The sequence below is a fragment of the Rutidosis leptorrhynchoides genome, chromosome 11 (assembly GCF_046630445.1).
Source record: "Rutidosis leptorrhynchoides isolate AG116_Rl617_1_P2 chromosome 11, CSIRO_AGI_Rlap_v1, whole genome shotgun sequence".
NCBI lineage: Eukaryota > Viridiplantae > Streptophyta > Magnoliopsida > Asterales > Asteraceae > Rutidosis > Rutidosis leptorrhynchoides.
Genome location: NC_092343.1, coordinates 106533675 through 106822032, shown reverse-complemented (window position 1 = coordinate 106822032; position 288358 = coordinate 106533675). Strand labels below are relative to the sequence as shown.

Sequence of the window (288358 nt, the reverse complement as noted above, 5' to 3'; positions counted from 1 at the left end):
GGTGTTCTATTTACGTTACTGTATGATGATTTCGTGGTATTTGTATCTAGTTGCATAACTTAATAAACATGTGATGTGTTGATTCCATGTTGGTTACCATATACTGTATTATTATTTATTGAATACTGGATTTTGACTTGAGTCAAAATTTTTGTTTAGAACATCAATGGCAAATGGAAGATCAACACCCATAGCAGCACAGATCGAATAAATGATCACTGAACGAGTAGCCGCGGCTTTAGCGGAAATGAACCCCCAAGCTCCACCGGTTATCCAGCCCATTCGTAATGGGTGCACATACAAAGAGTTTCAAAGCTGCAAGCCCCACAACTTTAGTGATACTGAGGGGCCGGTTGGGCTCACTAGGTGGTTTGAGAAATTAGAATATGTGTTCCGTGTTAGTAACTGCTCAGAGGCGAACAAAACCAAGTATGCCTCATGTACGATGTCGGACAGCGCACTAACCTGGTGGAACACACTTGCTCAAGCGAAGGGTATTGATGAGGCGTATGCTACCCCGTGGGAGGAATTTAAGGGGGCCATGATTGAAGAGTATTGCCCCAGAACGGAGATACAGAAGATGGAAACTGAATTTTGGGGACTGAAAGTGGTAGGAAACGATCTTGATAGTTACAACCGTAGGTATCTGGAATTAGCTCTGATATGTCCCACGATTGTTACCCCGAAGTTTAAGCGAATGGAAAGGTACTTGTGGGGACTTCCTAAGATCATTAAGGGAAATGTCACCTCTTCTAAGCCAGCTGATGTCCCGGAAGCAATGCGCATGGTGAACACCTTAATGAACCAAATTATCAGCGATGAACTGGAAAAGGCAAGATCCGAATCGAAGGTTAGTAGTGAGAAGCGTAAGTGGGACAACAACAAGGGGAGAGCCTATGAACAAACCCCCGCTAAGAGGCACAACGATGGGAGGAACCTCAACCCGAACACTAGCTCGAACTCTAACTACAAGGGTAGTCTGCCGCAGTGCAAGAGATAATACAAGCATCACACCGGGTACTGCAACGTGGTCTGCGAAAAATGTAAAAGGACTGGGCATATTGGCAAAGACTTCAAGATCACCACCCTGAATGTGAAGACAAACCCTACTGGACCGAGAAAGTGCTATGAATGTGGACAGATGGGCCACTTCAGAAATGAGTGTCCCAACAAGCGAAAGGACGGCGGACCACCGCGTGGAAGAGAATTCAATGTAAACGCAAGGGATGCTTGTGAGAACCCCGACTTGGTCACTGGTATATTCACTATCAATAATCTATTAACTTCTGTCCTATTTGATACTGGTGCCGATAGAAGCTATGTATGTAGACACTTTTGCTCTAAGATAAATTGGTCGTTATTTCCTTTAAAGGAGAGTATGCTTGTAGAGGTAGCCAATGGAAAACTTGATAAAGTTGACCAAATTAGCCGAGGAGCTATTATCAACATAGCTGGTGTAGATTTCGAGATTGACTTGATACCCATTAAGTTGGGAAGCTTTGATGTTATTGTCAGTATGGACTGGTTGACCAAGATAAGGGCTGACATTATCTGTGGAGATAAAGCTCTTCGTATACCACACGGAGACGGTGAACCACTGATTATTTACGGAGAGAGATGTAGCTCGAAACTAAATCTCATTAGTTGCATGAAAGCGCAAAAGATCATGAAGAAAGGACGTCTTGCTGTTTTGGCACATGTAGAAACCTTAGAAACTGAAGTGAAGAGCGTGGATGATGTAATAATTGTGAACGAATTTTCCGATGTCTTTCCGGAAGAATTGCCTGGATTACCGCAACCGAGAGTAGTAGAGTTTCAGATCGATTTAGTGCCAGGAGCTGCACCTGTAGCTCGCGCACCTTATCGACTCACACCTTCCGAGATGCAAGAGTTGCAGAGCTAATTACAATAAATCCTAGATCGTGGATTTATCCAACCAAGTTTCTCGCCTTGGGGCGCGCCTGTTTTATTTGTGAAAAAGAAGGACGGATCTTTCTGCATGTGTATCGACTACCGTGAACTCAACAAATTGACGATCAAGAATCGATATCCTCTTCCCCGAATTGATGATCTTTTCGACCAGATGCAAGGATCAAGCGTTTACTCTAAGATCGATTTACGATCCGGTTATCACCAGTTGAGGGTGAAAGAGAGCGATGTGATGAAGACTGCATTCAGAACTCGTTATGGTCATTATGAGTTTCTCGTGATGCCATTCGGTTTAACCAACACACCTGCCGTGTTCATGGATCTCATGAATCATGTATGCAAGCCATACCTAGATAAGTTCGTTATCATCTTCATAGATGATATCCTCATCTACTCCAAAAGCGAAGAAGAACATGAGCAACATCTTCGTCTAGTGTTGGAACTCTTGAGACAAGAGCAACTTTATGCCAAATTCTCCAAGTGTGAATTTTGGTTGAAGGAAGTCCAATTCCTGGGTCATGTTGTGAGCGATCAAGGTATCAAAGTTGATCCCGCCAAGATCGAAGCTATCAGCAAGTGGGAAACCCCCACTACTTCGACTCACATTCGCCAATTTTTAGGTCTCGCCGGTTACTACCGAAGATTTATTGAAGGTTTCTCTCTGATTGCGCGTCCTTTGAGCGCACTGACTCACAAGGGGAAGAAATTCATTTGGGAACCCGAACAGGAATCAACATTTCAAACCTTGAAAAAGAAGTTAACCACCGCACATATCTTATCACTTCCTGAAGGCAGTGATGATTTCTTCATTTATTGCGATGCTTCGAAAAGTGGTTTTGGTTGTGTACTGATGCAACGCACAAAGGTTATCACTTACGCCTCCCGACAACTGAAGATTCACGAGCAAAATTACACAACGCACGATCTCGAGCTTGGAGCCGTTGTATTTTCATTAAAGTTGTGGAGACGCTATATTTATGGAACAAAGAGCACTATTTTCACAGATCATAAGAGCCTCCAACACATCTTTGATCAGAAGCAACTAAATATGAGATAGCGTCGATGGATCGAGACGCTGAACGACTATGATTGTGAACTTCGTTATCACCCTGGCAAGGCAAATGTTGTAGCCGACGCCCTGAGCCGAAAGGAGAGGATGGCACCTCTTCGTGTTCGGGCGCTGAACATCACCATTCATTCGAACCTCAATAGCCAGATCCGAGCAGCCCAAGATGAGGCTCTCAAGGAGGAGAATATTTCTCATGAACACTTGAACATTCTTGTCTCTTGATTCGAGGTTAAGGAGACTGGACTCCGATACTTGGCCGGAAGGATTTGGGTGCCTAGTTATGGGGATTTACGAAGCCTCATTCTAGATGAAGCCCACAAGTCGAGATATTCGATTCATCCCGGAGCGGGCAAAATGTACCACGAACTTAAGGAACAGTATTGGTAGCCGAATCTTAAGAAGGATGTTGCAACTTATGTTGGGAAGTGCTTGACTTGCTCGAAGGTTAAGGTCGAACATCAGAGGCCCTCTGGATTACTTAAGCAACTGGAAATCCCGCAATGGAAGTGGGAAAGGATAAAAATGGACTTCATTACGAAGTTACCAAAGACGGTGGGCGGATACGATACCATCTGGGTTATCGTTGATCGTCTTACCAAATCTGCGCACTTCTTAACTTTGAAGGAAACTGATACGATGGAGAGACTCGCTCAACTATACATAAAAAAATGTTGTATCTCGTCATGGTGTACCCTTATCGATCATCTCGGATCGCGATCCTCGTTTTGCTTCCAGATTTTGGCGTTCTTTGCAAGAAGCCTTGGGGACTCGTCTCAACATGAGTACTGCGTATCACCCACAGACCGACGGACAAATTGAACGCATGATTCAGACTTTGGAGGACATGTTGCGTGCATGTGTCATTGATTTCGGAAAGGCTTGGGAAAGGCATTTGCCGCTAGCCGAATTCTCTTACAACAACATTTATCATTCGAGTATTAATGCCGCACCTTTTGAAGCGTTATATGGCCGCAAGTGCCGTTCTCCTATTTATTGGCCGAAGTAGGCGAAAAGCAAATCACCGGACCCGAGGTAGTCCATGAAACCATCAAGAAGATTGTCCAGATTCAAGCGAGACTCAAGACGGCCCGTGATCGTCAAAAGAGTTATGCTGACCTTAAACGTAAAGACTTTGAATTCAACGTGGGTGACCGTGTAATGTTGAAGGTCGCACCTTGGAAAGGTGTGATCCGTTTTGAAAAGCGCGGAAAGTTAAACCCGCGATACATTGGTCCTTTTGAAATCTTGGAATGTGTTGGACCCGTTTCTTACCGCTTGGATCTTCCAACTCAATTGAGCTCAGTTCATCCTACCTTCCACGTATCGAACTTGAAGAAGTGTCTTGCTGAACCGGAACTTGTCATACCACTTGAGGAACTTACGATCGACGACAAACTCCACTTTGTGGAAGAACCTGTCGAGATTATGGACCGTGAGGTCAAAACTTTGAAACGCAACAAGATTTCGATCGTCTGAGTTCGATGGAATGCCAAATGAGGACCCGAGTTTACCTGGGAACGAGAGGATCAAATGATGCAAAAGTATCCTCACCTTTTCCCAACTCCTCCATCTACCTCAGCTTAAAATTTCGGGACAAAATTTTCTTTAACAGGTGGGTAATGTAACGACCCTGGATTTTCCAATGTATATTTATTAATATTTATTATTAATACTTGCGCATTAATAAATGTATTTTTGTACATTTACTTGTTACCGTGATTGACTTTACATGCCCGACTTGTCTTTGTGACACACGTACTTTTCACGAATAATATTTTCGAATATTATTTACATTCATGATTAGTTATTATTAATCATTTTTAAATTAACTAATGTTAGTAGTTAATTACTTGGGCTTTTATTTAATTTGTTGCATACATACTTGGACTTGGGCTTTTATTATTTGATTTGGACTTGGAAGCCCACCCTACACACATAATGGACTAGTAAGCCCATCCTTTAAGCTAATGAATCATTAAGGAAAAGCATGGATTAATTAACTTAATGTGGAGACAAAACACTTCAAGCATGCAAGACCATTTCTCCATACATTTAACTTATTACCTTATTCTAGCTAACACCTTATTCCAACACTTGAAAGCACCATTTGACTTCCCCATTTGGGCTTGAGGACCGTCGGCTTTGGGGATGGCATGAGGAGTTCAAATTTTTTTTTTTGTTTTGTTTTGTTACTTATACACTAGTTCCATTTCATTTTTACACAAACATACATACACTTTTCTCTCAAACTTTTCTCTCCTTTCTTGTAAGTAACATGTCTTGTTTTTCTTCTTCTTTTTCCCTATGAAAACCGAATACCATTATCATCATCATACTTGTTATTAGTTGTTGTTTGTTGGTTGTCTTTCAAGATCGAACTTGTTAGTTTGTATCTTCATAAATCTTGTTACTTTCATCTTTGTTTGATGAAGTCAAGGACAAGAATCTAAGTTCTATAACTTAGAGTTCTACACTTAAAATGTTATAAGATTTAAAGTACATAAGCTTTATAATCAAACTTTTGTTCATGTTTGTAGACTTGAAGTTTACTTTCCTAAGATCCAAACTTGTTTTGAATCTTCTCAAGTATGAAACAAACATGAACATAATACTTGTAGATTTAGTTTATTTCTTCATTTCATGCACTTTAAATTCGTGATCTATATATTGGTCAAGTATTACTAGTTAATCTTGATCTCATACTTCTTGAAACTAAAGATTTAACTTTGTAAGTTCAAGAACATGGAAGTATAACTTTCTAGTTATAACTCCAAACACTTATTTTAGATCTAAGTTTTTATAGATTATGTTCTTCTAATTTTGTTGTAAACAAGAGCTTATAAGCTTACATACATATTACGAGATTAAAATCTAAGTTTCATGACTTATGGTTTCATTAAAGTTAAGATCCAAGTTTTTTAACTTAGGGTTTAACTTAAGAACATTAGATCTAGACTTTTAGTTCTAGGATCTTCAAGATCTAACTAAGAACTAAGTTCAACAACTTAAGATCTTGCTTATTTAGTTTACTTTCAAGTTTGTAGCTTAATATTATTTTTAGAACTCATGTATGTGTCGGATCTAAGATCTTGATGTAACTTTGGTTCATTAAACTACTTACAACCCTTAAATGAGTTGTGCTACTTATCTTAGACTTACACTAGTGTTATTATGGTCAAACCTTGGTTAAGATGATACAAACCCATCAACGAGTTGTACACTTGAAGCTATATGTATCAAGGATGAGAACCGTGATGAGCATCATGCACTAAGAACCCACCGGAACACCTTTACTTACTATTTCAGGAACTGATCAGACTACCTGGGCTACTGTAAAGTTGATTTTCAGTTATTTCGGTTCGAGTAGATGATTTTCTGTTTAGACCTCGTCTTAATCTGAGTTACGGTTTAGGATCTATGGCCTCCCGAAAGTCACTACACCCTATTAACGTTGTGCTAAAATTTCTGACCTACTCGCGCTTAGACCGTCACCACGGTCAAACGAAGACTAGTTTGGTTCTGGAAATTGGTTAGTACCTAGGGGACTCATATACGGAGCCATGGCCACTGGTCTCATTGTATAGAGCTCGTGGCGACTGAACGAAGTCAGCCCTTGTTTCAAACCCTAGTCTTGACTTAAAACTTACTTTACACTTTTTGTTTAATGATGAATGATGATGGTACTTAAGACCTAATTTACATACTTTTAAACCTTTGGAAACGATTTACTGACTTAGTAACTTTTGACTTAGGTTGAGGACCTTCCGGACCAACCACTTGCTTACTTTTCCCGCGTTTCGACTTTTACTACTTTCCACTGTGAGTTATAGCATCCCTTTTTACTTTAACTATTTTGGGAACTGAGAATACATGCGCACTTTACGTTTTACATACTAGGCACGAGTACTTAAACTTTATATATGTGTGGGTTATACAACGGCATAAACTTACCCCTTAGCTCGGTAACGTTTAGTCATTGGTCTTTGAACCGGTGAACGCGAATCTTAGATATGGATCCATAGGGTTTGACATCCCCACTCGGGCTAGTAGCGTTAGCATTTAACGGGTGTTTAATACTTCGTAAACATACGCACTCGCCAAGTGTACTTTTAGAGGGTTATAAACATTAAGTTAGTTACCAAGTGCCCACGGTTGAACATATACTTTTCATACTATTTTGAAACGCTGTTTGAAGCACTGAAATCTCGTGGCCTACCTTACATTACTGTTATACTTAAACTATAGCTCACCAACCTTTGTGTTGACATTTTTAAGCATGTTTTTCTCAAGTGCTTAAGGTTTGCTTGCTTTCGATGTACTAGTCATGCCTTGTAGACTCCCGCTGCGCTTATTAGAGATGTCATCGCATGAGACATTTTATCTTGCATTCAAACTTTCTTACTTTTGAAACGATGTATTTGTAACGACCTATGGGTCACGTACTACTATTATTGCTTGCTATTCGTAGAAGCATACTTTCGGTTGTTAAACATTTGATGTTGGTTAAGACATCACCTTTTCTTATGAATGCAAACTTATTTTGAAACATCATATAGTGTTTGACCTTGTAATGATCCTGTTGTTGATGAACCGCACACGATGGTTTTGTACGGGGCATCACATTGTTGTTTAAAATAAAAATTAGTTTTAATTGTTGTTTAAAATAAACTATTATTATTGTTGGTTGAAAATGATACCAAAAGTAAATCACAAACGCAAGATAGATCTAAACAAGTCCAAAGCTAAATATTACAACGAATATAAATAAATACTACTAATAAATCAACACGACGTCCCCCACGTATATATTGTAGGTGATGACCGGTTCCACACCCTGTTGGTCATGTTGGCCTTTGACTCCTCCGCAGTAGCTTTTCCTGGCTCTCATCACCACCTCCTGCTAAATCCTCGATAGGCTCATCCTCAAGTTAGTAATCAGATATACTCACGTTAAGAGGGCTCCGAGAGTACAAGCCATGAAATGTTTGTTGAGAAGTCCTAGATGATGATCCATGATATATTTGTTGAGGGGTCTGAGAGGATGATTCATATATGATATGTTTGTTGAAGGGTCCGAGAGGATGATCCATGATATGTTTGTTGAGGGGATTGGAATGTGTTCAACGAGGTAGTGTATATGTTCCGAGGGGTATTGTATGTGTTCATAGGTTTATTGTATGCGTTCTGATGGGTATTGTAGGTGTTTCGAAGGGTACTGTATGTGTCATGAGGGTTATGATATGTTTGTTGAGGATCATAATATTGCGTCTGGTCACCGTAATCATTAGCCAGGAACTCGAAGTTTTGTGATGGATAGAACTCAAATGGAACTCCTGCTGATTATGATGCGCGTATGCAAATAACTGCTATGGAATGTCATAAAATGGTTGCAGGTTAGGTTGACTGTTTAGTTGCATTTGAGCAAACGCCATATCTTGCATCCTCGAAAGCCTTTCCTCCTGCATATAGTTAAAAGTAAACCAATATTATAACCAAAGTATTTTGATCGTGTCCTTATTGTTTTTAAATAATAAAAATATTACACTATTGTTACTTACATATACATTAGTAGTCCCTGCCCAATTAGGATACGTGTTGCTGCCGTCATCTATTACAGGATCTGTAATGTGCACAATTGTGTGTGCATTATACCAGTCAAAGTAATCCCTACTCACGCCCATCCCCGGCTTACCAAGAAATACACTGTTGGCTCGCTCATTCCAACGTACGATGTACTGGACATGCTAGGCAATAGTCCTCATATCAGCACTTTGTTTCATGCAAAGGCTTGTTTTGTGTATATAATGATGCGTCTGAGCAGGAAGCAAGTGTTCATCACTTGGAATATTCTGAGTCCATCCAAACTGTCTGCAGACCCTATATGGTAGATGCATCTCAATAGTATCCCAGAATATAATCGGGCCACGGTATGACCACAAGGCTCTGTCAGCTGTACATTGATGGAGAAGTCGGCTCAGTAACACATCATCATATGGAAGCCATATAAACTGCATCAACATATTATAATACCAAATAAATGTTTTTTACTTTAACATAGCGTCAAATTATAATACCAAATAAATGTTACCTGTCGAGGTTGTAACGCCGCAAGTGCGGAGCGACATGTTGGCAATACATGTGTTGGCATAGTTTTGTTTGTCCGTTGACTATGCCACCTACATATGAATTAACGTATATAAATGAATATAGTTACCAATAACTAAAGGTATAGAGTAACAATAATATACCTCGAACCATAGGGTCAACGAATGGCTGGAATAATGCGTATATCATTTCTAAGAGTTGGCGCGAGGGCTGGAATTCCTTTATACACCCACTGTTGTACTAAAAGTAGCACACCATTAATGCTCTTGCATTGATCAACAAATTTCTATAAAGATGTGCGAGAACCACACTACCCCAACTAATACGTCTACCTGGACTTAAGTCAATGATGTTATACAGAAAGCTCAATGGGACATCGTACGAATTAGAGTCAGGAAATAGAACGCTGCCCATTAGAGCTAACATGTATACTCTAGGCCGCTATTGGTAAGACTCGTCAGTGTCGCCAAAATTTCTACCCAACTCGCCTTCTAATACAGAAAGTAATATCCTCCCTCTCTGTATACCCTTAGTACCAATAGGTTCAACAGCGATCCCTAAGTAAGTAATGACTAATGATAATCAGTCCGCATCACTTGTTTCATACCAAATACCGGATACATCTCCGTCTATTGGTAAATCGCATAAAATCTTTACGTCTTGCAACGTTATCGTTGCTTCTCCGACACATATTAATACGGATTATATATATTCGGATTATATATATATATATATATATATATATATATATATATATATATATATATATATATATATATATATATATATATATATATATATATATATATATATATATATATATATATATATTTGGATTATATATATAAATATATATGTATATATATATATATATACAAATATGTATATATATACTATATTAATACGGAATATCTAATAATATATAAACGGATTATATAATAGTATATATACGGAATCTATATACATTTAAAGGGAATATATATTAAGGCATATTTCATACATTAATACGGATTTTATATATATATATATATATATATATATATATATATATATATATATATATATTGAAATAAATAATTATTAGTATATAAGGTAAGAATTTTTTACCAATCGGTAAGTGAAACGTATGCGTCTCCGTGCGCCATTTTTCAACCATAGCAGTAATAAGTGACCAGTCTAGTCTTTGTTTACCCAATTTACATACTAAGCCTAACTCGATATTATCAAGGTACACCTGGACCCCCCCCCCCCCCATGTATTGTTTCATTTTCAAGACCTGTAATATGCTGCCAAAAGCTTAGTTCAGATCTTCTTCGTTTTATTAACACGTCCTCTTAAGCTTCTTGGTTAATATTCTTCAAGCTTCTTGGTTAATATTAAATATGATCTATGACTCTTTTCGGCTTGTAAAAACAATAGAGAACTATCAGTCGGGACCGATCTAGCACGAACTTGGTTCATTTGAGCAATTTTTTTAAATCGGGTTTTTTTTTTTTTTTTTTTTTGCAAAATGAGTTTGATTTGGGTTTGATGTGTGTGAAATCGAAGTTCAAGACTTCGAATTTTATAAACAAAGAAAACGAAGTTTGAAACTTCGATTTTCACGTGGCATCCTTTAATTCACCAGTTTTTAATTACACGAATCCAGTGAATAAATGAGCATTAAAAACACGGTTGAAGCATTTGAATCAAAACGAAGTTTCAAACTTCGATTTTGCCACGTATCATCTTGTTTGACCATGTCAGCACTGGTACTGCAAAAAGGAAGAAAACCGAAGTTCCAAACTTCGGTTTTACTAAATTCGAACTTTGAAACTTTGGATATACCATTTGTGTAAAAAAAAATTGTTGAATTTCTATTTTGGTAAGTTATTTATGAAAAATTTATTATTTTTAATAAAACAATCATCGATAGGGATAGGCCTAGTTGGCTAGTTGTACAATCCAACAAATTGTATGAATTTCAAGTTTCAAGTACCTTAATAGGTTAGGTAGGGGTCTAGAATTCCAAAACTAACGGAAGATTCCTTTGTCAATTTAAGAAGAAAAAAAAAACCCCAAGTTTTCATATCAATAATTACAAGAGATAGGAATTTTACAGTTTTTGACTTAAAATGAAACCAACCCAATTTTGTTTTATCAGGTAGATTCTATTCAAACTACTATAACTAATTTTTCTACATAATAATTTGAATAGAACAAAAGAACTACTACTAAAACATAAAACATGTGACATGTACTATTTATTAGGAATTCGGGAATTTCTAGTGGACACCCGGTTCAATCCTATGACTTTTAAAAAGAAGAAAATTAAGTAAATAATTAGGAGTCATCATGGTTCGGATAGAATCGAAAAAAATTGAGAATCAAGGAGGAACCCAATCGAAACCAAAAACTCGAGAAAAAATTTTCAGATCCTTGGTCCATATACTCTCTCCGTCACACTATAACTGTCCACATATGACTTTCAAAGTTTTTATATGTTAACTTTGATTGTAAATATCCTTACTTGTATTATATAATATTTGATAAACTTTATATGAATGGATTGAGTTTTATAATGCGGTTTTATTTATATAATTGTCATCAAATAATATATAACGCATATAAAAATATTAATAGTCAAAGTTGACAAAGAATGACTTTGAAAGTCAAATGTGAACACTTATAGTGGGACGGATGGAACATATTTTAATTGATTCGAGTTATGGTCAGGTCCGGGTCAAACCCAGAAAAATTGAGGTTTTAGACCAAACCGATATATTTGTACGTAATTTCTGTAAATAATGTATGATATATATATATATATATATATATATATATATATATATATATATATATATATATATATATATATATATATATATATATATATATATATACTAGTGAAATGACTCGTGGAACCACATGTTTGTTTAAACTAAACAGTTTAATGATATGTTTTAGGTATTAAGTGAACGTAAATGCTAAAGTCATTTAGTTTAATGACCCGTGAAACCACAGAGTCCGATTAAGAAACTTGTCAGTCGAACATTTTATCAAACACCGAAAATGCATATTAAACAATCTAAATCCAATCATAAGAGATAATATTGGTTGTCATATTATTTTAAAAGTGTAAATTAAAATATAAATTTAGAATTGATTTCCTTCTGTCTAGCTTTTATACCTTCTTGTACTCAATTCAAAATAATTAATTAAAATAATTCAAAATTATTTAATTTTAATAATTAAAATAATTATTAATAAGATTTAATAACACTATTTAATTAATAAGATTTAAATTTAATTCAACATTATTTAAATTAATGACATCACCCACCGTACTTAAATTTGTTTTTTTTTCTTTTTGTTTTTTTATCTTAACAAAGGAATTAAACTAGTCATGATATCATCATTATATATATATATATATATATATGTGTGTGTGTGTGTGTGTGTGTGTGGCATTGGTTCATCTACATAAGGTAGGATGCCATATTTTCTTGACACATATCCCTTTAATTTTTGGATCAATTTTAAGAAATAAGGGCACTATAGTCAATTACTAAATCATCATATTAATAGAAAATAATTATTATCAAATAAATGAAACGTGGTAGTGGAAGTCACTATAGTGGATGTAATTTGGGTGCAACGTACTCCGTGAAATTGGGAATGACAGTTTTTACATGTTCAAAATAATTAATTTATGTGATTTAATTATGTATTTCATGATATATTGTTTAAACATATTCAAAATTATCTCGATGGAATATATTTACAGTTAATATGCTATCTAATTTACGATTCATCTTCAACAAACAACTCATGTGCATCATTGATAATATGTGTGATGTATCTACTTGTCATTGTATCAACTTGCCAGTATATGTAACTTGTATGACTGTATCAATTTCTTAAGGTTAAGTGATAGATTGTGCATCATTATTTGTGTATCTATATTTTAAGCTTAATGTATCATATTTTAGATATTTAGCATCAAATTCGTATGGTTAAAAGTATCAAATTTTGAACATTGTGCATCAGATTTTTATTTATACGGAGTTAATTTGTGTATGGAAAGTTAATTGTGCATCAACTTTATGTCACGAAGTATCTGTATAGAATGTTTGGTATGCATCAATTAATGGTATGGGAGATTTATTTTTAATCAATTTATTATTTGTTACGATTAAATATCTTCTTTTGAATAAGTGATAATTGATTGATTTTTTTCGGAATATTTTCGGAATATTTAGTCAACTAAAGGATAGGTCCAAAGACTATCATGCCCTTGATTTCATTTTCTGTAAACAAAATTGAAAATAAAATTAGTTTATCTGAGTTTTAAATCAAGTTTGATCTAACGGTTGTGATAGCCTCTTACATATTGTATTATAATATACTTTGTAGTATAACATATATATATATATATATATATATATATATATATATATATATATATATATATATATATATATATATATATATATATATATATTGGTAAGATCAAGAGTGAAGTAACCATTCGGGGGGAAGTGAGGGGAAGCAAAAAATTTTTTTTTTTGTTTTTTGTAAAAACTTTGATCACGAACATTATAGATTGGATGAAAATATGAACATTTAATAAAAACACTTTGTGATAAATGTTTTTATTTTGGCAGGAAAACGCTCGAAGAAGTAATATATAACAATTATCGTGTTTTTCGAGCGTATTTTGAGGTTTTAGATATTAGGGTTTGAATATTAGGGTTTATAGGGTTTAGATATTATGGTTTAGGGTTTAGATTTAGGATTTAGATTGAGTTTTTAACACGAACAGTTTAGAGTTTAGGGTTTAAGGTTTAGGGTTTGGTGTTTTGGGTTTATGGAATAAACCTAAAACTCTAAACCGTAAACCCTAAACTCTAAATCGGGATAAATTTTACTTCACAAAACATGAAAAAAAAAAAAAAAAAAAAAAAAAAAAAAAACGTTAACATTCTTCACGAACAATATTATCTTGAATGTTATTTTTGTCGATCGTTTTCCCGCCAAAATAATAAGATTCATCACGAAGTGTCTTTTCTAAATGTTCATATTTTCATCCAATCTATAATGTTCGTGAAAAAAGTTTTTTCAAAAAATGAATTTTTTTTTTTTTGCTTCCCCCCGCTTCCCTCCGATTGGTTACTTCCCCATTGATCCTGCCCATATATATATATATATATATATATATATATATATATATATGGGATCAAATGAGAACTTTTTTGGTATGAGAACCCTGAGAACTTAAAAATACACTGAAATTCGAGCAAAAAAGGAAAATTCGAGTAAAAATGAGACACGGCCGAACAAAAAAGGGGGAATTCGAGCAAAAAATGGGGTAGTCGAACAAAAAATGGGAAAGTCGAACAAAAAAAAAACACGGTCGAACAAAAAAAAGAAATTCGAACAAAAATTGTTGAATTCGAACACAAAATGTGTTCTACATTTTTGTATTCGAACAAAAAAATGTAGAACATATAGGTAGTCGAACAAAAAATTTGATATTCGAACAAAAAATGGTTCTACATTTTTTTCTAAAAAAAAAATTTTTTTTGCTCGACTATGAATTTTTTGTTCGTCCGTGTTTTGTATTTTTGCTCGAATTCCTCTTTTTTTGCTCGAATTTAAGTGTATTTAGGTTTTTTTGGAGTTCCTAGAGTTCTCACACTAAAAAGTTCTTACTGGATCCTTTCCATATATATATATATATATATATATATATATATATATATATATATATATATATATATATATATATATATATATTCCTTGAAGATAATGATTTCGTTATTCATCTTAACCATTACATAGGTTCTCTAATATCATAATATAAATATGCACGTAATATAATAACTAAATATAATAATAAACAACTTAATTGCAATATTGAACAATTACACAAAAGAACATTAAAGCACAACCACAAAACTTAATCACTAAAGAAAAAAATGCTGTAATTGATGTAGAAATAGTGCAGTCGAAAGTTTAATGTAAAATCAAACACACTGATTGCCTCGAGCAGAATCAGACAATCACAAAATACTAATTCAAAGTAAAATAAGATCAAAGCACTCAAAGGAATAAACACAATTAAATGAATCGTGTTTCTTCTGTAACCCTAAAAGGGTGTATAAATGCACAACAATCTTTCACTTTGCCCCCTGAAGAACTATCAACTCAGCAAACCAGCCACAAGCTTTTAAATCCAAAAGCAACAAACATTTCTTTATTCAACAAAGGACACCGAAATTACAAATACAAAATAACAAAAATAAGAATGGAAGAGAATAAAGATAAGATTGCATTATGAATTAATTTTAACACCCTCCATCAATCTTATCTTTATACACATTCATAATGCCCAATTTGTCACTAAGGAATTTATGTTGAGATTCATTTAAAGCTTTTGTTAAAATGTCTGCTACTTGTTGAGTAGTATCAATATAATCAGTTTTAATAACTCATGCCATACATTTTTTTCTCTTACAAGATGAACATTAATTTCAAAATGTTTTGACCTCTCATGAAACACAGAATTAACGGCTAACAGTAAGGCAGACTTATTATCACAAAGTAATTTCACAGGTAGCTGGTTGTTTACTTTAAGATCTGCAAGTAACTTCACAACCCACAAAATTTCACAAGTTGTGCCAGCTAAAGACCTATATTCAGACTCAGCTGAGGATCTAGAAATAGTAGGTTTTTTCTTTCTTTTCCAACTAATGAGGGACTCCCAGAAATATAAACAGTAACCAGAAACTGACCTTCTAGATCCCAAACACTTTCCCCAATCAGCATCAGAATAAGCATAAAGACTGTACAAACATGGGTTTTTTTTTATGATCTGAACAGTAGCACCAGGATTGCCCTTACACGTTATCTTGTCATTTAATATAGTTTTTAACATAAAAGTTATCAATTCTTGTAAAAAGGTGCTTTTAATGTGTTTGCTTAGAAAGTGTGATAAAACAGGTTAAAAAATGAAGAAAAGATCAAAAAGTCAAAGGTTATACGCTGGCTAAAGACTCCAAGCCGTCGGCTTTGCAAAGAAATTCTAGAAAGTTCCAGAATTCAAGTCAAAAATCAAAGAACTTGTTGACCAAGAAATATACACTAGAGCCGTCGGCTGGGTAAGTTGAGCCGCTGGCTAGGGTTACTTGTACGCAAGGCTCAAGTTCAAGATATATATGGAAAAGATTTGGTTTAATCCAGAAGACACACAAGCCGCCGGTTAGTGAAGCTAAGTCGTCGGCTAAGCAACACAGTTAAAGTTAATTTGGCGTGAAGAAAAAGTTACTTGAAGAAAAAATCATCGACTAGGTTCTAGCCGCCGGCTAGAGATCCCAAGCCGCCGGCTCAGGTGTCGATTTTTAAAATCTATAAATAGAGGCTGAATGTGGCTGTTTTAGAAAGGCAGAAAATTTTCATAGTTTGTAGGTTAGCATTACGAATTTTATAGGTGTTAGGCTTTATTTTCAAGTTTTCTTCATTGTAAAATTCTTTAAGGATTCAAGATTATTCAAGTTATTCAATTTACCTTCAACTTTTGAGGTAATTCTATCTTTATTCTATCTCATCTTTATTTAATTATGTCTAAGTCTTTATTTTATGATTTTCATTCGTCTTCTAACATGAACTAAACGTTCATGGTGGCTACTTGGATGAAAACAGCAAATTGTTGAAATCATAAGATGAAGCGCGGACTTCCAGATCCTTAGCTGCCGGCTAGATCTGCCAAAGCCGCCAGCTTCGAGCTTCGAATTGTACAGTTTCTGGTTTTTTCCAGAACCGTATAATTTTGTTTGTGTGATGATTATCTATTCTGTTTGATTTTTCCATGATCAAGAATTATGTTTCATGCTTAATGATTAAGTAATAAGAGTTAAGAATAACTAGTAATTAATTCTAAGTAAACTTTTACTTGATTCATTTAATCTTCTAGGTTAATCATACAAAACAAGGTATTTGAATTGCATGAAATTTAAGTTAAGATTATTGGTAGAATTAAATTAGAAAGATGGTAAATTACACTTGCATAGTAATCTTGCTATTGTTAGGCCTAATAAAAGAACCTTCGTTTATATGTGTTTGATTGTTGATTGCATTAGAGCTTGATTAAGATTGCCTTTAAGCTCACTGGAGATGATCTGATTAAGTTTATCAGCTTATCTATTTGTCATCCTAATTGCATGTTATATTGTCCCCATCATAAGATTAAAATAATACGTATCATGTGATTATTCAAATGCTATGAATTAAGAGTTAACTTTAAACATCCACTTAGTTGACATATGCTTTAGGTCCTACTTTGCATGTTTTATGTGATTTGTAGCTTATTTTATTAGGAATAGTGATTGGTCTATGATTGTTATGTGCTACTTATTAATGTAAGTATGAAACTATATACTAGATTCCTTCAATTGTTGCTAGTCCTTGTAATCACATTCTCTTTTAATATTCGTATCCTATCTTTCTATCCGTTCGTGTAAGACCCGAGTATTTGTTGTGTATATAAGTGTAATGTTCGATACTTGAAACGGGGTTTTGGTTATATATTTAAAAGCAAGAAAGAAGCTGAACTGGAGGTGTCACGCGCCGCGCGGCCTGGTGGCGCGCCGCGCCATCTGTCTGCGACAGATTCTCCTCTTCTCCTCTTCTTTTAAAATAGATATTTTGAGGGCATTTTGGTCAAAACACATTGGAGCCCGAATTTAATGCCTTGGATCAGTTTTAGAGCTTCATTCACTCCATTCCCAACAACCTTATCTTCTCCAATTAAATTCTAGAGAGAGAGTGCAATCCTTGAGAGAGAAAGCTCCATTAAAGGGTGAAAGAGGTTGAATCGGGTCTTGGTGCAAGTTATAAAGTCGTTCATCTAGTCGATAGCTACGTGGTGATTGTGTTGGTAAGTTATAAAACCCGATTTCTTACTTTAATTGCTTTAAGGGTTAGGGTTTGGGCTAGTGATGAACCAAAGACCCATTTTGTTAGTATTTTGGGGATTTTGGGTGAATATGGGTTATGAAGGCTCATTGATGACTAACCTAGGGTTTGAATGTGTTAATTGTACTTTTGAGTCTTAAATTTGGTTAGTTAGTTGCTAGAACACTTTAATAATATGTAAATGGGTGTTATTGGGTATGGATGACCTAAATGGGTGTGTTGACCTTGAAATGGGTCAAATGGGTCAAATGAGTCTTTAATGACCTAAGTGGCCTAGAAGTATGAAAACGAGTTAGCCTTGCGACCTAAATGTGTTTTAAACCCATCTTGACGAATGATTAGGGTTTTGGTGTGTGTTGACCCAATTTAGGGTTAAGGGTGCAAATGGGTTGAAATTGCACCTTGGGTCAAAATGGCTTAGAATGGTGAAAAGAGTTTGGTTGACCGACTTGAGTTTGCGTTTGATGATGTGTATTATATGATAGGTACGTTACTTTGAGGTCTTACAAGCTCGGGTATCTTTTCACAAGACTTTGAGGTGGGTGGAATAATTATATGCGTATGTATATAATGTGTCTATTTGTTGTAGCGTGAAATGTGTAGTGTCGAGGTGCTAAGACACCATGTTTCACGTGAAGAGTGTAGCATCGAGGTGTTAAGATGCCACTCGGGTGTAGCGTCGAGGTGTTAAGATGCCACCTAGGAGTGTAGTGTCGAGGTGTTAAGACGCCACTCTGTAAATTAATGAGTGATGCATCGAGGTGTTAAGATGCCACTCGGGGTGATGTGCCGAGGTGTTAAGGTGCCACCCTAGGGGTTAGTGGTGCGAGGTGTTAAGTGCCCTAACGGATGTTGTGAACACCGATGGCGTTTTTGCGAGCGTCGTTCCCTTGTATTATTGGTTAACCATGGTTATTTGTGTTGTAAGCATATTATATTATTCGAGTTATATTCATATGCGGTTGTTATGCTAGCTTGTGGTATTGGAGATTATAGCTTGTTATCGTGACGATAAGCTAAATGTGTATGCTAGCGTGTTTGCGGGTTGGTGTGTAAGTGTATGCAAGTAGGTATAATTATATATGTATTCGTATAATTATTGCATTCACTAAGCTTTGCTTACCCTCTCGTTGTTTACCATTTTATAGGTTCGGTTTTGGACAAGGGTAAGGGCATCGTTTTGGACTAGAGATCCCGCTTGATGCTAGGGGACGCTTTTGGCGTTAGTAGCTCTTGGAGTTTGACCGATAGTTGGGTAGTTTAATCCCAAACACCATGCTCATCGCGTAGTTTGGAACTTAAACTTTTTGGTGGTCGAAACTCTTAACTTGTACTAAACTTGTAATTTGGGTCGTGTGGGCCCCGCTTGTAAAATATTGATTTTATGTTTGGAACAGGTTAGTTTTACATATTTGGATGTATGGTAAAAAGCGTTTCGTCTAAAAGTGTCGGGAACTAGTCAATCTTTTTCGCATTTAAAAACTTTCCGGACAGTCCACTTTGGCGCGCCGCGCCCCTACCTGGCGCGCCGCGCGGGTATGCTGCACAGAAATTTTTTTTATTTTGTATTTTCGCGTGGTTTGGTCGAGGGTTGATTTGGGTTGTTACAAGTGGTATCAGAGCATGGTCTAAGGGATTTAGGTGACTTGAGATAGGCGCCTAGACTTAGACTTTTTGTGTGTGCGCTATGCGGGACTTGTAGGACCTTGGGTCGGATTGGGATTAGTTTGTGCATAGGTTTATGTAAACTAATCATGCGCTATTTGTTATGTATGTTTAGCGAGCATCGAGCGAGATGGACGTTGTACTAGCAAGTTAATGCGACGTGCTCGCGTAACAATGATTAGCTACCATTGTTACGGGCGCAAATCGTGTCAAACAAGTAATGTACGACGATTGTTGAGCGAGATGGAGTAGTGTGGTGTATGTGTATGTATATATATATAATTTGTCCTTCCGTTTGGTGGTTTAACCTAATTCGTTTTATAGAATGAAGACGAGAAACGGTCCCGAACATGATAATGGAAGTACAAGCGGGGACGCCGAGTTCTCAACCAAGGTCGAGGCCTTCTTTAAGAAGTTAAAAGCGGATTTTCTTGCGGACGTTCGAAAGGTCTTTCAATATTCGATTGATGAGCAAATAACCGATCTAATTAATGAACGAATGAAGGCCACTATCGAAGAGGCCCTTGACGCTAGGAATATCTATCCTCGCGGTGAAGGAAGGCGGGACTTCCACTACAAGAACTTCAAGGATGCTCAACCCCCGATGTTTAATGGGGTGCGGGATCCTTTAAAAAGTACATGTTGGATCTCCGATATTGAGGGAGCTTTCCGTACCGCGGAATGTCCTCCCGAAAAGAAGATGAGGTATGGTTCTAGCATGTTACGCGAAGAAGCTAAGTTGTGGTGGGACGATAAAATCAACTTGTATGGTGAAGAACAATGTATGGGCTTGACATGGGAGGAGTTCAAGAAAGAATTTTTCAGAGAATACCGAACTTCCTCCGATCTCGATAGAATCCGGGACGAGTTGCACCATTTGCAACAAGGGTCAATGGACTTGGTTACACTCAAGTCTACATTCTTGGTAAAGACTCGTTTTTGCCCTGAATATGTGGGTGATGATCATAAGCTCATGAAGGATTTATACCGTACTTTGAATGATGAGTACAAGGGGAAGATTAGTCGGGGTATGGCTAAGTCTTTTGATGAATTGTTCGAGTTGGCTCGGGGTTTTGAGCTGGAGGTTCCAAGAAAGAGTGATTTCATGTTTTCCAAAAGAAAATTTGAAGGTTTTAGTTACTCTAACGCCTCAAGCAAGAAGAGCAAGAGCAAGAGGGGGGCCGAAAGTGTCAATAGTGCAAAGAAGGGCACTACCGGCTGGTTTTCTTATACGTGCTACAATTGTAGGCAACCGGGTCATATGGCTCGTGAGTGTCCGAAACCATCTTCCGGAAACAAAGTCACTTGTTTTAATTGCGGTAAAGAGGGGCATAAGAAGCCGGAGTGTCCCGATTTGCGAAATGATAATGTGAAGCGGTTAGAGAAGGCGGCGGGTACGGCTAGGGGTCGCAACTATTTGATGACTAATGATGAAGCCAAACAATCGAACGAAGTTGTCTCAGGTACTTTCATGATTAATTCTAATCCGGCGAGGATTCTTTTTGATAGCGGTGCAAATTTGTCGTTTGTGTCTCCTAGATTTGTGCCTAAACTTGATAGACCGTTAGCTAAGTTAAGTCGTCCGGTAAAAGTCGAAATAGCGAACGGCAAGACGGTGCTAGTGGTCGATGTGTGTGAAAATTGTGATGTTGTTTTTGGTGCCGAAACCTTTAAAATTGATCTTATTCCAATGACCTTGGGCGACTTTGATATTGTCGTTGGTATGGATTGGCTCGATTGTTATAGAGCCGATATTGCATGCCATGATAAGTTTATTCGTGTGAAGACCCCAAGTGGGGGAGAGTTGGTTATTCATGGTGATAGGCGGGGGAGACCGGTGCCGATATGCACTTTTGCACGGGCACGTCGTCATGTTGTTACCGGTGGCATGGCTTTCCTTGCTCATGTTGTTGATACTTGTAATGAGCCACCACTTATTCGTGAAATTCCGGTGGTTAATGAGTTTGAAGATGTTTTTCCGGATGAGTTACCGGGTGTTCCGGCGGAAAGACAAGTTGAATTTCGGATCGTGTTGGTTCCGGGGGCTACCCCCATTGCTAAAACTCCTTATCGTTTAGCGCCAACGGAGATGCAAGAGTTGTTAAATCAAATTCAAGAATTGCTCGAGAAGGGTTTTATTCGACCGAGTGCTTCACCGTGGGGCGCTCCGGTGTTATTTGTGAAGAAGAAAGATGGTAGTATGCGTATGTGCATTGATTACCGTGAGTTGAATAAAGTGACGATCAAGAATCGTTATCCATTACCTAGGATTGACGATTTATTTGATCAACTTCAAGGTGCAACGTATTTCTCTAAGATCGACCTACGGTCCGGCTATCACCAAATGCGGGTCTGTGAGGAAGACATTGAGAAAACGGCTTTTAGAACGCGGTATGGGCATTTTGAGTTTGTGGTGATGCCTTTTGGTCTTACGAATGCACCGGCGGCATTCATGGATCTTATGAACCGAGTGTGCCAACCTATGTTGGACAAGTCGGTAATAGTGTTCATAATTTACTTAATTAAAATACTCAACTCTAATTCTTTCCTAAGAATTAGACTAATGATAATTAGATAACAATTTTTATCCGCTTCTACGCTCTCTTGGGATGATAAACTAAAATACTACACTTGACCGGGTTTCGTTGATCGTTAGAGTGTTAAAAGTGAAATAATAAAAAGGTGATGTAAATTTAAAAGTTGAAAAGAAAACTACGCACATGCACACTTTTCGCACATCAGTGTCAACAGAAAAAGCCTTAAATATATCACCTGGTCATGCACATCCTTCAACTTAAACAAACCACATATACTTTGAAAGACACGATGATGCTCGTTATCATCCTCATTCGATTTTCCTACAAACTGACACTTACTATTGATCATCTGAAGTATTGACCCCTTGATCTCATACTCTACTGTCACCGTTGTGTGATGGAATTACCTTGGCCTGTCCGAGTGGCCTTCATCTTACCAGCCATGGATTGTTGTCTTTTTTCCATTTGAGGAGTTGGTGGTACAACAGTTTTAGTACTACCCAATGGAATTGCAGTGCCACTAGAAGAAGACTCTAATGTATCTCATTATTCAGAGTTTTGTAATCCAAATTATTCTCTCTGGTTCCTGATATGGTAAAAGCAATGGAGAATTAGAAGATTTAGTGTGTGGCATACACAACCTGAAATCTGTAAAACGCAACTAACAAACAAATTAAACGCACTGATTGAACGGAAACACAAAAATAGAAACAGAATTTACCTAAAACAAAAGACTCAACAAATCACAAAAAGCAGATGATCTCAAATTAACATACACTCTCTCCGGCAGCGGCTCCAAAAACTCAATGTCTAAAATCGCGTCTATTATTTATAGTTGGAAAATACCGGTAAATTGATTTAAACACACTCACGAGCAGGTTACCTGATCGAGTAGTAGTAAAGATTTTGTAAAATCTAAGTGTAGATCCAGGGACAGTCTAACGCAATTCATGATTATTTAACTAAAAGTAATTAACTAAACAAAAGAAATAACGTAAATTACGAATAATTATTTTGACAAGTTAACTATTAGTCGAATCAATGACAGTATCAAACTTAAAGACGATGTTTTTGATGTTTTGTTTTAATAAAACAAATTAAAGAAAGAATTAATCAAGTATTGGGAAATATGTCCACCTAGACTTTCTTCACAATGCTGGATGTCCTAAGCTAAAATTCTGATCAATAATCACGCAAATGCAACTTAACTGACCGGTTAACCAAGAGTTCTCTTTAGTGGACACAACAATCCAGATTACACAAGTGCAGGGTTCCCTGTCACTGTAGACCTCTAGGCCGTTCTAACTAAATTAACTAATCTAAAGACTTAAGTCGTGACTCAGAGTTCTCTGAAATCAACAACCGGGACAACGTTCGTTGAACACAATCAATACCTATATCAACTAGTTCACAAATTGATTTAATCTCCTTGGTCCAGATAAAGTTCAATTAACCCAACCTAAATAACCACTTGAACAATTCTAACAGACTCCCATTTGTGTCAATAAATCAGACAATCAAAATCAATCAAGCAATAAAGTATTAAGCAGTTGAAAACATATACAATAGATGATAATGCTAAAAACGAACATATATTTCATAGCATTATTCCTCAAGAAAGACAAGCTTTTAGTTGCAATTGTTCTATTTACAAGTGATATTCGTTTAAATAAAAAAAGGTGAAGACAAAAGACAGATTCGACGAATTGAAGACGCAAATGACCAAAAAGCTCAAAAGTACAAAAGATAATCAAAGAGGTTCCAATTATTGATAATAAACGTCTCGAAATTACAAGAGTACAAGATTCAAAACGCAAAGTACAAGATATTAAATTGTACGCAAGGACGTTCGAAAATTCAGAACCGGGACCAGAGTCAACTCTTAACGCTCGACGCAACGGACTAAAAATTACAAGTTAACTATGTATATAAATATAATATAATATATAATTAATTATATTAATTATATATATATTATATATATAAAATAAATCGTCGGCAAGAAAGACTCCAAACATGGGTGAGCTGTAAAAGTAAACTCCGCGACTCGCGGAGTTTGAAGGCCAAAAAGGCCGCGAGTCGCGGAGCCCCAATTTCAGAAACTCCCTATAAAGCTCGCGCATTCTGATCGTAATCATCATCTTTTTTCTCCTCATTCATACGTAAAATATATATATATATTTATAATTTATATTTTAATTTTAATTATAATTCTAATAATAAGGGTATGTTAGTGAATGTTGTAAGGGTGTAAGTCAAAATTCTGTCCGTGTAACGCTACGCTATTTTTAATCATTGTAAGTTATGTTCAACCTTTTTACATTAATGTCTCGTAGCTAAATTATTATTATGCTTATTTAATCCGAAGTAATCATGATGTTGGGCTAATTACTAAAATTGGGTAATTGGGGTTTGGACAAAAGAACGACACTTGTGGAAATTAGACTATGGGCTATTAATGGGTTTTATATTAACTAAACAATACCTTGTTAATTTAATATACAAACTTATAATTTGACGTATTTATATATAACCACATACGCTTGACTGGGTACGGTGGGCGGGATATCTATAAATACCAATAATTATTCATTTTACCGGATACGGAACTGGATTAATAGTTAATAAACTTGTTGAAACAGGGGTGAATTACATTCAAGGGTAATTGGTGTAATTGTTAACAAAGTAGTAAAACCTTGGTTTACACGCAGTCGATAACCTGGTGTATTCATTAAACAAAGTATTAAAACCTTGTTACAATTCGAATCCCCAATTAGTTGGAATATTTGACTTCGGGAATACGAATAATTTGACGAAGGCTTTCGCTCTTTATATTTATGACTGATGGACTATTATGGACAAATCCGTATGGACATATTAAATAATCCAGGACAAAGGACAATTAACCCATGGGCATAAAACTAAAATCAACACGTCAAACATCATGATTACGGAAGTTTAAATAAGCATAATTCTTTTATTTCATATTTAATTTCCTTTATTTTATATTTAATTGCACTTCTAATTATCGCATTTTTATTGTTATTGTATTTAATTGCACTTTTAATTATCGTACTTTTTAATTATCGCAAGTTTATTTTATCGCACTTTTATTATTCGCAATTTCATTATCGTTATTTACTTTATGCTTTAATTTAAAGTCTTGTATTTACATTAGGTTTTAACTGCGACTAAAGTTTTAAAATCGACAAACCGGTCATTAAACGGTAAAAAACCCCCCTTTATAATAATAATATTATTTATATATATATATATTTGTACTTTTATAAAAGTAAACCAATATAGCGTTGAGCTTTGTTTAAAAAAGATTCCCTGTGGAACGAACCGACTTACTAAAAAATACACTACTGTACGATTAGGTATACTGCCTATAAGTGTTGTAGCAAGGTTTAAGTATATCCATTCTATAAATAAATAAATATCTTGTGTAAAATTGTATCGTATTTAATAGTATTTTTCTGTAAAATTAATAACTATTTTATATACTACCCCGCTGCACATCAAGTTATTTTTGGCGCCGCTGCCGGGGAAATCTCTTAAAAGCCGGAAGCGCAACGCTACATAAAAAAAAAATTTTTTAAGTATTTTTAAGATTTTGTTAAATATTTAAGTTTTATAAAGTTTCTTTATTTTTATATAAGTTTTATTTAAGTATTTTTTTTTTATTTAAAAACATATTAAAAAAATATATATATATAAATCTAGTTTTAAGATTTTTATTTATAAAATTATAAAGTAATTCTATTTATTTAAGTTTTAAATATAAGTTTTTATACACATATTTTTTTTAAACAGAAAAATTAAAAACAGAAAATAAAAAAAAATAAAAAAAAATAAATAAAGAAAAACGCGTCGAATTTAAATAAACTGTCAGTTGAAAACTGGAACCCCGCGACTCGCGGGGTTTGATGCATTAAATACCGCAACTCGCGGAGTAATCCTGACACGCGACAGAACCCTAATTCTGCATTAATTATGGGTAATTAATTATTATTATTATTTAACCCTAATTATTATTATTATTATAATTATTTTTATTTTAAGTTTTACTTTTTATTTAATTTGTTTTATTTAGTAAATTAGTTTAATTAAATTATAAAATTAATAGTTTTAATAAATAATTAATATAAAAATAATATTTTTATAAAAATTGTACTTTTTACAATTTTTTGTATATTTTTATATTTTATCCCTTTTTAATTGTTTTAGCATAATATTTGTATTTTTAGCTCATATTTAGTTTTAAACTTAATTTTTGCCATAGTTATTTTTATTTCTAGATTTTTAGGCTTTGCCGTAGAATTCCTTAAGTGCTTTTTATTTAGACTAAGATTTAGGTACTTTAGAATTTTCGACGCCTTTTTAAGTTTTAGTTTCTTTTTAAGTTATTTCCATTTGGGATATAGTTTTACTTGTAAGCTTTAATATTTTTAGACGACTTTTACCTATGTATCAATTATCATTCCAATTAGTAATCTCAATTTGCGATTATAATTTTAAGTTAATTGTAGTAATAAGGTTAGGTTAGTCAAGTATTTTTAAGTGTTATAAGTTTCTTTTATTTTTCCGTCACCTTTTATTTTTCAACCATTTTTCTTTTTCAATCTTTTTCCGACGAACTCTTTTTCTTTCTTATTTCTCGCTATTCTAGTTTTAGGACATAGATTTTTATTCTACTTCTTATCTAAATTTCTTAAAATTACGAAAATTTATTTTAAGTGGTTAAATTGATAGACATAAAAATTTTCTAGTTCGTAGTAATAGTTGGATTTGTACGTGGACCGGGTTATTGGAGCCAAACAGTCCTCAATTATATTGAGACCAAACGAATCCTGCCCCTCTGCTGCATCTTTTGGCTATTCGAAACGTGGGCAAAATCAGAAAAGTCTATTAATTGGATAACTTATTATAATTTTTCTTTCCTTTTAAAAACTAATAGGATATTCAGTGAATGCACCGAGCAAGACGTTCACCACCTTTTGTACGTTCACCACCTGTAACTAGATCAAGACATTTAGCAAATATTACCGCCGTTGATTTTTCTTTAGAATCATCATCCAGTCGACCAAGTACTTCAGTTCAAATTTCTGATAATCCATTTTTTGAACCCGACCTCACAATTGAGAATCCGGAGAATATTCAGGAACAGTTTGTAGATCCAGAACCATTAAACTTTCCTCCAGAACCACCAATCATTCAAACAGAGATTATTGAGGAACGAACCATTAAATCAGAATCCTCTAGTGATTCCGATTCAACAAATTCAATTATGGAGAATCTGGAACCTTTAAGTATGGAAGACCGAATGAGAGCTAAACGCACTGGCCAAGGACACGCAATTACTCATCCAGACATTAATGCGCCAGATTATGAAATCAAAGGACAAATTCTACACATGGTGACTAATCAATGCCAATTTAGTGGTGCGCCGAAGGAAGATCCAAATGAACATCTACGTACCTTTAATAGGATCTGCACACTATTTAAAATCCGAGAAGTGGAGGATGAACAGATATATCTCATGTTATTTCCCTGGACTTTAAAGGGAGAAGCCAAAGATTGGTTGGAATCGTTACCTGAAGGGGCGATCGATACCTGGGACGTTTTAGTTGACAAATTTCTTAAACAATTCTTTCCGGCATCTAAAGCCGTAAGACTTCAAGCAGAAATTGTTACGTTCACACAGAAACTGAATGAAACTCTATATGAGGCATGGACAAGATATGGAAAGTTGTTAAGAGGATGTCCGCAACATGGTTTAGACACCTGTCAAATAGTACAAATATTCTACCAAGGATGCGACATCACTACAAGGAAAGACATAGATATAGCAGCTGGTGGTTCTATTATGAAGAAAACCGAAACTGATGCTTACAAAATTATTGATAACACTGCTTCCCACTCACATGAGTGGCACCAAGAAAAAGATATCGTTAGATTATCTAAAGCAGCTAGAGCCGATTCTAGCCATGACTTAGATTCCATTTCCGCAAAGATAGATGCTGTGGAAAGACGAATGGAAAAGATGACTAAAGATATTCACTCAATACGAATTAGTTGTGAGCAGTGTGGAGGACCACATTTGACAAAAGATTGTCTCAGTATTGAATTAACAATGGAACAAAGAGAGAATATTTCATACATAAACCAAAGGCCTGGAAATAATTATCAGAATAATTATCAACCGCCAAGACCAATTTACAATCAAAACCAGAATTATAACCGAAATATTCCATACAACAACCAACAAGGTCCTAGCAATCAACAAGTATCCAATAATACTTACAATCAGCAAAGACCTAATTTTCAAAACAAGCCACCACAACAAACCGATGATAAAAAGCCGAATTTAGAAGATATGATGACGAAGCTAGTTGAAACTCAAACGCAGTTTTTCACATCTCAAAAACAAACCAATGAACAAAATGCTCAAGCATTTAGAAATCAACAAGCTTCTATTCAAAATCTGGAACAAGAAGTAAGTAACCTAGCAAGGTTAATAGGTGAAAGAAAACCAGGAAGTCTACCTAGTGATACAAATGCTAACCCCCGGAATGAAACAGCTAAAGCCATTACCACAAGAAGTGGTACAACACTTAAACCACCGGAAATACCTGTAACTTCTGATGAAGCTATTCCTACTCCACAAGAACCACAACCTGATCAAGATAAGGAAAAAGAACCGGTAGTTGAAAAGGTTAATGAAGATAACACAGTTAAGGCTAAACCTTATGTTAAACCATACCAACCACCACTTCCTTACCCGAGTAAAATGAAGAAAGAGAAACTTGAAGCCGAGCAATCCAAATTCTTGGATATGTTTAAACAGATAAATGTAAATCTTCCTTTCATTGATGTGATTTCAGGAATGCCTAGATATGCTAAATTCTTGAAAGATCTAATCTCAAATAGAAAGAAAATGGAAGAACTCTCGGCTGTTACCATGAATGCTAATTGTTCAGCAGTGCTGTTGAATAAGATACCAGAAAAACTATCTGATCCAGGAAGTTTCACAATTCCATGTTTTCTGGGTAGTCTTAGTTCAATAGAAGCATTGGCAGACTTAGGTGCTAGTATAAATCTAATGCCGTATTCACTATACGCTAAACTAGACCTTGGAGAATTGAAACCAACCAGAATAAGCATACAACTAGCCGATAGATCAATAAAATATCCTAGAGGGATAATGGAGAACATGCTAGTTAAAGTTGGTACTTTAGTATTTCCAGTAGATTTTGTTGTTCTGGACATGGAAGAAGATTCTCAAGTTCCTCTCATATTAGGAAGACCATTCTTAAACACGGCTAAAGCAATGATAGACGTGTTCGGTAAGAAACTGACCCTAAGTATAGAGGATGAGAGTGTTACCTTTTCAGTTGATAGAGCAATGCAACAACCACAATTTGCAGATGATACATGTTATTATATTCAAACTATAGATGCACATGCAGAATTATTAGAAGAATTTCCAGAATTACAAGGAACAGGAGAATGTTCTTTAGGAGAAGGTAATGAACCAATTGATGAAGCTGAAATGTTAGCTACACTTATAGCTAATGGATATGAACCAACAACAGAAGAAATTCAAATGCTAAAAGAAGAAGACAGATATCGATACAAATCATCGATAGAAGAACCTCCGAAATTAGAGTTAAAGCCACTTCCAAACCATTTGGAATACGCTTATTTACATGGTGAATCTGAATTACCTGTAATAATATCGTCTTCTCTTACTGAAAATGAGAAATCACAACTCATTTCTGTGTTGAAAGCTCATAAACCAGCCATTGCATGGAAGATTCATGATATTAAAGGAATAAGTCCTTCGTATTGCACACATAAAATCCTTATGGAAGAAGGTCATAAAACGTATGTGCAACGCCAACGAAGACTAAATCCTAATATGCAAGATGTAGTTAAGAAAGAGATTATTAAACTGCTAGATGCAGGTTTAATTTATCCAATTTCTGATAGTCCATGGGTAAGCCCAGTTCAATGCGTGCCTAAGAAGGGTGGCATGACTGTCATTACAAATGAGAAAAATGAGCTTATTCCTACTAGGACCGTAACAGGATGGCGTGTATGTATTGATTATAGAAAACTAAATGACGCCACCAGAAAAGATCACTTTCCCTTACCTTTCATAGATCAAATGTTGGAAAGATTAGCCGGAAATAGTTACTATTGTTTTCTAGATGGATTTTCCGAATATTTTCAAATTCCAATAGCACCCGAAGATCAAGAGAAAACCACATTCACGTGCCCTTATGGTACTTTTGCTTACAAACGCATGCCATTTGGACTTTGCAACGCCCCGGCAACCTTTCAAAGGTGCATGATGGCGATTTTTCACGACATGATAGAAGAATGCATGGAAGTTTTCATGGATGACTTTTCAGTCTTCGGTGATACATTTAAATCATGTCTAGTTAATCTGGAACGAATGCTAATTAGATGCGAACAATCAAATCTAGTTCTTAATTGGGAGAAATGCCATTTCATGGTTAAAGAAGGCATCGTTCTTGGTCATAAAATTTCAAAAGAAGGAATTGAAGTGGATAGAGCTAAAGTAGATGTAATTGCTAAACTTCCACATACCACCAATGTTAGTGGAGTTAGGAGTTTTCTAGGGCATGCCGTGTGACGCCCCGTACTAAATCATTATGTACGGACCATCAACAACAGGATCATTACAAGGTTAAGTACTATATGCGTTTTCAAAACAGAGTTTACATTCATAAATAAAAGTGACGTCATAACATACGTCAATTGTTTTACAAATCAAAAGTATGCTTCGCTAAGTAGAAGCATTAAATAAGTGTACGTGACCATAATGGTCGTTACATAACATAAGTTCATAAGTAAAAAGTTTGAATGCAACATAAGTAGTCATGCGATAACAACTCTAGGCAGCGGGTTCTACAGCACGACTAGTAAGATAGCGGAAGCGACTTCAAGCACCTGAGAAAATACATGCTTAAAAAGGTCAACACAAAGGTTGGTGAGCTATAGTTTAAGTATAACAGTAATGTAAGTAGGCCACGAGATTTCAGTGCTACAACGAGCGTTTCAAAAGTATGTAAAAGTATATGCTTAACCGTGGGCACCCGGTAACTAACTTAACGTTTAATGTACCCCCTTAAAGTGCACTTGGCAAGTGCGTATAACCTCGAAGTATTAAACACTCGTTAAATGCTAGCGCTACTAGCCCGAGTGGGGATGTCAAACCCTATGGATCCATATCTAAGATTCGCGTTCACAGTTCAAAAACCAATGATTAAACGTTACCGAGCTAAAGGGAATGTTTCTGCCGTTATATAACCCACACATATATAAAGTTTAAGTACTCGTGCCTAGTATGTAAAACATAAAATCCGCATGTATTCTCAGTTCCCAAAATAAGTTAAAGTAAAAAGGGAATGCTATAACTCACAATGATTAGTAGTAATGGTAAGGTAGTAGTCGGAAAGTGGTGTGCAAGTAACGGTCCAAACGTCCTCAACCTAAGTCAAATAGCACTAAGTCAATAAGTCGTCTCAAAGGTTTATAAGTACGTAATTAAGGTCATAAGGGTCATCATCAATCATCATTAAACAAAAGGTAACAAGTAAGACTCGTTTATGAAAGTCGTTTAAAACAAAGGCTGACTTCGGTCAGTCACCACGGCCTCTACCCTTACTGAATTAAGGTGAGACCAGTGGTCATGGCTCCGTCTATGAGTCCCTTAAGTGTGGTAAAATTTACAGAAGCAAACTCGTCTTGGTTTGACCGTGGCGACGGTCTAAGTGCGAGTAGGTCAGAAATTTCTGCACAACGTTAAAGGACATGGTAACGATCGGAGGGCCATAAATCCTAAACCGTAACTCGGATTAAGACGAGTCCTATATGAAAAGTTATCTACTCGAAAAGTTCTATCTAAAAATCAAGGTTAGAACAGCCCAGGTCTACTGGTATGTTCCAGAAGCATCAGGTCAGTAGGTTTTGGACAGAACAGTGGGTTTTGGAGAGTTCCGGTTGTCTCGGTGCTTGATGTTCATCATGGTTCTCATCCTTGATGCGTATAGCTTCAAGTGTACAACTCGTTGATGTGTTAACATCATTTTGACCAAGGTTTGTCCATCATAACTCAAGTGCAAGTGTTGTAAGCGTTTGATGAACCAAGGTTACATGTAAGTTTATGAACAAGTTCATGAACACTAAGAAAGATCACAACCAAGTGTTGGATCCATGATACTTGCACCAAAGTGTAAGCTCTTGTTGGTTTCATGTCCTTGTTCAAATGTGTAGTAAGCAACTAACAATAAGAAATAAAGAAAATGAATGATAAGCCTAAACCAACCATGAAGGTGGTATTCTAGTAACATACAACAAACAAGAACACAAGTAACAATTATAAAGATTATAAACTTTAAATCTTTTGAAACAAAATAAAGTAGAAAACTAACTAAATAAGAAAATGGTTCATAGTTGCTCATACTTTTAAAGATTCAACCCAAGTTGATCTTTAAGTGAAGTAACTTTAAAGTTACTTCAAGAACTACAAGTAATGAGTTTATACAACTATGAACTTTAATCTTTTGAAACAAAATATGTAGAACATAACTAGATAGATTATGTTCTTGGATGTTCTTGATAAATACAAGATATAAATGAAGAATCAAACTAAAGAGTTGATTCTTGAAACATGTAAAGAAAGACAAGTAAGTAAGTAAGTAAACAACTTAGTAATCTACAAGTAATTAAACTACAACAAGATTAAGTAACAAACAACAAAAGATGATGATGATTTGCATGTATGTAAAAGGTTTTAAGAAGAAAAGAAGAAGAGAAAAAGTCTTCAAGATTACTTACAAGAACAAAGAACTTTGAGAGAGAAAAAGAGAAAGATAATTGTAAGTAAAGTGTGTGTGTTTTGAGAGAAGACTTCAAGTGAGTATGTAGTGTAAAAAAAAAATCAAATCACCACTATATGGCTCAAAGGGTTCGGCATTCAGCAGAAAAAAACAAGGGGATGGGTTGGTTCATTGGTTACTAGCTTGTAAAGATGACAAAAGTTGGGTAAAAGAGGTGTTTACATGGGGATCAAGTGTTAACAAGATTCTAAATGGATGTAACTAACTAGTTACACTTAAGTTTGATACTTGCAAGTCTTAATGGGCTAATTAAGTCCAACTAATAAGTAGGGTGGGCTCTCATAAGTCCATGTACATGTATAAAGCCCAAGTTGTATGCAAGTAACAAGTAAGTCCACTAAATGCCCAAGTAACTAACTAATAGCTTTAGTTAATTAAAATGATTAATAAAATTAATCATGAATGTAAATAATATCTTAAAATATTATTCGTGCAAGTTCCGGGTGTCACAAAGACGTTTCGGGCATTTAAAGTTCAAGTACGGGCAATTAAAGCAACATGTAAATGTAATAACATACATTCGTTTAATCAAGCGTATTAATAATAATAATTATTAATAAATAACGTTGGAAAAACCAGGGTCGTTACATTACCCACCTGTTAAAGAAAATTTCGTCCCGAAATTTAAGCTGAAGTAGATGAAGGAGTCGGGAAAAGATGAGGATATTTCCGCATCATTTGATCCTCTCGTTCCCAAGTAAACTCAGGTCCTCGTTTGGCATTCCATCGTACTCGTACAATCGGAATCTTGTTGCGTTTCAAAGTTTTGATCTCACGATCCATAATCTCAACAGGTTCCTCCACAAAGTGGAGTTTGTCATCAATAGTAAGTTCTTCCAATGGTATGATGAGTTCGGGTGCAGCAAGACACTTCTTCAAGTTTGACACATGGAAGGTAGGATGAACTGAGCTCAATTGTGCTGGTAGATCCAAACGGTAAGCAACTGGTCCAACACGTTCCAAGATTTCGAAAGGACCAATGTATCGTGGGTTCAACTTTCCACGTTTTCCAAAACGGATCACACCTTTCCAAGGTGCAACCTTCAACATTACACGATCACCAACATTAAATTCAAAGTCTTTCCGTTTAAGATCGGCATAGCTCTTTTGGCGATCACGGGCAGTCTTAAGTCTAGCTTGGATCTGAGCAATCTTCTCCGTGGTTTCGTGAACTACCTCGGGTCCGGTGATTTGCTTTTCGCCTACTTCGGCCCAACAAATAGGAGATCGGCACTTACGACCATACAATGCTTCAAAAGGTGCAGCGTTAATGCTAGAGTGATAACTGTTGTTGTACGAGAATTCGGTGAGTGGCAAATGCCTTTCCCAGGCCTTTCCAAAATCAATGACACATGCACGCAACATGTCCTCCAAGGTCTGAATCGTTCGTTCACTTTGCCCGTCAGTCTGAGGATGATAAGCAGTACTCATGTCAAGACGAGTTCCCATGGCTTCTTGCAAAGAACGCCAAAATCTGGAAGCAAAACGGGGATCGCGATCGGAGATGATTGATAAAGGTACACCATGACGAGATACAACCTCTTTGATGTACAGCTGAGCAAGTCTTTCCATTGTATCAGTTTCCTTCATCGCTAGGAAGTGTGCAGATTTGGTGAGGCGGTCAACAATAACCCAAATAGTATCGCATCCGCCCACCGTCTTCGGCAGCTTAGTAATGAAATCCATTGTGATCCTTTCCCACTTCCATTGTGGGATTTCCGGCTGTTGAAGTAACCCAGAAGGTCTCTGATGCTCGGCTTTAACCTTCGAGCAAGTCAAACACTTACCAACATAAGTCGCAACGTCCTTCTTAAGATTCGGCCACCAATACTGTTCTTTAAGGTCGTGGTACATCTTACCTGCACCGGGGTGAATCGAATATCTCGATTTGTGTGCTTCATCAAGTATCAGGCTTCGTAGATCTCCATAGTAAGGTACCCAAATTCTTCCGGCATAACATCGGAGTCCAGACTCTCTAACCTCGAATCGAGAGACAAGTATGTTCAAATGCTCGTGAGATATGTTCTCCTCCTTGAGAGCCTCAACTTGGGCTACTCTGATCTGGTTGTTGAGGTTCGAATGGATGGTGATGTTCAGAGCCCTAACACGGAGAGGTGCCGTCCTCTCCTTTCGGCTTAAAGCGTCAGCTACAACATTGGCCTTGCCAGGGTGATAACGGAGTTCACAATCGTAGTCGTTGAGCGTCTCGATCCATCGACGCTGTCTCATATTTAGTTGCTTCTGATCAAAGATGTGCTGGAGACTCTTGTGGTCGGTGAAGATAGTGCTCTTAGTTCCATACAGATAATGTCTCCACAATTTGAGTGCAAAGACAACGGCTCCAAGTTCAAGATCATGTGTAGTGTAGTTCCGCTCGTGAATCTTCAATTGGCGGGAGGCATAGGCAATAACCTTTGATCGTTGCATCAGTACACAACCAAAACCACTCTTCGATGCATCGCAATAAACAACAAAGTCGTCACTGCCTTCAGGGAGTGATAGGATAGGTGCGGAGGTTAACTTCTTCTTCAAAGTTTGGAATGCTGATTCGTGTGTGGGTTCCCAAATGAACTTCTTGCCCTTGTGAGTCAGTGCGGTCAAAGGACGCGCAATCAGAGAAAATCCTTTGATAAACCTTCGATAATAACCGGCGAGACCTAGAAATTGGCGGATATGCGTTGGAGTAGTGGGGGTCTCCCACTTGCTGATGGCTTCAATCTTGGCGGGATCAACTTTGATACCCTGGTCGCTCACAACATGACCCAAAAACTGTACTTCCTTCAACCAAAATTCGCACTTGGAGAATTTGGCGTAAAGTTGCTCTTGTCTTAAGAGTTCAAGCACTAGCCGAAGGTGTTGCTCATGTTCTTCTTCGCTCTTAGAGTAGATGAGGATATCATCTATGAAGACGATAACAAACTTATCCAAGTAAGGCTTGCAGACACGATTCATGAGATCCATGAACACGGCAGGTGCATTTGTCAAACCGAATGGCATCACGAGGAACTCATAATGACCATAACGGGTCCTGAATGCAGTTTTCATCACGTCACTTTCCTTCACCCTCAGCTGGTGATATCCGGATCGCAAATCGATCTTTGAATAAACGCTCGATCCTTGTAGTTGGTCAAAAAGGTCATCAATTCGTGGAAGAGGATATCGATTCTTGATAGTCAATTTGTTGAGTTCACGGTAGTCAATACACATACGGAAGGATCCATCCTTCTTCTTTACAAACAACACAGGTGCGCCCCAAGGCGAGAAGCTTGGTTGGATAAACCCTCGATCTAATAGCTCTTGTAGTTGACTCTGTAATTCTTGCATCTCGGAAGGTGCGAGTCTATAAGGTGCGCGAGCTACAGGTGCAGCTCCTGGCACTAAGTCAATCTGAAACTCTACTGCTCTCTGCGGCAGTAATCCAGGCAATTCCTCTAGGAAGACATCAGAAAATTCGTTCACAATTCGTACGTCGTTCACGTTCTTCACCTCAGTTTCTACCGCTTTCACATGTGCTAGGACAGCAAAGCGTCCCTTCTTCATAATCTTTTGCGCTTTCACGCAACTAATGAGGTTCAACTTCGAGGTACATCTCTCTCCATAGATAACCAGTGGTTCGCCATCTCCTTGTGGTATGCGAAGTGCTTTATCTCCACAGATAACATCGGCCTTTATCTTGCTCAACCAATCCATACCGACAATCGCGTCAAAACTTCCCAGTTTGATAGGTATCAAATCAATTTCGAAATCTGCACCAGCTATGTTGATAATAGCTCCACGACTAATATGGTCAACCTTTTCAAGTTTTCCATTGGCGACCTCGACAAGCATACTTTCCTTCAAAGGAACTAACGACCAATCTAACTTATCACAAAAATGTCTACACACATAGCTCCTATCGGCTCCAGTATCAAATAGGACAGAAGCTAAAAGATTGTTGATCTTGAATATACCTGTCACCAAGTCGGGGTTGTCGCGAGCGTCCCTTGCATTAACATTGAAGGCTCTAGCACGTGGTGGTCCGCCCTCCTTACGCTTGTTAGGACACTCGTTTCTGAAATGGCCCGTCTTTCCACATTCATAACACTTCTTAGGCCCATTGTTGTTGTGGTTTGGCTTCACATTCAAAGTGGTAACCTTGCAATCCTTGCCAACATGTCCAGATCGTTGGCACTTCTCACAGATAACATTGCAATACCCAGTGTGGTGCTTGTAGCACCTATTGCATTGTGGTAAGGTTCCTTTGTAGTTCGGATTGGTGCGGTTGTTGTTGTTGGGGTTGGTGTTGTTGTTGTGCATGTTGTTGTTTTGCCTGAACCCTTCATGTCGTTTTGCCGGGTTTTGATCATAGTTCCTACCCCTGTTGTTGTTGTGGTTGTTGTCCCATTTCCTCTTTTCACCACTAACAGTTTCGAACTTAGCCTTCTCCGGCTCGTCAAGGATGATTTGATTCAAGAGAGTATGCGCCATGCGCATTGCTTCGGGAACACTTGGTGGCTTGGATGAGGTAACATTACCCTTGATGGACTTAGGAAGTCCCGAGAAGTATTTCTCCAAACGCTTAAATTCGGGGGTGACCATGGTTGGACACATAAGAGCCAATTCCAAAAACCTACGGTTGTAGCTGTTAAGGTCGTTCCCTACGGTCTTCAATTGCATAAATTCGATTTCCATCTTTTGAATCTCGGTTCTCGGACAGTATTCCTCGATCATAGCACATTTAAATTCTTCCCAAGGCGTAGCATACGCCTCATCAATTCCTTTCGCTTGGGCCATGGTATTCCACCATGTGAGCGCGCCATCAGAAAGCGTGCAAGATGCAAATTTCGTTTTGTTAGCCTCAGAACAATTGCTAACCCTGAATACCGATTCCAACTTTTCGAACCATCTGGTGAGACCGACGGGTCCCTCAGTGCCACTGAAATAGTGTGGCTTGCAGTTTTGGAATTCTTTGTAAGTACACCCATCTCGGACGACAGGTGGATTGACAGGCGGTGGTGGTGGAACTTGGGGTTGTCTTTCAGCTAGTGCAGCAGCGACTCGCTCGTTAATCATTTCCTCAATTTGTGCCGCGGTGGGGATAGATCTCCCGTTGGCCATGATGTTCTATACAAACATTTTGACTCAAGTCAAAATCCATTACGCAAATAATAATAGTACATTATATAACAACCAACATGAAAACAGCACAACACATGTTGATTAAATAACGCAAGCAGATATAAGTACCACAAAACCATGAGATGATAACGTAAATAGAACACTTGCGCAAGAAGTAAGCAACACAAATTTCATTCATTAATGATAATAAGTTCATACATTACAATAAGTTCGTACATTACATAAGTGAAATATGAAATTACAAAAGAGATTACAATACAGAATCTAGTACAAAGTCCTACGGTGATGGTGGGTACAAAATGTCCAAAACATGAGCCAACTGCTCCTCGAGCTCAGTAACTCGAGTCTGGAGAATCTCAATCTCCCGCCTCATTTCCTCATTAGAGGCAGATGATGGGGCAGGTGGTGCTGGCGGTGCAGGTGGAGCCGGTGGTGCTGAAGTGGATGGTCCGGCTCTGGGTGGAGACGGTAATATCTGTGGATCGGCGGGGTACGGCACCAGCCGTTTACGTGCAGTGATCCTACGACGCCGACCAAAAGCGTCAGTGACAGTACGACCAGGAATTATGCCAGCGAAGCGATACCGCTTCTTTGGCGGGGTAGAAGGTGCCTGAATCGGTCGGTCAGCGGGATCCTCCTCATCACTGGAGTCGTCAGATGAGGTGTCGTCTGAAGAAGCATCGGTGGAAGAACCGTCGTCTGAATCATGCGGTGGTGGCGCGGGTGGCTCAACGTATCCGAAAGCGGCCAACATCTGTCGGTGTCGGCCTGGCGTAATCACGGCTAAGCGGCCGTCGGCAGTGCGTCGGCAAGGTGTGCGCCAGTGATTACGGAAGGGTCCTTCCCCGAACTCCGCGGGGATCTCCATGCCACCAATGCGAGCCAGTTGCCTCAGGGGTCTGGAAGAAGACGCCGGGGTAGGCACACTAGAGCTAGCTCCAGAACTAGAGGCGCCGGGGTCGCCAGTGGGTGTCGGGGCCGGAATGTCGGCAGCAGCAGCAGCAGCAGCAGCAGCAACAGGTGCAGCAGTGGGTGGAACAACGGGGCCTGAGCCGCTCGGGATGTCAGTAGGTGGAACGTCCGACATCTGAACAAGGAAAAATAAATTTTCCATGTCAGTATGTCATAAAGCAAGCAAATAATAGGCCAACAGTTTAAATCATGTATAACAATAAGTAGCATGGCAATATCAGTAATCATACGAAACTAGCATGCAATCGAAAGCAAGTAATAGCATGCAGTAGTGAAATCACGTAGTAGCATACGGCATATAGCAGTAACAGTAAGCAGCAGCATGCAGTAAGTTCAGCGGAAACAAGTAAACTAACAAGTTGTAGATTAGCCCTATTAGTGAATCCTACTCGGGTCGGTCTTAGACTCACTAATGCATCCTAATTCCCTACAACCAATGCTCTGATACCAAATGTGACGCCCCGTACTAAATCATTATGTACGGACCATCAACAACAGGATCATTACAAGGTTAAGTACTATATGCGTTTTCAAAACAGAGTTTACATTCATAAATAAAAGTGACGTCATAACATACGTCAATTGTTTTATAAATCAAAAGTATGCTTCGCTAAGTAGAAGCATTAAATAAGTGTACGTGACCATAATGGTCGTTACATAACATAAGTTCATAAGTAAAAAGTTTGAATGCAACATAAGTAGTCATGCGATAACAACTCTAGGCAGCGGGTTCTACAGCACGACTAGTAAGATAGCGGAAGCGACTTCAAGCACCTGAGAAAATACATGCTTAAAAAGGTCAACACAAAGGTTGGTGAGCTATAGTTTAAGTATAACAGTAATGTAAGTAGGCCACGAGATTTCAGTGCTACAACGAGCGTTTCAAAAGTATGTAAAAGTATATGCTTAACCGTGGGCACCCGGTAACTAACTTAACGTTTAATGTACCCCCTTAAAGTGCACTTGGAAAGTGCGTATAACCTCGAAGTATTAAACACTCGTTAAATGCTAGCGCTACTAGCCCGAGTGGGGATGTCAAACCCTATGGATCCATATCTAAGATTCGCGTTCACGGTTCAAAAACCAATGATTAAACGTTACCGAGCTAAAGGGAATGTTTCTGCCGTTATATAACCCACACATATATAAAGTTTAAGTACTCGTGCCTAGTATGTAAAACATAAAATCCGCATGTATTCTCAGTTCCCAAAATAAGTTAAAGTAAAAAGGGAATGCTATAACTCACAATGATTAGTAGTAATGGTAAGGTAGTAGTCGGAAAGTGGTGTGCAAGTAACGGTCCAAACGTCCTCAACCTAAGTCAAATAGCACTAAGTCAATAAGTCGTCTCAAAGGTTTATAAGTACGTAATTAAGGTCATAAGGGTCATCATCAATCATCATTAAACAAAAGGTAACAAGTAAGACTCGTTTATGAAAGTCGTTTAAAACAAAGGCTGACTTCGGTCAGTCACCACGGCCTCTACCCTTACTGAATTAAGGTGAGACCAGTGGTAATGGCTCCGTCTATGAGTCCCTTAAGTGTGGTAAAATTTACAGAAGCAAACTCGTCTTGGTTTGACCGTGGCGACGGTCTAAGTGCGAGTAGGTCAGAAATTTCTGCACAACGTTAAAGGACATGGTAACGATCGGAGGGCCATAAATCCTAAACCGTAACTCGGATTAAGACGAGTCCTATATGAAAAGTTATCTAATCGAAAAGTTCTATCTAAAAATCAAGGTTAGAACAGCCCAGGTCTACTGGTCTGTTCCAGAAGCATCAGGTCAGTAGGTTTTGGACAGAACAGTGGGTTTTGGAGAGTTCCGGTTGTCTCGGTGCTTGATGTTCATCACGGTTCTCATCCTTGATGCGTATAGCTTCAAGTGTACAACTCGTTGATGTGTTAACATCATTTTGACCAAGGTTTGTCCATCATAACTCAAGTGCAAGTGTTGTAAGCGTTTGATGAACCAAGGTTACATGTAAGTTTATGAACAAGTTCATGAACACTAAGAAAGATCACAACCAAGTGTTGGATCCATGATACTTGCACCAAAGTGTAAGCTCTTGTTGGTTTCATGTCCTTGTTCAAATGTGTAGTAAGCAACTAACAATAAGAAATAAAGAAAATGAATGATAAGCCTAAACCAACCATGAAGGTGGTATTCTAGTAACATACAACAAACAAGAACACAAGTAACAATTATAAAGATTATAAACTTTAAATCTTTTGAAACAAAATAAAGTAGAAAACTAACTAAATAAGAAAATGGTTCATAGTTGCTCATACTTTTAAAGATTCAACCCAAGTTGATCTTTAAGTGAAGTAACTTTAAAGTTACTTCAAGAACTACAAGTAATGAGTTTATACAACTATGAACTTTAATCTTTTGAAACAAAATATGTAGAACATAACTAGATAGATTATGTTCTTGGATGTTCTTGATAAATACAAGATATAAATGAAGAATCAAACTAAAGAGTTGATTCTTGAAACATGTAAAGAAAGACAAGTAAGTAAGTAAGTAAACAACTTAGTAATCTACAAGTAATTAAACTACAACAAGATTAAGTAACAAACAACAAAAGTTGATGATGATTTGCATGTATGTAAAAGGTTTTAAGAAGAAAAGAAGAAGAGAAAAAGTCTTCAAGATTACTTACAAGAACAAAGAACTTTGAGAGAGAAAAAGAGAAAGATAATTGTAAGTAAAGTGTGTGTGTTTTGAGAGAAGACTTCAAGTGAGTATGTAGTGTAAAAAAAAATCAAATCACCACTATATGGCTCAAAGGGTTCGGCATTCAGCAGAAAAAAACAAGGGGATGGGTTGGTTCATTGGTTACTAGCTTGTAAAGATGACAAAAGTTGGGTAAAAGAGGTGTTTACATGGGGATCAAGTGTTAACAAGATTCTAAATGGATGTAACTAACTAGTTACACTTAAGTTTGATACTTGCAAGTCTTAATGGGCTAATTAAGTCCAACTAATAAGTTGGGTGGGCTCTCATAAGTCCATGTACATGTATAAAGCCCAAGTTGTATGCAAGTAACAAGTAAGTCCACTAAATGCCCAAGTAACTAACTAATAGCTTTAGTTAATTAAAATGATTAATAAAATTAATCATGAATGTAAATAATATCTTAAAATATTATTCATGCAAGTTCCGGGTGTCACAAAGACGTTTCGGGCATTTAAAGTTCAAGTACGGGCAATTAAAGCAACATGTAAATGTAATAACATACATTCGTTTAATCAAGCGTATTAATAATAATAATTATTAATAAATAACGTTGGAAAAACCAGGGTCGTTACATGCCGGTTTTTACCGACGTTTCATAAAAGATTTTTCTAAAATTGCCACTCCTATGAATAAACTCCTAGAAAATGATGCTCCATTCATCTTTTCAGATGAGTGTATCAAATCTTTTAATATTCTTAAAGAAAAACTCACTAATGCGCCGATCATGATCACACCAAATTGGAATCTACCATTTGAACTAATGTGCGATGCAAGTGATTTTGCAATGGGAGCCGTTTTAGGACAAAGGATTGAAAAACGATTTCAACCTATATATTATGCTAGCAAGACGTTACAAGGAGCACAAACAAACTATACAACTACTGAAAAAGAACTCCTTGCTATTGTCTTTGCTTTTGACAAATTTCGATCATATCTCGTTCTAGCAAAAACGGTGGTCTATACCGACCATTCTGCTCTTAGATACCTATTTTCAAAACAAGATGCTAAACCAAGATTAATCCGTTGGATCTTACTCTTACAAGAGTTTGATATTGAAATCCGAGATAAAAGAGGAGCAGAAAATCTCGCCGCTGATCATCTTTCTCGTCTTGAAAATCCTGAGTTAGAAGTTCTAAATGAATCGGCCATACAAGACAACTTTCCTGATGAATATCTATTGAAGATAGATTATAATGAAATCCCATGGTTTGCAGACTATGCAAACTACTTAGTTTGTGGATTCCTTGACAAAGGATTATCGTACCAAAAACGAAAGAAATTCTTCAGTGATATAAAACACTATTTTTGGGAAGATCCACATCTGTTTAAAAGTTGTCCCGATGGAATAATACGCCGATATGTATTTGGAGATGAAGCTAGTAAAATATTAAACCATTGTCACACAGGACCAACAGGAGGGCATTATGGGCCTCAACTAACAGCAAGAAAAGTTTATGATGCTGGATTCTATTGGCCTACAATTTACAAAGACGCACACCTACTTTGCAAATCCTGTGATGCTTGTCAAAGGGCCGGAAAAATAAGTCAACGTGATGAAATGCCACAAAATGTCATCCAAGTATGTGAAGTATTTGACATTTGGGGTATTGACTTTATGGGTCCATTTCCAAAATCTCATAATAATCTATATATACTCGTAGCCATTGATTATGTATCTAAATGGGCGGAAGCACAAGCTCTCCCAACTAACGATGCACGAGTTGTAGTCAACTTTTTAAAACGTCTTTTTGCAAGGTTTGGAACACCGAAAGCTTTAATAAGTGATCGGGGTACTCATTTCTGTAATAATCAACTTGAGAAAGTTCTTAAAAGATATGGAGTAACTCATAAAATCTCCACCGCATATCATCCACAAACAAGTGGACAAGTTGAAAATACCAACCGAGCCTTAAAACGTATTCTAGAGAAAACCGTAGGATCAAATCCGAAGGAATGGTCCATTAAATTGGAGGATGCACTCTGGGCTTTTAGAACAGCCTACAAAACTCCAATTGGAACCACACCTTTTAGACTTGTTTATGGAAAAGCATGTCATCTTCCAGTAGAAATTGAACACAAAGCATTTTGGGCTTTGAAAACATGTAATCTTGATTTACATGAAGCTGGACGTCTACGATTAAGTCAACTAAACGAATTAGAAGAATTAAGACATGAAGCATACGAAAATTCGTTAATCTATAAAGAAAGAAAGAAGAAATGGCATGATAAAAGAATCAGAAGTTAAAAAGAATTTAAAGAAGGAGACAGAGTTCTTCTTTTCAATTCACGATTCAAGCTATTTCCTGGAAAATTGAAATCAAGATGGTCTGGACCATTCATAGTCAAAAGAGTTTTTCCATACGGAACGATAGAATTAATAAATTCAAATGGGATTGAATTTAAAGTTAATGGTCACAGAGTTAAACATTACATACATGGTCCGATGGAAGTCGACAACGAAGTTAATCACAATTTCGACACCACAGCTAACTAAGTGTGGGGAGAATCAAGTCTTTAAAGGATAATATGTATTTCTGTTAGAGTTAGATTGTCTGTTTTCGTGTAGTTCTCGAAAATGGAACCCGAATGGTCTTTCCCTAGCAGACCCTAAAGAACTAGTCTTCTCCCCCCATTCTGAATTTTTATTTTTTTTGGTTTTTAGGAAATGAAGACTGCCTGTGAACTAAACCATGGTCTAATGCTACACGCTTTGATCACTAAACGTAATAATGACATACTACCGAGTGAATTAGTATCAGTAATCAGAGAAAGAATGGACGGAGTTAGAAAAGAATCCATATGCGAAGATAATAAGTTACAATTTGGTAAAGGAAAATCAAAATCCGCAGCGAAAAGAAGAGCACGACACCTAAAAAGATGTCACAAATGCGGAAAATGGTCACATGGAGGTAAATGTTCAAATAATCAAACCTATTCAAACACCGAATTTGTTACTTTATGCAGAGACGGACCATTCATATGTTTAGAAGAAAAGACACTAAATGCTCGAGGTTACGCCTATGTAGCCATGGAAAACCAATTAAACCGACTATCTTATGAATGGGATAGATCATATAACTAAGAAATCTATTTCACAGGTATGTCTGTACAGTTTTTATTTTATTTTTTTTTATTTTTAACCTTTTGATAATAAACGCTAAATTGTTCGCTAAAAAGTATTAAATTGATATTGAATAAAATTAGGTTTGGCGACCGAAATTATTGATATCATTCAAAAATTTATTACATCACTGCGAAATTTAACGTTTATTCTTAAGGTATAAATATCTTTAATCAATCAACACAAAATATTTCAAAAATTCGTCATGAGTTAAATTAGGTCTTGGAACTGAAATTACTTTACCGAAAAGAGGGGCGCATATTTTTGATAATATTTGATTGATTAAAGTGGGATAAAAAGCCAAAAAGATTTTTAATTTTATTTTTACCATGTTTTTAAAATTAATATTTAAATCTTAAATTAATATTGTAAACTTTATAAAAACAATATATTTAAAATTGTAAATATTTGAACCATAATATAAGTTTGGTGTGAATTTATAATATGAATTTTTAAATTAAGTTTGGTGTGAATTTTTAAAATATGAATTTTTTATTTTATACATTTTAAATTTTAAGTTTGGTGTGAATTTTTAATATTAATTTTGAATTTCATATTTAAGTTGTGTGAATTTAAAAACAAAAATTTACTTTATCTCATTAAGTTAAAAATATGATTTTTAAAATTCGTCGTAAGTTGAAGACTAGGTCTTTGAACCGAAATTGCTTTACCCAAGGGAGGGACGAGAACTTTTATTATCATTATTTTTAATCTTATTGAATTAAAGTATACCAAAAACATTAAAAAACCAAAAAACTTAGCTTTTAAAACAATCGCTACAAAAAGACAAATTTTAAAATTTTGTCGAGGGACAGACTAGGACATCGATCCGAAACGACCTCATCCTCAATAATAAGGAAAACAAAATTTTAAAAATTATTTACTTAATTGTTTTATAAGTTAAAGATTATAAAAAAAAAAAAAGCAAACTCCGCGACTCGCGGAGTTTGAAGTGTCCAAACACCGCGAGTCGCGGGAAGACCGAAATCCAGAAAAAAAAATATAAACTGATCGAATTAATAAGTCCACACACCACAAAACCAAACCTGCAAAATAAACCCGAAATACTGCGCGAAAATACACCAAAAACACTCCCAAAATCACAATTTTTAACCGTTAATCACCAAATCTTTTACTAAAATCATGTTGAGAAGGATGCTATCTAGGAATTACTCAAGAAAAACGGTAAATTTCTACACCTAAATACCATTTAATCCGAAATTAGTGTTCTTGAGCTATTTTTTTTTTCCAATTTGATTTTGATGCATTTTAGTGTAATTAGGCTTAAATTGTTTATGTATTATGCTTGTATAACCTAGATTGATGCTGTTTAACATGATTAGAAGCCTTAAACTTCAAATTTAGAGTAATCTAGGGTTTGTGTTCTTGAGCAAATTTGGGGCTTTTTGATATAAACAGGTTATGGCCGATTTTTGTCATGAATTGTTGCTAAATTAAGTAGTGTAACATGTCTAGGTAGTTAAATGATACAAACTTTGAGCCTAAACATGATTTTGAGAATTAAAGTGGACTTTTTCAAAGTCTAAAATTCATGAACTTGATTTTTGAGAGATAATGCCATTTGAGACTTGTTTAATTGCTAGTAATGATTATTTTGACATGTTATTTGAGTTAAATGCTTATGAACTTGGCGAACATTTTCGTATATGCTTATTTGAAAAAGTGTAGATTTGATAAAAATGTGAAAATGAACTTAAGTTTGATATAAATTGATCATGTCATTGTAATTATTTTGATTGATGATTTTGCTGACACTAATGCATATTTGGATGCACAAAAATTGTGTTTGATGTGTTTTGCAGACTGAAAGGGGTGAATCTTCATTCCAAGCCCGCAATGCTCCTGCTGAGAATGCAGAACAACAGGAGGTGGATAACTACTACAAGCAGGATATACCTCATCCAGTCATGACCTTTTCTGATATGCACTTAGAAGATTTGCACCCGAACCTGAGATTTGACAGACTTTGGATAGATTATCCAAAATATCAAAGGAGTTTGCATACTCTTCATTCTAAGGTTGTTGAGGTACCGAGGGTCATAGAATGGGGACCCTTAGAAGCTGTAGAATTGGCCGGGCCAATTAGGGAATTACTTGTACAGAGGTATGGTAATTCTACTTTTAATGACTGGGTACGGTTATTCACTATGCGTAGACCTGTATATAAAGTATGGTGTGAAGAATTGTTATGTAGTATAGAGTTAAATGATTGGGTAGCTAGTTTAACCGATCGTTCTTTTATTAGATTTTTGTTAGGCGGTTCGATGCGCCACATGTCTTTACTGGACATGGCTCAGGCTTTACGTATATATACGCCTGAGGAGTTAGCATCTGCCGATTGTAGAGGGTTGATACTAAACGGTAGAAAGATAGATGAAAATTTTGATACACACGGTGTGTGGAGTCAAATGACAAGCCATCACCGTTTCAAAGGGGGAAATTACTCTTATTTGGATATAGATAGAGCCAAATTAAGAGTGATTCATAGGTTTTTAGCTAATTCGATTACACAAAGGGGTAAGAACAAGGAAAAGGTAAATGAACAGGATTTGTTTTACCATATGTGTATTCGAGACCCACAAAGCGCTGTAAGTATACCGTATTGTGTGGGTTATTATTTATCAGCTATGGTTCGGGGGATGAGACCGAATAGCATAATAGGAGGTGGTATTTTTATTACTTTGATTGGTGAATATCTCGGTGTGGATATAAGTTGGGGTGGATTATTAGTAGAAGAACCAGAACCCCGCGATACTATAGGTTTAAATGTATACCATGGTGCGAAAGTTTTGAAAAGGCGAAATAACGCCGCAGTACCATACCATGGTAGACATCCACAGGTTGAGAGAAACCAACAGCAAGGTAATGTAGGAGGGGGGAATGAGATGCAAGAAATGCAAAGGTTTATAGCTTCTCAGGAGTACGAAAATGCTAGACAGAGAGCATTTGAAGATTGGCAAGTTCATCAGAACCAAATCATAGCTCATTGCCAACATATAGGTAGAAACTATATTCCTACACCGAAACCCATCTTCCCTCCCTGGACTATAGAGATGCAACCACCGTATCCTACGTATAACCCTGCCGAAGCATTCTATAGCACCTATGGTTATGCCTGGAACCCCTATTGGTACCAGTATCATCCCTAGTATACTTAGTTTTATTTATTTTGTAATTTGTAATGATTGATACGTTTAATACTTTTGTTAATATTGTAATCATTTTTATAATTGTCTAACTTTTATTCTTAGATTTTAATAATTTTTGAATGTGGGGTAATATACCAAACTTCAAAAATATGTATATATGCTTGCAGTTTATCTTATGTACACAACAGGGTAAAACAACGCATTTTCAAAGACTGGCATTAAGTTCAGCAAAAGCAACTAATTTTGACGACAAGATGCAAAATATATGTGAAATAACAACAAGACGGAATGAACAAATGATGTGCACCATTTATCATTTAGCAAACAAACGCCAATATATTTGGAAACTTTGGTAAAAATTTAATCATTTTCACACAAATCACCCTCAATAATTTAAATTGTTACTGATTTCTTGCAAATGAGGGCATTGCAAGATCTTAAGTGTGGGAAGGGGTTAAATTCTTTCGGATTTTAAAATTTTTTACTTTATACACTTGGTTACCATTAAAAATACTAGTAAAGCAGCAGTTGTATTAGAATCTAGTGCTCTCTGATAATAAAGAACAGCCCTAGTCTTATATACTGACTACCCAATTCTAGTAAAATTTTTAAAAAATTTTCAATTAAATGAACTCAAAATCATGTTTATACATATTTATGAACGATAAAACTAGGTTTTAACACCGAAATTATTGTTACCTCGGAAAGGACATAAATTGAGAAACAAACTAAAATGTTAAAATTCATTTAAAATGGAATAGAGGACGATAAAAAGGAAAATAAAAGCCAAGTGTGGGAATATTTACCAAGTTATCTTAAACACATGTCACATATATCTGTAACAAATAACTGAAAATACTTTTGCTTTGGACTAAACTAAACTGTTTTACCCGATGAAAGAAAAGAAAATATGGATCTACACGATGAATCAATTCCATCATTAAAAGGAAGTAAAGTCTTCCGAAAAAGACACGCGCTTCTTGATTTAGGTCATGAAGTTGTCGTCCAGACCAGCTGTAGGTTGACGAAAAATCTAGAAAAGTCATCACTAAAATCAGCAGAAAATCCACGGACCTCAGCATTAAACAGGGTCGCCAAGTGGTCAGATTTATCCTAACCATGAGAAGGATTTATCTCGTACAATGGGGGGGCACCATGCAAATTAGCTTGATAAGACTAATGAATCAGATCCCCAGAAAGGATAATCTCCTTAAAAGATCAAAAATCAGCTTTTAAGCCTGATATTACTCAATCCTTGAGATTGACCTTAAAGATTGAGAATTACAAACTCATGGAATTCAATGATATCTAAACTCGAGCTTGAACGAGAAAATATTTTGATCAAAATTACAAACCGATTTGTTTTCTGAAAAACCTATTTTCAATGCGTTCATTACCATTGAACGTAAAATCCTAGGAATTCACCTGGAATTCATTAGGTCACCTGAACCAAATCGGGTGTCAACCGTAAGAACGGTGGTTGCATAGCATGGTCAAAGACAGGACCTTGTGCCAGACCGAAAAATTATGAGGGTGAGCTTTACTATTGCTCCTACAAAGGATAGTAATTGCGTCCGACACGTTATAGACCATAATTAAAAGCATGTCAGGAGATATTGCCTTAACAGTTGCTTGTTCAACGCTTTCCTTTACAACCGGACGGTAGTTTACCGAAAGGTAATATACGGAGCAAGTAAATTGGACGTGTTGCTTCCCAAATACAAGGTTAGCAAGTGGGTGACACAAAACCGCAAGTTTTGAGCTAAAATTTTCAAATCTGAAACCCACTAAACCCACAAAAATATTTGCAAACACCGGTAAAGGGTTATTCCGGAAAACTTATCTAGGGTAAAAACTATATTTAATTTTCAAAAGATCAAATGTTTTCATAAAGATCCAATTTCCTTAATGGATCTAAATTTTTATAGTCATGTGGGACTGTAAACCATATCGTTACTACCATTGTTTATACCACCGTATAGAAATCACTGATGTACAAAGTGTGAAGAATAAAGAAGTGATTCTAGTATTTCAAGACAATATTGCTTGAGGACAAGCAACGCTTAAGTGTGGGAATATTTGATAATACTAAAAACGAACATATATTTCATAGCATTATTCCTCAAGAAAGACAAGCTTTTAGTTGCAATTGTTCTATTTACAAGTGATATTCGTTTAAATAAAAAAAGGTGAAGACAAAAGACAGATTCGGCGAATTGAAGACGCAAACGACCAAAAAGCTCAAAAGTACAAAAGATAATCAAAGAGGTTCCAATTATTGATAAGAAACGTCTCGAAATTACAAGAGTACAAGATTCAAAACGCAAAGTACAAGATATTAAATTGTACGCAAGGACGTTCGAAAATTCGGAACCGGGACCAGAGTCAACTCTTAACGCTCGACGCAACGGACTAAAAATTACAAGTTAACTATGTATATAAATATAATATAATATATAATTAATTATATTAATTATATATATATTATATATATAAAATAAATCGTCGGCAAGAAAGACTCCAAACATGGGTGAGCTGTAAAAGTAAACTCCGCGACTCGCGGAGTTTGAAGGCCAAAAAGGCCGCGAGTCGTGGAGCCCCAATTTCAGAAACTCCCTATAAAGCTCGCGCATTCTGATCGTAATCATCATCTTTTTTCTCCTCATTCATACGTAAAATATATATATATATATATATATTTATAATTTATATTTTAATTTTAATTATAATTCTAATAATAAGGGTATGTTAGTGAATGTTGTAAGGGTGTAAGTCGAAATTCTGTCCGTGTAACGCTACGCTATTTTTAATCATTGTAAGTTATGTTCAACCTTTTTACATTAATGTCTCGTAGCTAAATTATTATTATGCTTATTTAATCCAAAGTAATCATGATGTTGGGCTAATTACTAAAATTGAGTAATTGGGCTTTGTACCATAATTGGGGTTTGGACAAAAGAACGACACTTGTGGAAATTAGACTATGGGCTATTAATGGGTTTTATATTAACTAAACAATACCTTGTTAATTTAATATACAAACTTATAATTTGACGTATTTATATATAACCACATACGCTTGACTGGGTACGGTGGGCGGGATATCTATAAATACCAATAATTATTCATTTTACCGGATACGGAACTGGATTAATAGTTAATAAACTTGTTGAAACAGGGGTGAATTACATTCAAGGGTAATTGGTGTAATTGTTAACAAAGTAGTAAAACCTTGGTTTACACACAGTCGATAACCTGGTGTATTCATTAAACAAAGTATTAAAACCTTGTTACAAATCGAATCCCCAATTAGTTGGAATATTTGACTTCGGGAATAAGAATAATTTGACGAAGGCTTTCGCTCTTTATATTTATGACTGATGGACTATTATGGACAAATCCGTATGGACATATTAAATAATCCAGGACAAAGGACAATTAACCCATGGGCATAAAACTAAAATCAACACGTCAAACATCATGATTACGGAAGTTTAAATAAGCATAATTCTTTTATTTCATATTTAATTTCCTTTATTTTATATTTAATTGCACTTCTAATTATCGCATTTTTATTGTTATTGTATTTAATTGCACTTTTAATTATCGTACTTTTTAATTATCGCAAGTTTATTTTATCGCACTTTTATTATTCGCAATTTCATTATCGTTATTTACTTTATGCTTTAATTTAAAGTCTTGTATTTACATTAGGTTTTAACTGCGACTAAAATTTTAAAATCGACAAACCGGTCATTAAACGGTAAAAAACCCCCATTTATAATAATAATATTATTTATATATATATATTTGTACTTTTATAAAAGTAAACCAATATAACGTTGAGCTTTGTTTAAAAAAGATTCCCTGTGGAACGAACCGGACTTACTAAAAACTACACTACTGTACTATTAGGTACACTGCCTATAAGTGTTGTAGCAAGGTTTAAGTATATCCATTCTATAAATAAATAAATATTTTGTGTAAAATTGTATCGTATTTAATAGTATTTTTCTGTAAAATTAATAACTATTTTATATACTACCCCGCTGCACATCAATAGACTCCAAAGAGTTTTCACTCAATTGGACAATCACATATATCAACTAATTTGTTCATAAGTATCGATAAGAAAAGAAAGATTGCTCAAATAATAAATTATCATAAGCATAAGAATCAATCAATCAAAATAAATCCAACAATTGTATTTAGCCTAGGTGAACATAAAAGGGTTTAGCCAACAAACATGATGAAACAAGCAATTACATAGAAATTCATTGAAGAAATCATTTTAAATTATAAAGAAATCGACCTAGTAAAAATAGTGTTCTTGAATGATGAAAAGATCGAGGCTTTTTAATTGAATGATTAGGATGCTTAGATGACCTTGGGATTTCCCAAAAATCACCTTAAATCGTACCTTGAAGCACACACTTTCGGCTGGAAAAGATATGGAACAATAAAACCTAAAAACTGATAAATAGCAAAAATCTCGTCCAAGTCAGCCCATTCTCGCGATCATGAGTTTTTATTGGCTTAATTCTTGTGATCTCGAGCCTTCTTAAAGTGGGGGTTCGCGATCTAATTTTCTTGTTTCACGACTGGACTTTAAGCTCGACTTGTATCTCGAGATTGGGAGTCATAACTCGCGATGGGGAACCTCCAAAAACTCAATTTTCGCCTGGAAAAAGTCTTGAACTCAAATTTTCATTCCAACTCAAACTGAGACCAATGTATTCAAATTTTAAGCTTCGAAATGCTCATAATTAACCCAAATAAACCCAAACAATACCTTGACACCGAAGGGGTTAATCATCTACCAAATGTCTTCAAATAAGCACAAAACCAAGGGAAAATCGTTTGATATTGCGATAAAATATACGTTTGATTTGAGCGATATCAGTGACGACATAGAAGTTGAGGTTTTGTTTTGCCTCAACTAGTCTTCTCATGACTTGATGAGAGAAGACGCCAACTAAAGAGTTAAAGGTGTGATAGTTCGATTCTAACAAGTAATGTTGAAGACCTTGTATTGAAAGTCTGCTTATCCGATGAATGTGATATATATATATATATATATATATATATATATATATATATATATATATATATATATATATATATATATATATATATATATATATATACTTTTAGCGGTATAAATGGTGCTTTAACATTTTTGGTTAGATTTTTGAATTGTTAGTTTGAAAAAAATTGGGTTTGTTTGGATTATCCTTCAAGCGGGAGATTGTTGGATGATGAAGAATATCAAACAAAGTTTAAAAATTAGAGCAGCATGATTCTCGCAAGTGGAAGGCCAGGCTCGCGACCCGAGTAACAAGGGATAGCGAAAGGGAGGATTCAACTTGCGACTGAAAATTTTCCTCGATCACAAGCTCGCGAATGCGATGGATAGTTGCACATTACTTTTATTATACAAATATATACACATGTGAATGATATTCATGTTGAAAACTATATGGTCATTTTGAACATTTTTACATAAGCACGAATAAAGACAAATGCTAATAAACCAAGCTATTATTGGATTACAAAAAGTTATAGTATGGAAAATATTGAAACCAAGAAGCGGAGTCCGAAACAGTAGGTCTTCAAAAATTAAATGCAACTTTTACTTTTTTCTACGCAGTTTCATACGATTAAATTCATCCACATTACATCATTACAAATACCATCTAACACATCTTTCTTAATATATAAAATTAGACAATCATTCATAAACTAATCTCCCATTTATCTTCACAAATCATTCTTTATTAACTTCGTTGTTGAGAAGGCACGTTCCACCATAGATGTTGCGACAGTCCAAAAATCAATGCAAGTTTCAAAAGAAGACACGCTTCCGGATATATTATACATTGTTTCAACCATCATCCTTTCAACGTTTCAACCATATATATGAATTTTTATTATAATTATATTTCCAATTTTGCCAACAACTTAGCGAAGAACAAAAGAGTAAGTTGTGGACTCCTGGTGTTACGCATAAGCATAATCGCGTAAAGGGTGTGTAATGTGTTTGTGTTATCAGTTACCATCAATTAAAAACAACTACTTCGTGAATAGATAATTTAACCAATCGGGGGGAAGCGGGGGGAAGCAAATTTTTTTTTTTCGTTTTTTGAAAAAACTTTGTTCACGAATATTATAGATTAGATGAAAATATGAACATTTAATAAAGACACTTTGTGATAAATGTTTTTATTTTGATGGGAAAACGCTCGATGAATTAATATATAACAATTATCGTGTTTTTCGAGCGTATGTTGAGGTTTTAGATATTAGGGTTTAGTTAGGGTTTATACATTAGGGTTTGGAAATTTAGGGTTTAGGGTTTAGATTTAGGGTTTAGATTTAGGATTTAGATTGAGTTTTTAACACAAACGGTTTAGAGTTTAGGGTTTGGTGTTTTGAGTTTAGTCCTAAACCCTAAACCCTAAACTCTAAATCGGGTTAAATTTTACTTCACAAAACATGAAGAAAAAAACGTTAACATTCTTCACGATCATTATTATCTTGAATGTTATTTTTATCGATCGTTTTCCCACCTAAATAATAACATTCATCACGAAGTGTCTTTTTTAAATGTTCATATTTTCTTGTATTCTTAATGCCTGAAAAAAAAATACCAAAAAAAATAAATTTTTTTTTTTGCTTCCCCCCGCTTGGTTACTTCCCCATTGATCCTGCCATATATATATATATATATATATATATATATATATATATATATATATATATATATATATATATATATATATATATATATATATATATATATATATATATATATATATATTAGCATTTATACTTATATATTAAAAATTAAAAATTATTAGTGGCTCATACTAAAAAAATTATAAGTGAGTTAATTTAAATAGGATTAAAGTTAAAAATACGTTATATACTTTTACTTTTGTTCCAATGTAGGCTATATACCCAAGAAAATACTAGTGTAAGTCACATACTTTTAAAAAGTGTTCTAATGTAGGCTATTGGTGGTCGGTTACCTGCTGAACTGGTAAAGTCAAATTTTTTTACATTTTTTATGTCATATGGCTATAAATAGATTATATACTTTCATTTGTGTTATGATATAGACTATACTAGTGAAATCACAGGTTTGTTTTAATAAAATAGTTTAATGATATGTTTTAAGTATTAAGGGAACGTAAATGTTAAAGTTATTTAGTTTAATGACCTGTGAAACCACAGATTCCGATTAAGAAACTTGTCATTGTTTTTACAAGCATACTGATATAGTTAACTTGTTCAGAATAAATGAACTACATTTATTCTCGCATGACCTTCCAATTTTCATCACAATTGCTATTTTTCTTGTCATAAAAGTCTACATTATAACATTTTATTGAATCGTGTATTTTGTAGTGTAACGTAATTAATCCCGTAAAAAACCCCATAGGTGAAAAATAATAATAATATAATAATAATAAATTTTGCTCTAAAATTGAATATTTATATTTTTAATAATAATTATTACTAATAACAAATGTCTCTTTATTTTAGGAAAAAAAAATTAAATTACAATTATTATATGAAGGTGGTATAATATGTTTCAAAGTTTGTAGATGTGTTAATGGGGTCTTTCGTAAAAGATTGTATAATTTTTTTTTTTTTAAAGTTTGTACATCATCATGAGGGGCTTATAATATTTTTCTTTATTTTTGAATTTTTTAAGGATGGATAATCCTTATTTATGACATCTTCATTTTAGACATTTATATGATACTATAGAATAGATACATGACAATATGTGTAGATTATCCAAGTTCATGATATTGATAGAATATATCTATAAGGGTAATTAAAGATATTAATGAAACCAACATTTTTTCTCAACCTGCATCTCTTATTTGCCTCACTTTGACTTAATTTTTGTTTCAGATCTTATAGATAATATAAATGTATGAAATTGATAAGCTTTTAAACAAATGATATATATATATATATATATATATATATATATATATATATATATATATATATATATATATATATATATATATATATATATATATATACATATATATATATACATATATATATATATATATACATATATATATATATATATATATATATATATATATATATACATATATATATATATATATATATATATATATATATATATATATATATATATATATATTTTTGTGAGTAGGTGAAAACAACGATGTCATGACTAACATTTTCCTTGTCATTAGTTTTGTTTTCTTTCTTTTGTGTTCCTTCACTTGATTTCTTGTCAACCACGGTCTTCGTGTTTTTCATCTGTCTTCCTTCACTTGATTTTTTATTAATCACGATTCCATTATGTATGTTTGTAGTGTTAAGCATTTTTTTAAGTTACTGATTGAAAGAGAAACTGAAATGAAAACAATGAAAACAGATTGTAGGTGTTTTTATTTTTATAGAAATGAATTCAAAATTTGAAGAATGTAAGTCTAACGTTATTTTAGGTTAATAATTATTGTAAGTTGACTAAATTAAAATTTGATTATTATTAATTTTATTTATGATTTATGATAGGATATTTAATTATTGTAAAAAGTGATCCGATATTTTTTGTTTAAAAAAGTTGACTAATGAATTATGATCGGATAATTTATTATGTTTAAGAAATTTTAGTTTAAGTATGTTATAAGAGATTTGCTATTCCCACACAAATATATCACACAATATCAGCCATACTTTGACTTCGTATTTTAGCCACACAAATTATTTAGTTGTTATGATTGAAGAAAAGAAAAGAATAAGATATGATGCAGAAGATAATCACGCTTGTTATAAAATAATACGGAATAATTATTAGTTGTTATTATGAAAAGGAAAAAATAATTTACTAAAAAGTGATAAATAATTACTCTTATTTTATTAATTTATTTTAATTAGTGTTTATGACATCATCTAGATGTCTTCAATTTTTTTTTCTTTTGATTTATTTTAATAAAAGATAATTGCTTTTTTATAACATCATAATATTAGAGATTTTATATTAACTATAGATGTAAAAATGATTTTTTCCAATGTATTACTAAATACATTCACCACAAAGATGTCACTTCAGCTCATTTTTGTTTTATCCGGTCAACAAATTCAGTGCGTTAATATTAACACACTTTTTGAAAGTATATCCTACACTGATATTTTATTGGGTATATAACTTATATTGGAACAAAAGTAGTATATATCGTATTTATAGCTTTAACCTTTTAAATATATGTTAGTGGGTAAACTTAAAAAAATTTATGGAATCCTACAATTATATTTAGCGGGGTACTGTAAAATTTTCAATAAACTTTGGTAAAACGTTTTTCATAAATAGTGGTGTTAAGTGAAGTATAAGGTAGACTAGTCTCTGCATCCAAACATACTCAATATGACGGTCTGTCTTGAAAGTTAATTTTATGATGTTGCATTCAGGCCCGGCCCCAAGAGGGAGCAGGGTGATCATCTGCTCGGGACCCTTAATTTTAGAGGGCCCATTAAGTTTTGCTTCAATGAATTTTTATGTGAGTTTCATGGAATTACAGTGAAGAAGAACCGTGAAGAAGACGGATGAAAAGGAAGGGTGGGGTCCAAGTACTTTATTTTTTATTCTCTTTTGAATGAAAACAGCCTGACATTACTTTAATATTGAACTTTAAGATACATATTAAAAAATATACTTGAAAAAAAGAATAACTATAATATTATGATTTATGATTGTTATCAATTTCAAAATTTCAAATATATCACGAGTCAATAAGTATACGAAGTTCAATTTACGTAAATATTGCAATTGCAATTGCAATCATTATTAACATGAAGTTATTACAATTTGTTAGCATTACTTTAATTTATTTAAAAAAGTTAAGATTTCCATCAAATAATTTGTTAGTGTATAATTTAAGATGCACTTTTATTTTTTTTATAACTAACAATTTGTTTATAACTAAATAAGTTAATATTAGTTGATTATTTTATTCTAAAATAAAAAAATACTATACTACTGTACTTTTAATCTCATGTTTTGCTTTTTCAACAAATCTTATATAATATGTAGTGAAACTAAAATAACGAGAATCTTGAAAATATTAAAGATTAGCATTAACAAGATAAGGAAATTTAAAATCTTATAGAAAAAGCGATATAAGTCCTACAAAATTCATGATGTTGAGATTAAATACATTTTTTATTCAGGTAAAATTTTCAGTCAGGGCATAATTATTTGTCTTCTTCTTATTTTGTGAATATAAAATAAAATATATAACAAATTTAAGTCCAGGTACACCTTATATAGTCATGAATTTTATTAGACGCGTATACATCTATTGTATTAGTCCCATTTTTTTTCCAAGAAACTTGCCTATTTAAGTAGGTTTTCTAATTCCATATTCCATATTTATATAAGTTTACAGTGCCAAAGAAACCTCAAGTTAGCTATTCCCAAATTTCCATTTATCATCTTTATAGAATTTTAAATTTTTAATGGAGCCTTCATTGGCCTCTATCCATAATTTGGTCACTAAGTTAAAGGTAGAAATGTTTTCAAAAACAAAAGGTAACTCATTTGTTTCACCATCTGCTTATGATACTGCATGGTTAGCCATGATTCCTCACCCAATGAAACACAACACTCCATTGTTTATGGGTTGTCTCGATTGGATACTCGATAACCAAAATGATCGAGGGTACTGGGGACAATCGCATAATGCCGATAACAAGCTTCCAACAATTGATGCTATCACTTGTACATTAACTTGCATGATTGTGCTTCGAAAATGGGGAGTTGGCGCTCAAAATGTCGAAAAAGGTATGTGATCGATCCTATTTCGAACCCTAATAATTCTTGTTAGATTTGAGTGCAAAGAAATAAGGGGGGATTGGGTTGATTTTCATGTTTTAAGGACCCTACAACTATCATTTGAAGATATTCATCTTCAAATGAATAATTATCACGTCCCAAAACATATTGATCCATTCGATCATGTATTTAATCAAATTTACATACTCAAACATTCAAACTCCTTGAGAGTATTTTACCTTTGATGTAATATGGATTAATCACAAATGATAGTGGCTAACCCAAAATTAAATGAGGTTATAACACTCGTGTTTATAGTGCTCGAGAACTTAGTGTCGTGCGCCCTTTATCATGTGACGTCTTATACTTTTAGGACGCTCGTCATTACTGCGAACATGTTGCGCAAATACGTATGCGCAACCACGTACGATCAGTATGCTTGAATAATAATACACGTGAAAGGTGTGTTAATGCATGTACTCTATACTTTGATACATTATTTATGTACTCTTTAACTAAAAAGAGTTGTGTTTTCTATCCATATGGTATTTGTAGGTCTAAAATTTATTGATGCGAATATGGAGGACATGCTGCGTGATCAACATCGTCATTGTTTTCCTCGACGTTTCACCATAGTTTTTCCGGCAATCATTGATCTTGCGGAGTCATTGGGTTTAGAGCTTAAGTTTAGTGGTCACATAAAGTCACTTATTTCCGAGATATCCTATAAAAGGCAACAAGTTCTTAGCAAGTAAGTTTACAAGGGTTAAATGTTTTAAAATATACTCCGTATCAAACTTTAGTTAAAAAAAAAAAAAAAAAAAAAAACAAAAAAAAAAAAAACAAAAAGCATATTATAAAGACTTTTCGTTAAAACATCCAGCATTACAAGCTGTACAGGAGGAGGACTTACAATGACATTGTCCTCCCTGTATTCATATATATGTGAAGGGTTTGTCTAATTGGTACCCTTAGAGCATAGGTTAATTAAGAAGGAATACTCATAAACAAAATCCTCCATAAATTATCAATAATATGAAGTTTAATAAAAACTTGTGTATAAATGGCATTTAATGAGTTTAATGAATGAGTACTATGTTAACGTTGGAAAGTTCCGATTTATTTACCGAGTCTTATGTTATATACTTAGGAGACATAATTAGCTAGTTAGTCAAACCCATATAAAAATAGTTTACGGGTCCAACTTCAATAGTTTTTAATGTATGCATAAAACTCATAATCATTGCTATTGATGTTACTGAACGCTTTCAACATATAAACTACTTCATCTGTCTCCGATTAACAGTTTATGTTTGACTTTTCAAATTTTTCTTTAACAACTTTTACTTCAAATATTTTTGTTCGTGTTATTTATTATTTGATGAAATTTATATAGATGTATTGAATTTTAAACGTGTTATCATTTATGTAAATTTCGTTAAATAATATATAATTCAAACAAAGATATTTTATGTCAAAGTTGGTAAAAGAAACTTGAAAAGTCAAACAAGACTATTAAATTGATACGGAGTAGTTTTTAATAGTTTTAATATTGTACCGGATGTCCTTTCGGTGACATCAGATAAAAGTAGAACGATATAGAGAAGATTAGTATGCTCATGCGCAAGGATGTCATGAACAAACCGAACATTTTTTAACTTATAAACCAATTATGTACGTCGCACCTTTAGGTGACAACATATTAGCTCCCAACATCGGTAAAAAAAAATTGCATATAAATAATGGTGGTGTGACGAAAAATGTGAATAATGTAATTTGTTGCAGGGAAGACATTGTTGATAAATTGCAGTATCCTCCATTGTTGGCTTACTTAGAGACATTTCAATCAACAAAATACAATGTCGACGAAAAAACCATAATGAAGCATTTGAGTGAAGATGGCTCACTTTTTCAATCACCATCAGCTACTGCACAGGCATACCTTTCAACTGGAAACCAAAAGTGCCTCGAGTATATGATGTCACTTGTTCAAATGTGTCCCAATGGAGGTATATGCATTTTACATATTTTCGTACCATAATCTTTATTCGCCATGATGTTATCAGTTGCCAGTTACAATTTGTAACGGGCAACTAATAAGGTTTACAATAATACTAATATGCTAAAAATTTGGTTTACACAGTTCCACAAAAGTACCCGATGGATGAAGAACTAATGGAACTAAGCATGGTTGATCAAGTGAAGAAACTAGGCTTATCTGAGTACTTCACACAGGAAATTGACAACATCCTTAGAAAAGCTCACAGGTGTTATTTTGTTTACATGTATATAATTATATTACATTTAATCAATGGTACAATTTTTATTGTATTTGATATACTTATACAATCCATACTAAAAATGATTGATCAGGAGCTACATGAACAAAGAGACGGTGCACGATAACATGAACTTCATAGCAGAAAAGCTATACAAGGACGCTTTAGCATTTCGACTATTTCGAATGCAAGGATATAAAGTATCTCCAAGTATGTAGTATCTTTAGATTATGACTATATATTGGTTTGATCATCCTTTTTAAATTAGTGAATATAGCCTTTCATGAACAATGTTGAACAAGTTATAACCATAAATTTGAAATATCTTTTTTTTTTTTTTTTTTTTTGCTAAAAAACGATAACATTAGAACGGATCCGAAGATCAAACACTAGAATTCAACAACGAGCCATAGTCAAACTAAACTAGTCAAACCAAACGGCTTACTAACTGAGTGAACAAACCGTTTAATCTAGTAACAAAGTAAAACCAATGCTATAACTAACACAAACTTAAATAACGGCTACACAAATAAAGAAACAAAAATAACAAAAGGGGTACCCATCGGAAAATCACTGTTACAAGAGCCGGAAAACAAATCTGACCGCCAACATAACAACCAGCAACAATCCGACCAAAAAGTACCAACCGAAAAAACAAAACCCAACAAACCACCATGCCTATACGCTAACAGATCCAAGAGACAGACCAAAAACCCAACAAAAACTATCTTAATGGAACAGAGTACTGGTAGCTCAATCTCGCTTGTGTCGACCACAGAACCCCAAAAAATGAGGTTCGCCGCATGTGAATCGACAAATGGAAGAAAACAGAGGCTGTCCCGGAAGAGTTGCGAAGCGCACTTGATCCACCATGATGAGAAGGGTCAATCCATATCTGGAACTTTAAACCCAGTAAAGAGCTAGTACGTAGAGTACCAAAGGCACTCGCCGCCTACCACTAGAACCAAAACCAAGAAAGGTTGTCAGAAAAGAAACGAACACATCACGAAAGACAAGACGGAAAAGATGGAGTGTAGGAGGAAAAGGAAGAAGAAAGAAGCAAGTAAAACGGAAAAGGAAGCCAAGCCCGACCTCCGTCGAGATGACGGAGGCCGGTGGCGGCGCGTGAAACTCTAGGGTTTCACCAAGGAAAATGAGGGAGAGGGTAAAGATTTCTTAGTTAGGGAAAAAAAGAGATGAAAAGGTAAGGAAGAAGAAGCAGTAGAAAGAAAGGAGATAAATTGGAATAAGAGCTCACTAGAAAAAGTGAATTTGTTTTTTAAAATGGTAGATTTTTGAGCTGAAATAAAAAAAGATAGAAATTTAGAAATATTTGTTACAAAAATAGGAAAACCAGAGTTTGAAACTCCGGTTTTGGTGAATCCAAAATTTCAAACGTCGGTTTGTACGATTTTTCACTAACTATGCATTATATATATATATATATATATATATATATATATATATATATATATATATATATATATATATATATATATATATATATATATATATATATATATATATATATAATTTGTATATAATTGAAGGGTTCCTTTGAGAACTAAAAAAATGTCACGAACTGAAAGAGCTAATATGAACTATTAAATAATTTGATCAAAGGTTAATATAAGCATGACACTTTGGTAATTAAGTGATCAATGAGGTAACCGTTTAATGAAAAGAAAAAGATAGATTAGTCATTCTAAGTTAAATAAGAAAAAAGAAACTGTAATGCATTATACAAAATGAACGTAAATTGTGGAAACCAATATTCCTATACCCTTCTCTCTCTAATTGTGTTTCTCTCTGTTTCTTATCCGTTCAACAAATCCCTACCAATAGTGAAAACATTTTGGTGACAATATCTTAAAATAATATTGATAAAAAATCACCGTTGATGATTATATCATGTTGGCTTGATGTAAAGATGATTGTAACTGTATGGATTTTGTCCATGTTTATGTCATTTTGAATATGATTGTTCAGATAATCAATCTCGAATAGAATCATCATCCTTATTTTTTGTTAGACATCATATATTTTTTTTATTTACACATTATATATATATATATATATATATATATATATATATATATATATATATATATATATACGGATTTATATATATGTGCATTAGAATTTGCCACGTGACAAATTCTAATACACAGTTAGTAAAAAAGCGTACAAACCGAATTGAAGTTTGAAATTAGGATTCACCAAAATTAGAGTTTCAAACTCCGGTTTTTCTATTTTTGTAACAAGTTTTTCTAAATTTTTATTTTTGTAATTTCAACCGCAAAATTTACCATGTTAAAATATAAATTCCTGGAAAAGTTAATCGGAGTATAGGAAGACGTTACCGACCAATTTGAAAGGGATGGAACAAGTTGTACGGAGAGAGCTTTCAATGTTTATTATATTACCATATTAGCTATTAGACAAAACTTATGAATAGTACCAGGGGTGTTTTCGTGTTTCCACCTCTTTTTTTTTTCCTTTCCCCTTCTTTCTTTCAAGTAACACCACAAAAGCCCCCCCACACTTTTTCCAAAAATTAAAATCGGCCCCCAACACAGGGGGTTAAAGCGTCAAATCAAAATTTTCATAAAATATCTTAAATAAACTCCACTCAAATATTCAACATGTCATATCTTCTCGCGCGCAACGAGTTAAATTTTTCCGACACCATCCTTAAACTCAAAATAATTTTATGAACACAATGTCACTAACTATACGCAAAACGGACACATTTAAAAAAACGCTAAATATTTAGAGTACTTTTCATATATGTTGATTTTTCACTCGCAGGCTCCGTAATTAGACAAAACTTATGAATAGTACCAGGGGTATTTTCGTCTTTTCACCTTTTTTTCCTTTTCCCTTCTTTCTTTCAAGTAACACCACAAAAGCCCCCCACACTTTTTTCAAAAATTAAAATCGGCCCCCAACACAGGGGGTTAAAGCGTCAAATCAAAATTTTCATAAAATATCTTAAATAAACTCCACTCAAATATTCAACATGTCATATCTTCTCGCTCGCAACGAGTTAAATTTTTTCGACACCATCCTTAAACTCGAAATAATTTTATGAACACAATGTCACTAACTATACGCAAAACGGACACATTTAAAAAAATGCTAAATATTTAGAGTACTTTTCATATATGTTGATTTTTCACTCGCAGGCTCCGTAACTAAACACAATAAAATACATTAAAAATCGAACCACCGGCGCAAAGTTTGGGTTCGAAAACTAGTTTGTATAAATTTGAAATATCTGATCCTCTGCTTTTCTAAACCATACATTCCAAAAAGCCCAAAACAGTGACTACTACATGAAAATTGTCCCTTAATTTTTGTTTCAAAAAGTGTCACTAAAAGAATATCAGTCACAAAAGCTTCCTGTGGTTATCATGTACTATACTTTTATCTTATGCATTAATGTGTTACAAAAATCAAGATTAGATTATGAACTTTTGTGACAAAGTTTACTACTTAACATCATATGTACCTCGCTTAATTTTCAGGTATCTTTTGTTGGTTCTTATATGAAAATGAAATTTTAAATCATTTGAAGAACAACTGTGGACAGTTCACAAGTTTATTATATAATGTCTATAAAGCCACTGATCTGATCTTCTCTGGAGAAACTGAAGTAGATGAGGCGCGATCCTTTTCGAAGAAATTGCTTCAAAAAATCTCAACCATGAAAAACGTAGCCGATGATAATGTGGTTATACTCCCCAATATATTCAAAGTGGTATACGAACTCCTTCTCCCCCTCTCCATATCCGTCAGTTACAGTACAACTAATCTTGTAGTTTTTAGATACTTTTTCAGTGCGTTTTTCACGTTTAAAAATGTGAAAAAGTTAGAAACGTGAAAAAAATTATGGAGCCAAATTTTTTTAAGTATTATTATAATTTTTTGAAACTTTTAATGTTGTTTTCTTTTTTGACACTTTTAAGTGTTAAAAACTTGGTGACACTTATAATGTCAACAATCATCCACACTTTAAGACGTTAAAAATAACTTAAGCGTCAAAAATGGAACTTTCAATTTTGTAGTAATAATTACGCTTAGTTTTAACTTTTACGTACTTATGTAGATTGATGAAGAGCTACGTATACCATGGATTGCAAGACTCGATCATCTTGATCATAGGATGTGGATCGAGCAAAACAAGGAAGGGCCACTATGGGTTGGAAAGGCGTGTTTTTATACGTTATCATGTGTTCATAACGTTGGGCTGATGCAACTTGCTGTTGAAAACTATGCGTTTAGACAATCAATTTACCAAAATGAACTCAAGGAAATTAAGAGGTACACATTTAAATGCTTATGATATTTATATACTTTGTTACTAGCTAGAACCAACATATGTGCTCTTTATAGATGTTCAATAATGACTTTTTGAATTCTTATTTTTTCAACTTCGATTTTAATATTAAAATTTGATAAAATTTATATGAAATGGATTGATTTTTATTTATGTTATCATTAATATAACTTTCATCAAATATATATAAAGAAATTTATAGTAGTCAAATTTGATAAAGAATTTTTTTTCAAAAGTCAATAGTGAACACCGTTAATGGGACGGGGCTGAATCAAATAACTTATTGTTTCCCCTTAACTATAATTAGTTAGTTAATTAGGTGCTTTTGACGGAACTGTAGTATTATAAATTTGTGTAAGATGAATCGCTATGAACTTTTACCAATTACAGTTTTGTAGGATTTTTGTCGTTAAAAAAAAGTCTTGTAGGATTTTGCTTATCAGATTCAGTCTATCGTGCAGGTGGTCCAAGGAGTCGGGACTTACTGAAATGGGATTTGGTCGTGAAAAAACTACGTATTGCTATTTTGCAGTTGCAGCAAGTACTTGTTTGCCTGATGATTCTGTTATACGAAAGCTTGTTGCGAAAAGTGCAATATTGATTACAGTTGCAGACGATTTTTTTGACATGGAAGGATCTCTTGAAGAGTTGCATATACTCAATGAAGCTGTTCACCGGTACCATTTTTCTTTTTTTCTTTTTTTTAATATTTGTCACTTCGTTGCAACGAAAAAATATAATTAAGAAAGTTTATGTACCCTCATATTCAAATAATAGATGGGACGGTAAAGGCTTAATAGGATCAAGCAAGATAATTTTCGATGTTCTAGACGATCTTGTAAGGAATACTACTATGACAATGATCCATCACGGAAATGTCGATTTAACACAAGATTTCAGAGACATAGTAAGTGATCAATTTTTGAATTTTAAGAAAAAAATTATCGCGTGATATTTTTTTTGAAAAATTGTCTAATATTATGTCTCCAATTATTACTTTGAAGTGGCGAGAAATATTCAACGCGTGGTTAACCGAAACTATATGGGGAAAGAGCGGTTACAAGCCTTCTTTGAATGAATACTTAGAGACTGGGATGATCTCCATTGCTACACATGTATTGGTCCTAACTTCTTCATGTTTCTTGGATCCAAGCTTACCTAGAAACAAAGTCAAACCGCAAAAATATGAGAACATTACACAATCACTTATGGCGACTACTCGCTTGTTGAATGACATTCAAAGCTACCAGGTCATTATTTAGTACATCATATCTTAATCATATGTAGATTAACTAGTTAAGTGTCTTGAAATGTATCCAAATGTGAAAGATTCTTGGTAATTATAAACTTGATAAATAAGTCATTTTGTTAGATACAATTCCAGTTTTTATAGTTGGATATATTATATACCTGGCAAATGGTTCGGGGTGGGTCAAAGATGAAATGGGTTTGGGTCAAAATGGGTCATTTGTCAAAACAGAAATAGATCGAATGGGTTGGGTTGAGACCGGGGTCGGGTTGTGGGGGACTCATTTTAATTTATAATTTTTTTTTGGTCGGATTTGGTCAAAACCCATTACAATTCCGTTTCGCGTTGCAGTTTTCATTTTCTCGTTTTAATGTTTAAAATTTAGTTATGCATTTCAGTTTCGCGTTTTAGTATTCAGATACGCATTTCAGTTTCTCAATTGCCAGTTATATTATATTCCATAGACATTTGGTTAAATTTTACTGAATTCTAAAACATTTAATCCAAGATAAACAACTTATTAGTTTCCACTTTCCATCATAGTAGTTAAAAATTCAAGAAAATATATCTTCGTGCAGAAGGAACAAGAAGAGGGGACAATGAACCTTGTATTGCTTCATTACAATGAAAATCCCGAAACAAGCATGAACGATTCCATTTCAGAAGTTCAAAAGTTTCTCGAGTTGAAAAGAAAAGAGTTGCTTGAAGAAGTTTTTACCGACACTAATTGTGATAATTTTACTAAGCAATGGAAGTATCTTCATTTGTCCTGTTTCAAGGTGTTTCAAATGCTCTTTAACTCTGGCAACTTATATGATACAAAATCTGAACTAGTATCAGATATAGAGAAAGCTATTTTCATTCCTCCGGGAACTGAATTTCCTAAATACACGAAGCCGTTGAAAACTTTGCGTACGTTGCCGGAAAAGGGAAAGCCGATTAGTGCTCGATATGGTCAACCCATTTTTCGACGTTATGGTCTACAGGGTCATATGAACATTGGGTGTCATCAGGTTTTTAAGAAGTCAATGAGAAATGTCAGCTCTAAAGTGTATATTACTTCTCCGATGTTTAGCTTAAGATTCATTTAGTATGTATATGAAATGAACGAACCATAATAGTTCATACGTGAGACGAGAAGCTGATACTTAATATTATACCAAATGTCAACCGTATATAAAGTAAAAATAAGTTACGGTGAAAATAAATAAATATTATTATTGATAAGTTGTACAAGTGCTTATAGAATAATGAGTTCATTATTCTATAAAATATTTATATTTAAAGAATTTTTATTGAATAACGCATATTAAACAGAAAGCATTTACATTTATTGTAATTTATATATACTATAAATGTTGGGTTATTGGTTTTACAATTAATGTGAAAGGCCCAAGCCCAACAAAATAGGCCCAAGATGAAGATTGACTTGGTCAAGCATATGTGGGTATGATTTAGTTCAGTTGTGTGCATCTGTTATTCACAAAAAAAAAAAGTGCAAGAGAGATCAAGAAAAAGAGTCAAAACCCCAATTCCCGTCTACAGTGACAGCAGGCCAGAAAACCTTCGATCCCCGGAGATCCGACCGTTGAATCTTCTCAATTTTTGGGCTGTGTCTTCCTGACATCAGTGCCAACATTTTCAACCGTTGAATTCTTCTAATAAGGTCTGTAGGTCGTGATTTTGCTGCTGGAACAGAGAGCAGATTATTGGGTGATTCATTCATCTTTTGTCTTTAATTTCTTTATATACTTGTTGATTATTGTTGTTCAGGAGTATGATGATGTTGTATGCCTCTAGTTGATCTAGAGAAGGATTATTGTATTGCTTTCCTTGTTGATGATAGTGAAGTTTAAGTGGCTTACGAGTCCCGTGGTTTTTACTCTCGATTTTGAGAGGTTTTCCACGTAAAAAGTCTCGTGTGTATTGTGTGTGCTTGATTATATTTATTTGCCGATTTGCTACTGATTTGGGGACTGATTTGGGTTGGATTTGGTATAGCTTATTTGTTAGCATCCTCACGGTTTCATACGGGTCGGGAAAGTGTTGGTCAAACGGGTTTGTTTCTGCTTTGTAGATTATCCGTTGTGATTATTTTCCCATCAAATTGGTATCAAGAGCTAGGTTATTTGATTTAACTTGTGTGAAAGATGGAAGCTAATACAAGTAAAATGATTAGTTTAAATGGTTCAAATTATCGTGTTTGAAAAGGCAAGATGGAGGATCTTCTTTATATGAAAGATTATTATTTGCCTGTTTTTACTGAGGATAAACTTGAGGAAAAATCTGATGCTCAATGGAAAATTTTGCATAGACAAGTATGTGGGTATATTCGGCAGTGGGTTGATGATAATGTTGTGAATCATATTACAGGGGAGACTGATGCTAAAACCTTATGAAAAAAGCTTGAGCAGTTATATGAGCGAAAGACTGGGAATAACAAGTTGTTCTTAATTAAGCAGATGATGGCTTTGAAGTATCATGATGGGACTCCTATTACAGATCACCTAAATGCATATCAGGGTATTATAAATCAGCTTGCAGGTATGGGTATCAAGTTTGAGGATGAGATTCAGGGTCTTTGGTTACTTGGTACATTACCGGACTCTTGGGAGACTTTTAGGACATCTTTGTCCAACTCTGCACCGAATGGTACTATCACCATGGAATTGGCTAAGGGTAGTATTTTGAATGAAGAGATGAGAAGAAAGTCACAAGGTTCCTCTTCACAGTCAGATATCTTGGTCACAGAAACACGGGGGAGAAGTCATAGTAGAGATCAGGGTAAAAGAGGCAATCATCGTAGCAGCTCACGTAAAGGTAAATTTGCTAATGTTGAGTGTTATAATTGTCATGAAAAGGGGCACACAAAGTGGTATTGTCCAAAGTTGAAGAATGAGAAGAAAAAGGCATATGACAAGAATAAACAAAAGAAAAGTGATGGTGGTGATGATGATAAGGTTGAAGTTAACGCTATCACAGATGAGTTCTTTGTTTGTATTGATTATGATATGATCAATCTTACTCATGATGACACGAGTTGGATTGTTGATAGTGGTGCTACATGTCATGTTGCAATTTGTAGAGATCACTTCTCATCTTACACTCCAGGTGACTATGGATTTACTAGGATGGGTAATGCCGGGTTATCAAATATCGTTGGTATTGGAGATGTTTGTTTGAAATTTGACACGGGAATGGAGTTAGTTTTGCATAATGTAAAACATGTTCCGGATATGAGACTTAATGTTATTTCAACAGGCATTCTTGATGATGATGGTTATTATAACGGTTTTGGTAATGGTATTTGGAAACTAACTCTTGGTTCTATGATAGTGGGAAGAGGCAAGAAAGACTCAAGATTATACATCACGCGTCCGAAGATCATCCAGAACATTGTTAACGCAGTGGACAATGTTGATTCTACTGAGTTGTGGCATAAAAGACTTGGTCACATGAGTGAAAAGGGGATGTCTATCTTGTTCAAGAAGAATGTGTTGTCGGGTGTTAGTGGTATTGATTTGAGTAAGTATTCTCACTGTTTGGCAGGGAAACAGACCAGAGTTGTGTTTAAGAGTCATTCTTCTTTTCGAATAGAGAACGTACTTGATCTAGTTAATTCGGATGTTTGTAGACCTATGAAGACCAGAACACTTGGTGGATGTTCCTACTTTGTTACATTCATTGATGATCATTCTAGGAAGGTGTGGGTTTACACCTTAAAGTCAAAAGATCAAGTATTTGAGAAGTTTAAGAAATTTCATGCACTAGTTGAAAGGCAAATGGGGAAGAAACTCAAGTGTATTCGGACTGATAATGGCGATGAATACATTGGCAGATTTGATGCTTACTGTAAGGAGAATGGTATTCGGCATCAAAAGACTCCACCAAAGACGCCTCAGTTGAATGGCTTAGCAGAGAGGATGAACAGAACTTTGGTTGAGAGAGTTAGATGTTTGCTTTCACATGCAGGGTTGTCCGATTCCTTTTGGGGTGAGGCTTTAAATACGGTAGTTCATATTATTAATCTAACCCCTTGTGTTCCTTTGTGTTTTGATGTTCCTAACAGGGTTTGGAGCGACAAAGATGTTTCTTACCGTCATTTACGAGTTTTTGGATGTAAAGCTTTTGTTCATGTTCCCAAAGATGAGAGGTCAAAGCTTGATATGAAGACAAAGCCATGTGTATTCCTCGGCTATGGTGAAGATGATTTTGGGTACAGGTTATATGATCCAGTTCAGAAGAAACTTGTACGAAGCCGAGATGTTGTTTTTACAGAAGATCAGATGTTAAAAGATGTTGAGAAGACAGATTCGGTTCCTCAACCTAGTACTGATCTTGTTGATTTGGATCCAGTTACTCCACAACATGTTGGAGATGATGTTTAGAATGATGAACATGGCATTGATGTTGGTGATGATCCGGAGCAGGTAGAGATTCCAGTACCAGATATTCCTTCATTTGTCCCACTTAGGCGGTCTACTTGAGACCGTCATCCTTCTGTTAGATATTCTGCTGATGAGTATGTATTACTCACTGATGGGGGAGAGCCAGAGTGTTATTCAGAAGCAATGAAAGATGAGCATAAGAAAGAGTGGGGTGAAGCTATGCAAGATGAGATGAATTCGTTGTATGAGAACAATACTTATGACTTGGTGAAGTTACCTAAATGCAAAAGAGCTTTGAGAAACAAATGGGTATTCAAAGTGAAGACAGATGAGCTTACTTCACAACCAAGGTACAAAGCTAGGTTAGTCGTTAAAGGATTCAGCCAGAAAAAGGGTATTGATTTTGATGAGATTTTCTCTCTTGTTGTGAAGATGGGATCTATTCGAGTGGTTCTTGGGTTAGCTGCTAGTCTTGATCTTGAGGTTGAACAGATGAATGTCAAGACTGCTTTTTTTCACGGTGATTTGGATAAGGAAATCTACATGATGCAACCTGAAGGTTTTCGGGTTAAGGGTAAAGAAAATTATGTTTGTAGACTTCAGAAAAGTCTATATGGGTTGAAGCAAGCACCGAGACAGTGGTATAAGAAGTTTGAGTCGGTTATAGGAAAGCAAGGCTACCGAAAGACAACTTCAGATCATTGTGTTTTCTTTCAGAGATTTGGTGATGATGATTTCATTATGTTGTTGTTATACGTTGATGATATGTTGATTGTTGGTAAAAATATTAAAAGAATTGCGCAGTTGAAGCGAGAATTGAGCAAGTCTTTTGCTATGAAAGACTTAGGGCCAGCAAAACAGATTCTTGGCATTCGGATTTCTAGAGATAGAGGTGCCAAGACGTTACATATATCACAAGAGCAATACATTGAAAAGGTGCTTAGTAGATTCAACATGGAGAATGCTAAAGTGGTTAGTTCCCCTCTTACTAACAACTTTAAGCTAACAGATAGAGATTGCCCTACTTCAAAGGAGGATGTTGAGGAGATGGATAAAGTTCCATATGCTTCAGCGGTTGGTAGCTTGATGTATGCTATGGTGTGTACTAGGCCTGATATAGCTCATGTGGTAGGTGTTGTTAGTCGGTTTATGTCAAATCCGGGTAAGAAGCATTGGGAAGCAGTTAAATGGATTATGAGATACTTACGAGGTACTTCAAAGTTAGGTATCACATTTTGAAATGGAAAGCCGATGCTTGTTGGTTATACAGACTCATATATGGCAGGAAACAAAGATAACATGAAATCCACTTCTGGATATATGATGACCTTCGCAGGGGGAGCAGTTTCAAGGCAATCAAGGTTACAAAAGTGTGTTGCATTGTCTACGACCGAGGCTGAGTATATGGCAGCAACAGAAGCGTGCAAAGAACTATTGTGGATGAAAAGGTTTCTACAAGACCTTGGATTTAAGCAATCACGATATGTGGTTCTTTGTGATAATGAGAGTGCGATTCATTTAGCTAGAAATTCTATGTACCATAAGCGGACAAAACATATTGATGTGAGGTATCATTGGATTAGAGAACGTCTTGAAGATGGTTCGTTTGAACTTGATAAAGTTCATACCGATGATAATGGTTCCAACATTTTCACAAAGGCTTTAGCAAGTGAGAAGCTCAAGGTATGTTGCTCAATCGCCGGGATGGCGATTCCTTCCTCATAATTGGAAAGGGGGAGATTTGTTGGGTTATTGGTTTTCAATTAATGTGAAAGGCCCAAGCCCAACAAAATAGGCCCAAGATGAAGGTTGACTTGGTCAAGCATCTGTGGGTATGATTTAGTTCAGTTGTGTGCAGCTGTTATTCACAAAAAAAGAGTGCAAGAGAGATCAAGAAAAAGAGTCAAAACCCCAATTCCCGTCTACAGTGATAGCAGGCCAGAAAACCTTCGATCCCTGGAGATCCGACCGTTGAATCTTCTCAATTTTTGGGATGTGTCTTCCTGACATCAGTGCCAACATTTTCAACCGTTGAATTTATCTAATAAGGTCTGTAGGTCGTGATTTTGCTGCTGGAACAGAGAGCAGATTATTGGGTGATTCATTCATCTTTTGTCTTTAATTTCTTCATATACTTGTTGATTATTGTTGTTCAAAAGTATGATGATGTTGTATGCCTCTAGTTGATCTAGAGAAGGATTATTGTATTGCTCTCCTTGTTGATGATAGTGAAGTTTAAGTGGCTTACGAGTCTCGTAGTTTTTACTCTCGATTTTGAGAGGTTTTCCACGTAAAAAGTCTCGTGTGTATTGTGTGTGCTTGATTATATTTATTTGCTGATTTGCTACTGATTTGGGGACTGATTTGGGTTGGATTTGTTATAGCTTATTTGTTAGCATCCTCACAGTTTCATACGGGTCGGGAAAGTGTTGGTCAAACGGGTTTGTTTCCGCTTTGTAGATTATCCATTGTGATTATTTTCCCATCAATAAACACTAACAAAGTGGCATCAAACTACCGCCTTTTTTTATTATTATTGACCCTTTAAATAGGAATACAAGGTACCAAAACAATCAGAAAAATACTTAGCCACTAACCTACTAACCTCTATATGGAGAGTGGTTACAAAATAGGAAATAACAATTCAAAGATAACTACCAACTAGATAACAATCGAAATCGAAATAACAATTAAAAGATAACTACCAACTAGATAACAAACTTCCTGTAAATCAAGACAACATAACGAGTAAAACTTTATTTCAAACATTCCCTCCCTTGAATCAATTGTTTCTTAAACAATCAGTTCATCAGACTTTGCAGCTGCACACATGCCCATCTGGTTCCTTAGCTTCTCAAAACTTTTCAGCTTGATTGGTTTAGTCATGACATCTGCAAATTGATCGTACCACAGACTTTGCAGCTGCACACATGCCCATCTGGTTCCTTAGCTTCTCAAAACTTTTCAGCTTGATTGGTTTAGTCATGACATCTGCAAATTGATCGTACCACAGAATTTGAGCTAGACAATACCTTCTTTTGTAAGGTCTTAGTACAACCATGAAAAACTAAATTTTTAGATAACTTGATAGTTAAGTATTGTCAAAGATTATGATAGTTCTTCCTTCTTGCTTGTGACCAATTTCCTTCAAGATTTTCTGCATCCATATCGCTTGACATGCACATGTAACCGCTGCCACGAACTCAGCTTCCGTGGTAGATAAGGTAACGATAGGTTTCTAATTAGATGACCAAGCAATAACATATCCACAAATATTGAAAACGTAACCTGGGGTGCTCTTACTATATTCATCGTCTCCATCGTAATCACAATCTGTATAACCAATTAAATCTCTTGATTGGTTCTTCTTATAAAATATCTCATAGTCAGACGTGGCTCGAACATATCTAAGAATTCTATTAGCTGCAGTAAGATGAATGTGAGTTGGTGTAAGGATATTAGGACCCAAAACAACGCAAATGATTCAACAAGATCACTCACCGATAGTAATTCTACAAGATTACTAACCCTCTTAATGAACGAAAGATTATAAATGCAAGAAATGTAAATCGACACAAGAGATAACGTGGTTATATGCAATCGTTGTGATTGATTTAGTCCACGGACCAACTAGAGAATGTATTTACTGAATATTTGTAGTGTGTTTACAATGAGTTACAAGAGGGTCTATTTATAGAAAGATTTAAGGAGTAAGCTAAAAACAATTCCTTGAAGCTTCATGTGAGTTTCCTGACAGCTTCATGGAGGCTACATGTGAGTTTCCTGACAGCTTCGTGGAAGCTACATGTGAATTTCCTCACAACTTCGTGGAAACTACATGTGAGTTTCCTAACAACTTCGTAGAAGCTACATGTGAGTTTCCTAATAACTTCGTAGAAGCTTCGTGTGAGTTTCCTGGAATCTTCCCTCTAATTGTTTAAAGTTCTCCATATCTCCAACAATCTCCCAGACTTTGAACAAACCCAACCTTCGTCAACCCAAAATATCAACGATCTAACCAAGAACGTTAAACCACCATTATACCGTCAAACTCCATTTGGGACACGCACACTCAACACATACTTCGGATGAGCAGACTTTCGATACAAGGTCTTCAACACTACTTGTTAGAATTGAAACATTAACTCTCTAATTCTCTAGTTGGGGTCTTCTCTCATCAATTCATTAGAAGACCAATTGAGGTAATGCAAAACCTCAATTTCTCCGTCGTAACCACCTTAGTAAACATATCGGCAGGATTCTTCGTACCAAGGATTTTCTCTAAGAATAAAGTGCCATCATTTATATGTTGTCGAATAAAATGATACCTTATCTTGATGTGTTTCGTACGACTATGAAACACCGGATTCTTCCCAAGATGAACCGCACTTTGATTATCACAATTCAAGACGCAATAGTCTTGTCTTTTACCCAACTCACCTAAGAAGTTTTTCAACCAAACAAGCTCTTTATAAGCTTCTGCAATAGCCATATATTCGGCTTCGGTGGTTGATAAAGCAACACTCTTTTGTAGTCGAGACATCCAACTAACCTCCGTCTTCCCTATTGTGAAAACATAACCCGTAGTGCTTTTCCCCGAATCATCACATCCACCCAAATTAGCATCCGCATAACCTCTAAGTATGACATTGCTTTTAGAGAAGCACAAACCCATATTAGAAGTACCTTTCAAATAACGAAGTAACCATTTAACTGCTTCCCAATGCTCTTTCCCAGGATTAGACATATAACGACTTGCAACTCCCACTGCATGAGCAATATCGGGTCTTGTACAAACCATGGCATACATAACACTACCCACGGCCGATGCATATGGAACCTTTTCCATCTCCATTTTGTCTTCTTCAGTTTTAGGTGATTGACTTTTCAATAGCTTTATTGTGCTACCCAAAGGCATAGAACGAGCCTTTGAATTTTCCATGTTAAACCTCTCTACAACTTTCTCAATATATTTGGATTGAGACAAGTATATAGTACCCTTCACACGATCACGCACAATACTCATGCCAAGTATTTGCCTAGCACCACCAAGATCTTTCATCTCGAACTCATGGGAAAGTAATCCTTTCAACTTGTTGATTTCGGACATGTTGGAACCTGCAAGTAACATGTCATCAACATACAACAATAAGATTATGTAAGAAGACTTGAATTTCTTCAAGTAGCAACAGTGATCCGCTTCACATCTTAAGAAACCAATCTTCTTCATAAACTCGTCAAACTTCAAGTACCATTGCCGAGGTGCTTGCTTCAATCCATACAAATTTTTCTTTAGCTTACAAACCCACTTCTCTTTACCCTTTACCTCAAAGCCCTCGGGTTGCCTCATATAGATCTCTTCATCAAGGTTACCATGTAAGAATGCGGTCTTCACATCTAGTTGCTCTAGATGTAAGTCCTCAGATGCAACCATAGAAAGTACCAAACGAATAGTAGTCATCTTCACCACCGGTGAAAATATCTCTTGGTAGTCAACTCCTTTCTTTTGTTGAAAGCCTTTAACCACCAAACGAGTTGTAACATCCCGCCTTTTTCCGTTTACTTTTCTGTTATACTATTTTAAACTCCGTCATATGCTTATAACATCTCCCGTTAATACGCGTTTTAAATTATCTCGTTGAGGTAATTCACGCACCCGAACGAAAGTTGAGGGACTAAACTTGACAAGGGATCAAACCCTTGACTAGGTCAAAGGGTCAAACCCCTTTCATCCATTCATTTTCATCCTCATCTTTTACTACTTCCAAATCCTCTCAACATTCAATCCTTAATTCATCATCTAAATCCGATTTTGGAGGCTAACATCAAAACAAATTACATATTTGGAATCCTCTCTTCATTCTCTACGTTTTGATACTAATTTCATCTCGATTGGGTAACTTTCTAAAAACTCTAAATTTCATAATTTTAGTGTTCTTGACTTAAAGGTGTGTTAATTAGTGTCTATGGCTCATTGTGATGTCGTATATGTAATTTGTATGCTCGATCTTGTGAATTGACATAACTAGCATGAACTTGAAAAAGAGCTTGCTAAATCTTTGATTTTGGATGATGAAATGTGTTTAGATGTTAATGGTTGTGTGTTCAAAGTGTTAGTTACTTCATTAGCTTCGTTTTGGTGTGTTGATTGACATGAAAACCTTACATTAACATGATTATTGGTTTTGAGATTTTGGTTGTTTGCGGATCATAAAATGTGTTAGTTTGGTTTTTGGTTCGTGCACTTAGGAGTTTTCTACATCAGACTTGAATACGGACCTGGACGCCGTCCAGATCCTTGGACGCCGTCCCAGTTTTCAAAGCTGGACGCCGTCCAGATCTTTGGACGCCTTCTCAGACTTCAAAGCTGGACACCGTCCAGACAATCTGGACGCCGTCCAGATACACTGGCAGGCTTCTGTCTTCATTGGTCATTTTACGGAAAATGTTTGCTATGCTATGGACCTCCGATTCACATGTAACTTGTTCTAACATGCTCATATATGATTAAAAACCTCAGAAAAATAGTTCGGGACCCGACCCGAACGTGTTGACTTTTTCGTTGACTTTGACCCGACCTAAGTTTACTTTTAATCAAACTTAACCAAATGTTTGTGCAATCGTTCTAACATGTTTTTATACTCGTACCTTGCATGAAACATGACAATTTGATTCACATGCTATTATGATCGAGTCTTAACGAGCCATAGGACTAATTGAACACTTTGACCTATCGTGTCTACCGATATTGATATAAACCTATTTGTTTAGGTCAAGACTAGCATTGTTCTCTGCACACATTACTTGTTGAAGTACTTATTACTCGTGCACACAAGGTGAGATCATAGTCCCACTTTTACTCTTTTTGAACTTACATTTGGGATGAGAAAACATAAACATTTCTTTTACTAAGTGAACACAAGTACAGGAAAACAAACATTCCACATACGAGTTTAGAACAAAATCCTCAATTCGATTATCATTAGTTACACTTGCTGGGTGTAAGCGAGAACTTATGTTGTATGGATCCATATGGGTTTGACAAACCCTCATTCAAACGGTTCGCTACCGTTTACGAATGAAATATATTTTCGTGAAACAGTGTATGTTCTAACACTATTGTGATGGGGTTCTATGGAAGGAAAGTTAAGCATTGATAATTGGGTGCTCGTGAAACAAACTTTTAGAATGTATTACTATTATATCAATGTTACAAATCTTGTGGTTCATTTGTACTTACTTACTTAAACCTATGATTTCACCAACGTTTTCGTTGATAGATTTCTATGTTTTTCTCAGGTCCTTGAACGTTTTGTGATACATGCTTCCGCTCATTACTTTTGATGCTTGCTTGGATATCGAGTATACATGCATACGTGGAGCATCTTTTGACTACTTTTAAATTGTGTCGCATATGTTTCAATTGTACTTTAAACTTTGTTATGTAACTAGTTGTCGAACTACTTTGTAAACCTTGAAACATCCTTTCTTTTGAAATAAATGCGACATACTTTTGGTCAAACGTTGTTTTAAAGACTTATGACCACGTAACGGGACCTAAGTAGACGGCGCCGTCAATGACGATTTTGTCAGGTCGCTACAGATGGTATCAGAGCGTTGGTTGTAGGGATTTAGAGTTCATTGGTGTCAACCCCGAGTCATAGGGTACATTGGTGAGCCTAGACTACAACCGGCATATAGACTTGAAGTAGGAATTACTTGACTACTTGTGCATTATACTCGAACGTTTCTACTCATATCTACTTTTATTTCATCTTAATCTCACGTTGTTTAATTTGATTGACGCGCCACCTTGACTTAGTGAAGTAATGTCGAATGCACATATGAATTAGGGTAATATAATTTCCGGGATTTTATTACGGTGACTCATATGAACGTTCCGACATTATGACACAAAGAATTTAAGGCGAGTCAGGGAAAATTTTTCTCTCTATCCTATTTCCATATCATGATTAGTATTATTGAAAATACTAATCAACGGTATTCTCGTGTTTTGAAGGAACAATGCCTCCTCGTCGTGTATCACGCCATGAGACTCCCGAACAAGCTCTACAACGAATGATAGCCACCGTCGTGGAAGCGGCCATGGCCGATCACTCCTCCAACAATTACAACAACCACAACAACAACAATGAAGGGGCCGGTAACTCAAGCGAAGGGTGCTCCTACAAAGCCTTCATGGGGTGCAAACCTCACACTTTTGATGGAACCGGGGGACCGGTTGTACTCACTCGATGGTTCGAACAAACGGAAGCCGTTTTTAGCATAAGCGGTTGTCGAGACCAAGATAAAGTCAAATATTCCACCCACACCTTTGACGGTATCGTCCTCACGTGGTGGAACACCTATGTACAATCAGTGGGTACCGATGAAGCTCACGCCCTCTCTTGGGCCGACTTGAGGGAAAAGATGATTGTCGAATATTTCCCTCGTGAAGAAACCCGAAGGCTCGAACAAGTGCTAAGAACTTTAAAGGCGGTCGGAAATGATCTCAAGGCTTATAATCAACGATTTTCTGAACTAGCCTTGATGTGCCCAAATCTTGTGAACCCCGAAGATTTAAGGGTTGAACTTTACATGGATGGTCTTCCAAAGAGCATCAAACACGGAGTAATGTCATCCAAACCCACTAATCATCAAGAAGCTTTGAACATGGCCCGCAAATTGATAGAAACGGTGGACGAAATTGTAGTGCCAGCACCTAAAGCCGAGGATAAGTCGGGTAACAATAAAAGAAAGTGGGAAGCCTCCCAATCAAGCAACAACAACTTTGCTAAGAAGCCTTACACCTCCGACGGCAAGAAAGGTTATGCCGGGAACCTACCTCTTTGCAACAAATGCAACAAACATCACTTTGGTGAATGTGGCAAGTTAATTTGCCACCGGCGCCAAGGAGTTGGTCATAAGGCCAATGAGTGTAAAAGTGTTGCCCCCATTGCTCGAAAGGGGCCCAATGCACCAAAAATGGGCACTTGTTATGAATGTGGCCAAACGGGCCATTATAGAAATGCATGCCCGAAGAGGAAAGATAACCCCAATACGTGCGGCCGAGCTTTCAACATCAATACCGAGGAAGCCCGAGATGACAATGAATTAGTCACGGGTACGTTTCTTCTCAACAAAACTTATGTTACTTGTTTATTCAATTCGGATGCCGATAAATGCTTTGTATCCAAGACTTTGATTCATTCTTTTAGCACTCCACCACTCCCACTAGATACCACTTATACCATTGAAGTGGCCAACGGGAAACTATTGAGTGCCGACACATATTACCGGGGGTGCACATTAAACATTTTGGGTAATGAGTTTGAAATTGACTTGATACCCATGGAACTAGGAAGCTTTGATGTAATAATCGGTATGAATTGGTTAGCCAAAACGAAATCTCACATCCTTTGTGATCTTAACACAATCCGAATTCCTATCGAGAATGGTGAACCTTTGATTGTTTATGGCGATAAGATGTGATGACCCGGGAATTTCCAACCAAATTTAAACTTAATCTTTACATGATCTCGATACGATAAGCAAAGTCTGTAATGTTGAGTCTCGAAAATTTTGAAATCTATATTCATGTAATCAATTACCCTTTGACCATGCTCGACGATTCACGAACGAATAGGTGTGGATATATATATATATATATATATATATATATATATATATATATATATATATATATATATATATATATATATATATATATATTAAATATTTTATATAAAATAGAAAATTAGTAAATACGATAAAACTAATAAATGGTAATAATGACATATTAAATGTAAATACAAGTTAGAAATAAATGTTATAGTAATTTCATTATTTGTATCAAAATTATAATTAATCTAACATACAAATATGAAAAATTGATATATATAAAGTAATATATTATTATTATTATTACAAGTATCATTGTCATTATTAATAACATTTGTGTAACTAGTATTATGGTTAATAACAATATTATTGTTATATATATTTCATAATAATAATACTATTATTATCATTAGTAATGGTATTATTACTATCACTATTATATTTGTACTACTATTATTAAAGAATATTATTATTTTATTTACATTTATTAATAAGAGTAATTATAATCTATAAGTACAAATATTATTGTAAGAATAATTAAAAGTATAACTTAGTTATAATTTAAATATCATTAGTTATTATTATTATTAAGATTTCATTGTTTACATTGTTATTAATAGTTATCATCATCCTTGTTATTAATATTATTTATTCATTATCATTAATTTTATAAGTAATATTATAAGAACTATTATTTATATTGTATTTTACTAATATTATTATTGTTATAATTATGATTTTAGTTATTAGTATGATTAGTATTATTATTAGTATTATTTTGATATTATTAATTAATATCCTTATTATTAGCTCTATTATTATTAATAATTATTTAACTGTATTATAAATATTAAAAAAAAAATTAATTACTAAAAATTAAGCTAAGGTATATAGAATCAGATGCAGATCAAAATTCAATTGCTATCCCCATCAAACTATAATTACTTCTTGACTTTACCTCTAATCATTTATAAGTCAGTATCAGCTTTTCAAAACAATACAAAACTCAGTACAAATTAGTTGGATTGAAGAATCTGCTTTTAATTTCTTTTTATTTCAATTTAATTCCTGATTGAGAATCTTGTACTTCCTGTCTCAAGGTTGTTACACATCCAAATCAATCCTCAATACAGACAACATGGATTACTATTTCAATTACTAATTTCCATCTACATAATGCTATCGTTCATTACAATCGAGAAGTATTAAGATACATATACATACAATTATATTACTTACATTCAAGCAAATCACATAGAGATGATTAAGATTCATGATCAAACATGCTCACCACCATCATTCACTACCAATCGACAATCACCTCTTTAACATCACCTTCAACCTTGAAATCAAACACCACCACTTTCGATTTTTTTTTGTGAACCTGGATCCACCACACACCACATTCACTTGCAAAGCATTTTTTACTCCTTAATCCACACAAACATGACTTCACAAATCCACCACCCTCGGTCACCCCATCTAGATATTACCGGCAACTCCAAGTTCTCGCCCACTCCAAACGAAGCACTCATCTTTCTTTCTTCAATTCCTTGCTCCTGGATTAATCATTATATCTACACCTTCGACTCTAAAATTTTTCATACCACTTTCATCCAACGATTTATTTCCCTATTTCTTGTTTCATTCGGAAATTTAAACCATCACCAAATAAAGCTCGATCCATGTCTGTTGCAAATACAAAATAAAAGGAAACCAAATCACCATCGCTACTAGGGTTGTGCAATGGAGGCTGTTATATTTTTTTTTACAGACCAATCGAAACCCACCTTGGATCATCACCAAAATAGTCATAAACCGCCACCTTCAAGACTATACCCTACTCTCTCTCATCTCTCTCATTCCCAAAAATTTTCAGGACATCGAATTCTCTGTGTTGTTACTTCTGTTAACCTGCTCGAATTAAATAGAAGAAGAAACTGCACAATTGCAGTTGCTATACCACCTGTTTTGCTCCAGCCGTCACTAGAACCACACCTTCATTCAAACTAAACCCAAAACAAATCACCACTTAACATAATTCAATTATTACGGCTATTAAGAATTTCACTCCTGCTTCCTGTTTCAAATTAAAATAGGATACCTATACTCACACCCACATGTGAGAAATAGAAGATGAAGAAAAGAAGAGGATATGGCTGCTACAAAATTTTGTTTGTCTGTATAAATCATAATCACCACCGACGATTTCCCTTTTATGTTATTATGGCCGACAACTGCGAAGTCTAACAAGCCCCACTTGCAATTTAATAAAGGTTGAGATTACCTCAGTTATATTTGTTTCCCTTCCTTTCTGTTTTCGGTATTGAATTGGGTCGGGTTAAATAAATCAAATCTGGGACGGATTACTTATTACAACTTGGGCCGGGTATCTTTTATGTTTGGGTTGTGGTCATCTTGTTGGGCCGAGGACTACCTGTTGGGCCGATTTAAATGAAGAAGGGGAGCCACAGATAATTACGGGTTATACTTATTATTGTTGGGGAATAAATCAAAAATGTAAGGGACGGACGAGTGGTTAGGTGTGTTTGATATAACCGAGAGATCTTAAGTTCGAGCCCGGTCTTGGGCAATTCTTTTTAGAATGACTCTTTATAGGGTATACACTTCGTTTTTATCATTTTTATTATTATTATTATTATTAATATTATTATTATTATTATTATTATTATTATTATTATTATTATTATTATTATTATTATTATTATTATTATTATTATCTAAGAAATATTAGATACAAAAATATAATTGCTACATAATATATTAGTATTACATAAAAATTATAGAATAAACGTATTAACACGAAATATATAAATATTTACATATAATAAATTATTGATTTTCAACATTTTATTAATCACGTAGTTATATATAAAACTATCTAAATATTTATTATTTTAAATGAATATGCAAACTAAGTATACAAGATATATAATTTGAGATATAATATATAAATTGTTCGACTACAATTATGTGTGTTAATATATACATAAATGATATAGGTTCGTGAATCCGAGGTCAACCCTACACTTGTTAAATGACGTCATATGTATTTTTGCTACAAAATACAGTATGGTGAGTTCATTTGCTCCCTTTTTCTCTTTACATTTTTGGGACTGAGAATACGTGCGCTACTTTTACAACTGTTTTATTAAATGCTTTTGAATTATATTTTGAACTGCGAATACTTGAAATGCTTTTATAAATGTTGACGAGATAGACACAAGCAAAACATTCCTCGAATGAATTATTATGTAGACAGAAGTTCTGCGGATTAATATTGAATTATGTGGACATGATAATTGCTACCATTGAATTATGTGGACATGATAATTGCCACCATTGAATTATGTGGACATGATAATTGCCACCAGTTGATGTGAATGTTATATATCGAGAGAATGGTTTTATACACAGGTTATGTGTATGTTATTTTTGTGCACAAGATATGTGTACGGTTACTATGATTTATGAAAATGGTTTCGTACACGAGAAAGATGTACTGTATTTAAAGGATATCGCATGTACATTACAGGTGGGTATAGGATTCGGGCCCATTTGTACCATGTAGCATTTAAATCTTGTGGTCTATCAAAAGTACTGAATTTTATTGTTTTCGATAAACCTATGAACTCACCAACCTTTTGGTTGACACTTTAAAGCATTTTTATTCTCAGGTATGAAAGAAATCTTCCGCTGTGCATTTGCTCATTTTAAGGACAATACTTGGAGTCGATCATCGCTCTGGAATCAAAGGTTGATGACTTCATCCGGGTGGATTAGGACGGGTCTTCACAGTTGGTATCAGAGCGGTGGTCTTAGTGAACCGGGTCTGCATTAGTGTGACTAACTGATAAGTCGTTAGGATGCATTAGTGAGTCTGGACTTCGACCGTGTCTGCATGTCAAAAGTTTTGCTTATCATTTTTGTTAGAAATCATTTGCTTATCATCCTTAGTAAATTATCTGCCTATTATTCTTAGTCTAGACACATCTTATTGCATTGACAGCATGAATAGTATATAGACAAAATTCATATCTTAGCGTATCTGCTAATTCATATCTTAGCGTATATGTTATTGTTATCTTTACCTGACGGCTTCCGTAGATTCCTCCGTAACTTATGAGATTTTAGTATTATACATGCATATGTAAATTATGTATTGTAGGGTACTAATCTACATCCTATAATCTATTTCTTATTGAAAATCCTTCACCTGATCGTACGAGATGAATCCCTCAATCAGTTTGAGTCCCTCAGATTCCGATAGCTATTCCGATAGTTATTCCGACAGCTATTCTAACATAGATGTTCACCTAAGCTCCGAAAACAGCGTCATCGGCATGAATCAACCAATCAGCCATTATCAATTCATCTGATGGGTTCGTAGTCGACTTAAATAATGGAAACGCGCAGAAGGCAATCCCTTCCACCAACCGAATTCACCTCTTGACAATGAACCTGAAGCGTTTACCGGCGAACCTGTTCGAGACACCATTTTCAGTCTCATTTCCAGGGTAACTAGACAAGATTATATTCTATCCACAATTCTGAACCTTATTCATCCGCTCGTTCTGACCGACAATCATCCTGGAGTAATAACTCAACGAACTTCGCGCTCGAATAATCAATTCAGAGAATATGGTGCAAAATGTACCAGCTTCAGCAACATCACCGGCACCAACAGTACAATCAATAATAGCACCAGTACCATCAACAATCCATGCTTCAATATCATCATCTGTACTTTGAGTATGATCTTCGTTCTACGTATCGTTCTACCTCATTTATCTTCGTTCGACATGGCGAATATGGAATCTCTAAAGTTTTAGAGATTATTTATTCTAGTTCCAACTGAAAAGCAAATGAGTTTAATATCATATTAACTCATTAAATCCATGAATGCATCTGAAGAAAATATATATGTATATATGTTTTCATAAAGATTGTAATTAAAAATTCTCTTGTACAAACTGTTAATGGTGAAAATATTTTAACGGGTAGGTAATACCCGAGGACTATTTAAATTTCACATTAATAAGTTACATTGTACGTTCTTCGAATCTGTTTCAACAGTCATATACTATCCTACTTACATCCATCGATATACAAATTCGTTCACCACAGAATAACCATATTCATCAAATTACATATTTGGATTTTGACCTATCAGAATCCAACAAGTGGCATAATGAAGAAAACATTTGATTAAATAAAATTTGTTAGAAACAGACTAATTAACTATGAAAATTTTTCTAAGAATCCACGCTAACAAAATTCTAGCTAACTGTTCCTAGCTAACTGTTAATTCCATATTACAATTTAATTATCGCAATTTATTTATCGCATTTTATTTATCGCAATTTACATTCTCGCAATTTTATTTATCGTCATTAAATTTCTGTTATTTACTTTATGCACTATATTTATCGTTATTTAATTTTCTGTTATTTATTTTACGCACTTTAAATATCGGGACATGTATACAAGGTTTTGACATATCATATCGACGCATCTATATATATTATTTGGAATCACCATAGACACTCTATATGCAGTAATGATCGATTTCTCTATACAGGGTTGAGGTTGATTCTACAATAATATATATACTTTGAGTTGTGATCGAGTCTGAGACATGTACACGGGTCACGATACATATTAATTCGAATATTATATATATAATTATATATGAATTAGTGTATTGCTAACTGTGGACAATCAACTGAGGACTATCAACATTGAACAATTAAAATGAATTAAAATATTGATTATAACTTATGAAACTAAATAATTCTTCAAGTTTGCCACTTGATTTCATCTTAAACCTCATTTGTATTTTGATGATTACAATCTGCGTTTAAACCTTTCATGATTCTTGAAAACACCTCAATCGAGAGGATGAACCAACCGAACTTCATCTACAGAAGAAAAATTTATGCATATAGTTATGCATCTGAGAAACTCTCGACAATTGAGTAAAAGTTTAACACGTAGCCGCATCAGATCCTTTGGCATTTATTAGCAAAAATAACTTTGCGATCCCTTTTCAAAGTAGTCAATTTTGTCACAGCTCCAGCAAGTCAACTTTGACTTGTCATTCGAAGTAGCCATACTATAATCTTGATATATACGATTACCCTTTTGATACCAGAGAATTCTTTTATATTCCACCATATCACCAGCAGACGTACCAGTAACCTCGTTGCTTCTTGGCATAAATCTCTCTGACAAATCATTATATTTATTCATTGAAACCCTATCATATAATCATCCGCATCTTGTAACAAGAACTGCCATACCAATTACCGGGAATCAGCAATCAGTCCTTTGAAAACTCACAGCATAGCTACATCAACCGTTATATGTATGACATTTATCTCTAAGAATTACGATTTCTCATTCTGAAATACTGAAAAGCACTCAGTCACAAATCAATACTCTGAATGTTGAAAAAGCTGAATGAAGCAGTAGAAACCATAGACAACCGTAAACGACCTTATCCATCGGAAGTTTGATGATAAAGAATAGTATGTTGGAAAAGCTCAGAAAAAGTGGAACTGGAAAACGGATTGAGCTAACCACAAAGGAGACCAAGGACAAATACAAGGACCAAACCCTATATTCAAAGAATCCAGGTAATTCCGGATTCGTTGAAATCTTTAGAGAATATCTTGCTCCGAATTTATGTTAAAATCTTGCGGAAAATCTTTCTCCATCAACCATCGAACTTAGAAATTCCAAAATATCATCATCAATATCTTCGATATTTCTGAGGATATTTTCATAAATATTCTCTTTCGAAATTATATACCTCCTTATGCTTCCTGTGTATCATTATATTGGAAACATTCAATAGACAATTTAGTACCGAAAAGCAGATTATGCGAAACTAGGAAGAAAGCCGTGGACAAATCACAAATAATAAGTTTGACTTCAAAGAATCTAAATGATTCAATGTCTACTAAAGTCTTTAGTAAATATCTTGCTCCTTACTCTAAACCCTTGCAGCTAATAGTTTCTATCATCCTCTGATCTTAGATATTCCAAGATATTATCGTATCTTTCATTATAAATATCCTCGATATTTCTGAATATATTTTTATAACTAATACTATCTGAAATCATTTATCTCTTCGTGCTATCAGTGTTACATCATATAGAAACTGTTAGTTTCTATATTCTGTAAACTTTCGAGCTTAAAATATGAATGTTATTGAGGTAATATTGGGAACTGATGCATGAGTTAGTATAATATAATGACACTTGATCAACGTGATTATATTACAGTAAGTCATGCTGAGTTCTAACGGGACATGATGGTTCACAGTAGATCATACCACCATCACGTGTCATGTTACATAACTCTTTTATTCTAATTAACTTCTGAACATATCAAGAAAGTATATTCTTGATAGCTCTATTCTCAAAGATCCTGGTAATTTGATGAATCAAATCGTGCTATTACGTTCTTTCTTGATTATAACATTAAATTCATTCAAAACTCCATACTTACAAATTCTAGACCATTACTCGTTTTACTAGAGATCGAGAGGAGATTAAAAAGACGAAGAGCTTCGAAACATAAAGGAAGATAAAAAAAACTCGACAACAACACCGAAATTACAATAATTAAAAATTTAAAACATCACGACAATTAAAAATTAAAAGATTACAATCAAACTACTCATCGTCGTCAATTGTCATCTGCAAAGTAGCGTTCACCAGTCATTTCACCATCCGTGAGGTACTCTGGAGACATCGGTATTTCTCTTGATGCCTCAACTACTGTTTCAGCTAATTCATCGAGGTAACGATAACCCAACGTCTCTTCATCTTCAAGAACCGCATACAAAGAAATTCGTTTACCGCGATCTTCAATGGTATCTTTTATAAAGTACCATTGATCATCGGTACACAGAAAACTTGCCCTACAATCAGCATCATAATCGTCTTTATAAAAGAATACAGACGTGAATTCACACGGAACTTTTTCCTTCAGAAAGGATAGCAAGTCTTGTAAACCAACATCACGAATGTCGATATCTTCAAACGAAATACTGTCGCCCCACTTATATTCCTTCATTTGATTACGGAAATCACCTCCGTAATGAACGTTGAATGAAACAATCATTGGGGGAAGTGTTAACATTTTGCAGTTTGGGAGTGTTTGATTTTGATTTTGAGAAATGTGGAAATATAAAAGAAATATATGTTTGAGTGTATAAAATGATGTATATGGTTGGTGTTTTTATAGTGTAAAAGTGACCGTTGGGATAGCCGTTGGAATTTTTTTTTTATTTTACTAACGGCTAAAAATTTGGGCAAGTTTTTGGTCGAAGGTGGACAATGCCCGTTGGGACCTCTCTCATGATAGTTTCATTCGTGCTCTTCGAATAATCGAATTATTTTGTCTGTATTATTCTGTAATGATGAAAACTCTATTTATCAGCTCATATTCGTCAAGAAAAACATATTTATTGTTAGCCATGACGACCTCACTCAAATTTCGGGACGAAATTTCTTTAACGGGTAGGTACTGTGATGACCCGGGAATTTCCAATCAAATTTAAACTTAATCTTTACATAATCTCGATACGATAAGCAAATTCTGTAATGTTGAGTCTCGAAAATTTTGAAATCTATATTCATGTAATCAATTACCCTTTGACCATGCTCGACGATTCACGAACGAATAGGTGTGGATATATATATATATATATATTAAATATTTTATATAAAATAGAAAATTAGTAAATACGATAAAATTAATAAATGGTAATAATGACATATTAAATGTAAATACAAGTTAGAAATAAATGTTATAGTAATTTCATTATTTGTATCAAAATTATTATTAATCTAACATACAAATATGAAAAATTGATATATATAAAGTAATATATTATTATTATTATTACAAGTATCATTGTCATTATTAATAACATTTGTGTAACTAGTATTATGGTTAATAACAATATTATTGTTATATATATTTCATAATAATAATTATTATTATTATCATTAGTAATGGTATTATTACTATCACTATTATATTTGTACTACTATTATTAAAGAATATTATTATTTTATTTACATTTATTAATAAGAGTAATTATAATCTATAAGTACAAATATTATTGTAAGAATAATTAAAAGTATAATTTAGTTATAATTTAAATATCATTAGTTATTATTATTATTAAAATTTCATTGTTTACATTGTTATTAATAGTTATCATCATCCTTGTTATTAATATTATTTATTCATTATCATTAATTTTATAAGTAATATTATAAGAACTATTATTTATATTGTATTTTACTAATATTATTATTGTTATAATTATGATTTTAGTTATTAGTATGATTAGTATTATTATTAGTATTATTTTGATATTATTAATTAATATCCTTATTATTAGCTCTATTATTATTAATAATTATTTAACTGTATTATAAATATTAAAAAAAAAATTAATTACTAAAAATTAAGCTAAGGTATATAGAATCAGATGCAGATCAAAATTCAATTGCTATCTCCATCAAACTGTAATTACTTCTTGACTTTACCTCTAATCATTTATAAGTCAGTATCAGCTTTTCAAAACAATACAAAACTCAGTACAAATTAGTTGGATTGAAGAATCTGCTTTTAATTTCTTTTTATTTCAATTTAATTCCTGATTGAGAATCTTGTACTTCCTGTCTCAAGGTTGTTACACATCCAAATCAATCCTCAATACAGACAACATGGATTACTATTTCAATTACTAATTTCCATCTACATAATGCTATCGTTCATTACAATCGAGAAGTATTAAGATACATATACATACAATTATATTACTTACATTCAAGCAAATCACATAGAGATGATTAAGATTCATGATCAAACATGCTCACCACCATCATTCACTACCAATCGACAATCACCTCTTTAACATCACCTTCAACCTTGAAATCAAACACCACCACTTTCGATTTTTTTTGTGAACCTGGATCCACCACACACCACCTTCACTTGCAAAGCATTTTTTACTCCTTAATCCACACAAACATGACTTAAAAAATCCACCACCCTCGGTCACCCCATCTAGATATTACTGGCAACTCCAAGTTCTCGCCCACTCTAAACGAAGCACTCATCTTTCTTTCTTCAATTCCTTGCTCCTGGATTAATCATTATATCTACACCTTCGACTCTAAAATTTTTCATACCACTTTCATCCAACGATTTATTTCCCTATTTCTTGTTTCATTCGGAAATTTAAACCATCACCAAATACAGCTCGATCCATGTCTGTTGCAAATACAAAATAAAAGGAAACCAAATCACCATCGCTACTAGGGTTGTGCAAGGGAGGCTGTTATATTTTTTTTTTACAGACCAATCGAAACCCACCTTGGATCATCACCAAAACAGTCATAAACCGCCACCTTCAAGACTATACCCTACTCTCTCTCATCTCTCTCATTCCCAAAAATTTTCAGGACATCGAATTCTCTGTGTTGTTACTTCTGTTAACCTGCTCGAATTAAATAGAAGAAGAAACTGCACAATTGCAGTTGCTATACCACCTGTTTTGCTCCAGCCGTCACTAGAACCACACCTTCATTCAAACTAAACCCAAAACAAATCACCACTTAACATAATTCAATTATTACGGCTATTAAGAATTTCACTCCTGCTTCCTGTTTCAAATTAAAATATGATACCTATACTCACACCCACATGTGAGAAATAGAAGATGAAGAAAAGAAGAGGATATGGCTGCTACAAAATTTTGTTTGTCTGTATAAATCATAATCACCACCGACGATTTCCCTTTTCTGTTATTGTGGCCGACAACTGCGAAGTCTAACAAGCCCCACTTGCAATTTAATAAAGGTTGAGATTACCTCAGTTATATTTGTTTCCCTTCCTTTCTGTTTTCGGTATTGAATTGGGTCGGGTTAAATAAATCAAATCTGGGACGGATTACTTATTACAACTTGGGCCGGGTATCTTTTATGTTTGGGTTGTGGTCATCTTGTTGGGCCGAGGACTACCTGTTGGGCCGATTTAAATGAAGAAGGGGAGCCACAGATAATTACGGGTTATACTTATTATTGTTGGGGAATAAATCAGAAATGTAAGGGACGGACGAGTGGTTAGGCGTGTTTGATATAACTGAGAGATCTTGAGTTCGAGCCCGGTCTTGGGCAATTCTTTTTAGAATGACTCTTTATAGGGTATACACTTCGTTTTTATCATTTTTATTATTATTATTATTATTATTAATAATATTATTATTATTATTATTATTATTATTATTATTATTATTATTATCTAAGAAATATTAGATACAAAAATATAATTGCTACATAATATATTAGTATTACATAAAAATTATAGAATAAACGTATTAACACGAAATATATAAATATTTACATATAATAAATTATTGATTTTCAACATTTTATTAATCACGTAGTTATATATAAAACTATCTAAATATTTATTATTTTAAATGAATATGCAAACTAAGTATACAAGATATATAATTTGAGATATAATATATAAATTGTTCGACTACAATTATGTGTGTTAATATATACATAAATGATATAGGTTCGTGAATCCGAGGCCAACCCTACACTTGTTAAATGACGTCATATGTATTTTTGCTACAAAATACAGTATGGTGAGTTCATTTGCTCCCTTTTTCTCTTTACATTTTTGGGACTGAGAATACGTGCGCTACTTTTACAACTGTTTTATTAAATGCTTTTGAATTATATTTTGAACTGCGAATACTTGAAATGTTTTTATAAATGTTGACGAGATAGACACAAGCAAAACATTCCTCGAATGAATTATTATGCAGACAGAAGTTCTGCGGATTAATATTGAATTATGTGGACATGATAATTGCCACCATTGAATTATGTGGACATGATAATTGCCACCATTGAATTATGTGGACATGATAATTGCCACCAGTTGATGTGAATGTTATATATCAAGAGAATGGTTTTATACACAGGTTATGTGTATGTTATTTTTGTGCACAAGATATGTGTACGGTTACTATGATTTATGAAAATGGTTTTGTACACGAGAAAGATATACTGTATTTAAAGGATATCGCATGTACATTACAGGTGGGTATAGGATTCGGGCCCATTTGTACCATGTAGCATTTAAATCTTGTGGTCTATCAAAAGTACTGAATTTTATTGTTTTTGATAAACCTATGAACTCACCAACCTTTTGGTTGACACTTTAAAGCATGTTTATTCTCAGGTATGAAAGAAATCTTCCGCTGTGCATTTGCTCATTTTAAGGACAATACTTGGAGTCGATCATCGCTCTAGAATCAAAGGTTGATGACTTCGTCCGGGTGGATTAGGACGGGTCTTCACATAAGAGTTGCACCGGACTCAACCTCGTTTCATGCATTAAAGTTAGAAAACTACTCCGTAAGGGTTGTTTTGCGATCCTTGCTCACGTTAAGAAAGTCGAGTTCGATGAGAAGCACATCGATGATGTACCAATTGTTAGTGACTATTCCGATGTATTTCCCGATGAATTGCCGGGTCTTCCACCTCATCGACCGGTAGAATTCCAAATCGATCTTATTCCGGGAGCCGCACCTGTAGCACGTGCACCATATAGACTCTCTCCATCCAAAATGCAAGAATTGCAAAGTCAAATCCAAGAACTACTTGATCGTGGTTTTATCCAACCTAGCCATTCACCATGGGGCGCTCCGATTTTGTTTGTTAAAAAGAAAGATGGATCCCTACGAATGTGCATTGATTATCGTGAACTAAACAAATTGACGGTTAAGAACCAATATCCTCTTCCTCGCATCGATGACCTCTTTGATCAACTACAAGGGTCTTGTGTATATTCGAAAATCGATCTCCGCTCGGGTTATCATTAATTAAGGGTTAAGGGGGAAGATGTCTCCAAAACCGCTTTCCGAACTCGTTATGGTAGTTATGAATTCCTTGTCATGCCATTTGGTCTCACTAATGCACCGGTGGTGTTCATGGATCTTATGAACTGCGTGTACAAACCGTATCTTGACAAATTCGTTATCGTGTTCATCGATGATATTTTGTTTTATTCCAAAAGCGAAGAAGAACACGAGGAACATCTCCGACTTGTGCTTGAACTCTTGAGACAAGAACGACTCTATGCCAAATTCTCCAAGTGTGAATTTTGGTTGAAGGAAGTTCAGTTTCTTGGTCATGTTGTAAGTGATCAAGGTATTAAAGTAGATCCATCAAAAATCGAAGCCATTAGTAAATGGGAGACTCCTACTACTCCTACTCACATTCGTTAATTCTTGGGTCTCGCCGGATACTATCGTAGATTCATCAAAGATTTCTCTTTGGTCGCTCGTCCTCTAACCGCGTTAACTCATAAGGGAAGAAAATTCGTTTTGGCAACCGAACAAGAATCCGCATTTCAAACCTTGAAAATGAAGCTAACCACCGCCCCTATCTTATCACTTCCGGAAGGCAACGATGATTTGTATTGCGACGCCTCGAAACATGGTTTTGGGTGTGTGTTAATGCAACAAACGAAAGTCATTTCTTATGCTTCTCGACAACTCAAAATTCATGAACGAAACTATACGACACATGATCTCGAACTCGGAGCCGTTGTATTTGCACTTAAAATGTGGAGACACTATCTTTATGGAACCAAGAGTACTATCTTCACCGATCACAAAATCCTCCAACACATCTTTGATCAAAAGCAACTAAACATGAGACAACGAAGGTGGATTGAAACCTTAAATGATTACGATTGCGAGCTTCGTTACCATCCCGGGAAGGCAAACGTAGTAGCCGATGCCTTAAGTCGAAAAGAAAGAGCGGTGCCTCTTCGTGTCCGAGCTTTAAACATCACCATTCACACCAACCTTAATAGCCAAATTCGGGTAGCCCAAGATGAGGCTCTCAAGGATGAAAACGTTTCACACGAGCTCTTAAACATTCTAGTCTCTTGATTCGAAACTAAGGAAACCGGACTCCGATATTTCGCCGGAAAGATTTGGGTGCCTAGTTATGGGGACCTACGAAGTCTTATTTTAGATGAAGCCCATAAGTCACGATACTCGATTCACCCCGGTGCCAATAAGATGTACCACGACCTTAAACAACAATATTGGTGGCCGAACATCAAAAGGGACGTAGCTACTTATGTTTCCAAGTGTTTGACATGTTCCAAGGTCAAAGCCGAACACCAAAGACCATCCAGACTACTTCAACAACCCGAGATCCCGCAATGGAAGTGGGAAAGGATAACGATGGATTTTATCACTAAACTACCAAAAACGACGGGCGGTTATGATACCATTTGGATTATTGTTGACCGTCTCACCAAATCCGCACACTTTCTCGCCATGAAGGAGACCGACAAAATGGAGAAACTTGCACAACTTTACATCAAGGAAATCATAGCCCGACACGGTGTACCTTTATCGATCATCTCCGACCGAGATGGCCGTTTTGTTTCTAGATTTTGGCGTACCTTGCAAGAAGCGTTGGGAACGCGTTTAGACATGAGCACCGCATATCATCCCCAAACCGATGGGCAAAGCGAATGCACCATTCAAACCTTGGAGGACATGTTACGAGCTTGCGTGGTTGATTTTGGAAAAGCTTGGGACAAGCACTTACCTCTCGCCGAGTTCTCTTACAACAATAGTTATCACGCGAGTATTAAAGCCGCACCTTTTGAAGCGCTATATGGCCGAAAATGTCGTTCACCTCTTTGTTGGGCCGAGGTAGGCGACGTGCAAATCACCGGACCCGAACTCATTCACGAAACCACCGAGAAGATCGTACAAATCCGAGATAGGCTTCAGACGGCCCGAAGTCGTCAAAAGAGCTATACCGACAAACGATGCAACGACCTCGAATTTCAAGTCGGCGACCGAGTAATGTTAAAAGTCGCACCTTGGAAAGGTGTAATTCGTTTTGGAAAATGTGAGAAATTAAATCCGTGGTATATTGGTCCTTTCGAAATCTTGGAGCGTATTGGAACCGTTGCTTATCGTTTAGATCTTCCGCCTCAATTGAACTCCGTTCATCCTACTTTCCATGTATCTAACTTGAAAAAGTGCCTTGCCGAACCCGATATCGTCATTCCTCTCGAGGAACCCGATTGTTAAAGTCCATTGGAACGCCAAAAGGGGACCCGAGTTTACATGGGAAAGGCAAGATCAAATGCAAAAGAAATACCCTCACTTATTCCCGATTCCGGAAACGCAAGATTTCGAGGAAGAAACAACGACTACTACGCCTACTTAAATTTCGGGACGAAATTTCTTTTAAGGAGTAGGTATTGTAACATCCCGCCTTTTTCCGTTTACTTTTCCGTTATACTATTTTAAACTCCGTCATATGCTTATAACATCTCCCGTTAATACGCGTTTTAAATTATCTCGTTGAGGTAATTCACGCACCCGAACGAAAGTTGAGGGACTAAAGTTGACAAGGGATCAAACCCTTGACTAGGTCAAAGGGTCAAACCCCTTTCATCCATTCATTTTCATCCTCATCTTTTACTACTTCCAAATCCTCTCAACATTCAATCCTTAATTCATCATCTAAATCCGATTTTGGAGGCTAACATCAAAACAAATTACATATTTGGAATCCTCTCTTCATTCTCTACGTTTTGATACTAATTTCATCTCGATTGGGTATCTTTCTAAAAACTCTAAATTTCATAATTTTAGTGTTCTTGACTTAAAGGTGTGTTAATTAGTGTCTATGGCTCATTGTGATGTCATATATGTAATTTGTATGCTCGATCTTGTGAATTGACATAACTAGCATGAACTTGAAAAAGAGCTTGCTAAATCTTTGATTTTGGATGATGAAATGTGTTTAGATGTTAATGGTTGTGTGTTCAAAGTGTTAGTTACTTCATTAGCTTCGTTTTGGTGTGTTGATTGACATGAAAACCTTACATTAACATGATTATTGGTTTTGAGATTTTGGTTGTTTGCGGATCATAAAATGTGTTAGTTTGGTTTTTGGTTCGTGCACTTAGGAGTTTTCTGCATCAGACTTGAATACGGACCTGGACGCCGTCCAGATCCTTGGACGTCGTCCCAGTTTTCAAAGCTGGACGCCGTCCAGATCTTTGGACGTCGTCTCAGACTTCAAAGCTGGACACCGTCCAGACAATCTGGACGCCGTCCAGATACACTGGCAGGCTTCTGTCTTCACTGGTCATTTTACAGAAAATGTTTGCTACGCTATGGACCTCCGATTCACATGTAACTTGTTCTAACATGCTCATATATGATTAAAAACCTCAGAAAAATAGTTCGGGACCCGACCCGAACGTGTTGACTTTTTCGTTGACTTTGACCCGACCTAAGTTGACTTTTAATCAAACTTAACCAAATGTTTGTGCAATTGTTCTAACATGCTTTTATACTCGTATCTTGCATGAAACATGACAATTTGATTCACATGCTATTATGATCGAGTCTTAACGAGCCATAGGACTAATTGAACACTTTGACCTATCGTGTCTACCGATATTGATATAAACCTATTTGTTTAGGTCAAGACTAGCATTGTTCTCTGCACACATTACTTGTTGAAGTACTTATTACTCGTGCACACAAGGTGAGATCATAGTCCCACTTTTACTCTTTTTGAACTTACATTTGGGATGAGAAAACATAAACATTTCTTTTACTAAGTGAACACAAGTACAGGAAAACAAACATTCCACATACGAGTTTAGAACAAAATCCTCAATTCAATTATCATTAGTTACACTTTCCGGGTGTAAGCGAGAACTTATGTTGTATGGATCCATATGGGTTTGACAAACCCTCATTCAAACGGTTCGCTACCGTTTACGAATGAAATATATTTTCGTGAAACAGTGTATGTTCTAACACTATTGTGATGGGGTTCTATGGAAGGAAAGTTAAGCATTGATAATTGGGTGCTCGTGAAACAAACTTTTGGAATGTATTACTATTATATCAATGTTACAAATCTTGTGGTTCATTTGTACTTACTTACTTAAACCTATGATTTCACTAACGTTTTCGTTGACAGATTTCTATGTTTTTCTCAGGTCCTTGAACGTTTTGTGATACATGCTTCCACTCATTACTTTTGATGCTTGCTTGGATATCGAGTATACATACATACATGGAGCATCTTTTAGCTACTTTTAAATTGTGTCGCATATGTTTCAATTGTACTTTAAACTTTGTTATGTAACTAGTTGTCGAACTACTTTGTAAACCTTGAAACATCCTTACTTTTGAAATAAATGCGACATACTTTTGGTCAAACATTGTTTTAAAGACTTATGACCACGTAACGGGACCTAAGTAGACGGCGCCGTCAATGACGATTTTGTCGGGTCGCTACACGAGCCTTGTACCTTTTCTTGCCATCAAACTCATTCTTGATTCGATACACCCATTTACTTTGCAACGCCCTTTTATCATGAGGTAACTTCACTAGTGACCAAGTTTTATTCTTCTCAAGTGACCCCATCTCTTCTTTCATGGCAAGCTCCCATTGTATGGATTCTTTTGTCTTCCTTGCCTCAAAGTAACTTTCGGGTTCACCATTCTCGGTATAGAGCAAGTAGTTTGCTGATGGAGAATACCTAGGATTAGGTTTGGGCACTCTAGTCGAGCGTCTTAGTGTAGGAGCAACCGAAATGGTTGGACCGGTTTCATTTGTGTCCTCCTTATCACTAGAACTCGCACTATGTTTAGAATCATCACCGCTTTCCGAATCATTTCCATCATTAGCATTTTCTGAAGCCTCACCGTTAATTGGAAATTCATTGTTACCCGTACTCCCACTAGAACCTGCAAGATCATCAATAGAAACATCGTCAAAAGTAACATGACCCGGTTTAGGACTCCCCGTTTTCGGTTTGCCATAAACCAAATCTTCATCAAAGGTAACATCACGAGAACGAATCACTTTTCTAGCCTCGTTATCCCAACAACGATAACCCATTTCATCCGACCCGTAACCTATGAAAGTACACTTCTTTGACTTAGCTTCAAGCTTGTCTCTATCCGCATCTTTGGTCTTCACATAAGCATTACACCCAAAGATCCTAAGGTGATTATAACTCACCTTCTTACCTTGCCATTCTTCCTCGGGAATTCAGAAACCCAACGGTGTTAAGGGTCCCCTGTTAATCAAATAAGCTGCCGTATTAACCGCATCTGCCCAAAACATCTTAGGCAAACCGGCATGTAATCTCATACTCTTAGCCCTTTCATTTAACGTACGATTCATACGTTCGGCGACCCCATTGTGTTGCGGTGTCTCCGGTACCGTTTTCAACATTCTAATACCGAGCTTTGCACAATGGTCTTTAAACTCAAGACTACCATATTCCCCTCCATTATCCGACTTCAAACACTTGACTTTCAAATTAGTCTCATTTTCTACCATAGCTTTCCACTTCACAAATGTATTAAATACATCAGATTTAGCTTTAAGAAAATAAACCCATACCTTTCGAGTGGAGTCGTCAATGAAGGTGACATAATAGCGAGAACCTCCATGTGATTCTACATTGGTTGGACCAAACACATCCGTATGAACAAGCTCCAATTTCTCCAACTTAGGAGCATTTCCCGATTTCTCAAAAGTCACCTTCTTTTGCTTCCCATATACACATGGTTCGCAAAATCCAAGTTCTACCTTTTTCAAATCTGAAATTCTCCCACTCGAAACAAGCATCTTCATACCCTTCTCACTCATATGCCCGAGTCTTCGGTGCCATAGAGTTGATTCAGACTCAACATTAATCGTAGCAACCACCGTGTCTTCATCAAACACTTCAACCATATAAAGAGTTCCCCTTTTATGTCCACGAGCCACGACACAACTACCCTTAACCACCTTCTATTGGCGGTTTTCAAAAGTAACCGCGTTACCTTCATCATCTAATTGACCAACCGAAATAAGTTTCCTTTTTAATTTAGGAATGTACCTTACATTTTTCAAGGTCCAATTAGAGCCAAGAGTAGTCTTCAATACAACATCTCCAATGTCCTCTATATTGAGTTGTTTGTCGTCCGCCAATCTCACCTTGCCTTGATATGGACGAAAATTCTTCATCATGCTTTTGACATGAGTATCATGAAACGAAGCTCCCGAATCCAAAATCCAAGACTCCATAGAATTTTCAACACTACATAAAAGTGCATCATCACTTTCTTCCTGGGTCAAGTTCACACCTTTCGCCGGACCATTTTTACAATTCCTTTGAAAGTGTCCTTTTTGATTGCAACCCCAACAAACAGCTTCACTTCTATCTTTCGATGGATACCTCTTCTTAGACTTCTTTCTACCCTTCTTCTCACCGCGATCAAATTTCCTACCACGGTTGTCGGTACTTAACAAAGAACCGGATGTCGATTCCCCCGAGTTTCTCCTACGAGTATCTTCACCAAGAATCAAATCCCTTATTCCTTCAAACGCTAGCTTAGTAGTTCCCGTAGAGCTACTAACTGCGGTAACCGTACCCGACCAACTTTCCGGTAATGATGAAAGCAAGATTAGTGCCTTTAACTCATCATCAAACACAATATATACCGATACTAACCTCGATATGATGTTGTTGAACTCGTTGATATGATCCGTTGCATCGTACCTTCCTTCATCTTCGTATTGAACAATTGTCGCATGAGAAAAACCTTATTAGAAGCGGTAGGTTTTTCATACATGTTAGAGAGTGCTTTCAAGCAAGCAAACGTCGTCTTCTCATTCACAACATTGTATGCAACGTTCTTAGCAAGTGAAAGACGAATCGCACCCAAAGCTTGACGATCCAAAAGCGTCCAATCGGCATCGCTCATGCTTTCGGGCTTGGTCTCTAACAGAGGTTGATGTAGCTTCTTTTGATACAAGTAGTCTTCAATTTGCATCTTCCAAAAGCCAAAGTTTCTCCCATCGAATCGGTCGATTCTAAACTTTCCGTCTTTCGCCATCGTACCCAAAGTCGAAACCTTGAGCTCTGATACCAGTTGTAAGGATATTAGGACCCAAAACAATGCAAGTGATTCAATAAGATGACTCACCGATAGTAATTCTACAAGATTACTAACCTACTTAATGAACGAAAGATTATAAATGCAAGAAATGTAAATCGACACAAAAGATAACGTGGTTATATGCAATCGTTGTGATTGCTTTAGTCCACGGACCAACTAGAGAATGTATTTACTGAATATTTGTGGTGTGTTTACAATGAGTTACAAGAGGGTCTATTTATAGAAAGATTTAAGGAGTAAGCTAAAAACAATTCCTTGAAGCTTCATGTGAGTTTTCTGACAGCTTCATGGAGGCTACATGTGAGTTTCCTGACAGCTTCGTGGAAGCTACATGTGAATTTCCTCACAACTTTGTGGAAGCTACATGTGAGTTTCCTAACAACTTCGTAGAAGCTACATGTGAGTTTCCTAACAACTTCGTGGAAGCTTCGTGTGAGTTTTCTGGAATCTTTCCTCTAATTGTTTAAAGTTCTCCATATCTCCAACAGTTGGCTTTGACATGAAACGGCTAATGAAACTTACTACATACATAATATCTGGGCGAGATGTTGATAAATACACGAGACTCCCAATCATCTGTTTAAACTCAGTTTCATCCACTGCAACACCTCTGTCCTCATTGTCCATCTTTAAACCACTATCAGATTATTTACTCCTTTACTTTCATGCATGCCAAACCTATCCAAAATCTCATTAGCATAATTCCTTTGGCAAATAAAAATACCATCACTTCGTTGCAATACTTCAATTCCAAGAAGAAAAACTGCATTTCTCCTAAATCAGTCATGTCAAACTCTTTCTTCATTGCACACTTGAAACGGTCTAACATTATATTACTATTGCTAGTGAATAACAAATCATCAACGTACACACCAACAATAATCAGATTACCTCCATTTGTTTAGCGAAAAGTGTTTGCTCATTTAGACTAGATTTAAACCCCTGCTTCAAGAAGTAGGATTCAATTCGAATAAACCACGCTCTCGGAGATTGCTTCAACCCGTACAGAGCCTTATTCAGTTTGTACACCATGTGCTCGCGGCCTTTTTTCTCATACCCTTTCGGTTGCTCCACAAAAAAGTCTTCTTGTGATTCGCCATGCAGGAATAAGGATTTTACATCCAGCTGATGTATCCTCCACCTTTTAGAAGCAACATGTGCAATGATTACCCATACAGTGTCCAGTTTAGCTACTGGAGCAAATACTTCCGTGTAATCAATACCATGTACTTGCGAGTAACCCTTCACCACCAAACGGGTCTTGTATTTGTTGATTTTACCTGCTTCATCCAACTTTGTTTTAAAGATCCATTTCACACCAATACATTTAGCTCCATGAGGTATATCAACCAGATTCCAAGTGTGGTACCTTTCAGTGGAACGTATCTCCTCATCCATTTCTCTTTTCCATTTCATATTAGTAGCATTTCGTATTAGTAGCAGCTTCTTCATAGCTTGTGGGATTCGAAGACACCGTGAACATCATATTTAGCTTTTCATCTCCATCAAATAAACCATCACCAGAAATATAGTCGTGTGACCATATTGGAGGTCTTCTTTCCATTCGAACAACACCCTCCCTTGTTGTAAAACTGGTCAATTTGCTTGTTAGTTATTACATGAACGGGTTTAGTTGCCTGAACTTGTGTGATAATTGTTAAGTGTTTAGCTAGTTATTTTATAGGTTATATTTCACACATCAGTAACAGATTTTCCATGAGTTTGCTCCAATGGTCGTAATGACCATCAAGTGTGGGATCTGAGTTAGAGTCTTCTCTTCATTCATTTCCAGAATGATACAATTTTTTGCTTACTGTTAATTATATTACCTCTTGATACCAAATGTAGTGTATATATGCTATAAACACACACAAAGTGGCATGAAACTGCTGCTTTTTCTGATTATTGTTGACTCTTTAAATAAGAATACAAGGTACCAAAAAATGATAAAAATACTCAGCCACTAACCTACTAACGTCTATATGGAGAGTGGCTACAAAATAGGAAATAACAATTCAAAGATAACTACCGACTAGTTAACAAACTTCCTGTAAACCAGGACAACACAACGAGTGAAACTTTATTCCAAACATTTATTTCTCACTTGAATGAATTAAACTGTGATATGATGTTTGTTGTGATCGAGGAATGTGAGGATGAGTTCATTTGCTTGGTCAGGAAATTGTTCGTGAACAAAGTGTGATCCATTAGGCATGTATATTGTTTCTTGGTTCGGTACATACTTCTTCACCTCACCACTCCTTATGTATTCATCTAGCCCAGGAATTTTCATCACATAATCTTCCTCACCATTGATCAACAGTGTTGGGACTTCTACTTTAGGATCTTGTACTTCATTTCCAACCGTGTCAAATGACCTGCCATAAATATGTTCATGAAAAATCGCTCAGTAATACATCTCTACATGAGTCATGTCACATTGTTTTAAACGTATAATTAAGCTTTTTATAAATTTGGCATACATCCCTTATAAACTAATGAAAATTATCATTTTCCACAATTTATGCATTGAATACTTTTTTGTTGAGGAAATAAGATATTTAGGTAGTTTTAATTGAGATACTATAATATTCTCCCTTAACTCTAATAAAAAATGGTAAACGAGTGAGGTTTACAAGTTATTCGGGAAGAGTGAGTATTTTTACTCACATGGTTCGAACTTGAAATCTCTTGTTAGGATATAAGTACGTCAACCGTTAAACCATCCAGTTATGGTTTAAACGGGATATATATATATATATATATATATATATATATATATATATATATATATATATATATATATATATATATATATATATATATATATATATATATATATAAGGATCCTGGAAGAACTCTGCATAGCAGAGAACCCAGAGAACCATCACTTGTGAACGATGAACATGAATTCGTAACATCAATCGAAGGCGTTTTAGATGATGATTCCAACATGAAAGTTGCTTAAAATGTTGCATCTAATGCTCGCCAATTATCAATTTAAGCTGAAACATCATATAGAATATGAATTTGAGCTATGAAGAAATTGTTGACTTTTTTCCCCAAATCTTTGACTCACGAATTCGAGCTCAAATCTAGGAGTTAGAATATGAAACTTTGCACATAGATTCACATGATGAAACCTAATAAATCTGCGTTTTTAATTTTTGCTATAGGTTTGAATTTGAGAGATTCAATTTTCTTACGAAGAACGGAGTGTGCCTGAACCAAAAACAAGCTCAATCTGCATGCAGATTGACTCAATCTGTACGTAGATTTACTCCATCTGCACCCTGCTTGATCGAGCTGCACCCAGCTTGATCGAGCTGCACGCAGATTGACTCAATCTGCACGCAGATTGAAGGTCGAGCTGCACATAGATGAAGGTCGAGCTGTTGGTTCTCTCGGTTCTCTACCACCTCTGGTTCTCTCTGGATCCTCACCCTATATATATATATATATATATATATATATATATATATATATATATATATATATATATATATATATATATATATATATATATATATATATATATATATATATATATATATATATATATATTGGTAGGATCAAGAGGGAAGTAACCAATCGGGGGGAAGCGGGGGGAAGCAAAAACTTTTTTTTTTCGTTTTTTGAAAAAACTTTGTTCACGAACATTATAGATGGGATGAAAATATGAACATTTAGTAGAGACACTTTGTGATAAATATTTTTATTTTGGCGGGAAAACGCTTGAAGTAATATATAACAATTATCGTGTTTTTCGAGCGTATGTTGAGGTTTTAGCTATTGGGGTTTAGATATTAGGGTTTAGATATTAGGGTTTATAGGGTTTAGATATTAGGGTTTAGAAATTTAGGGTTTAGGGTTTAGATTTAGGATTTAGATTGAGTTTTTAACACGAACGGTTTAGAGTTTAGGGTTTAGGGTTTAGGGTTTGGTGTTTTGGGTTTATGGAATAAACCCAAAACACCAAACCCTAAACCCTAAACTCTAAATCGGGCTAAATTTTACTTCACAAAATATGAAGAAAAAAACGTTCATATTCTTCATTAACAATATTATCTTGAATGTTATTTTTGTCGATCGTTTCCCCGCCTAAGTAATAACATTCATCACGAATTGTCTCTTCTAAATGTTCATATTTTCGTGTGATCTTGATGCCGGAAAAAAAAACTCCAAAAAAAACGAAAATTTCTTTTTTTGCTTCCCCCCGCTTCCCCCCGATTTGTTACTTCCCAATTATATATATATATATGGAGAAGTTTTCGTATTCAAGCTATCATGGGAGTGGGTTATCCCATATTGAGGCTATTCGGGAAGGACGAGTACTTTTACTCATATTACGAAACCTAATTAGATTTTTTCGTGACCATTTTTGACCCTTTCACTAGTCACCCCAAGATATGCTGCTAATGTGAAATCTCTTACGTCAACCACTAGACTGTCTTATTAAAAACGTTTACTGTTAACCACTCGTATGATGTGTAATGTATGACTTTGAACTCAAACATAAAATCCTTCTTCTGTTTTCCTTGGATTGTGTAATGGTAAAATGTTTGACTACAAAGTGAAACTATATTTACATAGATTTTGTAGCTTTACCTATAGGGAACTTGCAGTGCAGTTCTAAATCCAGACTTTTCATACAATGCAACATAAGCTGCAAGATCCTCCTCAGTAAACCAAGAAGGTAAAGGAGTTGATGGTTCAACCAAATCCATTATCTCCTGATTTTCACTTGCTATCTGTAATTCACTTTGACAGAACAAGACGTAGATGTTTCTTACCACAGTTTTAGTATCAAAGCGTCCAAAATCAGCCTCAGCTCTTCCGGGTTGCTAACCAAAAATTAATAATCAAAATTGCTTAGGACAACATAATAACATAGAAACATTGTTTGCTAGTTTCATAAAAGAGAAGAAGTTTACCGCCCATCTCATAGGGTAGAAGCCCTCTGGGAGGCTAAAATGGTGCGTGAAGGCACCTGGAGGCATAAATGGAATACCGAGTGTTACCATTCCAGCTACTTTATCAGGGTGTAGAAGCGCGAATGGGTAGGCAATGAACGCTTCAAAATCTTTAGCAATCACAAATACCTATCAATATATATTACTTCGTAAATCAACTAACGTTGAAACGATATGTTAACAACGTTATTATATGTTAAGATGGCACGTAAGATTGTCTTAAAGCCAGATTGTCTAGTGTTGTCAAGAATGTTAAGATTTTAATATACTTGTTATCTATACTATATAATCTTTTCTATTCTATTCTGCTATACTTTACAATAAAGGAGAATAAAGAAATAAGGATGATGTCATGAACTACATGTCTTCTCGATGTTGATGCGGCTTATTGTCAGGGGCAACTTTGAGGGTGACATGGGCGCTTGAACAGAGCCCATAATTCAAAGGGGCCTATAATCTAATAAATATGTAATATTTGTGAAAAATATCGTTATGACTTATGTTGTTACTTAACCTAATTTCTTAGTATTTACTAAACTTATTATTAGATATATTTAAACTTTTGTATATAAAAGGCCTAATTTTATTAATTGATCATAGCTCATGTGAAAAATTGAAATCTACTACTTAGTGTGATACTTCTTATTATGATGTTATAAATAAGTTGTTATTAGAGTCAGTGGTGGATCTAGGATTTATTGTTACTGGTAGCACAAAAAAATTTTATTACCAACTTTGTAACTTGTCGAAAAAATTTTTAATCGAAAATCAAAAGAATAACCTTAATAAATCCAATCACTTTATATATAACACACAAATAAGTAAGACAAAAAACAAAACTCAATATCTTTTAAATAATTAATGTAAGTTGAAGAGAAAGTAATTTTATTAAATTAGAATAGTTAAATAAGTATACATCAAGTATAACTATATCAAATTAAAATGAATAAATAAAATTATCTAAGTGTTAAATGTATCTTCAAATAAATATAAATAAATACGGAGTATAAATTAAATATAAGAGTTTTAAGTAGAAGTTTAATAATAAGTTAAAAAGAGATGGACCCCATTCTTCTCCATCCCAATCTCACCTCCCTGTAACCTTGAACAAAACCCATTAAAATGAAAAACACGATCTGCAACTTATTTCAACACAAAAATTGAAAGAAAACTCCAAAAAATTACAATTCCTCTTCTAGATTGAGTGGTGCAACCACTGGATACAAGGTAGATCCGCCGTCAGGGACATCCTTGTTAAATTCACTGGTTGCACTTTCATATTATTAACAAAAACTCCTAAAAATTAACACTTCGTCGGCTAGATTGAGTGGTAGCACGTGAAACCACTCGATACACAGTAGATCCGCCCCTGATTAGAGTAGTATTTATTTATACTTAAATATTTAATATTTGTATTTAATTACGGGGTAGTAAAGAGGTACAAACTATCTAAAAAGTCCGATGTGCTTTAGGTCGTCATACACCGTTCCTTTAAACACACAAAATTTAATTGAAGCCTTTTAATCTGATTTATTTATATCTTCCCAATCCTCCCGCTACAGATTTCCTATTGAAATTTCAATGAATATTTGACAGAGATGTCAAGTATATGTTAATGTTATGGATTACTATTTACTAATAAATATATCTATTTCTTGTATGCACACCAATTATTTGATGAAATAAATGACGAAGTGTTTACAAGTCAATTATTTGATGAAATGACGAAGTGTTTAAAAGCCAATTATTTGATAAAATGACTAAGTGTAGTTATTTCTCACTTAATGCCCTCCTTAAAATTTTGATTTGGTATTTATGTGGTGTTTGTTGTAGTGGTGGCTCCTTCTTCATGGTGGTGGAACAACTTTCTGCAGTATGCGATATATTTTGATTACTACCTCAACATCGATTTTTGAAGACTAGGTTGTCACTTTTTTATTTAAATATAACTTTTCTATTTTATTACTAGTTTATTGCTTACAATTTGCGACAAACATCACTCATGAATCTGTTACTCCATAATATTGATATGGTAAGGTTTAAAACATTAGTTTGACATGTGCTTAAGTTAATGATATGTAGCAGTTGTATATAAGTTCTTAGTATACATATGTGAGCTGGATTTGGATTGTTAGAAAGTGAGCAGTTGCCATATATATTTGACATATAACTTAATTGATTTGATAATTATAATGTGGGATAATATTTACTCTCTTATTGTTGGAAAATTGGTTAAAAGTGTATTTTCACCAACATTGGACACTAATTAATATATGATGAGTAGTCAATATTAATGATGATAAAAAAATGAGTTTTGTAGCCACTAGCGTGGGCTTTACAACGAACTAATGTGTGTCCAAAACGGAATAAATGTGAATGAGATATCAAGTCTCAAAATTGTGTATTTAGTGCAAAATTCTAAATGGCTTTTTGGAAGTAGGTGGAAATTTGCACTATAAATAAAGTGTTAAGGGTATGAAGAAACACACAACAAACATCTTATAACCATTCTTATATGATCCAAGTTTCATTCTCTGAAAAGCAACAAAGGTCTCACAGTTCGATTATCTATGAGGCAAGTGTTCAAGTCCGGCAGTACGCTGCTTCGGACCGGTGTACCCTGGGAACAGACGTCGAATCAGTTTAAGGGAATTGTGTCAAACACAAGCCCGGTTCAATCTCCTAATATCGGTTAGATCGTTTTAACTTTATGATCTTAATCTGATTATGTGTTATACATATTTGCAATCTTGTTATTACGTTTGTGATAATATGTATACTTGTTTTCAGTTTCGTATAATATTTTCCTACAAACTTAAACAGATTATTGTTCAACGAAACTGATGCATGCTTATAATCGGGTCTAATATCTCTATGATTTTATCTATGTCTTTGAAATTTTTTGTCCAACCGACTGATATGATTACAAGTTTAATTCGTAATAAATTGTGAGCATGTCACATGTGATAATATAATATACATTGAACATATTATTTTAACAAATCTATTCTTGAAGTCCATTACGTACAGGATGTGAGTTCAAGAAGTTTATTATTGTTATGACAATTTGCCCAACGCACCCACACTAGCGGAAGCGAGGATATAATTTGTTTGAGACAAACTTGCGAGAAATAATAGAAAGCAAAATAAAGTAACTGATAATACGACGATTTAACGTGGTTCGGCAAAACCCTGCCTACGTCCACCCCAAGAGTTCCCTTTATTCTTATAATATAAAAGAACCCGATACAAGAAAAAGTACACTATGAGTTAAACCCAAACCCAAGCCCCTTAGATTTTAGTATAAAATCTAAGTTTCCCGTACACTCTTTTACAATCCTTACAAGAATAAACTCTCGACCTCACAAATAAACACATTCCGTTGATAAACCTATCAACTATGTTTTTCTTTCTCTTTGTGATGATGTCTTCTTTTTGCATGATCACCTATTTATAGATGAAGGCATACATGCATACACTTCACTTGGACATTTCTAGCCACTTGTTGCTTTCCTTGTTTGTCTTGTAGGAAACAAAACCAAACTTTGCTACAATAACCAACCAACTTGACATGTGATTAGAAGAAGAGAATTTTAACCTTCTTTCTTTAAGCATACTAAAGCCACATTTCTTGACTCCATACATATGCAAAAGACAATTTGTATTTGTCTACTAAATGTGAGTCACAAATTGTTTGCTAGCAAATGTGGACTAATGTCCAACAATCTCCACCTTGACGAACATTTATTTTCTTCATCACCGAAAATACTATCGCCCAGTATTTTCTTCATTGGCCTCCGTTATCACCGCTGCACAAATCTTGAATCACCTCGGTCCTGAACTCTGATTCAAATAAAACGGCCAATAATCATGTGCAGCTGACCCCGTCAACTTACATAGTTGATTCCGGAGAGGAGTCTCGAATCACCTCTCCCACAGTAGGATTTTCCTTCTCACCATCGCCTAACTTGATCAAACATGTCGTCACATGTTCCCGATCAATTTCTCGTGTGCACACTTTCCAAACCTTCGAGATACGAGTACATCTAGTACTCCCCACCAGACGATACAAACCCTCATACTTCTCTCCAATCATCAGGACCTTCACGCCACGTGTGATTTTCATAACTCCACCTACAGCCGAATAGCCGTATCCTTGAGAATCTAACTGGCTTAAGGAAATTAGATTTTTGCACATCTTTGGTGCGTATGCCACGCCACCAAGTGTGTAAGCAGCTCCGTGAAATAATTTTATTTTCACCATGCCAACACCCTCAACATCACATGTTGAACCATCACCTAAAGTCAGCACCCCCGCCTTCTTTAATATTAGCTTATCAAAATAAGCTTTCTTGGAACACACGTGCATCGTACAACCCGAATCTAAAATCCATTCATCTTGAGCAGAAGTAGAACTTTTGGAGATTGTGAGAACATCTCCCAAATTAACCGATTCATTAACTGCAACTGCAACCGACGAACCCCCAGATTTATCTTCACCATTCTTCCAAAGTGGACAGTCCTTCTTGAAGTGACCCCACTCCTGACATTTGAAGCACTGGATACCCTCCATTACGTCTCTTGATCTGGACCTACTTTTATCACCAGATCTTTTTCCGGAAAACTTTCCCTTTCCATGACCGACCATAGCAAATTCATGCTCAAAACGGTCATCCGATCTTCGTCTCTTATTTTGAGATAAGAGTGCCGGTACTACCTCTTCCATCTTTACAGTAGCCTTTCCATAAAGAACAGTAGTAACCAAAGTATCATACGAACTGGGAAGAGAGGTAAGAAGAATAAGGGCCTTATCTTCTTCCTCAATATTAACCTCAACTTTTGCAAGTTGATCCACCAGACCATTAAACACGTTCATATGTTCAATGATATTCCCGCCTTCCTCCATCTTCAACCGATAAAGATCACGCTTCAAATTCAGCTTTGTGGTCATATTCTTCCCGAGATATAACTTCTCGAGGGCCACCCACAACCCCGTCACGGTTGTTTCGCCACTGACATTATTAATGATCTTATCACTGATGGAAAGGCGAATGGTACTGACACATCTTTCCTCGATGTCATTCCAATCGTCGTCCGTCATCTTCTCTGGCTTTCCGTCCTTTTTACCCTTCAACGGCTTTGCCAAGCCCTGTTGAACCAGGACATCCTTCACCCTTGCTTGCCACAAGGTGAAATTCCCGGTTCCATCAAATGGCTCCACCTTAAACTGCATACCGCTATTTCCCGCCATCTCAAACCAAAAAATATCCGATAAACCTGGATACACTCTGATACCACTTGTTATGACAACTTTCCCAACGCACCCACACTAGCGGAAGCGAGGATATAATTTGTTTGAGACAAACTTGCGAGAAATAATAGAAAGCAAAATAAAGTAACTGATAACACGACAATTTAACGTGGTTCGGCAAAACCCTGCCTACGTCCACCCCAAGAGTTCCCTTTATTCTTATAATATAAAAGAACCCGATACAAGAAAAAGTACACTATGAGTTAAACCCAAACCCAAGCCCCTTAGATTTTAGTATAAAATCTAAGTTTTCCATACACTCTTTTACAATCCTTACAAGAATAAACTCTCGACCTCACAAATAAACACACTCCGTTGATAAACCTATCAACTATGTTTTTCTTTCTCTTTGTGATGATGTCTTCTTTTTGCATGATCACCTATTTATAGATGAAGGCATACATGCATACACTTCACTTGGACATTTCTAGCCACTTGTTGCTTTCCTTGTTTGACTTGTAGGAAACAAAACCAAACTTTGCTACAATAACCAACCAATTTGACATGTGATTAGAAGAAGAGAATTTTAACCTTCTTTCTTTAAGCATACTAAAGCCACATTTCTTGACTCCATACATATGCAAAAGACAATTTGTATTTGTCTACTAAATGTGAGTCACAAATTGTTTGCTAGCAAATGTGGACTAATGTCCAACAATTATAATAAAACTTCTTTTATGATTGTTATTTACTTTCCTATTTTATAGGACTTGGTAGCTTATCTTCAAGACTATGTAAATCTGTTTCGATACTGTTTGTATTGAATAAATAAGATAAAATAAAACTCAAATTCTTTTAGTTATTATATAAGGAATATAATTTTATTTTATCTTAATTGATAAATATTCTACTTTGTGGACTCACTATCTATAGTAAGATTTGCTACACATAGAGTCATAGTAGATAATATAATTTGCTTATATTACATGTTCATACTCTATTGATCATTACATAATAATTCTGAATTTATATAACATGCTGATGATATACGTATACTTATATTTCAGTTGTGATATTAATATTAAATTGTAGGTGCTACTTACAGTTTATGCGAGTATATAAATATGACGTTGGCTCATACATGGTTAAAACTTGTTGTGAAATCGTTAGGTTGATCATGTATATAGATATATGTTTGAATGTTATTAATAACTCACATATGATTCATGGTAATTATGTAAGTGGGGGATTAGGTGGTGATAAAAGGTAAAAATAATATAGTATATTGATTGATAATATAAAATGAATGCTTTTGATTAAGTGGAGGATTAGGTGGTGATCATCTTATGCATAGATATTTGATGAGATTTTGATAACTTGTTGGTTGGTATGATATTTGTTTATGATATTTGTTAATTAACTGATGTTTATTAAATAATTAAATGGTATTAATTAATTAATTAGTGTTTACTAATTAATTACTGGTGCTTTTTTTGGATTATAAATATATACGCTACTGATCATATCTTGATACAAAATAAGTCCGTTTTAAACATTAAATATTAAGATGTGTTCTTTATAACTTACTGAGATGATTTTGTATCATATTGTGTGGTATGTGTTGGCCCTTGTATTTGAACAATTCCAGTTTTTCTATCTACGAGTAGGTGTACCAAAATATTTAAAATATTTACATGCCACTTGACTTATTTGGAAATTAAATAAAGTGAATATTATTGGACAACCAATATTTCTTTCTAAGATAATATGGTTCTTTGACCAATTTATTACGGAGTATATATTAGAAAATATATACGCACATACTTTCAATTTATTAAATTGGGATGATATGTGCATATGTACGTGAACTATGCTTAATTGTGTCATGAATGGACTATTTTAATGTTTAATGCAAAATTGATAATGATCATGACCTCTTAAAATTAGAAGTAAATTTGGTGTATGCATTAACTGTAGACTTATACATGCATATCTCTTAGGTGAATATATTTTATATTCACAGAACTTCGATATATTAGATTGAGGTAGATGGTGATATATTGATATGACATGTTATATTCAATTTATATTGTTGCGTTAAATCATATGGAACTTTATTTAACTATGGTCATTTGGCTTTGTCGTTAATAATAAGCACTCAACCGATTATGAATTATGTTACTACGGTTACTACTGCAATTATTACACCGTTTTCTAAGTGCCTAATCATGTTAGGTAACCTGAAAAGTTCACGTGTGTGAACTTTAAACGTTGGTAGTAAAAGATGTTCTTTTATCTGACCACGGTGAACCTTGTGAGGTTTTTGACCGAACCTTGCAAGGTTCTTAAATAAACTGCTTCCCAAGTTGCAGAAGGGTAACATGATGCTCAAAATGTGAGCGCGGTTCATGCTTGGAATCATCTGGATTCCTTGTTCCGTAACTATGTCTTGAAAGACACGGTCGATTCGTTCGACAACGTGTATTCGAATAGTTTTAGACTGATTTCGAACAAGATTATGAACAAGTTTTCAGATTGTTTTTCGATCTGTTTCCAGAAGTGTTCGAAACTGGTTATGGATTGTCTTCGGGACAGTATTAGGACAGCTTTAGACTGTTAATAGACCGGTTTTGAACTTGTTTAGTTTAACCATTTGTGTTAAACTGATTAGTTTATTCGTTTGTGTTAAATGGTTTAGTTTAACTGCTTGTGTTAAACAGCATAGTTTAACCGTTTGGTTAAAACCTTTTGTGTTAAAACGTGTTTGGTTTACACGTTTGAGTTTAAACCTGCTTGGTTTAATTATTTGGGTTGAAAGATATTTGATTTACACGGTTGGGTTTAAACCTGTTCGGTTTACCCGTTTAGGTTAAAACCTGCTTGGATTACCTATTTGGTTGAAACCTGGTTGGTTTAACCTAGTTGAGTTAAAACATTTTGGTTTAACTCAGTTTGTTCACGAAAAAAAAAAAATGAAACTTTTATTTGGGTTGAAAACTCAAATTTGTTCAATTCACGTGTATTTGCTGATTGAAATTTTCTGTTTTGCTATAACAGTTTATTTTAGTTTATATTCCAGAGTGATGATCCTGGAAAAATTGACTTCTGGATAGGAACTCACATTGAATAATGTGTTGTATGTTCCTAAGATTCGTAAAGAATCTTGTGTCCGAATGGTTGTTGAACAAATTTGGCTTCAGAATAGAGTTTGAATTAGGTCATGTTGACCAAAGTGGATTGTTTGTTTGAGAGTGTTATGCCCTTAATGGTATATTCAAACTATAGATGGGAAACTTGTGCTGAAGTCAAATTAATGAGATCGTCCTTTAAATCGGTTGAAAGAATAATCGAACACCTTGATATGATCTACACGGATGTGTGTGATTTTAGATCCATTCTAATGATGAATGAAAACAGATACTTTATTTCGTTTATCGATGATAGACGAAGTATTGTTATATTTACTTGTTGAAAAGTAAAGATGAAGCAATAGATTCGTTTATTGCTTATGAGAATCAACTTGAACGGAAAATCAAGGTTGCTCGCAGTAATAGAGGTGGTGAATATATCGCACATTTTGTTGAATTTTGTTCACAAAATGGCATTAGAAATGAATTTACTGCACCTTACTCACCTCACTCGAATGAGACTATTGAACGAAAGAATAGAACCCTGAAAGATATGGTGAATGCCATGTTGGTAAGTACTGGTGTAAGCCAGTAAATGTGGGGGGATGTCATCCTATCGGCAAACTATCTTTTAAATAAGATACCCCAAGAGAATAGGGATGAAACCTCATATGAGTTATGGTGGAAAAGAAAATCATCCTATGAGTACCTCAAAGTGTGGGGGTGCCTAGCAAAGGTAGTTGTTCCCTACCTAAGGCACAAAAGATAGGATCAAAGATTATTGACTACATACTTACTGGATGTGCTAAACAAAGTAGTGCTTATCGCTTCCTTGTGCATGAATTTAAGATTTTGGATGTACAAAAAGGTTCGATAATAGAATCGAGAAACGTTTCATTCTTTAAAATGTATTTTCATACATTACAAATGAACGTGAAAGTTCGTCTAGGATAGACAAGAAGGTGTTCAAGGTGAGACACCTAATGAGCTAGTTCGATAGGAACTAGTATAATTAAAGAAACTTTCTCGATAAATGGCATGTACATTATGCTTATAGAGGAACTAAAAGTGAATGTATAAAAGATATACATAATATTTGAGACCCTTTTAAATTGTATATTTAAGGCGGTGTTTATGTATGTGAAGTTCATTTTGTCATAATACAAGAGATATGGTATGACATTTCTTGTGAGAAAAGCTATGGAGAATATGTATGATGCGTCAATTATTCTAATGCTTTGGACATAAAGTCTATGGAATGCTAGACTTGGACTTGTTAATGATGATCATCTGCAGAGATCAATTAACAACTAATATTTCATTGTGTTGAATATATTTAAAGACAAAATCGATTTCATTCAGTAATAGAAGGATTTGGTATATTGTGAACATCATTGATGATGTGAATTATTCGCATGTTATGTGAATTATTCGCATGTTATGTGAATTATGATATTGAAGATAATTATTATATAAAGATGTCAATCTTTATTATATCATCATTATCTTAAGATTTGAATTACCTAATTAGAATTCAGATGTAAAAAATATAATTTGAGTGCGAGAACTTTATTAAGTTTTCTAAAATTCGACGTCTCTAGGTCAAACCTAGAATATGACTAAGAATTGCTCAAATGTGCTAAAATACAAATCACAAAATATGTAATCTTATGTGTTAGCATTTGAACGCTTCATTGATTAAAATCATATTAGATATATATGATTATGATATCAAGTTGTAAGACATGTAGGGGAAGCTTTGAAAGGATAAGCAGTAACCCTAGTTGGCTTTGAAAGGATAAGCAATAACCCTAGTTGGTTGTGTAAAATGAACACAATAGCTTGAAAATGTGGGGGTGTCTTGTATTTTGATATCAAGAACATGGTTCATGATAACGCGTTCTAATGTATCTAATGAGTTGTACTCGATCCGTCTTAGCATATGCTGTAAGCAAGCTAAGTAGATACAAGAGTAATCCAAGTACGTCTCATTGGATTTGTATGATTAGGTTAGTTCGGTAACAGATATTCTGCAGTGATCGAGAGACACTGTGATGCAAACTAGATATCTGATACGAATGATTCCAAAGCGACATGTAGGTGCGTATTCACACTTGAAGGTGCTGCTATATCGTGGAAATGGTTTAACAAACGAATATTGCTAGATCCACGATGGAATCAGAATTCATCGCTTTAGATAAAGCTAGTGAAAAGGGAGAATGGTTACGTCAATTCGTTGAGAATATACCAAGATGGCCTAAGCCGGTGTCGGCCATATGTATACATTGTAATAGCCAATCGGTGATTGGTAGAGCTCATATTACAATGTACAATGGTAAGACTGACGTAGACATAATAAAGTACGACAACTAATCTCTAGAGAAACTATTGACTATGTAAAGTCAAAGGATAATGTTGCGGATTCGCTGACAAAAGGCTTAAGCAGAGAGTTAGTGTGTAAGTTGTGCGTGGGGGCGGGCGCCCCCTGCCCCACACAGTTTCCCCACTGCCACTCCCCATTTCTTGGAATATTAACAGAGTTTTGAAATAAATTGTCAAATCCCTTAAAAAATAAGCAAACGTTTAGATTTTTGAATATAAACATAAACTTAAACTCTACATAAAAAAAACAAAGCTTGTTCAATACGAGTATTATAAAATCTTGGCAGCCAAATGAAGTTATATAAACAAACACACCTTAGATATGTTGAGTGAATCCAGGATAGATGCAGTATCATTGATGAGGTCAGCGATTGTCGCCTTCTCAGGTTCTGCAGGCGAATCGGATAGTCCGTATCCTCTGAAATCAGGTGCAATGACTCTGAAGCCAGCTTTTGTGACGGCAATCACTGATAACCCCAAGTGTACCATATTTACGGGAATCCGTGAAGGAAAATCACCACAGGTGACAATTCTGACCCAATCTCAGCTACATGAAGTTTTAGCCCGTTAACTTCTAGGAATTTGTGTGTAATTTGATCCATTTTAAATAATGAGTAGTAGGTGTATTTGTTTTGAGAGATGTTTTGGTTTTTATAAACACAGAAAGTGAGAAAACTGACAGCCATATTTAAGGTTCTTACGTTGAGGATAATAATACTTTTTTTTTTTAATAATAATAAATAATAATAATGACAAAATAGCTCACGCCAGCATGACATCGGAATGACGTTAACATGATGTCTTTATGACATCAGTATAAAATGACAAAATAGCTCATGTTCGAATGACATCGGAATGACGTCATCATGACATCGGAATGACGTCATCATGACGTCTTAATGACATCAGTATGACATCACCGCACAGGTTACTGTTCATTTGATCTTGTGTTTTAGTAAAGTGAAACTATGGCCATGTTTGGCAACAAACTTTTTGAAGTTTTTAATTTTTAGCTTTTATAAACAAGCTCCTATCAAATAAAAAGCTCCGTTTTGTATCAAGAGCTTAAATCTTTTTGAGGGAGAGTAAAAGTTGCGTTTAACTTTTAGCTTCTAGATTTTTGTCATTTTATTCTTTATTTTTACAGTTTCAGCCACTTTATCAAACAACTAAATACATCCATTAAATAATCACTCATCTCTCTCTTAGTTTCGCTTCTTATTTCTCTTAGAGTGAAACAAGTTTATTTATTACTTGTCCGACAACAATCATGCTTGTCCATCTATAAGTCTTACAGGTTTTATATAGATTTACCTCAAATTGGGACTTTTTGAAGTTCATGTGAATCAAGTAGCCTATACCGTGCAAATTCGGATTTTTTGAATTTCATGTGAATCAAGTCAGCCTACACTGTGCTGCTCTGCGGATATAAACATGTTACTAGTGTAGCTTACATTGCTATGTATTTCTATCACCTGGATCATTTTCGTATCATATGATGAATCTATGTTGATCAGTGCCACACATTGACGAGTGGCTAAATCATTTTCCTATCCCCTGAATCATGGTGAATCATTTACTTGATTGTAGATATGATAAGTGATGAATATGCATGAAGTACGAGTAAAAGATTCATCAAGTAACCAAAAATTTTGTCTATAGTTTTTAACTAGGTACAGTATACACCAAGGCCCGAGCATACTTTTATCATAAGGTACCGTACAATCATATTCTATGTTGTATTATATGTGGTTGCTCACTTCTGAGATGAAATTTCATTAAAGAATCAAAATATCAAAAAATGTGATTTTCATCTAAGATTCATCTAAAATAAGCTTGTAAGCTCTTGGTAAAATTCAGTATTATGTGTTACTGCAATTTGCATTTGCAACAAAATATGTTCAGAATGTTTCAAATTATTAGTATCAATTTAGACCGACACAAATTCTCTTATAGCGACATATGCAAAAATTCAGATTTATAAGTGATCTGATTAACAGTGACTGCTAAATCTTATAGCAAACCCATGCATACATTATGACATGGGTTTCTTAGTACGACCTGGAAAGTAGAAAAAAGAAAAAAATGCAGTGAAGAACGATAGTATTAAAACTTGAAATCCTTCTTCTTCGAAGATTTGTTGTCCTTCTCATGCATCTTTCGCTTCCTTTTCTTCTCATTCTGAAACATAGAATATATTCATATAACACAATTTATTAGTAAACTGGAGATAAAATAGAGAATTAAAAGATGATAAGAGGCGTTGAGGGGCTTAGTTTCAAACAAAATTGATTTGTAAACAATTGAAAGGTATATAAAAAAAACATAAGTCGCTAAACATGTATTTGGATGTGTACACTGTACTATTAACTTCGCATTATAACTTTAAAAAATCATATTTACCAGATTTAATAAATAATAATACATAAGTAACAAGGGAATGGATAAAAAGAATTACGCACCTCTGCAACCATTTCACTGAAATCCTCCTTTTGACTACGAAGCTTGTCTTCTTCTCGGGCTTCGTCATATCTGACAAAAAAAAAAAAAAAAATTATAATGATTCTGTTTGTGTACTAATTTGATTTTATATAAACAAAAAAACGAGAGAGATGAAACTTACTTGGCAGGCAAGACATTTTCCATGAGCTCCAACTCCTCGGGCTGTAACGAGACTTCAACCCTATCCGTTTTTTGGCCTTTTAGCAAATCAACCTGTACGGTAATAAAACACTAATCAGGATCACGTCTTTGAACTTCATGTACATATATAATCAAGTAACATGTGAGTTTAAAAAAATTAAACAAAACAAGGATTTTCAAGTATACGTACCCTTTTAGCAGATGGCTTGTCTTGTGGGGCACCAGGCATCGCATAGCTGCACGCAGAAACAAAAGATGTTAATCCAAAACACTAAAAAAAAAAAAAAAAAAAAAAAAAAAAAAAAAAAAAAAAAAAAGAGGAAAATATAAACAAGTAGAGATGTGCATACGTATGTGATGTTCCAAACAAAGTTCCAGGAGCTATCTTCTCTTCTTCTTCTAGCACCTTTACAAAAAAAAGGAAAAAAAGAAAAAAAAAAGGTTAGTTCGATTAAAACCAATAGATTAGTTTATACTAGGAACAAGGTTGGAGAACTCGGATCTCGGGAGATCTCGTTTAGACATTTTTGAGGAGATCTCGGCATCTCGGAAAAATCTCGGGGAGATCTCGGACATTGACTTTTTAGTTTTTAATTTGAAGTATATAAAAATAAATAAATATATGTATATTTATATACATTTTTACGAGATTTTAGAAGAAATTATCCTAGAAATAAACGAGAAAATCCGAGATTTTATGAGAAAATCCAAGATTTTATTAGAAAATCCGAGAAACGAGCCAGAAAATCCGAGAAATCGTGACTTTGACCAAGTTTGACCCCGTTGACCGGTTAATCTCAGGAGATGAACATATCGTCTCGGCTTCTCGGCTGCTTTTGTAGAAAAAGCTATATGCTATAAATGAGGAGTGTAGGAAATGACATGATAAGATGTAACCTTAAGTTGTAATGTGTAATGTGTAATCAATCAAAGGTACATAAATGGTTACAAGTAGTCTTGCTTAAATACAAGATGAAACACAAACATAATGATCAAGACACCAACTAGGCACACTAGTAAAGCTAGTACACCTAACACACTCATAAAAGCAAACCTTAGAACATGGATAAAGGTTTGCCACCAAATCAATAATACACAAAATAATAATACAAGTTCAATCATTTTGCATTACTTTATTGTAACACTCCCCCTTAATGCAAAATTCCGATCATTTCTTGTTCAAGTCACATTTGTTCTTGTGACTTTTGAATGATACAAATTCTTGTGAACTTCCCAAACCTCCCTTGATGAGCCTTCATCACAGACATGATCAACACACTCTTTGCTAATTGACGTCACCAACACAAAGAGACCCTTTCGACACTTGATCATCCATTTCCTTCGTGATCCTTGCTCTGGGACATTCATAGAAATTGTTGCACCGGTCATGGCAACAAATTTCCACAAATCTTGACCTTGATAATACACCTCCATGCACATACACCAAAACTTGTAATCACCAACAAGTTTCTCCATCTCCAATTTCATGCTTCCACCATTTCCGTATGCGACCTCCATTATTGCTAGCAAGAACATTGCTTTTCTTCAACCTTCTTTGAGTATAGGAACACAAAGAAAAATGCTTCTAAACCAAGAAGCAATTGCCTAACCCGGCTCTAGATACCATGTAGAAAAAGCTATATGCTATAAATGAGGAGTGTAGGAAATGACATGATAAGATGTAACCTTAAGTTGTAATGTGTAATGTGTAATCAATCAAAGGTACATAAATGGTTACAAGTAGTCTTGCTTAAATACAAGATGAAACACAAACATAATGATCAAGACACCAACTAGGCACACTAGTAAAGCTAGTACACCTAACACATTCATAAAAGCAAACCTTAGAACATGGATAAAGGTTTGCCACCAAATCAATAATACACAAAATAAGAATACAAGTTCAATCATTTTGCATTACTTTATTGTAACAGCTTTTCAAAAACGAGATCTCGGGGAGAAATAACGAGATTTACGACACTGACTAGGAACCCTCTAAAAATGGAGATACTAACCTGGTAAAGAGATTTCTCAGGTTCTTTTTTTTGCTGCTTCCGAAGTTCAATAACATCTGGAGCCTCTACACCAGTAGGGGTACTAGAGAGTAAAAAAAAGAAACGTTAAACTTCTATAAAAAAAAAACCAAATATACTTCTTAATAATGACAAGAATATAAATATCATAACATCGTAAATAAATTAAAATACCTTGATAATCTGTCAACTGATTGAATGCCATCTTCCAAATCCTTTTCCTCGTATTGCTCTTCGGTTTCCTCTTCTTCTTCCTCCTCCTCTTCCTCTAAATCACCCCAGTGTTTGCTCTTATCAATTGGTTCTTCCTTGAGTATAGCAAAACGTGACATATTTCCAAAATTAGTTTAAATCAAGAATTCAGGTACAAAAATATTATCAAAGTGAATACAAATAGAAAAATATTGATGGTAGCGTGTAGAGGTGAAGATGGCAGAAGTATAGGTAAACTTGTTAGTGGTATTGGTAGGGCTATGTTGATGGACAAAGTTACTTCAGAGAGATGTTTGAGTAAAAGTGGAAGACTAGGCTTTGCTAGAGTTTTGACTGAAGTCAATGCAGCTGATGACCTTCCTAGCTTTGTCGAATTTTCCTATCCTGTGATTGGTTCTTTTCCAGCCAAAGTGGGTAAACTTGAGGTGACTTATCAATGGAAACCGCCTTTATGCACTCATTGCAAAGTGTTTGGACACTCTTTTAATACTTGTAAAATTAGGCCTAAAACAGAAGATGAAGTATCTGCACAAGTGTTAAAAGACGCTTTGAAAATCAACAATGATGGTGAAACAGTTGATTTAAATAACCAGTGTGTTGAGGACGGCTCTAAAGTTGTTGGTAAGAAAGGAAGGGTATTTCATAAGTTGAATTTTGATAATAATAAAAGTCAATGGCAGTCAACAGAAGCAAAAGGTATCAAGCAAAATGCAGTTAAGAATAATTATGGTATTAAAGATAATATTGCTGTGGAGGAAACAGATTGGAATGTGGAGTCCCAGAAAAGTCGAAATCATAATGTTTTAAGGAAAAGAGATAAAGGGAAGGGCATTGATGGTGAAGGTAATAATAAGACATATTCCAAAGATAGAATTGAAACAAACAATCTTTTTTATGTATTAATAGATGATGAGGGTAATGGTGATTAATGTTAAGTTTGATAATACTGCTCCGAAATTAGGGTATTCTACATCTTGTTAGTTTCCTACTTTATATCTAGTATAGGTCCTCGAGTTTCGCTCAAATTAGTGTTACTCATGTTGTAATCCTCTTTGTATCATTTCCTTATCAATAAAATTATCTTGCTTTTCAAAAAAAAAAAAAAGAGGTGAAGATGTGCATACCTCATAGTGAGCAATTCTTCTCGCTGTCCAAAAACATCACCATAGACAGGGCGCCCAAACTTTATCAAACAAATACAAATAGATAGTATGTTAAAAACTGGATTGCACAAATGAAATACAGATTTGAGATTTTTTGTGAATTGAATGAATAACATACCTCATCAACAACAGGTGGCTTGCCACAACCTCGAGGATGATAACTAAAGCTAGCCCCAGGAGGACCATATCTCTGCAAAATAAAGTTACAGTAAAACTCGCATCAATAAGAATTGAACACATAAAACAAATTTGCATAATATTTTATTTTATGAAGAAAGAAAAACATTAAAAAGATAAAATCAATACATTCATGAAATGAGTTATGAGACTGTCAGACAATTAATAAAAAAAGGCCAATCCAATACCAAACGCCATCCTTTTGACAAGTAGATTACAAAGACCATCTTAATTAAAAAGAAATTGAATGAAGGATATCTTTCAAAGAAAGTCTGTATTTACATGAAAAAATTCCAACCCCCTTAGTTATGAATGGTCTATATAATGTATATTTCATTACACATCAATGTATCAAACTAAATATAAATGGCACAAAAGTAAAACGCAATATCTTAGTTTAAAAATATGATTAATACTGACATGACATAGTTTTGAAACTCATAATTGATGCACTATTTTGTTTTTTGAATAAAAAAACTATTTAGAACTAGTGTTTTGGATCAACCTATAAAAGTATAAAACAGAAACGGGATTTTACCTGCATGTTAATAAGCCATGGAGGCGGAGCACCATATGGCATACCTAGAGCTTCTTTTAGTTCATGTGACAATGTGTTGGAAGTTTTATTGAAATTTCGTGTAGGGTAAAATAATCGATAGCCGGATAAATCACTGAATCGTGGTATCACTTTTCGAAAGTAATTATTCGACCCTTATTGTCTGGGTTACACGAATATCACTTTGGGATAAGACATAGATTAGTTCTTGTTATTGGCAGTAAACAAGAACTCTTTTGCATAAGAGTATTAAGGTGTTTTTGTATCTATTTTTTCTCATGAATGATAGTCCTTATTTATAGGCACTCAAAAACAAGTATTATTCCACGATGGAGATGTTTCACTAACTAATTTCATTTTCAAATCTAAAACAAATCCTTTTCATAAAGTAGTTTGTTTTATTTCCAACAATCAAATCAAGGAAATCGATTAAATCCTTTTCATAAAATTCAATTCCTTTTCAAATCTAAAACAAATCATTTTCATAAAGTTGTTTATTTTATTTCCAACAACCAAATCAAGGAAATCGATTAAATCCTTTTCATAAAATTCAATTTCCTTTTCAAATCTAAAACAAATCCTTTTCATAAAGTTGTTTGTTTTATTTTCAACAACCAAATCAAGGAAATCGATTAAATTCTTTTCATAAAGTTGTTTGTTTTATTTCCAACAACCAAATCAAGGAAATCGATTAAATCCTTTTCATAAAGTTGTTTGTTTTATTTCCACGATGGAGATGTTTCACCTAGTGCAGGAATAATACTTCCGTAATCACTCAAATTTGTGATAATGGAAAACCACTTTCGGGTCCGGGTAATCTATCACTTAATGGGTGTACACTCCATACCTCCTAACCCATTTACAAGTGTAGATTAAATCCCTCAATTAAATTAAATTTTCAACAATCCTCCCCAATTTAGTGCAATTCGTTTCATGAGAATTAAACAAATTAAAACAAAAACTCATGCATAAATGAAAATATCTTGAAGATTGAATTTTCACCTTAGTACATTACACATTCCAAATATTCGAGAATCATGGTGTTCTAAGAATTGAACCCTTCAACCCATATGAATAACTGAAAATAATATACACATAAGTTTTCAAATACTCTAAAGCTATCCTGACACTTTACAAGCCATGTGTCCATATCCTTTCATGAATGTATCCAAAGCTAATAGTCCAAGCTTTGTTGAAGCGGCAAAATTTCACATTCACATAGGTAGTTCACTTCAGTCATGCACCTGCTCTTGCACTTTTTCAAATGAACTGTTAAGAAGCTAGACTTCAACCTCACCTTCAGCAGGTCCGAGTACATACCTTACCTTGGGATGATATAAAATTTATGTACTCCAAATTTCTAAGTATAAGCCTTCCGCATTGAATTCAACTTCTAATTTTCATTGAAAGGTAATTGGGTATCTTATAATTAGACATTTATGTGGACTTTAAACCCATCCCCACAGCAAACTTGTCATCCAAGTCTCTTGCCAATCCCTTTGTCAAGTGATCAGCTAAATTCTGTTGTGACCTCACGAACACTATAGAAATCACCCCATTCATGATGAGTTCACGAATCTTGCTATGTCTGACACCTAAGTGTCTAGACTTTCCATTGTACATCTGGCTATAAGCCTTTGCCAATGTCGCAGCACTATCACAATGGATAGACATGGGTGCTATAGGTTTAGTCCATAATGGTATCTCATGGATCAAGTTTCTAAGCCATTCTGCTTCTTTACCAGCAGCAGCTAAAGCAACAAACTCAGATTCCATCGTTGAGTTGGTAATACATGTCTGCTTCTTAGAAGCCCGTGAAATAGCACATCCCCCAAGCAAGAACACCCAACCACTCGTTGAAGAATGATCTTCAATATTGGTTATCCAACTTGCATCAGAATATCCTTCTATTACCGAAGGAAACCCATTATAAAATAAACTATAGTCCATAGTTTTCTTCAAGTACTTCAGTACCCGCCTAATTGCTTGCCAGTGATGAGTACTAGGATTACTAGTATACCTACTCAGTTTTCCCACAGCAAAAGCAATATCCGGCCTTGTACAAGTCATGGCGTACATCAAACAGCCAATCACCTGAGAATACTCAAGTTGTGATACAGCTTCACCTTGATTAGGCATAAGCTTCTCACTTGGATCAACAGGGGTACTCACAGGAGTACATTCAAAGCAATTAAACTTTTTCAACACCTTCTCAACATAATGAGATTGACAAATCGAAATTCCTTTGCTTTCATGTTTAATCCTAATGCCAAGGATAACGTCAGCCTCCCCCATATCTTTCATGGAGAATTTTGATGACAAAAATTCTTTTGTTAAATCAACCTGACTTTGGTCAGTCCCAAAGATTAACATGTCATCAACATATAGACAAATTATAACTCCTTTACCAGAATCATCAAATTTGCTATATACACATTTATCTGCTTGGTTTAATTTAAAACCACTAGATAAAACCACTTCATCAAATTTCTGATGCCATTGCTTAGGTGCTTGTTTCAAACCATATAAGGACTTCACAAGTTTGCACACCTTGCCTTCATTACCTGGCATGATAAAGCCATGAGGTTGGTTCATATAAACCTCCTCATCCAATTCACCATTCAAGAATGCTGTCTTCACTTCCATCTGGTGAATAACCAGATTGTGAATTGTAGCCAAAACAATCAACAGTCTAATGGTAGTGATACGTTCCACGGGAGCATAAGTATCAAAATAGTTAATTCCATACTTTTGTCTAAAGCCTTGAATGACTAACCTTGCCTTGAACTTTTCAATTGAAAGGACCCGTCCTTATCCACCTGGACGAAGTCATCAACATTTGGTCCCATTGCGATGATCAACTCCAAGTAATGTCCTTAAAATGAGCTAATGCACAGCGGAAGACTTAATTCGTACCTGAGAATAAACATGCTTAAAAGTGTCAACCAAAAGGTTGGTGAGTTCATAGGTTTATCATAACAATCATTTCAATATTTTAATAGACCACAAGATTTCATAATCATAAACATAATACACTCGCAAGTGTATGTAAAGCATTCTAAGTGGTTGAGCATTTGGTAACCATACTTAACATTTAATCAACGTCGCATATTCCCTTTATTATGAAATCTCACTACACCGTACCAAGTGTAGTCACGAAACGAAGTAATGTGCAACCGTTGAATACTGGTCGTCCAGTCCGGTTGGGGTTGTCAGGCCTGATAGATCTATCAACAGGATTCGCGTTTACAATACCACATGTAAATAGTAGTTACCAAGCTATTAGGGAAGATATGCAGGGTGGTACAACTCAACGTAGAATATATTTTTAAGTACTTGTGTCTATTTTGTAAATATTTATAAAAGTAGCGCATGTATTCTCAGCTCAAAAATATATATTACAAAAGCAATTAAAAAGGGAGCAAATGAAACTCACCATACTGTATTTTGTAGTAAAAATACATATAACATCATTGAACAAATGTAGGATTGGCCTTGGATTCACGAACCTATATTATTTATTTATATATATTAACACATATAATTGAAGTCGAATAAGTTTATGTATTATTATTAATATAACTATTATTTTAGTAATTTATGTATTTCATTATTAACTTAAATATATTTATTTTATATACTTTAAATAAATAATTTATAAAATATAGTTCTATTAAGTATTTTTTTATATAACTAATTTTTATTGTAATAATAATAATATTAATAGTAATACTGATAACAATAATAATATAGTTGTATAGTTGTATAATAATAATGGTAAAGTAATAATAATGATAGTAACAATATTAAAAATGATAAAAATATTAATTTTAGTAATAATGATAATAATATTAATGAAAATAAAAATATTAATTTTAATAATAATGATAAATAATAATAATGATAATAATAGTAATAATAATAATTTTAGTGATAATATTGTTAATGATAATGATAATAATAATATTAGATAATAATTATAAAAATGATAATTTTAATAATAATAATGTTAATTTAAACGATAATTTTAATAATGATAATTTTAATAATAGTAATAATTTTAATGATGATAATAATAATAATAATAATAATAATAATAATAATAATAATAATAATAATAATAATAATAATAATAATAATAATAATAATAATAATAATAATAATAATAGTAATTAGAAAAGAAAAAAACATAATTAAAAGTGTATACCCTTCATAATCTCTTTCTAAAAAGAATTGGACCAGACAAGACTCGAACCCACGATCTCCTGTTTACCAACACAACCCTTAACCATTCTTCCATATTAGTTTTTCCTGTTATATCTCCTTGTCCAACAATATTTAATCCGTCATCTAAATATTTCGACCCAATATCTAATTCAAAGTTCACGACCCAATTGTTCAAGATCCGGCCCAACTGAAAATGACAAGTTCTCGACCTAACATCGATTATCTAGCAGCCCAATGTGCAAAATTCGTTTTGGCGTCCAGTTAATAAAAGAAGTCGACAAAGAAAGATAAATAAAAAAAAATTTCGGTTTCAATCTCTTCTTCGAACAAATCATAATCGTTTCATCAATCAATATTGATCGTTATCATGCTCACCCTACTATATCATCATAAGATCATCATCATCATGTGTTTATCAGCGTCATCACCATATATCATAACCATCATCGATTATGATAATCATCACGATATCACCATCATAGCTTATTATCATAGTATCATTTCTGTATCATGTTACCATCATCTTCACGATCATACACAAGTACTATTCATCGTCTTCAACCTCTATTTGTACCCTCGTTGCTGTAGCAATTCTACGGTTTAATTTATTTGTTCATAGTTTAGAGGAGACAAAATCTGCAGCAGCAGTCGTGGGTTTGTGGTTGTTGATCGAAAACAGAAGAAAAGAGAGGGATAGTGGGAGATGAGAGAGAGAGACGGTGGTTTGCGACGGTTTACAACAACAATAAAACATATGCAGCAGCAGTGTGTTTATAACGAAGGTAGTCATCAAAAACAGAAAAATGAAGTGGGTTTGGTGGTTTAAGGGTGAAGGTTGTGATCAAGGTGGTTGTGGTGTTCGAAAGAATCAAGAAAACAATTGTAGGTGGTTGCTCATTTGTGGTTAAAGGTGGCGAAAAGAAACAGAACTAAAGAAGTATGTGGGGTGGTGCTTCATAATGAAGGAGATTGTTGGCGACTGGATGATGGCGGATAGAGGTGGAGAAGACGAAGGTGATCAACGGTTACCGTTTTCATATGTAAGAGTAAGTTTGTAGAACTCTAGATGCAATTAAATGGTAGTATTGTGTGTTTATATATATCAAAGTTTAGGTGGATGGAATATAACAAACACAGTTTGATAGATAAATAGATTCTTAACATATATAATCTTACAAATACAGTAAATAATAATAATATAATAATAATTATATTATAATATAATTAAAAACGTGTGAACATATAATTAAGATTTTGATTTTTTTGTGCCGACATTTTTTTTTTCCCGAATGACTATATCGTGTCCATTGCTAAACAGTTACGGAATAAAAAGTGTTCCTAAAAATTCTAAATTTTTAGGTTAAACATATTTAGTTATTTCACTCATTACCTGTTTGAAACCTGATCAAAAAGGTTCGAAAATTATTTATTTTCTGTCCCGATTTATACGTACGGAGTACTAATATTTAACTTAAAAAGGTAAAAATATTTTTTTTTAACAAATCTAAAATATTTGTAATAGATTTACAGTTCAAATTTTATTTTTAAATTCTCATACATACGTATTATATCTATATGAACACTAACGAGATGTCAACCGAGTGTTACAGACGTTTACTATTTAAGCTCAAAATCATTCATATTTCTATTTTCTCTCTCTATATATATAATTAATTTTTTAAATAACAAGGTTACCACATAACTATATGTTATACAATTTTAATCAAATAGATTTAATATAATTTTATATATTTACAAATAATATTTATATACATATTTATATATATATATATATATATATATATATATATATATATATATATATATATATATATATATATATATATATATATATATATATATATATATATATATATATATATATATGTATCTATTTACAAATAGTTGTTCGTGAATCGTCGGGAATGGTCGAAGGTTAAATGAATATAGGAAACAGTTCAAACTTTTTGAGACTCAATCTAACAGACTTCTCTTATCGTGTCAAGAATATTAAATCGTATCGAGAGTTTGGTTCAAAATTAGTCGGAATTTTCTGGGTCGTGACAGTACCTTCCCGTTAAAAAAATTTCGTCCCCGAAATTTGAGTGAGGTCGTCATGGCTGACAATAAAAATGTTTTCATGACGAATATAAGTTGATAAATAAAGTTTTATCATTATTGATTAATATGAATAAAACGATTCGATTATGTGAAGCGTACGAGTGAAGCTGTCACAAAAGATTGAAATAGAGATTTAACTTTTGACATAGTCACGGTTGATTTCCAAAATTCAAGGAATTTAAGGAAATCTTCTAATCAGAAGTAAATGTATTAGCACGAATTATTAGCAACTGTTGGAATTACAGAAGAACAGAAATATCAAGAAAATATATTCGTAATATGCTTAGAGATTAAGTAGAATGAAAGAGTCGTGTGACATGGCACATGATGGCGTTAAGATCTGTGAATCATCACGTTCCATTAGAAATTTAGCATGACTTACTGTAATATAACCACGTTGGCCCGGCGTCATTATATTATACTAACTCATGCTTCAATTCCCTACACTTCTTCATAATTCATTCATAATTTATACTCGAATTTTACAGAAGTTTCCAATATGATGGAATACTGAAAACACGAAGAGGTAGATAATTTCGGACAGAAATATTTATGAAAACATCCTCAAAATATCGAAGATATTTATGATGATATTTTGGAATCTCTAAGTTCGAAGATTGATGGAGAAAATTTTCCGCAAAATTTTTACGTGGGTACGGAGCAAAAATATTCTCTAAAGATTTCATCGGATCTAGAATTACCTGGATTCTTTGAATATAGGGTTTGGTTCTTGTATTTGTCCTTGGTCTCCTTCATGGTTAGCTCAATCTATTTTTCAGTACCAAATTTTCTATCGAGTGCTCCTATCACTTCCTTCTTTATCATCAATTTTTGACCATTAAGATCATCTACAACATGCTGCTTCGTCAGCATTTTCAAAGTTAACGGATCTGGGTCATTGGTTATCAAACCGAGGTGGTTTCAGGAGATTGGTGTTTTTAGATGATTAAACGGTGATGGTAATATAGTGGAGTATAAAAGGTTCCCCAATAACAATAAAGAGTACACATATATATATCAAGGTTATAATAAGGTTGTTTCGGATAAAAGTCGGAGTTGACTTGCTGGAGCTGTGACAAAATTTGGCTAATTTGGAAAGGGATTGCAAAGTGATCTTCAGTAATATCAATGTCAAAGGAGCTAGAACAGATACGTGTTAAACGTTTACTCAGGTTTTCGAGTGTTTTCAGGTGCATAACTATATGCGTCAATCTCTTATTTCGTAGATGAAGTGCGGTTGGTTCACCCTCTCGATTGAGGTGTTTTTAAGAACCATGAAAGGTTTGAACGCAAATTGGAATCGTCAAGGTACAAATGAGGTTTAAGATGAAATCAAGTGGCAAACTTGAAGAATTGTTTAGTTTCATATGTTATAATCAATATTTTAATTCATTTTAATTGTCCAAAGTTAGCAGTCCAATAGTCCAATAGTCCAATGCATTCATATATAATTTAATATATAATATTCAAATTAATTAATACGTATCGTGACCCGTGTACCGGTCTCAGTATTGATCACAACTCAAACCATATATATATTTTGGAATCAACCTCAACCCTGTATAGCCAGCTCCAACATTCACATATAGAGTGTCTATGGTTGTTCCGAAATATATATATAGATGGGTCGATATGATAGGTCGAAACCTTGTATACATGTCCCGTTATTTAAAGTGCGTATAATAAATAAATACATATCATGACCCTTGTACAACGTATTGTCTCAGAATTAATCCGACGTATTGTGTACATGTGTCCCGATTTTAAGTGCGTAAAAGTAAATAACAGAAATTAAATGACGATAAATAAAATTACGAGAATGTAAATTGCGAGAATGTAAATTGCGATAAATAAAATGTAACCAGTTAGCTAGGAACAGTTAACTAGGAACAGTTAGCGTGGATTCTTAACAATATTTCAATTAGTTAATTCGTTTGTTTCTAACAAATTTTATTTTTGTTCAATGTTTTCTTCATTATGCCACTTGTTGGATTCTGAGAAGTCAAAATCCAAATGTGAAATTGAATGAAAATGATTATTTCGTGGTGAACGGATTCGAATATAAATAGGATAGTAAATGACTGTTGAATCAGATTCGAAGAATGTACAGTGTAACTTATTAATGTGAAATCTAAATATTCCTCGGGTATTACCTACCCGTTAAATAAAATATTTTCATCATTAACAGTTTGTATGAAAGAATTTTTAATCACAATCTTTATGAAAATATACTTGCATATATATTTTCTTCAGATGTAATCATGGATTTTATGAGTTAATAAGATATTAAACTCATTTGATTTATCATTAGAACTAGATTACATAATCTCTAAAACTTTAGAAATTACATAATCGCCATGTCGAGTGAAAGATAATCGATATAGAACGATATGTAGAACGAAGATAAAGTAGATAGAACGATACGTAGAACGATGATTATGCTCGAGGTACAGAATGAGATGTTGAGGCGTGTGATGTTGAAACTTGGGTTGTTGTTGGTACTGGTGTTGATGTTGGTGGTACTGTTGGTGCCGGTGATGTTGCTAGAGCTGGTAAGTTTTGCACCATATTCTCCAAAGCCACTACTCGAGCGCGAAGCTCGTTGACTTCTTCTATTATTCCGGGATGATTGTCGGTTGGAACGAGCGGATGAATAAGGTTTAGAATTGTGGATAGAATATAATCGTGGTGAGATATTCGGGCAACGAGAGTGAAAATGGTGTTTCGAACAGATTTTCCGGTAAGTGATTCAGGTTCTTCGCCAAAAGGTGAATTCGGTTGGTGGAAGGGATCATCTTCTTCTTGTCTCCATTGATTAAGTCGACTACGAACACATCAGATGAATTGGGGATGGCTGATTGGTTGATTCATTCTGGTGACGCTGCTTTCGGAGCTGGAGTGGGACTCCATATCAGAATCCGAGAGGCTTGAACTAGTGGTGAGTTCCATTTTGCTCGGTTAGATAAAGAGTTTTTGGTATGAAATGAATTTCGGGTATCGGATGATATTCTAAATACATAGAATATCTATGTATAGTACAGAAGATCTCGTAGATTACGGAGAGAATTAAGAAAATGTGTCAGATAAAGTCTACAGTAACAGATACGCTAAGATATGAATTTATCTGTACACTATCTATCAAATAAGTGCAGGAAGTCGTGTCTAGACTTAGGAATGATAAGCAGGTAATTCTCCACTAGGAATGACAAACAATACTTATAATATGCAGCTAAGGTCGAAGTCCAGACTCGCTAATGCATCCTAACAACTATCAGTTAGACACACTAATGCAAGACCTGGTTCGCTAGGACCAACGCTCTGATACCAACTGAAAGGACCCGTCCTTATCCACCTGGACGAAGTCATCAACATTTGGTCCCATTGCAATGATCGACTCCAAGTAATGTCCTTAAAATGAGCTAATGCACAGCGGAAGACTTAATTCGTACCTGAAAATAAACATGCTTTAAAGTGTCAACCAAAAGATTGGTGAGTTCATAGGTTTATCATAACAATCATTTCAATATTTTAATAGACTACAAGATTTCATAATCATAAACATAATACACTCGCAAGTGTATGTAAAGCATTCTAAGTGGTTGAGCATTTGGTAACCATACTTAACATTTAATCAACGTCGCATATTCCCTTTATTATGAAATCTCGCTACACCGTACCAAGTGTAGTCACGAAACGAAGTACTGTGCAACCGTTGAATACTGGTCGTCCAGTCCGGTTGGGGTTGTCAGGCCCGATAGATCTATCAACAGGATTCGCGTTTACAATACCACATGTAAATAGTAGTTACCAAGCTATTAGGGAAGATATGCAGGGTGGTACAACTCAACGTAGAATATATTTTTAAGTACTTGTGTCTATTTTGTAAACATTTATAAAAGTAGCGCATGTATTCTCAGCCCAAAAATATATATTGCAAAAGCAATTAAAAAGGGAGCAAATGAAACTCACTATACTGTATTTTGTAGTAAAAATACATATAACATCATTGAACAAATGTAGGATTGGCCTTGGATTCACGAACCTATATTATTTATTTATATATATTAACACATATAATTGAAGTCGAATAAGTTTATGTATTATTATTAATATAACTATTATTTTAGTAATTTATGTATTTCATTATTAACTTAAATATATTTATTTTATATACTTTAAATAAATAATTTATAAAATATAGTTCTATTAAGTATTTTTTTATATAACTAATTTTTATTGTAATAATAATAATATTAATAGTAATTCCGATAACAATAATAATATAGTTGTATAGTTGTATAATAATAATGGTAAAGTAATAATAATGATAGTAACAATATTAAAAATGATAAAAATATTAATTTTAGTAATAATGATAATAATATTAATGATAATAAAAATATTAATTTTAATAATAATGATAAATAATAATAATGATAATAATAGTAATAATAATAATTTTAGTGATAATATTGTTAATGATAATGATAATAATAATATTAGATAATAATTATAAAAATGATAATTTTAATAATAATAATGTTAATTTAAACGATAATTTTAATAATGATAATTTTAATAATAGTAATAATTTTAATGATGATAATAATAATAATAATAATAATAATAATAATAATAATAATAATAACAATAATAATAGTAATTAGAAGAAAAAAAAACAATTAAAAGTGTATACCCTTCATAATCTTTTTCTAAAAAGAATTGGACCAAACAAGACTCGAACCCACGATCTTGAAATGTCCCGTTCTTATTGATTAAAAACGTTCCATATTAATTGATTTCATTGCGAGGTTTTGACCTCTATATGAGATGTTTTTCAAAGACTGCATTCATTTTAAAACAAACCATAACCTTTATTTCATCAATAAAGGTTTAAAAAGCTTTACGTAGATTATCAAATAATGATAATCTAAAACATCCTGTTTACACACGACCATTACATAATGGTTTACAATACAAATATGTTACAACAAAATAAGTTTCTTGAATGCAGTTTTTACACAATATCATACAAGCATGGACTCCAAATCTCGTCCTTATTTAAGTATGCGACAGCGGAAGCTCTTAATAATCACCTGAGAATAAACATGCTTAAAACATCAACAAAAATGTTGGTGAGTTATAGGTTTAACCTATATATATCAAATCATAATAATAGACCACCAGATTTCATATTTCAATACACATCCCATACATAGAGATAAAAATCATTCATATGGTGAACACCTGGTAACCGACATTAACAAGATGCATATATAAGAATATCCCCATCATTCCGGGACACCCTTCGGATATGATATAAATTTCGAAGTACTAAAGCATCCGGTACTTTGGATGGGGTTTGTTAGGCCCAATAGATCTATCTTTAGGATTCGCGTCAATTAGGGTGTCTGTTCCCTAATTCTTAGATTACCAGACTTAATAAAAAGGGACATATTCGATTTCGATAATTCAACCATAGAATGTAGTTTCACGTACTTGTGTCTATTTTGTAAATCATTTATAAAACCTGCATGTATTCTCATCCCAAAAATATTAGATTTTAAAAGTGGGACTATAACTCACTTTCACAAATTTTTACTTCGTCGGGAAGTAAGACTTGGCCACTGGTTGATTCACGAACCTATAACAATATATACATATATATCAAAGTATGTTCAAAATACATTTACAACACTTTTAATATATTTTGATGTTTTAAGTTTATTAAGTCAGCTGTCCTCGTTAGTAACCTACAACTAGTTGTCCACAGTTAGATGTACAGAAATAAATCGATAAATATTATCTTGAATCAATCCACGACCCAGTGTATACGTATCTCAGTATTGATCACAACTCAAACTATATATATTTTGGAATCAACCTCAACCCTGTATAGCTAACTCCAACATTCACATATAGAGTGTCTATGGTTGTTCCGAAATATATATAGATGTGTCGACATGATAGGTCGAAACATTGTATACGTGTCTATGGTATCTCAAGATTACATAATATACAATATAAGTTGATTAAGTTATGGTTGGAATAGATTTGTTACCAATTTTCACGTAGCTAAAATGAGAAAAATTATCCAATCTTGTTTTACCCATAACTTCTTCATTTTAAATCCGTTTTGAGTGAATCAAATTGCTATGGTTTCATATTGAACTCTATTTTATGAATCTAAACAGAAAAAGTATAGGTTTATAGTCGGAAAAATAAGTTACAAGTCGTTTTTGTAAAGGTAGTCATTTCAGTCGAAAGAACGACGTCTAGATGACCATTTTAGAAAACATACTTCCACTTTGAGTTTAACCATAATTTTTGGATATAGTTTCATGTTCATAATAAAAATAATTATATCAGAATAAAAACTTTTAAATCAAAGTTTATTATAGTTTTTAATTAACTAACCCAAAACAGTCCGCGGTGTTACTACGACGGCGTAAATCCGGTTTTACGGTGTTTTTCGTGTTTCCAGGTTTTAAATCATTAAGTTAGCATATCATATAGATATATAACATGTGTTTAGTTGATTTTAAAAGTCAAGTTAGAAGGATTAACTTTTATTTGCGAACAAGTTTAGAATTAACTAAACTATGTTCTAGTGATTACAAGTTTAAACCTTCGAATAAGATAGCTTTATATGTATGAATCGAATGATGTTATGAACATCATTACTACCTTAAGTTCCTTGGATAAACCTACTGGAAAATAAAAAAATGGATCTAGCTTCAACGGATCCTTGGATGGCTCGAAGTTCTTGAAGCAGAATCATGACACGAAAACAAGTTCAAGTAAGATCATCACTTGAAATAAGATTGTTATAGTTATAGAAATTGAACCAAAGTTTGAATATGATTATTACCTTGTATTAGAATGATAACCTACTATAAGAAACAAAGATTTCTTGAGGTTGGATGATCACCTTACAAGATTGGAAGTGAGCTAGCAAACTTGAAAGTATTCTTGATTTTATGTAACTAGAACTTGTAGAATATATGAAGAACACTTAGAACTTGAAGATAGAACTTGAGAGAGATTAATTAGATGAAGAAAATTGAAGAATTAAAGTGTTTGTAGGTGTTTTTGGTCATTGGTGTATGGATTAGATATAAAGGATATGTAATTTTGTTTTCATGTAAATAAGTCATGAATGATTACTCATATTTTTGTAATTTTATGAGATATTTCATGCTAGTTGCCAAATGATGGTTTCCACATGTGTTAGGTGACTCACATGGGCTGCTAAGAGCTGATCATTGGAGTGTATATACTAATAGTACATACATCTAAAAGCTGTGTATTGTACGAGTACGAATACGGGTGCATACGAGTAGAATTGTTGATGAAACTGAACGAGGATGTAATTGTAAGAATTTTTGTTAAGTAGAAGTATTTTGATAAGTGTATTGAAGTCTTTCAAAAGTTTATAAATACATATTAAAAACCTACATGTATATACATTTTAACTGAGTCGTTAAGTCATCGTTAGTCGTTACATGTAAGTGTTGTTTTGAAACCTTTAGGTTAACGATCTTGTTAAATGTTGTTAACCCAATGTTTATAATATCAAATGAGATTTTAAATTATTATATTATCATGATATTATCATGTATGAATATCTCTTAATATGATATATATACATTAAATGTCTTCACAACGATAATCGTTACATATATGTCTCGTTTAAAAATCATTAAGTTAGTAGTCTTGTTTTTACATATGTAGTTCATTGTTAATATACTTAATGATATGTTTACTTATCATAGTATCATGTTAACTATATATATATCCATATATATGTCATCATATAGTTTTTACAAGTTTTAATGTTCGTGAATCACCGGTTAACTTGGGTGGTCAATTGTCTATATGAAACATATTTCAATTAATCAAGTCTTAACAAATTTGATTGCTTAACATGTTGGAAACATTTAATCATGTAAATATCAATCTCAATTAATATATTTAAACATGGAAAAGTTCGGGTCACTACAGTACCTACCCGTTAAATAAATTTCGTCCCGAAATTTTAAGCTGTTGAAGGTGTTGACGAATCTTCTGTAAATAGATGCGGGTATTTCTTCTTCATCTGATCTTCACGCTCCCAGGTGAACTCGGGTCCTCTACGAGCATTCCATCGAACCTTAACAATTGGTATCTTGTTTTGCTTAAGTCTTTTAACCTCACGATCCATTATTTCGACGGGTTCTTCAATGAATTGAAGTTTTTCGTTGATTTGGATTTCATCTAACGGAATAGTGAGATCTTCTTTAGCAAAACATTTCTTTAAATTCGAGACGTGGAAAGTGTCATGTACAGCCGCGAGTTGTTGAGGTAACTCAAGTCGGTAAGCTACTGGTCCGACACGATCAATAATCTTGAATGGTCCAATATACCTTGGATTTAATTTCCCTCGTTTACCAAATCGAACAACGCCTTTCCAAGGTGCAACTTTAAGCATTACCATCTCTCCAATTTCAAATTCTATATCTTTTCTTTTAATGTCAGCGTAGCTCTTTTGTCGACTTTGGGCGGTTTTCAACCGTTGTTGAATTTGGATGATCTTCTCGGTAGTTTCTTGTATAATCTCCGGACCCGTAATCTGTCTATCCCCCACTTCACTCCAACAAATCGGAGACCTGCACTTTCTACCATAAAGTGCTTCAAACGGCGCCATCTCAATGCTTGAATGGTAGCTGCTGTTGTAGGAAAATTCTGCTAACGGTAGATGTCGATCCCAACTGTTTCTGAAATCAATAACACATGCTCGTAGCATGTCTTCAAGCGTTTGTATCGTCCTTTCGCTCTGCCCATCAGTTTGTGGATGATAGGCAGTACTCATGTCTAGACGAGTTCCTAATGCTTGCTGTAATGTCTGCCAGAATCTTGAAATAAATCTGCCATCCCTATCAGAGATAATAGAGATTGGTATTCCATGTCTGGAGACGACTTCCTTCAAATACAGTCGTGCTAACTTCTCCATCTTGTCATCTTCTCTTATTGGCAGGAAGTGTGCTGATTTGGTGAGACGATCAACTATTACCCAAATAGTATCAAAACCACTTGCAGTCCTTGGCAATTTAGTGATGAAATCCATGGTAATGTTTTCCCATTTCCATTCCGGGATTTCGGGTTATTGAAGTAGACCTGATGGTTTCTGATGCTCAGCTTTGACCTTAGAACACGTCCAACATTCTCCTACGTATTTAGCAACATCGGCTTTCATACCCGGCCACCAAAAATGTTTCTTGAGATCCTTGTACATCTTCCCTGTTCCAGGATGTATTGAGTATCTGGTTTTATGAGCTTCTCTAAGTACCATTTCTCTCATATCTCCAAATTTTGGTACCCAAATCCTTTCAGCCCTATACCGGGTTCCGTCTTCCCGAATATTAAGATGCTGCTCCGATCCTTTAGGTATTTCATCCTTTAAATTTCCCTCTTTTAAAACTCCTTGTTGCGCCTCCTTTATTTGAGTAGTAAGGTTATTATGCATCATTATATTCATAGATTTTACTCGAATGGGTTCTATGTCCTTCCTGCTCAAGGCATCGGCTACCACATTTGCCTTCCCCGGGTGGTAACGAATCTCAAAGTCGTAATCATTCAATAATTCAATCCACCTACGCTGCCTCATATTCAGTTGTTTCTGATTAAATATGTGTTGAAGACTTTTGTGGTCGGTATATATAATACTTTTGACCCCATATAAGTAGTGCCTCCAAGTCTTTAATGCAAAAACAACCGCGCCTAATTCCAAATCATGCGTCGTATAATTTTGTTCGTGAATCTTCAATTGTCTAGACGCATAAGCAATCACCTTCGTTCGTTGCATTAATACACAACCGAGACCTTGCTTTGATGCGTCACAATAAATCACAAAATCATCATTCCCTTCAGGCAATGACAATATAGGTGCCGTAGTTAGCTTTTTCTTCAATAACTGAAACGCTTTCTCTTGTTCATCATTCCATTCAAATTTCTTCCCTTTATGCGTTAATGCAGTCAAGGGTTTTGCTATTCTGGAAAAGTCTTGGATGAACCTTCTGTAGTAACCAGCTAGTCCTAAAAACTGGCGTATGTGTTTCGGAGTTTTCGGGGTTTCCCACTTTTCAACAGTTTCTATCTTTGCCGGATCCACCTTAATACCTTCTTTGTTCACTATGTGACCGAGGAATTGAACTTCTTCCAACCAAAATGCACACTTTGAAAACTTAGCGTACAATTCTTCCTTCCTCAATACTTCTAACACCTTTCTCAAATGTTCACCGTATTCTTGGTCATTCTTTGAGTAAATAAGTATGTCATCAATGAAAACAATGACAAACTTGTCAAGGTATGGTCCACACACTCGGTTCATAAGGTCCATGAACACAGCTGGTGCATTAGTTAAACCAAACGGCATGACCATAAACTCGTAATGACCGTAACGTGTTCTGAAAGCAGTCTTTGGAATATCATCTTCTTTCACCCGCATTTGATGATACCCGGAACGTAAGTCAATCTTTGAATAAACAGACGAGCCTTGTAGTTGATCAAATAAGTCGTCGATTCTCGGTAGTGGGTAGCGGTTCTTGATGGTAAGTTTGTTCAACTCTCGGTAGTCGATACACAACCTGAATGTACCATCTTTCTTCTTGACAAACAAAACAGGAGCTCCCCACGGTGATGTGCTTGGTCAAATGAAACCACGCTCTAAAAGTTCTTGTAATTGGCTTTGCAGTTCTTTCATCTCGCTGGGTGTGAGTCTGTAAGGAACATGAGCTATTGGTGCAGCTCCTGGTACAAGATCTATTTGAAATTCAACGGATCGATGTGGGGGTAATCCCGGTAATTCTTTCGGAAATACATCGGGAAATTCTTTTGCAATGGGAACATCATTGATGCTCTTTTCTTCAGTTTGTACTTTCTCGACGTGTGCTAGAACAGCATAGCAACCTTTTCTTATTAGTTTTTGTGCCTTCAAATTACTAATAAGATGTAGCTTCGTGTTGCCCTTTTCTCCGTACACCATTAAGGGTTTTCCTTTTTCTCGTATAATGCGAATTGCATTTTTGTAACAAACGATCTCTGCTTTCACTTCTTTCAACCAGTCCATACCAATTATCACATCAAAACTCCCTAACTCTATTGGTATCAAATCAATCTTAAATGTTTCGCTAACCAGTTTAATTTCTCGATTCCGACATATATTATCTGCTGAAATTAATTTACCATTTGCTAATTCGAGTAAAAATTTACTATCCAAAGGCGTCAATGGACAACTTAATTTAGCACAAAAATCTCTACTCATATAGCTTCTATCCGCACCCGATTCAAATAAAACGTAAGCAGATTTATTATCAATAAGAAACGTACCCGTAACAAGCTCCGGGTCTTCCTGTGCCTCTGCTGCATTAATATTGAAAACTCTTCCGCGGCCTTGTCCATTCGTGTTCTCCTGGTTCGGGCAATTTCTAATAATGTGGCCCGGTTTTCCACATTTATAACAAACTACATTGGCATAACTTTCTCCGACACTACTTGCTCCGCCATTACTCGTTCCGACACCATTTGTTCCTTTCGTTCTATTAACCTCTGGTCCATAGACCTCACACTTTGCCGCGCTATGACCATTTCTTTTACACTTGTTGCAAAATTTGGTGCAGAACCCCGAGTGATACTTTTCACACCTTTGGCATAGCTGCTTCTGATTGTTGTTGTTGTTGCGGTTATTATTGTTGTTGGGATGATTGTTGTAGTTGCTGTTGTTGTTGTTGTTATTGTTGTTGTTGGGCCGTTTGTTGTAGTTGCGAGTGATGTTGCGATTGTTGGGATAATTGTTGCGATTATTGTTGTAATTGCTGTTGTTGTTGTATTGGTGATTCTTATCACCATTTTCCTCCCACTTTCTTTTGACTTGCTTCACATTGGCCTCTTCAGCAGTCTGTTCTTTAATTCTTTCTTCAATCTGGTTCACTAGTTTGTGAGCCATTCTACATGCCTGTTGTATGGAGGCGGGCTCGTGTGAACTTATATCTTCTTGGATTCTTTCCGGTAATCCTTTCACAAACGCGTCGATCTTCTCTTCCTCATCTTCGAATGCTCCCGGACACAATAGGCACAATTCTGTGAATCATCTTTCGTACGTGGTAATATTAAATCCTTGGGTTCGTAACCCTCTATGTTCTGTCTTGAGCTTATTGACCTCGGTTCCGGGACGGTATTTCTCGTTCATCAAGTGCTTGAATGCTGACCACGGTAGTGCGTACGCATCGTCTTATCCCACTTGCTCTAGATAGGTATTCCACCATGTTAACGCAGAACCTGTGAAGGTATGCGTAGCGTACTTCACTTTGTCCTCTTCAGTACACTTACTTATGGCAAACACCGATTCGACCTTATCGGTCCACCGTTTCAATCCAATCGGTCCTTCGGTTCCATTAAATTCCAAAGGTTTGCAGGCAGTGAATTCTTTGTAGGTGCATCCTACACGATTTACTGTACTGCTAGATCCAAGGTTATTGTTGGTATGTAGTGCAGCCTGTACTGCGGCTATGTTTGGAGCTAGAAAAGTACAGAATTCCTCTTCATTCATATTCACGGTGTGTCGAGTAGTCGGTGCCATTTCCTTCAAAATAGTCAAATGGAACAAGTTAATCATACAGAATATTAAGAGTAGTTAATAGTATTTCGTAGCATAATATGAACTCATTTATAAAAGCTTTTTCTTCATATTAGCTTTTTATAAGTTTAAATTCGGGTAGTACCTACCCGTTAAGTTCATACTTAGTAGCTAATATACAATTCAACTACTACAATTCTATATGAAAAACTGATTATAATAATATTTCGCGTTCAAACTTTTACACAATATTTTACAAACTTACAATACCGCTTATTTTACATATAGCATGAAATATAGCACACAATAAATTTGATACAAGATGGTTGTGAAGATAATTCTAGCTAGTACACAAGTCGTTCAGCAAAGGCAATAAAGACACGTAATTCATACGTCCAGAAACAAGTCATGCATTCTGGTTTTACTAGGATTACTTCCCATCCTTGGTCTTGTGGAACATAACCGTTAGGCCGTTGATAAGACAGCGTGTTGTAACGTCGTCAAAGGGACGAGGGTTACGTAATGTCCAACAGTCCCGTAACAATCTAAAAACCTCATTTCTTACCCCAATTACCGACTCCGTCACTTGTGGGAATGTTTTGTTTAATAGTTGTAGCCCGATGTTCTTTTTCTCACTTTGGTGAGAAGCGAACATTACTAACCCGTAAGCATAGCATGCTTCTTTATGTTGCATGTTAGCCGCTTTTTCTAAATCACGAAGTTCAATATTCGGATATATTGAGTCAAAATAATTTCTTAACCCATTGCGTAAAATAGCATTTGGTTCCCCGCAATATATGCGTCAAAGTAAACACATCGTAACTTATGGATTTCCCAATGTGATATCCCCCATCTTTCGAACGAAAGCCTTTTATAAACCAAGGCATTCTTGGAACGTTCTTCGAATGTCTTACAAACTGATCTCGCCTTAAGTAGTTGTGCCGAAGAATTCTGACCGACTCTAGACAAGATTTCATCAATCATGTCTCCGGGTAGGTCTCTTAAAATATTGGGTTATCTATCCATTTTGTGTTTTTATACTGTAAAATAGACAAGAGTTAGATTTATAAAAAAAAATACTTATTAATACAAGCAATTTTTACATATATCATAAAGCATAAGCACACTATATTACATATATTACACCACACGAATACAACTATCTTATTCCGACTCGCTTGTTTCTTCTTCTTCAGTTTTGGTTCGTTTTGCCAAGTTTCTAGGGATATATGATGTTCCCCTAATACGAGCCGTCGTTTTCCACATTGGTTTAGAAAAACCTGGTGGTTTAGAGGTTCCCGGGTCATTGTTACAACTTAAGGACTTCGGGGGTTGACGATACATATAAAGTTCATCGGGGTTGGAATTAGATTTCTCTATTTTTATGCCCTTTCCCTTATTATTTTCTTTTGCCTTTTTAAATTCAGTTGGGGTAATTTCTATAACATCATCGGAATTCTCGTCGGAATCCGATTCATCGGAGAATTGGTAATCCTCCCAATATTTTGCTTCCTTGGCGGAAACACCATTGACCATAATTAACCTTGGTCGGTTGGTTGAGGATTTTCTTTTACTTAACCGTTTTATTATTTCCCCCACCGGTTCTATTTCCTCCTCCGGTTCCTCCTCTTCCGGTTCTGATTCTTCTTCCGGTTCTGATTCTTCTTCCGGTTCTTCTTCGGGAACTTGTGAATCAGTCCAATATATATTCGACTCTTCATTATTATTAGGTGAGTCAATGGGATTTGTGCTAGAGGTATACATCTATCACACAATATCAAACATGTTAAGAGATTAATATATCACATAATATATACATGTTAATAATATATAGTTTCCAACAAAAATGTTAAGCAATCATTTTTAAAGAAAACACGGTCGAAGTCCAGACTCACTAATGCATCCTAACAAACTCGATAAGACACACTAATGCAAATTTTCTGGTTCTCTAAGACCAACGCTCGGATACCAACTGAAATGTCCCGTTCTTATTGATTAAAAACGTTCCATATTAATTGATTTCGTTGCGAGGTTTTGACCTCTATATGAGATGTTTTTCAAAGACTGCATTCATTTTAAAACAAACCATAACCTTTATTTCATCAATAAAGGTTTAAAAAGCTTTACGTAGATTATCAAATAATGATAATCTAAAACATCCTGTTTACACACGACCATTACATAATGGTTTACAATACAAATATGTTACAACAAAATAAGTTTCTTGAATGCAGTTTTTACACAATATCATACAAGCATGGACCCCAAATCTCGTCCTTATCTAAGTATGCGACAGCGGAAGCTCTCAATAATCACCTGAGAATAAACATGCTTAAAATGTCAACAAAAATGTTGGTGAGTTATAGGTTTAACCTATATATATCAAATCATAATAATAGACCACAAGATTTCATATTTCAATACACATCCCATACATAGAGATAAAAATCATTCATATGGTGAACACCTGGTAACCGACATTAACAAGATGCATATATAAGAATATCCCCATCATTCCGGGACACCCTTCGGATATGATATAAATTTCGAAGTACTAAAGCATCCGGTACTTTGGATGGGGTTTGTTAGGCCCAATAGATCTATCTTTAGGATTCGCGTCAATTAGGGTGTCTGTTCCCTAATTCTTAGATTACCAGACTTAATAAAAAGGGGCATATTTGATTTCGATAATTCAACCATAGAATGTAGTTTCACGTACTTGTGTCTATTTTGTAAATCATTTATAAAACCTGCATGTATTCTCATCCCAAAAATATTAGATTTTAAAAGTGGGACTATAACTCACTTTCACAAATTTTTACTTCGTCGGGAAGTAAGACTTGGCCACTGGTTGATTCACGAACCTATAACAATATATACATATATATCAAAGTATGTTCAAAATATATTTACAACACTTTTAATATATTTTGATGTTTTAAGTTTATTAAGTCAGCTGTCCTCGTTAGTAACCTACAACTAGTTGTCCACAGTTAGATGTACAGAAATAAATCGATAAATATTATCTTAAATCAATCCACGACCCAGTGTATACGTATCTCAGTATTGATCACAACTCAAACTATATATATTTTGGAATCAACCTCAACCCTGTATAGCTAACTCCAACATTCACATATAGAGTGTCTATGGTTGTTCCGAAATATATATAGATGTGTCGACATGATAGGTCGAAACATTGTATACGTGTCTATGGTATCTCAAGATTACATAATATACAATACAAGTTGATTAAGTTATGGTTGGAATAGATTTGTTACCAATTTTCACGTAGCTAAAATGAGAAAAATTATCCAATCTTGTTTTACCCATAACTTCTTCATTTTAAATCCGTTTTGAGTGAATCAAATTGCTATGGTTTCATATTGAACTCTATTTTATGAATCTAAACAGAAAAAGTATAGGTTTATAGTCGGAAAAATAAGTTACAAGTCATTTTTGTAAAGGTAGTCATTTCAGTCGAAAGAACGACGTCTAGATGACCATTTTAGAAAACATACTTCCACTTTGAGTTTAACCATAATTTTTGGATATAGTTTCATGTTCATAATAAAAATAATTTTCTAAGAATAACAACTTTTAAATCAAAGTTTATTATAGTTTTTAATTAACTAACCCAAAACAGCCCGCGGTGTTACTACGACGGCGTAAATCCGGTTTTACGGTGTTTTTCGTGTTTCCAGGTTTTAAATCATTAAGTTAGCATATCATATAGATATAGAACATGTGTTTAGTTGATTTTAAAAGTCAAGTTAGAAGGATTAACTTTTATTTGCGAACAAGTTTAGAATTAACTAAACTATGTTCTAGTGATTACAAGTTTAAACCTTCGAATAAGATAGCTTTATATGTATGAATTGAATGATGTTATGAACATCATTACTACCTTAAGTTCCTTGGATAAATCTACTGGAAAAGAGAAAAATGGATCTAGCTTCAACGGATCCTTGGATGGCTCGAAGTTCTTGAAGCAGAATCATGACACGAAAACAAGTTCAAGTAAGATCATCACTTGAAATAAGATTGTTATAGTTATAGAAATTGAACCAAAGTTTGAATATGATTATTACCTTATATTAGAATGATAACCTACTATAAGAAACAAAGATTTCTTGAGGTTGGATGATCACCTTACAAGATTGGAAGTGAGCTAGCAAACTTGAAAGTATTCTTGATTTTATGTAACTAGAACTTGTAGAATATATGAAGAACACTTAGAACTTGAAGATAGAACTTGAGAGAGATCAATTAGATGAAGAAAATTGAAGAATTAAAGTGTTTGTAGGTGTTTTTGGTCATTGGTGTATGGATTAGATATAAAGGATATGTAATTTTGTTTTCATGTAAATAAGTCATGAATGATTACTCATATTTTTGTAATTTTATGAGATATTTCATGCTAGTTGCCAAATTATGGTTCCCAAATGTGTTAGGTGACTCACATGGGCTGCTAAGAGCTGATCATTGGAGTGTATATACCAATAGTACATACATCTAAAAGCTGTGTATTGTACGAGTACGAATACGGGTGCATACGAGTAGAATTGTTGATGAAACTGAACGAGGATGTAATTGTAAGCATTTTTGTTAAGTAGAAGTATTTTGATAAGTTTATTGAAGTCTTTCAAAAGTGTATAAATACATATTAAAACACTACATGTATATACATTTTAACTGAGTCGTTAAGTCATCGTTAGTCGTTACATGTAAGTGTTGTTTTGAAACCTTTAGGTTAACGATCTTGTTAAATGTTGTTAACCCAATGTTTATAATATCAAATGAGATTTTAAATTATTATATTATCATGATATTATCATGTATGAATATCTCTTAATATGATATATATACATTAAATGTCTTCACAACGATAATCGTTACATATATGTCTCGTTTAAAAATCATTAATTTAGTAGTATTGTTTTTACATATGTAGTTCATTGTTAATATACTTAATGATATGTTTACTTATCATAGTATCATGTTAACTATATATATATCCATATATATGTCATCATATAGTTTTTACAAGTTTTAATGTTCGTGAATCACCGGTTAACTTGGGTGGTAAATTGTCTATATGAAACATATTTCAATTAATCAAGTCTTAACAAATTTGATTGCTTAACATGTTGGAAACATTTAATCATGTAAATATCAATCTCAATTAATATATATAAACATGGAAAAGTTCGGGTCACTACAGATCTCCTGTTTACCAACACAACCCTTAACCATTCTTCCATATTAGTTTTTCCTGTTATATCTCCTTGTCCAACAATATTTAACCCGTCATCTAAATATTCCGACCCAATATCTAATTCAAAGTTCACGACCCAATTGTTCAAGATCCGGCCCAACTGAAAATGACAAGTTCTCGGCCCAACATCGATTATCTAACAGCCCAATGTGCAAAATTCGTTTTGGCATCCAGTTAATAAAAGAAGTCGACAAAGAAAGATAAATAAAAAAAATTTCGGTTTCAATCTCTTCTTCGAACAAATCATAATCGTTTCATCAATCAATATTGATCGTTATCATGCTCATCCTACTATATCATCATAAGATCATCATCATCATGTGTTTATCAGCGTCATCACCATATATCATAACCATCATCGATTATGATAATCATCACGATATCACCATCATAGCTTATTATCATAGTATCATTTCTGTATCATGTTACCATCATCATCACGATCATATACAAGTACTATTCATCGTCTTCAACCTCTATTTGTACCCTCGTTGCTGTAGCAATTCTACGGTTTAATTTATTTGTTCATAGTTTAGAGGATACAAAATATGCAGCAGCAGTCGTGGGTTTGTGGTTGTTGATCGAAAACAGAAGAAAAGAGAGGGATAGTGGGAGATGAGAGAGAGAGACGGTGGTTTGCGACGGTTTACAACAACAATAAAACATATGCAGCAACAGTGTGTTTATAACGAAGGTAATCATCAAAAACAGAAAGTGGGTTTGGTGGTTTAAGGGTGAAGGTTGTGATCAAGGTGGTTGTGGTGTTCGAAAGAATCAAGAAAACAATTGTAGGTGGTTGCTCATTTGTGGTTAAAGGTGGCGAAAAGAAATAGAACTAAAGAAGTATGTGGGGTGGTGCTTCATAATGGTGGAGATTGTTGGCGACTGGATGATGGCGGATAGAGGTGGAGAAGACGAAGGTGATCAACGGTTACAGTTTTCATATGTAAGAGTAAGTTTGTAGAACTCTAGATGCAATTAAATGGTAGTATTGTGTGTTTATATATATCAAAGTTTAGGTGGATGGAATATAACAAACACAGTTTGATAGATAAATAGATTCTTAACATATATAATCTTACAAATACAGTAAATAATAATAATATAATAATAATTATATTATAATATAATTAAAAACGTGTGAACATATAATTAAGATTTTGATTTTTTTGTGCCGACATTTTTTTTTTCCCGAATGACTATATCGTGTCCATTGCTAAACAGTTACGGAATAAAAAGTGTTCCTAAAAATTCTAAATTTTTAGGTTAAACATATTTAGTTATTTCACTCATTACCTGTTTGAAACCTGATCAAAAAGGTTCAAAAATTATTTATTTTCTGTCCCGATTTATACGTACGGAGTACTAATATTTAACTTAAAAAGGTAAAAATATTTTTTTTAACAAATCTAAAATATTTGTAATAGATTTACAGTTCAAATTTTATTTTTAAATTCTCATACATACGTATTATATCTATATGAACACTAACGAGATGTCAACCGAGTGTTACAGACGTTTACTATTTAAGCTCAAAATCATTCATATTTCTATTTTCTCTCTATATATATATATAATTAATTTTTTAAATAACAAGGTTACCACATAACTATATGTTATACAATTTTAATCAAATAGATTTAATATAATTTTATATATTTACAAATAATATTTATATACATATTTATATATATATATATATATATATATATATATATATATATATATATATATATATATATATATATATATATATATATATGTATCTATTTACAAATAGTTGTTCGTGAATCGTCGGGAATGGTCGAAGGTTAAATGAATATAGGAAACAGTTCAAACTTTTTGAGACTCAATCTAACAGACTTCTCTTATCGTGTCAAGAATATTAAATCGTATCGAGAGTTTGGTTCAAAATTAGTCAGAATTTTCCGGGTCGTGACATCAATAGTTCCATCTACCTTCATCTTCTTTTTGAAGATCCATTTGCAACCCAAAGGTTTACAACCAGGAGGTAGATCAGCTAACACCCAAGTGTTATTGCCCATGATAGAATCCATCTCATCATTAATTGCCTCTTTCCAGAATGCAACATCCTGAGACCTCATTGCTTCATCATATGTTTTAGGATCATCATCAACATTGAAACAATACGAATATTGGGTAGAAACATCATCCCTAGAACCTTCAATTAAGTATAACTGAAAATCAGGTCCAAATGATTTAGGTTTCCCTTTTCTTTTGCTTTTTCGAATCTCAAGTGACTGATCAACAGCCTTTTCAGAGACTTCATCATTACAATCCTTATTGATTCCATTGTTACTTGGAATCATATCCTTTGGTCTAGGTATAGATGAAAATCAATTTTCATCAAAGATTGCATCCCTTGATTCAATCACAGAATTAATTGAGACAAACTCATTAGGCTCTATAACATAGAAGCTATACGCCTTGGAATGTTCAACATATCTAATAAATATGCAATCTATACCTCTTTCACCCAAACTTTTCTTATTGGGATCAGGCAGTCTTACAACAGCCCTACAACCCCATACCCGAAGATAGTTCAAGTTAGGTTTTCTTTTATTCCAAAGTTCATAAGGTGTAATCTTGTTCCTTTTGTTAGGAACTCTATTAAGCAAATAACAAGCTGTTAATATAGCTTCTCCCCAAAATCCCTTACTTAAACTCGAATAGGATAACATGGAATTAACCATCTCTTTGAGGACCCTATTCTTCCTCTCAGATATACCATTTTGTTGTGGAGTATAAGGAGCTGTGGTCTCATGGATAATACCAACGAATTGGAAATACAATTGGTCAATGTATTCACCTCCCCTATCCGTTCTAAGTCTTTTAATCAATGCCTTTTGTTGTAATTCTACTTCAGTTTTAAATATTTTAAATTTATCTAATGCTTCATTCTTAGTATGTAACAAATAAACATAGCAAAACCTAGAAGCATCATCAATAAAAGTCACAAAATATTTCTTGTTCCCTAAAGTAGGAGTTACATGCAAATCACATAAATCACTATGTATTAATTCCAAAATCTCAGTATCACGATGTATATTTTGAAAAGGTTTCTTAGTGATCTTTGTCAACATACACGTTTTACACTTTTCATTGTTCATATCAAAGGCCGGTATTAATCCATCTTTAGACATATCTTGCATTCTTTTAAAGTGTACATGTCCTAGTCTAGCATGCCAAAGAATAGAATTATTTATGCTAGTAGTAGACATACAAGCAATATCAACACTTACATGTTCAATGTTTAGTCTAAACATTCCATTACTCAAATAACCAAATCCAACAAATAAACCATTTTTAGATAAAACAAACTTGTCAGATTCAATAACTTGCTTGTAACCACAATTATTCAACATACTACTTGAAACCAAATTTTTCTTAATTTGTGGTACATGCAAAACATTAAACAAAGAAACAATCTTTCCAGAACTAAAACTTAAATCCACACGACCACGTCCATGAATAGAGGCTGTTGACTCATTTCCCATATGAAGAATTGATCCATCAGTCACCGACTCGTAAGTCTTGAACCAACATCTATCCTTACATACATGAATAGTAGCTCCAGAGTCAACCCACCACGCAACATCATCATCCTGCACAAAACAAATCTCAGATATATACGAAACATAATAATTCTCAATTGAATTATTAAATATATTCTGACCTTTCGGGGCTTGGTTGTTCGAACCATTGCCCGAACCATTTGTGCTAGATCCCTTAGCATTGTTAGTGCCAAAAATAACCTTGCAATCCCTCTTCAAGTGTCCAGATTTACCACACTTCCAACAAGTTAATTTAGACTTCTTATTAGGATCAACTTTGTTATTACCTTGATGTTTACGTTTTCCCTTTTTGTCATTATTACTAGTGAACTTTTTATGTTCCACCATATTGACAACAGACGTACCAGCAACTTCATTGCTCTTTGGCTTGTCATTATCCTGCAACCTGAGGGATTCCTCAATACGCAGATGACTACCCAACTCAACAAGAGTTAACTCCTCCTTCTTATGTTTCAAAGAATGTTTAAATTTTTTCCAAGATGGAGGTAGTTTATCAATTATGCTTGAGACTTGAATAGACTCATCCATGTTCATCTTATGTTGAGTGAATTGACCAAGTATACGAATGAGCTCATTGTATTGTTCCAAGACCGGTCTAGAATCGACCATCTTGTAATTATTAAAATTACTCACAAGGAACTTTTTACTAGAAACATCCTCAGACATATACTTGGTTTCTAAACAGTCCCATAGTTCTTTAGCAGATTCAACATTTAGGTAAATATCAAAAAGGGAATCAGCCATACCATTGAGGATTAAACCTCTAGCGATGTAGTCATCGTTCTCCCACTTGAACCTTTTCCGAATTTGTTCAACAGTGGCATCATCACCATGATCTTAAGGAATTGGTGTGCTGAGTACGTACACCACACTCATGCTGCTCAGAAAGAAGTGCATCTTCTTTTGCCATCTCCTAAAATCAATTCCCTCAAACTTATCAAGTTTAGAGAAATTCGCCGTCATGTGTTTCATCGTAGCCGCCATCGATTATAACGAATAATTACTTTCGATTGTTGGAGGTTTTATTGAAATTTCGTGTAGGGTAAAATAATCGATAGCCGGATAAATCACTGAATCGTGGTATCACTTTCCGAAAGTAATTATTCGACCCTTATTGCCTGGGTTACACGAATATCACTTTGGGATAAGACAGAGATTAGTTCTTGTTATTGGCAGTAAACAAGAACTCTTTTGCATAAGAGTATTAAGGTGTTTTTGTATCTATTTTTTCTCATGAATGATAGTCCTTATTTAGAGGCACCCAAAAACAAGTATTATTCCACGATGGAGATGTTTCACTAACTAATTTCCTTTTCAAATCTAAAACAAATCCTTTTCATAAAGTTTTGTTTTATTTCCAACAACCAAATCAAGGAAATCGATTAAATCCTTTTCATAAAATTCAATTTCCTTTTCAAATCTAAAACAAATCTTTTTCATAAAGTTGTTTGTTTTATTTCCAACAACAAATCAAGGAAATCGATTAAATCCTTTTCATAAAATTCAATTTCCTTTTCAAATCTAAAACAAATCCTTTTCATAAAGTTGTTTGTTTTATTTCCAACAACCAAATCAAGGAAATCGATTAAATCCTTTTTCATAAAGTTGTTTGTTTTATTTCCACGATGGAGATGTTTCACCTAGTGCAGGAATAATACTTCCGTAATCACTCAAATTTGTGATAATGGAAAACCACTTTCGGGTCCGGGTAATCTATCACTTAATGGGTGTACACTCCGTACCTCCTAACCCATTTACAAGTGTAGATTAAATCCTTCAATTACATTAAATTTCCAACACAATGTTCCTGGCTTCATCTCCCTAATCTTTACCTGTATAATTTACAATGTAAATATGTGATGATCCAAATAAAAAATATATAAAAAAATATAAAAAAAATATAAAAATAGACCACTCAGATATATTATTAGAATAAAACATAAGTTGGCTGCATATTACCTCAAATTCTTTCCCTTCATAATACAAGTCACCATGTGATGTCAATTTTGGCTTAGTCTGGTATTTGAAAAACGCGTCATGAAGTACCTGCACAAAAAATTATGACAACAGTAAAAACCCACGATATAAAATAGTTAATATTTATTGATCTCGACAAAGTTTAAGTAACAAAACCTGATAATCAATATCCATCTTTCCCATTTTCGGTTGCATTCTCTCGCGCTGCTTCTGTTTAAGCTTCCTATTATCATCCTTTTCAATGTAAGCCTAAAATCAAATGCAAAAAACGGTTCAACAGGTTAATAAGTTGTAGGAACATATTATACATAAAAAATAACATATCAGCTCTAGTTATTCGATAATATAACTGGACCAGCAAAATATTTCACGGTTCAAAACACATTTAGTATACAACTTTGATTTAAAATATATAATAAACAGAAAATCATCTTCAATTGCCTTCCACACAAAACCTTACAGTATCTCATTAACCACAAAATTAACATTTAAGGATAACGAAACGCAATATCTGATAATTGTCAAAAAAGTAAATTTCTGAGAATTTTGATAGAACTTTTATGAAGTCTACTCAACGAGAGAAAATCACAAGTGTATCAGATAATCGAATTTGCAAGAAGAAAAAAAGGTCACTTTAAAAAATAATGGGAGAGAGAGTGTGTGAGAGAAAAAAACTAGAGAGAGAGAGAGAGAGAGAGTGAATTGCACGGCTAAGGCAGGCATGGGTGGAGTTCGTGGAAGATACAACAGCAACTATCACGGCAACAAGAACGGGTGGTTGAATCGAAATCGGTTGACATCGTACATGTTTTTTAACTTTCCTGAGGATTCGAAGGTTGTGGATTTTTGGAAACTTTTCAAACAGTTTGGGTTCGTTAGGGATGTGTTCGTCCCGAAGAAGCGACTCCATAACGGTATGAAGTTCGCCTTTGTGAGATTCGCAGAGGTATCCGATTCCTACAAGCTCCTAAAATCATTGGAGACAATCAAATTTGATGGGTCAGAAATCAGAATCTTTAATGCAACAGATAGAGCTCCAAAGAAGAATGAAGATTTTCTACCATTGAATCGTTCCGGTCAGGCTAATGGTCAAAAGGGCAAGGGTGATTTCGATGCAAACAGATTTAGCGATGGACGTTCCTTCTCGGATGTCCTAGGTCAGAAACACAAAGATCTAAGAGATATTCTAAACGATAGAAGAAGAGGCTGTGAGGACGACTGTGAAAAGATGGGGAAGAAGGAGAAAGTGGTTCAGGTCGAGGATGATTCTTCTCTATGCAACAATGACTTGCTCAAGAAGGCTATCGTATGTGAAGCAAAAAATCATGAAATTCTTGGTAACATTGAGATGATTCTAATTGCAGAAGGGTTCAATAATGTAGAAGCTAAACGCCTAGGTGGGTTGGATATTATGTTGGTGTTCTCATCGTTTGAAGTAGCTAAAGGGGTTCTTGATGAGGGTCATCCACTTAACAAGTGGGTACATAAATCTTGTTTGTGGAATCTGTCGATGTGGCCAGAAGGAAGAATGGCATGGCTATCGTTCCACCGCCTTGCTGGTCTGAAAAAACTTTCTCGTCAATCGCTGAGTGGTTCGGAGTGGTATACCTGTTAGAGAATTGTAAGTTTGAAGGCAATCAATCCTTATTAAACGCAAGGGTGTGCGTGAAACTCAATAATCCGGAGGTGGTGAAAGAGTCTTTAAAATTAAAATATCGGTCCAAGTGTTATTTTATCAATGTTAATGAAGAAATCAAAATCGATGTGATTGACTCCTGTAAATGCAACACTCATGATAATAGGAACGTTTCTGAGGATTCATTCGAATCAGATAAATCTGAGTCTGATGAGTGTGATAGTGAAGAAAAGGAAGATGAAGATGATAGTCATGTATCCGAAAGTGACGATAAGGGTGTGGAACATAATATGTCCGATGATGACCTCCCAGACGGTTCGAATATTCCGGCTAAATTTCAATCAGATCATGTAAGAGATGAAGAGTCTGGGAATATGGGGAACAATGAAAAAATAATTAATGACGAGGTGGTCAAAGATACTTTAGAGAATTATGTGTATTCCAACGCCAACTGTAATGATTTGTGTAACCCTTTTTCCAACAAAAGTGGCAACGCATGCGAGGTAAAATATCAATCGCCAGGAAAAAGTAATTTGCAAAACGGTCACACAAGTAAAGTGGATAAATTAACTCCAAATTGTGACTCATCTAGTATTGGATCGGATGAAGGCCCAATGGGGCAAAATTTTAATAAGCCCAATGATGAAGGTATTAGAACTGAGCCTGATGGATCCACTAATCCAGATTTCACAATAGAGAAAGGGCTGAATGCCGAAAATAGATGTACGGCTGATAACACAACAAAAGACAATCGAGAGAAGATAATGGCCTCAAAATCAAAATCGACACGCAGGGCTTCGTCTGACATATCTTTCTGTAGCGAATGTTACTTGATGGCGATGACAAATTGCAGGGCATCTACTAGGATAATGAGGTGGCACAACAGATCGAAAGCTGATTCAAAACGTGGTATTTCGGCCAATTGCAGAACATGTGGAAATAAAAGGAAAAGAAGAATTAAGGGAGCAGATCAGGGAATTAAGAACTCTAATCGGGATGAGAACAATTGTAGGTCGCTAGATAGTGGGGAAGTAAGAAAGTATGGCGAAAAAATTGGATTGAGGTGGTCCACCTCAATATCTCAGTAAGTCATGTTTGCTTTTGTCGTTTGTCTTTATTTTTAAATGAAGGTTTTATCATTGAATGTTCGAGGGTTGAAGGTGAAAGGGAAATTTGGGTGGGTTCGTAGTCTTTGCATCAAGGAAAGGCCTTGTATTGCGGTTTTACAAGAAACCAAGTGTAAGAACGTGTCGAGTCAATGGGTGCAAATGTTGTGGGGGGATTCGAATTGTGGGTTTTGTCAAAAGGAGGCGGAGGGTAAATCGGGTGGGTTATTAGTGATTTGGGATAAAAGTGCATTTGAAGTGAATTGTTTCTTGGGTTGCGAATTTTTCTTGGCTATTAGAGGAAAATGGAAGAAGTCCGGTGAGGAATCTACAATTGTTAACGTCTATGGGTTGCGAATTTTACTTGGAAGAATTCTAGATAATAATGATTCACTCAATTGGTTATTTTGCGGGGATTTCAATGAGGTTAGAATTAGCTCGGATCGCTTAAACTCCCAATTTCATCAAGGTCGGGCCGAGAAATTCAATGAGTTCATTAATAGATATAATTTGATAGAAATACCTATTAGCGGAAGGAAGTACACTAGAGTTAGCGATGATGGCGTTAAGTTTAGCAAACTTGATAGATTCTTGGTAACGGATGGTTTTATTAGTCTTTGGGAGGACCTCTCGGTTATTGCGCTAGATCAAAATTTATCGGACCATTGTCCTTTGATTCTAAGGGATAGAATGCTTGACTATGGCCCGAAACCTTTTAAGATATTCGATGAGTGGTTTAATTGTCTTGATGTGGATGAAATAATTTGTGAAGCTTGGAATCAAACTAGTCGGGGGAATAGGAAGGATTGCGTGTTTAGAGATAGGCTTAAGAATGTGAAAGTGGCATTAAAATCATGGAGCAAATCCAAATTCGGTGGGCTTGATTTGGAGATAAATGATCTTAAGAAAGAGGCAATGGATTGGGAGTTAAAGGCAGAACATCAATCTCTTAGTGACTTGGAGCGAGCGTCATGTTTAGATTGTAGACGGCGTTGGATTGAAAAAGAAAATATCAAAACCGGAATGTTAAAACAAAAGGCGCTTGTTAAATGGGTAATTGATGGGGACGAAAACTCCAAATTTTTTCATGCTTCAATTCGTAGAAGGTACAACAAATCTAATTTTTGCGGTATTTTGGTTGATGGAGTGTGGAAAGAGGATCCGGGTGAAGTTAAAGAAATCATCTTCTCTCATTTTCGTGACCTTTTCTCCAAGAACTCTGTGGGCAGGCCAAGACTTGCGACTTCATCAGTTTTGTGTGGGCCTAATGGGCCTGAAGGGCCTGCTGTCGCTGGAGGGATTTTGGACAGAAGTGCATGTAATGGGCATATTGGGCTTGAGGGGCTGTGTACGCGAACAGTACAGCAAGCAGGTGACTTTCATCTAGCTGAGACTACTTTTCGGTTGTCAGAAGACGAGAGTAAAAAATTGGAAGTAGTTTTTTCGGAAGAAGAAATATGGGGAGCCATCAATGAATGCGCAAATAATAAAGCTCCGGGACCGGACGGATTTAATATGCGCTTCTTCAAAAAATTTTGGGATATTATTCGTGAAGAACTAGTTGAAGCTGTTAATTGGTTTTGGAGAACAGGAGATATTTCGAATGGATGCAATGCATCCTTCATCACGCTTATACCTAAGAAGACGGACCCGGTGAGTCTAAATGAGTATCGGCCCATTAGTTTGATAGGGAGCTACTACAAGATAATTGCGAAATTGCTATCATTAAGGATTCGAAAGGTCATCCCAAACCTTATTGGCTTCGAGCAAAGCGCTTTTATAAGAGGTAGAAATATTATGGATGGTGCTCTTATAGCAAACGAATCTTATACATTCTTAAAAGCCAAATGGATTAAAAGTATGTTGTTCAAGTTTGACTTCGAGAAAGCATTTGACAGTCTTAGTTGGGAATTTCTAGACGATATGATGGGGCTCATGGGATTTGGTATAAAGTGGAGAGGGTGGATTGCCTCGTGTTTGAAATCGGCTTCTATTTCGGTACTCGTCAATGGCACACCTACAAAAGATTTCAATCTTGGGAGGGGCGTGAGACAAGGTGATCCCCTATCACCTTTTCTCTTCATCATTGCGGCGGAGGGGCTTAATTTTCTTACTAAATCAGCAGTATCGAATAATCTTTATTGCGGTGTAGAAATTGGCAAAGATAAAGTACCTATATCTCATCTCCAATGAAATGTCCCGTTCTTATTGATTAAAAACGTTCCATATTAATTGATTTCGTTGCGAGGTTTTGACCTCTATATGAGACGTTTTTCAAAGACTGCATTCATTTTTAAAACAAACCATAACCTTTATTTCAAAAATAAAGGTTTAAAAAGCTTTACGTAGATTATCAAATAATGATAATCTAAAATATCCTGTTTACACACGACCATTACATAATGGTTTACAATACAAATATGTTACATCGAAATCAGTTTCTTGAATGCAGTTTTTACACAATATCATACAAACATGGACTCCAAATCTTGTCCTTATTTTAGTATGCAACAGCGGAAGCTCTTAGTATTCACCTGAGAATAAACATGCTTTAAACGTCAACAAAAATATTGGTGAGTTATAGGTTTAACCTATATATATCAAATCGTAACAATAGACCACAAGATTTCATATTTCAATACACATCCCATACATAGAGATAAAAATCATTCATATGGTGAACACCTGGTAACCGACATTAACAAGATGCATATATAAGAATATCCCCATCATTCCGGGACACCCTTCGGATATGATATAAATTTCGAAGTACTAAAGCATCCGGTACTTTGGATGGGGTTTGTTAGGCCCAATAGATCTATCTCTAGGATTCGCATAAATTAGGGTGTCTGTTCCCTAATTCTTAGATTACCAGACTTAATAAAAAGGGGCATATTCGATTTCAATAATTCAACCATAGAATGTAGTTTCACGTACTTGTGTCTATTTTGTAAATCATTTATAAAACCTGCATGTATTCTCATCCCAAAAATATTAGATTTTAAAAGTGGGACTATAACTCACTTTCACATATTTTTACTTCGTCGGGAAGTAATACTTGGCCACTGGTTGATTCACGAACCTATAACAATATATACATATATATATCAAAGTATGTTCAAAATATATTTACAACACTTTTAATATATTTTGATGTTTTAAGTTTATTAAGTCAGCTGTCCTCGTTAGTAACCTACAACTAGTTGTCCACAGTTAGATGTACAGAAATAAATCGATAAATATTATCTTGAATCAATCCACGACCCAGTGTATACGTATCTCAGTATTGATCACAACTCAAACTATATATATTTTGGAATCAACCTCAACCATGTATAGCTAACTCCAACATTCACATATAGAGTGTCTATGGTTGTTCCGAAATATATATAGATGTGTCAACATGATAGGTCGAAACATTGTATACGTGTTTATGGTATCTCAAGATTACATAATATAAAATACAAGTTGATTAAGTTATGGTTGGAATAGATTTGTTACCAATTTTCACGTAGCTAAAATGAGAAAAATTATCCAATCTTATTTTACCTATAACTTCTTCATTTTAAATCCGTTTTGAGTGAATCAAATTGATATGGTTTCATATTGAACTATATTTTATGAATCTAAATAGAAAAAGTATAGGTTTATAGTCGGAAAAATAAGTTACAAGTCGTTTTTGTAAAGGTAGTCATTTCAGTCGAAAGAACGACGTCTAGATGACCATTTTAGAAAACATACTTCCACTTTGAGTTTAACCATAATTTTTGGATATAGTTTCATGTTCATAATAAAAATCATTTTCTCAGAATAACAACTTTTAAATCAAAGTTTATCATAGTTTTTAATTAACTAACCCAAAACAGCCCGCGGTGTTACTACGACGGCGTAAATCCGGATTTACGGTGTTTTTCGTGTTTCCAGGTTTTAAATCATTAAGTTAGCATATCATATAGATATGGAACATGTGTTTAGTTGATTTTAAAAGTCAAGTTAGAAGGATTAACTTTTATTTGCGAACAAGTTTAGAATTAACTTAACTATGTTCTAGTGATTACAAGTTTAAACCTTCGAATAAGATAGCTTTATATGTATGAATCGAATGATGTTATGAACATCATTACTACCTTAAGTTCCTTGGATAAACCTACTGGAAAAGAGAAAAATGGATCTAGCTTCAACGGATCCTTGGATGGCTCGAAGTTCTTGAAGCAGAATCATGACACGAAAATAAGTTCAAGTAAGATCATCACTTGAAATAAGATTGTTATAGTTATAGAAATTGAACCAAAGTTTGAATATGATTATTACCTTGTATTAGAATGATAACCTACTATAAGAAACAAAGATTTCTTGAGGTTGGATGATCACCTTACAAGATTGGAAGTGAGCTAGCAAACTTGAAAGTATTCTTGATTTTATGTAACTAGAACTTGTAGAATTTATGAAGAACACTTAGAACTTAAAGATAGAACTTGAGAGAGATCAATTAGATGAAGAAAATTGAAGAATGAAAGTGTTTGTAGGTGTTTTTGGTCGTTGGTGTATGGATTAGATATAAAGGATATGTAATTTTGTTTTCATGTAAATAAGTCATGAATGATTACTCATATTTTTGTAATTTTATGCAATATTTCATGCTAGTTGCCAAATGATGGTTCCCACATGTGTTAGGTTACTCACATGAGCTGCTAAGAGCTGATCATTGGAGTGTATATACCAATAGTACATACATCTAAAAGCTGTGTATTGTACGAGTACGAATACGGGTGCATACGAGTAGAATTGTTGATGAAACTGAACGAGGATGTAATTGTAAGCATTTTTGTTAAGTAGAAGTATTTTGATAAGTGTATTGAAGTCTTTCAAAAGTTTAAAAATACATATTAAAAACCTACATGTATATACATTTTAACTGAGTCGTTAAGTCATCGTTAGTCGTTACATGTAAGTGTTGTTTTGAAACCTTTAGGTTAACGATCTTGTTAAATGTTGTTAACCCAATGTTTATAATATCAAATGAGATTTTAAATTATTATATTATCATGATATTATCATGTATGAATATCTCTTAATATGATATATATACATTAAATGTCTTCACAACGATAATCGTTACATATATGTCTCGTTTAAAAATTATTAAGTTAGTAGTCTTGTTTTTACATATGTAGTTCATTGTTAATATACTTAATGATATGTTTACTTATCATAGTATCATGTTAAATATATATATATATATATCCATATATATGTCATCGTATAGTTTTTACAAGTTTTAACGTTCGTGAATCACCGGTCAACTTGGGTGGTCAATTGTCTATATGAAACATATTTCAATTAATCAAGTCTTAACAAGTTTGATTGCTTAACATGTTGGAAACATTTAATCATGTAAATATTAATCTCAATTAATATATATAAACATGGAAAAGTTCGGGTCACTACAGTACCTACCCGTTAAATAAATTTCGTCCCGAAATTTTAAGCTGTTGAAGGTGTTGACGAATCTTCTGGAAATAGATCCGGGTATTTCTTCTTCATCTGATCTTCACGCTCCCAGGTGAACTCGGGTCCTCTACGAGCATTCCATCGAACCTTAACAATTGGTATCTTGTTTTGCTTAAGTCTTTTAACCTCACGATCCATTATTTCGACGGGTTCTTCGATGAATTGGAGTTTTTCATTGATTTGGATTTCATCTAACGGAATAGTGAGATCTTCTTTAGCAAAACATTTCTTCAAATTCGAGACGTGGAAAGTGTTATGTACAGCCGCGAGTTGTTGAGGTAACTCAAGTCGGTAAGCTACTGGTCCGACACGATCAATAATCTTGAATGGTCCAATATACCTTGGATTTAACTTCCCTCGTTTACCAAATCGAACAACGCCTTTCCAAGGTGCAACTTTAAGCATGACCATCTCTCCAATTTCAAATTCTATATCTTTTCTTTTAATGTCAGTGTAGCTCTTTTGTCGACTTTGGGCGGTTTTCAACCGTGGTTGAATTTGGATGATCTTCTCGGTAGTTTCTTGTATAATCTCCGGACCCGTAATCTGTCTATCCCCCACTTCACTCCAACAAATCGGAGACCTGCACTTTCTACCATAAAGTGCTTCAAACGGCGCCATCTCAATGCTTGAATGGTAGCTGTTGTTGTAGGAAAATTCTGCTAACGGTAGATGTCGATCCCAACTGTTTCTGAAATCAATAACACATGCTCGTAGCATGTCTTCAAGCGTTTGTATCGTCCTTTCGCTCTGCCCATCAGTTTGTGGATGATAGGCAGTACTCATGTCTAGACGAGTTCCTAATGCTTGCTGTAATGTCTGCCAGAATCTTGAAATAAATCTGCCATCCCTATCAGAGATAATAGAGATTGGTATTCCATGTCTGGAGACGACTTCCTTCAAATACAGTCGTGCTAACTTCTCCATCTTGTCATCTTCTCTTATTGGCAGGAAGTGTGCTGATTTGGTGAGACGATCAACTATTACCCAAATAGTATCAAAACCACTTGCAGTCCTTGGCAATTTAGTGATGAAATCCATGGTAATGTTTTACCATTTCCATTTCGGGATTTCGGGTTGTTGAAGTAGACCTGATGGTTTCTGATGCTCAGCTTTGACCTTAGAACACGTCAAACATTCTCCTACGTATTTAGCAACATCGGCTTTCATACCCGGCCACCAAAAATGTTTCTTGAGATCCTTGTACATCTTCCCCGTTCCAGGATGTATTGAGCATCTGGTTTTATGAGCTTCTCTAAGTACCATTTCTCTCATATCTCCAAATTGTGGTACCCAAATCCTTTCAGCCCTATACCGGGTTCCGTCTTCCCGAATATTAAGATGCTTCTTCGATCCTTTGGGTATTTCATCCTTTAAATTTCCCTTTTTTAAAACTCCTTGTTGCGCCTCCTTTATTTGAGTAGTAAGGTTATTATGAATCATTATATTCATGGATTTTACTCGAATTGAGTTCTCTGTCCTTCCTGCTCAAGGCATCGGCTACCACATTTGCCTTCCCCGGGTGGTAACGAATCTCAAAGTTGTAATCATTCAACAATTCAATCCACCTACGCTGCCTCATATTCAGTTGTTTCTGATTAAATATGTGTTGAAGACTTTTGTGATCGGTATATATAATACTTTTGACCCCATATAAGTAGTGCCTCCAAGTCTTTAATGCAAAAACAACCGCGCCTAATTCCAAATCATGCGTCGTATAATTTTGCTCGTGAATCTTCAATTGTCTAGACGCATAAGCAATCACCTTTGTTCATTGCATTAATACACAACCGAGACCTTGCTTTGATGCGTCACAATAAATCACAAAATCATCATTCCCTTCAGGCAATGACAATATAGGTGCCGTAGTTAGCTTTTTCTTCAATAACTGAAACGCTTTCTCTTGTTCATCCTTCCATTCAAATTTCTTCCCTTTATGCGTTAATGCAGTCAAGGGTTTTGCGATTCTGGAAAAGTCTTGGATGAACCTTCTGTAGTAACCAGCTAGTCCTAAAAACTGGCGTATGTGTTTCGGAGTTTTTAGGGTTTCCCACTTTTCAACAGTTTCTATCTTTGCCGGATCCACCTTAATACCTTTTTTGTTCACTATGTGACCGAGGAATTGAACTTCTTCCAACCAAAATGCACACTTTGAAAATTTAGCGTACAATTCTTCCTTCCTCAATACTTCTAACACCTTTCTCAAATGTTCACCGTGTTCTTGGTCATTCTTTGAGTAAATAAGTATGTCATCAATGAAAACAATGACAAACTTGTCAAGGTATGGTCCACACACTCAGTTCATAAGGTCCATGAACACAGCTGGTGCATTAGTTAAACCAAACGGCATGACCATAAACTCGTAATGACCGTAACGTGTTCTGAAAGCAGTCTTTGGAATATCATCTTCTTTCACCCGCATTTGATGATACCCGGAACGTAAGTCAATCTTTGAATAAACAGACGAGCCTTGTAGTTGATCAAATAAGTCGTCGATTCTCGGTAGTGGGTAGCGGTTCTTGATGGTAAGTTTGTTCAACTCTCAGTAGTCGATACACAACCTGAATGTACCATCTTTCTTCTTGACAAACAAAACAGGAGCTCCCCACGGTGATGTGCTTGGTCGAATGAAACCACGCTCTAAAAGTTCTTGTAATTGGCTTTGCAGTTCTTTCATCTCGCTGGGTGCGAGTGATGTTATGCGAGGTGTATATAAAATAGCTATTAATTTTAGCAGGAAATACTATTAAATACGATACAATTTTACACAAGATATTTATTTATTTAGAGAATGGATATACTTAAACCTTGCTACAACACTTATAGGCAGTGTACCTAATCGTACAGTAGTGTAGTTTTTAGTAAGTCTGGTTCGTTCCACAGGGAAATCTTTAAACAAAGCTTAACGCTATATTACTTTTATAAAAATACAAATATATATATAAGTAATATTATTATTATAAAGGGGGGTTTTTACCGTTTAATGACCGGTTTGTCGATTTTAGAACTTTAGTCGTAGTTAAAACCAAATGTAAAATATTAAAAATAAATACAAGACTTAAATTAAAGCATAAAGTAAATAACGATAATGAAATTGCGAATAATAAAAGTGTGATAAAATAAACTTGCGATAATTAAAAAGTACGATAATTAAAAGTGCAATTAAATATAAAATAAAGGAAATTAAGTATGAAATAAAAGAATTATGCTTATTTAAACTTCCGTAATCATGATGTTTGACGTGTTGATTTTAGTTTTATGCCCATGGGTTAATTGTCCTTTGTCCTGGATTATTTAATATGTCCGTCTGGTTTTTGTCCATAACAGTCCATCAGTCATAAATATAAAGTGCGAGTGTCCTAGTCAAATTATCCTTATACCCGAAGTTAAATACTCCAACTAATTGGGGACTTAAACTGTAACAAGATTTTAATACTTTGTTTAATAATTACACCAGGATGTCGACTGAGTGTAATCCAAGGTTTTAATATTTTGTTATCAATTATACCAAGTGTCCTTGTATATAATTTCACCCCTGTTTTAATTATTCTAGTGGCTATTAATCCATTCCCGTGTCCGGTTAAATGAACGATTATTCGTACATATAAATACCCTGCTCATCGTGTCCGATTGAGTGTATATGGTAATTTATAGGGACGGCCAATTGTAAATCTTTATATTAACATTAACAAACTATCATTTAGTTAAACAAATATAAAGCCCATTAATAGCCCATAGTCTAATTTCCACACGTGTCGTTCTTTTATCCAAACCCCAATTATGGTACAAAACCCAATTACCCAGTTTTAGTAATTAACCCAACATCATGATTACTTCGGATTAAATAAGCATAATAATAACTTAGCTACGAGACATTAATGTAAAAAGGTTGAACATAACTTACAATGATTAAAAATAGCGTAGCGTTACACGGACAGAATTTCGACTTACACCCTTACAACATTCGCTAACATACCCTTATTATTATAATTATAATTAAAATATAAATTATAAATATATATATATATATTTTACCTATGAATGAGGAGAAGAAAAAGATGATTAAAAATGCTCAGAATTCGGTTGGCTTTATAGGGAGTTTCAAAACTTGGGGCTCCGCGACTCGCGGTATTTTTGGCCTTCAAACTCCGCGAGTCGCGGAGATTGAAAATACAGCTCACATTCTTTGGAGTCTTTCTTGCCGACGATTTATTTATAAATATAATATATATATAATTAATATAATTAATTATAAATTATATTATATTTATATACATAGTTAACTTGTACTTTTTAGTCCGTTGCGTCGAGCGTTGAGAGTTGACTCATGTCCCGGTTCCGGATTTTCGAACGTCCTTGCGTACAATTTAATATCTTGTACTTTGCGTTTTGAATCTTGTACTCTTGTAATTTCGAGACGTTTCTTATCAATAATTGGAACCTCTTTGATTGTATTTTGTACTTTTGAGCTTTTTGGTCGTTTGCGTCTTCAATTCGTCGAATCTGTCTTTTGTCTTCACCTTTTATTATTTAAACGAATATCACTTGTAAATAGAACAATTGCAACTAAAAGCTTGTCTTTCTTGAGGAATAATGTTATGAAATATATGTTCGTTTTTAGCATTATCAAATATTCCCACACTTGAGCGTTGCTTGTCCTCAAGCAATATCGTCTTGAAATACTAGAATCACTTCTTTATTCTTCACACTTTGTACATCAGTGATTTTTATACGGCGGTATAAACAATGGTAGTAACGATATGGTTTACAGTCCCACATGACTATAAAAATTTAGATCCATTAAGGAAATTGGATCTTTATGAAAACATTTGACCTTTTGAAAATTAAATCTAGTTTTTACCCTAGATAAGTTTTCCGGAATAACCCTTTACCGGTGTTTGCAAAATATTTTTGTGGGTTTTGGTGGGTTTCAGATTTGAAAATTTTAGCTCAAAACTTGCGGTTTTGTGTCACCCACTTGCTAACCTTGTATTTGGAAAGCAACACGTCCAGTTTACTTGTCCCGTATATTACCTTTCGGTAAACTACCGTCCGGTTGTAAAGGAAAGCATTGAACAAGCAACTGTTAAGGCAATGTCTAATGACATGTATTTGATTATGGTCTATAACGTGTCGGACGCAATTACTATCCTTGGTAGGAGCAATAGTAAAGCTCACCCTTATAATTTTTCGGTCTGGCACAAGGTCCTGTCTTTGACCACTATGCAACCACCGTTCTTACGGTTAACACCCGATTTAGTTCAGGTGACCTAATGAATTCCAGGTGAATTCCTAAGATTTTACGTTCAAAGGTAATGAACGCATTGAAAATAGGGTTTTCAGAAAACAAATCGGTTTGTAATTTTCGATCAAAATATTTTCTCGTTCAAGCTCAAGTTTAGATATCATTGAATTCCATGAGTTTGAATTCTCAATCTTTAAGGTCAATCTCTAGGATTGAGTAATATCAGGCTTAAAAGCTGATTTTTAATCTTTAAGGAGATTATCCTTTCTGGGGATCTGATTCATTAGTCTTATCCAGCTAATTTGCATGGTGCCCCCCCATTTTACGAGATAAATCCTTCTCATGGTTAGGATAAATCTGACCACTTGGCGACCCTGTTTAATGCTGAGGTTCGTGGATTTCCTGCTGATTTTAGTGATGACTTTTCTAGATTTTTTGTCAACCTACAGCTGGTCTGGACGACAACTTCATGACCTAAATCAAGAAGCGCGTTTCTTTTTTCGGAAGACTTTACTTCCTTTTAATGATGAAATTGATTCATCGTGTAGATCCATCTTTCTTTTCTTTCATCGGGTAAAATAGTTTAGTTTAGTCCAAAGCAAAAGTATTTTCAGTTATTTGTTACAGATATATGTGACATATGTTTAAGATAACTTGGTAAATTTTCCCACACTTGGCTTTTATTTTCCTTTTTATCGTCCTCTATTCCATTTTAAATGAATTTTAACATTTTAGTTTGTTTCTCAATTTATGTCCTTTCCGAGGTAACAATAATTTCGGTGTTAAAACCTAGTTTTATCGTTCATAAATATGTATAAACATGATTTTGAGTTCATTTAATTGAAAATTTTTTTAAAAATTTTACTAGAATTGGGTAGTCAGTATATAAGACTAGGGCTGTTCTTTATTATCAGAGAGTACTAGATTCTAATACAACTACTGCTTTACTAGTATTTTTAATGGTAACCAAGTGTTTAAGATAAAAATTTTAAAATCCGAAAGAATTTAACCCCTTCCCACACTTAAGATCTTGCAATGCCCTCATTTGCAAGAAATCAGTAACAATTTAAATTATTGAGGGTGATTTTTGTGAAAATGATTAAATTTTTACCAAAGTTTCCAAATATATTGGCGTTTGTTTGCTGAATGATAAATGGTGCACATCATTTGTTCATTCCGTCTTGTTGTTATTTCACATATATTTTGCATCTTGTCGTCAAAATTAGTTGCTTTTGCTGAACTTAATGCCAGTCTTTGAAAATGCGTTGTTTTACCCTGTTGTGTACATAAGATAAACTACAAACATATATACATATTTTTGAAGTTTGGTATATTACCCCACATTCAAAAATTATTAAAATCTAAGAATAAAAGTTAGACAATTATAAAAACTATTACAATATTAACAAAAGTATTAAACGTATCAATCATTACAAATTACAAAATAAAAAAAAAATAAGTAGACTAGGGATGATATTGATACCAATAGGGGTTCCAGGCATAACCATAGGTGCTATAGAATGCTTCGGCAGAGTTTTACCTAGGATACGGTGGCTGCATCTCTATAGACCAGGGAGGGAAGATGGGTTTCGGTGTAGGAATATAGTTTCTACCTATATGTTGGCAATGAGCTATGATTTGGTTCTGATGAACTTGCCAATCTTCAAATGCTCTCTGTCTAGCATTTTCGTACTCCTGAGAAGCTATAAACCTTTGCATTTCTTGCATCTCATTCCCCCCTCCTACATTACCTTGCTGTTGGTTTCTCTCAACCTGTGGATGTCTACCATGGTATTGTACTGCGGCGTTATTTCGCCTCTTCAAAACTTTCGCACCATGGTATACATTTAAACCTATAGTATAGTGGGGTTCTGGTTCTTCTACTAATAATCCCCCCCGACTTATATCCACACCGAGATATTCACCAATCAAAGTAATAAAAATACCACCTCCTATTATGCTATGCGGTCTCATCCCCCGAACCATAACTGATAAATAATAACCCACACAATACGGTATACTTACAGCGCTTTGTGGGTCTCGAATACACATATGGTAAAACAAATCCTGTTCATTTACCTTTTCCTTGTTCTTACCCCTTTGTGTAATCGAATTAGCTAAAAACCTATGAATCACTCTTAATTCGGCCCTATCTATATCCAAATAAGAGTAATTTCCCCCTTTGAAACGGTGATGGCTTGTCATTTGACTCCACACACCGTGTGTATCAAAATTTTCATCTATCTTTCTACCGTTTAGTATCAACCCTCTACAATCGGCAGATGCTAACTCCTCAGGCGTATATATACGTAAAGCCTGAGCCATGTCCAGTAAAGACATGTGGCGCATCGAACCGCCTAACAAAAATCTAATAAAAGAACGATCGGTTAAACTAGCTACCCGATCATTCAACTCTATACTACATAACAATTCTTCACACCATACTTTATATACAGGTCTACGCATGGTGAATAACCGTACCCAGTCATTAAAAGTAGAATTACCATACCTCTGTACAAGTAATTCCCTAATTGGCCCAGCCAATTCTACAGCTTCTAAGGGTCCCCATTCTATGACCCTCGGTACCTCAACAACCTTAGAATGAAGAGTATGCAAACCCCTTTAATATTTTGGATAATCTATCCAAAGTCTGTCAAATCTCAGGTTCGGGTGCAACTCTTCCAAGTGCATATCAGAAAAGGTCATGACTGGATGAAGTATATCCTGCTTGTAGTAGTTATCCACCTCCTGTTGTTCCGCATTCTCAGCAGGAGCATTGCGAGCTTGGGATGAAGATTCACCCCTTTCAGTCTGCAAAACACATCAAACACAATTTTTGTGCATCCAAATATGCATTAGTGTCAGCAAAATCATCAATCAAAATAATTACAATGACATGATCAATTTATATCAAACTTAAGCTCATTTTCATATTTTCATCAAATCTACACTTTTTCAAAATAGCATATACGAAAATGTTTGCCAAGTTCATAAGCATTCAACTCAAACAACATGTCAAAATAATCATTACTAGCAATTAAACAAGTTTCAAATGGCATTATCTCTCAAAAATCAAGTTCATGAATTTTAGACTTGAAAAAGTCCACTTTAATTCTCAAAATCATGTTTAGGCTCAAAGTTTGTATCATTTAACTACCTAGACATGTTACACTACTTAATTTAGCAATAATTCATGACAAAAATCGGCCATAACCTGTTTATATTAAAAAGCCCTAAATTTGCTCAAGAACACAAACCCTAGATTACTCAAAATTTGAAGTTTAAGGCTTCTAATCATGTTAAACAGCATCAATCTAGGTTATACAAGCATAATACATAAACAATTTAATCATAATTACACTAAAAAGCATTAAAATCAAATTGGGGAAAAAATTGCTCAAGAATACCAAATTTCGAATTAAATGGTGTTTAGGTGTAGAAATTTACCGTTTTTCTTGAGTAATTCCTAGATAGCATCCTTCTCAACATGATTTTAGTAAAAAATTTGGTGATTAACGGTCAAAAATTGTGATTTTGGGGGTGTTTTTGGGTGTTTTTTCGGAGTATTTCGCAGTGTTTTTTGTTTTGGGGGTGTGGACTGATCAGTTTGTGCGTTTATATTTTTTTTCTATATTTTGGTCCTCCCGCGACTCGCGGTGTTTGGACCCTTCAAACTCCGCGAGTCGCGGAGTTTGGTATATATATATATTTTTTTTTTAATCTTTAACTTATAAAACAATTAAGTAATTAATTTTAAAATTTTGTTTCCCTTGTTATTTAGGACGAGGTCGTTTCGGATCGATGTCCTAGTCCGTCCTTCGACAAAATTTTAAAATTTGTCTTTTTGTAGCGATTGTTTTAAAAGCTAAGATTTTTGGGGTTTTTTAATGTTTTTGGCATACTTTAATTCAATAAGATTAAAAATAATGATAATAAAAATTCTCGTCCCTCCCTCGGGTAAAGCAATTTAGGTTCAAAAAGCTAGTCTTCAACTTACGACGAATTTTAAAAATCATATTTTTAACTTAATGAGATAAAGTAAATTTTTGTTTTTAAATTCACACAATTTAATTATAAAATTCAAAATTAATATTAAAAATTCACACCAAACTTAAAATTTGAAATGCATAAAATTAAAAATTCATATTTTAAAAATTAAAAATTCATATCATAAATTCACACCAAACTTATTTTAATTTTTCAAATATTTATAATTTTAAAAATATTGATTTTACAAAGTTTACAATATTAATTTAAGATTTAAATATTAATTTTAAAAACATGGTAAAAATAAAATTAAAAATCTTTTTGGCTTTTTATCCCACTTTAATCAATCAAATATTATCAAAAATATGCGCCCCTCTTTTCGGTAAAGTAATTTCGGTTCCAAAACCTAATTTAACTCATGACGAATTTTTGAAATATTTTGGGTTGATTGATTAAAGATATTTATACCTTAAGAATAAACGTTAAATTTCGCAGTGATGTAATAAATTTTTGAATGATATCAATAATTTCGGTCGCCAAACCTAATTTTATTCAATACCAATTTAATACTTTTTAGTGAACAAATTAGCGTTTATTATCAAAAGGTTAAAAAAAATAAAAAAAAAAATAAAAACTGTACAGACTTACCTGTGAAATAGATTTCTTAGTTATATGATCTATCCCATTCATAAGATAGTCGGTTTAATTGGTTTTCCATAGCTACATAGGCGTAACCTCGAGCATTCAGTGTCTTTTCTTCTAAACATATGAATGGTCCGTCTCTGCATAAAGTAACAAATTCGGTGTTTGAATAGGTTTGATTATTTGAACATTTACCTCCATGTGACCATTTTCCGCATTTGTGACATCTTTCTAGGTGTCGTGCTCTTCTTTTCGCTGCGGATTTTGATTTTCCTTTACCAAATTGTAACTTATTATCTTCGCATCTGGATTCTTTTCTAACTCCGTCCATTCTTTCTCTGATTACTGATACTAGTTCACTCGGTAGTATGTCATTATTACGTTTAGTGATCAAAGCGTGTAGCATTAGACCATGGTTTAGTTCACAGGCAGTCTTCATTTTGTAAAAACCTAAAAAAATAAAAATTCAGAATGGGGGAAGAAGACTAGTTCTTTAGGGTCTGCTAGGGAAAGACCATTCGGGTTCCATTTTCGAGAACTACACGAAAACAGATAATCTAACTCTAACAGAAATACATATTATCCTTTAAAGACTTGATTCTCCCCACACTTAGTTAGCTGTGGTGTCGAAATTGTGATTAACTTCGTTGTCAACTTCCATCGGACCATGTATGTAATGTTTAACTCTGTGACCATTAACTTTAAATTCAATCCCTTTTGAATTTATTAATTCTATCGTTCCGTATGGAAAAACTCTTTTGACTATGAATGGTCCAGACCATCTTGATTTCAATTTTCCAGGAAATAGCTTGAATCGTGAATTGAAAAGAACTCTGTCTCCTTCTTTAAATTCTTTTGAACTTCTGATTCTTTTATCATGCCATTTCTTCGTTCTTTCTTTATAGATTAACGAATTTTTGTATGCTTCATGTCTTAATTCTTCTAATTCGTTTAGTTGACTTAATCGTAGACGTCTGGCTTCATGTAAATCAAGATTACATGTCTTCAAAGCCCAAAATGCTTTGTGTTCAATTTCTACTGGAAGATGACATGCTTTTCCATAAACAAGTCTAAAAGGTGTGGTTCCAATTGGAGTTTTGTAGGCTGTTCTAAAAGCTCAGAGTGCATCCTCCAATTTAATGGACCATTCCTTCGGATTTGATCCTACGGTTTTCTCTAGAATACGTTTTAAAGCTCGGTTTGTATTTTCAACTTGTCCACTTGTTTGTGGATGATATGAGGTGGAAATTTTATGAGTTACTCCATATCTTTTAAGAACTTTCTCAAGTTGATTATTACAGAAGTGAGTAACCCGATCACTTATTAAAGCTTTCGGTGTTCCAAACCTTGCAAAAAGACGTTTTAAAAAGTTGACTACAACTCGTGCATCGTTAGTTGGGAGAGCTTGTGCTTCCGCCCATTTAGATACATAATCAATGGCTACGAGTATATATAGATTATTATGAGATTTTGGAAATGGACCCATAAAGTCAATACCTCAAATGTCAAATACTTCACATACTTGGATGACATTTTGTGGCATTTCATCACGTTGACTTATTTTTCCGGCTCTTTGACATGCATCACAGGATTTGCAAAGAAGGTGTGCGTCTTTGTAAATTGTAGGCCAATAGAATCTAGCTTCATAAACTTTTCTTGCTGTTAGTTGAGGCCCATAATGCCCTCCTGTTGGTCCTGTGTGACAATGGTTTAATATTTTACTGGCTTCATCTCCAAATACACATCGGCGTATTATTCCATCGGGACAACTTTTAAACAGATGTGGATCTTCCCAAAAATAGTGTTTTATATCACTGAAGAATTTCTTTCGTTTTTGGTACGATAATCCTTTTTCAAGGAATCCACAAACTAAGTAGTTTGCATAGTCTGCAAACCATGGGATTTCTTTATAATCTATCTTCAATAGATATTCATCAGGAAAGTTGTCTTGTATGGCCGATTCATTTAGAACTTCTAATTCGGGATTTTCAAGACGAGAAAGATGATCAGCGGCGAGATTTTCTGCTCCTCTTTTATCTCGGATTTCAATGTCAAACTCTTGTAAGAGTAAGATCCAACGGATTAATCTTGGTTTAGCATCTTGTTTTGAAAATAGGTATCTAAGAGCAGAATGGTCGGTATAGACCACCGTTTTTGCTAGAACGAGATATGATCGAAATTTGTCAAAAGCAAAGACAATAGCAAGGAGTTCTTTTTCAGTAGTTGTATAGTTTGTTTGTGCTTCTTGTAACGTCTTACTAGCATAATATATAGGTTGAAATCGTTTTTCAATCCTTTGTCCTAAAACGGCTCCCATTGCAAAATCACTTGCATCGCACATTAGTTCAAATGGTAGATTCCAATTTGGTGTTATCATGATCGGTGCATTAGTAAGTTTTTCTTTAAGAATATTAAAAGATTTGATACACTCATCTAAAAAGATGAATGGAGCATCCTTTTCTAGGAGTTTATTCATAGGAGTGGCAATTTTAGAAAAATCTTTTATGAAACGTCGGTAAAAACCGGCATGCCCTAGAAAACTCCTAACTCCTCTAACATTGGTGGGATGTGGAAGTTTAGCAATTACATCTACTTTAGCTCTATCCACTTCAATTCCTTCTTTTGAAATTTTATGTCCAAGAACGATGCCTTCTTTAACCATGAAATGGCATTTCTCCCAATTAAGTACTAGATTTGATTGTTCGCATCTAATAAGCATTCGTTCAAGATTAACTAGACATGATTCAAATGTATCACCGAAGACTGAAAAGTCATCCATGAATACTTCCATGCATTCTTCTATCATGTCGTGAAAAATCGCCATCATACACCTTTGAAAGGTTGCAGGGGCGTTACAAAGTCCAAATGGCATGCGTTTGTAAGCAAAAGTACCATAAGGGCACGTGAATGTGGTTTTCTCTTGATCTTCGGGTGCTATTGGAATTTGAAAATATCCGGAAAATCCATCTAGGAAACAATAGTAACTATTTCCGGCTAATCTTTCCAACATTTGATCTATGAAAGGTAAGGGAAAGTGATCTTTTCTGGTGGCGTCATTTAATTTTCTATAATCAATACATACACGCCATCCTGTTACAGTCCTAGTAGGAATAAGCTCATTTTTCTCATTTGTAATGACAGTCATGCCACCCTTCTTAGGCACGCATTGAACTGGGCTTACCCATGGACTATCAGAAATTGGATAAATTAAACCTGCATCTAGCAGTTTAATAATCTCTTTCTTAACTACATCTTGCATATTAGGATTTAATCTTCGTTGGCATTGCACATACGTTTTATGACCTTCTTCCATAAGGATTTTATGTGTGCAATACGAAGGACTTATTCCTTTAATATCATGAATCTTCCATGCAATGGCTGGTTTATGAGCTTTCAACACAGAAATGAGTTGTGATTTCTCATTTTCAGTAAGAGAAGACGATATTATTACAGGTAATTCAGATTCACCATGTAAATAAGCGTATTCCAAATGGTTTGGAAGTGGCTTTAACTCTAATTTCGGAGGTTCTTCTATCGATGATTTGTATCGATATCTGTCTTCTTCTTTTAGCATTTGAATTTCTTCTGTTGTTGGTTCATATCCATTAGCTATAAGTGTAGCTAACATTTCAGCTTCATCAATTGGTTCATTACCTTCTCCTAAAGAACATTCTCCTGTTCCTTGTAATTCTGGAAATTCTTCTAATAATTCTGCATGTGCATCTATAGTTTGAATATAATAACATGTATCATCTGCAGATTGTGGTTGTTGCATTGCTCTATCAACTGAAAAGGTAACACTCTCATCCTCTATACTTAGGGTCAGTTTCTTACCGAACACGTCTATCATTGCTTTAGCCGTGTTTAAGAATGGTCTTCCTAATATGAGAGGAACTTGAGAATCTTCTTCCATGTCCAGAACAACAAAATCTACTGGAAATACTAAAGTACCAACTTTAACTAGCATGTTCTCCATTATCCCTCTAGGATATTTTATTGATCTATCGGCTAGTTGTATGCTTATTCTTGTTGGTTTCAATTCTCCAAGGTCTAGTTTAGTGTATAGTGAATACGGCATTAGATTTACACTAGCACCTAAGTCTGCCAATGCTTCTATTGAACTAAGACTTCCCAGAAAACATGGAATTGTGAAACTTCCTGGATCAGATAGTTTTTCTGGTATCTTATTCAACAGCACTGCTGAACAATTAGCATTCATAGTAACAGTCGAGAGTTCTTCCATTTTCTTTCTATTTGAAATTAGATCTTTCAAGAATTTAGCATATCTAGGCATTCCTGAAATCACATCAATGAAAGGAAGATTTACATTTATCTGTTTAAACATATCCAAAAATTTGGATTGCTCGGCTTCAAGTTTCTCTTTCTTCATTTTACTCGGGTAAGGAAGTGGTGGTTGGTATGGTTTAACATAAGGTTTAGCCTTAACTGTGTTATCTTCATTAACCTTTTCAACTACCGGTTCTTTTTCCTTATCTTGATCAGGTTGTGGTTCTTGTGGAGTAGGAATAGCTTCATCAGAAGTTACAGGTATTTCAGGTGGTTTAAGTGTTGTACCACTTCTTATAGTAATGGCTTTAGCTGTTTCATTTCGGGGGTTAGCATTTGTATCACTAGGTAGACTTCCCGGTTTTCTTTCACCTATTAACCTTGCTAGGTTACTTACTTCTTGTTCCAGATTTTGAATAGAAGCTTGTTGATTTCTAAATGCTTGAGCATTTTGTTCATTAGTTTGTTTTTGAGATGTGAAAAACTGCGTTTGAGTTTCAACTAGCTTCGTCATCATATCTTCTAAATTCGGCTTTTTATCATCGGTTTGTTGTGCTGGTTTGTTTTGAAAATTAGGTCTTTGCTGATTGTAAGTATTATTGGATTCTTGTTGATTGCTAGGACCTTGTTGGTTGTTGTATGGAATATTTCGGTTAAAATTCTGGTTTTGATTGTAAATCGGTCTTGGCGGTTGATAATTATTCTGATAATTATTTCCAGGCCTTTGGTTTATGTATGAAATATTCTCTCTTTGTTCCATTGTTAATTCAATACTGAGACAATCTTTTGTCAAATGTGGTCCTCCACACTGCTCACAACTAATTCGTATTGAGTGAATATCTTTAGTCATCTTTTCCATTCGTCTCTCCACAGCATCTATCTTTGCGGAAATGGAATCTAAGTCATGGCTAGAATCGGCTCTAGCTGCTTTAGATGATCTAACGATATCTTTTTCTTGGTGCCACTCATGTGAGTGGGAAGCAGTGTTATCAATAATTTTGTAAGCATCAGTTTCGGTTTTCTTCATAATAGAACCACCAGCTGCTATATCTATGTCTTTCCTTGTAGTGATGTCGCATCCTTGGTAGAATATTTGTACTATTTGACAGGTATCTAAACCATGTTGCGGACATCCTCTTAACAACTTTCCATATCTTGTCCACGCCTCATATAGAGTTTCATTCGGTTTCTGTGTGAACGTAACAATTTCTGCTTGAAGTCTTACGGCTTTAGATGCCAGAAAGAATTGTTTAAGAAATTTTTCAACTAAAACGTCCCATGTATCAATCGCCCCTTCAGGTAACGATTCCAACCAATCTTTGGCTTCTCCCTTTAAAGTCCAGGGAAATAACATGAGATATATCTGTTCATCCTCCACTTCTCGGATTTTAAATAGTGTGCAGATCCTATTAAAGGTACGTAAATGTGCATTTGGATCTTCCTTCGGCGCACCACTAAATTGGCATTGATTAGTCACCATGTGTAGAATTTGTCCTTTGATTTCATAATCTGGCGCATTAATGTCTGGATGAGTAATTGCGTGACCTTGGCCAGTGCGTTTAGCTCTCATTCGGTCTTCCATACTTAAAGGTTCCAGATTCTCCATAATTGAATTTGTTGAATCGGAATCACTAGAGGATTCTGATTTAATGGTTCGTTCCTCAACAATCTCTGTTTGAATGATTGGTGGTTCCGGAGGAAAGTTTAGTGGTTCAGGATCTACGAATCGTTCCTGAATATTCTCCGGATTCTCAATTGTGAGGTCGGGTTCAAAAAATGGATTATCGAAAATTTGAACTGAAGTACTTGGTCGACTGGATGACGATTCTAAAGAAAAATCAACGGCAGTAATATTTGCTAAATGTCTTGATCTAGTTACAGGTGGTGAACGTACAAAAGGTGGTGAACGTCTTGCTCGGTGCATTCACTGAATATCCTATTAGTTTTTAAAAGGAAAGAAAAATTATAATAAGTTATCCAATCAATAGACTTTTCTGATTTTGCCCACGTTTCGAATAGCCAAAAGATGCAGCAGAGGGGCAGGATTCGTTTGGTCTCAATATAATTGAGGACTGTTTGGCTCCAATAACCCGGTCCACGTACAAATCCAACTATTATTACGAACCAGAAAATTTTGATGTCTATCAATTTAACCACTTAAAATAAATTTTCATAATTTTAAGAAAATTTAGATAAGAAGTAGAATAAAAATCTATGTCCTAAAACTAGAATAGCGAGAAATAAGAAAGAAAAAGAGTTCGTCGGAAAAGGTCGAAAAAGAAAAATGGTTGAAAAATAAAAAGTGACGGAAAAATAAAAGAAACTTATAAAACTTAAAAATACTTGGCTAACCTAACCTTATTACTACAACTAACTTAAAATTATAATCGCAAATTGAGATAACTAATTGGAATGATAATTGGTACATAGTAAAAGGTGTCTAAAAATATTAAAGCTTACAGGAAAAACTATATCCCAAATGGAAATAACTTAAAAAGAAACTAAAACTTAAAAAGGCGCCGCAAAATTCTAAAGCACCTAAATCTTAGTCTAAATAAAAAGCACTTAAGGAATTCTACGGCAAAGCCTAAAAATCTAGAAGTAAAAATAACTATGGCAAAAACTAAGTTTAAAACTAAATATGAGCTAAAAATACAAATATTACGCTAAAACGATTGAAAAGGGACAAAATAAAAAAATATACAAAAAGTTGTAAAAAGTACAATTTTTATAAAAATATTATTTTTATATTATTTATTTATTAAAACTACTAATTTTACAAATTAATTAAACTAATTAATACTAAATAATACAAATTAATTAAAACTTAAATTAAATACTAAATTAATTAAATATTTAACCCTAATTACAAATTAATTAATAATACTCCGTAATAAATGCAGGATTAGGGCTTCCTGTTGGTGTCAGGTTGCCTCCGCGAGTTGCGGTATTCAAGGCACCAAACCCCGCGACTCGCGGGGTTCAGAAATTCAACTGACAGGTTTAAAATTCGACGCGTTTTTCTTTATTTTTTTTTTATTTTCTGTTTTCTGTTTTTATATTTTCTGTTTATATTAATTAAAATATTTATATAATTTAAATAAAACTTATCTTTAATAACTAAGATAAAAATAAAATACTTTATAACAATAAAAAAAATAGATTTATATATATTTATATTTTTTTTTCCGGTTTTTTATATTTATAAAATATATTTATAAAATAAATTAAATAAAACTTATATTTTTACAAACTAAAGAAACTTTATAAAACTTAAATATTTATCAAAATCTTAAAAATACCCATATTTTTGTTTTTCTTTTTATATTTTCGAATATTTAAAACGTATTTTTATAAAAACGAATTTTAATAAAAGTAAACTAAATTTTTTTTTCTATTAGCGTTGCGCTTCCGGCGTTTAAGAAGTTCCCCGGCAGCGGCGCCAAAAATAACTTGATGTTATGCGAGGTGTATATAAAATAGCTATTAATTTTAGCAGGAAATACTATTAAATACGATACAATTTTACACAAGATATTTATTTATTTAGAGAATGGATATACTTAAACCTTGCTACAACACTTATAGGCAGTGTACCTAATCGTACAGTAGTGTAGTTTTTAGTAAGTCCGGTTCGTTCCACAGGGAAATCTTTAAACAAAGCTTAACGCTATATTACTTTTATAAAAATACAAATATATATATAAGTAATATTATTATTATAAAGGGGGGTTTTTACCGTTTAATGATCGGTTTGTCGATTTTAGAACTTTAGTCGTAGTTAAAACCAAATGTAAAATATTAAAAATAAATACAAGACTTAAATTAAAGCATAAAGTAAATAACGATAATGAAATTGCGAATAATAAAAGTGCGATAAAATAAACTTGCGATAATTAAAAAGTACGATAATTAAAAGTGCAATTAAATATAAAATAAAGGAATTAAATATGAAATAAAAGAATTATGCTTATTTAAACTTCCGTAATCATGATGTTTGACGTGTTGATTTTAGTTTTATGCCCATGGGTTAATTGTCCTTTGTCCTGGATTATTTAATATGTCCGTCTGGTTTTTGTCCATAACAGTCCATCAGTCATAAATATAAAGTGCGAGTGTCCTCGTCAAATTATCCTTATACCCGAAGTTAAATATTCCAACTAATTGGGGACTTAAACTGTAACAAGATTTTAATACTTTGTTTAATAATTACACCAGGATGTCGACTGAGTGTAATCCAAAGTTTTAATATTTTGTTATCAATTATACCAAGTGTCCTTGTATATAATTTCACCCCTGTTTTAATTATTCTAGTGGCTATTAATCCATTCCCGTGTCCGGTTAAATGAACGATTATTCGTACATATAAATACCCCGCCCATCGTGTCCGATTGAGTGTATATGGTAATTTATAGGGACGCCCAATTGTAAATCTTTATATTAACATTAACAAACTATCATTTAGTTAAACAAATATAAAGCCCATTAATAGCCCATAGTCTAATTTCCACACGTGTCGTTCTTTTATTCAAACCCCAATTATGGTACAAAACCCAATTACCCAGTTTTAGTAATTAACCCAACATCATGATTACTTCGGATTAAATAAGCATAATAATAACTTAGCTACGAGACATTAATGTAAAAAGGTTGAACATAACTTACAATGATTAAAAATAGCGTAGCGTTACACGGACAGAATTTCGACTTACACCCTTACAACATTCGCTAACATACCCTTATTATTATAATTATAATTATAATTAAAATATAAATTATAAATATATATATATATATATATATATATATATATATATATATATATATATATATATATATATATATATATATATATATATATATATATATTTACGTATGAATGAGGAGAAGAAAAAGATGATTAAAAATGCTCAGAATTCGGTTGGCTTTATAGGGAGTTTCAAAACTTGGGGCTCCGCGACTCGCGGCATTTTTGGCCTTCAAACTCCGCGAGTCGCGGAGATTGAAAATACAGCTCACATTCTTTGGAGTCTTTCTTGCCGACGATTTATTTATAAATATAATATATATATAATTAATATAATTAATTATATATTATATTATATTTATATACATAGTTAACTTGTACTTTTTAGTCCGTTGCGTCGAGCGTTGAGAGTTGACTCATGTCCCGGTTCCGGATTTTCGAACGTCCTTGCGTACAATTTAATATCTTGTACTTTGCGTTTTGAATCTTGTACTCTTGTAATTTCGAGACGTTTCTTATCAATAATTGGAACCTCTTTGATTGTATTTTGTACTTTTGAGCTTTTTGGTCGTTTGCGTCTTCAATTCGTCGAATCTGTCTTTTGTCTTCACCTTTTATTATTTAAACGAATATCACTTGTAAATAGAACAATTGCAACTAAAAGCTTATCTTTCTTGAGGAATAATGTTATGAAATATATGTTCATTTTTAGCATTATCAGCGAGTCTGTAAGGAGCACGAGCTATTGGTGCAGCTCCTGGTACGAGATCTATTTGAAATTCAACGGATCGATGTGGGGGTAATCCCGGTAATTCTTTCAGAAATACATCGGGAAATTCTTTTACAATGGGAACATCATTGATGCTCTTTTCTTCAGTTTATACTTTCTCGACGTGTGCTAGAACAGCATAGCAACCTTTTCTTATTAGTTTTTGTGCCTTCAAATTACTAATAAGATGTAGCTTCGTGTTGCCTTTTCTCCGTACACCATTAAGGGTTTTCCTTTTTCTCGTATAATGCGAATTGCATTTTTGTAACAAACGATCTCTGCTTTCACTTCTTTCAACCAGTCCATACCGATTATCACATCAAAACTCCCCAACTCTACTGGTATCAAATCAATCTTAAATGTTTCGCTAACCAGTTTAATTTCTCGATTTTGACATATATTATCTGCTGAAATTAATTTACCATTTGCTAATTCGAGTAAAAAATTACTATCCAAAGGCGTCAATTGACAACTTAATTTAGCACAAAAATCTCTACTCATATAGCTTCTATCCGCACCCGAATCAAATAAAACGTAAGCAGATTTATTGTCAATAAGAAACGTACCCGTAACAAGCTCCGGGTCTTCCTGTGCCTCTGCCGCATTAATATTGAAAACTCTTCCGCGGCCTTGTCCATTCGTGTTCTCCTGGTTCGGGCAATTTCTAATAATGTGGCCCGGTTTTCCACATTTATAACAAGCTACATTGGCATAACTTGCTCCGACACTACTTGCTCCGCCATTACTCGTTCCGACACCATTTGTTCCTTTCGTTCTATTAACCCCTGGTCCGTAGACCTCACACTTCGCCGCGCTATGACCATTTCTTTTACACTTGTTGCAAAATTTGGTGCAGAACCCCGAGTGATACTTTTCACACCTTTGGCATAGCTGCTTCTGATTGTTGTTGTTGTTGCGGTTATTATTGTTGTTGGGATGATTGTTGTAGTTGCTGTTGTTGTTGTTGTTGTTGTTGTTGTTGTTGGGCCGTTTGTTGTAGTTACGATTGATGTTGCGATTGTTGGCATAATTGTTGCGATTATTGTTGTAATTGCTGTTGTTGTTGTATTGGTGATTCTTATCACCGTTTTCCTCCCACTTTCTTTTGACTTGCTTCACATTGGCCTCTTCAGCAGTCTGTTCTTTAATTCTTTCTTCAATCTGGTTCACTAGTTTGTGAGCCATTCTACATGCCTGTTGTATGGAGGCGGGCTCGTGTGAACTTATATCTTCTTGGATTCTTTCCGGTAATCCTTTCACAAAAGCGTCGATCTTCTCTTCCTCATCTTCGAATGCTCCCGGACACAATAGGCACAATTCTGTGAATCGTCTTTCGTACGTGGTAATATCAAATCCTTGGGTTCGTAACCCTCTAAGTTCTGTCTTGAGCTTATTGACCTCGGTTCTGGGACGGTATTTCTCGTTCATCAAGTGCTTGAATGCTGACCACGGTAGTGCGTACGCATCGTCTTGTCCCACTTGCTCTAGATAGGTATTCCACCATGTTAACGCAGAACCTGTGAAGGTATGCGTAGCGTACTTCACTTTATCCTCTTCAGTACACTTACTTATGGCAAACACCGATTCGACCTTCTCGATCCACCGTTTCAATCCGATCGGTCCTTCGGTTCCATCAAATTCCAAAGGTTTGCAGGCAGTGAATTCTTTGTAGGTGCATCCTACACTATTTCCTGTACTGCTAGATCCAAGGTTATTGTTGGTATGTAGCGTAGCCTGTACTGCGGCTATGTTTGAAGCTAGAAAAGTACGGAATTCCTCTTCATTCATATTCACGGTGTGTCGAGTAGTCGGTGCCATTTCCATCAAAATAGTCAAATGGAACAAGTTAATCATACAGAATATTAAGAGTAGTTAATAGTATTTCGTAGCATAATATGAACTCATTTATAAAAGCTTTTTCTTCATATTAGCATTTTATAAGTTTAAATTCGGTTAGTACCTACCCGTTAAGTTCATACTTAGTAGCTAATATACAATTCAACTACTACAATTCTATATGAAAAACTGATTATAATAATATTTCGCGTTCAAACTTTTACACAATATTTTACAAACTTACAATACCGCTTATTTTACATATAGCATGAAATATAGCACACAATAAATTTGATACAAGATGGTTGTGAAGATAATTCTAGCTAGTACACAAGTCGTTCAGCAAAGGTAATAAAGACACGTAATTCATACGTCCAGAAACAAGTCATGCATTCTGGTTTTACTAAGATTACTTCCCATCCTTGGTCTTGTGGAATATAACCGTTATGGCCGTTGATAAGACAGCGTGTTGTAACGTCGTCAAAGGGACGAGGGTTACGTAATGTCCAACAGTCCCGTAACAATCTAAAAACCTCATTTCTTACCCCAATTACCGACTCCGTCACTTGTGGGAATGTTTTGTTTAATAGTTGTAGCCCGATGTTCTTGTTCTCACTTTGGTGAGAAGCGAACATTACTAATCCGTAAGCATAACATGCTTCTTTATGTTGCATGTTAGCCGCTTTTTCTAAATCACGAAGTCCAATATTCGGATATATTGAGTCAAAATAATTTCTTAACCCATTGTGTAAAATAGCATTTGGGTTCTCCGCAATATATGCGTCAAAGTAAACACATCGTAACTTATGGATTTCCCAATGTGATTTACCCCATCTTTCGAACGAAAGCCTTTTATAAACCAAGGCATTCTTGGAACGTTCTTCGAATGTCTTACAAACTGATCTCGCCTTAAATAGTTGTGCCGAAGAATTCTGACCGACTCTAGACAAGATTTCATCAATCATGTCTCCGGGTAGGTCTCTTAAAATATTGGGTTGTCTATCCATTTTGTGTTTTTATACTGTAAAATAGACAAGAGTTAGATTCATAAAAAAAATACTTATTAATACAAGCAATTTTTACATATATCATAAAGCATAAGCACACTATATTACATATATTACACCACACGAATACAACTATCTTATTCCGACTCGCTTGTTTCTTCTTCTTCGGTTTTGGTTCGTTTTGCCAAGTTTCTAGGGATATATGATGTTCCCCTAATACGAGCCGTCGTTTTCCACATTGGTTTAGAAAAACCTGGTGGTTTAGAGGTTCCCGGGTCATTGTTACAACTTAAGGACTTCGGGGGTTGACGATACATATAAAGTTCATCGGGGTTGGAATTAGATTTCTTTATTTTTATGCTCTTTCCCTTATTATTTTCTTTTGCCTTTTTAAATTCAGTTGGGGTAATTTCTATAACATCATCGGAATTCTAGTCGGAATCCGATTCATCGGAGAATTGGTAATCCTCCCAATATTTTGCTTCCTTGGCGGAAACACCATTGACCATAATTAACCTTGGTCGGTTGGTTGAGGATTTTCTTTTACTTAACCGTTTTATTATTTCCCCCACCGGTTATTCTTCATCCGGTTCCGATTCTTCTTCCGGTTCCGATTCTTCTTCCGGTTCCGACTCTTCTTCCGGTTCCTCTTCGGGAACTTGTGAATCAGTCCACGAATCATTCCAATTTACATTTGACTCTTCATTATTATTAGGTGAGTCAATGGGACTTGTTCTAGAGGTAGACATCTATCACATAATATCAAACGCGTTAAGAGATTAATATATCACATAATATTCACATGTTAAAAATATATAGTTTCCAACAAAATTTGTTAAGCAATCATTTTTCAAGTAAACACGGTCGAAGTCCAGACTCACTAATGCATCCTAACAAACTCGATAAGACACACTAATGCAAAATTCTGGTTCTCTAAGACCAACGCTCGGATACCAACTGAAATGTCCCGTTCTTATTGATTAAAAACGTTCCATATTAATTGATTTCGTTGCGAGGTTTTGACCTCTATATGAGACGTTTTTCAAAGACTGCATTCCTTTTTAAAACAAACCATAACCTTTATTTCATAAATAAAGGTTTAAAAAACTTTACGTAGATTATCAAATAATGATAATCTAAAATATCCTGTTTACACACGACCATTACATAATGGTTTACAATACAAATATGTTACATCGAAATCAGTTTCTTGAATGCAGTTTTTACACAATATCATACAAACATGGACTCCAAATCTTGTCCTTATTTTAGTATGCAACAGCGGAAGCTCTTAGTATTCACCTGAGAATAAACATGCTTTAAACGTCAACAAAAATGTTGGTGAGTTATAGGTTTAACCTATATATATCAAATCGTAACAATAGACCACAAGATTTCATATTTCAATACACATCCCATACATAGAGATAAAAATCATTCATATGGTGAGCACCTGGTAACCGACATTAACAAGATGCATATATAAGAATATCCCCATCATTCCGGGACACCCTTCGGATATGATATAAATTTCGAAGTACTAAAGCATCTGGTACTTTGGATGGGGTTTGTTAGGCTCAATAGATCTATCTTTAGGATTCGCGTCAATTAGGGTGTCTGTTCCCTAATTCTTAGATTACCAGACTTAATAAAAAGGATCATATTCGATTTCGATAATTCAACCATAGAATGTAGTTTCACGTACTTGTGTCTATTTTGTAAATCATTTATAAAACCTGCATGTATTCTCATCCCAAAAATATTAGATTTTAAAAGTGGGACTATAACTCACTTTTACAGATTTTTACTTCGTCGGGAAGTAAGACTTGGCCACTGGTTGATTCACGAACCTATAACAATATATACATATATATATATCAAAGTATGTTCAAAATATATTTACAACACTTTTAATATATTTTGATGTTTTAAGTTTATTAAGTCAGCTGTCCTCGTTAGTAACCTACAACTAGTTGTCCACAGTTAGATGTACAGAAATAAATCGATAAATATTATCTTGAATCAATCCACGACCCAGTGTATACGTATCTCAGTATTGATCACAACTCAAACTATATACATTTTGGAATCAACCTCAACCCTGTATAGCTAACTCCAACATTCACATATAGAGTGTCTATGGTTGTTCCGAAATATATATAGATGTGTCAACATGATAGGTCAAAACATTGTATACGTGTCTATGGTATCTCAAGATTACATAATATACAATACAAGTTGATTAAGTTATGGTTGGAATAGATTTGTTACCAATTTTCACGTAGCTAAAATGAGAAAAATTATCCAATCTTATTTTACCTATAACTTCTTCATTTTAAATCCGTTTTGAGTGAATCAAATTGCTATGGTTTCATATTGAACTCTATTTTACGAATCTAAACAGAAAAAGTATAGGTTTATAGTCAGAAAAATAAGTTACAAGTCGTTTTTGTAAAGGTAGTCATTTCAGTCGAAAGAACGACGTCTAGATGACCATTTTAGAAAACATACTTCCACTTTGAGTTTAACCATAATTTTTGGATATAGTTTCATGTTCATAATAAAAATCATTTTCTCAGAATAACAACTTTTAAATCAAAGTTTATCATAGTTTTTAATTAACTAACCCAAAACAGCCCGCGGTGTTACTACGACGGCGTAAATCCGGTTTTACGGTGTTTTTCGTGTTTCCAGGTTTTAAATCATTAAGTTAGCATATCATATAGATATATAATATGTGTTTAGTTGATTTTAAAAGTCAAGTTAGAAGGATTAACTTCTATTTGCGAACAAGTTTAGAATTAACTAAACTATGTTCTAGTGATTACAAGTTTAAATCTTCGAATAATATAGCTTTATATGTATGAATCGAATGATGTTATGAACATCATTACTACCTTAAGTTCCTTGGATAAACCTACTGGAAAAGAAAAAAATGGATCTAGCTTCAACGGATCCTTGGATGGCTCGAAGTTCTTGAAGCAGAATTATGACACGAAAACAAGTACAAGTAAGATCATCACTTGAAATAAGATTGTTATAGTTATAGAAATTGAACCAAAGTTTGAATATGATTATTACCTTGTATTAGAATGATAACCTACTGTAAGAAACAAAGATTTCTTGAGGTTGGATGATCACCTTACAAGATTGGATGTGAGCTAGCAAACTTGAAAGTATTCTTGATTTTATGTAACTAGAACTTGTAGAATTTATGAAGAACACTTAGAACTTGAAGATAGAACTTGAGAGAGATCAATTAGATGAAGAAAATTGAAGAATGAAAATGTTTGTAGGTGTTTTTGGTCGTTGGTGTATGGATTAGATATAAAGGATATGTAATTTTGTTTTCATGTAAATAAGTCATGAATGATTACTCATATTTTTGTAATTTTATGAGATATTTCATGCTAGTTGCCAAATGATGGTTCCCACATGTGTTATGTGACTCACATGGGCTGCTAAGAGCTGATCATTGGAGTGTATATACCAATAGTACATACATCTAAAAGCTGTGTATTGTACGAGTACGAATACGGGTGCATACAAGTAGAATTGTTGATGAAACTGAACGAGGATGTAATTGTAAGAATTTTTGTTAAGTAGAAGTATTTTGATAAGTGTATTAAAGTCTTTCAAAAGTGTATAAATACATATTAAAACACTACATGTATATACATTTTAACTGAGTCGTTAAGTCATTGTTAGTCGTTACATGTAAGTGTTGTTTTGAAACCTTTAGGTTAACGATCTTGTTAAATGTTGTTAACCCAATGTTTATAATATCAAATGAGATTTTAAATTATTATATTATCATGATATTATCATGTATGAATATCTCTTAATATGATATATATACATTAAATATCTTTACAACGATAATCGTTACATATATGTCTCGTTTAAAAATTATTAAGTTAGTAGTCTTGTTTTTACATATGTAGTTCATTGTTAATATACTTAATGATATGTTTACTTATCATAGTATCATGTTAACTATATATATATATCCATATATATGTCATCATATAGTTTTTACAAGTTTTAACGTTCGTGAATCACCGGTCAACTTGGGTGGTCAATTGTCTATATGAAACATATTTCAATTAATCAAGTCTTAACAAGTTTGATTGCTTAACATGTTGGAAACATTTAATCATGTAAATATTAATCTCAATTAATATATATAAACATGGAAAAGTTCGGGTCACTACATCCAATACGCGGACGATACGCTATTTTTTGGGACTTGGAGTTTGGATAATATTGAAAATTTGATGAAACTCCTAAAATGCTTCGAGTTATGCTCCGGATTAAAGATCAACTATAACAAAAGTAATCTTTTTGGGATTGGGGTTGATGCGAATGAGGTTGAGGATATGGCGCATTTGTTTGGTTGTAATATAGGCGTTTTTCCATTCACTTATCTCGGGTTACCTATTGGAGCTAACATGAATAAACTCGCTAGTTGGAAACCGGTTATTGATAAAGTCGAGAAAAGGTTGGCGGATTGGAAATCACGTACGATGTCTTTCGGTGGACGTTTAACTCTTGTTACTTCGGTGCTTAATAGTTTGCCTTTGTATTACTTTTCGCTCTTCCATGCCCCGCCTTGCATGCTGAATAAGCTAGAGTGTGTGAGACGTAAATTTTTTTGGGGTGGGGCGGGTGACGAGTCAAAAATCTCCGGGGTTAAATGGGATGAGGTCATCCGTCCTTGGGTGGATGGCGGTCTTAACATCGGGTCTCTTAAATGCAAAAATTTGGCATTAATTGGCAAGTGGTGGTGGAGGTTTCTTACCGAACCCACTTCCTTGTGGGTTAATGTCATTAAAAGTATTCATGGGGTCTCGGGGATTCTTAATTCGGGTGGGGCTAATTCGTTTGTTAATTCTAATTTTCCGTGGAGTACAATTGTGAAAACAGGGTTCGAGATTGATGGATTGGGCATTGACTTCACAAAATCGTTTTCAAGGGTGATCGGGGATGGAAGCAATACACTTTTCTGGGAAGAAAATTGGATCAAGGATAAACCGCTCAAAGAATTATTTAACAGGTTGTATCGGCTCGAGTTGGACAAAAAGGCTTCGGTAGCAAATCGAGTAAAGTGGAACGGGTCATCCATCGTTACAAATTGGTCTTGGATCCGTGAGTTCAGAGGCAGAATGGCTGGAGAGATTGAGAGACTGAATATGATTTTGTCGAACGTGATTCTTGAAGAGGGGAAGGCTGATAGGTGGACACGAAAGCTAGGCAGTGAAACGACCTGACCCAATCCATAGGGACGAATACAATAACATATGATTACATCGCGAGGCATTTGACCTCTATATGATACGTTTTATAAACATTGCATTCTTTTGAAAAGATATACCATAAATGAATATTTAAAATTCAATGTTTTCAACATCTGATGATTTCTACATATAGACAATCACCGTAAATAACAGTTTACAAGAATACTTCCGTTGACAATGCAGTCAAAATAAATACACGGTGATGATTTTTTGAATGCAATGCTTCCTCGAATAAAACATGTATGACTCCATGCACATGGTTTCTCTAACATATATTCAAACAACGGAAGACTTCTAGGAACCTGAGAATAAACATGCTTTAAACATCAACATAAAGTTGGTGAGATATAGGTTTAATGCTAGCAGCGTTATAAATATAGACCACAAGATTTCATATACATAAACGTTTTAATAAAAATATTCTAAGTGGTTGAGCACTTGATAACCATACTTAATATTTAATCAACGTCGCATATTCCCTTTATTATGAAATCTCACTACACTGTACCAAGTGTAGTCACCGAAACGAAGTACTGTGCAACCGTTGAATACTGGTCGTCCAGTCCGGTTGGGGTTGTCAGGCCCGATAGATCTATCAACAGGATTCGCGTTTACAATACCACATGTAAATAGTAGTTACCAAGCTACAGGGAAGTATGCCAGTGGTACAACTCAACGTAGAATATATTTTTTTATCACTTGTGTCCATAACGTAAATCATAAAATGCATGTATTCTCATCCTGAAATATTTAGAGTTTAAAAGTGAGACTATATACTCACTTTTGCCTTGAAGGTACTTAACTCGACTTGGTCTCCGATAGATATCACGAACCTAACTATATATATAATATATCAACATATTTTCTTTTTAAGTAATCGTTACATATATATATATATATATATATATATATATATATATATATATATATATATATATATATATATATATATATATATATATATATATATATATACTTTTAATACTTTTAATATTTTCTTAGTTCGTAGTTAGCAGTCCGATGTTAGTGGTCCACAATTAGTTGCTCAATAAAATAAATAAAGACCCCATCGTATTCGTATTGATCAGAATTAATCTTGACCCATGGTACCATGTTGTCAAATGACGTGTTGCGTACATAAAGTACCGTGTTGTCAAATGACGTGTTGCGTACAATCATGAGGTCTTATGATTAATCTTCTCGTGTTGTTTACGGGTGGTCCTGAAATATATAAAATCAAATCATAAGTAATTATATATATAAAATATCATATTAATTAGAAAAGATATGATTAATTTACTTTTTCTCCAAATATTTTCGTAGCTAAACTAGCTTCGGATACCCAATCTTGTTTTAGTCGTAGTTTCTTCATTACAACTCCGTTATTTGTTGGTTCAACTTGTCACTTCCTTGGATCGAGTCAAATTTTAAGAATATGAACTGAAAATACCTTAGTTTGTATTCAAAATCACAGGTTATAGGTCAAACTTTGATGAAACTTATGAAAGTGATCATTTTCCATCATAAAAACAACATTTAATGATCATTTTTCTAAAAATACTTACACTTTGAGTTAAACCATGAAATTTTTATGTGTTAACATATTCATAAGAAATATCATTTTTCCAGAACATGAACTTTCAATTCAAAGTTCAAGATGGTTTTTAATTATCCAACCCAAAACAGCCCCCGGTTGCACTCCGACGACGTAGATTCAGTTTTTAAGGTGTTCTTTGTAAAACCAAGTTATATCTTGTTAAGTTAGCATATCATTATGATATATTACAGGTCTTTAAGTGTTTTAAAAGTTAAGTTAGAAGGATCTATTTAGTTTGCAAACAAGTTTGAAATCATTCAAACTATGTTCTTGTTGTTAAAATTTTACAACATAAAATAAGATAGCTATATAATTATGAATCGAACAAGATTATAAACAAGGTTACTACCTCAAGTTACTTGGACAAAGTTACTGTAAGAGATAAGAAAAATCTTGGAATCAAAGAGTGGTGGAGTTAGATCAAAAGGTTGGAAGTATACTTCTTCAAATGGGTGGTTATTTTGATATGTTCTTGAAAGAGTTTTCTTATGGTGTTTAAGGCTTGTAATTGAAGCTAAATGATGGGGAAAATGCTTGGTGAATGATCAAGTATGAAGTTAGGAGTATTTTGAGAGAGAAATGAGGGTGTAGGTATGAGAAAATGGAGTGAAGAAATGGTGTTCATTCATAAAAACGTTTTTAGTTTATAAAGAAAGAAAAGGATTCCTAATTTTGTTTTCTTACTAATAATTCATGCTACTTGACAAATCCTAGTTACCTCATATCTAGGGCAGTAATAATGTTGATTAGGATGTTGATTTTATGTGTATATACCAATAGTAAATACATATAGAAGCTGGGTATGATACGGGTACATATACCCTAGATATACGTATAGAAATCTTGAGGAAACGAAATGAGAATTCAAATATAGCTATCTTTTGTGAATATACTTATATTGTTTTATGTATTTTAAGTCCTTAAAAAGTGATTAAATACATTATATATACGATACATGTATAAGCATTATAGGTTATAAGTATATATATCAAAGAATGTTACGTATAGTTATCGTTTTGAAAACTTAAGTTAGTAGTTTCAAAATATACTTATAACTCATTGTCATTAGTACACAATGAGATGTTAAACCATCCTTAGATCATGTTAAATATATAAAAATACATATATATACACAAACGTATAGTTATCGTATGTTATATAGTTCGTGATATCATCGGTCAAATTGGACGGTAAAACGTTGTGTAAAACTCTTTTCAAAAACACAAGTCTCAACAATTTGGATTGCTTATCATGTTGGTAAGGTTTAATTTATGTAAATATTAATCTCATAAGTATAAAACGATTGGAAAAATTCGGGTCGTTACAGTACCTACCCGTTAAATAAATTTCGTCCCAAAATTTGAATGGGATGGTCATGGCTGACAATAAGTATGTTTTCATAATGTATACGAGTTGGAAATTAGAGTTTTATTATCATCAAGTAATATTGATAAAGCAATTTGATTTTTGTGAAGAGTACGAGTGAGGCTATCACCAAAGGGTGAAATGAGTAGGTATAGATTCGTCATATCTTTTGACATAGATAGGATTGATTTCCAAGTTCAAGAGATTTGGAGTAAAATCTTCATAATGAGATTTGATTCTTCGATAATCAAGGAAATTAGAATCCGCTTTAAATGCGATCATCTATTTTGATTGCTCTGTCGGATCTTTTACTATAAATCCACCTCCCTTCATTTCCTTACAACTCATACCTTCTATTCTTCCTCCCTCAATTCATACTTTAAAACATTTATCAGTATGCTTCATCCAGTACTGATCCTGGATATACTCTTAACTTTCATCTCTGTCATTCTTCTTTTTCATTTACCTCCGGAGGATTTTATTTATTTCTACTATTACCTTGGGGTTATAGTATTGTTAATTCTCCCGTGCCTTTACGTTGCAATACGTATTGATATACACGGTTTGTAATTTATTTGTTGTTGTCGAGCTTTATATTTTCTTTTATATTCAACAGTTCCATACTTCTGTTTCCTCTTCCCGACTTCGAGTCAAGCGAATAATGGTCCGGAATTCGTAGGTATGGATTTTGAAATAAACATAGTTAATGTTCTAAGAAGGAAATAGTAATTGCACAATCTTGATTTGGTAAGTTACCAGAATGTCCGAAAAGATAGAATTATCAAGGAGATATGTTCTTAATATGTTTGGAGATTGGGTAGAATGTAAGAGTTGTGTAACATGGCACATGATGACGTTATGATCTGTGAATGATTATGTTTCCTTTAGAAACTCAGCATGAATTACTGTAATATAATCACGTTGATCAAGTGTCATTATATTATACTAATTCATGCTTCAGTTTCCAACACTACTTCAAAACATTCATATTTTAAACTCGAATTTTTCAGAATTTAGAAACTAACACAGTTTCTTTTATGTTGTAACGCAAATATTTTGAAGAGATAAATGATTTTTGATGAGGATAGTTGGGAATATATCTTCAGGAATATCGGAGATATTTATAATGAAAAATACGATGATATCTTAGAATATCTAAGATCAGGGGATGACGCGGAAAATATGTCTGTGAAGGTTTAGAATAAGGAGTAAGGTTCTTACTAACGGTTTCAGCAGACAATGAATCATTTGAATCCTTTGAAGGTAGATTTCGTCATTGTGATTTGTCCACGACCTCCTTTATACTTTGCTCAATCCGTTTTCCAGTACCAAATTTTTCGTTCGAGCTTTTCCAATCTATTATTCTTTATTGTCAAACTTCTGACTGTAATTGTTGTCTACTGTCTTTACCACTTTATCAGTCTTTTCCAAAACTTAATAGCACTAATTCGTAGACTGGAGCATTTTTCAGAAACTTCACATTTGAAATATGTAATTCTTGGGGATAGACGTTGTATATATATATATATATATATATATATATATATATATATATATATATATATATATATATATATAACTGCCGAAATAGAAATGCTGCGAGATTTCAAAATACCAATTGTTGATTCCGCCAAAGGGGTAACGAGTTGCTGGTACATCTGCTGATAATGTCGTGGAATATAAAAGGTTCCCTGGTAACAAAAGGGTAATCGTATGTATTACAGGTTATAATAAGGCTACTTCGAATGGAAAGTCGAGGTTGACTTGCTGAAACTGTGACAAAATTTGCTATTTTGAAAAGGAATCGCAAAGTTATTTTTGCTAATAAATGCTAAAAGATTTAACGCGGATACGTGTTAAATTATGTCCTTGGTTTCGAGAGCTTTTCAGGTGCAAGACTGCAGGTAATGTGTGGTTGGATCATCATCTCGATTGTCCATTATTTGAAGTGTCTTCAGGATTTTCGAAAGGTTTGATCATAGATTGTAATTGTTAATATACTTATGATGTTTTAGGACTTTGAATGATACAAATATTTTTCTGGGTTCCAAGAATCGAATGATGTTTTAGCATAGTTTTGAAGTCAAAGTATAGTTTTGAAAGATGTAAGAGTCCTAAGAGTGATGTCTTCTGTTAAGTCTTGACTTGAATTTCGTTTTGTCGTAATCAAATTTGGATGAGAATGGTTGTTTTGATTTCTATGAAAGAATGTATATTATTGTGAAGGTAGTGAGTATAGTTGATGATTGTTGAATCAGAGTCGAAGAATATAATCATATTAATTGTGAATTTATATATCTCTCGGGTATTACCTACCCGTTAAAAAATTTTTCACAAGTAATGTTTTGTACCAGAGAATTTTATTACAATCTTTATGAAAATATATGTACATATATATCTTCTTCAGATGTAATCATGAATTTAATAAGTCAATATAATATTAGACTCATTTGATTTTCGGTTTGAGCTAGAATAAGTAATCTCTAAAACGATTAGGAACCACATATTCTTCACAGAATATTAATGAAGTTATGGATCAATACTTCATTATTTATTCTTATATATATTTCCTTAGTGAATCATGCTGATACTCATTGAACTCTTGCTAACTTCGCAAGATATGAATGTTGTTTCCCAGTAAGCTTCGAGTACATTGAAGATGAAAGTGTAAAATTAATACACTTGGTTTATTATAAAACAAAATTCATTGAATTGAAACAGGGATTGTAGTTAATGATGATTAAGTTGCTGACGAAGGACGTACATCATTGCATATTTGTAGTATGAATTTAAACGAGTAGTATCTATCCTTTTTCAATTCATACTTAATAGCTTAGTACGAAAAGATTTATTTTGGTTTCCGAATTCATATATATAAAATATTTATATAAATTCTTCAGAAGAATGAGTTAATACTTCATAACTCGTTGATGTAATATACGAGTTATTGATGATGTCCACGGTGATTCTTGAACTGGTGGAGCTTGTGATGTCAAAGTTGCTGACGATTCTAACGATGTTGACAACACTGACTGTGTTGGTGAAGCTAAGGGTACTGCTGATGCTGTTGGTAAAGCAAGTCTAGCTTGTACCTTACGCATCATTCTTGTCGGGGTTTTTACTCTTCCTTTTATCATTTCTGTCCACTCATCTGATTTATGGTTAAGGCAGAAATAGGTAATCTCTATGTCTTTAGAGATTACATAATCACCATAGAATGTTTCTCCGATGAAGTTATGAATCAATACTTCATCGTTTGTTGTTGTTGGTACTTCTTGGTATCTATGGTACGTGTGACATTGATATCCGAGGTACGGATGGTGATATTGAGGCGTGTGATGTGGATGTGATTGTTGGTGGTGGTAATGATCCTGTTGATGTTGATGATGGTGATAACGTTGATGCTGGTGATGCTGCTGGTGCTTAGGGTATTGAGGCTTGCGATGTTGATGTTATTGACAGTACTGGTTATGCTGCTGATGCTGCTGATGGTGTTTGTAACCTTCTTACCGTATTCTCCAAAGCCACTACCCGAGTGCGAAGCTCGTTGACTTCTTTTATTACACCAGGGTGATTGTCGGTTCGGACGAGCGGATAAATAAAATCTAGAATTTGATGTAGTATATAATCGTGACGAGATACTCTGGAAATGAGAGAGAAAATGGTTTCTCGAACAGGTTCGCCGGTAAGTGCTTCAGGTTCATCGCCAAGAGGGCAATTTGGTGGATGGAAGGGATCACCTTCTTCTTGTCTCCAATGATTTAGGAGGCTATGAACCCATCCCCAATCCATCCAAAATAGATGATGACTGATTGGTTGATCCATTCCGGTCACACTGCTTTCGGAGCTTGAGTGGTATTCCATATCGGAATCTGAGGGACTTCAACTAGTGAGGAGTTCCATTTCGTATGATTGAATAAAGGATTTTTCGATATGAAATTATTTTCCAGCTATCGGGTGGTATTCTAATTATATAGAATATCCACATATATAGAACAAAAGATCTCATAGATTATGGAGGGATTTACGGAATATGTCAGACAAAGTTTACAGTAACAGATATGCGTAGATATGAATTAGCAAATACGCTAAGATATGAATTTTGTCTATACACCATTCATGCAATGAATGTAGTAAGACGCGTTTAGACTTAAGATGATAAGCAGGTAATTTCCTACAGATGATAAGTAGATGATTTTCGACATAAAATGATAAGCAAAATTTTGCCATGCAGACACGGTCGAAGTCCAGACTCACTAATGCAACCTAACGACTTATCAGTTAGACACACTAATGCAGACCTGGTTCGCTAAGACCACCGCTCTGATACCACATGAAACGACCTGACCCAATCCATAGGGACGAATACAATAACATATGATTACATCGCGAGGCATTTGACCTCTATATGATACGTTTTATAAACATTGCATTCTTTTGAAAAGATATACCATAAATGAATATTTAAAATTCAATGTTTTCAACATCTGATGATTTTTACATATAGACAATCACCGAAAAATAACAGTTTACAAGAATACTTCCGTTGACAATGCAGTCAAAATAAATACACGGTGATGATTTTGTGAATGCAATGCTTCCTCGAATAAAACATGTATGACTCCATGCACATGGTTTCTCTAACATATATTCAAACAGTGGAAGACTTCTAGGAAACTGAGAATAAACATGCTTTAAACGTCAACATAAAGTTGGTGAGATATAGGTTTAATGCTAGCAGCGTTATAAATATAGACCACAAGATTTCATATACATAAACGTTTTAATAAAAATATTCTAAGTGGTTGAGCACTTGATAACCATACTTAACATTTAATCAACGTCGCATATTCCCTTTATTATGAAATCTCACTACACTGTACCAAGTGTAGTCACCGAAACGAAGTAGTGTGCAACCGTTGAATACTGGTCGTCCAGTCCGGTTGGGGTTGTCAGGCCCGATAGATCTATCAACAGGATTCGCGTTTACAATACCACATGTAAATAGTAGTTACCATGCTACAGGGAAGTATGCCAGTGGTACAACTCAACGTAGAATATATTTTTTTTTATCACTTGTGTCCATAACGTAAATCATAAAATGCATGTATTCTCATCCCGAAATATTTAGAGTTTAAAAGTGGGACTATATACTCACTTTTGCCTTGAAGGTATTTAACTCGACTTGGTCTCCGATAGATATCACGAACCTAACCATATATATAATATATCAACATATTTTCTTTTTAAGTAATCGTTACATATATATATATATATATATATATATATATATATATATATATATATATATATATATATATATATATATATATATATATATATATATATATATATATATATATATATATATATATATATACTTTTAATACTTTTAATACTTTTAATATTTTCTTAGTCCGTAGTTAGCAGTCCGATGTTAGTGGTCCACAATTAGTTGCTCAATAAAATAAATAAAGACCCCTTCGTATTCGTATTGATCAGAATTAATCTTGACCCATGGTACCATGTTGTCAAATGACGTGTTGCGTACATAAAGTACCGTGTTGTCAAATGACGTGTTGCGTACAATCATGAGGTCTTATGATTAATCTTCTCGTGTTGTTTACGGTTGGTCCTGAAATATATAAAATCAAATCATAAGTAATTATATATATAAAATATCATATTAATTAGAAAAGATATGATTAATTTACTTTTTCTCCAAATATTTTCGTAGCTAAACTAGCTTCGGATACCCAATCTTGTTTTAGTCGTAGTTTCTTCATTACAACTCCGTTTTTGTTGGTTCAACTTGCCACTTCCTTGGATCGAGTCAAATTTTAAGAATATGAACTGAAAATACCTTAGTTTTTATTCGAAATCACAGGTTATAGGTCAAACTTTGATGAAACTTATGAAAGTGATCATTTTCCATCCTAAAAACAACATTTAATGATCATTTTTCTAAAAATACTTACACTTTGAGTTAAACCATGAAATTTTTATGTGTTAACATATTCATAAGAAATATCATTTTTCCAGAACATGAACTTTCAATTCAAAGTTCAAGATGGTTTTTAATTATCCAACCCAAAACAGCCCCCGGTTGCACTCCGACGACGTAGATTCAGTTTTTAAGGTGTTCTTTGTAAAACCAAGTTATATCTTGTTAAGTTAGCATATCATTATGATATATTACAGGTCTTTAAGTATTTTAAAAGTTAAGTTAGAAGGATCTATTTAGTTTGCAAACAAGTTTGAAATCATTCAAACTATGTTCTTGTTGTTAAAATTTTACAACATAAAATAAGATAGCTATATAATTATGAATCGAACAAGATTATGAACAAGGTTACTACCTCAAGTTACTTGGACAAAGTTACTGTAAGAGATAAGAAAAATCTTGGAATCAAATAGTGGTGGAGTTAGATCAAAAGGTTGGAAGTATACTTCTTCAAATGGGTGGTTATTTTGATATGTTCTTGAAAGAGTTTTCTTATGGTGTTTAAGGCTTGTAATTGAAGCTAAATGATGGGGAAAATGCTTGGTGAATGATCAAGTATGAAGTTAGGAGTATTTTGAGAGAGAAATGAGGGTGTAGGTATGAGAAAATGGAGTGAAGAAATGGTGTTCATTCATAAAAACGTTTTTAGTTTATAAAGAAAGAAAAGGATTCTTAATTTTGTTTTCTTACCAATAATTCATGCTACTTGACAAATCCTAGTTACCTCATATCTAGGGCAGTAATAATGTTGATTAGGATGTTGATTTGATGTGTATATACCAATAGTAAATACATATAGAAGCTGGGTATGATACGGGTACATATACCCTAGATATACGTATAGAAATCTTGAGGAAACGGAATGAGAATTCAAATATAGCTATCTTTTGTGAATATACTTATATTGTTTTATGTATTTAAGTCCTTAAAAAGTAATTAAATACATTATATATACGATACATGTATAAGCATTATAGCTTATAAGTATATATATCAAAGAATGTTACGCATAGTTATCGTTTTGAAAACTTAAGTTAGTAATTTCAAAATATACTTATAACTCATTGTCATTAGTACACAATGAGATGTTAAACCATCCTTAGATCATGTTAAATATATAAAAATACATATATATACACAAACGTATAATTATCGTATGTTATATAGTTCGTGATATCATCGGTCAAATTGGACGGTCAAACGTTGTGTAAAACTCTTTTCAAAAATGTAGCGACCCGACAAAATCGTGTTTGACGGCGCCGTCTATGTAGGTCCCATTACATGGTCATAAGTCTTTAAGACAAAGTTTGACCGAAAATATGTCGCATTCATTTCATAAGTGTGGATGTTTCAAAGTTTACAAAAGTAGTTTCCATAACTAGTACATAACGATGTTTAAGTACAAATGAAACACGTGCGACACAGTTTAAAGTAGTCAAAAGACGCTCCACATATGCATGTATACTCGACATCCAAAGCAAGTATCAAAAGAATGAGCGGAAGCATGTAACACCTAATGTTCAAGGACCTGAGAAAAACATAGAAATCTGTCAACGAAAACGTTGGTGAAATCATAGGTTTAAGTAAGTAAGTGAGTAAAAGTAAGTCGAACCACAAGATTTACATCAATGATAAAATAGTAATACATTCTAAAAGTTAATATTCACGAGCACCCAATTATCAAGGCTTAACATTCCGTCCGTTGAACCCCATTAATAGTGCTAGAACAACACTGTTTCTCGAAAATATATTTCATCTGTGGACGGTAGCGAACCGTCCGAGATGAGGGTTTGTCAAACCCATATGGCCATACAACATAAGTTCACGCCTACACTTACACCCTGCAAGTGTAACTAATGATAATCGAATTGAGGATTTCGTTCTAAACTCGTATGTAGAATGTTTGTTTTCCTCTACTTGTGTTCACTTAGTTAAAAAGAAATGTTTATGTTTTCTCATCCCAAATGTAAGTTCAAATGAGTAAAAGTGGGACTATGATCTCACCTTGAGCGCAAGAGTAAATAAGTACTTCGACAAGTAACGTGTGCAAAGAACAATGCTAGTCTTGACCTAAACAAATAGGTTGTATCAATAACGATAGTCACGATTAGTCAAAGATGTTCAATTAGTCCTATGGCTCGTTACGACTCGATTATGTAGCATGTGAATCAATTTGTCAAGTTTCATGCAAGATACAAGTATAGAAACAAGTTAGGAATGTTGCATAATCATTTGGTTAAGTTTGACAAAAAGTCAAACTTTGGTCGGTCAAAGTCAACGAAAAAGTCAACACGTTCGGGTCGGGTCCCGAACTATTTTTCTGAGGTTTTTAATCATATATGAGCATGTTAGAACAAGTTACGTGTGAATCGGAGGTGCATAGCATAGCAAACATTATTCGAAAATTGACAAAGTTGGACAGACCACTTTGGCGCGCCGCGCGGGTATATGGCGCGCCGCGCCATTACCTGTACAGAGAAATCTGGCAGTTTTTAAGTTTTATGCACGAACCTAACTTCAAACAATCACCATTTATGACCCGCAAACAACCAAAACATGTATCTTATATCATCGGAAAGGTATTTTGACAAGGAAAACAACTAAACACATTTCAACAATCACATTTACTTTTACAACAACCAAAATCACATTCAAAGCTCCTCATTAAATGCATTCAAGTTCATAAATGAAATTTGATGATTCGGCAACTAATTTACATGAATGATATGCCGTTTTGAAGGTGATCAAGCATACAATACAACCTAACACTTACAAATAACATTTCATGTCATTCAAAGCATTAAATGTTCACATTAAATTCTATCAAACCCTAACCAACAACATCAAAATCACTAATCATGTTTATGAAGTTTTCTAAAACAACCTACACATCAAATTGAAGCTAGTGATACTAGGAACACATTTAATACATGCATTTATAACTTTTAACAACATTCAAACAACCAAATCACCAAATCAAACACACCAAAGTTCATACTCAAGCTAATTACTTCAAATAACGAAATCGAGCATATAAATCATATATTCATGTTAGACTTGAGCCATATACACTAATTAACAACTTTATAACTTAAAAACATCAAGAACACAAAATCTAGTGATTTTAGAAAGTTACCCAAATGAGATGTAATCGGTATGGAATCGAAGAGGAAGTTGCAAGGATTCCAAATATGAAATTAGTTTAGATTGAAGCTTGCTAGATTTTGATTAGATGATGAATCTTTGAAATGGTGTTTGAGAGAATTTGTGAAAGTATTAGAGAAAAAATGGAAAAGAAAAGAAATAATGAATGGAGGAGGAAGAGTGTTGACTCTTTGACCTAGTCACCTCTTTGCTCCTTTGTCAAACTTAGTCCCTCAACTTTGGAAACAGGTGCGTGAATTACCTAAACGAGATAATTTAAAACGCGTATTAACGGGAGATGTTATAAACATATAACGGAGTTTAAAATAGTATAACGGAAAAGTAAACGGAAAAAGGCGGGATGTTACATTACCTACTCCTTAAAAGAAATTTTGTCCCGAAATTTAAGTAGGCGTAGTAGTAGTTGTTGCTTCCTCGGAATCTTGCGTTTCCGGAACCGGGAACAAGTGAGGGTATTTCTTTTGCATTTGATCTTGCCTTTCCCAAGTAAACTCGGGTCCCCTTTTGGCGTTCCAACGGACTTTAACAATCGGAATTCGGCTTTGTTTCAAAGTCTTGACGGAGGTGTCCACAATTTCAACCGGTTCCTCCACAAAATGAAGTTTGTCATCAATAGTAAGTTCCTCGAGAGGGATGACGATATCGGGTTCGGCAAGACACTTTTTCAAGTTAGATACATGGAAGGTAGGATGAACGGAGTTCAATTGAGGCGGAAGATCTAAACGATAAGCAACGGTTCCAATACGCTCCAAGATTTCGAAAGGACCAATATACCGCGGATTTAGCTTCCCGCGTTTCCCAAAACAGATTACACCTTTCTAAGGTGCGACTTTTAACATTACTCAGTCACCGACTTGAAATTTGAGGTCGTTGCGTCGTTTGTCGGTATAACTCTTTTGACGACTCCGGGCCGTCCGAAGCCTATCTCGGATTTGTACGATCTTCTCGGTGGTTTCGTGAATGAGTTCGGGTCCGGTGATTTGCACGTCGCCTACCTCGGCCCAACAAAGAGGTGAACGACATTTTCGGCCATATAGCGCTTCAAAAGGTGCGGCTTTAATACTCGCGTGATAACTATTGTTGTAAGAGAACTCGGCGAGAGGTAAGTGCTTGTCCCAAGCTTTTCCAAAATCAACCACGCAAGCTCGTAACATGTCCTCTAAGGTTTGAATTGTACGTTCGCTTTGTCCATCTGTTTGAGGATGATATGCGGTGCTCATATCTAAACGCGTTCCCAACGCTTCTTGCAAGGTACTCCAAAATCTAGAAACAAAACGGCCATCTCGGTCGGAGATAATCGATAAAGGTACACCGTGTCGGGCTACGATCTCCTTGATGTAAAGTTGTGCAAGTTTCTCCATTTTATCCGTTTCTTTCATGGCAAGGAAGTGTGCAGATTTGGTGAGACGGTCAACAATAACCCAAATAGTATCATAACCGCCCGACGTTTTTGGTAGCTTGGTGATAAAATCCATCGTTATCCTTTCCCACTTCCATTGCGGGATTTCGGATTGTTGAAGTAATCCGGACGGTCTTTGGTGTTCGGCTTTGACTTTGGAACATGTCAAACACTTGGAAACATAAGTAGCTACGTCCCTTTTGATGTTCGGCCACCAATATTGTTGTTTAAGGTCATGGTACATCTTATTGGCACCGGGGTGAATCGAGTATCGTGACTTATGGGCTTCATCTAAAATAAGACTTCGTAGGTCCCCATATCTAGGCACCCAAATCCTTCCGGCGAAATATCGAAGTCCGGTCTCCCTAACTTCGAATCGAGAGACGAGAATGTTCAAGAGCTCGTGTGAAACGTTTTCATCCTTGAGAGCCTCATCTTGGGCTACCCGAATTTGGCTATTAAGGTTGGTGTGAATGGTGATGTTTAAAGCTCGGACACGAAAAGGCACCGCTCTTTCTTTTCGACTTAAGGCATCGGCTACTACATTTGCCTTTCCGGGATGGTAACGAAGCTCGCAATCGTAATCGTTTAAGGTTTCAATCCACCTTCGTTGTCTCATGTTTAGTTGCTTTTGATCGAAAATGTGTTGGAGACTTTTGTGGTCGGTAAAGATAGTACTCTTGGTTCCATAAAGATAGTGTCTCCACATTTTAAGTGCAAAGACAACGGCTCCGAGTTCGAGATCATGCGTCGTGTAGTTTCGTTCATGAATTTTGAGTTGTCGAGAAGCATAAGCAATGACTTTCGTTCGTTGCATCAATACACACCCAAAACCATGTTTCGAGGCATCGCAATATACAACAAAGTCATCATTGCCTTCGGGAAGTGACAAGATAGGAGCGGTGGTTAGCTTCGTTTTCAAGATTTGGAATGCGGATTCATGTTCGGTTGCCCAAACGAATTTTCTTCCCTTATGAGTTAACGTGGTTAGAGGACGAGCAACCAAAGAAAAATCCTTGATGAATCTACGGTAGTATTCGGCGAGACCCAAGAATTGACAGATGTGAGTAGGAGTAGTAGGAGTCTCCCATTTACTAATGGCTTCGATTTTCGTTGGATCGACTTTAATACCTTGGTCACTTACAACATGACCAAGAAATTGAACTTCCTTTAACCAAAATTCACACTTGGAGAATTTGGCATAGAGTTGTTCTTGTCTTAAAAGCTCAAGCACAAGTCGGAGGTGTTCCTCGTGTTCTTCTTCGCTTTTTGAATAGACTAAAATATCATCGATGAACACGATAACGAATTTGTCAAGATACGGTTTGCACACGCGGTTCATAAGATCCATGAACACCGCCGGTGCGTTAGTGAGACCAAATGGCATTACAAGAAATTCATAACTACCATAACGAGTTCGGAAAGCGGTTTTGGAGACATCTTCCCCTTAACCCTCAATTGATGATAACCCGAGCGAAGATCGATTTTTGAGTATACACAAGACCCTTGTAAATGATCAAAGAGGTCATCGATGCGAGGAAGAGGATATCGATTCTTTACCGTCAATTTGTTTAGTTCACGATAGTCAATGCACATTCGTAGGGATCCGTCTTTCTTTTTAACAAACAAAATCGGAGTGCCCCAAGGTGAATGGCTAGGTTGGATAAAACCACGATCAATTAGTTCTTGGATTTGACTTTGCAATTCTTGCATTTCAGATGGAGCGAGTCTATATGGTGCACTTGCTACGGGTGCGGCTCCCGGAATAAGATCGATTTGGAATTCAACCGGTCGATGGGGTGGAAGACCTGGCAATTCATCGGGAAATACATCGGAATAGTCACTAACAATTGGCACATCATCGATGTACTTCTCATCGGACTCGACTTTCTTAACGTGAGCAAGGATCGCAAAACAATCCTTACGGAGTAGTTTTCTAACTTCAATACACGAAACGAGGTTGAGTCCGGTGCAACTCTTATCGCCATAGACGATCAAAGGTTCACCATTCTCGATAGGGATTCGGATTGCGTTAAGATCACAAAGGATGTGAGATTTCATTTTGGCTAGCCAATTCATACCGATTATTACATCGAAGCTCCCTAGTTCCATGGGTATCAAGTCAATTTCAAACTCATTACCCAAAATGTTTAACGTACACCCCCGGTAATATGTGTCGGCACTCAATAGTTTTTCGTTGGCCACTTCAATGATATAAGTGGTATCTAGTGGACGTGGTGGAGTATTAAAAGAATGAGTCAAAGTCTTGGATACAAAACTCTTATCGGCACCCAATCGAATAAACAAGTAACATAAGTGTTGTTGAGAAGAAACGTACCCGTGACCAATTCACTATCATCTAGGGCTTCCTCGGTGTTGATGTTGAAAGCTCGGCCGCGCGTATTGGGGTTATCTTTCCTCTTCGGGCATGCATTTCTATAATGGCCCGTTTGGCCACATTCGTAACAAGTGACCGTTTTTGGAGGATTGGGCCCTTTTCGAGCGATGGGGGCGGCGCTTGTGCAATTGTTGGCCTTATGACCAACTCCTTGGCACCGGTGGCAAATTAGCTTGCCGCATTCACCCGAGTGGTGCTTGTGACATTTGTTGCAAAAAGGTTGGGTTCCGGCATAACCTTTCTTGCCGTCATTGTTGAAAGGCTTTTTGGTGAAGGTATTGTTGTTGTAGTTGCTTGATGGAGTGGCTTCCCATTTCCTTTTGTTTCCACCCAATTTGTCTTCGGCCTTAGGAGCCAGCACTATGATTTCATCAACTGTTTCAATCAATTGGCGGGCCATGTTCAAAGCAGCTTGGTGATTAACGGGTTTGGATGACATCACTCCTTGTTTGATGCTTTTTGGAAGACCGTCGGGGTTCACGAGATTAGGACACATAAAGGATAGTTCGGTGAAGCGTTGGTTGTAGGCCTTGAGATCGTTTCCGACCGCCTTCAAAGTTCTTAGCTCTTGTTCGAGCTTTCGGGTTTCTTCGCGAGGGAAATATTCAACAATCATCTTTTCCCTTAAATCGGCCCAAGAGAGGGCATGAGCTTCATCGGTACCCACCGATTGTATATAGGTGTTCCACCATGTGAGGGCGACACCGGCGAAAGTGTGTGAGGAGTATTTGACCTTGTCTTGGTCCCGACAACCGCTTATGCTAAAGACGGCTTCCATTTGCTCAAACCATCGGGTGAGCACGACCGGTCCCCCGGTTCCATCAAAAGTGTGAGGTTTACACCCCATGAAGGATTTGTAGGAGCACCCTTCGTTTGAGTTACCGGCTCCATTGTTGTTGTTGTTGTGGTTGTTGTTATTGTTGGAGGAGTGATCAGCCATGGCCGCTTCCACGACGGTGGCTATCATTCGTTGTAGAGCTTGTTCGGGAGTCTCATGGCGTGGCACACGACGAGGAGGCATTGTTCCTTCAAAACACAAGAATACCGTTGATTAGTATTTTCAATAATACTAATCATGATATGGAATAAGGATAGAGAGAAAAAAATTTCCTTGACTCGCCTTAAATTCTTTATGCCACAATATCGGAACGTTCATATGAGTCATCGTAATATAATCCCGGAAATTATATTACCCTGATTCATATGTGCATTCGACATCATTTCACTAAGTCAAGGTGGCGCGTCAATCAAATTAAACAACGTGAGATTAAGATGAAATAAAAGTAGATGTGAGTAGAAACGTTCGAGTATAATGCACAAGTAGTCAAGTAATTCCTACTTCAAGTCTATATGCCGGTTGTAGTCTAGACTCACTAATGTACCCTATGACTCGGGGTTGACACCAGTGAACTCTAAATCCCTACAACCAACGCTCTGATACCATCTGTAGCGACCCGACAAAATCATGTTTGACGGCGCCGTCTACGTAGGTCCCATTACATGGTCATAAGTCTTTAAGACAAAGTTTGACCGAAAATATGTCGCATTCATTTCATAAGTGTGGATGTTTCAAAGTTTACAAAAGTAGTTTCCATAACTAGTACATAACGATGTTTAAGTACAAATGAAACACGTGCGACACAGTTTAAAGTAGTCAAAAGACGCTCCACATATGCATGTATACTCGACATCCAAAGCAAATATCAAAAGAATGAGCGGAAGCATGTAACACCTAATGTTCAAGGACCTGAGAAAAACATAGAAATCTGTCAACAAAAACGTTGGTGAAATCATAGGTTTAAGTAAGTAAGTGAGTAAAAGTAAGTCGAACCACAAGATTTACATCAATGATAAAATAGTAATACATTCTAAAAGTTAATATTCACGAGCACCCAATTATCAAGGCTTAACATTCCGTCCGTTGAACCCCATTAATAGTGCTAGAACAACACTGTTTCTCGAAAATATATTTCATCTGTGGACGGTAGCGAACCGTCCGAGATGAGGGTTTGTCAAACCCATATGGCCATACAACATAAGTTCACGCCTACACTTACACCCTGCAAGTGTAACTAATGATAATCGAATTGAGGATTTCGTTCTAAACTCGTATGTAGAATGTTTGTTTTCCTCTACTTGTGTTCACTTAGTTAAAAAGAAATGTTTATGTTTTCTCATCCCAAATGTAAGTTCAAAAGAGTAAAAGTGAGACTATGATCTCACCTTGAGCGCAAGAGTAAATAAGTACTTCGACAAGTAACGTGTGCAAAGAACAATGCTAGTCTTGACCTAAACAAATAGGTTGTATCAATAACGATAGTCACGATTGGTCAAAGATGTTCAATTAGTCCTATGGCTCGTTACGACTCGATTATGTAGCATGTGAATCAATTTGTCAAGTTTCATGCAAGATACAAGTATAGAAACAAGTTAGGAATGTTGCATAATCATTTGGTTAAGTTTGACAAAAAGTCAAACTTTGGTCGGTCAAAGTCAACGAAAAAGTCAACACGTTCGGGTCGGGTCCCGAACTATTTTTATGAGGTTTTTAATCATATATGAGCATGTTAGAACAAGTTACGTGTGAATCGGAGGTGCATAGCATAGCAAACATTATTCGAAAATTGACAAAGTTGGACAGACCACTTTGGCGCGCCGCGCGGGTATATGGCGCGCCGCGCCATTACCTGTACAGAGAAATCTGGCAGTTTTTAAGTTTTATGCACGAACCTAACTTCAAACAATCACCATTTATGACCCGCAAACAACCAAAACATGTATCTTATATCATCGGAAAGGTATTTTGACAAGGAAAACAACTAAACACATTTCAACAATCACATTTACTTTTACAACAACCAAAATCACATTCAAAGCTCCTCATTAAATGCATTCAAGTTTATAAATGAAATTTGATGATTCGGCAACCAATTTACATGAATGATATGCCGTTTCAAAGGTGATCAAGCATACAATACAACCTAACACTTACAAATAACATTTCATGTCATTCAAAGCATTAAATGTTCACATTAAATTCTATCAAACCCTAACCAACAACATCAAAATCACTAATCATGTTTATGAAGTTTTCTAAAACAACCTACACATCAAATTGAAGCTAGTGATACTAGGAACACATTTAATACATGCATTTATAACTTTTAACAACATTCAAACAACCAAATCACCAAATCAAACACACCAAAGTTCATACTCAAGCTAATTACTTCAAATAACGAAATCGAGCATATAAATCATATATTCATGTTAGACTTGAGCCATAGACACTAATTAACAACTTTATAACTTAAAAACATCAAGAACACAAAATCTAGTGATTTTAGAAAGTTACCCAAATGAGATGTAATCGGTATGGAATCGAAGAGGAAGTTGCAAGGATTCCAAATATGAAATTAGTTTAGATTGAAGCTTGCTAGATTTTGATTAGATGATGAATCTTTGAAATGGTGTTTGAGAGAATTTGTGAAAGTATTAGAGAAAAAATGGAAAAGAAAAGAAATAATGAATGGAGGAGGAAGAGTGTTGACTCTTTGACCTAGTCACCTCTTTGCTCCTTTGTCAAACTTAGTCCCTCAACTTTGGAAACGGGTGCGTGAATTACCTAAACGAGATAATTTAAAACGCGTATTAACGGGAGATGTTATAAACATATAACGGAGTTTAAAATAGTATAACGGAAAAGTAAACGGAAAAAGGCGGGATGTTACAAAAAACACAAGTCTCAACGATTTGGATTGCTTATCATGTTGGTAAGGTTTAATTTATGTAAATATTAATCTCATAAGTATAAAACGATTGAAAAAATTCGGGTCGTTACAGGCGGGTCGGGGGTTTTCTCTACTAAATGTCTCACGAAGGTTATTATGGATAAATGTCTTTCCAATTCAACTAATAACACTCCAACTTTAAGGAACAGACTAGTCCCTTTGAAGGTTGCGGTATTCATATGGAGAGCGAGGCGGAATCGTTTGCCCGTGTTGTCCGAACTTGACAAACGGGAAATTGATCTCCACTCCGTTCTTTGTCCTTTGTGTGAAGAAGTTGTGGAAACGGTTGACCATGCGTTATTTTCTTGCAAAAAGGTTCAAGAAATTTGGGGTAGGGTTCTTAAATGGTGGGGAATAAGCTCGACACCTCTTGGTTTTGACGACATCATAAGCGGGAACATTCCATTTCAAAGTTCGGATGCGGGTGCGAAGATTTGGCAAGCAATGGTATGGACTAGTACTTACCTCATTTGGCAAAAGAGGAATCATAAGGTCTTCAAGAAAGAATATTGGTCTCCGCCGGTTGCCTTAAATGATATTCAAATTAAGAGTTTCGATTGGATTTCGAAGAGATGCACAACAAAGAGTATTGAGTGGTTCGATTGGCTTCAAAACCCACACTCTCTTATTATGTAAATTGTAATTTTTCATATGTGATTTCGAGTACTATTGTTGTAAACATAGGATTCTAGCTCGGTATCGCTATGTTCTCATCTAGTGAGTATCCTTGTAATGTTCGAGTTTTGAGTTTATTTATTAATAAATTGCCGTTCAAAAAAAAAAAAAAGGTCACTTTGATATGTTAATTAACAAGCGTCAAGAAACTTACCTGTCTTATTTTCTCAATCCCTGTGGCTGCAATGAAATCGGGAAGTTGAAACGGCTGTTTCTCAATACCACGTTTTCCCTGCAAACACGATTCAAAGCATGATGAGATCCAAATGAAACGAAGAGTAATATCAAACAGTAAAGTAGTTATATTTAAACCATTTTATTAAAAGAACTTTCTGAAATAAACAAAACTTATGTTCAAGTCCCAACACACACCAACCCATATATAAAAAGAAACCATTATATGGTTCCTTTGAAAAAAAACCTACATGTCGAAGCGCCAAAGATTGTCACATCGGTTTCCCTGCAAAAACCATATATATAAATATAAGACAAACCTGATCAACTTATTTTTTTTAAAGAACACCCACCCTATTTTTATTCCAGAAGGGTCATTTTAACATAAATGCATACTCTTGAAGGAAACAAGATCAATATATGTTACAATGCAATTTGCCTAAAAAAAGTAAATAACTTTATAATGGTAACAAACCTGTAGAAATTTTCTTTTTTGACACCAATGTCTCGGCACAGGAACAGTATTGCGATAAGATTTAAGAAAAACCAGCAACTTTGGATCAGTAGAGGTGGCATCCCACACCTGAAACTCGTAATAAAAAATATAGAAAAATGGTGTTAGTAGACGTACTAAACCAGACAAGTAAAAAAACAATATGACAAACTAAATGGCCATAAAAAAAAATGAATATGGTGCACCTCAACTACATCTGGTCTTGTACTTATTTGCTTTAGTTCAGCAATGGTCATCCGGCGTTGAAGCTGCAAAAAGAAAAGAAAAAAAAAATATAAAGATTGAAATTAGGACCAAAATATGGAAAATGGCATTAAATTTCGTCAAAGTAATAAAAAAAGGTATAATTAAATAACCTTTTTCCTTTTGATAGAGATGCCTCCGTTATCCATTCGTTGGCCATCTTGTTCTTCTTCCTCTGAATCTGAACTGGCTTTTATGTTTGATGCTGCATTAGTAACAATATCTTCATTCTTATAGTTTTCCTACAAGAGTTGCATCATAAAAAACATGAGCATAACCATTTTGATTACAATAAAAATACATAAAAATAAATATAAATTAATGGTAAAAAATAAGACCGCTTATACCTCAGAGGCGGAAGCTTCCTTGAAGGTGAACTTCTTCTCAATGACCTTTCTGAACTCATCGTCAAAATAACCATCGAGTTCTACTTTTTCAGGGATATACACAATTTCAACTTGCTCCATGACCTAAAAAGAAATAAAAAATTAATCAAGATTAATTATGATTTATGATATTTATGATACCAATAATAACAATAAGAATAATAATAAATAAATGATTCAAGAAGAAGCAAAAACATATGTGCCTGAAAACTTTGAATGAGCAAATCAACTAGTAGCACAAGACATCATACGCAAGATACATACAAATATGTGATCACATGAGCCTCTTTTATATTGTTAAGTACCAAACTAAATTTTATGCTTATATACTAGATAGTAATATAATAAGTATTTATACAAACAATACACAATACACTACCTAACTAAGCTTAAATTATGCTAGCACAACTAGTTCCCACGAAGCATGTCTTGTACTACATTCAAAAAATAGATGACGCGTTTAACGATTCATAAAAAAATTGGTTGTTGATATTTAGCAGATACTGTTGGAAACTAAACTTGATTGTGGGCTATTTGTTTTGTATTTGGGCTTGCAAGTATACAACTATTTTGGATCAAGATTATAGCCCATTATGTAGAAACTTCTTGTAATATGTAGTAGTGAAAGTGTGTAGAATGTGTGTAGAATAATCTTGTAAAATATCTAGGTCTAGAAATACTAGGAAATATCTAGATAGTAGTAGATGATGGAGTGATCTAGACTACTCCATTGAGTAGTATAAATAGAGGGCTTCACCCCTCATTTGTAATTAAGCAACAAAGCAATTCAATAAGCAAATCAAGTAATAAACAAAGCCTTCAAGATCAATCAAACTTCTAAATCATCAATCCTCTCTTCCACAAATAATATACATAACCTCCTATTTCTAACAAATTGGTATCAAGAGCTTGGTTCGACAAGATGATGGCCAACAATGTCATCACATTTCCTCGCCTCACAAAGGATAATTATGATCGATGGAGCATCCAAATGAAGACCTTCCTAGGTGGACAAGACTTATGGGAGATTGTGGAGGAAGGCTATGAGGAACCTGCAGAAAAAGGTCCTCTCGGCAAGGAGAAAAAATTAATGAAGACGAACGATCAAAAGGCTCTTTCCATCATCCAACAAAGTGTAGATGATGGAGCTTTTGAGAAAATTGCAAGTGCAACCACCGCCAAGAAAGCATGGGAGATCTTGGAGAATTCTCACAAGGGAGTTGAAAAGGTGAAAAAGGTTCGACTACAAACACTACGAGGTGAGTTCGAATCCTTAAATAAGAAAGACTCAGAATCAATTTCCGATTATTTTACAAGAGTCTTGGCGATTGTCAATCAATTAAAGAGGAATGGTGAAACTCTAAGTGATGTAAGAGTCATTGAGAAGATTCTTAGATCATTAGATTCAAAATTCGACTATATAGTCGTAGCCATCGAAGAATCTAAAGATCTAGAATCAATGACTATCGATGAACTCATGGGTTCACTACAAGCCCATGAAGAGAGGTTCAATAAGAATAATAAGGAGCCATTGGAGCAAGCTTTACAAGCAAAACTGTCTTTCAAGGAAGAGAGCAGTGAAAAGACTCATCAAACGATTCAACGAGGTCGTGGTCAAGAACGTGGCCGAGGACGAGGACAAGGATATATCAAACGTGGAGGTTATAGTTCTTACAGAAATGAAGAAAGAAGTCAAAATTTCCACCCGACAAGAGGTCGCGGGAGAGGCTACACAAGTAGAAGGCCAAGGTATGACAATTCTCAAACCAAATGCTATAATTGTCATAAATTTGGCCACTATGCTTCGGAATGCGAGAAGTCAAACAATTACGTGCAAGAAAGAGCAAATTTAGTGCAAGAAGATACCGAAGCCGTGAAAAACACTTTGTTACTAGCATGCAAAGGTGAAGATAACGGAGAATCAAATTTATGGTATCTCGACACGGGTGCAAGCAACCATATGTGCGGTGACAAAAACATGTTTGTGGAGTTAGACGAGGTAATTAGTGGAAATATCACCTTCGGAGATTCCTCTAAAGTCCCGGTTAAAGGCAAAGGTAAGATTCTCATCCGCTTGAAAAATGGAAGGCATCAATTTATCTCTAACGTGTATTATGTGCCTAATATGAAGACGAATATACTGAGTATTGGACAACTCTTAGAGAAAGGCTATGATATTCACATGATAAATCGTACTCTTTCTTTAAGAGACCAAAAAGGAGGTTTGATTGCTAAGGTGCCAATGTCAACGAATATGATGTTCATGCTAAATATTCAACATGACATTCCAAGATGTTTAAAAGCATGTTTCAAAGATAATTCTTGGCTTTGGTACATGAGATACGGGCACTTAAATTTTGGAGGGTTAAAATTATTATCAAGTAAAGGAATGGTGAAGGGTTTGCCTCCAATTAATCATCCGGATCAAATATGTGAGGGATGCCTTCTAGGAAAGCACTTCCGAAACAGTTTTCCAACAGAAGCTTCTAGTAGAGCGAAGAAACCTCTAGAACTTATTCACACGGATGTGTGTGGACCCATCAGCCCACCGTCTTTTGGTAAAAATAGATATTTTATTCTATTCATTGATGATTTTAGTCGAAAGACATGGGTCTATTTTCTAAAAGAGAAGTCGGAAGCTTTTGGAAGGTTCAAGAAGTTTAAAGCATTTGTGGAGAATCAAAGTGGTCTCACCATAAAGGCGTTGAGATCCGATCGTGGAGGAGAGTTCACATCCAAGGAATTCAAGAAATTTTGCGACAACAACGGGTTACAACGTCCTCTAACTCTTCCGTATTCACCTCAACAAAATGGTGTTGCGGAAAGAAAAAATAGGACCATTCTTGATATGGCCCGGAGTATGTTAAAGAGCAAAAGGATGCCTAAGGAGTTTTGGGCTGAGGCAGTGGACTGTGCGATCTATCTATCAAATCGCTCGCCCACTAGAAGTGTCAAAAACAAAACACCCATTGAAGCTTGGAGTGGAAGGAAGCCCGGCATCTCACACCTTCGAGTGTTCGGAAGTGTGGCATATGCTCATGTGCCAGATCAGAAGAGGACGAAGCTCGATGATAAAAGCGAGAAACTCATATTCGTAGGTTATGACTCAAGTTCGAAGGGTTACAAGCTATACAATCCCAAGAATGGTAAAGTAATCTCAAGTCGAGACGTGGTGTTCGATGAAGAAGCAACATGGGATTGGAATGTTCCCGAAGAGGAGAACTACGACTTTCTCCCTTATCCATTCGAGAGTACTGCAAAGAACGAAGAATATCTAGAAGTTCAAGAACCTTCTAGTACACCATCTCAGCACTCTCCACATACTCCAACCACTACACCTAATGAAGTGACACCAACATCAGGAGGAGAATCAAGTAGGCTACAACATCACACAAGGAGCATTGAGGAGTTGTACGAGGTAACACAACCTATGGAGGATCTATCATTGTTCTGCCTTCTTGCCGATTGTGAGCCAATAAGTTACGAAGACGCAGCGAAAAGCCAAAAGTGGAAACGTGCCATGGACGAGGAGATTCAAGCAATCGAGAAGAATGATACGTGGGATCTTGCTACACTACCAAAAGGGCATAAGGCTATTGGTGTAAAGTGGGTGTACAAGGCCAAGAAGAATTCCAAAGGTGAAGTTGAAAGATACAAGGCAAGGTTGGTGGCGAAAGGATATAGTCAACGAGCTGGCATAGACTATGAAGAAGTATTTGCTCCCGTCGCTCGTCTAGAAACTATAAGATTAATAATCTCACTTGCGGCTCAGCATAATTGGAAGATTTATCAAATGGATGTCAAATCCGCGTTCCTTAATGGCCACTTAGAAGAAGAAGTCTATATAGAACAACCTTTGGGATACGTCGTGAAAGGCCAAGAGAATAAGGTGCTGAAATTGAAAAGGGCCTTATATGGGTTGAAGCAAGCGCCTCGAGCATGGAATAGCAGGATAGACAAGTATTTCCAACAGAATGGCTTTACAAAATGCCCACATGAGCATGCTCTATATACCAAAGTAAGCAAGGAAGGAGATGTTATGATTGTGTGCCTATATGTGGATGACTTGATATTCACTGGTAGTAATACTAAAATGTTTGATGAGTTCAAGAAAGCAATGGTTCGGGAGTTCGAGATGACCGACATTGGACTTATGGCTTACTATCTTGGGATCGAGGTAAAACAAAAGAAAGAAGGAATATTCATATCCCAAGAAGGTTATGCGAATGAGGTGCTCAAGAAGTTTAAGATGAATGACTGCAAGTCAATGAACACACCGGTGGATTGCAATCTCAAATTGTCAAAAGATGATGAAGGATACTTGGTGGATCCAACACAATACAAGAGTTTGGTTGGAAGTCTGAGGTACCTAACCTGCACGAGGCCAGATATTCTCTACGGAGTTGGACTAGTAAGTCGATACATGGAAGCACCTACAATAAATCACTTGAAGGCGGCCAAGAGGATACTTCGCTACATCAAAGGTACGATTGACTATGGCCTGTTTTATTCGCCTTCTGAGCACTTCAAGCTAGTTGGATACAGTGATAGTGATTGGGCTGGAGACATAGATGATCGTAAGAGTACGAGTGGTTTCGTGTTCTATATGGGAGATACGGCGTTCACATGGAGCTCGAAGAAGCAACCCATTGTGACTTTGTCAACGTGTGAAGCCGAGTTTGTAGCAGCAACATCGTGCACCTGTCATGCAATATGGCTCAGGAAGTTACTAAATGAGCTTAAGTTTTTTCAAAAGGAAGCTACAGAGATATATGTGGATAACAAGTCTGCGATTGCTCTAGCAAAGAATCCAGTCTTCCATGATCGAAGCAAGCACATCGATACGAAATACCATTACATCAGGGAGTGTGTTACAAATAAAGAGGTGCAGATAAAGTACGCGAAGTCACTTGACCAAGTTGCTGATATTTTCACAAAGCCTCTAAAACACGAGACTTTTCAGAGATTACGGAATATGCTCGGAGTGACGAAATCAAGTTTAAGGGGGGCTGTTGGAAACTAAACTTGATTGTGGGCTATTTGTTTTGGATTTGGGCTTGCAAGTATACAACTATTTTGGATCAAGATTATAGCCCATTATGTAGAAACTTCTTGTAATATGTAGTAGTGAAAGTGTGTAGAATGTGTGTAGAATAATCTTGTAAAATATCTAGGTCTAGAAATACTAGGAAATATCTAGATAGTAGTAGATGATTGAGTGATCTAGACTACTCCATTGAGTAGTATAAATAGAGGGCTTCACCCCTCATTTGTAATTAAGCAACAAAGCAATTCAATAAGCAAATCAAGTAATAAACAAAGCCTTCAAGATCAATCAAACTTCTAAATCATCAATCCTCTCTTCCACAAATAATATACATAACCTCCTATTTCTAACAGATACAATGGTCAAATACTTAATTTTTCGGAGGAGCATAAAAACTAATGATATGCAACAACTATATGCTTCACCTTAAGCTAATTTATCATCTAATTATCAATCATTTATATAATATATTACATCTAATTTATATACCAACTGCCTATACACACAGCATATCATATGTCTAATTCTAATCTCAAACTATATACTATTACAGATAAAATAAAAGGCCTCATTCCTTACAGGTCCAACTATTCCAGAAAAAAAAATAAAGAAACAAATTAATATATTTATATGTAATAAACAAAAATATAATACATATTATCTAACAGACATATAACAGTTACGTAAATTACCAAGTTATGAAACCCTAACTCGCAAATTAACGATACAATACCCGCAGAAGATCAGAGTTTGCAACTTCGTCTGCCATTGAAAATCAATAAGTTGATGTTAACGAAAGAAGAATATGGTTAGATGTGATGTGATGTGAAAGATCGTCGATTTATAAAAGAATCGTCGAGTTGGATATTAGGTCGGTTATTCCGGTATTTCTTTTTGGCTGAGATAAATACTCCATAATAAATAAATAAATAAATAAATATGATAAATAATAAATAATAAATATAAACTAATTAATTAAGAATAATAAGCTAAATTTTGTTTATTCTCCGTATATACTCTCAATTACATAATTATAATTTAATTATAATTATAATAATTATAATTATTATAATTATAATTTATGCATGTAAATAAAAACACTGAGGTAATAGTGTAATAGTAATAATTCTTAAAATTTTAACTATTAAATTGATAGTGCTAAGAACCCAGAGGCGGAGTCACATGTAATTCATTGGGTGCAATTGACACCAACGAAAAAGGATTTGCAGTGTAAATTTTTAGGCTTTTTAAATCTGTAATACCGTAACTTTATTACTATGAAACCATCACTTTCTCACTAAGGACACCATCTATTCTGTTTTGGAATAGAAGTTAGTTGGAATTTAGCCTAATATCTATTAATGCCCAATAACATGTGTTTACACACTTTTAATCAGAATCTATGGCGGCGTGACCATATTTACCGTCCAATGTTTACAACAAAACAATATTAATTATATATTGTCACATAACTCTGTTTCATAACAATCACACATTAAATAGCAACTATAATACATGTAATATTTACAAAACTTCTCTTTTCCTTTGATGCTAACGAAAGAAAGATTTGAAGGAACATTCACTACCACAATTCTGGTCTAATACGGCGACACTATGTCACCACATTAGGCACACATGTCGCCACAATAGACTGATTTGCGGCGACAAATACATCACAAAACGGTCGCCGCAATAGATGCGTCACCTTTGATATTATGCGGCGTCTTTTGTGGCGACACATGTGGGGCCCACACACGGTAAAAGAAAAGGAAAAAGAAATTCTAAAATATAGTTTTTGGCGACAAATTGCGGCGACATTTATTTTTCAAATAAAAAGAAAATTAAAATCTATTATGACGTCATCTATTATTAGCGGCGACTTCCTTTTGCGACATGTCGCCACAAAATGCGAAAATCTGCACAGGTCGCAGCTGCTTTTTCTGCTTCCCACGCAAAAATGCTGGGTTTTCTTCCCGCATACAAAACCTGTTATTGCTCGTTTTATAACATGCGAATCAACAAACAAATCTAGTATAAACTAAACGATTTCAAATAACACAAATTACAATCGTTTAACATACGAATTACAAACCAAATTGTTCAAAATATCAAATTCTTCAACATCCGAATTACAAACTAAAGTCTAAACACCAAAGATCCCTATGCACCATCGCCACTATCACCACATCCATCGTCTTCATCACTATCACCACATCCGTCGTCTTCATCATTATCACCACAATCGTCCTCATTGTCCTCGGGAGATGTTCTTGGGAGCCATATAAAAATCGTAATACTTTATCCATTCACGTAATTCCATATCCGAACCCTCGAAACATTGCTGGAAATTATAACACAATTTCAGATTAACATATTAGTTCAAAAAAATGGTTCATGATTCTATTTGTGTTTTACAAATTTTGTTTTTATTTATTTTGAAGTAAAGTTACCTATTTGTTCACTTAATATGCAACAAATGGTTCACAATTCTATTTGTGTCGTTTATAACTTTATTTAGCTTGTTTTTACAAATTACAAACTCATATCATTCGGAGTCATCACTAAGATAAGTGTGTGCTTCACATGGATTTGTAGCATGGACATCTACATTTATTAGCTTATTAGCAAACGCTTTACAACTCTCGATAAATGCATTAATACCATTCTAAAATTCAGTAATAGTGAGGTAAACTAAAGTAGTCCAACTCCCTGTCAACTTACAAACATGGTATTGACACAGTTCGCAAGAACATAAACATTAACAAATTAATAAATTAAGGAGCAATTTCAGGGTTCAGATATAAGCATTTCTTAAACTTCTACATTTATAAAAGGATAACTTGCCTTAACCGACAGAGAAAGTGACAATGCAACAGCACCTCTTAGATCAGACCAGATAAGTACAGTAGCTTCTTTCCAATCCAAGCCATAACCAAAATAACGCAGAAAAGGATATAATGATCCAACTACTATGGCCCGCGAAAGTTGTAGCAAAACGTAGAGTAGGATGCGGTAGCCCCAAGCACTTTCTGTGTCAAACATAATCATTTATTTTCAGGCCAATGCAATATATGTAATATGCTGCACATATAACAAAGGTGGACACGTAAACTGAAAAAGAAGATAAAGAAATGAGAAGAACATGTAAGAAGCGGTTACCTTCATTTTGAGAATGCTGTCACCTCCAAGTATACCTTCAGCTATGACTACTCCACTGACGCACAAAAAAATTATATATAATTTATTTATTTTTCAAAGTTCAAGCATTACACACAAAGAATAATAAGAACTATGGCATATATCCCTTATTTTTCATATTAAAATAATGTTATACATGAAGTTTTTATTCCGAGAACACATACCTCAAGATGAAGATAAGTGTATTAGCGATATATGCTACCATTTCCCTGCATTTCAACACGGGAATGGCTTTAAAGAGTATTACAAAGAATTTGCACTCATGCATGTTGAAATTATACGATAAATGTGACTTAACAACTAGAACAAGTACACGAGGTATTGACCCATAAGCTATTGATACCATTTTATAATAATTTATGTGATGCAGAGGTGATACCTATACCAGGGTATATTGGACAGTTATACTACTTGTGCTTTAAGTAGTATTGATAATAATAGTTTAGTAAGTAACATATGTATATTGCTAATAGAAGGAACATTAGTCACTTCATTATTACATAATTTTAGTGGCCATCCTAAAATGTGCTTAATTTTCATGAATCTTTTTACAAGGCCTTTAGTCAGATGTGTGGCAAGGTATAACTATAACTATAACTTTATAAATTTACAACTAACAAAACATATACTGCATATCCAAAACATACATGATATAATATAAATTAAGTTCAACATAGCAACATAAATGCAGTAGGCTAGTTAGTAGTTTCGGTTGCTATACCCTTTTCCATTCATTTAGCCTTTTTCATTCTAAGTGCTCAATAATCCAAAATTACCAAATATAATAATTTCTAAGTTCAAAAATCAACAAACTTGCAAATAAATGAAAATATAACATATATAATATCATGGTTTTGCTAAAATCGTACAATTGAAAACGAAAAATCTAAAATTTCATATGATTTTGCTCAAATCCGAATTTTTTAGCAATAATCTTTAGAAATTGAAAGTTTTGAGAAATTGGAGGTTAGATGTTTACCTTATACAAGATTGTGAGGTGAAATCTTGGTTAGATTCGCTTTTAAGTTGTAACCCGAGAAGAAGAATAATTGGGGTTAAAGATGATGAAAGAAAAAAGGGTTTTGAGAGAAGAAGAATTGGGGTTACAAAAATGAAAGAAAAAGGGTTTGGGGTCTGCTCAAAATTTTCATTTATTTTCCCTCCAGCGGTAAATGAAAATTTTCAAGGAAAATTGATGAAAAGTTTTCTCAAGTCTTTCTTATTTTTTTAGTTATATATATATATATATATATATATATATATATATATATATATATATATATATATATATATATATATATATATATATATATATATATATATATAGGGGCAGAATCAATGGGAAAGTAACTAATCGGGGGAAGCGGGGGAAACAAAAAAAAATTCGTACTTTGAAAAAACTTTGTTCACGAACATTATAGATTGGATGAAAATATGAACATTTAGAAAAGACACTTCGTGATGAATGTTATTATTTTGGCGGGAAAACGATCGACAAAAATAACATTCAAGATAATATTGTTCGTGAAAAATGTTAACGTTTTTTTTTCCATGTTTTGTGAAGTAAAATTTAGCCCTTTTTTTCTTTCTAAACCCTAATATCTTCCCCCCGCTTCCCCCCGATTGGTTACTTCCCTCTTGATCCTACATATATATATATATATATATATATATATATATATATATATATATATATATATATATATATATATATATATATAAGGAGAGGATTCAGTGAGAACTCCACAGTTGTGAGAACTCTGAAAACTCAAAATACACTCCAAATACACTGAAATTCGAGCAAATTTACACACGGACGAACAAAAAATGGAGCTGGTCGAAAACGCGGCCAAACAATTTTTATGGTCGGGCAATTTTTGAGCTGGTGAAAATGTAGAACATGCAATGTAGAACAGAAAAATGCAGAACACGTTCGAATTTTCAAATTTTTTTCAAATTGGACCTGATTTTCTTCTTATTATAATTTTGTAAAACATAAATAAGTTCAAATTTCTTCAAATTAGTTCGAATTTCACCATTTTTGTTCAAGTTTCACACGTTCTACATCAAAATCAATTTTCTTTTTATTTAGCCCGATTTAGAGTTTAGGGTTTTGGGTTTACGGAGTAAACCCTCAACCATAAACCCTAAACCCTAAACTCTAAACCGTTCGTGTAAAAAACTCATTCTAAACCCTAAATCTAAACCCTAAACCCTACCTAAAATCTAAACCCTAAAACCCTAAAATCTACACCCTAAATCTAAACCCTAACTTAATTTGATGAAAATTGATGTAGAACATGTGTAGAACATCATGTTCTACATGTTGTTCTACATCCTGTTCTACATAAAATGTAGAACCAAGCAAAAAGACCAAAAATAAAAATTGTTCGACTACAAGAATTTTTGTTCGGCCGCGTTGCTCGACTACCTTAGTTCTCAGAGTTCTCATTGCTTAATAGTTCTCATTTGATCCCTCTTATATATATATATATATATATATACACACACACACACACACACATATACATTTACATATATGTGTGCGTGTGTGTGTGTGTGTTAGAAACCCCGGCTAGGGGAGCCTAAACAAGACTAGATAACCCCAAGTTATCAACTCACTTCTAATAAACGAAAACATAGTGAAAAATCGTAAAGCTAGCAAGAATGATAAAAACACGAGAATTTAACGTGGTTATATTCAGTGTTTCAACAATATATATATATATATATATATATATATATATATATATATATATATATATATATATATATATATATATATATATATATATATATATACATATATATATATATACATATATGTATATATACATATATGTATAATTGTCGTCGTCCTTCTTATTGTTCTATTGGTCGTTATCGTATATAACCACCACATCCCACAGTCATACATCACCGCCAAACTCCGCCTGCTTACATAATAATCACATTTCATCGCCTTACATCACCACCACACTCTGCCGTCTTACATCACCGTCTCATTCCGCCATCATACACCACCGCCAAATTCCAATGTCATACATCACCGCCAAATTCCACTGTCATACATCACCGCCTCATTCAATTGTCTTACATCACCGCCACATTCTACCGTATTACATCACCGTCTTACAACACTGCCTCCGTTCACAATCATACATCACCACCTCACTCCAACGTCATACATTACAACCAAATTCCACCTTCTTACATCACCACCACATTTCACCCTCTAATTCCACAGTCATAATCACCACCGCAATCCACCGTTTTTTAGATCACCACTGCATTATATTGTCATTCATAACCACTAAATTACATCATCATACATAACCACCTCATTCCACCATCGCAGATCATCACCTCATTCCACCGTCTCAGATCATCACCTCATTCCACCGTCACACACTAACACATTCCAGCGCCACATAACACCACCACGTTTCATTGTCATAAATAATCATCACAATTTATTGTCTTACATTCCCACCACATTTCATCGTCTTACGTCACCAACTTTTTTCCACCGTCTCAGTTCAACACCCCATTCCACCGTCATACACCACCACATTCCACCATCATACATCACCACCACATTTCATTGTCATATATAACCACCACATTTCACCATCTTACATTTTCACCACATTCCATCGTCTTACATCATTACCTCATTCCACCGTCGTACATGGCCACCACATTCCATCGACTTATATCACCATCACAATTTACCGTTTTAGATTACCACATCATACTACCACATTCAATCATCATATATAACAACCACATTACATCACCACCAAATTCCAATGTCGCATATCATCACCGCATTCCACCAACTTACATTAACTTCTCATTCCACCGTCTTACATCACCCCATATCATCACCACATTCCAATACATTCCACCGTCTTACATAATCATCACATTATGTCGTCTTACATCACCTCCTCATTTCACCGACTTACATCACCACTACATTCCCATTGTTACAACATCGTCACATTTTGTTATCTTAAATCAATATGAACCAATTGCGGCGACATTTAGGGAGACATGTCGCCCCAATTGAACTAGCGCGAAACATTCCCGCTACAAGGTAAACTTTTTCAGTTTGATGGGAAAAATTTAATTGGAAATAAATCGAATTTTTTTTATCGCGGCGACAATGTGGCGACTAGTCGCCACAATAAGGATGGCGGGAAACCTTCCCTCCACTTGATAATTTTTTACAATTTGGAGAGAAAAAATTAATTGAAATATAAATAAAAATATAATAATTGCGGCGACTTCTAGTAGCGACATGTCGCCACAATTCAATATTTTCAAACTTTGACCAGTTTATTATTGAGAAAAAGGAAAAGTAAATGAAAATCAAGTTTGCGGCGACATTTTTGGCGACATGTCGCCACAAAAGTTAACTTTGACTCAAGAAGTCAAGAAGTGAGGAATTTTTGTCGTTTAGCGGGTTGTTTGCGGCGAAATCTCTGTCGCCACAAATGGATTCGTGGCAAAAGAACGAATTTCTTGTAGTGATTATGCTAAAGGTAACTTGACTTTTTATATTTGTACTGAAACATACATTGTAATCAAATTTTGGCGACTCGATAGTTGGATATTATTTTATGACACCATCAATCTGAAATCGTGGCTTCGTCACTGTAAGAACGGTTGATCTTATAAATCCTGGATTATCTAGTTTGAAACTCCATGATAGAATGGCCACCTGACGGAGGAAGAAAACGAATGATGAAGAAAGAAAACGAAAGAAACTGACAAATCTGGACTGATGGATGTTCTTCGATTTCCTTGTTCGAGCTACCCAGGGAGGGCGATCGCTTTTTTCCTCATATACATGTGGTTTAATCGGGTTACCTTGTGAGCGTTTTCACCCCTTTACCAGTCACCCTAAGATGTGTTATTAGTGACGTTTGAACTTATAACTTTTTGGTGAGGATATTAGGACGTCAACCACTGGATCATCTTGTGATGGCTTAAAACAAGTAAACGCTAAGGTTTTTCCTGTTTTAATTATTCTGGAATGACGAGTATTTTACTCAGATACACGCGGTCTAACCGGGTTATCTCATGACCGTTTTCGACCCATTTATTGGCCACCCCCAGACAACTTTCCCGGCTGGGCTTCGAATGGAGGTTATTGGCAAACGGAGGAATGAATAGCAGGAGAGTTATTTAGTTCGTTTTATGATGTTAGCTCGCTAGGAGCGAGAAACGGGACCTGACGGTACGAAACAGCGTTCGGAGAGGCCACGGCATCGTCTTATTCTCTTGGCTCAGAGGAAGGGGCAGAATAGAACTCCATCGGGTTAACCATCTCTTGGCGATATCACCAAAGCATCCCATCTGGAATCCCCCAGCCTCAGATAGCCAAGTTAGGTGTAGGAAGGGTTGTCTGGTGATTCGAACTAGAGGTCTTTTATGAGGATATGAAGAAATCAACCACTCAGACGATATTGACATAAAGTTTTTTCGAGGTGTAATGTGGTTGACCTTGATGTCAAACTTGAAATGTTTTTATGTTTCTATTTGTGTTGAATTGTGTAACGGTAAAAGGTTTGACTATAAACTGAAACTATCTCTTAACAAATTTAGTAGCTTTTACCTATAAGGAACTTGTAATGCAATTCTAAATCCAGACTTTTCATACAACGCGACATAAGTTGCAGGATCTTTCTTAGTGAACCAAGAAGGTAACGGAGCTAATGGCTCTACCAAATCCATTATTTCCTGATTTTCGTTCGCTATCTGCAATTCACTTTGAGAAAACAAGACGTAGATGTTTCTCACCACATTTTTAATATCAAAACGTCCAGATTATTGCGAAGTTTGCTTAAAAATATTAATATTAATATTAATAATTAATAATATAATAATAATATCAATAATAATTAATAATTAGTAATTTATTATTAATAGTTTATAATAATAATAATAATAATAATAATAATATAATAATAATAATAATAATAATAATAATAATAATAATAATAATAATAATAATAATAATAATACATCATTATCAAGTTTCATAGACGAGATGAAGTTTACCGCCCATCTCATAGGGCAGAAGCCGTCCGAGATCCTAAAATAATTCTTAAAGGCACTTGGAGGCATAAATGGTAAACCAGAGTGCTATAAGTATAATTCTAGCTACTTTCTCGGGGTGTAGAAGGCCCAACGGGTAGGCTATGATCACTCCAAAATCTTTACCAATCACAAATACCTACCAATATACTGTATATTAAAATAGCTAACGTTGAAACAATACGTTAAGAGCATTATTATACGGTAATATGTCAAGTAAGATGGCCCTTGACCGGATTGGATGGTGTTGTTGTGTATGTCAAGTAAGATGTCAATATGCTTGTTGTCCTTTGGAATAAATGACAAGAAATCCAACCTCAATAAGAAAATTCATATAAATCTACTCTCACGAATACAACTATATTTTTTTAACAGCAAACACAAGCACACTCTTTTTGTTCAAGACGAGACTCAAACTCACAACCTTAAGGTTGACGAGTTCCATTTATACCGCTAAGGCAGAAACCCTTTGGTGAATTTACTATAGTTTATAAGTCACTAATCTTGTCACAATTCAATCTTTACTGACAAACATAAATGATAAGTACTCATCATATTAGAAAATAATTAAAATAATACTTTTAACTAAGTATATTTTATAACTTTTCATTTTCATTTTCATAGAAATCTAGGCAGGCATATGGACTTATATAAACAAACACACCTTAGATATGCTGAGTGAATCAAGGATAGATGCAGTATCATTAATGAGGTCAGCAAACGTCGCCTTCTCACGTTCTGCAGGCGAATGGGATAGTCCGTTTCCTCTGAAATCAGGTGCAATGACTTTGAAACCAGCTTTTGCAACCGCAATCATCTGATAACGCCAAGTGTACCATATTTCCGGGAATCCGTGAAGAAAAATCACTACCGGTGATAGTTCTGACCCAATCTCAGCTACATGAAGCTTTAGTCCGTTGATTTCTAGAAATCTATGTGTAATTTGATCCATTTTAGTGAGTAATAGTTGTATTTGTTTTGATAGATGTTTTGGTTTTTATATACATAGAATACTGACACTGGCATATACTATTTTGAGATTTATTAGATAAAATATGGCTTGATGGGAGCTTGAGTTAAAGTTAGACCTCTAAAACTTTAAAATTATCTACAGAGGACAAAATGGGCAATTACAATTCACTACAAACAAAGTCAAGAGTGTTCTGATTTTATGGATATATAAACAGAGGAATTAGTTTTCTTTTTAGTTAGTTAAAAATGATTGGTTAATGGTATGTGAATCAAACATTATTCTGGATAGAACATTGGGTTGGGGGTGACAGTTTATGTAACCTTTTTCCGAGGTTATATAGGCTAGATCTCAAACCCGATGCTACGGTCAAGGATAAAACAGATAATTCAACTTTCGCATCTACTTCTAACTGGACATGGAGACATGAGCTGCGTGGTGGAGTCTTATCAGAACTGGAAGCATTACAAAACCTGATTTCGAGCTGTCATTTTGATCGCAACACCAGAGATGCAGTAACATGGTTACTTTCAGAGAACGGTATTTTCAATTTCAAAATTTTATCTAAGTTAATCGATGAACATACTTTAGGCTCTTCCTCGTTACCGCAACCCATGCTTCGTAACGGGTTAGTACCTAAAAAAATAGATATTTTCATTTGGAGAACTTTATTGAGGAGACTACCTGTGAGGGTGGAACTCGTTAAATGTGGGATAGATTTACATACTATTCGTTGTCCACTTTGTGATGATGAATTGGAAACGGTCGAGCATATAATTGTTTTTTGTAAACGGGCTAGTGAAATTTGGGAACGCATTTTCAAATGTTGGAATATTGGAAGTTTTAATAGTTATAGTCTTGGCGAGATACTCCGGAAAGTTCAAGCATGGTCGCAACTTCAAAGAACGGGAAATCAATATGGTTAGCTATGAGATGGGTGGGTGCGTATTTCATTTGGAAAAATCGGAACAACTTTGTGTTCCGCAACAAAAATTGGAACCCACCGGTTGCTCTTAATGAAATACAAACCGTATCCTTTGCATGGAATTCCAATAAATTAAAAGAAAAATCACTCGATTGACATACGTGGATCGCTAATCCAAACATATATCTTTCACAAGTTTGAGTCATAAATTTCGTGTATGTATTGTTCGGGATAGCTTTTAGCATAGTCATTGAATAGTTTGCTTTTCGTGATGTATTTGATGATCCATGCCTTTATGAATCTCCAAAAGATGTACTCATTTTCTTGCTTATATTTAATAAAATTTGCTTGTCGTTTAAAAAAAACAAAATTGGGTAATATAAGCATATTCTAAATTTTTAAAAGAGTTAAAATATATAAATTAAACGTTCACCTTTTCATTGATTTATTAATCAAAATTAAAATAGTAATTTCCTATCATCACTGTAGCACTGTATTATAATTATAATATAATAATTTGTTCACAAAAATATCATAGAATAATTTCCCAGTTTTATAACAGTTCACAAGTGTGATCTTATAAGATATATGCACCTACAATAACAATACATATTCAATAACGCGCATCAAATAGACATAATACAACACATTTAGATCTCATGTATATCAACTTATCAAGAGCTAAGCAACTGCAAGATTCTTATTGTGATTAAGAAAAGTGAGGATGAGTTGATTCACTTGATCGGGGAATTGTTCATGAACAAAATGAGATCCATGTTGCACGTATATTGTTTCTACGTTCGGCACATACTTTTTTACCTCCCCACTCCTTACGTATTCACCCATTCCCGGAATTTTTGTTGCATAATCTTCCTCACCGATTATCACTAATGTTGGAGCTTCAACTATAGGAACTTGTTCTGTGGGCCCAAGATTCAGTTCAGTTTGTCTGAAATTTTTTTATGAAAAATGAAGACATAAAGAGTAATGTCAGTTCATATCGATTGTTCGTTGAATAAGGCTATATGAAACATGTTTTTAAGAGGTTCCAAAGCCACGGTCGAACCTTATATATTTGTTGGATGACAATAATTTATTTCCAGTTCACAGATTATGTATTCAAGTTTGTAAGTTATTGGTAACAGATAAACATGTGAAACTAGATAAAGTGTCAAATGGGTCAAGCTTGTTAAACCTGTTAAAAGTTGCCCAAATTTGTATATAATCTTGAATAATGTATGGTGTCTATTATAAAAAAAATGGCAACATCATGTTACTTGTCTATTGTAATAGCTTATGTTTTGAATATTTCATATTTATGTAAAAAAGAGGACAATAAATTTGGTTTGGCCAAGCAGATCCGACCCATTTTAGCAACTCATGATAACTTACCTGTTATGACCCGGATTGTATTGTTAACCACCAGCCCTTATCTTGTTAAAACATTAAAGGTTTAACTAGATTTGGCAAAAATCAGTAAAATTACCTATATGGAACTTGAAGTGCAGTTCGAAATCCAGATTTATAATACAAAGCAGCATAATTATCAAGATCCTCCTCAGTGAACCAAGATGGTAGAGGAGTCAAAGGTTTGACCAAGTCCATTATCTCCTGACCTTCACTCGCTATCGGTATTTCAATTTTAGAAAACAATATATAAATGTTTCTCACCACCGTTTTAACATCAAAACGACCAAAATCAGCTTCAGCTCTTCCAGGTTCCTAATGAAGATTGCAGTAACAACTTCATATACAATGTTGTGCACCACTCAAAACCACACGCACACGCACACACACACACAACACACGCACACACACATATATATGAATATGCAGGGGACAGATATATGTGGTTTACCTGCCATCTTCGAACGTAGAAGCCTTCTGGGAGAAGAACATGATGCTTGTAAGCAACTGGAGGCATAAATGTCATGCCAATTGTTATAATCCCTGCTATTTTGTGTGGGTGAAGAAGGACGAAAGAGTATGCAACCCATACTCCAAAATCTTTAGCAACCACAAACACCTGTGAGTATTCAAATAAGTTTGATCAATATATAATTTAGTCCCATGTGATTAACTATGTGAAATAGTAATACGAAAAACCAGAAGTTTACATGTTCATATCCTTATATATCGACAAACAGAAGTGTAACATGTAGTCACCATTTAATCAAAATACCTCATGGGAAACTTGATAAGAGTTTAAGACCTTTTATCAGTTGAAATGATCACTAGTTGCAAAGCTTTACTAAATCTTTACAAAATCACACTGGCCGCTACCCTACCAGTTAGGGTTCAGTACGCAGTGAAAATCAAACTGAATGAAAACCGAAAAACACCTCAATTTAGTTTAGGTTCAGTTTACAAATCTGATTAAGTTTTCGATTTCAATTTTATGAATTAGGTTAAACTGAAAACCGAGTTCAGCTAAAATATTAAACTGTCAATATATATGGAACATAAATCGACTACAAAATCAAAACTGATTTTTTATGATTATTTTGGTTAAATTTAAAACCGAAAAACAAAATAAAAGGCGTGTGTGATTCAAAAGTAACATACAAACCTTAGATATGGCAAGTGAATCAAGGATAGAAGCAATATCATTAACAAAGTCAGCGTACAAAGCTTTTTCGGGTTCTGCAGGCGAATCGGAAAGTCCATATCCTCTGAAATCGGGTGCAATTGCTCTGAAACCACCTTTTGCAGCCGCAATCATCTGGTGACGCCACGTGTACCAAATCTCCGGGAATCCGTGAAGAAAAATAACCGCCGGTGAGTACTCGGAACCGGTCTCAGCTACGTGGAGCTTTAGTCCGTTGACTTGTACGTATCTGTGTGTAATTTTGTCCATTTAAAAGGAGCCAGCTGGTGCGTTATGAATTGGAGATGATGTCGTTTTTTAGACCGTCGTATTTTGAAAATTTTACTCGAAATACTTTTTCTTTTCAATTTTTTTTAGATTTTAGAGTGTATCGTGTATGTATTATTCTGTCATTGGAGATATATAGTACGGAGTAGTCAATAATAATGATAACTAGTCCGGATCGGCCCGCGCGATGCGGCGGGGGCTTTCGGCTTGTGTATTCATATTTAACGTAAAGTTTTGTATTTATGTGACGATCGCTCCAAATCCATATGGACAATACGTCATTCATTGATTTCATTGCGAGGTATTTGACCTCTATATGATACGTTTTGTAAACATTGCATTCTTTTGAAAAGGCACACCATAAATGAATATTTAAATCAAAGGTTTTCAACATCTGATGATTTCTACATATAGACAATCACTGTAAATAATAGTTTACAATAGTACTTCCGTTGACAGTGCAGTCAAAATAAGATACATGGTGATGATTTGGTGAATGCAACGTTTCCTTGAAAAATATGCCATGTATGACTCCATGCACATAGCTTGTCTAACATATAAGCAAACAGCGGAAGAATTCTAGGAAACCTGAGAATAAACATGCTTCAAGTGTCAACACAAAGGTTGGTGAGTTCATAGTTTTAATATTACACATAATCCGTATATCAATGTGGATTACAAAAGTTCAGTTGTTTTATTCAAAACGTTTATCAATAGGTTTTACATAAAAGGGGGATCACAAGATTTCAGTTGTTTCATCCGAAACGTTTATTAATCGGTTCTACAAAGTTGAGCACCCTGGTAACTAAACTTTAACGTATATATAATTTGTACCCTTTGTATAATCATCTTAATAATACACGCAAACCAACGTGTACGCTTCTCAAATAGCATACGTCCGTTAAAAGGCTAGTGCTCTAGCTCGGACGGGGATATCAAGCCCTATGGATCCATATACTACTACTCGCGCCCACCAGTTCTTATAACTGGCAGTTAACAGTTGTAACATCCCGCGTTTTTCCGTTAAATTTATTTTTAACACTGTCTTTTTTTTTAAATAATATCCTTCGTTATTTAAATTCGTAGTTTCCGTTGACGAACGTTCATAATATTCTCGTTATTTAATTATAACATCACTCGTTTACTTGAGCGTTTTTAAAATATTCGTTTGGTTAATTCCCGCACCCGCTTTGAAACTTGAGGGACCGAGGTTGCCAAGTGGGTAAACTAGTTGACTAGGTCAACTAGTCAACCCACCTCATCCACCCATTCACTTCCACTCACCTCCTCATCTCTTTCTCTCCTTTCTCATCTTCCATTTTTGGAACTTAAACAACCAACTCACAAAATCATCATCTAAATCCGGATCAAGAGGCAAACATCAAAACAAATTACATTTTCGTGATCCTCTCTTCATCCTCTACATTTTGATACCAATTTCATCAAGTTTGGGTAACTTTCTAAAAACTCTAATTTTCTTTAAATTCGTGTTTTTGACTTGAAATTGTGTTAGTTAGTGTCTATGGCTCGTGTATAACATGAATATATGATTTGTTTGCTTGATTTATTGATTTTGGTGTGACTAGCTTGAAAATGAAAATCGTATGCTTAATCTTTGATTTTGGATGATTAAATGTTGTTAGATTGTTAAAGTTAATGTTTTAAAAGTGTTACTAGCATCATTAGCTTCATGTTGATGTATAGATTGATCAAAGAAACTTCATAAACGCGATTATTGATTTTGTGAACTTTTGGTTAGGGTTTGATAGCCTTAAAGCGAACTTTTGATGCGTTGAATGCTTGTTAATGTTATTGATAAGTGCTTGGTTGTATTACATGCTTCATTACCTTCAAACGGCATATCATATGTGTGAATTGGATTCCCGAAACTTAAAATGCAATTGATGAACTTGAAACTTTGAAAATGGACTTTTAATGATCACTTGACGAGAAATCGGTTATGGAAAATGTTGTTTTTGTTTGATGAAACATGTTTAGTTGTGTTCCTTGTCAAAAGAGCTTTCCAACGGTATAAGATACGCTTTCTAATTGTTTACGGTTTGAGTTTTGCGTTTGTTTGAAATTTTACCAAGCCTTGAACAAGTGAAACAGGCCAGGGACCAGGCCACGGCCATTGTCGCGGCGCGACAGGCCTGGCCGCGGCGCGACATAAGCCGCGTCCAGATTCTGTTTCCCTTGACCTTTTTACTAAAAATGTTTGACATGTTCTAGACCTCCGATTCACATGAGACTTGTTCTAACATGCTTATATATGAATAGAAACCTCAGAAAAATAGTTCGGGACCCGACCCGACCCCGTTGACTTTTTCGTTGACTTTGACCAAATTTGACTTTTAGTCAAACTTAACAAAACACTTATACAATCGTTCTAATCTTATTTTATACTTGATTCTTGCATGAAACTTGACAACGTGATTCACATGCTATATAATCGAGTCGTAATGAGCCATAGGACTAATTGAACACATTTCACCCGACCTTGTGTCGTAACCGGTTAATTGATACAACTTATTTGTTTAGGTCAAGGCTAAGCAACTATCATGCACACGTTTACTTTGTGAAGTACTTTTATACTCATGCACTCGAGGTGAGATCATAGTCCCATCTTTCAACAACTTTTATACTTTTAAATTATGGGATGAGAAACATATACAGTTTTATACTACATACTTTTATACTTTGAACACGAGTACAAGGAAACAAACATTCCACAGCGAGTTAGAACAAAAATCCTCAATTCGATTATCATTAGTTACACTTGCAGGGTGTAAGCGAGAACTTATATTGTGTGGCCATACGGGTTTGACAAACCCTCATTACGGACGGTTCGCTACCGTCTACGGATGAAATATATTTTCGAGAAACAGTGTATGTTCTAACACTATTGTGATGGGGTTCTATGGGAGGAAACGTTAAGTCTTGATAATTGGGTGCTCGCGAACAATACTTTTGGAATGCAAACGATTTTGATAATCAACTTTGGGAATACTAAATCTTGTGGTTCAAAAACAACGTTTACAAACACCTATGATTTCACCAACGTTTTTCGTTGACAGTTTTCTATATGTTTCTCAGGTTCATACTTGGCTATTTGATATATGCTTCCGCGTTCACTCATACTTGCTTGGGGTCAAGCATACATGCATACACTCTGATCATTTGCTTGGAGTCAAGATACATACATACATACGCTAGTGATAGTACCTTTGGATTCAAACATATTGTTTACATACTTACGCTATTTATAGCAACTGTATTTTTAAACTAATTATGTCGCAAGTTATTTCATTTATACTTTATGACTTTTGTAAACTTAGACTTGTTGTCGAACGGTTTTGTAAACTAAACTTGCAAGTCTTGCACCTTTCAAATGAATGCGACATAATTTTGGTCAAACGAGTCTCATATAGGGACTACGACCACGCAACGGGACCTAAGTTAACGGCGCCGTCAATAACGGTTTTGGTCGGGTCGTTACAAGTGGTATCAGAGCTGGTTTAACCTTAGCCGTAAAGGTAGTCACGCGCGCCGGCTGTCAGGCCGGGCACTCATACGGACTATGCTTTTTGGCGGGTTAATCGTAGAGGGGGTTCTCACAGTGTTACCTGTGACGAAGCATTGGCTCTTACCCCTTGCGATCCCTTGGAATTTGAGGGTTGGCAGTTTGGCAGAAATGCGGGCCGTAAAATCAGTGTCTGAGGTACACTCAGTGGTCACCAAGCGGTTAGCTGGAAAGGCACTGGGTGGGTTTCTACCCCATCTGTCGTTACAAGTGGTATCAGAGCGTTGGTTGTAGGGAACTAGGACGTGCATTAGTGTGTCTAACAGAGTCGTTAGGACGCATTAGTGAGTCTAGACTACAACCGGATAGTTAGCATTTGCATTCTGACATACATTTGCTATAGATAGCACTTACTTGACTACTTGTGCATTATACTTGAATCATTCTTAGGCAAACTTTTTAATGGTACCCAACCTTCATCATACGAACTCGTATTCCGCCACTTTTTGGTAACACGCGTGAATTCAAGGTTTATACGCGTACGGATGACCACGACTTCGTTAGTCACTCTAGTTCGGGAATTCTGACTCCTTGGTTGTTATCCACCCCGTCTCAGCTTACTATCCACAAGTGTTGTAAAGTTACCACCACCACTCTAGATGAGTATCGTCATCACTATTTATCACTACGGTTGCGTGCTACTAGTTATCATGACTCGTTACTCTTTTCATACCTGAATACCTTATTGTCTGACTCGAACCACATTGACGTGAACAATCATTTATACACTTCCCTCGGGGAACGCTTCTTTATAGTTGCACTAATTCTTTCGATTCAATACGAGTCACGTTAGAGACGTCGTTACACTTTGTTTATTTTAAACTTCACGATTACACGAACTTGAATCTATAGAGTGATGTGGGAATGGAGGTATGAGTTAGCGTAATATAACGACACTCGATCAACGTGGTTATATTACGGTAAGACATACCAAAGTTCTAGTGACACGTGATGGTGGTTAGACTCGATCAACCTAAACACCACCATGAGCCATGTACATGACTTCATCCTTTCATGTTTGGACATCTGAAAACTCCGAAAGTACTGACAACCACCATACCAGGGACACATCTTCGATTATTGTCGAACTATATTTATGCTTCCGAATGAATGACGAATTCTCCCAACTTTGACCATAAGTTACACGTGTATACTATCTCGTCCTCGCACAGTCTTATTGACTACCTACAACTTACTCGTTATGCTCGCATCGAGGTGAAAACTTCTCTCGCTTTACACTCGTACTTCCGTTTAAGGAAATATTTTATCTAAATTCTCGATGGAGAGAGAGACTCTTCACACTATACTAGTATTCGCCTCGAGGGTGAATAGTTCTATCGAACATTTTCGGAAACCGATAAATCTTTCGCGGCGCGAAATTCTTGAGAAACAAAAACTTGTTCCAACAAACGTTTTCACGTCCTAACAAACTCTTTCAAATATACCTTAAAGAGATGTACCTCGTTTCGGATTGAGATCCTCGTTTCACTTCTAGATTTTGGAGTGCCTCACAAAAAGTCTCGGGACCACGTTTAAACATGAGTACAACACATCAATCACAACCCGACGGACCGAGCAAACATACAATTCAAACCTTGGAAACCATAAAACGAATTTGCGTTATCAACTTCAATTTACTTGAGAAAAGTAGTTGCCTTTAGCCTAATTCTCTTACTACAATAATTTTCATTCGAGTATTAACGTCACACTTTTCGAGGACCCGTATAGCCGCAATTATCGTTTTCTTAATTGTTGAACCGAAGTAGGTGACAAGCGAACCACCGGACCCGAAATCGTTCATGAAACAACCGGAAAATTTTTCAATTCCAAGAAAGGCTCAAGGCGGATCGTAGTCGCCAAAAGAACTATGCCGATGTTAGACGTGAACCTCTCGAATTCCAAGTGGGTAACCGCGTAACGTTAAAGTCGCACCTTGAAAGGGTGTAATCCGTTTCGGGAAACGTAGATAGCTAAATCCGCGATATTTTTAGTCCTTTTAAAATCCTGGGGCGCTTTGGACCCGTTACTAGCCGTTTAGATTTTTCAACTCATTCGAGTCTCCGTTCATCCTAAATTCTACGTATCAAACTTAAAGGCGTGTCTTGCGAAACAAGAACTTGTTATCCTCTTCGATGAACTTACTATCAACGATAAACTCCACCTCATAGGAGGACCGGTTGAAACTATAAATCGTGAAACCAAACTTTAAACCAACGTAAAATCCCGACTGTCAAAGTTCGTTGAAATGCCTAAGGAAGTACCTTCACATATCCGTAGAATTTGCAACGCAAGGTTTCGAAGAAGAAACAACAACTACTATTTTCAACTAAATTTCGGGACGAAATTTCTTTTAAGGTGTAGGTAATGTAACATCCCGCGTTTTTCCGTTAAATTTATTTTTAACACTGTCTTTTTTTTTAAATAATATCCTTCGTTATTTAAATTCGTAGTTTCCGTTGACGAACGTTCATAATATTCTCGTTATTTAATTATAACATCACTCGTTTACTTGAGCGTTTTTAAAATATTCGTTTGGTTAATTCCCGCACCCGCTTTGAAACTTGAGGGACCGAGGTTGCCAAGTGGGTAAACTAGTTGACTAGGTCAACTAGTCAACCCACCTCATCCACCCATTCACTTCCACTCACCTCCTCATCTCTTTCTCTCCTTTCTCATCTTCCATTTTTGGAACTTAAACAACCAACTCACAAAATCATCATCTAAATCCGGATCAAGAGGCAAACATCAAAACAAATTACATTTTCGTGATCCTCTCTTCATCCTCTACATTTTGATACCAATTTCATCAAGTTTGGGTAACTTTCTAAAAACTCTAATTTTCTTTAAATTCGTGTTTTTGACTTGAAATTGTGTTAGTTAGTGTCTATGGCTCGTGTATAACATGAATATATGATTTGTTTGCTTGATTTATTGATTTTGGTGTGACTAGCTTGAAAATGAAAATCGTATGCTTAATCTTTGATTTTGGATGATTAAATGTTGTTAGATTGTTAAAGTTAATGTTTTAAAAGTGTTACTAGCATCATTAGCTTCATGTTGATGTATAGATTGATCAAAGAAACTTCATAAACGCGATTATTGATTTTGTGAACTTTTGGTTAGGGTTTGATAGCCTTAAAGCGAACTTTTGATGCGTTGAATGCTTGTTAATGTTATTGATAAGTGCTTGGTTGTATTACATGCTTCATTACCTTCAAACGGCATATCATATGTGTGAATTGGATTCCCGAAACTTAAAATGCAATTGATGAACTTGAAACTTTGAAAATGGACTTTTAATGATCACTTGACGAGAAATCGGTTATGGAAAATGTTGTTTTTGTTTGATGAAACATGTTTAGTTGTGTTCCTTGTCAAAAGAGCTTTCCAACGGTATAAGATACGCTTTCTAATTGTTTACGGTTTGAGTTTTGCGTTTGTTTGAAATTTTACCAAGCCTTGAACAAGTGAAACAGGCCAGGGACCAGGCCACGGCCATTGTCGCGGCGCGACAGGCCTGGCCGCGGCGCGACATAAGCCGCGTCCAGATTCTGTTTCCCTTGACCTTTTTACTAAAAATGTTTGACATGTTCTAGACCTCCGATTCACATGAGACTTGTTCTAACATGCTTATATATGAATAGAAACCTCAGAAAAATAGTTCGGGACCCGACCCGACCCCGTTGACTTTTTCGTTGACTTTGACCAAATTTGACTTTTAGTCAAACTTAACAAAACACTTATACAATCGTTCTAATCTTATTTTATACTTGATTCTTGCATGAAACTTGACAACGTGATTCACATGCTATATAATCGAGTCGTAATGAGCCATAGGACTAATTGAACACATTTCACCCGACCTTGTGTCGTAACCGGTTAATTGATACAACTTATTTGTTTAGGTCAAGGCTAAGCAACTATCATGCACACGTTTACTTTGTGAAGTACTTTTATACTCATGCACTCGAGGTGAGATCATAGTCCCATCTTTCAACAACTTTTATACTTTTAAATTATGGGATGAGAAACATATACAGTTTTATACTACATACTTTTATACTTTGAACACGAGTACAAGGAAACAAACATTCCACAGCGAGTTAGAACAAAAATCCTCAATTCGATTATCATTAGTTACACTTGCAGGGTGTAAGCGAGAACTTATATTGTGTGGCCATACGGGTTTGACAAACCCTCATTACGGACGGTTCGCTACCGTCTACGGATGAAATATATTTTCGAGAAACAGTGTATGTTCTAACACTATTGTGATGGGGTTCTATGGGAGGAAACGTTAAGTCTTGATAATTGGGTGCTCGCGAACAATACTTTTGGAATGCAAACGATTTTGATAATCAACTTTGGGAATACTAAATCTTGTGGTTCAAAAACAACGTTTACAAACACCTATGATTTCACCAACGTTTTTCGTTGACAGTTTTCTATATGTTTCTCAGGTTCATACTTGGCTATTTGATATATGCTTCCGCGTTCACTCATACTTGCTTGGGGTCAAGCATACATGCATACACTCTGATCATTTGCTTGGAGTCAAGATACATACATACATACGCTAGTGATAGTACCTTTGGATTCAAACATATTGTTTACATACTTACGCTATTTATAGCAACTGTATTTTTAAACTAATTATGTCGCAAGTTATTTCATTTATACTTTATGACTTTTGTAAACTTAGACTTGTTGTCGAACGGTTTTGTAAACTAAACTTGCAAGTCTTGCACCTTTCAAATGAATGCGACATAATTTTGGTCAAACGAGTCTCATATAGGGACTACGACCACGCAACGGGACCTAAGTTAACGGCGCCGTCAATAACGGTTTTGGTCGGGTCGTTACAAGTGGTATCAGAGCTGGTTTAACCTTAGCCGTAAAGGTAGTCACGCGCGCCGGCTGTCAGGCCGGGCACTCATACGGACTATGCTTTTTGGCGGGTTAATCGTAGAGGGGGTTCTCACAGTGTTACCTGTGACGAAGCATTGGCTCTTACCCCTTGCGATCCCTTGGAATTTGAGGGTTGGCAGTTTGGCAGAAATGCGGGCCGTAAAATCAGTGTCTGAGGTACACTCAGTGGTCACCAAGCGGTTAGCTGGAAAGGCACTGGGTGGGTTTCTACCCCATCTGTCGTTACAAGTGGTATCAGAGCGTTGGTTGTAGTGCTCTAGCTCGGACGGGGATATCAAGCCCTATGGATCCATATACTACTACTCGCGCCCACCAGTTCTTATAATTGGCAGTTAACAGTTACCAAAGCTAAGGGATTTTTGGTTCAAACTCAGTGTAGAATTTAGTATGTACTTGTATCCATTGCGTTTAAAATAAAGTGCACGTATTCTCAGCCCAAAAATATATATTGCAAAAGCAATTAAAAAGGGATCAATGAAACTCACACAAAATCAGTTTTAGTATTTGTATCCATTTAGTAAAACAATTTATAAAACTGCGCATGTATTCTCAGCCCAAAAATATAGTTTGAAAAAGGGATCATATGAAACTCACGCATATAAATCTAGTATTTTCAGTATTTATAAACAGTCGCATGTATAAAAAGGGATCAATGAACTCACAGTTTAATATTGATATACAATATTGCAGGAAAGCACGTAGACGCATTGGAGATAATAAGCACGAGGTTTGATTCACAAAAATACCCCCGAATATTACCCATAACCTCCTTGGCAATAACCCATATTTTCCTTAGCTCTAGCTTTCTCGGAAACTCGTTTTGAAAAATTACTTGGACAGCACTCCGTCGTAATATTTTATGTACATTATTATTTTTGTATCGCAAAAATAATAACACTAATAATAAAAATAATAAGATTAATAATAATCTTATTAATAATAATAATAATAATAATAATAATAATAATAATAAAATAAATAAATACGGAGTAAAAATAATATATATGTGTGTGTGATTTATCTGGCCAAAACTCGAGAATTTATAGCACTTGGCCTGAAATTTTGCCTCATGCGATCGCATGGATTTTGGGCATGATGGCCATGCGATCGCATGGCCTCAATTTCCAGCTCAGAATCATTTGTCCATTTGTTTGTCGACATGATAAAATATTAATATAATATATATAATTTAAATAATTAATTATATATTATATTAAATTCACGTGCATAGTTGACTTGTAATTTTTGTTCCGATAAGTCGTACGTCATCACTCGACTTATGTCCCGGTTCCAGTTTTTCGAATGTCCTTTCGTACCTTTAGAAAACTTGCATTTTACGTTTCGTGTCACGTACCTTTGTCAAAATATAGTCTTAAATTATCCATAAACTATACCACTCATAGTATATCTTAAACTTTCAAATGTTTTGATCATTTACTTCTATAAATCATCGTCTCGCTATTTGTTAATATATATATAATATATACATTTTCTTTTTGAAATAGTGTTACTGTAGCAAAGTTACTGTAGCAAAGTCATTTTTTTACTGTAGCAATTCACTGTAGCAAAGTCAATTTCACTGTAGCAAATAGTGATTTTTGAAAACACTGTAGCATTTTGGGTACTGTAGCAATTTGAAAATACTGTAGCAAATTAGTATTTTACTTGTTCATCTTAAACGTTTTAGTTAACTTATCTAAATATCAATCGAATCAATAATCGAATGTTACTATCGTTTACTAAATAACTTGAAATCATATATATTCAAATAGATATATAAACCAATAAGTTTAATGTACGGTATCATGCAATTAAAACTTTGTTACGTTTTCAAGTTATAGTATATATATGTATCTGTTTACATATAATGGTTCGCGAATCGTTGAGAACAACCGAAGGGTAATTGAATAGTTCAAAATTTTGAGATTCAACTTCATAGGCTTTGCTTATCGTGTCGAAGTCATTAATCATTTAAGATTAAGTTTAAATTTAGTCGAAATTTCCGGGTCATCACAGTACCTACCCGTTAAAGAAATTTCGTCCCGAAATTTGAGTGAGGTCGTCATGGCTAACAATAAAAATGTTTTCATGACGAATATGTGTTGATAAATAGAATTTTTATCACCGTTGAATAATATGGATAAAACAATCCAATTACTCGAAGCGTATGAAAGAAGTTATCGTAATAGAGTGAAATGGAGAATAGAGATTCGTCTTATCTCTTGACGTAGTAACGTTTGATTTCCGGAATTCAAGGAAATTAAAAGAAAATCTTTGAAATATATACAGGATTTGATTCACCGGGATTTAAGGAAATTAGGATCCACTTTAATTAAATGTGGTAACCTGCCCTGGCTACTTTGTCCGGTATTTCCATTATAAATTGACTTCTTCCGTTTCATAATATTCACCACCCTTAAAACTTTCTTCCCCAATTAATACATTAAAAAAAAATTGTGAAAATGCTCAATCCAGTTCTGGTTCTTGACCTAATATTGACGTTTGCCACAATCATCCTTCTTTTCCAGCTCCCACAAGAAGAATCTGTTTATTTCTATTATGCTCTAGGGATTGTTGTATTTATCATTCTCCCGTGTCTTTATATTGCTATACGCATTGATATACACGGTTTGTAATTTCAGGTTTGTTATCGGGCTTTATATCTCCCCTTTTATTTTAATGTCCCTACTCCTGTCTTCTATAATCATTGTCATTAACAGTTAATACTCCCTCCTATTTGCTGCGATTTATACTCCAATTTCTATTTCGGAGCTTTGTCCCTTCGTTTCTTCTTCTTGCGATTAGGCATCTCTTGTAATGGTCCAGAATTCGTAGGTATAGAGTTTTGGATGAACATAGTTATTGTTCTGAGAAGGTAATCGTAATGGCACGATCTTGATTTGTCAAATTACCAAATTATCCGGAAAAGACCGAATCATCAAGAAAAATATTTTCTTGATATGTTTAGAGGTTAAAAGAGTTATGTAACATGGTTCATGATGAAGGTGGGATCTGTGAACCTTTATCACGTTCCATTAGAAACTCAGCATGACTTACTGTAATATAATCACGTTGATCAAGTGTCATTATATTATATTAACTCATGCTTCAGTTCCCAACACTACTTCAAAACATCCATTTTTTTTTTTTTTTTTGAATTTTTCAGATTTTAGAAACTAAAATAGTTTCTTTTATGATGTAACACAGATAGCGTGAAGAGATAAATAATTTCGGATGATAATAGTTATGAAGATATCTTCAGAAATATCGAAGATATTTATAATGAAAGATATGATAATATCTTAGAATTTCTAATATCGAAGGATGATGAAGAATATGTTCCGCAAGAATTTGAAATAAGTAAGGAGCAAGATATTCGCTAAATACTTCATCAAAAACAGAATCATCTAGATTCTTTATGTATAAGTTTAGTCCCTGTGACTTGTCCACAGTCTCCTTTATGGTTTGCTCAATCCGTTTTTCAATTCCAAACCTTCTCTTTTTCTCAGCTTTACCACCATACTATTCTTTATCATCAAACTTTTGACTGTTAAAGTCGTTTACCGTTTTTGCTGCTTTATCAGCATTTTTCCAAAATTAGGAGGACTAGTTTCACAGTTTGGGGTGTTTTTCAGAAACTTCACATTCGAAGTATCTAAGTCTAGAAGATAGATGTTATATGTTTATATATAACTGTTGTCGTAGAAAACGCTGCGAGATTCAAAATACTGATTGTTAATTCCCGGTGGTTGGTATGGCAATTACCGTTACAAGATGTGGATGAGTACATGATCAGATTTCAAGGTATATATAGTGATTTCCGGAGAGATTTAAATAGCAGAGTGACGGAGTCGCTGGTACATTTACTGCTAATATGATGGGATATAAAAGGTTCCCCGGTAACAACAATAGAAAGGGTAATCCTATATGTCAAGGTTTAATTAAGGCTTATCCAAATGAAGTTGACTTGCTGAAGTTGTGACAAAACTGGATACTTGAAAAGGAATTGTAAGATTTTTTTCAGTAATAATAATGCCGAAGGATTTATCACAGATACGTGTTAAAGTTTTACTTAGGTTTCGAGAGCTTTCCAGATGTATGATTATAAGTACAAATCTTTCTTCTCGTAGATATCGTGTAGTTGGTTTGTCTTCTCGTTTGTTCATTAGTTGAAGTGTTTCCAATAATTTCGATGGGTTTGAACGTAAAATGTAATCATATGATGTTCTAGTACTGTTCTGAATTCAAAGCATGGTTTTCGAAGCATGGTTTTGAAAGATGTAGGAATCTAAGAGTGATGTTTTTCGTTTAATCTTGACTTGGATTCTGATCTATCGAAATCAGAATATGAAATTGAATGAAAATGGTTATTCTGCGATGAACAGATACGTATATCTATAGGTTTGAGCAGTATAGTTAATGATTGCTGAATCAGAATTGAAGAATGTATAGTGTAACATATTAATGTGGAATTTATATATTTCTAGGGTATTACCTACCCGTTAAAATATTCTCATCATTAACAGTTTGTACAAAAGGATTTTCAATTACAATCTTTATGAAAATATATGTATGTATATTTCCTTCGAATGTAATATAGATTTAATGAGTTATTAAACTCATTTGATTTTCGGTTGGAACTAGAAACGAATAATCTCTTCTATATTAAAGATTACATAATCGTCGCAGGATATTTCTCCAATGAAGTTATGAATTAATACTTCATCGTTTATGGTTATTAGTATTCTTCGGTGTCTACGGTGCGTATGAGGTTGATACTCGTGGGAAAGATTGTGAGGTTAAGGTTTACGTTGCAGATGTTGTTGTTGTCGGTACTGGTACCGTTGTTGGTTGTGCTGCTGGTTCTGGTGGTGCTACCGGTGCTGCCTGTGATGCCTGCAAATTGTGCATCATATTCTCCAAAGCCACAACTCGAGCGCGAAGCTCGTTAACTTCTTCTATTATTCCGGGATGATTGGCGGTTGGTACGAGAGGATGAATAAAGTTTAAAATTCTAGTTATCATATAATCGTTGCGAAATATCCTAGAAATGAGGGTAAAGATAGTGTTTCGAACGGGTTCGCCGGTAAGTGCCTCAGGTTCCTCACTAAGAGGTGAATTCGGTTGGTGGAAAGGATCGCCTTCCTCTTGTCTCCATTGATTAAGTTGATTACGAACTCATCCCCAATTCATCCAGAATTGGTGATGACTGATTGGTTGATTCATTCCGGTTACACTGCTTTCGGAACTCAGGTGGAAATTCATATCGGAATCCGAAGAACTCGAATTACTTGCAGAATTCATCTTACACGGTTAGATAAATAATTTTCGATGTGAAATGATTTTCGGATATCGGATGATATTCTAATTACATAGAATACCTTTATATAGTACAAAGGATCCGCGAATTACGGAGAAACTTTCGGAAACTGTCAAGTAAAGGTAACAGTAACAGATACGCTAAGATATTCATTTTGTCTATACACTAGTCATGCAATCCATGCAATAAGGTGTGTCTAGACTACAAATGATAAGCAGGTAATTTTCCACACAAGGAATGATAAGCAGGTAATTTCTAACAAAAAAATTATAAGCAACAACTTTTATCATGCAGACATGGTCGAAGTCCAGACTCACTAATGTATCCTAACAATAACCAGTTAGACACACTAATGCAAATTCTGGTTCGCTAAGACCAACGCTCTGATACCAACTGTGACGATCGCTCCAAATCCATATGGACAATACGTCATTCATTGATTTCATTGCGAGGTATTTGACCTCTATATGATACGTTTTGTAAACATTGCATTCTTTTGAAAAGGCACACCATAAATGAATATTTAAATCAAAGGTTTTCAACATCTGATGATTTCTACATATAGACAATCACTGTAAATAATAGTTTACAATAGTACTTCCGTTGACAGTGCAGTCAAAATAAGATACATGGTGATGATTTGGTGAATGCAACGTTTCCTTGAAAAATATGCCATGTATGACTCCATGCACATAGCTTGTCTAACATATAAGCAAACAGCGGAAGAATTCTAGGAAACCTGAGAATAAACATGCTTCAAGTGTCAACACAAAGGTTGGTGAGTTCATAGTTTTAATATTACACATAATCCGTATATCAATGTGGATTACAAAAGTTCAGTTGTTTTATTCAAAACGTTTATCAATAGGTTTTACATAAAAGGGGGATCACAAGATTTCAGTTGTTTCATCCGAAACGTTTATTAATCGGTTCTACAAAGTTGAGCACCCTGGTAACTAAACTTTAACGTATATATAATTTGTACCCTTTGTATAATCATCTTAATAATACACGCAAACCAACGTGTACGCTTCTCAAATAGCATACGTCCGTTAAAAGGCTAGTGCTCTAGCTCGGACGGGGATATCAAGCCCTATGGATCCATATACTACTACTCGCGCCCACCAGTTCTTATAATTGGCAGTTAACAGTTACCAAAGCTAAGGGATTTTCGGTTCAAACTCAGTGTAGAATTTAGTATGTACTTGTATCCATTGCGTTTAAAATAAAGTGCACGTATTCTCAGCCCAAAAATATATATTGCAAAAGCAATTAAAAAGGGATCAATGAAACTCACACAAAATCAGTTTTAGTATTTGTATCCATTTAGTAAAACAATTTATAAAACTGCGCATGTATTCTCAGCCCAAAAATATAGTTTGAAAAAGGGATCATATGAAACTCACGCATATAAATCTAGTATTTTCAGTATTTATAAACAGTCGCATGTATAAAAAGGGATCAATGAACTCACAGTTTAATATTGATATACAATATTGCAGGAAAGCACGTAGACGCATTGGAGATAATAAGCACGAGGTTTGATTCACAAAAATACCCCCGAATATTACCCATAACCTCCTTGGCAATAACCCATATTTTCCTTAGCTCTAGCTTTCTCGGAAACTCGTTTTGAAAAATTACTTGGACAGCACTCCGTCGTAATATTTTATGTACATTATTATTTTTGTATCGCAAAAATAATAACACTAATAATAAAAATAATAAGATTAATAATAATCTTATTAATAATAATAATAATAATAATAATAATAATAATAATAATAATAATAATAATAATAATAATAATAATAATAATAATAATAATAATAAAATAAATAAATACGGAGTAAAAATAATATATATGTGTGTGTGATTTATCTGGCCAAAACTCGAGAATTTATAGCACTTGGCCTGAAATTTTGCCTCATGCGATCGCATGGATTTTGGGCATGATGGCCATGCGATCGCATGGCCTCAATTTCCAGCTCAGAATCATTTGTCCATTTGTTTGTCGACATGATAAAATATTAATATAATATATATAATTTAAATAATTAATTATATATTATATTAAATTCACGTGCATAGTTGACTTGTAATTTTTGTTCCGATAAGTCGTACGTCATCACTCGACTTATGTCCCGGTTCCAGTTTTTCGAATGTCCTTTCGTACCTTTAGAAAACTTGCATTTTACGTTTCGTGTCACGTACCTTTGTCAAAATATAGTCTTAAATTATCCATAAACTATACCACTCATAGTATATCTTAAACTTTCAAATGTTTTGATCATTTACTTCTATAAATCATCGTCTCGCTATTTGTTAATATATATATAATATATACATTTTCTTTTTGAAATAGTGTTACTGTAGCAAAGTTACTGTAGCAAAGTCATTTTTTTACTGTAGCAATTCACTGTAGCAAAGTCAATTTCACTGTAGCAAATAGTGATTTTTGAAAACACTGTAGCATTTTGGGTACTGTAGCAATTTGAAAATACTGTAGCAAATTAGTATTTTACTTGTTCATCTTAAACGTTTTAGTTAACTTATCTAAATATCAATCGAATCAATAATCGAATGTTACTATCGTTTACTAAATAACTTGAAATCATATATATTCAAATAGATATATAAACCAATAAGTTTAATGTACGGTATCATGCAATTAAAACTTTGTTACGTTTTCAAGTTATAGTATATATATGTATCTGTTTACATATAATGGTTCACGAATCGTTGAGAACAACCGAAGGGTAATTGAATAGTTCAAAATTTTGAGATTCAACTTCATAGGCTTTGCTTATCGTGTCGAAGTCATTAATCATTTAAGATTAAGTTTAAATTTAGTCGAAATTTCCGGGTCATCACAATTTACAGAGGGGAAAATGACCCATGTCTTAAGCGCCGTTTTAGATGTCGTTGTCTTAAGCGTTTTTAAAAAGTGTCCGTTTCGAACGTAGTTAGTTTCGTTTTGTTCAAAAAAAAATTCGATTGTAACGGTGCTGTTGGAAAAATTTAACTTGCGGCGAACAGAAAGATAAGTGTTGTCGTTGTGTTAAGCGTTTTTTAAAAAGTGTATGTTTCGCGTATAGTTAGTCTCGTTGGGTTCGTGAGACTTTTTCGAGTTGAACGGTAGTCTCGGAAACATTTAACTCGCACCGAGCGAGAAGATAGGGCCCGTTATAAATTCGGGGGAATTAGTTTATTTTATTTTAATAAAATTCTATGTTTACACTTTCTACCCCTGAAAAAGTGTAAACTTGAGGGGTTGTTGTGTAAATTGAGCCGAAGTTGAGAGACCTATTGTAGTGTGAATGCAAACGCAAAACTACAACCGGAAATAACTAAAACTACACATTTGACCATGGGGCCCATTATAAATTCGGGGGAATTAGTTTATTTTATTTTAATAAAATTCTATGTTTACACTTTCTACCCCTGAAAAAATGTAAACTTAAGGGGTTGTTGTGTAAATTGAGCCGAAGTTGAGGGACCTATTGTAGTGTGAATGCAAATGCAAAACTACAACGGGAAATAACTAAAACTACACATTTGACCATGTGTTTTAGTATAAAAAAAAAAGAGTTAATAATAATTAATAATTAATATTATTATATCGTTTCAGGGAGACTCTATATAGTTTAAGTTACATATTTTTACGCACCATGTAAGATTATCTAATATTAAGGATGTATATGTATATTATTCGAGTGGACTTCGAACTCAATTTATGTTCAGCTCGTTTAAAAATCAGAAAGTTATTTATTTTGATCATTGATCATCGCGTTTAGAATGTGAATGCTTAATTATTAGGATTTTCAGTCATAAAAAACTACTCTCTCCGTTTCATAATAAGTGTTCAGTTTTGACTTTTCAAAGTCTTCTTTTCAACTTTAAATTCGAATATCTTTATTTTTTTATATAATAGTTGATGAAACTCATATCAATAGAATGTACAGTTAGAACTTAAAACACAATCCAATCATATAATTATTTTCAAAACTTATATAATACAAATAAATATAATTAAAGTCAAGATTGAAAAATAAATACTTTAAAAAGTCAAAACATTACATGTATTATTGGACGGAGGGAGTAATTAATACTCACGTAGTCTTTAGCTAGTTAAATATATAAATCGCGTATGAAAATGAAAACATTTTACCTTAAGTCGACTATAAAAGTATAAATACCACATACACAAAAACTCCATGAAAGAATACATAGAAGTTTATTTCCTAGACACAAACGCTTATAACTAAAGCTTACAGACTCTCTAAATAGTTAAAACGCAATCGAAACACACTCTTTAACCCGTCTTACGAATGTTGATCACACTCGAAACTCACTTACCAACAATGAGTTTAGCTCTTGCTTGACCTTCGTTAATTTGGAACTGATCCCCCAAACCAAAATGAGTCATCAACAACCAAACTATCGTAATCAGCTCACCACCTCTACTCACTTGTGCCGCTTGAGTACTAGCTCGCGAATGGCTTGCAGCATAACACAACAACTCAACCCAAACCTTACTTATAATCAACCATTTATCCAATTTCGAATCTTGATTCTCTATCTTCATCAACTCCTTCGCCAAAATGCACCCATCGAATAACAACGACTTGCTCTGATCACCTTTTACCGTCACCGGCTCCACTTCAGTTGATACTTTAAGAATTTCGTTACAAGCAATTTGTTTCAACTCGAACTCTCCATCTTTAAAAAACCTTTTCGCCTCAGCACAAGTATCACGAAACCGTATTTGTCCTATACCCGCTACCGCTGACATCATACTCGGTTGCATTATAAGAAGATACAACATGTAATCCGACAACAATTTCGCCATCTCCCGATTATCATTCTTTGAATCGTTCTTCTTGTACCGATCACCATTTAATTCAGAGTTGTAGCATAATTCGGTTGCAATGTGCCATAAAATAAGACTTTGATCAAAATCAACATCGTTAACGTATTTTAATAAACTACTCCAACCTTCTTCTACTCGAAGCGCCCAATCGCCTCGTGCGGAACTTATTTCTTTCGCCGTTTCCAAGTCATCAGCGAGTTCAGATTTCGATTTTAGCTCGTCGAAAATAAAATCTCTAAGCATTACCGTAAACTTTTCGTCCTTCACGTAAAAAATCCCATCGAGAAACCAACTAATCCCCAACTTGTCATAAACGAATTGCCATAATTCGGGACGAGGGTACAAACAGTACCAAATTAGGTTATAAGTTGAAACCGTTTCAGACCATCGTCGTTTGAATAACGGTTTAGGATATTGGGGCTCGATCCTATTTTGTCGCCCAACGTCATCTTTTGTATCCCAAAACCTGGTTTGCGTCATCAGGGTGAGAAAAAACGTGACCATTTTGGTCTTAACAGACTTGTCCAGCTCAGCATCGGGCGATTTTCGAAGTGAAATAATAGTCCAGTCGGAAAACAAAAGCATGATTAAAGCAGACATATCTAAAACGAATGCACCGAATAACAAACCATACGTAATAGTGACGTCAGCTTCACTATAATTCGATTTTCCTTTAAATACGAATAACACGATAGCTGAACAAATAGTGGCCAATGAGAAGAATCGGCTAACTGATCCAACGCTACCGTACACAACCGGGAGTTTAGTGAACAGAACTTCATATATGAAATTCAACTCAACTTCGATTACTTTAAACGCGTCTTTTGCGGTCCGATTTAGAAAAAAATCGCGGCTCATGTTTCGATCGCGCCTACTGAAGATCATATCAACAATTAGTCCTTTGAATTTTTCAAAGAATTGGTACCCGTACTGAACCACTTCTAGTTCAGTTAGATTCCCTTTTTTAGCTTTGTTTGCTGACTTGGCGGCTCGATCCGGCTCCGGAACCATTTGGATTCGGGTCGGTAACCGTGCTTCTTTTTTGGAAATGTACTCGTCCATAAGTTTAGCGTAATTCAAGCCTGGGTCAGCTTCCGTCAACATTGAATCTTTGAATCGTTCTGCGCTCGCGAGATAAAGCGAGCGCGTTCGCTCAGCGTATTTTATAATTCCGGTCATGAACATCAACATTGTTGGAATCCAAAGACGATTTTGTGGGAGCGATTGTACGAAAACGTACACAGCAGCTATACATTGGAAAACAAGACCGAGGAAATGGCGAAGCCAGAGCTCGTTGTCTTCTAATGCGAAAGCGGTTATGGTGTCGGGCCCACCGAGATGGACTAAAAGAAATGGGGCCCAAAAGGCGAGTAGGTCTTCGTTTTCGACTGCTGTTCTATCTTTTTTGCCCGACCCGGTAGTTGGGTTGCCTTGGCTGCTTGAGATAAGCCCAACTGCAAAATTAGCGGCCCAATCGGCTAGTAAATATGCAGACCATAGTGGCATTACGATCCAGTAGCTTTTTGTTCGTTTACGCAAAGGAGCGATGAAGATTAGAAAGGTTTGTAAGCAAAGACTTAAGATGATGAAGCCTCTGAGGTCCCATGTGTCCCATAACTGTTTCCATTTTGGAGGGATTGGGATTTCAACCATCACTCTCCCCATTTTTGCTTTCTGAAATCAAAAAATGTTGATTGAGTCATGATAATTTTTAGAAAATTTTCATGTCGTTTAGGGCCGGATGAGTGTAGAGCAACTCGGTTAGCGGCCACCAGCCACTGACGATTTAATTTTTTACTGCATTTATATGTTAAAAGTTTGACTTCTTAAGCTATTACTTTTTTTTTTTTACGGTATTGCCAATGTAGTCTGTAGTTTTTTTACAATGTACAATTTAAGTTGTATAGAACCTCACTAAATATATTGATTCTATATTCGCGAGTGGGTATTGCCCCATAGATATGTGGGACAACTACAAAAATTTTGATGTTTTTTAACGTTTTACCCCAAAGGGCATCTTTTTGCAATTTTAATAACGTTTTGCAGTTAGATTCTTGCATATTTTGCTGTATAGTGAACTAAACAAATTCAAGCACAATCAATGATGAATGAGTAACATAAGCATAACTTTGAGCATACTAATATTTTAAGCATGAAGTCAACATTCTGATACATATATGAATAAATTAATGCAAGTCCATTATATGAAGAGCTAAAAAAGCACAAGTACATATAATTCTTTTAAAATAGAAATGACTCAGAGTTTATATGTTGAGTATTACTCATGTTTTTGACATTTATTAGATACTTATGCAAGCTAGCATAACTCTGAGCTCTATGACACACTGAAAGGAAAAGTAGCACCAGATAACAAGCAATGTCAATACTTAAATAGATACTAATACTATACTAATATTTTCAAATAATAATGAAGATAAATTTTTTTTAATACAAATAGCTAGTAATATAAAAATAGATAGTACAATATATCTAAACATGAAAATGTTTCAAATTGGAACTTATTTCTAGCTCCTTGCTAGAGGGCAGCTTGTTTGTTAATAAAATTTCTGACTTTCCAAAAATAAAACATTATGGAAAAGAGGATGAAATTGATGTAAACACTGCATCTAACCTTAGCTAGATTTTGCTAAAATTTAAACTATTCAGTATAATGAGAATGAGTCAATAATATTAATTTCTCGGAACAGTATAGAAAATTTGACAGTAGTAAGAGATTCTAAAAATGGAAGTTTGACTGTACCTGAAAATGAATAAGGCACAGTTTTTGGACTTCTACAATGATTTGCAGATACCAAAGAAAGCAAGAGTCCAAATTTGAAGTAAACAAAATCCTTAAACACTTATATATAGAGTAAGGGTACAACTGATCAGGTGGGGTAATAAGGATAAACCAACAAAAGTAATATACTACGTAGTTTCTACTAAAGGGTAAACATAGAATTTTATTTTCAGTACACAAAAGCTTCAAACACTATATATGAAATAATTAAAAAGGTATAACTGATCAAGTGGGGTAGGAGGGGCGTTTGGTTCAAAGTGGGTAATGGGAATGACAATAGAAAGTAAAAGGGAATACTAACCAATTCAATGATCATTCCCTAGTAATACATACATATGTCCTGTTCAAAAAAAAAAAAAAATAAAAAAATAATACATACATATGTCATGTATGCTGCTTGATTCATGCAATCAATCATAACGATCGCAAGTCAATGACAAATTGGGTCGAGTCAAGCTGAAGGGTCTAAATTACCCAACTCGAATCCAACATAATTTATAGACAGGTTGGAGGGTCGAAAGTACTTAACCCCGACAAAACTCTTAACATCGGTTGGTGTGTCTGCTCCACGCTAACGGGTTGAGTTTACGTTTTTTAACCCAAAAGAATTAAAAGGGTTAACGGGTACATGGAAGGAATAAAGATAAGAAAACTAGTCAAGCATGTTGGTGATGATGATTATGGTGATTCCTTGAAGTTGCAAGATGAACACCACTTGAATCCTAGTTTGAATCCCTGAGTAATGATGATTATGGTGTGTTGTTGTGTGATTAGGGTTGATCTCTGCACTAAAAACTGATGGAAAAAGTGTATCTTTCGTAACCCTAATGCTCCCTTTATATAGGGGTGATAAAACTTGCTCCCAAAGCTAAAACACAAAATTCCCGGCATCAGCATTTTTGCATGGGCGTAATTTACGCCACCCTGGCGTAAATTACGCTAGTGTTACCAAAGTGGGCGTCTTTTTACGCCAAAACTTGAATATTTTTCTGATTTTGATATGAGATGTGGCATAATTTATGCCCACATAGCGTAAATTACGCCAGTGTTATTTTCCTGATTCTCATTTTTGACTTCTCCAATCTTGTACGCAATTCGTCTTCAAATGCAGTTTTCTACATCGTTTCGCACCAATATCTTTTCTCACCTGTAAAACATAAAACCACATCAAAGTATCTCATTTTTCAGTTAAATATGGTTACTTTTACCTTGTTAAGCATAAACGACCGTGTCAAATAATGACCTATCACTTACATGATTATCCGCTCCAATTCGTCACCTAAAGACTCCTAAATGATCACCCTCGAAGAAAAACGCTCTCTTTGTTGAAACATCAACCAAACCCGAACAACCGTCGAACGCGTTCTATCCGACACCCTTTGACAACCAATCACCCTTAGTGACAAGATGCTCAAATTAGCCCGCATTCTCCATAGATCACGGAATATTGACAGACACCATTGGTCATCCCGTTTCCAAACCCCGCATGCATCAAACTTCCCCGATAACTCCATCTATTGACTTTCAACCCGATGCATCTTCTTCGTTATTCAACCCGAGAGAAAAACACCCTCCTGAGCTTCCATAACAAACCCACATCTCTTAATACATAACTCGTATCGCTCGAATTCCGAGACAAAACCATCTCTCGCTCGCGTCATCAAACCCGAAAACATTCATCCTGAAAACTGCCCAAATTCGAAAAATTGTATCTCAAGATTCAACGGTCAGATCACCCTCAAATTTTTACCACATGTAGATAAGTAAGTTTACTATCAACACACAAAATATCAAGTCGATCCAACGGTTAACGAATCTTCTAAGAATTTTGTACTACAGCAACTCTTGGAACTCCGAATTTGAAAGCACGGGATCGCGAAGAATGAGAACTCGGATCTGACACTCGGATCTCCCTAAAAACCTCTCCGTAACAAACCCATCGACCCGACCTTGACTCCGTAACCCTTCTCGAAAAAAAATCACCATCATGATGCAATCAGCGTCCCGATTACAAAATAACTTCCATGAAACGATACCCGAATCTTGTTTGATCAACTCTCCCAGATACATAGACATATCCATGAGTTCAACACGACCAACTAAGTCATATAGTCTCGATACATGTTGCAAAAAAAAATCCCTCAGGCCGTCGTTTGATCTAACCTTGATGAAAAAATCGAATCATCAACCATATCGAAGAAACTTGCTTTCAAATTCTCCATCGCTCTCAAACTCGAAACCTTGAGCTCATGATACCACTTGTTAGAATTTAGGACCCAAAAAAGAAAGGTGATTTATACTAATCACCACACCCACGAATAACAAACGAATAAGTAAAGCATAACGATAAATAAAAGCATAAAACGACACGAGTTTTAACGTGGTTATACCCCAACTCCAAAACACGGAGAAGGGTTTACTCCGCGGGCGCAAACCAGAGATTTTTCACTATAAATTTTGTGAACACATTGTATGAGTTACATAGGGTGTTTATATAGGAAAATCTAAACAAGCAAATAACATAACGAGCAAGAAAACACGATTCTGGAAGTTTCCTCCCGTCAGAACCATTTTTGCAACCGTAATGAATTTTTGGTGGTCGCGAGTTTTGTTTTCTTAGCAAAGATGTGATTCTTGCGACCATAACTCTAAACTCGCCGTCACCAGTTTCACAGATTCAGCAAACCTTGTTTAATTCGAACTTCGCACTCCAACACACTCATACACATTTAACTCTTCTATTCATTATTTTCTTAGCAGCAATCAGAAAACCCCAACAAACTTCTTCATCGACTCTTCATCAAGGTACCTAGTAAGAACAAATTCACCATCTTGAAATCTACCACCTTTTCGAACTTTCCGCTTTTACGTTGACCTCTTCATAGCTATGAATTTCACGAATCCCATCTTCTCACGCAAGCACGCTCCCACTGTACGAGTAAGAATTAAATTGTGGCTACCAGAGAAGAAACTTGGTTCGTACCATCAGTCAGTCACAAATTACTTTGCCATTGGAGAGTACACTAAGAATTTGGAGCCCTAGTGTTATCTGGAAGCAACACACTAATCTTGAGAACATTAGAGAACAATATCGCATAACCATCTCCACAACTCCACTAGTCGTCTAACTCCCACTAGTTCGATAACTTACTTCAGTTACCAAATTCACACTGAGTTTCCGGCAGCTTCAACAATCCTATGAAGCTCAAGTTCTCAGCATATCCAAGCATCTTGAAATATCCAACCAATGATTTGGTCATCCCATTTCAAAATCCACAAGTATCCAACTTTAGCGATAACACCTACTCGCGACTTTCAAACCGATGTGGCTCGTTAATTACATCACCGTCCAAATCTGAGTTAAAACACCCTACCGAGCTCCCATAACAAACCACCATCTTCGAAAAACCTGCTCGTATCGCCCGAAGTTTCACAAGACGGATCGTCTCGCACTAGCGTCGTCAAACCCGAAAACTCCATCCTTAAACGGCACAAATCGAAAACTGATATCCGAAAATCCAACCGTTCGATCATCACTAGAGTTTTACCACACTTATATATGTTTGTGTATCACATCCGGTCCAAGTCTCAGATCGATCCAATGGTAGACGAACCGACAATGATTTTTCTGCCACAACTGAACATTCAAATCTTAAATGATTTTTTCCTGAACAACAGCAACTTCAAAAAATCATATCTCCAACTTGAACAGTCTGATCGCTACCAATTTTTGATATGTTTTAGACCTATATGTCTATGTAAGACCCTGATTTCTTTTCAGCTAAAACGCGCTGCGCGGCGCGCAAAACGTGCTGACAGCAAGCTTTGTGATTTTAATTTTTTAAGAGGGGTATTTGTGTCTTTTCACTTGGGGACGGATTTGTGGCCATAATATCATATTTGGATCCAGTTTTGGATCATTTTCACATCCACATAATCCTCTCATCTTTCTAAAGTGAGAAAGCTCCATTTTTAGAGATATAAAGCTTGGATTGGAGAAGAAGTTTTGGAATCTCTTCAAGGTGCAAGAGTTAATGTTGTTCATCTCCCTTCTAGCTACGTTTTGATGGTGATGGTAAGTTCTAACTCCGATTTTCATTGTTTGATTCTTGTTTTGGTTAGGGTTTATGTTGGTGATGAGTTATAAAACCCATTTCTTATGAAATTTGGGGGTTTTGGGGCAAGCTTGTGATTAAGAACCCTAATATTGTGGGTTTATGGTTTAATAATGAATTTAGGTGTATTTGTCTTGGATTTAAATGAATTACTAGATTGGATGAGTATTGGTGAATTTGATGTTCATAAGAACAAGTTTGAAGTCATGCACACAAGGTGTCTGATGAAATGCCTTAAAGAGGTGAAGTTGTTGTGGATGTCTAGGTTTATGATCTAAAGTCAACCTTTGATAGTGTTGTTAATCAATTGGTGGTATGTTGGTGATTTGGGTGTGTTAAATAGTTTGATTTTGGTCAAAACTGGATGTTGACTTTATTTGGTGTCAAACTGAGAATTTGGTCAAGTTTTGTGAAATGGATACTTGATTACTTGATTAAATTGGTTAATCAGTGTATTAGGGCCATTTTCACTTGTGTTAGTAATTATTGGTTAGTTTGGGCATTTTTGGGACTTATGTCAAAATGGGTCAATATTGTACTTGTTAGGGTTTTTGGTGTAAATGGCTTTTGGAATAATTACTACCTAAGTAGTAATTTAGTGTTAAGACCTAAGTTGGTCTAATTGGTATCAAGTATAATTTGGGTTAAGTTATACTTGTTTGAATGGGTCAGAATTACCACTCGTAGTGGTAATTGGTGAAGTCCACTTTAGGTGTCTAAATAGGCGGTGTGTGGAGGTAAGTATAAACCCTTAGTTAAGGGCGTTGGCGTCAAATTCTCTTGTGGAGAATGTATGTTGATTGTTTGTATACCTATATACGTATTATAGGTAAAAGGCTTACTCGGTTGCATTGGTGGAGACTTCGTGCATGGTTTGTAATGCTCGAGTACACGAGGTGTGAAATAATTATATATGTATCTATATGATGTATTTATTTGTGTAGCGTGAAATGTGAAGTGTTGAGGTACTAAGACACCACGTTTCACGTGACGAGTGAAGTGTCGAAGTGTTAAGACACCACTCCGGAATGTTTGACGGGTGAAGCATCGAGGTTTAAGATGCCACTCGGGACTGAAGTATCGAGGTGTTAAGATTCCACCCGGAAGTGAAGTGTCGAGGTGTTAAGACACCACTCCGGAAAATATATTGACGGGTGAAGCATCTAGGTGTTAAGATGCCACCCAGGGTGAAGTATCGAGGTGTTAAGATGCCACCCGGGGGTTAGTGATACGCGGTGTTAAGTACACTAATGGATGTTGTGAACTTCGATGGTCTTTCGCGGGCACCATTTCCTTGTACGATTGGTTAACCATGGTTATGTGTTGTAGTGTAGCATATTATATTGTGCAAATTATATGCTATTGTGTTTGTGCTAGCTTGTTTTATTGGAGATTTTAGCATTATACTTTGCGATGGTATGCTAATTATATTGCTAGCGTGTATGGGGTAATTGTGTAAGTGATTGCAAGTAAGTATATTATATATGTATATGTATAATCATTGCATTCACTAAGCTTTTTGCTTACCCCTCTCGTTGTTTACCTTTTTATTGGTATCGTTGATACAGAGTTTACCTAGTTGCTAGACTAGGGTTGATAGACGTTGCTTTAACTTGGAGGATTAGCTTTTGGATATTTGAACGCGGATTGGGGGTTTGGTGGTCCCCGAGATTATGCTCTTGGTATCGGGTTGGGTTATAGAGTCCTAACTCGTCTAAAGTATGTTTGGGTCGAAATTACACTGTTTGGATATACGAGTTGTTAAAACCTTTTTGTAAACTCAAATATATCAAAAGTTTCACCTGGAAGTTTTAATGAGAAAGGTGTCACCTGAAAGTTCACCTGAAAGTGTCACCTGGAAGTTTAGTATCACCTGGAAGTTTAGTGTCACCTGGAAGTTTACCTGAAAGTTATTTTAAAAAAAAGTGCTTCGTTTTTGATAAACGGTTTTGGGGTCGTTACAGTCTAGGACCTACAATAAACATTTCAAGATGATCCACCGGTTACAAAACTGTTACATATTTTCTACTACAACAGCTCCCGAACCTCCGAATTTTGATAGCCCATTCCTTTGTACGGGATAGCGAGGAATGAGAACTTAGATTCGATCACCCAGATCTCCCAAAAATCTACCTGCAACGAAATCCATCAATCTGACCCACGACTACATAAACTTTGCGATGAAATCACCATCATAATGTAACCTACGCTCCCAAATACATCATAACTCATTAGAATCGTTACCCGAATCCTTTTCTGATCAACTCTCCCTAGATACATAGACATACCCCTTGAGTACAATGCACCACAATCAACTAAGTCACCTAGTCTCGATACATGCTACATAACAAATCCCAAGCCTGTTGTTTAATAACCCGATGATTGTCGAATCATCAACATATCGAAAACCCTGCTTTCAATTCCCCATCGTGCCCGCTTTTCAAACCTTGAAGATCTTATACCACTTGTTAGGAATTGAGACCCAACAAGACAAGTGAGTTACACCAATCACTAACCCACAAATGATAAACAAATTAGCTAAAGCATAAAACGATGAAAGTATAGATAAACGATACAATGATTTAACGTGGTTATATCCCAAATTCAATTACTGAGAAGGGTTAACTCCACATGAGAAAACTATAGATTTTCTACTATAAATTCCGTTCACACAACTACAGGTTGCGTAAGTTATATTTATAGTACTAAACTAGTTAGAATCCAAAAGGGAATAGGAATCCTAATCGCACTAAAATTCCCTGCGCCAGACCACTTCACGATCGCGACCCAGTTTCTTGCGGTCACGAGACTTGATCAGTTTCGAATCTACTTCTTGTTTGATTCGACTTCGCACTCCAACAAACCCACTAGTGCAAACCTTGACCGGTGTTTGACCAAAAAGGTTAAACGGTTTTGCGAGTATTGAGATTACAATTTGACCTGTTGATGAGTTGAGATAAATATAAATGTTGCAATTCTGTATAAAGCTATACTCATTACTCTCAATTTAACGAACAATGAGTGATCACCCACTAACGATTACTTTAGTACTCCATATGCACTATTAATTTTTGAATTGTCTCAAATTATTTGTCAATCTCATAAATAGATAAGAATAATAAGTTAAAGTTTTTTATGTCATTGTTTTATGCATATAAAACAACAACAACAACAACAACAACAACAACAACAACAACAACAACAACAACAACAACAACAACAACAACAACAATAATAATAATAATAATAATAATAATAATAATAATAATAATAATAATAATAATAAGTAAAATGGAAAAGTTAGAAATAATATATGTGACAGTCAATCTTTTTAATCCGAATAATTTTTATTTTGGGGCACTAGATATGATGCAGAGGGAGTATTAGATACTAAGGAGAGTCCAAGTTAAAGCCCTCTGTGACGATCGCTTCAAATCCATATGGATGAACACGTCATTCATCGATTTCATTGCGAGGTATTTGACCTCTATATGATACGTTTTGTAAACATTGCATTCTTTTGAAAAGGCACACCATAAATGAATATTTAAATCAAAGGTTTTCGACATCTGATGATTTCTACATATAGACAATCACCGTAATATAATAATTTACAATAATACTTCCATTGACAATGCAGTCAAAATAAGATACATGGTGATGATTTGGTGAATGCAACGTTTCCTTGAAAAATATGCCATTTATGACTCCATGCACATAGCTTGTCTAACATATAAGCAAACAGCGGAAGACTTCTAGGGAACCTGAGAATAAACATGCTAACAAGTGTCAACACAAAGGTTGGTGAGTTCATAGTTTTAATGTTGCGCATAATCTGTATATAAAGGTGGATCACAAGAATTCAGTTGTTTCATCCAGAAACATTTATCAATATATTCTACAAGATTGAGCACCCTGGTAACTAAACTTTAACGTTATAATAAGTACCCATGTTTTAACATACATGCAACCTGAAATGTCCCGTTCTTATTGATTAAAAATGTTCCATATTAATTGATTTCGTTGCGAGGTTTTGACCTCTATATGAGACGTTTTTCAAAGACTGCATTCATTTTAAAACAAACCATAACCTTTATTTCATCAATAAAGGTTTAAAAAGCTTTACGTAGATTATCAAATAATGATAATCTAAAATATCCTGTTTACACACGACCATTACATAATGGTTTACAATACAAATATGTTACAACAAAATAAGTTTCTTGAATGCAGTTTTTACACAATATCAATCAAGCATGGACACCAAATCTCGTCCTTATTTAAGTATGCGACAGCGGAAGCTCTTAATAATCACCTGAGAATAAACATGCTTAAAACGTCAACAAAAATGTTGGTGAGTTATAGGTTTAACCTATATATATCAAATCATAATAATAGACCACAAGATTTCATATTTCAATACACATCCCATACATAGAGATAAAAATCATTCATATGGTGAACACCTGGTAACCGACATTAACAAGATGCATATATAAGAATATCCCCATCATTCCGGGACACCCTTCGGATATGATATAAATTTCGAAGTACTAAAGCATCCGGTACTTTGGATGGGGTTTGTTAGGCCCAATAGATCTATCTTTAGGATTCGCGTCAATTAGGGTGTCTGTTCCCTAATTCTTAGATTACCAGACTTAATAAAAAGGGGCATATTCGATTTCGATAATTTAACCATAGAATGTAGTTTCACGTACTTGTGTCTATTTTGTAAATCATTTATAAAACCTGCATGTATTCTCATCCCAAAAATATTAGATTTTAAAAGTGGGACTATAACTCACCTTCACAGATTTTTACTTCGTCGGGAAGTAAGACTTGGCCACTGGTTGATTCACGAACCTATAACAATATATACATATATATCAAAGTATGTTCAAAATATATTTACAACACTTTTAATATATTTTTATGTTTTAAGTTTATTAAGTCAGCTGTCCTCGTTAGTAACCTACAACTAGTTGTCCACAGTTAGATGTACAGAAATAAATCGATAAATATTATCTTGAATCAATCCACTACCCAGTGTATACGTATCTCAGTATTGATCACAACTCAAACTATATATATTTTGGAATCAACCTCAACCCTGTATAGCTAACTCCAACATTCACATATAGAGTGTCTATGGTTGTTCCGAAATATATATAGATGTGTCGACATGATAGGTCAAAACATTGTATATGTGTCTATGGTATCTCAAGATTACATAATATACAATACAAGTTGATTAAGTTATGGTTGGAATAGATTTGTTACCAATTTTCACGTAGCTAAAATGAGAAAAATTATCCAATCTTGTTTTACCCATAACTTCTTTATTTTAAATCCGTTTTGAGTGAATCAAATTGCTATGGTTTCATATTGAACTCTATTTTATGAATCTAAACAGAAAAAGTATAGGTTTATAGTCGGAAAAATAAGTTACAAGTCGTTTTTGTAAAGGTAGTCATTTCAGTCGAAAGAACGACGTCTAGATGACCATTTTAGAAAACATACTTCCACTTTGAGTTTAACCATAATTTTTGGATATAGTTTCATGTTCATAATAAAAATGATTTTCTCAGAATAAAAACTTTTAAATCAAAGTTTATCATAGTTTTTAATTAACTAATCCAAAACAGCCCGCGGTGTTACTACGACGGCGTAAATCCGGTTTTACGGTGTTTTTCGTGTTTCCAGGTTTTAAATCATTAAGTTAGCATATCATATAGATATAGAACATGTGTTTAGTTGATTTTAAAAGTCAAGTTAGAAGGATTAAGTTTTGTTTGCGAACAAGTTTAGAATTAACTAAACTATGTTCTAGTGATTACAAGTTTAAACCTTCGAATAAGATAGCTTTATATGTATGAATCGAATGATGTTATGAACATCATTACTACCTTAAGTTCCTTGGATAAACCTACTGGAAAAGAGAAAAATGGATCTAGCTTCAACGGATCCTTGGATGGCTCGAAGTTCTTGAAGCAGAATCATGACACGAAAACAAGTTCAAGTAAGATCATCACTTGAAATAAGATTGTTATAGTTATAGAAATTGAACCAAAGTTTGAATATTATTATTACCTTGTATTAGAATGATAACCTACTGTAAGAAACAAAGATTTCTTGAGGTTGGATGATCACCTTACAAGATTGGAAGTGAGCTAGCAAACTTGAAAGTATTCTTGATTTTATGTAACTAGAACTTATAGAATTTATGAAGAACACTTAGAACTTGAAGATAGAACTTGAGAGAGATCAATTAGATGAAGAAAATTGAAGAATGAAAGTGTTTTAGGTGTTTTTGGTCGTTGGTGTATGGATTAGATATAAAGGATATGTAATTTTGTTTTCATGTAAATAAGTCATGAATGATTACTCATATTTTTGTAATTTTATGAGATATTTCATGCTAGTTGCCAAATGATGGTTCCCAAATATGTTAGGTGACTCACATGGGCTGCTAAGAGCTGATCATTGGAGTGTATATACCAATAGTACATACATCTAAAAGGTGTGTATTGTACGAGTACGAATACGGGTGCATACGAGTAGAATTGTTGATGAAACTGAACGAGGATGTAATTGTAAGCATTTTTGTTAAGTAGAAGTATTTTGATAAGTGTATTGAAGTCTTTCAAAAGTGTATAAATACATATTAAAACACTACATGTATATACATTTTAACTGAGTCGTTAAGTCATCGTTAGTCGTTACATGTAAGTGTTGTTTTGAAACCTTTAGGTTAACGATCTTGTTAAATGTTGTTAACCCAATGTTTATAATATTAAATGAGATTTTAAATTATTATATTATCATGATATTATCATGTATGAATATCTCTTAATATGATATATATACATTAAATGTCTTTACAACGATAATCGTTACATATATGTCTCGTTTAAAAATCATTAAGTTAGTAGTCTTGTTTTTATATATGTAGTTCATTGTTAATATACTTAATGATATGTTTACTTATCATAGTATCATGTTAACTATATATATATATATATATATATATATATATATATATATATATATATATATATATATATATGTCATCATATAGTTTTTACAAGTTTTAACGTTCGTGAATCACCGGTCAACTTGGGTGGTCAATTGTCTATATGAAACATATTTCAATTAATCAAGTCTTAACAAGTTTGATTGCTTAACATGTTAGAAACATTTAATCATGTAAATATCAATCTCAATTAATATATATAAACATGGAAAAGTTCGGGTCACTACAGTACCTACCCGTTAAATAAATTTCGTCCCGAAATTTTAAGCTGTTGAAGGTGTTGACGAATCTTCTGGAAATAGATGCGGGTATTTCTTCTTCATTTGATCTTCATGCTCCCAGGTGAACTCGGGTCCTCTACGAGCATTCCATCGAACCTTAACAATTGGTATCTTATTTTGCTTAAGTCTTTTAACCTCACGATCCATTATTTCGACGGGTTCTTCGATGAATTGGAGTTTTTCGTTGATTTGGATTTCATCTAACGGAATAGTGAGATCTTCTTTAGCAAAACATTTCTTCAAATTCGAGACGTGGAAAGTGTTATGTACAGCCTCGATTTGTTGAGGTAACTCAAGTCGGTAAGCTACTGGTCCGACACGATCAATAATCTTGAATGGTCCAATATACCTTGGATTTAATTTCCCTCGTTTACCAAATCGAACAACGCCTTTCCAAGGTGCAACTTTAAGCATGACCATCTCTCCAATTTCAAATTCTATATCTTTTCTTTTAATGTCAGCGTAGCTCTTTTGTCGACTTTGGGCGGTTTTCAACCGTTGTTGAATTTGGATGATCTTCTCGGTAGTTTCTTGTATAATCTCCGGACCCGTAATCTGTCTATCCCCCACTTCACTCCAACAAATTGGAGACCTGCACTTTCTACCATAAAGTGCTTCAAACGGCGCCATCTCAATGCTTGAATGGTAGCTGTTGTTGTAGGAAAATTCTGCTAACGGTAGATGTCGATCCCAACTGTTTCCGAAATCAATAACACATGCTCGTAGCATGTCTTCAAGCGTTTGTATCATCCTTTCGCTCTGCCCATCAGTTTGTGGATGATAGGCAGTACTCATGTCTAGACGAGTTCCTAATGCTTGCTGTAATGTCTGCCAGAATCTTGAAATAAATCTGCCATCCCTATCAGAGATAATAGAGATTGGTATTCCATGTCTGGAGACGACTTCCTTCAAATATAGTCGTGCTAACTTCTCCATCTTGTCATCTTCTCTTATTGGCAGGAAGTGTGCTGATTTGGTGAGACGATCAACTACTACCCAAATAGTATCAAAACCACTTGCAGTCCTTGGCAATTTAGTGATGAAATCCATGGTAATGTTTTTCCATTTCCATTCCGGGATTTCGGGTTGTTGAAGTAGACCTGATGGTTTTTGATGCTCAGCTTTGACCTTAGAACACGTCAAACATTCTCCTACGTATTTAGCAACATCGGCTTTCATACCCGGCCACCAAAAATGTTTCTTGAGATCCTTGTACATCTTCCCCGTTCCAGGATGTATTGAGTATCTGGTTTTATGAGCTTCTCTAAGTACCATTTCTCTCATATCTCCAAATTTTGGTACCCAAATCCTTTCAGCCCTATACCGGGTTCCGTCTTCCCGAATATTAAGATGCTTCTCCGATCCTTTGGGTATTTCATCCTTTAAATTTCCCTCTTTTAAAACTCCTTGTTGCGCCTCCTTTATTTGAGTAGTAAGGTTATTATGAATCATTATATTCATAGATTTTACTCGAATGGGTTCTCTGTCCTTCCTGCTCAAGGCATCGGCTACCACATTTGCCTTCCCCGGGTGATAACGAATCTCAAAGTCGTAATCATTCAACAATTCAATCCACCTACGCTGCCTCATATTCAGTTGTTTCTGATTAAATATGTGTTGAAGACTTTTGTGGTCGGTATATATAATACTTTTGACCCCATATAAGTAGTGCCTCCAAGTCTTTAATGCAAAAACAACCGCGCCTAATTCCAAATCATGCGTCGTATAATTTTGTTCGTGAATCTTCAATTGTCTAGACGCATAAGCAATCACCTTCGTTCGTTGCATTAATACACAACCGAGACCTTGCTTTGATGCGTCACAATAAATAACAAAATCATCATTCCCTTCAGGCAATGACAATATAGGTGCCGTAGTTAGCTTTTTCTTCAATAACTGAAACGATTTCTCTTGTTCATCATTCCATTCAAATTTCTTCCCTTTATGCGTTAATGCAGTCAAGGGTTTTGCTATTCTGGAAAAGTCTTGGATGAACCTTCTGTAGTAACCAGCTAGTCCTAAAAACTGGCGTATGTGTTTCGGAGTTTTTGGGGTTTCCCACTTTTTAACAGTTTCTATCTTTGCCGGATCCACCTTAATACCTTCTTTGTTCACTATGTGACCGAGGAATTGAACTTCTTCCAACCAAAATGCACACTTTGAAAACTTAGCGTACAATTCTTCCTTCCTCAATACTTCTAACACCTTTCTCAAATGTTCACCGTGTTCTTGATCATTCTTTGAGTAAATAAGTATGTCATCAATGAAAACAATGACAAACTTGTCATGGTATGGTCCACACACTCGGTTCATAAGGTCCATGAACACAGCTGGTGCATTAGTTAAACCAAACGGCATGACCATAAACTCGTAATGACCGTAACGTGTTCTGAAAGCAGTCTTTGGAATATCATCTTCTTTCACCCGCATTTGATGATACCCGGAACGTAATTCAATCTTTGAATAAACAGACGAGCCTTGTAGTTGATCAAATAAGTCGTCGATTCTCGGTAGTGGGTAGCGGTTCTTGATGGTAAGTTTTTTCAACTCTCGGTAGTCGATACACAACCTGAATGTACCATCTTTCTTCTTGACAAACAAAACAGGAGCTCCCCACGGTGATGTGCTTGGTCGAATGAAACCACGCTCTAAAAGTTCTTGTAATTGGCTTTGTAGTTCTTTCATCTTGCTGGGTGCGAGTCTGTATGGAGCACGAGCTATTGGTGCAGCTCCTGGTACAAGATCTATTTGAAATTCAACGGATCGATGTGGGGGTAATCCCGGTAATTCTTTCGGAAATACATCGGGAAATTCTTTTGCAATGGGAACATCATTGATGCTCTTTTCTTCAGTTTGTACTTTCTCGACGTGTGCTAGAACATCATAGCAACCTTTTCTTATTAGTTTTTGTGCCTTCAAATTACTAATAAGATGTAGCTTCGTGTTGCCCTTTTCTCCGTACACCATTAAGGGTTTTCCTTTTTCTCGTATAATGCGAATTGCATTTTTGTAACAAACGATCTCTGCTTTCACTTCTTTCAACCAGTCCATACCGATTATCACATCAAAACTCCCTAACTCTAATGGTATCAAATCAATCTTAAATGTTTCGCTAACCAGTTTAATTTCTCGATTCCGACATATATTATCTGCTGAAATTAATTTACCATTTGCTAATTCGAGTAAAAATTTACTATCTAAAGGCGTCAATGGACAACTTAATTTAGCACAAAAATCTCTACTCATATAGCTTCTATCCGCACCCGAATCAAATAAAACGTAAGCAGATTTATTGTCAATAAGAAACGTACCCGTAATAAGCTCCGGGTCTTCCTGTGCCTCTGCCGCATTAATATTGAAAACTCTTCCGCGGCCTTGTCTATTCGTGTTCTCCTGGTTCGGGCAATTTCTAATAATGTGGCCCGGTTTTCCACATTTATAACAAACTACATTGGCATAACTTGCTCCGACACTACTTGCTCCGCCATTACTTGTTCCGACACCATTTGTTCCTTTCGTTCTATTAACCCCTGGTCCGTAGACCTCACACTTCGCCGCGCTATGACCATTTCTTTTACACTTGTTGCAAAATTTGGTGCAGAACCCCGAGTGATACTTTTCACACCTTTGGCATAGCTGCTTCTGATTGTTGTTGTTGTTGCGGTTATTATTGTTGTTGGGATGATTGTTGTAGTTGCTGTTGTTGTTGTTGTTGTTGTTGTTGTTGTTGTTGTTGTTGTTGTTGTTGGGCCGTTTGTTGTAGTTACGATTGATGTTGCGATTGTTGGGATAATTTTTGCGATTATTGTTGTAATTGCTGTTGTTGTTGTATTGGTGATTCTTATCACCGTTTTCCTCCCACTTTCTTTTGACTTGCTTCACATTGGCCTCTTCAGCAGTCTGTTCTTTAATTCTTTCTTCAATCTGGTTCACTAGTTTGTGAGCAATTCTACATGCCTGTTGTATGGAGGCGGGCTCGTGTGAACTTATATCTTCTTGGATTCTTTCCGGTAATCCTTTCACAAACGCGTCGATCTTCTCTTCCTCATCTTCGAATGCTCCCGGACACAATAGGCACAATTCTGTGAATCGTCTTTCGTACGTGGTAATATCAAATCCTTGGGTTCGTATCCCTCTAAGTTCTGTCTTGAGCTTATTGACCTCAGTTCTGGGACGGTACTTCTCGTTCATCAAGTGCTTGAATGCTGACCACGGTAGTGCGTACGCATCGTCTTGTCCCACTTGCTCTAGATAGGTATTCCACCATGTTAACGCAGAACCTGTGAAGGTATGCGTAGCGTACTTCACTTTGTCCTCTTCAGTACACTTACTTATGGCAAACACCGATTCGACCTTCTCGGTCCACCGTTTCAATCCGATCGGTCCTTCGGTTCCATCAAATTCCAAAGGTTTGCAGGCAGTGAATTCTTTGTAGGTGCATCCTACACGATTTACTGTAGTGCTAGATCCAAGGTTATTGTTGGTATGTAGCGCAGCCTGTACTGCGGCTATGTTTGAAGCTAGAAAAGTACGGAATTCCTCTTCATTCATATTCACGGTGTGTCGAGTAGTCGGTGCCATTTCCTTCAAAATAGTCAAATGGAACAAGTTAATCATACAGAATATTAAGAGTAGTTAATAGTATTTCTTAGCATAATATGAACTCATTTATAAAAGCTTTTTCTTCATATTAGCGTTTTATAAGTTTAAATTCGGGTAGTACCTACCCTTTAAGTTCATACTTAGTAGCTAATATACAATTCAACTACTACAATTCTATATGAAAAACTGATTATAATAATATTTCGCGTTCAAACTTTTACACAATATTTTACAAACTTACAATACCGCTTATTTTACATATAGCATGAAATATAGCACACAATAAATTTGATACAAGATGGTTGTGAAGATAATTCTAGCTAGTACACAAGTCGTTCAGCAAAGGCAATAAAGACACGTAATTCATACGTCCAGAAACAAGTCATGCATTCTGGTTTTACTAGGATTACTTCCCATCCTTGGTCTTGTGGAACATAACCGTTATGGCCGTTGATAAGACAGCGTGTTGTAACGTCGTCAAAGGGACGAGGGTTACGTAATGTCCAACAGTCCCATAACAATCTAAAAACCTCATTTCTTACCCCAATTACCGACTCCGTCACTTGTGGGAACGTTTTGTTTAATAGTTGTAGCCCGATGTTCTTGTTCTCACTTTGGTGAGAAGCGAACATTACTAATCCGTAAGCATAACATGCTTCTTTATGTTGCATGTTAGCCGCTTTTTCTAAATCACGAAGTCCAATATTCGGATATATTGAGTCAAAATAATTTCTTAACCCATTGCGTAAAATAGCATTTGGGTTCCCCGCAATATATGCGTCAAAGTAAACACATCGTAACTTATGGATTTCCCAATGTGATATCCCCCATCTTTCGAATGAAAGCCTTTTATAAACCAAGGCATTCTTGGAACGTTCTTCAAATGTCTTACAAACTGATCTCGCCTTAAATAGTTGTGCCGAAGAATTCTGACCGACTCTAGACAAGATTTCATTATTCATGTCTCCGGGTAGGTCTCTTAATATATTGGGTTATCTATCCATTTTGTGTTTTTATACTGTAAAATAGACAAGAGTTAGATTCATAAAAAAAAAAATACTTATTAATACAAGCAATTTTTACATATATCATAAAGCATAAGCACACTATATTACATATATTACACCACACGAATACAACTATCTTATTCCGACTCGCTTGTTTCTTCTTCTTCGGTTTTGGTTCGTTTTGCCAAGTTTCTAGGGATATATGATGTTCCCCTAATACGAGCCATCGTTTTCCACATTGGTTTAGAAAAACCTGGTGGTTTAGAGGTTCCCGGGTCATTGTTACAACTTAAGGACTTCGGGAGTTGACGATACATATAAATTTCATCGGGGTTAGAATTAGATTTCTCTATTTTTATGCCCTTTCCCTTATTATTTTCTTTTGCCTTTTTAAATTCAGTTGGGGTAATTTCTATAACATCATCGGAATTCTCGTCGGAATCCGATTCATCGGAGAATTGGTAATCCTCCCAATATTTTGCTTCCTTGGCGGAAACACCATTGACCATAATTAACCTTGGTCGATTGGTTGAGGATTTTCTTTTACTTAACCGTTTTATTATTTCCCCCACCGGTTCTATTTTTTCATCCGGTTCCGATTCTTCTTCCGGTTCCGATTCTTCTTCCGGTTCTGACTCTTCTTCCGGTTCCTCTTCGGGAACTTGTGAATCAGTCCACGAATCATTCCAATTTACATTTGACTCTTCATTATTATTAGGTGAGTCAATGGGACTTGTTCTAGAGGTAGACATCTATCACATAATATCAAACACGTTAAGAGATTAATATATCACATAATATTCACATGTTAAAAATATATAGTTTCCAACAAAATTTGTTAAGCAATCATTTTTCAAGTAAACACGGTCGAAGTCCAGACTCACTAATGCATTCTAACAAACTCGATAAGACACACTAATGCAAAATTCTGGTTCTCTAAGACCAACGCTCGGATACCAACTGAAATGTCCCGTTCTTATTGATTAAAAACGTTCCATATTAATTGATTTCGTTGCGAGGTTTTGACCTCTATATGAGACGTTTTTCAAAGACTGCATTCATTTTAAAACAAACCATAACCTTTATTTCATCAATAAAGGTTTAAAAAGCTTTACGTAGATTATCAAATAATGATAATCTAAAATACCCTGTTTACACACGACCATTACATAATGGTTTACAATACAAATATGTTACAACAAAATAAGTTTCTTGAATGCAGTTTTTACACAATATCATACAAGCATGGACTCCAAATCTCGTCCTTATTTAAGTATGCGACAGCGGAAGCTCTTAATAATCACCTGAGAATAAACATGCTTAAAACGTCAACAAAAATGTTGGTGAGTTATAGGTTTAACCTATATATATCAAATCATAATAATAGACCACAAGATTTCATATTTCAATACACATCCCATACATAGAGATAAAAATCATTCATATGGTGAACACCTGGTAACCGACATTAACAAGATGCATATATAAGAATATCCCCATTATTCCGGGACACCCATCGGATATGATATAAATTTTGAAGTACTAAAGCATCTGGTACTTTGGATGGGGTTTGTTAGGCCCAATAGATCTATCTTTAGGATTCGCGTCAATTAGGGTGTCTGTTCCCTAATTCTTAGATTACCAGACTTAATAAAAAGGGGCATATTCGATTTCAATAATTCAACCATAGAATGTAGTTTCACGTACTTGTGTCTATTTTGTAAATCATTTATAAAACCTGCATGTATTCTCATCCCAAAAATATTAGATTTTAAAAGTGGGACTATAACTCACCTTCACAGATTTTTACTTCGTCGGGAAGTAAGACTTGGCCACTGGTTGATTCACGAACCTATAACAATATATACATATATATCAAAGTATGTTCAAAATATATTTACAACACTTTTAATATATTTTGATGTTTTAAGTTTATTAAGTCAGCTGTCCTCGTTAGTAACCTACAACTAGTTGTCCACAGTTAGATGTACAGAAATAAATCGATAAATATTATCTTGAATCAATCCACGACCCAGTGTATACGTATCTCAGTATTGATCACAACTCAAACTATATATATTTTGGAATCAACCTCAACCCTGTATAGCTAACTCCAACATTCACATATAGAGTGTCTATGGTTGTTCCGAAATATATATAGATGTGTCGACATGATAGGTCGAAACATTGTATACGTGTCTATGGTATCTCAAGATTACATAATATACAATACAAGTTGATTAAGTTATGGTTGGAATAGATTTGTTACCAATTTTCACGTAGCTAAAATGAGAAAAATTATCCAATCTTGTTTTACCCATAACTTCTTCATTTTAAATCCGTTTTGAGTGAATCAAATTGCTATGGTTTCATATTGAACTCTATTTTATGAATCTAAACAGAAAAAATATAGGTTTATAGTCGGAAAAATAAGTTACAAGTCATTTTTGTAAAGGTAGTCATTTCAGTCGAAAGAACGACGTCTAGATGACCATTTTAGAAAACATACTTCCACTTTGAGTTTAACCATAATTTTTGGATATAGTTTCATGTTCATAATAAAAATCATTTTCTCAGAATAACAACTTTTAAATCAAAGTTTATCATAGTTTTTAATTAACTAACCCAAAACAGCCCGCGGTGTTACTACGACGTCGTAAATCCGGTTTTATGGTGTTTTCCGTGTTTCCAGGTTTTAAATCATTAAGTTAGCATATAATATAGATATAGAACATGTGTTTAGTTGATTTTAAAAGTCAAGTTAGAAGGATTAACTTTTGTTTGCGAACAAGTTTAGAATTAACTAAACTATGTTCTAGTGATTACAAGTTTAAACCTTCGAATAAGATAGCTTTATATGTATGAATCGAATGATGTTATGAACATCATTACTACCTTAAGTTCCTTGGATAAACCTACTGGAAAAGAGAAAAATGGATCTAGCTTCAACGGATCCTTGGATGGCTCGAAGTTCTTGAAGCAGAATCATGACACGAAAACAAGTTCAAGTAAGATCATCACTTGAAATAAGATTGTTATAGTTATAGAAATTGAACCAAAGTTTGAATATGATTATTACCTTGTATTAGAATGATAACCTACTGTAAGAAACAAAGATTTCTTGAGGTTGGATGATCACCTTACAAGATTGGAAGTGAGCTAGCAAACTTGAAAGTATTCTTGATTTTATGTAACTAGAACTTATAGAATTTATGAAGAACACTTAGAACTTGAAGATAGAACTTGAGAGAGATCAATTAGATGAAGAAAATTGAAGAATGAAAGTGTTTGTAGGTATTTTTGGTCGTTGGTGTATGGATTAGATATAAAGGATATGTAATTTTGTTTTCATGTAAATAAGTCATGAATGATTACTCATATTTTTGTAATTTTATGAGATATTTAATGCTAGTTGCCAAATGATGGTTCCCACATGTGTTAGGTGACTCACATGGGCTGCTAAGAGCTGATCATTGGAGTGTATATACCAATATTACATACATCTAAAAGCTGTGTATTGTACGAGTACGAATACGGGTGCATACGAGTAGAATTGTTGATGAAACTGAACGAGGATGTAATTGTAAGCATTTTTGTTAAGTAGAAGTATTTTGATAAGTGTATTGAAGTCTTTCAAAAGTGTATAAATACATATTAAAACACTACATGTATATACATTTTAACTGAGTCGTTAAGTCATCGTTAGTCGTTACATGTAAGTGTTGTTTTGAAACCTTTAGGTTAACGATCTTGTTAAATGTTGTTAACCCAATGTTTATAATATCAAATGAGATTTTAAATTATTATATTATCATGATATTATCATGTATGAATATCTCTTAATATGATATATATACATTAAATGTCTTTACAACGATAATCGTTACATATATGTCTCGTTTAAAAATCATTAAGTTAGTAGTCTTGTTTTTACATATGTAGTTCATTGTTAATATACTTAATGATATGTTTACTTATCATAGTATCATGTTAACTATATATATATATATATCCATATATATGTCATCATATAGTTTTTACAAGTTTTAACGTTCGTGAATCACCGGTCAACTTGGGTGGTCAATTGTCTATATGAAACATATTTCAATTAATCAAGTCTTAACAAGTTTGATTGCTTAACATGTTGGAAACATTTAATCATGTAAATATCAATCTCAATTAATATATATAAACATGGAAAAGTTCGGGTCACTACACAACCAACATGTACAATACACGCAATCCAACGTGTACTAAACTCAAATAGCATACGTCTGTTTTATAGTTCAGGCTAGGGTTTCTATACCTGGAACAGACGGGGATGTCAAGCCCTATGGATCCATATACAACTACTTGCGCCCACCAGTTCTTATAACCGGCAGTTACTAGTTACCAAAGTTAAAGGATTTTCGGTTCAAACTCGGTGTAGAATTTAGTATGTAACTTGTATCCATTGCGTTTAAATTAAAGTGCATGTATTCTCTGCCCAAAAATATAGATTGCAAAAGCAATTAAAAGGGGAGCAAATGAAACTCACCTTAGCAGCATATAAAGTCATTCACCAAAATGTGATCGAAACTTGGATTACCAAATAACCTTAGATCTCAACGTATCAATATTGAGATTCAATATTGTAGGAAAGTACGTAGACGCAACAGAGATGATAAACACTAGATTTGATTCACAAATATACCCTCGAACATTACCCATAACCTCCTTGGCTATAACCCATAATTTCCTTAGTTCTATCCCGCTCAAAAACCCATTTTGAAGGTGACATGCTCATAACCTCGTCGTAGTATTTTAGGTATATATACTACTAATAATAATATTATAATAAGATTAATAATAATAATATTAATCTTAATAATAATAATAATAATAATAATAATAATAATAATAATAATAATAATATAAAAAAATAATAATACAGAGGAATGAATCGAGCTTTTATAGTATGTGGCCTGCTACAGTACCTCATGCGATCGCATGAGTTTTCAGTATTTTCGCATGGCCGCCTTATCCTGTTTTTGTTTGCTACTTCGTCGACATCAAATAGCGTTCACTGTAGCAAATAGTGTTACTGTAGCAAATAGTGTTTTACTGTAGCAAATAGTGTTTTACTGTAGCAAATAGTGTTCACTGTAGCAAATAGTGTAGCAAGTCGTTTTCATTGTAGCACTGTAGCAAAATACGGTTTCACTGTAGTAAAATATGGTTTCACTGTAGCAAATAGTGTTTTACTGTAGCAAAGTCATTTTACTGTAGCAAATAGTGTTTTACGGTAGGAAAGTCGTTTTTACTTGTACATATATATATATATATATATATATATATATATATATATATATATATATATATATATATATATATATATATACATACATACATATAATTGTTCATGAATCGTCGAGAGCAGTCAAATGTAATTTAATACATGAAACAGTTCTAAAATTTTGAGATTCAACTTCATAGACTTTGCTTATCGTGTCGGAAACATTAAATCATTTAAAGATAAAGTTTAAATTTGGTCAGAAATTTCCGGGTCATCACACCCTCTAAAGTGGTTGGTTCAAAAGGTTCATGCCGACGCTGGTGACAAGGGTTAGAATAAGGGTAAGAATGTGGAGGGTCAGTTTAATTTGCAGGATAACGACTTCGACATTGATTTCGAGGAGACGATTCAAAACTTGTTTAATCACAATTGAGGCAATGATTTTATTGATGTCTCGAGTGTTTTGTATCCGGATGTTGGTACATAGAAGCCAATCGTGCCCGATCAACCTATGGATTCTTTTTTTTTGTTTTTTTAGTATAAATCGCGGATAGAAAAACTAGTAACACACAAACAAGTGGAAGACAAATTTCAAAAACCCGATTAGAAAAAATCAAAAAGGGACTCGGTCGGCGGGCAAGCATAATGGCTAGTGACGGGTTCTTTGTTTTTTAGTTTGTTTGTTTCTTTTGAGTTGGCATTTGCGGTTTGTTTTGATATCGCGTTAGTTCGAACAAATAGTTATAGTTTGTTTTGTGGTAGTTTTTGTGTAGTTTCGGCGACTCTCGATTTTAGATATTGTTTTAATGTTAGTTTTTAGGTTTCTAGTCTCGAGGTTTGTCGGTTTTTCATTGTAATCTTTCGTTTTTGAAGCGCTTTCATTTTTTGTAAAAATGTCATCGTTATAAAGTCTTCATTTTTTTAATAAAAAAAATTAAGGAGATTCATTCATTACCATTACCATTATCATTCTCACCTCCTAATACTCGATAATACTCGAAAATACTATTTATATTATACTAGTGAAATGACCCGTGGAACGACGGGTATGTTTAAACGAAATAGTTTAATGATATGTTTTAAGTATTAAGTGAACGTAAATACTAAAGTCATTTAGTTTAATGACCCGTGGAACCACATAGTTCGACTAAAAAACTCGTCAGCTGAAAATTTCATCAAACACCTAAAATGCATGTTTAAACAATCAATATCCAATCATAAGAGATAATATTAGTTGTCATTTTATTTTAAAATTGTAAACGAAAATATAAATTTAGAATTGGTTTACTCAATTCAAAATAATTAATTAAAATAATTCAAAATTATTTAATTTAAATAATTATTAATAAGATTTAATAATGACAATTAATTAATAAGATTTAATTTTAATTTAAAATTATTTAGATTAATGACATCACCCACCATGCTTAGATTTTTTTCTTTTTCTTTTTGATTTTTTCTTAACAAAAGAATTAGCCTAATAATGACATCATCATTGTAGGATTTTAATATTAACTATAGAAGATTTGCTAGAAAAAGAGTAAAGGATTACATAAACACTAACAAACAAATAGCATAATATTAAAATGGTAAAAATATGAGACAAATTGGGTAGCAATAAGAAAATGAATCTAACTTGAATTATCTAGCAAGTCACCACTTTTGTTTAAGGAAAGCTTCATAAGAACAATGAAGTCATGACGTCATAAATAGTGGTGCCTAGTTATATCACTTGTAACATGGCTTCAAGGATTTAGGATGAAGTTTTTTATGACTGATTGTAAGTGAGGTGAGTGATGTGGTAAATATAATTAGTAATTGAGTGCAAATAAATTTTACTGTATTAATTTAATTAAAAAAAGAACTAATCAAAAATAAGAAGCATCTGTTTTGTTGCTCATGTCTTAAGCCTCACACCTCATAATTGTTGTCCACAACACTCGTTGTGAGCATTGTACCGTGTTTTACGTAATACAATGAGAAATACCACGCTTCACACGACGTGGTCTTATTGTTATTGTTAGACCACCCCCTATGATTAGTTACCCGCCCATTATCCGCTCATTACCCGTAACTAACCATAGGCACCACTTAGTTACCCGCGTTATTTACCCGTTTTCACCAAAGATTTAACGGAAGAGTTATAGGAATTGCGGGTCCCAGTGCTTTTTATTGTTGGACTTGATGCTTTATTGCTTGTACGTTGTATATTAAGAGGAGTATTGTTTTAGCCATGATAGGGAGTGTTTAGTTATGAGTTAGTTATAGGATATTTGTGTTGATGTGGCGCTGATGTGAAAGGCTAAGAGGATGAATAGTTTAGTTACGATAGGGAGTAGCCTTAATGGTAATTTTAATTTTTTTCCCTCTCAAAATGGGAGGGATGTTTTTTATGTTTTCTTAAAAGAAGTTTTCTTAAAGTTCACTTAAATTTTATGGTTCAGCTGATATATACACACAATAATAGACTTTGATTAGATATGTCTTACCTTATTAATTTAAAGAGAAATAAATAAAATAAAAAGAAAACAACTCATGTTGCATGCCATTGAAAGGAAAATCGGTAGGAGAGCAAAGTATATTAACCATTGGAAAAGAAAAGTACAAAAGAAAAAAGAAAAGAAATATGTGTTTTATTCCTATATTCTTGGAAGGAACTTAAAAAAAATTCTAGAAATTGTATATTCGTTAAAGACATGTACCACTAGTCACTATAAACTAACAAAAATTATATTCTATGTATCACAGAGTACTAAATTTTGAAATGATATGTACCAATAAAGTAGGATTAAATGGAAAATTGATTTAATGTGATTATTAGTGTGTCCTAGTTGTTAAATGAGTAAACTTTATACATGTTGTTTTGTATGTGTAACATTATTTTAGCCGTAAATTCAGAAATTTTCATTGGCATCATTGCATTTGGTATAAAAGAGCAGTTGATTTTCTTTGTATAGTGAAAACTCTAAACATAAATGAAATACAGGTACTGTAATTCATGCCTACATTCGGCTTGTTTCTCAAGTTGTCCCAACATAGTGTAAGTTTTAGAGAAAGAGTGTTTTTTCTACACGTCTCAAGTCCTTTTCTTGAATATATGTCGAGTTAATTTGTAGCCCAGCGATCTTTTGTTGTTGTATATATAGGGTCTTGAAGGGTTAAACCTTTCTGTTTTGTAATGATTGGGATATTTAATAAAATTCCTGTTGATCTTTCAAAAAAAAAAAAAAAAAAAAAATATATATATATATATATATATATATATATATATATATATATATATATATATATATATATAGTGCGCCCCTATGACACATAATAACAAAATTTAGATAGTGAAATTTTCCTTAAATAAAGTAAATTGTATTTAATAAAGTTAAAAGATGACAAAATAACATGTGTATTTAATGTATAACTTTTTCTTTATAAAGAAAATTAAAAATTGAAATTAATAATTTTAACATGGGCCATGTTGCATGTGTTAGCATATCCCCATTTATTAACTAGCATAGGCAAAATTGACTTGAGTGCAATTAGTTGAAATGGCTAACTTTCGGAAAGGTTTCCTTCGGTTTACGTGATGAGTATGAGGAGTGTTGTGGTGGTTAACTTTTGCCGAGCCTCCAAGGTGAACTTAGAAGAGTAATCAGCGGTGGTAAGTGCAAAATGTTGATTAATTGCTAAATGTGTGATTATGAGCAGTATTTATAGGCATAAGATGGCGGTTACCAAGGATAACCACCACTAGCCCACTAAACCACGATTACCACTCCTGAAATCATCTAATCATGCCCACTAACTGCTCCACGTTCTCCTGATTTGTCGGACGTACAAGTAGCTGTGTAAACCAAGTCAAATGGTTAACGGTACGCTACGGGTGGCGTAGCGTAGGGATAATCGTGGCCTGAGAGCGACGTTGACTTGGTATCCAACCAGGAGCTGAAGCTAAACGTCCAGCTACAGGATACGCCATGCGTCTCACGTGACGGACATGGCGGGACGTACGTCATTAAGTCCCCCCAGTTTGGTTGGAATCAAATTGCCTTTGATTGTAACCAAACTATATTGAATAAAATATTATAAAATGTCATCATTACTGACACGCCGTAAACATCAAATCATGTTTCCTCATAGGGTGTGCCAGGGGATGATGTCAGCAATCATTACGTTTTACAGATGTAAAAATGAAACGCCACGAATCCAACGACTGTGGTTCAACATCCCTAGGACACGTGTTCGATCAGGATCAAGGCCCATTAACTGGGCCCATAGTAAGTTTCTTTTATAAATATGGCGTTTTTACCTCCTCGTTTTTACATCTTTCTCCGCTTCCTTATTATTAAAACATTTCTTATCTTCTCTCAATACGCGTGTCGTTTTCATTCTATGGTAAACCAAATTGTCTAAGGCTAACGTTTCTACGGAAAACACGACCGTTACGGCGGAAGAGATGGAGAAATTTATAGCCGAGTATCCGGTACTTCGAGACGTACCGACAATGGTAGCGATACCGGGTCAACGTATCGACGAGCTGCCACAAGGATACTTTACCTTATATTGGAAAGCAGTGGCGTTGGGCAACCTGCGTTTTCCGTTGAGCCCATTCGTGGCGGCTGTACTAGACCATTATCACATTAGCGTCTCGCAATTACATCCTCACGCATGGCAGCTGTAGCGACCCAACAAAATCTTCATTGACGGCGCCGTCTACTTAGGTCCCGTTACGTGGTCATAAGTCTTTAAAATGACGTTTGACCAAAATATGTCGCATTCATTTCAATTGTAAAGATGTTTCAAGTTTACAAAAGTAGTTCAACGACTAGTTACATTACAACGTTTAACGTACAAATGAAACCTATGCGACAAAATTTAAAAGTAAGCCAAAAGATGCTCCATGTATGCATGTATACTCGACATCCAAGCAAGTATCAAAAATAGTGAGCGGAAGCATGTATCACAAAACGTTCAAGGACCTGAGAAAAACATAGAAATCTGTCAACGAAAAACGTTGGTGAAATCATATGTTTAAGTAAGTAAGTGAGTAAGTGCAAATGAACCACAAGATTTATGACGTTGAAATAATAGTAAACCATTCTAAAATTTGTTATCACGAGCACCCAATTATCAAGGCTTAACTTTCCACGAACCCCATCACAATAGTGTTAGAACATACACTGTTTCTCGAAAATATATTTCATCCGAATAACGGTAGCGAACCGTCCGAATGACGATTTGTCAAACCCATATGGCCATACAACATAAGTTCTCGCTTACACCCGGCAAGTGTAACTAATGATAATCGAATTGAGGATTTTGTTCTAACTCGTATGTAGAATGTTTGTTTTCGTACTTGTGTTCACTTTGTAAAATGGAACGTTTATATTTTCTCATCCCAAATATAAGTTAAAAAGAGTAAAATTGGGACTATGATCTCACCTTGAGTGCACGAGTAAATAAAGTACTTCACAAAGTAACGTGTGCAAGAACGAGTGCTAGTCTTGACCTAAACAAGTAGGTCGTATGAATAACGGTAAACACGATCGGTCAAAGATGTTCAATTAGTCCTATGGCTCGTTACGACTCAATTATATAGCATGTGAATCACGTTGTCAAGTTTCATGCAAGATACAAGTATAAAAGAAAATTAGAACGATTGCATACGTATTTGGTTAGGTTTGACTAAAAGTCAAACTTGGTCAAAGTCAAAGTCTAAGTCAACGGGGTCGGGTCGGGTATCCGACAATTTTCCCATGATGAGAAATCATATATGAGCATGTTATCCAAATTTCATGTTAATCGGAGTTGCGGTTAAGCGGGAAAAAGTTTGTGAAAAACAATAAAACAACTAAGAAATTTAGCCTGGGGATATGCGCGGTGCGCGCAGGAGTGCGCGGCGCGTAGTTAGGCGTGGAACCAGGTCAGAAGTAGTCTAAGGGGGTTAAGCATCTAAAACTTCACATTTGCGCGGCGCGCGAAGGTATGCGCGGCGCGCATTACTGGAAAAAAAATGCTGTTTGCAATATTTGTTAAGTCTCGAACCAAAACTCAATTCAACATAACTCATGAACCGAAAACATTCAAAACGCATGCTATACATCGTTGGAAAGGTAATTTAATGAGGAACACAACTAAACACATTTTATCAATTAAAAACATCATTGAAATAATTGAATTTCTAAATTGAATGATCAATTAATGCTCATCATTAATACTTCAAGTTCATAAATGCACATTTATGATCCGGGAATTAAATGCACATATATAATACGCCGTTTCGTAGGTAATTACGCATACAACACAACTAAACACTTAAAACCAACATTTCTAAGCATTCAATGCATCAAAAGTTCATTTTACTTCTACCAAACCCTAACTCAAAATCATAAATTTAACAATTATGTTTATGAAGCATTTCCATGTCAACCTATATACCAAATTGAAGCTAGTGATGCTAGTAACACATTTAATACATGTACTTTTAACATCTAACAACATTTAAGAAACTAAATCTCGAGATCAAACACACTCATTTCAAGTTTAAGCTAGTTACATCAAAAAGACAAGAACAAGCATATAAATCTTATATTCATGTTAGACTTGAGCTATAGACACTAATTAACACTTTTATAAGTTAAAAACATCAAGAACAAAGAATCTAGTAATTTTAGAAGGTTACCCAAACTAGATGAAATCGGTATGGAATTGAAGAGGAAGATGCAAGGATTCTAAATATGTAATTTGTTTTGATGTTGGCTCGCTAGATCGAAAATAGATGATGAATCTTTGTAGTTGGGGTTTGAGAGAAAAGTGGAAGTATTAAGATGAAGATGGGAGGTGAATGAATGGTGGGAGGTGGGTTTGACTAGTTCACTAGTCACCACTTGCCCACTTGACAACATTAGTCCCTCGAGTTTAAAAGCGAGTGCGTGAATTACTAAACGAGATATTTTAAAACGCGTATTAACGGGAGATGTTATAATTATATAACGGACTTTAAAATAATTAAACAGAAAGTAAACGGAAAAAGACGAGATGTTACATTACCTACTCCTTAAAAGAAATTTCGTCCCGAAATTTAAGTAGGCGTAGTGGTCGTTGTTTCTTCTTCGGGATCTTGCGTTTCCAAATCTACGAATAAATGAGGGTATTTCCTTTGCATTTGATCTTGTCTTTCCCAAGTAAACCTGGGTCCTCTTTTGGTGTTCCAACAGACTTTGAAAATCAGAATTCGGCTCTGTTTTAGCGATTGACGGAGTGATCCACAATTTCAACCGGTTTTTCCACAAAATGAAGTTTGTCGTCAATAGTAAGCTCCTTGAGAGGGATGATGAGTTCGGGTTCGGCGAGACACTTCTTCAAATTTGATATATGAAAAGTAGGATGAACGGAGCTTAGTTGAGGCGGAAGATCTAAACGATAAGCAACGGTTCCAACACGCTCCAAGATTTCGAAAGGACCAATATACCGCGGATTTAGCTTCCCTCGTTTCCCAAAAAGGATTACACCTTTCCAAGGCGCGACTTTTAACATTACGCGATCACCGACTTGAAATTCGAGGTCGTTGCGTCTTTTGTCGGTATAGCTTTTTTGACGACTACTGGCCGTCCTAAGCCTATCTCGAATTTAAACGATCTTCTCGGTTGTTTCATGAATGAGTTCGGGTCCAGTGATTTGTGTGTCACCCACTTCGGCCCAACAAAGAGGTGAACGACATTTGCGGCCATATAATGCTTCGAATGGTGCGGCGTTAATACTCGCGTGATAACTGTTGTTGTAGGAGAATTCGACAAGAGGCAAGTGCTTGTCCCAAGCTTTTCCGAAATCGATAACGCAAGCTCGTAGCATGTCTTCCAAGGTTTGAATTGTGCATTCGCTTTGCCCGTCGGTTTGCGGATGGTATGTGGTGCTCATGTCTAATCGTGTTCCCAATGCTTCTTGTAAAGTACGTCAAAATCTTGAAACAAAACGGCCAACTCGATCGAAAATAATCGATAATGGTACACCGTGACGGGCTACGATCTCTTTAATGTAGAGTTGTGCAAGTTTCTCCATTTTGTCGGTTTCCTTCATGGTTAGGAAGTGGGCGGATTTGGTGAGACGGTCTACAATAACCCAAATAGTATCATAACCGCTCGCCGTTCTTGGTAGTTTTGTGATAAAATCCATCGTTATTCTCTCCCACTTCCATTATGGGATTTCGGGTTGTTGAAGTAGCCCGGATGGTCTTTGGTGTTCGGCTTTGACTTTGGAGCAAGTTAGGAACTTTCCAACATAAGTAGCAACGTCTCTTTTAATGTTCGGCCACCAATATTGTTCCTTAAGGTCGTGGTACATCTTATTGGCACCGGGGTGAATCGAATACCTTGACTTATGGGCTTCGTCTAGAATAAGGCTTCGCAAGTCCCCATAACTAGGCACCCAAATTCTTCCGGCGAAATATCAGAGTCCGGTCTCTTTAACTTCGAATCAAAAGGTGAGGACGTTCAAGCGTTCGAGAGAGATGTTTTCATCCTTGAGAGCCTCGTCTTGGGATACATGAATTTGATTATTGAGATTGGTGTGGATGGTGATGTTTAAAGCTCGGACACAAAGAGGCACCGCTCTTTCTTTTCGACTTAAGGCATCAGCTACTGCATTTGCCTTTCCCGGATGGTAACGAAGCTCACAATCATAATCGTTCAAAGTTTTAATCCACCGTCGTTGTCTCATGTTTAGTTGTTTTTGATCGAAGATGTGTTGAAGGCTTTTGTGATCTGTGAAGATAGTACTCTTGGTTCCATAAAGATAGTGTCTCCACATTTTGAGTGCAAAGACAACGGCTCCGAGTTCGAGATCATGTGTCGTGTAGTTCCGTTCATGAATTTTAGTTGTCGAGAGGCATAAGCAATGACTTTCTTTCGTTGCATCAATACACACCCAAAACCATGTTTCGAGGCATCACAATATATAACAAAATCATCATTGCCTTCGAGAAGTGACAAGATAGGAGCGGTGGTTAGTTTTATCTGTAAGATTTGAAACGCGGACTCTTGTTCGGTTGCCCAAATGAATTTATTTCCCTTGTGAGTTAAGGCGGTTAGAGGACGAGCAACCAAAGAGAAATCCTTGATGAATCTACTATAGTATCCGGCGAGACCCAAGAATTGATGAATGTGAGTAGGAGTAGTAGGAGTTTCCCATTTTCTAATGGCTTCGATTTTTACGGGATCAACCTTAATGCCTTGATCGCTTACAATGTGGCCGAGGAATTGAACTTCTTTCAGCCAAAATTCACACTTAGAGAATTTGGCATAGAGTCGTTCTTGTCACAAGAGTTCAAGCACAAGTCGAAGATGTTGTTCGTGCTCTTCTTCGCTTTTAGAATAGACCAAGATATCATCGATGGATACAATAACGAACTTGTCGAGATACGGTTTGCACACGCGGTTCATAAGATCCATGAACACCGCTGGTGTGTTAGTTAGACCAAAAGGCATTACAAGAAATTCGTAACTACCATAGCGAGTTCGGAAAGCGGGTTTGGAGACATCTTCCCCCTTAACCCTTAGTTGATGATAACCCGAGCGGAGATCGATTTTTGAATATACACAAGACCCTTGTAGTTGATCTAAGAGGTCGTCGATGCGCAGAAGAGGATATCGATTCTTAACCGTCAATTTGATTAGTTCATGATAATCAATGCACATTTGTAGGGATCCGTCTTTCTTCTTAACGAATAAAACCGGAGCGCCCCATGGTGAATGGCTAGGTTGGATAAAACCACGGTCAAGTAGTTCTTGAATTTAACTTTCCAATTCTTGCATTTCGGATGGAGCAAGTCTATACGGTGCACGTGCTACGGGTGCGGCTCCCGGAATAAGATCGATTTGAAATTCTACCGGTCGATGAGGTGGAAGGCCCGGCAATTCGTCGGGAAAAACATCGGAAAAGTCACTAACAATTGGCACATCATCGATATGCTTCTCTTCGATCTCGACTTTCTTGACATGGGCTAGAATCGCAAAACAACCTTTACGAAGGTATTTTTCAACTTTAAGGCACGAGACGAGGTTGATTCCGGTGCAACTCTTATCGCCATAGACAATCAAGGGTTCACCATTCTCGATAGGAATTTGAATCGCTTTAAGATCGCAAAGGATGTGAGATTTCGTTTTGGCTAACCAATCCATACCAATGATTACATCGAATCTCCCTAGTTCTATAGGTATCAAGTCAATTTCAAACTCTTTACCCATTAAGTTTAACGTACACCCCCGATTAAATTGGTCGGCACTCAATAGTTTCCCGTTGGCCACTTCAATGGTGTAAGTAGTATCTAATGGAAGTGGTGGAGTGCTAAAAGAATGAGTCAAAGTCTTGGATACAAAACTCTTATCGGCACCCGAATCGAATAAGCAAGAGACATAAGAATTGTTGAGAAGAAACGTACCTGTGACTAGTTCATTGTCATCTTCGGCTTCCTCGGTGTTAATGTTTAAAGCTCGGCCGCGCGTATTGGAGTTATCTTTCTTCTTTGGTCATGCATTTCTAAAATGACCCATTTGGCTACATTCGTAACAAGTGACCGTCTTTGGTGCATTGGGCCCCTTTCGAGCGACGGGGACGGCACTTTTACAATCGTTGGCCTTATGGCCACTTCCTTGGCACCGGTGGCAAATTAGCTTGCCACATTCACCAAAGTGATGCTTGTGGCATTTGTTGCAAAGAGGTAGGTTTCCGGTATAACCCTTCTTGCCGTCGGAGGTGAAAGGCTTCTTGGCGAAGTTGTTGTTGTTGTTGCTTGATTGGGGGTCTTCCCATTTTCTTTTGTTGCCACCCGATTTATCCTCGGCCTTATGTGCCGGTACTACGATTTCGTCCACCATTTCTATCAATTGGCGGGCCATCTTCAAAGCTTCTTATAGGTTAGCGGATTTGGATGACATTACCCCATGTTTGATGCTCTTAGGAAGGCCATCCATGTAAAGTTCAACTCGTAGAGGCTCGAGATTTACAAGGTTTGGACACATTAGAGATAGCTCGGCAAACCGTTGATTATAAGCGTTGAGGTCATTTCCGACCGCTTTCAAACCTCTTAGCTCGCTTTCGAGCCTTCGAGTCTCTTCGCGGGGAAAGTATTCAGTGATCATCTTTTCTTTTAAATCGGGCCAAGAGAGAGCGTGGGTTTCATCGATTCCCACCGATTGTACATACGTGTTCCACCACGTGAGAGCGATACCGGCAAAAGTGTGGGTGGAGTATTTGACCTTGTCTTGGTCTCGGCAACCGCTTATGCTAAAAATGGCTTCCGTTTGCTCAAACCATTGAGTGATAGCAACCGATCCTCCGGTCCCATCGAATGTGTGAGGTTTGCACCCCATGAAAGCTTTGTAGGAGCATTCCTCGTTTGAGTTACAGGCCCCATTATTTTTGTTGTTGTTGTTATGGTTGTTGTTATTGTTGTTGTTGTTGGATGAGTGACCGGCCATGGCCGCATCTACGGCGCTGGCTATCATTCGTTGAAGAGCTTGTTCGGGAGTTTCATTGCATGAGACTCGGCGAGGAGGCATTGTTCCTTCAAGACACAAGAATATTGTTGATTAGTATTCTCAATAATACTAATCACGATATGAAATAAAGATAGAAATTTTTTCATGACTCGCCCTAAATTTTTATGTTATAATGTCGGAACATCCATATGAGTCACCGTAATATAATCCCGAAAATTATATTACCCTAATTCATATGTGCATTCGACATCACCTCATAAAGTCAAGGTGGCGTGTCAATCAAATTAAACTACGTGAGATTAAGATGAAATAAGAGTTAGATACTAATAGAAGAGTTCGAGTATGAATGCACAAGTAGTCAAGTAATTCCTACTTCAAGTCTATACGCCGGTTGTAGTCTAGACTCACTAATGTACCCTATGACTCAGGGTCAACCCCAATGAACTCTAAATCGCTACAACCAATGCTCTGATACCATCTGTAGCGACCCTACAAAATCGTCATTGACGGCGCCGTCTACTTAGGTCCCGTTACGTGGTCATAAGTCTTTAAAATGACGTTTGACTAAAATATGTCGCATTCATTTCAATTGTAAAGATGTTTCAAGTTTACAAAAGTAGTTCAACGACTAGTTACATTACAACGTTTAACGTACAAATGAAACCTATGCGACACAATTTAAAAGTAAGCCAAAAGATGCTCCCTGTATGCATGTATACTCGACATCCAAGCAAGTATCAAAAATAGTGAGCGGAAGCATGTATCACAAAATGTTCAAGGACCTGAGAAAAACATAGAAATCTGTCAACGAAAAACGTTGGTGAAATCATAGGTTTAAGTAAGTAAGTGAGTAAGTGCAAATGAACCACAAGATTTATAACGTTGAAATAATAGTAAACCATTCTAAAATTTGTTATCACGAGCACCCAATTATCAAGGCTTAACTTTCCACTAACCCCATCACAATAGTGTTAGAACATACACTGTTTCTCGAAAATATATTTCATCTGAATAACGGTAGCGAACCGTCCGAATGACGGTTTGTCAAACCCATATGGCCATACAACATAAGTTCTCGCTTACACCTGGCAAGTGTAAATAATGATAATCGAATTGAGGATTTTGTTCTAACTCGTATGTAGAATGTTTGTTTTCGTACTTGTGTTCACTTTGTAAAATGGAACGTTTATGTTTTCTCATCCCAAATATAAGTTAAAAAGAGTAAAATTGGGACTATGATCTCACCTTGAGTGCACGAGTAAATAAAGTACTTTACAAAGTAACGTGTGCAAGAACGAGTGCTAGTCTTGACCTAAACAAGTAGGTCGTATGAATAACGATAAACACGATCAGTCAAAGATGTTCAATTAGTCCTATGGCTCGTTACGACTCAATTATATAGCATGTGAATCACGTTTTCAAGTTTCATGCAAGGTACAAGTATAAAAGCAAATTAGAACGATTGCATACGTATTTGGTTAGGTTTGACTAAAAGTCAAACTTGGTCAAAGTCAAAGTCTAAGTCAACTGGTTCGGGTCGGGTATCCGACAATTTTCCCATGATGAGAAATCATATATGAGCATTAAGCGGGAAAAAGTTTGTGAAAAAAAATAAAACAACTAAGAAATTTAGCCTGGGGATATGCGCGGTGCGCGCAGGAGTGCGCGGCGTGCAGTTAGACGTGGAACCAGGTCAGAAGTAGTCTAAGGGGGTTAAGCATCTGAAACTTCACATTTGTACGGCGCGCGAAGGTATGCGCGGCGCGCATTGCTGGAAAAAAAATGCTGTTTGCAATATTTGTTAAGTCTCGAACCAAAACTCAATTCAACATAACTCATAAACCGAAAACATTCAAAACGCATGTCATACATCGTTGGAAAGGCAATTTAATGAGGAACATAACTAAATACATTTTATCAATTAAAAACATCAATGAAATAATTGAAATTCTAAATTGAATGATCATTTAATGCTCATCATTAATACTTCAAGTTCATAAATGCACATTTATGATCCGGGAATTAAATGCACATATATAATACGCCGTTTCGTAGGTAATTACGCATACAACACAACTAAACACTTAAAACCAACATTTCTAAGCATTCAATGCATCAAAAGTTCATTTTACTTCTACCAAACCCTAACTCAAAATCATAAATTTAACAATTATGTTTATGAAGCATTTCCATGTCAACCTACATACCAAATTGAAGCTAGTGATGCTAGTAACACATTTAATACATGCACTTTTAACATCTAACAACATTTAAGCAACTAAATCTCGAGATCAAACAAATCCATTTCAAGTTTAAGCTAGTTACATCAAAATGACAACAACAAGCATATAAATTATATATTCATGTTAGACTTGAGCCATAGACACTAATTAACACTTTGTAAGTTAGAAACATCAAGAAAAAAGAATCTAGTGATTTTAGAAGGTTACCCAAACTAGATGAAATCGGTATGGAATTGAAGAGGAAGATGCAAGGATTCCAAATATGTAATTTGTTTTGATGTTGGCTTGCTAGATCGAAAATAGATGATGAATCTTTGTAGTTAGGGTTTGAGAGAAAAGTGGAAGTATTAAGATGAAGATGGGAGGTGAATGAATGGTGGGAGGTGGGTTTGACTAGTTCCCTAGTCACCACTTGCCCACTTGACAACATTAGTCCCTCGAGTTTAAAAGC

General features: G+C 34.9%; 3 protein-coding genes, 1 non-coding gene and 3 pseudogenes across 4 annotated transcripts; 2 read left to right on the top strand and 5 right to left on the bottom strand.

Annotated features, from left to right (window-relative positions):
• Positions 1 to 58831: 58831 nt before the first annotated feature.
• LOC139877497 (S-linalool synthase) lies at positions 58832 to 68176 on the top strand. Its single transcript, XM_071864929.1, has 11 exons — positions 58832 to 59156; positions 59703 to 59898; positions 60933 to 61156; positions 61291 to 61414; positions 61521 to 61636; positions 64957 to 65189; positions 65538 to 65752; positions 66230 to 66445; positions 66546 to 66675; positions 66773 to 67018; positions 67596 to 68176. The coding sequence occupies exons 1-11, from the start codon at positions 58832 to 58834 to the stop codon at positions 68106 to 68108; spliced, it is 2538 nt and encodes an 845-aa protein (XP_071721030.1). The 3' UTR covers positions 68109 to 68176.
• LOC139878859 (U6 spliceosomal RNA) lies at positions 60711 to 60811 on the top strand. The gene has a single exon (XR_011769718.1). It is a non-coding gene; the product is annotated as a U6 spliceosomal RNA (small nuclear RNA).
• A 35059-nt stretch (positions 68177 to 103235) lies between the features above and the next one.
• On the bottom strand, positions 103236 to 117458 carry LOC139877836 (epoxide hydrolase 3-like; annotated as a pseudogene).
• A 1504-nt stretch (positions 117459 to 118962) lies between these two features.
• LOC139877341 (uncharacterized) lies at positions 118963 to 217109 on the bottom strand (annotated as a pseudogene).
• Positions 217110 to 225101: 7992 nt separating this feature from the next.
• Positions 225102 to 226539, bottom strand: LOC139874202 (epoxide hydrolase 3-like; annotated as a pseudogene).
• A 1471-nt stretch (positions 226540 to 228010) lies between these two features.
• On the bottom strand, positions 228011 to 230439 carry LOC139876939 (epoxide hydrolase 1-like). The gene is made up of 4 exons (XM_071864337.1): positions 230052 to 230439; positions 229341 to 229508; positions 228969 to 229204; positions 228011 to 228431 (listed from the first exon to the last, which is right to left on the bottom strand). Exons 1-4 carry the CDS (start codon positions 230337 to 230339, stop codon positions 228164 to 228166), a joined length of 960 nt encoding a protein of 319 aa, XP_071720438.1. The 5' UTR covers positions 230340 to 230439; the 3' UTR covers positions 228011 to 228163.
• An 18101-nt stretch (positions 230440 to 248540) lies between these two features.
• Positions 248541 to 250715, bottom strand: LOC139874846 (uncharacterized). Its single transcript, XM_071862240.1, has one exon. It carries the CDS (start codon positions 250713 to 250715, stop codon positions 248541 to 248543), a length of 2175 nt encoding a protein of 724 aa, XP_071718341.1.
• Between the last annotated feature and the right edge of the window lie 37643 nt (positions 250716 to 288358).

Coding starts and splice junctions, on each gene's coding strand:
- LOC139877497 (XM_071864929.1), top strand. CDS start 58,832: ATGGAGCCTTCATTGGCCTCTATCCATAATTTGGTCACTAAGTTAAAG. Junction 61,415..61,520: donor ATCCTTAGAAAAGCTCACAG/GTGTTATTTTGT, acceptor ATGATTGATCAG/GAGCTACATGAACAAAGAGA. Junction 67,019..67,595: donor ATGACATTCAAAGCTACCAG/GTCATTATTTAG, acceptor ATCTTCGTGCAG/AAGGAACAAGAAGAGGGGAC.
- LOC139876939 (XM_071864337.1), bottom strand. CDS start 230,339: ATGGACAAAATTACACACAGATACGTACAAGTCAACGGACTAAAGCTC. Junction 229,509..230,051: donor ATTCACTTGCCATATCTAAG/GTTTGTATGTTA, acceptor GAATACTCACAG/GTGTTTGTGGTTGCTAAAGA. Junction 229,205..229,340: donor TCTACGTTCGAAGATGGCAG/GTAAACCACATA, acceptor AATCTTCATTAG/GAACCTGGAAGAGCTGAAGC.
- LOC139874846 (XM_071862240.1), bottom strand. CDS start 250,715: ATGGTTGAAATCCCAATCCCTCCAAAATGGAAACAGTTATGGGACACA.